This window comes from Aquila chrysaetos, chromosome 5, assembly GCF_900496995.4.
Source record: "Aquila chrysaetos chrysaetos chromosome 5, bAquChr1.4, whole genome shotgun sequence".
Lineage (NCBI taxonomy): Eukaryota > Metazoa > Chordata > Aves > Accipitriformes > Accipitridae > Aquila > Aquila chrysaetos.
The window spans coordinates 46979961-47268318 of record NC_044008.1 but is presented as its reverse complement, the minus strand read 5'-3'; the positions used below and the strand labels follow the sequence as shown (position 1 = coordinate 47268318).

The 288358-nt window shown below is 35.7% G+C and overlaps 2 protein-coding genes and 1 long non-coding RNA gene across 9 annotated transcripts in view; 1 reads left to right on the top strand and 2 right to left on the bottom strand.

Annotated features, from left to right (window-relative positions):
• The window catches only part of WDR72 (WD repeat domain 72), a 129757-nt gene extending 127295 nt beyond the window's left edge, over positions 1-2462 (bottom strand). For both annotated transcript variants that reach the window (XM_030016258.1, XM_030016259.1), the window contains exon 1: positions 2311-2462. The gene's annotated coding sequence lies outside the window, so the exon portion shown is untranslated. The remainder of the gene's footprint in view (positions 1-2310) is intronic.
• A 64611-nt stretch (positions 2463-67073) lies between these two features.
• UNC13C (unc-13 homolog C) lies at positions 67074-269038 on the top strand. Of its 6 annotated transcripts, XM_030014229.2 has the most exons (35): positions 67081-67641; positions 76203-76246; positions 76823-80045; positions 98422-98444; positions 98976-99040; positions 118215-118293; positions 120151-120156; positions 126701-126772; positions 131907-132126; positions 140503-140730; positions 145418-145559; positions 155805-155974; positions 158016-158131; positions 159637-159800; positions 168491-168641; positions 173061-173129; positions 174515-174604; positions 175684-175812; positions 189186-189319; positions 206071-206156; positions 220727-220853; positions 221834-221930; positions 222384-222527; positions 223527-223604; positions 228070-228147; positions 228556-228585; positions 236067-236155; positions 238343-238492; positions 240820-240943; positions 244440-244496; positions 245589-245669; positions 250794-250941; positions 265719-265811; positions 266543-266702; positions 267641-269038. In XM_030014229.2, exons 3-35 carry the CDS (start codon positions 77081-77083, stop codon positions 267924-267926), a joined length of 6651 nt encoding a protein of 2216 aa, XP_029870089.1. In that variant the 5' UTR covers positions 67081-67641; positions 76203-76246; positions 76823-77080; the 3' UTR covers positions 267927-269038. The 6 variants fall into 6 exon arrangements, 5 of the variants coding, with proteins under 5 accessions (XP_029870089.1, XP_029870088.1, XP_040979594.1 ...); XM_030014228.2 differs by lacking the exon at positions 76203-76246 and having other exon boundaries at positions 67081-67637; XM_041123660.1 differs by lacking the exons at positions 76203-76246; positions 120151-120156 and having other exon boundaries at positions 67081-67637.
• Positions 252491-256513, bottom strand: LOC115341374. Its single transcript, XR_003923375.1, has 3 exons — positions 256246-256513; positions 255504-255553; positions 252491-254625 (listed from the first exon to the last, which is right to left on the bottom strand). It is a non-coding gene; the product is annotated as an uncharacterized LOC115341374 (long non-coding RNA).
• Positions 269039-288358: the final 19320 nt, after the last annotated feature.

Here is a 288358-nt window from a genome sequence, read left to right as displayed (position 1 = left end):
CATTTTCAGTGGAGTTACTCATAATCAAACACTGAAATGCTTTGCTGAAGTAGAGTTTTAATCAGGTCTTAGGACATTCACTCAATTCTTACAGGAAAGCACACATGACAGAAAAGGGCCATCAGTTTCTGCAAAGCACAAGATTTGATTTCTACAAAATTGCATCTTACTGACTTGAAGACAGGTTTTAACCTTATTTATAGACATTAAGTTATGCTTACCTTTATTGAAAGTAACATGTTGCCATGTGAGAAAGCACTGCTTTGTTATGCTAGTGAAGAGACAGCCCGTTACATTTTCTTAATTATAAATTGTCTTTTGAGACAAGAGACAGTTATATCCTTTAAAGAGTCAATGATCCCAACATAATCCCACATGAATCAAACAGTCTACTAAGGTGGTGTCAGCTCCAAGTTTATGGCCTACATACCTTGGAAAGTGTAGAGAGTAATAAACTTTAAGTCTGTGTCAAGACTTCCCATAGATGCAAGCAAAAGTCACATGTAATCTACAAGACTTTGATCGACTTTCATTTATATGAAATATCACAGATTCTGTAATGAACTAGACATAATTAAGCCTACAGAATTCATTCTTGTTTACACTGCTTTAACACAAAAGATATAAAAATCTGGTAAGGTCAAGACACATGAAACCTAAAAAAACCCCAAACTTACAAAAATCTCAAACTGAGAGGCAGTGAATATGCAAAGCTTTGAGTCACTTATTTTGTCTTCCTTAAGTGACCTTGAACTCACTTAAAATAAAAAACACCCCATTGATCTGAGAGGTGATATTTTTGGTTCAGCTACACTGTACTCTGGAATGTTTAAATAACAAACAAAATTGGAATCAGATGCTAGAAATAAAACAACTAAAACATTTCATCAGCTTTTGGTTTTGGAATAGTGATGTAATAATCACCAATCAGTGGTGTAATCAACTGCATCATAACAATGATTACCAAACTCTGACAACAAGAACTCCTTATTTTCCCATTTTGCTCTTTGAATACTCTTAATTACCCAACAGGCCTCTATGCAGTGTTCTTCACCATGGGGCAACCAGCTGTTTAGTGTAAACAACTCAGAAGAATTTATTATATATACACAGCCAAATCTGCTTAAGACACTATTTATTATGAAGCAGAATCAAAGTCCAAAACCAATTCAATGCATGGATTGCAGTTTTGATTACAGTAAACTTCTAACTTTAATACTGAAAAATTTTTAATGAGAAAAACCTGCTCATCATGTAATCAATCCTACCGACACAACCCTTTTGAGCAGAACTAGCTCACCAGAACAGCCATTTTTGCAATGAGTATTCCCAAAAGAACATCATTCTGTACCAGTGGCATTACTGATACACTAAAATTTTGTGACATATTAAGAAAACACTACTACTGTTCCTAGCAGTGACTAGAAAAGTAATTATGACAGAAACACCAAAAGGCTCTAAGTGAGCCATTCTGATTAATTTCATAATTGAGCAAGTCTCAGAAAAACTCTAACCCGAACTATTTTCAAGAGAAAAGAGAATTGCTGTAAAACAATTATATAAATTTATTTCTGCTCTAAGGTTTTGCATCAACTCAATAGGGAATCACTTAAATAACACAAAAACATTTTCCCATTTCAATGAGCTAGTGTTTTGAACTGACATGTCCTCGCATTACTGTTTTTCTCCAAGAAGTCCAGTGACTAAGTATACTCTAAGACAGTTGATGGAATATATACATATATATAATTCACTAGATTATCTTGGAAACAGAAGTTTCAGACATCTAACATCCGATATCAAAGTTGAAATATAATGAAGTTACATACTCGATGCTAAAGTTACAGGGGACCCGACAAAGCTCCCAGAAACCGGAATGAAGTTTGCCCAAGTAAGAAAGAACAAACGCCGCCCCAGCGAAAAGTCTTCGCACTCATGAGAAGAGCCCCGCGGTACCCAGTATCACCGCTCTTCTGGGCCACGGCAAGACCCACACCCGCGCCCAGCCGCCTTCCCGAGGCGCCCGAGCCGTACGGCCGCAGATCCGCCGCCCGGACGCCCAAGGGCGGACGCAGCAAACGGCCCCGGCTCCTCCCGGGGGGAGAGCCGGGCCGCGGCGCCGCCTCAGCGCCCTCCCGCCGGGCACCAGCGCCGCAGGGGCCACCGCCGCCCCCTGCCCAGCCCCGCGGACGGGACGGGGAGGCCAGCGCCGGGCTGGAAGACCGCGGGGAGGAAGACCAGCGGGGGAAAGCGGCCGAAAGGAGCCGTGCCTGGAGCCGACCGAGCGAAGCGGCGGCCACAGCCCCTTACCTCCAGAGGCTCCCAGGCACCGCGAGCGGGGGAGGAGTGGCGGGCGGCAGCGAGACCGCTGAGGAGAAGGAGAGGGAGCTGGGACGGCTTTTATCCCGCTCGGGAGCGGATACACCCAGCGCTGCTCCTGCTGCTCCCGCTCCTCCGCCTCCCGCGGCGGCCGGAGCAAGGGCGGCGCGGCCCGGCGCGAGCTGGCGCTCCCCGGCGCCGCCCGCAGCTCGCGCCGCCCGCAGCTCGCGCCGCCCGCAGCTCGCGCCGCCCGCAGCTCGCGCCGCCCGCAGCTCGCGCCGCCCGCAGCGTCCTGTCAGCGCCCGGCAGTCACCGCTGAGAGAAAAGTTTTACGCGGTGGCTTTCCGCCCTGACAGCTCAGGGCGAAGTAGAGAGAAGAAATAGGAACTAGGGAAAAGTATGTGGGGTTAAATCCGAGCCGCAGCCGCCCCTACTCACCCGCCTGCCCTTCTGCACTCCCCCTCACGGCCCTGCAGGCCGGGGTACGGCCGTACCCCACCTGAGGTAGAACTAACAGTTGAGGGCCCAGCCTGCCCCTCGAAGGTTATCCCCTGCTCGGTGATAAAGTATAGGAAGCTTTTCAAGTACCCGCCCAGCTTTAAGTACGGTGAAAAGAATGTTTCCGCTGGCGGGAGCCGGGCAGAGGTGCAACTGCAGGTGTTGTTGGTTCTGAGGAGGGGTGGAGCAGGTGCAGACCGGCGTTTGCGAGCTTCCAGCCAGGTGCTGCGAGGGTGGAGCTTGATTTCTCACAGGTGTGGGAATCAGCAGCAGCTGTGGTGTCAGTATTTGAGGGCAGTAAACGAGTGAGTTGAGTATTTTGGGGTATGTTTTTGGTGTTTGGGTTTTAGGATTTTGTGGGGGTTTTTTTGTTTGTTTGTTGTTTTTTGAGGATGTGAGTTTCTTAACTTCAAGTGTTTCTGTTTGAAAACAGTAAATTGTGGGGATTTAATACAGTAAGAAAAAAAACTATGATGGTTATTTGTTCAATGGTCTGTTTTTTCTTTGTTCAAAGGTCAGTTACAGAGAAGCTGTGGCCCACAAAAGATTCTTTTGAGAAGCTTAGCTGAACTGGTTGTATAGTATACAGGTGAGTTCATCCTAACTGCTGAAATACTTAGTCGGAGCCACATACAGGGTCGCAAAAAGAAAACCTGAGACTTATCATTATAAACAAGTTCTTTTCTCTGAAATCATAACTTCCTAAATTTGTTTGCCTCGTATTTTTGAAAAATTACATTGAAATGCACAGGGAGTTGGAAGGATGTTAGGAGATTTAAGTATATTTTTAGTGCCCATGGTTTTCCTATTTTAATATAATAAATATGGTAGCTAAAGTATGTGGTGTCTTTATTTTATTGTTGTTGAGTTCATGTTTACACTAAGAGTATTTCCCTGAGGCGTCTGCCTTGAGATAAACAGTAATATTCTAAGATGTGTTAATGTAATTGTAGTCTGCATATATGGGCTACATTTTAGAGGTAAGTGAATACAATGGAAAAAAAAAAAAACCTAACATGTAAAGTTTGTAATATTTTGAAGCACATTTCTACCAAACTTTTGGTTTTGTTTGTTTTAGCAGTTCTGTAGTTCAGGCTTCAGAACATTCTCAATGCAATAAAATAAAAACCTTTAGAAATAAGACTTTTTAAACCACTTTATATCTTGCCTACATAAAATCATTCATAAGGTAAACCCTGAAAATAGAACTTTAATGGAAATGGTGATGTTTGGTTAGATTTCATGAGGCCAAGTGAAGAACACTGAAATAGTTATCTTAGGTGAAAACTTACAAATGTACCTTTTTTTCTGGGATTGCTTCTGGGGATTTTGGTAGTGATCATACTGAAGGCAAAATGAGATGATATAAGTCAACTTACTTAAAAAACTGTAAGATTATTTTTTTCAGAAAGATGAACACTGGCTCATTAAAGTCAATAATGATAACTGGAACCTCAGCTAAAGTTTTTGTAGTCAGAAGATGCTTATCAAGAAAGTGAAATAATTGTGTGAGACCAAGTAACCTAATGGACAAACTACAGACTGCTTGTGCTTTTTGGCACTTCATGCGAGTTGTGAATTCTGCCTGTGAACCCAAATAAATGATTTTGATAGCCTCTTTTTAATCATCGATACATGGAGGTTTCCATAAGAAAAACTGTCACATATGTTTTAGCACAATTTGACACAAAGGGAAGGTCACTCCAGGGACCTTAATTGCATCTTATGCTTAGAGAGGGTCACAAAACAGTGATTTCTATTTTGTCTTTCAACACCATATTTGTTGTCTTGGTAAAATAAATCATTCCATAAAAGTAGTACACATACTAATACCATGCCATTTAAATGCATTTACAGATGCAAATTAAAAATACTGGTTATGAAAGCTATATATATCATATGTACCACTTATACTTCCAGGTATTAAGAGCTATCCCAAAAAACCAAGTAGTTTTGTTTCATTCGCAGACTCTACAATATGAAGTGTTGTGTTTAAAAATACATAGCTTTTCATCTGTTGTAAATGATAAAAGTTTTAATATAAGGTGGATGTGGTAGCATCCCAAATCATAAATATTTATTTTTTTTAAAGCACTGGTCCTACCTAAAAATAAAACCTTGCATACCTTGTACAGTATTTATGTTAAGTTTTCATTTTAATAATTCATTGTGGAAAGAGCAATTGAACTGCTACAGAGCCAAAATAGGTAAGTCATTAAAACAGCATTTTTACAGTAGTGGCTTAACACAAAGTGTGTTTTTCTGCGTTAGCTTAATAGGGGTGATGTTGTACAAATTTCCCAAACCTACAGCAGTTTTGTGTATATGATTTAAGTTTGCTTAAAAATAATTTAACTTGTACTAAACTGCTAGAAACCAGATGTATGCCAGTATAAAATGCCCGCATACAAAATTGTACCATTATAACCAAACTGATTTACCACTATATCTCAAGCTAAACTGATGTAACTTATGCCAAAAGTACTCAGGTAAGACAGATTTCAAATCACTGTGTAGGCAATAAAAGTCTTCTGCTGATAATTGTATGGTTCACATACCACTATTTTTTTTAAAATAATGATTTGGTTCTAAAAATTGCATGATTTATAGATATCACAAGATTTTTTAGCTAACATTGTTCAAGGTTTGGGAACTCTCTGTTGTAATTTCTTCTAAGAAATTAGAAAGTGAGATTTTGATGCATGTTTCAAGAACAGATTCTAGGACTTTAAGAATAATGCCAAAAAAATGGACTTGCCTTAAGTATGAGCGTGAACCAATTATTGGAATCATTGCCATAATTTTTGCATGGTATTTCTGAAAGTGTTGATATGATGATCAGATTCACAGAACTCTAGTTTAATCTCTCTTATTTTCTATGAAATGCTCCCTTCCTGTGTCCCTTTCTCACTGTCCTTGGTTTAGCCATCTCATTATTTTCCTGAGCAAAGAGAATCACTGGATGCTGCTGTTATGCCATTGTCAAATCCCATATAGGCTATAGCAGTAGTATGAAAAGTAATTAGATAAGGTTAAAGATTTGATCCTTCAATTATTTTTAGGATGCTCAGTGATTTTTTTTAATGTAAAAACTTTAATATTTTTTATAGAAATACATATATATATGAAGTTGAAAATGCTGTGGCAAATACAACACCCATACAGGAGGATAAAATTACAAAGATGGAGTATTTGTATATATTTCCCTGTTTTGTGGCACTGGTTCTTGGCAAAGACCTGCATTATGGGAAAAACAGAATGATCACAGACTTATCAACCTACCTGCTATGATATCAGCTGGTCTTACATACAAGACCAAACTTTAAGAATTACCTTGGCTCAAAATACTTTTTTTTAATAACTTGTGATGTTTACAGAATATTCTTGAATTGAAATCCATAATGTATCATAGTCCAAGTTAAATGTATCACAAATTGAAATATCATACCTGACAACTGGTAAGGAAAGGGAGAATATGCACAAAGAGAAGTAATTAAAACTGGTCACACTCTTGAGCTCAGCAGAGATCACTTCTTTCTGTTAGAGAAAAAGGATATCTATCCTGGACTGCTGGATTTCCACAAGGGAGGCAAGGACAGTTCACTGATGAATACGTGCACAAAGGAAAAGGGTGTAGGCAGGGAATGATGTAGGCATGGGAAGAATCTCTTCTGAAGGAAGTAAGACTTCTTTTCAAAAGTGAACTTTCTGCATCAAAGCTACAGTCATCAGTTGCTAGTTGTATTCTTTGGGCATTACTTTCGCTGCTGTTACAGAAGGTTTGGATTCTGATCATATTCTTTTCCTAATTTTTAGTCTGACATGCAGACCACTTCACCTCATTTTATCCAAACATAATTGTTTGTAACCTACTGGGTTAAATGAGGTCTTGTGAAGTATTTTTCAGATTCTTTTGTTGAAGAGGATTTATTTTGGCCTGGTGAGCTAGTGCTAGATTCAGAAATGCTATGTTGTATTGCAGCTTGGGTACCGGTCTGCTAGGAGACATTGTGTGGCTCATTTCCCTTGTCAGTGTTTTATTTTCCCTATCTGTAAATTAATAAAAATGAGATTTACTTCCATTATGAAAAGCCTTGAAATCTATTCATGAAAAGCATGTTAAAAAAAAAAAAAAACTTTGACAAAACTTTAATAAATTTTAAAAAGTTGGGCCTGCTTCTTGTGATCTGGGGTTGTGTAGGTACCTGTACATTCTTATTTCTCACTAAAAATGTCAGCTCACTAATTTAGTAACCATTCAGACCATATAATAATTTCAGTCTCTGTTGTGATTATTGTCATCCAATAATTTCACCGGCTTTCTTCTCTTCAGCTCTTTTTAAGGATTTTCTTTATCTGAAGGGGCAGCAAAGTAACTTCAATAAACTAAAATATTTATCTGGCCTCAATTAGCAATCAAGGCATGTTTTTGAGATGAATAAGAGCAATTAGTGGTTAACAATATTGTTGACAGATGTCACATACTGAAATATGAAACAGCATTAGCTTAGATTACATTAGGGGATAGTTGTCAAGTACTGAGAATTTACTGTATTATCTTATGTATTATGTGATGACATTGATGAAAAAATGTCACATTTCATGTCAATGGAGCTGTTTTGCAAAGCTAAGCTATGGGTATGTTCACCATTGGATATACTTCTGGAGGCTTAAGAATGCTGTTGATTAAATTAGTGCTTTTATGAGAATAAATGCAATTTCACAAATTGCTATTGGATAAAAAGGTGAGATAAGTCTATACTTGTTACATCCTGGAATGAAAGCAAGGCAGTGTTTGTTAATACAGAATTCAATTTCTTAATGTCTTTCTTACTGCATTTGCAAACTGTACTTTATTGTTTTTTTTCTTCCAGAAAATAATGCTGTAGCTGCTAGGTCCAACAATAGGGTAGTTTCACAAGATTATAAATTTTCATGTATGAGTAATAATAAGTATGGTTTTGCTTATTTATCGCTAGAGGGAGCAAAGTGAGAACAAGGAGAAAAGTTAAATCCTATTAACTGCTTAATTTTGCTCAGAATGTGAAAATGTTATTTGTTATTGTTGAATTGTAGTTTGACTACACTTTAAGCTTGTAGAAATAATCTTGTTTTGTCCTTGTCGTAAATATTTTTAAAGGCTTTTTCCTTGCTATAATTACTAACTTCACAGTTTTGCCTTGCGATATTATCTGCATAAAATGGGTTTAGTTTTTGTTCTGTGTGTTTTTCTGAGCAAAAGTGTGGAATACTATATTATATTTTTAAGATAAAAAGATAAGGGAATTATTGCAACAATTTTTCCCATTTTTAAAATTCCTTATAATAAGCATCATGACCACAACTTTTCCAGTGATCTTACTCCTCTAAGACCATATAATGCAGGTGATTATGGCAGCTATGTTTCTTTCTAGGAGTTCCTTACTCTTTACTTCTGTGGGACATGAAAATCCAGGAGAAAGAAATTACCTATTTTGTCTTTCTACAGAAGCAGGATAGGAAATATTTGGCTTTCCAGTAGAAATGTATTGAATGTGGCTTTCAGGTATAAAGTGATTTTTTTTTTTTTTTTTTTAAAAGAAAAGGCTGAAAGTGCTGAGCTATTACAGATATTTTAGAACTATTCATTTAAGGACTTCCTATATGTTCATTAAATATCTCATATTTTTTGATTTCCACTATGGTTCCATGGCTTTTCTTGAATGCAAATATTTTTAAGTGAGCTGAAGAGAGGATTACAATTTAAAAAATATAGGTACAGAGCTCATACAGATTAAATGCAACCATTGAGTGTCCCAGGAATGGAGAATTTTTGAAAGCATGAAGAAAAGGCACATTAAAATTGCAGCACATGTAACTAATTGTAGACTTGTAAGATTACCAGGGCTGACTGGGTTAGAAAACATTTTTCTGCGAAATCACAGATTAGTCAAACTAAGACTGTTAGTCTGTTTGCTTAGAAAGACTTTTTTCTTTTAAGAGTGGAGGTGAAAAATTACTGAGCCTTACCTAATTTCTTAGTAGGGGCTTTATTTTGCCACCTTTTTTTGCATGTAGAGAAATTCCACTGACATCAAGAAAGTCAGCTAGGTCCAAGCACTCCACTAAATCACAAATTCAGAGGGATGATTGAGTACAAACATACATGAAACGATGAAAAATGGCATCTGTTTGGGATTTCTGTTTAGGAAGAGATACAGAGGCCAAAGTAACAAATCTGGTGCATAAGATGAATAAAACTGAATGTTCTGAAGAAAAAAAAAATCAAGGTACATTTTCTATAGTAATTTAAAAAAAAAAAAGTAGTAGATATGTTTATTCTTCAGGTGTGTATTTATATCAAGGAAAAAAAGGGACAAAATATTTTGTCATCTCTAACTTCTCATGTGTACTATGAAATACAATTTTGTGTTTTAGTACTTTTTTTTCCTTGTAAAGTCAAATGTTTACTGTGGTGTATTTTAAGAGATAAATAAGATCTGAAAACATCCGAAGTTCATTCAGAAATGAGAAATCTTTGCTGTTTTCCAGAGCGAATCAGACTCGAGCCACTAGGTGTCTCTAAATGTAAAATAAAAGTAGTCAAGAAGGCACCTAAAACTACCTAAGAACATGTGGAACAGAGATGCAAGAGACTGGAAAACATTTCCTTTCATAGGGAACAAACCTGCGCTTTTAACAATCAGTTATTTAGTAGAAATGTTTGATGGGGCCTCTGATGAGCTAAGTTTCTTCTGAAACTTATTTCTCCTTAATTATAATGAGTACAGATTAATTTTTGTGTGGCAGCAAGAAATTTTACAGAAATCATACCAATAAGCAGAGCTTCTAACAACAACATAAAAACTTTAGAAAATCTTGGTTAACTTAAAGTAGATTCTAAAAAGAAAATATTTTTTTTTCTGAGATTGATATTTCTTTGCACTGAGGTAGCTTGTTCTGATCTGTCTTGCTATACGAAGGGGACATGCTTTCTGGGGCATGTGACTTCAATGGTCCAAATGACTCCATCATTGAAGAGGCAGAGGTCATAGTGGGGACAGAATAGTACCCAAACTTAAGGATCATAATCAGAAGTATGTGATCCTCTTCCCAGTTAGTGTAGTGGTACAATGACTGCTTTGTACATATTTGGTTTCTATTTATGTAAAATAGTAAAAACATTTCTCTTTCTTTTCATAGCATTCTTAATGAGAAGATCCCAAAGCACCCTACAGATGTTAATTCCAACACTATTTTCATAAGACAGGTAAGTGATATTTTTTTTCAGTTTTTATGAAATTGGAGTCAAGGAAGGAGAGATGTGAAGTGACAGGCAAAATCTACACAAAAACCTTAAGGTTAATCTGGACTGAATAATCTATTGTTTCTAAAGCTTAGGACCAAATTTAAAATGACACAGTTTTCTCCTTAACTCCAGGTATGAAATTATTCAAAACTTAGAAATTTGTGGCACTTATTTATAGTTGAAATACCACTTTTCTGTAATAGAATAAGAAAAAAAACCTGTGAGATAAGTCTATTTTTAGTCTAATAACCTACTAGCTCCTGTGACTGTCACAAATATGACAGGTGGAGTATGAATCTATGACAAGTTCCTGTATTTTTCTCTGTGTTAAAACTTCAGGATTTTTTTATTGCTGTGGTTTGACTTTTCACTACAGTTTGGGGCATTAATAACAAATAGGTATTTCAATAAAATTTGTATCTATACTTGGTGGTTAATAACACATTTTGGAGGAGGGCCCTTCCTTTGTTTCCTGTTGGAAAAGGGTAAATGGAGTGCATCGAACTCGTTTATCAAGGTGATTCTTGTGAAGCCTAGAACGCATCACCTATTATCCCTAGCCGTAGTTGTGCCTATCTTTTGGAGGCAAAGAAAACTGATCTAATTTGTAGTTCCTATCTTCAATATTGCTCATAGTTTCTCAGGGTCAGAAATCATCTGATTGATTTTCTACTTATCCTGTCACTTTGATGATGTATCTCTTGATAGCATATTTTGTTACAGAGTTCATTATTTCTATCTTTTATCACTTATGGAGTCTACTGAAAATTATAGTATACACCTGGGGATGCAAAATCTATATTTCTGAAAGGTAGAAATGAACTGGCTGGAAATACTGCTTTTTTTTCTTGCTTCCTGGATGAATTCCTTCTCACTGGTTTCAGCTTTCTCTGTTATTAGGATCACAACAATGATAATATAGCTGTTTGAATTTTGTCTGAAGAGTGTGTAATTTTTTCCCATAATATAGACAAAAATCTTCTCCTGCTAGCTCTCACTTTAAGCCAATGATTGACTTCAAGGTGAAGGCAAAAAAACAGTTGGTGTTCCAAGGCCAAAAGTTCTTTAAAAACACACAAGGGTCAGCATAAAAGTAGCCAAGAAAAGATGGCTTCATAATGTTCACAGATAGAAATGTAGGGGATGCAAGGAAACTGCTCCTACACACTATATTTGTAATATCGATTGAAATTTGGCTATTTTTTTCCCCACCAAGTTTATTTTTTAATATTGTCTTCTGTAACTAAGATACCTTAAAACAGCAACAGTCTGTGTTTTCATTTACCTGTGAAAGTTGAGAGGTTATCTTCCACATGTTTTTGCAATCAGCATTCAAATGTACTCTGTTCCTTGTTTTCCTATTGCAACATATTATATTAAAATCTATGAGTTCATGACCATAGTTGTTTCATTACAAGTATCCTGTAGAGGAGGAAGTTCCTGAGAAGAACAATATGTAGTTTTAATGCCAAGTAGGTAAACCATCAGATTGAAATACCCTTGCTTTTGATGAATTAACTGAAAGATCCTGGCAGGCTTCAGTTTGTTAATATGTGCTATATAAATACATATAAAGAAAGAGAAGTAAAAAAAAAAAAAAAAAAAAAAGCAGATTCTCACTAAAAAAAAAAAAATGTAAGCTCACAAATGAAAAGAATCCCATCCTCCTTGTATCAGTTGACAATTTGGATTGAAAAATAATTACATACATCTTTTGGAAGCAGATCACTCGATGGTTTCAAATATCAGGTGATACATCCTTAATAACAGCATTGCATAATTATCCTCCTCTATTGAATAGAGTGGAGTGAAAGTATTGACAGTTTTGATATGGTTTAGATAATGCAATGTATACAATTCCTTTTGTTTCTTTTTTCAATGTCTTTCCAAATTCTTGATTCTGCATGTACATCTGCAATGTAGGGACCTTTTAATTGAAGTTAACTCGTAGGACTGAAATGTAATATCAGGCATTAAATAAGAAATGGTAATATGGGAAAGGGAAAACATTGGGGAAGGCATGACTAAGTAATAGGGTAATTACTTGAGGTACTGAAACTATCAGTTTGTGAAACATGCATGTTGTACTGCAGCTGCTACTCATAGGCCCTTCAGCCAAACACCTTCTTGACAGCTTGTTCTAGCTCAGTGCTTTTCATTATTGTTTTGTTAAATATAATAAATGCTTTTTCCAAATGAAAGAGCATTTGCACATGCTCAGTTCCCAGTCCACATGACCTTCTGCCTATGTTCAAGTATTCTCTCCATATTTCCTACCATAAAGTCATAACATCTTACCCAGTTGCATATGTAATAAATAGTCATGACATCACAGTAAAGTAAATGAACCACCATGACTGCTGTTGCTGCTGGAACCCAAGGATTCAAGGAGAAAATCAGTATTCCACATGAAGGGCCCTGATATCTGAGAAGAGGTGTGGAAGAAAGGAAGAAGAGGCAAGTTTGCAGTTTCAGAAAGATACAGAGATGCAGCTGTGTAACTGACTCGTGCTAAGGCTTACTATGGACTCTATTTACTAAACCTTAAGTCAGCAGTGATTAGATTTTTTTGTTCAAAGTAAATATTTTTTATTTTTTCATTTGCCCCGAATGCACACTTGGGATCAGATTCTCAGCCAGTGTGTACCAGACTAACTCTGTTAACTTCAGTGGAACTCTATTGCTTGCATAAGGTGGAAGCCTGGCTCTAAGACTATTGGACTGCTGTGGAAGACTTGTTCACAATAAATAGAGTTCATAAGAGAGGTATGCAAATATATTAACCTAAAACACAAGACCAAAAAGTATTGTTAACAATTTCACATTATGACATAGTAGCATGATCCTAAAACAACATAAGTACTATGCACTTATATGGGGATGGCAGGGGGAATCAAGACTACACATTATACAGAATGACAGTAGACTTTCATGAAATCCTGCACCAAATTTTCTTCAGTGTGACACAATGTATTTTTTATCTTGTGGGCTAGCACAGGATCACAAGGAAGGAACCTCTCAAGATCATCTAGTCTAACATTCCTGCTTAAAAACAGGGTCAGCAAGAGCAGGTTGCCCCAGATTGTGTCTAGTCAGGTTTTGAGTATCTCCAAGGACAAAGACTCCACATCCTCTCTGGACAACCTGTTTCAGTGTTAAACTACCCTCACACTAAAAAACGAGTTTTCTTATGTTTAGGTGAAACTTTGAGTTTCAATTTGTACCTATTGCCTCTTCTCTGGTTATTAGGCAACAATGAGAAGAGTCAGTCTTGTTTACACCCTCCCATGAGGTATTTATAAACATTGATAAACCCACCCCACCTCCCCAAACTTTCTCTTATCCAGGCTAAACAGTCTCAGCTCTCAGCTGTCCTTTGAGGTGCAGCCATCACCCAGACTTAGTTTCTTGGAACTGCAGACAGCCACTCCTGAACTCAGAAGACATATGTGCTCCCCTCTGTTCCAAAGACACTCTCCTACTTGTATTCAAGACCTGAAACCAAAGGCTACAATTATAGTATGATGGAGACTGAAAAATTTAAAAAGTAAAATATTACATGTCTGTGGAAATATATATACTATTAATCATAATTAAAAACCAAAAAAATAAACCCCAATATTATTCTAAACAAGTAGTCATAAACACCAGTTTTTATAATTATCTCAGTGTTTTGAGTATTGTTGTAAAATATTTTAATATTGCATGAGAATATTTACTATCCAACCAAGTGCTGCAATAGAATTAGAAATTCATGAAGTATATTAAAATCCAGTTTGTCTTTTTGTGCAATGTGCATTCACACTTTATTTTAGAAAATTAAGCCTACTTATGCTTAGCTATAGCTAAAATAGCAAGAGTTCTGACTATTGTGAATCTGTGTTTAAAAAAAAAAAATTAAAAAAAATTAAACCTTCTGTATTCCACTTCAGATGCTTTGCAAGTGATAAAGTTTAAGAACTCCCAAAGTACATTCTTTATAAAATAGTTGCACTGAGTTTGTTATTGCTGGCAAGGATGGCATTCAGAAATGTGTTTAGACTAGAGACAGCTGCATACACCAGATAGAATTTGAGGAAATGAGGGTGAGGAAAAAGTTGTAATATTTCTCCTTTCCTCTTCCATCTCAGAATGTGTATATAAAGAATTTGTCATTGGTCTTTCACTGCTCCATCAATTGGCTGGCTTTCTTCCATGTGAAACATGGGAGGAGCATGCAGGAAAAGTGAAACACTTGCAGTGAGGAAGCAGGAGGAAAAGAGTAATTTAGTCTTCAAGTTAAGCTAATTTTTTCCCATTTGTAAAGAAAGCTTAATTTCAATTTATGTTCTTTTAAATATTTTTCTACTGGAATGGAACTTCTCTCTGTAAAAGGTAGGTTTTCTTATCACATAAGCTCCTCCACTCATGTGACAAATATTTAGTAGGTGGCTATAAAAAGCAACTTCAGAGACTGCAGATGTGGATTGCTCATTTAAGTCAATGGGAATATTTCTTGCAGTTCTTCCTTCAAGGGAAGTCAAGTAAGTGCAGTGTGTAAATTCTACACTGTTGCAGTGCAGTTGAACTGCTGCAGTGTTTGGACTCTGTTTGTGGCTCAGCGACAGTTTGGCCTCTCCCCATTTGGGTTGAAAATGAAAGATTTCTCAGTGGGAGACATGACGGAATTATTCAGGCTGTCAGGTAGACATTCTGCAAATACGATGCAATTCCATAGAATGCTTAGGGATGTTTAGGGATAGATGAAAGCAAGAATAAGGAGAAGGAAGGTAGGTGAAGTTAGGCAAGTGGGAAGGGAATTGGAAAACAATGGTAAGCTTTTGGGAACATTTGCACTGTAAAGTTGTGGACTCAACATTTTGTTTTATTGGCAACTACTAGGTTCTAAGTACAGTAGTGAAATATATGATATACATAAGTATATTCTTAGAGCACGTTTAATTTTTGTAGGACTGCAGTGATGTTTCATTCAAACTGAACTATCTTACGTGCCTTGATATGGCAGGAAAATCTAAAGAATATTTAATTATATTGTTTAAAAGTCTAAATTTAATGATCTTTAGTCAGACACTTGATACAAAATGATGAGCAGGTTAGATTTTCAGAATTATGATGACTATCTGAATCACAATCTTATTAGCTTCAGGGCATTTTTCATTAATGGAAGTGATACCGTAGTGTGGAACTTAATGTTGTTGAACAAAGTCAGGATTTGAAATGTTCAATTTTTAATTGGTAAGGTGTTTACTGCAGTATGTCTTTTCTAATAGGCAGAGTATATACAATGTAATAAAGGATTCTTTGTGAGATGATAGAAGCTGCTTTAGATTATATGAAGTCTGTGAGCCTTCTGTGACTATTATTGAGAAGAATTTTGAACTAGCATTATGAGGTGATGGATAGTATACTACCCTTCCTGCTCACCTGGTCTCCATTCTGCCCTTTGTGTTGTATCCATGTATTTACTAAGTCTCTGTAAGCTGCAAAGATTTTCCATATGTTTTCTTTCCCAAAGAATTCTGAGTAATCATATTGTCTTACCACAATGGTGCTTACATTTTTTTAAGAGTACTTGTTTTCATTTGTGATTGAGGTTCTTTATACTACAAAAATCCCTTAGATTATTTTTTTTTCATACAATTTATTGGCAAGTATTGTTAAGGTATTATCTGAATATAATCTTTTTTTTTTTTAATAGTGAAAAAAGGAAGGCTGGATAAAGCAGCTGGTAAGTCTGATTTCCCTTTTAATCTCTGCTTTACATTTTTATTTTTTGGCCATGCATGTGAGTATCATACTAAAGAATCATTTAAGCCTGGGACTACTTGCATGCATTTCATCACCAGTTCAGTACAAAACAAATGAGGAAAGAATTAAAAAATATACATATATTTTAAAGAGCAAACTAACAAACAAGATTGTAGCCTTGGACAATCTGTAATTTTCAGTTATTAATCATTATTGTCTCTCAAACTGGTGCTATTTAAAGGATATTTCCACTAAAAAGAATTTTTACATAATTTGATGACCTAAATGGGTCATCAGTTAAGAGAAACTATTTTTTATATAAAGGGAGTGCAGTATTTTAGCTTCACCAGGGCAGGGAGGAAATGGTGTCTGAATTTTCCCAGTGAGGAAATACAGATGAAAGATACTGATGGGCGGTCATAGAGATGAGGTATAGGTCCTAGGCAATAAACATGAGCAAAATCAAGCTGCCTGGACTCTGTAAGTCTTCCTCCAGGACCAAGATTTAGCCAGAGTGGAAAAGAAAGTCCAAACTCAGCCAGAGATTTCTCACACATAGGTAGACTATAAATGTAAGGCCTTCAAGATCTTTGTAATTGCTAGTTCTCAGGAGAAGCTGGTATAGAACCTAATCAATGCAGCAAAATTTGCCAATAGATGTTTGGCTAATACATTTAAGCAACTTCTGCAAATCATTTGAACTTATCTGGATTAAAGAAAGGTAACTTGAGCTAGCACAGGTTAAACTACTTTCTGGGAACATGATTCTTCTAACCCTCTGTGAAGCAGTCATTCTTCACAGTAGGCTGTGAAGTATGTATATGAAGTATAGACTGAAGAATCATCTTTCTTTTGCTGAAATCCTAATGCAATCCGAAAAATGTTCTGCAGGGTTCAGCAAATCTTGTATTTTTTTGGTATTCAAAAGACATGATAATTTAAAGAAGATGATTATCAAACAATTATTTGATAAAATAAAAGTTAAGTAATGTTAATTTTCCTTTGAATGCTGTTGAAGGTTTGTTAATGCCATAAGTATTGGCAATAAAGTTCAAATGGTGTATTCTCTGATAATTGGCTGTGTTTTCTTGGGCAGAAAAATTATGTGGGTGGTGACTGAGAGCAGTATTGAGATACCTGCATTTTTCTCAAAACACTGGGATTCTCCTGTGGTTAATTTACTACTTTGTGTAAGCTGCCATGAAGCTGCTGTGCTCTGTTTTGGGTTGAAAGCTGAAGATAAGAGTGAGGGGATAGCCTGCCCTTTTTCTTTTCACAAGAAGTTGCACTAGGTGCCTCCACTTTTGACAGCCAAAGGGTTGGGAGCTGCAATAATGGCTTTATGAAAACAAAACTTCTTATCATTCAGCAAAATTTACAGCTCTTTTCCACTGCCAGGGTATTTTAATAATGTTCAGTCTTGACACTGTTATTCTTCAAGGAGGTTACATATTTGCAGTTTTTTAGAAGATAGTTTCTACATTTTCTTACTTGACATAACTCATGAAATATGAAGAAGGTGGTTAGTGGTAAAGTGCTGAAGGGTAACATTTAGAACCAGAGAAGAGCCAAAGAGGTCAAGGAACTACTGGAGAAATAGCTATTTTAAAAGGCAGATGACAAGATTCCAGGCAAGACAATGATAATGTGGGCAGTCTGAAATTTCTTGGCGTTTTGTGCTAGAAAAGGAGCTGGGGAAAGATAGAAGGTGATCAGATTTGATCACCTGGCATGATACATCGGAACACGAAATTTTCAAATGGGAAAGAAATTATAGAGTTGAATATGAAGATAATAGAACAATGAAACAGACTACCACTAAAAATGTGTCTTAAAAAGTCTCTATCTTGTCAGTTATGGCTTCATTTAAAGGAGGTAAGTTTTAATTTGGGGGGAGGTTGGTTGTTGTATTTTTTATTTAAACATATATATAGACGTGAGTGCTCAAAATGGCTGGAGTTAAATATTGTAGCTTGCTATTTTTCAGCCGAGTGATTTAATGGAGAGTTCTTTTGAAAATTTCTTAAACCTTGAGTGGCAAGCTTCCAAATGACAAATGAATTTTGCAACTACAAAATATTTTGCAAATTTTGTGTTTTGTTTGCCTCAGTTACACAGAATGAGCAATAGGATGGTATGTGAATCATGCATTGTTGACACCATGTCTCACAAATACATCACCAGGCTTCTAAGTCTATATTGACTTTGTCAAGTGTAAAAACAAAGACATGTGAATTATAGAAAATAAATAGATAACATTGATCATTGTTGATTTTGTTTATTGAAAAAAATAGCTCCCATTACATAACATCCTTTAGTCCTTTTGTCAAACATTATCATCAGTCCTAATCGATAAGATCTCCATACAGGATGTACAGAGCTAACTTCTCCTTCACACTTTTTGTTAACTGCAATGTAATGTAATTTGATACAACCTATTCAACAGTGTATTGTGGACAGTGACAGCTTCCCTCCAACTCAGACTGGTTGATTGACCTGTGGTAATACAGACAGCTCAAAAATGACTTCTGTTCTTGGCTACATCTCATATGTATGTTTTGGCAGTAGTTCTATTTTTTAAAAAAAGTCTTTTTTTTAACCATATGTCAATGCTGATCCTTACGTGGGATGCTGGAGGCTAGTGAAGGATGTGTGAAGCATGCAAGCTGAGCTTTTCTGAACAGCTACATTCCTTGAGATGATATAATATGCCCTTTGCTGCCTTAGATTCCCGTGTGAGGCCCTAAAGGGTAGAGCTTTTCCTTAGCTCTTTTGCTTTTTTCTGTCAGTGATATTTTCAAGAGCTTTAATTTTTTTTTTTTTTTTTTTTATTTTATTCATTTTGCTGATTAGGTCCAATTTTATGAATACTCATACTGTGCATTTACAAAGACATTTACAAAAATGTTTGAGTTCATTTGGGACTGCATCTGAAACAAATTTTGCTGCTGTATCTATAAATAGAACTAGATTCACACACAAAGACAAGACTGAATTATGTTACAAGTCTGTGGCCTTGCCTTAATTGGACATAAAAGCCCATTAGCCAGTCACCAATATTATCATACCAACTGAAAGGGAAAAAAAGTCCTAATTTGCAGAAAGGGAGTGCATACTGGTTTCATGCAAGATCTTTCAGGGAGATTGATAAATAATCTGAGAAGCCATGTCTGGAAGCTGATCCTTAAAATAATTACTCATGTTTAGGATTATGTTCTCTCCCACCTGTGATGGGCAGAGATTTTCCTGTCATAATCTCATTAGAATTAATAAGAATTTCCTTGTTCAAATCCATGTATTTGAACCACACCTCTGAATGTTTTGCATGGAGTAAGAGTTAAACCCCTACTACCATATGGGGCTGACCGTTTCCAGCTTCTAGGAAGAAATAAAGTGAGTTTTAATGTGCTGGTTATTTCTTTTTCAGATGCATTCAAAACCTATGTTGTTTTAAAAGTCCAAAATTTAAAAAGCACTACAATAGACAGAAGGGGAAGTGAACCTAGCTGGGAACAGGACTTCATGTTGTAAGTAACAGGGAATTCTTATAAATTGGTTTTGTTGTATCTTTGCTGTATTTGGATAGTCTAGAGCAATTAATAACATCTGAGACGACATACTGATTGCAAAAGCAAGGAAAAAGTATCCAGCTGAGAGAAAAGGTTGCCAGGCTAGCTCTAGGGAACAGAACAAAAGTTAATTTTGCAAGCCACATTGCAGATCAAGGCCAGCAGTCAACAAGGGGAAGAAAACATTTGTCTCCAGTATCTTTAATTTCATGTAATGTTTTAGGAATACAGGAATGAGAAGAAAGAGAAATCAAATTGATCCTCATGCAACTTGATTTTTGTTTTACTCACTTTCCTTTCTGTATGACTCATATTTTATACATTCATTTATCTACTTAACTGCCAATTTAGGTAGTTTCTTTGCTATTGACCCGTACTGTTTCTCACTTGTCTGCAGACATTTGTCCACTTCACTCAACTCTCCATCTTGTTGTTCAGTCTTTGTTCTCCTCTTTTCTCTAGAGCCTTGTATACACCTTACTCGTCAGGAGGGTCCAAACACTTATATACTGATTGACATTCTGAGGAACCCTGCTTTCAACTGTCAATTTCAAAGCATTTAAAACCAATAAATATGTAATCTCATTAGATGCTGAGATAGTATGTTATTCTCTACTATTTTTGGTCCCTCCTTTCTCCCTGCACAAATCTTTCTCTGTTAACACATTCTCTTTGTGGAAACATAAGTTTTATTCCTGAGGTCTAGAGTTGGTTGAAATATTTTTTACAGAATTAAAAATTTAATTGGCTTTGGTTATGTTTATGAAAAATATCCTTTGTACAACTTTGAGTTTTTTTCTAATCCAAGTATTTTAATATTTTGTCAGAAGAATGAGTTGTTTTGAATCATTTTTCCATACTTTCTGGTTGTCTGTTGTTTCTGTATCTTTTGACAGGCTCTACATATGCCAAAACTGACATTTTGATTGAAATACCCCCCCCCCCCCAATTTAATTGTATTCTATATTAAAAGCAACATTTCTAAAATCTTCTTAATTTTTTTCTTCATAAATATTTCACATAAATTAATTTTATTTCACAGTGCTCTTAATCTCACTTATGGGCTTCATTTTCATCACAAATTTTTCCTACAGTTATTAATTGAATTTGGAAAATTTTTTGGTGTTGTGCAACTGATTTCTTAGACAACTGTAGCAGACTACTAGCTTGCTTAACTGAATATGCTGAGTGGCTGAAGGGCCTGTTATGTTAAGCCAACATATATACCTTCTTTACATACCATTTTATGGCTAGATGTAATGACATATCAGGTCATCAAAAATTCTGACTTCTGACCATATAAAACTAATCTTAATCTGGGGCTAATTCCTCTGCCACTCTCCAGTCATCAGGCTTTTCTAGCAGACTGGTCAGAGCCACAGCCTAATTATCCAAACAGGAGGATCGTACTGTCTTTCAAAATGCTAAGGAAAATTAAAATCAATAGCTAGCCTTTTAAAATACCATTCTTATACTGCAGCTTTGACTTGTAGAAAAAATTGTCATGTTTTAGTGTAGAGGAATCATTGCTGTATGATAATACGTTGTTAACATGATTATTTTGGCACTTTACTGATTCAGACATAATAGTTCTATAAAACATTGGGTGGGAATTGGATGACAATGTAATAGTACATCAGGAAGTAGATCAATTAAATTTCAGCATTTGCCCTATCTGTTACCTTTAGTGCAGGAGGCAATTAAAAAATATTTTAAAGTGGGTGTGTGTAACCTATCCTCTAAATTTTCCTGAGTGATGTGTTAAAATATTATTTAATACATTTGCTTTTCTGTTGTATAAATGCTTTGCTTTTAATCATATTGTGTGTAAATGAGTGTTCCATGACATCAGTGAGAATGAGCAATTTATTAGGATTATTTTCTTAGTTTGCAATTTAAATGTTACCACAGAATACTAAACCGCTTTTCTTGCAAATATGTTACGGGGTTGCTGTAGCTCCATCTACTGCCTACTCAACTATACAACACCGCAGACTTTTAAAAGGCATTATACAGGCGTTTACAAATATGTTTATATACACTTTGTAAAGTCATACTGTAGTTCATTTTCTTAAGGGCTCTCGCTCCATCTCTGCCTGTAAAAACTGTGTTCTGTTACATGCAGAAATTACCAGCTTGCATTTTAAAAATCACGTATTGTTTAAGCTTTCAACATACAGTTACACTGTTCAGTTATCAATGCAACAGTGTTAAAGTTGGGGTCCACAAATACTGGAAGATAAGAATTCACAGTCTGTCTTCCATAACGTATTTGTAAAGGGGGAAGCTGAACAAAACAAAAATTCACTATATCTATTCAAGTGCATGAGTACAGTGGAAAATTAGACATTGAGGCAGCCAGCATAATGTTTGAGAGCAACGTGATGAGTTCAGTACCCATCTCAGGGGTAGCACCGTTTGCCCTTCTCAGATTTCACTTGTCCTTTTCCTGGTAACTTTAAGTACACAGTAATTCACTGTGGTACACCACACAAATCAGTTGAAGATTAGTTTTAGTACTTAAAATTAATTCAGTCAAATGGAGATTACATACAATCAGTCACAGCAGACACATCAATGCCTACTTTATTGTTCATATTTACAGAACTGGTCTGTAACTGCTTATAGAAATATATAAAGGAATGCCAGACATTCTGTGATGAAATAACTTACCTCTTAATTTTAGTTCAATGTCATGGGTGAGTTAAATGGCCTGGCAGAATTTTATTTTAAATTCTTGCAAAATAAGGTTGTGGTATGGTAATTTTTTTGTCAAAACCAGCTAGTAATAAAATGCATGCATCCTATAAGTAGAACTAAAATAGAGCCTGGATCTTCAACTCTTGAAGTTGAGAACTGTTTTCCCATTGGATTTTTGTTGTGCAGTGCAACTTCTCGATTCTAATTAAGGGAACAAGCTCCAAATGTCTTTTATACCTGGTCTCCTTTACAATGAAACCAAGAAACTAGTTCTGTTTCCTGTAGGAAATGATCTGGCACTTCCTTCTGGATTTTTGTGAGGGAAGATGGAATTTTTCCCATGTCATTATAAATCATTCTTAGCTGATAGTCCATGCTGATTGAGAGCATGTGCCATCATAGCTGACATTGCCAACTCTTACTGTTTCATTGAAAATGTTTCTCTGAGTTTTATGTTCAGAAGACTGATCATTTTTGTGGATCCCAGTTTTACCTAAAAGAACTCACCTGACAAAAGGCTAACTATGTTATACTACCATTGCACCTAAGAAGTTAGCTACAGTGAAACCTGAGAATGCAGGTTCTTCGGGGCTGTCCTGAGACCAGTGTCCTTTGGAGGCAACTGAGGAATTACATATGCAGAAGTTTCTCAGAAGAAGCTAAAGCTGAACTAAAGACATTTCCTGGTCCTGTTTTTTTTTCTTGGGTTATATCCAATAGGGCCAAGTCTTGTAGCAAAATAAAGCTACTAACAGCTGGGACTTCTGTGCCACATTTGCAGCAGAACTGTCCTCATCAGTTTGTAAAAGCAATCCTGAACAATAAGACTTGAGACTAGTCTTGTCCAGTCTAACCTTTGTATCATGCCTGTTATATTGCATTTTATGAGTATACTGAAAACAAAATACCTCTGTATCTGCTATAAGTCACTAACTCAAGTTATTATGATAGATTACTGAGCAGTTGAGACTGTGTTTTCAGTTTAATGGTTTGTGTATTCATTGTTTTTAGTGAAATCTGTGCTGATGGAAAGGGCTTCATTATAGAGCTGTGGAAGAAAGGCTTGCTCTGGGATAGCATTTTAGGAGTTTTATGGATTCCCCTCGCAACTGTGGAATATGCAACAGATGTAAGTTGACTTTCTGTGGAAATATAAAACACTGAGTAAAATCCAGTGAATTTCTCACTCATAGCCTCCCCAAATACTGTGATGACATTTATGATCCTTGTATATTTCTATCTCATTTGTTTCAGTCTGTAATATTGAGGCAAAATGCACATGTGACTGTCAAAGTGACAATGGATATCCATTAGCCATGTACCCTGGAGAAATGGCTCATATACTGAGTCAGGTATAATTCAGTAAGTGGGTTAGAGTTCATCTGCACTGAAGAATTATTAGGGAGGCAAGGACAGTTTGGTTTATGTGATTAGAGTGAGGGAATTTCAAATTGAGGTTCCTGGCTTGGCTCTTCATTGTGTGACCTTGGATAAATCTCTATTAAAATGGGCAAAATACCGTTGTTCTGTCTTTCAAGGGAATTGGCCATTGTCTCAAAGAGGAAAACAGAAATTTGCCCTGTGATACTATGGAAGAAATTAATAGAACAGTGAGTGCATAGAGAAGGATGAGTGGAGAAAATGAGTCAATCTGAAGAGTTACCATGTATCCAGCATAGTCATAGTTAGCCACCAGAATGAGCATGCTTGCCCTCAGTAGGCTAGAAAGTAAAGAAAAAATGTTTCTGGGAGTGTGGAAATACTGAAGCAGTCTGCAAGTGCTGCAAAATCATCTGAAATTGGAAAAAGTAAGAGGTACTTTATTCTAATCTTCCACAATTCTCCCATTCATAAATATGCTTTCCTACACATAGTCCATGGAGTCTATTTTTAAAAAAGTAACTCTGAATTAGAGAAGATGAATTTACTCTTTGCAAATAAAGTTAAGTTTACCTTCTTTAAATTTTCTAAAAAATAAAAAAGGCAATTGATGATGAGGTAAAGGAGAGAGAATTGGAAAACTTGCTTTTTTTACAGCATCTCCCATCAGTGTCTATAGCCATTTCTTTATAGTAACTAATAAGTATTCATATATACTTTGAAGCGACATTTCAATGATTCTACTCAGAGAATGGAAGCAGGGGAAGAAAGTAATTCCTGCTTAAATTAGAAGTTGCTCTGTGTCACAGCTGCCAAGTGCCATTTCAGGCCCCAAGGCAAGTTGTTTTTCTCCACTACCCTAGCTGTTGTTGAGTTACAACTTGCTGAGACAGAGGTTGTGGCTTAACAGTAAATACTGAAACTTTAAACAAAGAAAGATGCAAGAGTAGAGATTGTTTCTTAATTTCTTCAGACCCTCTAAGCATTCATTTATAATTAGGCCACTGTGGAACTTTCCTAGTTATTTATCCTGTTCATCTCAAACCTGCAGCTCTGCTCTGAGCTTTATAAATCAGAAATAACCTATAAGGGAGCAGTACTTCAGAAGCTCTTTTTTGGCTTGGCTATTAGCATGTGGTAATTCCTTCAGTCTTATGAGAATGTGCTTGTTTGGCACCAGTTCAAAGGGGAACTGGAAAATCTCAGTTCATAAGAGTAATTTTCAATATTCATACTTCTTTGCATCTTAATTATCTGGCCATCTTAACATGTGTTTGTCTATATTGTAAAGCAAATATTTTATTCTTTCGAATTCCATGCCTGTGAGAAAACTTGATGAAGTCCTAACTACTACTACTTACATACACGGAAGTTGGAAGAGTCTAGAATGGATCCTAAGCCTATTGGTGTCATAAAGAAACTCCTATTGACTTAGAGGAACCTTCATTCAGGAAAAAGTGGATAATGCTATAAATCCTACCTAGGTAACTTTTAGAATGTTTTTTCCTAGGAAGGTCCAGGTTCCTGGTGGACATTGCATTCTGAAGTAATAAAAAATGGGAGTGAGATTCAAGGCACAAAAACACCAACTTCACATGAGATCTTACTGGATGTCTACTTTGCATTACCATTTGGTGAGTTGTGGATTGAGGTCTCTCTCCAGCTTTCCAACCATTCTATTCTGCTTTAAGTTCCTGAAATACAGGGGCAAATAGCATTTTTTCTATAGAATCTTAAATGCTTATTCATCACTGGAGCATTTGTAAAATTGATAGTGGTAAGTAATAGAATCAGAGAGCCACTTCCCATGAGGAGCTGGCTGAACCATTTCACTGGTTAATGTTCATCCACATGTGGACTGTAGAGCTAAAGAACGAAGTACTTCCTTAAGGCTCAATCTAGTAGAGCCTGTGTGTTATAGCTCTGTATCATGTCAACTTTGACCAGCTGTTTGCACAATGTAAGTTTTAGTAAAATCTATGGCTTCACACAATCTAGTGCACATGAAGATGGAAACTGCATGTATGTGTATGAAAATAGTGTATATGAAGGTAGAAATGGAAACAGAATATCAAATAATGCATCACCTCGCATTATTTCCACATATAATACAAAGAGATTGACTTTATCAAGATTATCAGTCCATCTATATGACATGGTCCAATATGCCAAATAATTTCACAAAGATATATTAGCTTAATATTTTATTCTTTAAACAGTCTCATGAACTATGGCTAAAGAGAATAATCCTAAAATTTATACAAAAATAAAAGTAAAAAATGTGAAGAAATGTGAATGAGAAACATGATTTATCTTCTGAAAGGGAGGAATAAAAGTCATACCAAAAATATGCTCTTCACCTGTTTAATGTTCTTTTTGAAATGCATTGTCTGAAACCGAACTTGGCAATACAGCTAATGCTGATTAGAGCAGTGTCCTGGTTTCAGCTGCAATACAGTTAATTTTCTTTCTAGTAGCTGGTATAGTGTTATGTTTTGGATTTAGGATGAGAGGAATGTTGATAACACACTGATGTTTTTAGTTGTTGCTAAGTAGTGTTTAGACTAAGGCAAGGATTTTTCAGCTTCTCATGCCCAGCCAGCAAGAAGGTTGGAGGGGCACAAGAAGTTGTGACGGGACACAGCCAGGACAGCTGACCCAAAGTGGCCAGTGGGGTATTCCATACCATATGATGTCATGCCCAGTATATAAACTGGGGGGAGTTCGCCTGAGGAGATTGCTGCTCGGGGACTAACTGGGCATCAGTTGGCAAGTGGTGAGCGATTGCATTGTGCATCACTTGTTTTGTATAATCCAATCCTTTTATTACTATTATTATTGTCATTTTATTATTGTTATCATTATTAGTTTCTTTCTTTCTGCTGTACTAAACTGTTCTTATCTCAACCCATGAATTTTACTTTTTTTTTTCCAATTGTCTCCCCCATCCCACGGAGCGGGGGGGCGGGAAGTGAGCAAACAGCTGCGTGATGCTTAGCTGCTAGCTGGGGTTAAACCATGACAAGCAGACTAGTTATTTCTGATGTTTCTGGATGTAGTCTGCATGACTACACTCCTGTTAATACATGTGGTAGAATGTATATTCCTGTTAATACACATGGTAGAATGTATAACTTTTCACAGAGTAACTGTGGACTGTTGTGGATTCTTATGAGTCACAACAGGGCCTACATCTTTTTTTTTTTTTTTTTTTTAAACAAAAATTACTGTTTATTTAGTATTTCTTAGCCAGTCAGACATTGTAAAAGATAACCTAAGCCCTAGTCACATTCTGGGGTTTGTTTGTTTTGTTTGTTTGGTATATTTTCCCCAGCAGCCACAAGCAATTTTCAAGCAAGTTGTCTGAATAAAAATTCATATGGAAGAACTTTTTTCTTGCTATTCACATGTGCCTCTGTCTAGATTATTCTCACTTATGAGATAATTTTATTTCCTTTAAGCATGATGGAAAGTGTACATATGTCAAATGGACTGAGTCCTTAAGTATAAAAAGAGAACAGTAGTACAAAGAAGGAGCAGTTTATAAAGAAGATGACAGAAAAGGACAACAGTTTGTGTAGTAACAGTGTAATACCCATTATAAAAGGAGAAAAACAGGTACAAATTATATTCTGTGTGCCATAAATTCTTCTTGAAACCTCTTTGAATCAACAGAATGTTTTAAGTATGTCCTTACATAGTTTTCATATCTAGAAACCTGGTGCAAGTATGTTATAGAAACTCTAATTGTGTGTTTGCAAGCTGTAAATTCAGGTTGTTACTGACTTCAGGATGCTACTTGGAGGGAGTGCCAGTTTGTAGGTTGATGCCTGTATGCTGTTTCCAAATAAATATATTTGAAGGAGTGTTTTAAAGACAGTCCCCGGGACTGTATTCATGGAGCACTGTGGGAATCCTGTAGAGGTCACTCTCACACTATAGTTTTCTGTGCAGAGGGAGGCATTCAAAAGCATTTCTGGGGTATTGAGAAAGCCATATGTTTATTTTTACCCTCTACCTGGATTTTTACTAAGGCATTACGTTTTGATTGCTTATTCTATTGAATGGTCTCAGCTTAGCTGTGGCCAGCTGAGAATCTGTCCTTGACTATTGGAATTGGTACAGCCTCTTTGTTATGAAAAATTACATCAGAAAGGTGGAAGACTGCAGTTATTTTTCACATTTCCTGAAAGATGTCCATGTGAGAATGCCAGACACTTGGTAGTAATACAAGAATCTTCAATGCTGCTTTAACAATATGGCTTCATTTGGACTTGAAGCACTGCATGTAGTAACAGGGAAGTGTTTAAACTTAATTAGTTCATTCATGAGTGCTTTTTTCTAGAAGTATCATCTAATGTTAGTTGTGGTAGGAACAAAGTTGTCATTTCACCATTGCCATCTAGAATGAGCTCCATTAAAAGACTGCAAAGTAAAATGAGATTCTCATATTTAAAATTCTGCAAGCAAATTCACAGTAATAAAATATATACTGTAGATAAATATTACAGCTAAATTGCAAACATTTTTAATGTCAAGGTTTTTAAAGGATGATCAGGTTTTGTTATGAAATACAATAATTTTTCATCAAATTCAAATTAGGTCATTCTTGTAAGAGAAGACAGAAGAAAAGTTAAAGGACATCACTTATTTTTTCTTAAATCCAGCATTAGAGACACACATCATGCTCCTTAACATTCAACATTCAGTTATAGCTTACATAGAGAGTATAAGCTAAAGAAATTGAAGATAATTTTTCTTAAGTGGAATGTATTTAGTAATAGCTGTAATTTTGAAAGTCATTCCTGTGACTTGGGAACTAAGATCTCATTTTCCCAAGTAGCCTACTAAAAGTCAACAGGACTTTAACCTTATGAGTAATTTTGGAAAATGCTGTGCAGGTATTCACCTCTTAGGCTTGGTTGAAATTCAACTCATTATCACTTTCTGCCATATATGTTAATTAGCAAATGAGGATATGAGGTAATAAGAACAAAGTGACAATAATGAGATTAATCCCTGTTTCTGCATTAGCCACCATACTAATTCACTGATACACCAAGGGATTAGCAAATAAGAAAATTAATTGTTCTGATACAGTTTTGATCAGCCTAAAACAAGGTCCTGAAAAATCATAGCAGAGTAATTGGGAAAGCTCATGCATCAAAGTATAAAATTCTAAGTACAGAGCACCTTAGTGTCATAATTCACATATACTTACAACCTAAAAGTTTTCATTAACTTATGCAGTAGGAAAACAAGATCCTATTGTTTTCCAAAGCATTGTCTTTATTTTCTCTTTGTTTCACAGCAGTGTTGCCTTTATTTTCAGCAAAAGATATGACATAAATTTCACTTCTTTGGCAGCTAACAAGGTATGAGTAAACGGTGTGAGAGGAAATAAATCAAAACATAGTTCCTAATATGTAACCAAAACATCAAAAACAGAAGAAAAGAGATGGGCACACAAATTGTTCCAATCAATATGGAAGAAAATTTCCTCACGCTCAGGGCCAGATCATGAACCCTTTCCTCTCACTAAAGGTAATAGGACAATTTATAGAGTAAAATGTTCTGCAGGTCAGTTTTTACCTCCAGTTGCAGATGAGACTTGCTAGGTTTCTCCAAAGAGGTATGAACTTGAAAAAAGGTCCATTCTAGGGCAGTAGCACATGGCGTTAAAGTAAAGCCTGATTCCTTGCTTAAAACACAACCACCCCACCCAACAAAACCAAACCAACCAACCAAACAAACAAAAAAGCCCTACGTCTTGGAATGCTGTGCATGGACACATAAGAAATACATGGCTAGTTAAGAACTGAAGTTGGACTGGAACATTAAGAGATCCGTTTTCTTCCTAATCCAGCAATGGCTCATTTTTCAATTGTAAAATAAACTGTTTCCAAGTTTGTGTAACAAAAAGGTAACTGGTTTAGGCCTCTTGAAGTTTTCAGAGCAACAATCAGGAGGTGATCTTGGAACTCTGCTTCTGCTGTTCTTGGAAAAAGTGATTTAATTATAATAATGTTTTGTAATTGACAATTAAATCCCTATTACTATGAATTTAATGAATTAATTTCATTAATGTGTACTTCCTCTTTTAGAAGTTCCTTCTGTAAAATGAACTGAAAGATTTCTAGCAGCTTTTTCTTTCTCTACAGATACTCACAAAGATTTAGATAGCAGAGGTTGGCACAGAGGGACACTCCTCCAAGGTACAAGACATTCACATCAAGATACATATGATAGTCTGTCATCCATCAAAAGTGGTCTCAGCATACAAGAAAGCAAACTAAGGTATTTTAATTTGCCATATGAGACAAGTATCATAACATTGATTTTTTTTTAAACTTTTTTTTAATTTCTGAATGACATTGTGATACATATACAATTATTTTAAGAACGTGACTGGAAGTTTTATAAACATGTGAAACCATAAGACATATATTTCCATTATTATGGTGGGACAGAGTATGATAAATCTTCATATCCTATTGAAAGAAAAAACATGAAGACTATTGCATCCTGCCAAACCAGTTTGCAAATGTGTGCCTTCTCAATGAATCATTGCTGGTCAGAAAAGAGGATTTTAGCCTACAAAAAATGTAGATATTAAAGGCAACCAGACATATCTTTGGCAAATTTCTACAAAACAAGAATATAATCTATTAATGTTGCAAAAGGGAGAAATAACATTCTAGAATCTCTTGCAGTAGGTGGTTATGTATATACAGATGGCTTCAGAAGTGCAAATGTGTTGTTCCTTGATTGGTCTTCATTTAAGGTGATGTTTTAAAGGATAGTATTTTAAAGGCAATGCAGGTATTTATTAGCTTTTTTATGTTCTTTAATGGCAGATACATGGTAAAGCAAGTTTCTTGCAAATAAAAGGAAAGCGTCACCAGAACTGAAAGTTACTTTTTCCATCCATCTTTGTCTCTAACCCTTCCTACTCTTTCATCTCCAGCCCCGTCTTGTAACTGTGGGGCTGCTCTCATCTCCTCTTTTCCATCTCTTCTGGAACTTTCCTTTGTTGAAACAGGCTGTGTTGAACCCTGTGTTTAATTGAGAAACAAGAAGCCCCATTCTTTGACTTGATTATTTTTTTGCATGTTTAGTTAATTGAATAGGTTCAGGGATAAATGGAGGACACTGAAAGAAGCAGTGCTCCTCCCACTGTCACCTGATCACTGCTTTCCCTGTGTTGTCTGCCTCCCTGGGTCATCCTAAGAGTTTTTATCACCATTCAATGAACCAGACTGGGAACTGATCTGGATTAAAAACTGAAACATTTTGCCAGGTTAGGTCAGCTTTGTGGTCCATTTAATTTAGCAGATGGTCAAATATTTTGTGTCAACATAAAGGAAGAGCATAAATGAGCAGGGGCAGTTCTAGCTTATTCCAGTTTAAAGTGTTAGTGGATCAACAGTCTAAATAATGAGACACATAGTGAAGCATGGAACAGGTGAAGTTTTTGATAGAGTTCTGAACAACAGAACTCTATCTTGCAACAGGAGGCATTAGAAAGTCTGATTTACTGCGATTTGCATTATCTTTAACAATGACTTTGCAGGTTGTGGTTCACAAGCAGTGTGCTGTGTGCTTGTAACTTTAATTTTAATGTCCCCAAGACATTAAAGAAATTAGAACTGAGACCATTAGGAAGAATAAATAACATTTCTTAGAGTACTCAGTGGGTCAGCAAAATTGACAGATGAATGGTCTATAAGATTCCTCGTTAGTGTCTTTCTGAAAATACAGTAAGTTCTATGTGACTAAGCATTGAGAACACTTCAGTGGTATTAAAAATGCAAAGAATTGCAGTGTTCACTATCTGCAACTGTGACTGTGGGAGTCTAGATTGTTTTACATTTTAAATGATCATCTCTAGAAAATCTACACAGCTGAGACACATAAGAGAGTCACCTCAGCAGCTCATTGGCAGCCCTGCTTTTCCCTAATAGTCAGCCTTCAACCATGTGTCACAAGGTGGAGCAAGAAGGCTCCTTCTTCCCTGCCTAGATCATGTGCCAGGGATGCAACAAAACCCAGTTCCCCCAAAGTTAAAATAAAGGCTATACAAAATGTGAAGAACTACTTACAACCAAAAACTAAGGTAAAGAATTCAAGGACCCTGCCACAAACTGAAAACTACATGCCAACCCAGCAAAGGGAAATTCTTGATAGGAGCATTGAGATGTGAAGATGCTTGTTGCATAGCTATATGTTCTGTAAACACTGTACTGTATGTGATAGCAGTTCATATTAGGAGTACTAATGACACTAAATTATAGTACCCAGAGCAGCATAAAATTGAAAAGCACAAATGGAACAGTGATGGATTTATATTCCTACATATTTTCAGAAATTAGGAATCCCACTTGATTTAAAAGTAGCAAAAAAAGAGCAGAAACACAGAAATTTCTTCTAACCTGTTTCTTTGGACTATGATTGATCTTGGGGATTTGTGTAATGAAATGCTGTTTGATGCAGACTTGTAGTTATGTTATTGTTTAGATAATACCTGTTAATTTCCAGCTGCTTTTTACAAATCCCGAAGTCTTAGATACCTTTGCAGTATGCATTGCTGTTTAAGTATCACAAAGATTTTCTGTGTGTCTTGTTTGTGTTGAGACACTAAAATGCCTTCATGGTTCAGATATGTGAATGGATGTATAAGGAGGAAAGCGATCGGATAATGGAATGTAACTGTTACGTTCAGTACCTTGGACTCCTTGGTATGCTGCAAGTTCCAAGTGGTTTTCATTTCTTAATGGATCCTACACCAGTGGATAGTTGCTTCCGTGGAGACAGGCTTCACTGTATCCTCTCTTTTCCAAGTATGTTCTTAGGCCATAATTTTACAATGCAGTGTATTCAAAAGCAGAATTGGCTTAATTTCTATTACTTGACCTCAGTCTCAGCTCACTGTCCTCTTGAGTACAGTGGTACAAATCTTTGTGCTCATCCTATTTAAAAAAAAAAAAAAGAAAGTTTTTGTAAGGTTGGTTATTTTAAAGGCAAATCTTTTACCTGATTCATTTTACAGATTTGGCAGTGCAAATGGTTGTTCTAGTATGCCAGTGAACAGGTACAGATACAAGGGGCAGGTGATAGGAAGAAAAGGTTAGGATATGTTGCTAACAGCTTTGTATTATGGAACTGCAGATTTGGAGGAGACAGAAGAGTGCTTGTAAGGTGAGTGCTTGCCTCTTATTTAAGTGGAATAACTGAGCTATCACCCATATTTAGAAGCTAACCACATTAATTGTTGTTTTTCTAAAGCACTGGAGCAATTAAATGTTTAGCTATTGCTTTTTTGAGGTAGAGAGTAAACAGTGTGGAACTAGAGATACTGTGAGTGAAAGCTGATAGCCAGAAGACTATCATATTCTGTTAGAGCACTCTCTGGTCATTCAATATTTCTCATCTCTGATAGCCTGCCATGAAAAACAATAGATTCATAAATGCTCATGGAGATGAACATTTTGCCTAGTGGGGTTACAGTTAGCTCTGTTTCCTCTGTATGGGAGGGAAGACTGAGAGAGACTCCAGAGAGCAGTTCAGTGTAGCTGCTGTTCTTAATCACCAGTCTTAATACCCAAACCTAAGGCTTTGGTGAGATGATCAGCTTAATCTGGTCCAAGACTGTGCCGAGAAAGCTGGACTGGAGGAACATCAGCTATCGTTTAGGGTAAAAACATCAAAAGAATGTCTGAAAAAAAGGTAACATATAATGAAATAAATGTCCCCTTTTTTTTTTGGGGGGGGGGAGCATAAAAGCTTCTATCCAACAGGTCTTAGGTGATATGGGGTTTTGTGATTAGCTCTAACAATAGATGGTTAAAGGTAGTGTGTTTCACAACTCAATATATACTTCTTCTATTGAATTAAATGGGACCTATTGACAGGGTTGACCTGTAAGGCTTTGTGCATCTGTCCTGTTCTCACCCTTGGGCATGTCTACATAGAGTTCAGCTATTGGATAGTGGCTTTCTGAAAGATTAAGAAAGGAAGGGAAGCGAGTCCTGACATGATTTGGGTATTGTAACTAATTGATTGCATCTGGAGAGCAGGAAAGGCATTTGATTCCATTTTTGAAACTAATGTATTTGCCTAGGCAGGCTACCACACTTTCTGGAAGTTTTCCAGAAGGGAATTAATTTTTTATCTATTTGCTTTGAACAAGCAACAATGCTGTGGAAAAAAAAAGATAAGGCAAAAATAATTTCTGTCTTTCTGCTTCCCTGGGTGTGGAAGATGATGATGTATAATGGGTAGAAGAGGCAAGGAATGAAGTGGCAACACTTGTATTACTTTCCTGCCATTACCTTCTGTCAAGTGGAGTTGAATGCTCAGAAGGGAGTCCAGTCAGCCTCTAAGAACATCTCTCAGCAGTGGTATCTGAGCAGAGTGAGCTTTCTGTGTGTTGGTATAATCACTTCTCTTCCCTTCTGCTTGCAAAGGCAAACTGGGGGAAAAAAAAACCCTCTCTCTCTTTACTGTTAATTTTGGCTTTCATATCATCTGTCTCATACTGTATTACTTTTCATTCATGGTGTCCTCTATCTATAGTAACTCAGGAGAGATGCAGTCTGTGAGCAGCTGACACTCAAAAAGGTGCGTTGTCCTGATGAGGGATAGAACAGACTCTTGGGAAATGCAGCAAGAATATGTGGAGTGTCAGGCATTTGGCTCATGTTTAAGCCATGTCTAACAGCAGTGATACCAGAAAAATAGCTCAAACACAAGAGATGATAAAAACTATTACATTATTAAGTTATGTATTCTCTGAGGGGATAACATGTGTATGCACTTAAATGACCTTTTCATGTACAGTAAAAAAGCAGAGTCCTAGTGCATGTAGCTTCAACACAAAATTACTAGGAAATAAACGAATCTGCAAAAGGTCATCAGGCTCATGGCCGCAGTTACTCAGTAGACTGTATATATACAAGGTACTACAGCATCTTTTTGGCTGTTGTGATCCTTGGCCTGTTTACATTTACTAGCAAGTTCTTGCAGGGTATTTACAGAGAAGTACAAGTGCTTCCTTAGGGTGAGAGCTGTCAGTAATGGCAGTATTCAAGAGCTATTTCTCTATATTTTTCTAACCACATGTCCAGTCATTAGCATATCATTTGGGCTGACATGCCTTTTTCAACAGAGATCTAAGCCTATGAGCAGGTTAAGCTAAACAAAAAGAAATTAACTTAACCTGGCTATGGGATTCTTTCCTTTGCTTCTTTGTCCCAGATAATTTTATTGAATTTAAATGAACCTTTGTATTACTAAATTTAGGGTCATCACTGAATTACAAGATAATATTTTTAAGGGGAAAGTTTTTTCATCTAGTAATAGATATTTTCAAAGATTATAAGCAGACAGGTGATGATCATTTTAAAGCTTAATTAAAGATAGAGATGTGTATTCAAGATAACTGCATTTGTACTGTAAAAATACATAAGAAAAATCTGAGAAGTTAGGGAAGTAGATTAGACTATTTGTTTTGAATGGCTGTATTAAACACCAAATTTAACTATCCTTTAAATATTTAAGTATTAATGTGTATAAAATTTCTTCATTAATCTGTTCTTTATACTGATATTTATTTGTCAATTCTTTGGTTATATACATAAATGGTGTTTATGGCAGTTGACTCTAGATGTAGACTGATAGCTAATTAAGTGTAATTGATTAACTTTTTTCATAAATCATAAATTAACTAAATCAGAATATGAAGGATGTGGTAAAATGATTAAGTGACTTCTAATTATAGCGATATATTTTCTCCCAGAGTCTTTAAAAAAAAAAGAGAGAAAGAGAAGGTGAAAATACCGTTTAAAAAAAAAAAAAAATCTGAGTTTTGCTCCAATGACTGTAATTAATGAACGAATGACTGTAATTTTTTAAAAATCAGCAGTCAAGTATTTTAGTGTATAGTTCATTCCAGCTGTGTATAGTAACCATACAATAAATCAATTGGTTCATTCTGTATGCATTAGCATTATTAGTAGCCAGTGCTGAATGCTGCTACTTGAAAGACTAAGGATTTCATGGTACCATTCAGGTACAAGTATGTTACTATATATCCAGAACAGCCAGAAATGTACAGATTTTGCACCAGAATGACTGAAAATTAAGTGTCTTATTTAAAAATATATAAATTATGAAGAAGGACACAATGAATGAATACTTCATATAATTATTTGCCGCTTCTTTAGGAAAAATATGCATATAAGTACTTGAGTTATACTCTTCAGTAAAGTCATACTTTTCATGTGTGCTTCTTGTGTGTCATCATACTCAGGAAGTCACATATACATCTATCATATTAGCAATATGGTATGACATAATTGCCTTAAGCTACAATTATTTGAATTAGAACTGCAGATAAGTGAATAAAGTACATGCAATATTACATGAAATGTTGAAGTTGATAAAAAGCTTTAAAGGAAAACTGTATGTTCTATTTACAGTCAAGCCACATAAGCATAAAAATTAATTAATCTATGCAATTCATATACTTGCAACTTGAAACACATGAATACTAAAATTGTACAATTGATGCTTGTATTCTCAATAAGTTTATAGTGTTTCTTCTGGAGACGTTTAATTTAACTGCAAAATTAAAATGGAAAATACTCTTCATGATTGAAACCAATCCATTAATCTAGATCTCAGAATAACCAGAATAAAAAAAATATTTTGTAAAATTACTGTTTTGAACAACTGCTGTTTGAAACAAAAGAAGGATTATGCTGAAAAAGTACACTAAAAAAAAAATTACGCATCAAAATGGTAAGCTCTTATGTTCCATTTCCAAAGGAACTTAGTCATCAGCTTTTGAAAATGTTACCCTCAAAATCTTGTATTAAAAGTTTGCTGTATTTTAAAAACAGCAATCAAATACATTGACAATATTAACGACAATAATTAGAAAATATTAATGTTACAGTCCACAGTCAATCACCTAAACAAAGAAAGTACTATGCAAGGGCCTGTCAATCAGAAACTAAACTGAATAGCATACAATTGTTTAGGGGCATTTCCAAAACAAACAAAATTAAACAAAATAATTATTTTAAAAAACAAACAACCCCCCAAAAAACCAAACCCCAAGGAAGTACAGTAACACAGATAAGGATCTTTCTTTTAAAAAGAATACAGATATGTTCTAAGGATCTTTCTTTTAAAAAGAATATAGATATGTCCTGTGATACTTGTCTTCTCTGCAGAGCTATAAATCAATCATTGCACAAGGAGAAAAAAAGACTTGATTGCATTAAAAAAAATCCAATCTTCAGGTTTGTTTATTTCTACCTACAAAGGCCATATGAGTAGATGTCATCATAAATCCTTGTATTCACACAGGACATGGAGGGATATTCTGCCTACAAAACCATGCTAGACCTGTATAGATTTTATGGACAAAGATGGTTTTGAGTATTTGGTTCTGAAGTGTTTGGCTTTGACAGTGTTTGCTCCAGTCTAATGTTTTGGGTGATGGTAACTGCTGAGTCTTAAAAGGAGATATATTACTAAAATTGGACTTTATGAGCTGCAACCGCTAGCAATGTTGATTTTAATGTAATAGTCATTGAAATGATATTAATTAAAGTAAATTAATGTGGTGTGACAGCAACATACAGATTTTTTTCAAACAGATGAAAACTGAAAAGAAAGCTTAAATGTGATAGTCTTAGAAGTTTCCTAATGCTTGAAGCATCCTGGGAGTCAAATGGCCTCTTCATAATGTAATTAATCTTCCCTGTTTTTAAATACAGAGAAGCAAAGATTTGCTAAGGTCTAAATTCATTTGAAGTGATCACTTTACAGCCATTTGTCCAGTAATCTGTTTAATTATTCATGCCCAGATAACAGAAAAATTGATAGGCAGGCATAAAATTATTTTTAACCATGAAAATTTCTACCTCCACTTCTTGGCTACAGGTCAGGAATTCCTGAAACTAAACCTGTATTTCCACTATGTAGCCATAGGTGTTCAAGCAGATAGTATTTGTCCATATGTTTGTCTTCTGTTGTGATCATTCAATGACAGCTTGTTCCTCAAAGTTGTATTACAGAATAGCTAAGCATAACTGATCTTCCATGATGTGTTATTGTTTCATTTCGTGTTTGCTGCCAAAAAGAAATAAGGTCCAAAAGAATGAAAAGTAGAAGGCAGGCTGACAAAAAATGTAGGTCATATGTAAGCCTTATGGCTATGACTGTCCACCGGTCCCCAGCCTTTCAGAACTGGCATGTTACTTTTAAAATATAAAAAGCTGTTGACATTGTAATTAGTGGGTTTTTGCATTTAATTATTATTCTGAGGCTGTTCTCTAAGATGATGCCACATGTTACATGATTGCAGTCCCTGTGCCATTGTTTTAGAGAGCTCCAGTTGTATGACTATGCTTTTCCACACATTTGAAGAAGAGAACTACTACTTCCCAGGGCAGCAGCTTCATTTGTTCTGGAAAGCTGTGAGGGACATCTCATAGTATGACGTTTCATACAAGTGCATATTCTTTTGAAGTGGTTAAGCTGCTCCAGCCAACACAGTACTGCACTTTGAGATATATTGTCCTTATTGGGCTCTGTGGTGTTTTGGGTTGGTTTTTTTCGTTTGTTTGTTTGTTTTGGGGGGGGCGGGGGGAGGCAGTAGCGGGGCGGGGCTGTGGAGGGGAGGTGTACTTCCAAGGAATACTTTTCAGGCAGGGACTTGGGTAGAATTCAGTTTGTCTAAACATAGGTGTCCAGTACTGTTTGAAATTTCCCTGTAATTCCTTCAAGACAGAACTACCAGATTCAAAAAAATATTAAATACTTAGTCTCCTATTCCTCCTCAAACCCTTTATTGACAAGGAAAAATGGTCTAGGTAAAACAATTATAACTAATTGAGCTATATCAAATCTGTTTTCAAGATACTGAGCCTGGATGCAGAAATTGTAGTGATATATGTAAACCTTCACAATACATAGAAAGAGAAAATTATTTTCTCTTTCTATCTTATAGTTTACATAAATAGCACAATAAACAGATCTTTAAGTTGGAAACCAACATTATTTTCTCATTTCTATAGTACCTAGCATGATACAATCTCATCTGGAATCTGTGTGCTTCTTCATATGAATAATGCTTTTACAATATGTGGTTATTTCCTAGAGCACAAATTACTGGTTTCTAGTCTTTGTTTTAAATGCAAATAAAAAATATTGAGTAAACATTATTTATATATTTATTTTAATGGGAAGGTAGGTAAACCAACCTAACTTTTCCTTAGCTATAGAAAAAGTATACAAAGGACAATTAGCAGAATTTTTTAACTAAATGGCCATGTTAAGACCTAGTATTAGTAAAAGCTGTTGTACGTCTCAGCTGAAACTCATCTACTTTAAACTTGCATTCTTTCTCTAAGCTGGTATTTGTAGTATTAGACACTCACTGGTGCATTTTCTGAAAGCACCATCTATATGAAAGTACCCTCAGAATAGAAAAACATAAGAAGAAACAGCTGATGTCCAGAGTAGTTCAAAAGAAGAGAATGCAAATCTTGATAAGTGGCTGCTGCAACTATTTCTTCTTTGATTTGCTGTTCTAAAAGAGCTGGTTTACTTTTTCTCTAAATAACAGTTTAACTCATGTAATACTTCTGTATTCCAAAGGCAAGGTAGAATGGCTGTTTACATCAAATACCCACCGAGTGACTTCCCTGAATATGAACTATTTTCACATATTAAAGAGCATTCCTCTAAGCTCTTTGGCTGCTTGTGCAGCTGTTTTCTACTTGATTTATAGAAAGCAGCGTGGGTAGGAAGGTATTCTGCTTTAGGTGATGTTTGGTTCAGTTTTATAGGTCAGTCATTTAAAACTGCAAATAAATGATGTTATTAATTTATATTATTACAGCAAGGCAGATCTTTTCAATAAGAGAAAATTGTTGTAATAGTGGCTTACAGTCTTATGTAAACTTAAGCCCTTTTGAATAGCACTGTAGTGCTGACAGTTCATTCCATTGTTCCCCAGGCTTAATTCTCATCTGTCACTCAAACTAACATGCTCATTGATGATCCTTCCTGCCCTGCTGCCCTTTCTGAGTTCAGTTCCACCCTCTTGCTTTTTTCAAATGTGTTTTTCCTTCAGATCTTCTGCGGCCGAGAACTGTTGCTCTTGATTGCAGTAAAAGTAGTTCTTTCAAAATCCACTTAAAAAAAAAAAAAGCTTCTGAAGAATTTTAAAGAATGTTGCAGTAGCTCTCCACAGCAGGAAAAGTATAGAAAAAGTTTACAGTTAGAGCTGGAGAATACTAAGTCTCATAAATATAGTGAATTTGAAGTTTTAGAGATTTTTATGGGTTTTGTTATATGCCTCTACTTTATGTCAACTTTACAACTGTTACCAGTTTTGTATGTTAAAAAATTTTGAGTGAAAAACAAGGAAAAGAAGATAAATTAGCAGTTAGCAGTATGTAGAGAAAACATTGTACTTGAAAGAGATTGAGAAAAAGGACATTGAGAGAATTGAGAAAACGAACATTTAGGGAATTGACAATTCTGTCAGAAAAAACAATGAATCATGTATAAAACTGTTAAGAAGAGTAGCAGGGAACAAAACAGATTTACTTTGGCAAGTTTAGAACAAATGATGGTGAGCTGATATGACATGTTGATGTACATTTTCTTTCCTAGAATTATCCCAAACAGATTTTGGTAAATTATTTTTGTTTGTTTGTTTTTAAAGTTAGATGCTTTAATTCACATAATGAAATTCACCATAGGATCTATTTAAAAGTTTGCTGTAAAACTATGTAGTGCGCAGCTATGAATCTGATCTTTGTGGCACTTCTGAAAGCAAAAATCTTCATACTCAGCTGAGTTTTTACAAATATGGAATGCAGAATTAAGGCTTTAGGTAACTGAAGATGAGCCAGTGCAGCCAGCTGCTCCCCAAGGGATGGGCAGTCAGGCATAGTAACACAGCAAGCAGGGCAGGGGCCTCACCAGCCAGTGCCCCAACCCGCTAGCCCTAGGCAAGCCTGGGAGTAGCAGCAAAGGTCGCACAATAGTACAGATGACCAGATAAGTTTGTGGTGATGAAACAGGTCCAAGGTCAAACTGGTAAGTAAACTCTTACAGGTCAGGATCAGGTCTAGTGATGGCAACCAGGGTAAGACGCAGCACAATGATCACTAGGCAGGTCCATAATGAAGCAAGGTCAAGCGCAAGCCAGGAAATCAGTCCAAGAGTGAGGGTCTAGATCAATGGGTACATAGGCAGAGCTGTACTTGAGCTAGAGAGTGTCACTCCTGCAATATAACCTCAGGTGGGGACTGGAGGCCCAGGGCTGAACTTAAATGGAGCTGTGGGGCTCATGAATCCCCCTGGGGAGGCCCCAGGTGAGGCTGGTCTGATGAAGTCTATTCTACACTCAGGACAGCAAGAGACATGAACTATTGATTGAAAATTACTGCTGTGGGTTTTTTTAAATTATTGAGTTATTGATGATAAATGGAATTGATAAAACTGAATTTTTATTTTAATAGTCTTGTCCAAATTATTTCTTAATAAAAAAATAATATAGAGCTTTATATTTCCATGTTATGTCTCTGTAAAGACAGGCATTCTGTTGCAGAATTAAAAGGAATTAATCTGACAAAATGTTTAGCAGCTCTGCTTGGGGTGCTCTGAGTAACTTGTAGAAATGAAGTTTTGTATTTTGGATAATTGGTTTAATACAGCACAGTTTTTAAATATACACATTTTTCAGGTCTTTCCTTGGTTTTGAACATGACCTTGTATTGCAATCTAGGAATGAGATAATTATGGAGAAACTTCCAGCAGGAGAAGAGGTATAGTGTCTAGTTCTGGCACAAAAGATACAGGCAAGTTTGATATCCTGCAGTATACGTAAAATAACCTACAAAACCTAATTATAAAATAGGTTATGTATTAAAATAAAATGTAAATATCTTTGTCACATGGCAGAAATTACTATTTGTTTTTTCCAATATCTATCCCTATCAAACCATACTGTTTTGCTCCTCCCAGTAATCAGATGTTATAACTTTCTTTTCTTTAAATCTTTTCACAAGGGTCTGTTTCACTTGTGTTATTTGAAGTGTTCCAGTGATTGTTTTGCATCCTATTATGACCTGATATTGAGCTTTAATTGACTTCATTATTAATATTCATGGGTTTGTATTGTTATGGTGACAACCTTTCATAATAAATGACAAATCATTCTGAATTCCCCTGAGATTCTGTGTAATAACATTATTCATGATGAATTCTTTAGGTGAGAATGGAATAGGAAAGGCTTTTGGAATTTTGTTTGTCCTAGATTAATTAAGGTCTATGCCTTCTTAGGTGTTTCTGTTCTCATGTAACTGTATTAACACTTTACTGTTATGCAGTGATTTCATCTTTAATTCCCAAAAAGGTTACTTACATGCTATAAAGGTTAACACACTTTACTTAGACCTTACTTACATAAGTAGTAATTTATTTGAGTAAGTAGCCTTGTCAGCTTCTGGGAACTATTTTATCTAATTAATACCTACAGCTGCGTGTAAAAGATATATATTCAACCTCTGTGCAAGCATTCCCTTGAAACTGCTAGAAAGGCTGTTCACTTATAGAAAAGCTAAAATAGTCAAGTCAGGTATCAGTTCTTATGCAGGGAAATTCCCTTTGTCTGTCTGACATCTCAAAAATACAAAATGCAGCCATTTCAGGTAGAGACACAAAAACTCTCCAGAAAGAGCTATGCAACAAAGGAGAAAAGAGAGCTCCTGTGGGAAGAGGAGCAGAGGTTTATGAAAAGTTTCATTAGGCTCTTAGTGCTGTGTCTTATTTCATCTTTAAGCTGCTTCCCTGAAAGACACCAGCACATTAACATGCAGGGTAAACTTCACTGGAATTCATTTACTCATTTGCTTAGCAATTGGTTGGTTACAAACTCATAGTTTGAATTTTTATTGGTTTACAATGAAAGCAGTAAGCTACTTAAATTCATATTACTCTTTTTTTTTCATTTCATTAATTGATTACATATTTGTATGGATTTTTCAAATGGAATTTCAAGTATTGATGTGGATTATCAGTGCAGACTTTTCTAGCATATTGTCCATGGACTAGCAATCATGGATATATGACTAAACAAATTCACTGAATAAATAGTCCTCCTGAACTCATAGTTACTATGAGTTACTATGCAGTAGACTCAAATGTAGTCCCAAACAGTAAAATCATTTCCCTTGGAAACACTCGCCTTTTCTGACTTGGATATCGAGATTCAAGGTTAGAAAAGCCATATAAGCCAATGATGTGAAGAGATGGCAGGCAGCTTTTTTGCTTTACGGTGCAGCAATTACTGAAGGTCAGGGAAAACACAGATCACCTAAGTGCAGACACTAAAGGTACAGATTAAGTTTGGACTAAAACCCAACTGTTCTTTGCAGTGCAAGAGTCCTTTTAAAGATGACTTAAATATGAGCAGATTGGATCTAATTTACAGCAGATAATATACATGCTTTCATATAAAATTTTCCAATGCTTTAAGCTAAAGAAGTCTATGTAGAGCACTAGACTTCCTCTGTTATTCCTATTCCTTACTTGTTGCAAATCAAGCTGGATAGGAGGAGAAAATGGGAGCAGCATTAGAGCCTTAAAGTAAATCCTGTTCTGTTGTTTTTGCTACAGCAGGTAAGGATTATGGTAAAACACTAGATAAGCACTCAACATTCTAGTGCAGGAGGAGGGCAAGGACATTTCATGTTCTTAAACCGTTTGAGAGTTTCTGAAGAACAACAGATTCCTTCAAAAATTGTTTTTCTTTTTCTTAAATATTACATAGTTGTTATTATTATACCCTACTGTTATATCCTTTCATTAGCTAAAACAATAAGCCCAAAATCTTAAAACTATTCAACATGATGGAATTATCAGTAGTTATGTATTTCTATGCTTCACTTAGTTTAGAAGTAGATACAGATTGAATCCATGTAAGGAGCTGTTGAGGTATGAGATAAGTTTATAATACTCAAGTACAATTTCATGCATGAGGCCAAGTTCAGGCAATAGTCACAGTACAGCTGCTTCTGTGAAACTTCTCTTACAAATAGTGAGAGTTTCACACAGTCTTTGACATGAAAGTAAGCTTGTTGGATTTTTTTTCTAAGATTGATTTAGAAATGGAGGGAGAGATCTAGATGTGGAAGTGTGATGTAACACACTCTATAGGTCCATCCTACTTCTAAAGGTTACATATTTATTTTGTTTGCTTGTTGCATGCATATACAATCAAAGACTTTTATAATACTGATTTTGAATTTTTTTTAAAAAATTGAAACATTAGGCATTAGTTATGAATACAGAGGCTTGATAATGTACAAGAAAGATTGAGTTCAGCTGAAAAAAGAAAAATGTCTTTCCAGTATAATTTGGATAAAAACTACCCACAATATTATTTTTTGAATTGGACATATTAGAAGAAAGCAATGGTTTTAATGATATGGCATTGAAATAGGTGAGAAACAGGTGACTAACAAATAGCTAGATAGTGGCAAACCCAGGCAAAATCTGGATTAATTAATAAAATTTCTATAAGTGTCGGTTAGACATTGTTTTCTTTCTGGGAACTGTCCAAGATGACACTTTGACAGATTCAAGATTGATTAGAAGCTGGCACTTCACTGGACAGCAGAACAGTGTCTTGTTAGTGTCTTATTCACACCAACACGTGTTTCTTTGTGTCACTTCTCTTCTGTGATAGCCTTTGGTCTTGTCAATCAGTTTCTGTCCTAATTGCATGTTCTTTTGTTCTGATAAATATCTTGCACTTGGGAAACAATGAATATAGCTATTGCAGCACTGAAGAGATAAAGTATCTTGAGAGGATTTCTCAGGTAGCAAGACTGCCTTGTAGTATCCTTGTATCCACCAGAAAAGCTTGAAGGTTACTTTGTAAGATGTTGATTTATTGTCTTGGCACACTTTAAAAAAAAATAGAATCTGCCTTCAAAGCTACCGTTCTATAGCAGTTTAGGGAAAAATATGAGCTATTGCTTACTGGCACAATACTAAGCATACTAAGAACAAAATCACAGGCTGTGGTTTTGACTGCTCTGAATGACAGTTTTCAGTCCAGTTCACAGCTTTGAGTTGTAAGAATTGGAATTTAAATATTTTAGACATGCATTATTGTACATCTCTGTTTTCACACGCTTCAGCACCAGGCCTTCAGTTGTAGTGGTTCTTCAGAATAAGGTCTAATGTAATTGAATAAATTCCTCCAGCATAATGAAAACAAGATGCCACCCAGTCTTACAAACCAAACCTTTTGGGAAAGGTGCACATTAATATTTGCGAAAAATAGTTCATCAAATAACAAGAAAATCCCACAATGTTGAATCCAAAATACATCTACATCTTTTGAAGTCTAAACATTTGAAGTGACCTAAAAGAAGTAGGGATCTACGCACTTGATAATTTTATTCCTAAATAATTTTGTGATTGTCTCAGAAGTAGAATAAAATGTCGCATTCCTTTGGCTGTCGCTGCAAACCCCATCCAAGTATTTGTTCTCTGTATAAATTCAAGTTTCTATATAAAAGATCTTGCCTTTTTGTGTATATGTGTATGTTAGCTTCTGCACTGATGGAATTCTAACTACTGAAGATTCACAAAAAATCTTTCAGCATTTTTCTGTTAGTGGAATAGAATTCCTCTATCATACTGTACAGTTGTGACCCAGGGATTTTTTAGTTTGTCACAACATGTAAATGGTAGTATAAATGAAGCTATTTCACAGAGGAACTAACAGTAGGTCTTGAATGACAACTTGCTTTATGCGCCTCTGCTTATTTTTGCATTAGAAAAACAAAGTACCCAAAGATGGCAAAACAAACTTCATAATCTAGTATCCCTCAGTTCTAGAACATTTTTCAAAATTTGTCCTTCCCTATTCCTCTATTGGTTCCAGTTTAATCCTTCTAAATTGCCATTTCCTAATAAACAAAATGTATGATTTTTACCCCTCTGCTTCCTCTGTCAGTGCAGTTTAATTTTTCAGGTTATGATCATAAAGAGAATTTATCTGATTTCATTTTAGTTTGACCCTTTATTCTGGCTGCTGTCCTGTTCATGTATGGAAACCTTTAATATATCTTTAAACTTGAGCTCATGTGATTTGTCCAGCTCCATTAATTAAAGCTGTATTAGAGTGAGATTTTGCCTCCTTTCACATCAATGACAAAACTTTGTTTCACCTAGAGGTCAGTCAGTCCTTTGAAATGCTTAGAGCACTAAATTCAGGTCTAGTGTCTATAGGTACGTCACAGGATGCCTCAAAGACTGTGCAAGAGGTTTGAATGCTATTAGGATGGGTCTTACTCAAAAGAAGGCAGTGAAACATATGTATAATTAATTATAATTAAATAAACTATAATTGTTATTAATTAAATTATAATTATGTTAGTAACATTTAGGAAAAGCACAACTTATGCACTGAATTCATAGTGTATCAAATTGGTGATCTTGTCAAATACAGAAGTCTAAGTAGTTATTATCTCCCTTTCCCAGTACCCATTCTCAGCTACACAGAATAGTTTACTATCTCTCAATCTGTGATGAAACAAAAGTTTGTTGGGTAATATTGTAAGACAGAACACTAAAATAACCTAACTAGAAATTAATTGTTAAAGCAAGCTGTGATTTCCTGAATCAGCTTTAACAGAGACAGCAACAATCCATAAATGTATAGTCTGAAGGGTGGAAACACAATAGGGAGAGAAAAGTACTTCCATGCAACAAATAGTTAATTATGCCCAGGAAGAGGAGGGGTAATCAGGCAGCAGTTATTGATGGCTTATTTTTAGCAGCTGTGCAGATAATGGACTTGGCTCAGGGGTATTTCTAAAAGCAAGCAGGAATAGGTATCTTTCTTCAGGAAAATATGAAGATCAATGTCAGCATGAATTATGCCTATGAAAATCTTGAGGAAGGGGAGGAGATATTCAAACTTTGAAAAAATATGAGTTCTGCTATGGGGATAAATGCATACCTTGAAACTTCATTAATTTTCTCTAGAGGTGAGTCAAAAGGTGTAGGTCTTATAAGACTCAAGTTCTTAATGATTAGGTAAGTAAACTGAAAAAGAGTGGGGGGAAGAAAAACTCTTAAGAACTAAACTAAAGCATATATTTAAGCGTATTTTAGTTTCTGTTCATGTGTTACTAAACACTTGGATCTGAATGGTTAGAAGATGGATGTTATTGCTGTACTATGTGTTTTAGGCAGGTACACAAGGTGATCTTAAAGAAATCAGAAAATGTTATTTCGATACTGTAGATAATGTTGCTCTCAAAATACAAGCTGATAAGGTAAAATTTAGTACCTTGTCCCGAAGAAACTAAGGCCTCATGGTTTTAGTTTTAAAACACACAAACAGACAAAAACCACCAAGAACTCAGAACTGTAAACTATTCAAAGTGAAAAACAGCAGTAATATAACTGATGTAAACATATGATTGAAGATGATAATATAGCTACTGAAACTTATGATTGTAGACAATAAGAAAGCAAATGCAAAAGAAAAAAGTATAGTCAGACTTAAAACTAAAACTTTACTGTAGAGATGAGTAACTGGTTGCTGATCTCTAAGCAAGTTTTGTTCTCTGCTCTAGTGTTTGGAAACTAAATTTTTAAGTGCAACTTGAGCATCTGTAAATAGGAACCTCTGTAGGGGTATAGATTTAATGCTACCAAAAAAGTATCCTGGAGCAAAGTCTGCCCTCTGTTGTCACGACACACACAAAAATTATGAGGTAGTTGGGAAATGCTAAATTACATGAATCTATGTGAGGGTTAAAAAAGTAAGTCTTACTGTGATATAACTAACTGTAGAAAGCCTAGCTTACTTAATTCTCCTTTGCAATTTTATCAATTTTTATCCTATTAGCATGATTACAGCTAAGATGAACCCAGACTGCCTACAGTTCTTCCTAGTGTTTTACTAAACTGCTACTTATTGCACAGCTTTTTAATATTATACTGATTCTTGTATCTGTACTGTATAATTGAGGCCTATGAAATGAGTTAAAATTGAATTATAGCTTTATAGTACAATAACCTGTAATGGGATATCATTTTTGTAGTTCCACATCCCAGATATACTTTCCAATAAGTGTTCCCGTCTACTAAGTGCAGGAGTTGACTTGAAAGCTAGTGATGCAAAGCACCTTGTTTTCAGCTGGAAACTATTTCAGTGCAGTCAGCTTCAGATAATCTCCTGGCAGGTGCTATAACAAGGACAAGTTTATTGTAGCCCAGGTGTATGTAATATTGCTAATGCCACTTTGGCTTGATGTGCAAGGCTGTGGTAGCAAGTTCTGCATCTAGTGCTTTGCTGCACCAACGGAGATATTCCCAAAGAACTTGTGCTGCTGCAGTCTAAGTGAGTAACAGATGTGTAAATCCTCCCCCAAAAAGTTTCTAGTGTCTTCCAAACTTATCATATACTTCCAATGCACATTAAATTGTGCATGCTTCAGAAGTTACAGCTTTAGAAGCATAGTACTTGAAAGTACTCTTTTTGGTATTCTAAAGAACACAGAAGCTGTTCTTCATCTTTCTTTATTCTTTCCTATCCTCCTTCTGAACTATAAAAGAATGCAGAATAAAACTAGAAATTACCATCAGCATCCTTATCCCATATTCTTACAAGAATGACAATTATCAGAACTTCCTGAAAAGCATATTTAAAGGAAGGAAAACAAAACAGAACAAAATTAGTTTTGTGGTGGTATGCTACCTGAGTACAACTCTGCTTGATCTATCCGTTAGAGATTGATTTAAGCACAAGATGTTAGTTCCAACATGAGTGTTGCTAGTGGGGAGTGGAAATTGCCGACTAAAAAATGTCATGTCATAATAGAGTGTAATTATTTCAATTTTTCTTTCATAGTATAATTCCAGCTATATTCAAAGCTGACAAAATTGACATTAATGATGAATACTTAGAAATCAATGCAGATGTTCAGGACTGCCTATTGCAAACAAATAAGCATTCAGAGAATGTCATTATTTGTATGTGGCCACACTGCAACTACTATATAATTAACTGCTTTACAATGAAGTCTGTAGTGAGATTTAATTTTACGAAAGTGCAAATCATCATTGAAATACTAGACCAATTTTAATGTATTTGGGCAACATAATTGAGAGGGAAAACATCTATTAACAAAAGTGTCAGTGTAACTTTTATTTTCTATTAAAAATCCTTAGCTTTTGATAAACCAGACTGAACAGCCTTCATGTTTATCTGGCCTGTGCATTCCTTTGCACATAACTGTCTTCTATTGGTAAATTGACTGCAACAAGATTGGTTATTTTAATCCTTATGGCTAGGAGATGTGGAGGCCTGCTAAGTTTGATGCATAGTGCATCAAAACTTTGACCTAGGCTACTTGCTGATTTCGTAATATCTGAATATTGCTGGACGACTTGTTACGAGTCTTCTCTTCTAGTTTTCCCCTTCTCATTGTTCTTGTGAACTGCCCTGGTTCAGAGACCACAGATGGGCATTATGTTGTAGGAACAGTGAATCAGTATGATTTTTCAGGCACTCTTAAGGCATTTATCTTAATTTGTTTCCAAGCTTTTTGGTTGTTCTGCCAGGGGGAATTAATGCTCTTCTAATTATCAGCTATGATTCCCTTATTTTCTGACTTAATGCTTGTGTGAAGTTCTCCTAATCTTCTGTTATTGTTTATGTTCTTTGTTTCAAAAAATTATAGCAGTGTATTTGCCTGGAACAAAATAGGTTCCTTGTACATTGTTCAGTTAGCAGTACGGATCATTCCCAGCAGTATCTGGTAGTCTTTGCTACTCAGAATTCCTGTAAACTGCATGTCATCTGGAGGCTTTATTCAGTATTGAGAAACTGTTTTCTGTCAGGTAACTAGTTAGTTTTAATAGATCTGAATAGAAATTTAACAATTGTTTGTTGTCTAAACTGGACCAATCTCAGTCAGCAAAAAGTGGACAGGTGTCATGGTTTAACCCCAGCCAGCAACTAAGCACCATGCAGCTGCATTCCACGCCCACCCAGTGGGATGGAGGAGAGAATTGGGGAAAAAAAAAAAAAAGTAAAACTTTTGGGTTGAGATAAGAACAGTTTAATAGGACAGAAAGGAAGAAAATAATAATAACAATAATAAAATGACAATAATAATAATAGGATTGGAATATACAAAATAAGTGATTCACAATGCAATTGCTTACCACTCGCTGACCAATGCCCAGTTAGTTCCCGAGCAGCAATCCACCACCACCACTCCTGCCAGCTCCCCCCAGTTTATATATTGGGCATGACATCATATGGTATGGAATATTCCCTTGGCCAGTTTGGGTCAGTTGCCCTGGCTGTGTCCCTTCACAACTTCTTGTGCCCCTCCAGCCTTCTCGCTGGCAGGACATGAGAAGCTGAAAAATCTTTGCCTTAGTCTAAATACTACTTAGCAACAACTGAAAACATCAGTGTGTTATCAACATTCTTCTCATCCTAAATCCAAAACATAACACTATACCAGCTACTAGAAAGAAAACTCTATCCCAGCCAAAATCAGGAAAAACGGGTAAAAATCTGCTTCTACTGTGTCTGTCTATGCTGAATTTTTTTGTGGCATAAGGAGAAGTGTGTTGAACTGCCTTACTTGTCTGCACTGCTCAGCAGTCTTATCACAGACCAATGTGTTTCTAAAAGTGTTCCAAACCAGTTAAATGTTTTTGTCTGCCTGAGTACATTATGCATCAAAACTTAAGAATACTCTTGACCCTACTTACTTTCAGTTAAGGCAGAGAAAGCTGTTTTTTTCTGTTCCTTCTGAAACAACATTGACAACCAACTCTCCATCTGACCTTGAGGTTAATTACCCTAATAATTCCTAAGGTTAATTATTACCTAGTATTTCCAGTCTAGTTAACAGAAGCAGGATAGAGTGGACTAATTGCTGCTACCACTTGGCTGATTGACCTTTCAATAAAAAAAAGTGAATAGATGTGAAAAGGAAAAAGGCTGAACCTGCAAACATGCAGCCTCAGAGATGAGGGCAGGGGAAGACAAGCCTCTTCGTACTTGGTTTGGATCATGTGCACTCAGCTGTGTGTATCAGAGAGAACATTTTTCTCCTCAAATAAAAGAGCACTATTCCAAAAGCCCAAGATAATTAAGCAGTAATGTGTGGACCTAGGGATATCACTGAAGTATAATACAAATAAGTTGTAACTTTACTTAGTAGGCAGGCTGCTACAGTCCTCTGTAGATTTTTACCTACAGAATTTTACTGTTTACTTTTATTTTGCTTCTTAACTGTTATTGTACAAGGTAGTATCTTTTGAATTACTTAGATTCTTGTAAGAGTGGTAGAGTCTATACTAATTATTTTAACCTGTGCTTAGCAGCCATGAACTGAATTAGCATTTTTCAGCTTGAACCAACATTCTTCACAGGTGTGGTGAAATAGCTGAATAAGGAAACCTCATTATAATTGGCCTGTGTAACTATACAACTTCTGTGGGGGGGCAACCAATTGCATAATAGATTCTTACTTCAAAGATTTGTTAGAGTTCTGTTAATGATGCTTATCTGATCAAATGTAAGTTTTTGTTGTGGTAGCTTTTTGTGGGAGGTGTTGTTTTGGTTTGTTGGTTTGTTTTTGTTGTTTTTTTTTTTTTTTTTCGTTCTCTTGTAAAGCTTTATTGCAGGCCTTCAGAGGTATAAATGGTTTCAGGATGTCTTCTCAGTTAACTCCTTTAGTGCAGTTTGCAAAGACCTGGTGATGGTGCTAGCTCTGTGTCTCACAAGGATATACTTTTACTGAGGAAATTCAAAGGTTTCCTCCCCCCACCCCCCCCTGGTGATTTGGGGTTGTTTTGTTGTTGTTTTTTTCTTCCCTCCTCGTGCCATTTGATGTCAGACCTTGTAATCTTGACTTATGGACCACTATAATCAGGAAATACATTCTTTTACCAATGCTCTTTTATACCCTGTTGATAATAAAAGGGGCAGGGATCATGTCTTTTCAAGCCAGTATACCCTTAGAATTAATGGAACACCCTGTAATCCAAAGGGGATACTGTGAGTCAGTCTTTTCTGCTTGAACATATCTTAAATGCTTCAGAATGCCTGGATAAATGGGAATTGTTTCAGAAGTGCAGTTTACTATTTTGTTACAGCAGAGAATATCAGCATATGGACATACTGTCATGTGCTTTGCTGCAGTTACTGTCTAGTGTCTGCTTATTTTTCCCTGTATACTGAATCAATTATTTGTATGCTGTGTGTTATTTGTATGTAGTCAAATCACCATCAGGTCTGGGGACTCTTCACTGTAAACATTCTATTTTACTAACAGCCCAAGTAGAGAGTGGCAGGGTACTTGGAAATAAATGAGAAAAAGATGGGAGAGAAATGTGTTTCTCCACCCTTATCTTCAGTTGTTGTGAGACTAAGACAAAATACTAATTATCAAAACTTAAAAAAAAAAAATGTTTTCAAATGTTTATATTTGATTTTAATGTTCAAATCCTAGGAGAGAAACAAAGCTGTTTGAAATAGGAATATCAGGGTTTCTTAGATTGTTACTTTTATTTGCCTTTTGGAAAAAGTGGGTTGGAGTTGAAAATAGACATAAATAACAGAAAAGTACATTAAATCATTGTCTTTAACCTGGTCATCCCCTGCAACAAATATTGATCTAGCTTATGGTGTCACGTCATTCATCAGGTATCAATAAAATAAATCTTCCATTTTGAAGGCTAAATAGATCATAACGAAGTGTTTTCCTCCTTTATTTTCCATAGTTTGTTTGGATTTAATATTGACGAAGCAAAGCCGCTTGTGAACCCACTCACTGAAACAGTACTTACTGACCAGCATATCGTATTGAGTAGGAGGATGAGTGTGTGTGACTTTGGATCAGCTCTTTTCCTGCTAAGTGTAAAGTTACCCTTATGTTAATTACCAGAATAAGTTTTCATAAGTTTATATTAAGAATAACTTCCACAGACCTAATATTTTCTAGTATATAGAGGATACTATATACAGAGAAAATGGATGGTGGTTCTAGCTGACTTTGATCCGCTTGTCCATAGACTTATCAGAGCTCTTCTAATTTTTTTTTGTCATACTTTGCTGTTCTGAGTACTTTTCCCCCCCGCCTTTCTCCAGGAGAAATAAAGATCAAGCTGATGGAAGTAATTTTGCAAAAGCAAGATGGGCCAGGGCTATTCAGAAGGTAGGACCTGCTCTTAAAACTACTGATGTGTTACTGTAATTTAATGACTTTTCTCAGATGGAGGGAGAATTTAGTATGAGGTTTCTAGTTCATGTTAACTGCTATTCAGTTACACAGGATCTGAGGATGTGACTGCTCGGTTTCTGATAGTAGAAGCAATTCCTCCCATTGATTCTTAAATCTGTATGGTTCCCTCACCTCAGGGTTTTTTCTTCTGAAACAGAAAGAGGATGAGATTCTGAAACTTTCTTTAGATGCATGAGAAATGATTGTAGTTTGGCCATCTTACGTGTTGCATATTAATCCAGAAATGGTAACTTCAGACATCTATTTCTGCATAACTGTTGATATTGAGAAATGTCAGTACTTCAATGATATTTAAGAAAAATGGTTTTAAGAACATTGTTTTAATATTTTTTCCTAGAAAAATCTTGTGAGTTCTACTGATGATACCACTGCCTAAACAGACATTTTTTATTAGATGTGATAATTAAGGGAAATTATGATGATCACTTGCTGTTTATGTTGTCAATAATGGTACAAAGTATTTTCTTTCTCGCTGTTGCTCCTAAACTCTACAAAGCATTGCCTCACATGAGCAGTTGAGACTTCAGACATCATCAGTTTTTGCCCAGGTTGCTCAGTAGTACTACCTGTTGTGTCAGTTCTGTGCCACTTCTGGTTAAAGGAAAGGAACTAATAATCCAACTCTTAAAATCCCATTTTTTGCATTAAACTGTTCAACTTTGGCTGCTGGTAATGTTTGGTGTGCACAGGCGAGCACAGCTGTGCAGTCCCTCCCTCCATGTGGCCCTTTCTTGCATTGCAGTTATAACTCTCCATTGTTCTCCCCACCCTGGCAGCCTCAATCAGTATCCTCAATCTCTCTGGAAGGGCTGTATGTGGCAGGGAGGTTGTACACGTAGTAGGAATTGAATCCAATTGCTGTAGGTTTGCCATCACTGCCTTAAGTAAACGTTTTTTCTTTCCTGTGAGAAGGAAGACACCAGTAAATATCACTGGTCAGAGCAGGAAGAAGTCGTGTGCCTAAGCTGAGGTAACCAGCCATCCAGGAGAATGTATGCTGCAGAAGCAGCACCAGAGCTCTTAATGAGGCAATGCTTGTATTAAAAAAAAAAAAAAAAAAAAAAAAAAAAAAAGAAGAAAATTCTATGGTTTGGGGGGGGAGTGTAAAAGCAACAACGTATCATTATCTGTTGTCATTGACTGAATGGGCTTTTTTAGGTGTGGTGTTGGGTGGCGTTTTGTTGTTTTGGGGTTCTTTTTGCTTTTCTGTAATCCCTTTTAAATACCTCAATTCTTTTAAAGCAATCGAGCCCTTTTGAAGCAATGCTTATAAAGCAGCTGTCTCCACTGTACAGTGTTTGAGTGGAAATTATTCACACAGCTCTTTCAGATTGGTGTTTTGAAACAAGCTTGAAATAAGTTGTGTGAGACTTTGGATCTTAGCTCCCCGAGGTCTAGTAAATATTTTGTGCATTAAAAACTGCTCCTGCTCACTACTCACACTGTGTTATACAGCAGAAAATTAGCTTATAGTGTCTAAATTAGTAAGAATACAGAAAAAGAATGCCATCAGTTGCCTTCCAGCCTTACCTGCAAAACTACTGCTGATAACTTCTAAGAAACACAAAAGTTATGTCTTAGTGTGTACAGTGATCTACCAAAAACCTGAAAGTCATGGACTTATCTTCCTATTTCATTTGTGTGTAGGATTTTTGGAAATACTGCTTATTCTTGGGTAGTGTGCTGTACAATGCCACTTCTTTGCTTTTATAGCAAAGCCAAACCTGTTTAGTGGTAAATACTAGTTGAACCCCATCCAAGATGCACCTTGATCAGTTTCTTTTGAGTATTTTTTTCCTGCTCTTTTGGGGACCAATTCCTATTTCTTTTTACTGAATTCTGTTGCCTTTGTGATAATTCATAGACTGAGCCTGTATGAAAGTAGTGGGGAAAAAAAATATCTGTTTATACGGGGGTCTTGTGGGAAGAGTGCTTTTCTGATTCACATGATCTCAGTTTCTGGATCCTACTCTTATGACTGGTTTGAGCTTTTCTGGGTTTTTATGCCAAATGTTAGCTCACTAGAGGAGGCAGGCAGGACAGATCCTGGTCTAACTGACATCAAACACAACACTCGGATAACCCAAAGAATCCTGGTTTGTCTTGTAGACAGAGACTACAATAGCCTTAAGATGCTTTTTCAGAATTTCTTCTGTGAACAGTCACCTTTCAGTGCTTGTCTAATTGCCTAGTCAGTGGGATAAATTAATTTCTGAGTTTAAAACCAAATAACTAATGTCATGTAGTCAGTAACTTTACTTTATGATTTGATGTATCAGCTGCGTTTCGTTCAGATGTTAAAATAAGTGTTTGAATAGAGGAATGTTAATATTGTGCTTCTTCCCACTACCATTCCTCAAAGTAATTTTGAGGTCAGTGGTTAGAAGATGGTTAAGTAAACAAGTTAATATGCATGAACTGGAATCTTGGGTTGTCACTGTGCCATTGAATTGTTTTCTGTAGCAAAGTAGTCAAAATATCTCACCACACTGAAATAAGGACATATTGCTCAGCAGTTAATCTAGGATCAAGTTGGGGCTGAAAGATGGTGACAAAGTTATTGTAAGTCTTTAAAGAATTTGAAGATCAGGTGGACGGGAGCTGTAAGCAAATACCTCATGTGGAGGTATTTTCTTTTCTTTTTGAAAAGAAATAGAAAATTTCTATATTTAAAGGGTCATTTAAATCTTGAGTTCCTGTTTCATTGTAAGGTGTGTGTTAAACTTTGGTCTTCATATGCTTCTAATTCTACATTTAGTAGAAATCTGGGACATGGGAGACTATGAAAACACAGCTCTTGAAGGGCTGAGTTGTCTTGCAGAGAGAGATGTAGATACCAAAGGGGGTGAATCCTTAATCTAAAAAGTATTTAAATAATTCTAATGCTATATAACTGAACATTATATTAGGATTTTTCCATGGTAATGGAAATGGTAATAAGGGGAAATGGACACCTTTTGTATTGTCAGGTTGGGTAGCTTGTGTTCTTATCACGATGCCTGCACCAAGCATGTGCCTAATGCTGAAGATAAGTCAGAACTTGTTTCTAAACCTATTCTTAATAAAGGGGCTTTTTTAGTGAAAAGTAGGTCTGTATATAATGCAAAGTTAGATGCTAGCATTCAACTAAGCTTTTGATTTTCCTGGGCCTATGCACACATCAAGAGATCTTGCACAAAGCAAAATGAAGTGTATAGTCTGATCACTCGTTACATCAGATTTGTAGTTTGCTTAAATGTAAAGAATTTCTTTTCCTTCTTTTTTACTTACAAATTAATTTGAATAAGATTTTTCTTCTGATAAAGTTATTTTGCCTGAAATATCCTTCTGTCTTTAGTCCTTTATGCTTCAGTGCCTTAGGTTGTGGGTTGCCTTGGTCTTTTGGCTTTGTCTTTTCTTCCTGAAGATAAACTGGTTTTCAGAAACAGTACACTGGTATCATCCCATCATTAATTTAGTACAATTGATGTGACATTAAGTGCCATTCTTTGCTCAGAAAATCTGAGAGGCATGAAGGATGAAACTGCCAATGCCCAATCAAAAAAAGCTTTACACTTGCAAGTAATCTTGTGGCTAAAAAAGGGCCATGGACAAAAAGAACATGCAGCACAAGATCAGAAAACTAAACAATCCTGATGTATTTTACAGAAGATAAAATATTCACAGAGCCTCATAATGGAGGCAAGCAAACAGATAAAGTAAAATAAGTAATTTCTCACAGAAAGTAACCTCTATATGTAGTTATTTATACTGTAAGATCCTGCTTGCATAAGAAGGGAACTGTCCCTATCCATAAGGAACTGGAAAAAGAAATAACAACCTTTAGTAACCGCAAGGAAGGTTTTTAGGCATTGGAGCAGGCTTTAGGTAGGGTGTCCATCACTAGAAGCCTTTAAGAAGAGAGGAGTAACAATAATTTTTTGGGTTTTTTTAACTCTTCTTGGAGGTTTAGGGAAGCAGTTTTAGCTTGGAACAGCGATAAGTGTGTGTGTGTGGAGAATTCTCAGGTGGATGGTCTTTAAAATAGACAACTACAAAATACCTGCCCGTAGAGGAGAAGTGGAGTGCTATTGCTTCAGGTATTTCCTCACAGGTGAAACAAACATGAATTCTTGCTGCACTCGAAAATATATAAGTGGCTTAAGTTCCAGTAAGGATATTTGGAATGTATGCTTTTAATGCTAAGCTATGGAAATAAGAAATTGTATTAGGGAGTTCTGATCAAATACAAGTTGACATCCAGTGGTTCACCAGAGGCATTGTAGCTAATGAATATTTACTCGAACATTGACCAGATAGGAAAAGTGCCAAAACTATTGGTTTGGAGCATGTATCTTTTTATATAATAATTGCTTTGGTGTCTGTCTGAAATAGCAATAGTTAGGCTTTCTTGCAATCATATAGGATATAGCAATGCTAAGATAAAAGTATTAGGGAAATCCCATATTTGAGAGGGGAGAAGAGTTAAGCATTTGAGGGAAAACTGCATATCAGAATTAATAGCTTTTTAAAAGTCAATGCAGGACTAGATAGGGTCCTTTAATTCCTGCTCTGCTTATTGATTAAAAACAAAAATCCAAACCAGAATTCTTTTACAGTAATCCAATCCTAGTATATGTTTTTCATTTTCATGTTCACTGTACCGCTAGGAGCAGTGAACAGGTGGGGTTTTGTTTGTTTGCATTAGTTGTCTAACAGATTTGAAATGAGTGCTATGAAGTACTGGCAATAATTATGAAAAGATGCATTTAGAGGTTTTTTTTTTTTTCTTTTAACTCAGTGTCAGCCTTGAGTACAATCAAATGGATTTTCCCCTTTCCTCCCTCCCAGCCCAGTTGTGTATGTCACTGTGATAATATCTTTAGCTACTAGTCCTATGTGTAGTAGAGACAGTTTTGCTGCTGAAATATCATCTCTTGAATAAATAATTGTCACTTCTCTGAGATGGATAAGCTTTTTATAAAATACAGAGCATAGTAATTGATTCCTAAGGCTAACATTAAGCAGGAGACTACTCATGTGAGTTACCCTTTGTATCATTCCACAACTGTGTTTAATGATAATAGTAAGTATTGGAAACAAAAATAGCAAAATAGTGGCACTATATTGACTGGTCTTATAACCTGGAGATCAACAGTGATAGTGACACAGATTTGCCTAGGCAAATCTTCCCTACATGCCTTATTTCTTAGTTTGCAAAACAAGCACAGCACATCCATATGTCACAGTTTATGCCATTAAATAAAAAAAATATTAGCATGTGTTCTGATATTTAAAAAAAAGATTATATAGAATTAAGTATTCACCATGGATTGTTCTTATGTGGTTCTTTGTGATGCACGGTTAACTATACGATGTATGCAGTGATGATGCTCAGTATGAGAATGCTCACTAACAGAAAAGTTATCAGTAGCTTAGTCCTGTCAGCATTATTGATTTACTGTCTTATTCAGAGAAAAAAACTTGATAAACTAATACTAAAGCAGATATTACATACTGACAGCAATGGGAATTTAGGACTGGGTAAGCAGAAATCATTCTTTGTTTAGGAGCCGCGGGGCTATGAGATTAATACAAAGCTTCCCTTTAAAAAATTTCAATAGGCCCAAAGAAATTGTAAATTTTTTAAAATCAATCTTCCAGTTGAACATTTTTTTAATCCTGCATTCCAAGTAATATTTTTGAGTGCAAGTGTGTCTTGAAGTGGGAATAAACAGGTATTTCCTTTTCAGGAAGTGTTAATAACAGATATTTTGAATCCTGATGCAATTCAAAGGTAATCATAGTGTTCAAGTGATAATCAGCATATTGATTGGGCTAAATAACTGTCAGCAAACAAGCTGCATTTCTTAAATTTTTGTGAATTTATTTCAAAGATATCTAAACAGAAAGTGACAAACTGACAATTTGAAAACAAAGAAATGTTGAAGTGCACTTTCTTTTCAATTAAATGAATTTAGTATCAGTGCATGTTTGTCAACTTTAAGACATTTTGACAGTGGTTTAAAATGTTAATTGATGTTATGAGGAAGTTCAAAATACCTGAGGAGTTAAGTGACTTTCTGGGATGTCTTTTCTTTCTGAATCACTCTTTTTTGTTATTATGTGAAGAAAATTATTGATTGCTTATATCAAGCTGTTCTACTTTCATGGTACAAATGATCTTGACTATCTTGTGTCTGAACTGTTTGAGTTTACACGAAGAAGGTAAAAAGGTCAACATGGGGAGATTAGACTAACAGTTCTAAGATCACTTCATAGTTGCCCTTGAGGCTTTCAGAAAGTGGTGTTTGGAAAGTTTACTTTGACAAAAGGCAATTCACTGATAAAGGCAGAAGTTCAGGAATGTATCTCACTCACGTTGTGGCCACTGAACACACAACAAATAACATCAATTACTTCCTCAAAGAGGAAAGATTGATTCATCTTCATTCATGGCTTCAAAAATCATGCATGACTTCATCCTGATTACAGCCTGGAATACATGGTTCTAAGAAGAGATAATGGATTAGGAATTCAGCTAATAGGTCAGGATAACAAGTCTCATACCAGAGGCATGAAGGAAAGTCACAAAAAGCAATAAATATAGCTGCTAGTTGTATGAAAGCAATTGTGAGTTTTATGCTGCCCTCTTGCTAAATTATCTAGCACAGATTAATTATAATTGGGTTATGTTTTAAGTTAAAATTTATTCCACCACTTTGTCTTCCACGTCTCATGGCTTTTGTGCAGGATATATACTATGTAAAAAGATAAAATCACACTTACCTCAATTTTGACCAAAGAACTGCTTCTGTTTCTTTTCTTTCCTATCTTTTTAAGTAAACTAACTAGCATATTTGTGTGTTTTCTGGAATGTCTTCCTCTGAAACTTTCTTGGGGGAAAATGTATCAAAAAGTCAATAGAAATTTGAAGAAAATAAAATGGAGATGTCTTTTATCTGAGTAAAGCTACAGTTAACTTATTTGAAGGCTTATTTTGACTTAAATCTTCCTATGGTATTGTGAGTTTAGGTGTTTTATGATTACCCCCCCCCCCATCAATGTGAAAGTTAAAAATTGCTTTCTTTGGTTGAAGGTATTAAGAATGACAGACGCTGGGAGAAACCTTTATGAGCTGCTGCACCATTATTTGAGGATTCTGTTAGGCAAGGTCAGAAAAAGAATTATCACTTTGCTTTCTTCTTCAAAAAGTGAGATAGCGTGATTCATATTACAGGGTAAGAAACCTAAGCTTTCTCTCTTGACTGTCATAGAAGAAAATCAACAAACAGGAATGTAGCATACTCTCTTCCACAATGAAACTTTAGTTCTCTCCCTTGCTTCAGAGTTCAAAAGGGGACCATTGTAACATTCTTTCCCTTCCTCCTGTTTCAACATCTATTTTGAGTAACCGTGTTACACTGTTTTGCAGGTTGTCTTTGGACTCATGTTAAATGATTTATTACTGGTTTTATTGGTAGTCTGTGGCTAAGTCAATGTGTTATAGAATTATACAGATCCTGGAGCGTATTTATAATAGAGCGTTTTGTGAACATTTGAGGCAATGCTTGGAAGACTGTGAAACTCAACAGAGAAAGATTACAAGTGAGAATGGCTTATTTTTCCTGTTTCATGTGAAGCAGTTAGTATGAATCAACTGGGCTGTCCTTAAAGGGCACCATTTTGTGGAGGAAAAAGCTGGCTTTTGGAATTCAGTGAAGGTACTGAAGATGAATAGTTAGGATTGTGAAGGCAAGAATCCATTACGTTAGAGAGTGTTGGGGTTGTTAATTATAAGGATTGGCAGAGTACCTCTCATGATGGCAAGAAAGGGAGAAAAGTCCCAGGGTGATGAGAGAGAAATACTGGGATGACCAGCAATCACATCAGTGGGAGATCTAGGATAGGAAAGAGCTGAGAGCAGCCGAGAACGGAGCACTGAGAATGACAGGTCATACACTGAAAAGCTAATTAATGATACTGATGGAATCTAAGCAATGGCTAGAGAGAGAGGGCTCAGGGAAAAAAGAGATCCAGGAGAGCAAATTACCTTGCTTCCAGGTTTATGATAAAGGATGTAACCCTTTGCTCTGGCAGTCCTAGCGCTGTGAGCAGGATTGTTGCAAGCATTCAGCTTCTAGAATCCTTGCAGCATCTGCCTTAGAGTTCCTACTTCATCATTATGGATCTTTCTTGTGATCTACCCTTCTTACCCATTCTCAAATCAATGAGGTTGCTTGTTTTAATTCACTACTGAAGAAATTTTTCTTTTCTGGTTTGGTGGTATGCTCTTTATTGCTGAATCTTTCCATACTGCTGCCACTCACGGCAAGTCTTGAAACAACTCTTAATTAGTGCTGTTAGTAGTGCTGTTCAGTGTATATACTTGAATTTAAATATATGACTGAGGGTTGTGTGGAATAGAGATGCTGTCACTCTCCCACTCTAGGTCACTTTTGTTCCAATGAACTTTACCATATGCAAAGAGACTCTGCAAGCAAGATAGATGTGACTTAATAGTCCAGGGCAACTATTTATTACTTAATATGAACAACAGAAAGCTAGGATCAGGAAGTTACTAGGCTAATCATTGATATGTGCATCACCCTGATAAGACCAAGTGTTTCTATTCTATTTTCATGTTCCTCTGGGCTGGGAAAGCAGGGAAGGGGTCCCTCTGCCACTTCTTGAAATGGGCTTATCTTTGCTGGTATTGAATTGCCATCCTCAGATTCTCTTTACTCCTCCCTCTCCACTTTTATAGCTTTTCATATCAGTATGTTACCTCTGAAATTCTTGAGCTGCTAACTTCCCCCCCCGCTTTTTGTTGTTGTTGTTGTTTGGTTGCCCCCCTTCCCCCCCTTCTTGTCTTGCTCACATCATAACTACAGCTTTCTCGGTAAGGCTCAGTCAGGGTCATACACCTGTACTGTATTTGAGGAGACTTTGGATCAAAGAAACTTGAACCTCCAGGCTGAGTAACAATCAGTTCCTCAGCTGGGACTAGAATGCATGCGCTGGTAGACCTGGGACAGGAAAGGTACAGGAAAGTCTAATGCATATAGTTAGATCTTAGGCAGCACTTGCATATGGTATGAGTTATTTTATCTGGAACCAAGGTGTAAAGAACGAATAGAAATAAATTACTTTTAAGAGGGAATAATAAAAATTGGCTTGTATAATGGGGCAAATGTGAAAAAGCAGGCAAATTATGTTACTCTGAGTTCATTATACTTTCCTGTCAATAGCACTAATAATAAGTTTATATGTAATTTAAGAGAGTAAAAATAAGTATTTGCATAATGCAGCTGATAATTGATAATTTTTGGATAAAAGGGAAAAAAAAAAAGTAAGAATATTCCCTAAATATAATGCTGTGTGAGTCCTTGACCATTTTACACTAATTTCCGTAAAGATCAGCATATTCTTCTGCATAAAGTACTAAGCTGAACAATTAGTTAGTTATATTGTGGTTGTGGAAGAATAATGAAGATTCGTATTCTGCCGAAACTTTTGGTATTTTCTTCCAGAATCAGAGACAGTTTAGTAGAACAATAGTCTGATTTAATATTTAGAAACAGAAATACTGTCTTTTCTGTGATTAATGAAGAGTTTAATGCTTTAATAGCAGTATCTGTAAGAGATCAGTTACTGCAGAAAACATTATAATTATGGCAAAACATAAAGGGACACAGTAATACAAAGCAAAGCAGCAAACTAAAACCAGTTCCTTACGTGAGAAGTGGCAACTGAGTCAGATTCTTGATTTTAAAAAATTCTTTAGCAAACATTCTGCTTTCCTAGACAAGAAAATCAAATAGTCTCTAGAATGAACACGTTCCAAGAGGGCAACAATGAATGAAATAGTCATAATGGAAGATTACAATGAGAAGATTAAATTTCAGGAGCAATGTACGTTGTTCTTAAGTTACCATTTCAAATGCATAACATTATGACTTCGGGTGCTTGATATATCCTCATGGGGAGAATGCTCCCTTTTTCCTCCTGAAATATGCTTAGTTATTGGCCTTTCTTGATTTTTTTTCTTTTAGTTGTTGTTCCCTCACCCCACCCCCCTCCCCTGTATTTGCTTTCACTGTGATCCTACGTTGTGATTCCATTTGAAATCAGGGCCAGCTTTTGTTTAAATTGCAGCTGGCAAGAAGCTGTTACCATGTTTTTAAATTCTTTGCCTGGTCCCTGTTAACTGCTATTAAAAAAAAATCTCAAAAGTGGTTTTACTTCACTTAATGGAATTCAAACTGCATACTTTTATAAACCTAGCAATTGGTTTAAGGAAACAGTGTTTGGATAAGGTTTAGTGTGGAATAAGAAATGGCCTTAGCCTTCATAACTTCAGAAATTCCAAAAGACTTATCATAGTCTTCTGAAGTAAAATCTAAAAACGGCTCACAGGTGGATTCCATAAACTTAGGAAATGCCAAGATTTTTATCTCATGAATGGTTATTTCCTCTTTCTGCTTTTGCTATAAAATCTTCTTTTTAGAAGAAAACACTGAGCTACAGTGAAGAAAATAATCATTGTATAGAAAAAAATATCTTGTATGGAGAAGCATATCTTGAAAACTCTGTGTGTGCTTCCAGAACAAAGGGGGTGGAGATGCTGTGTTCTGTACATTTCTTTCTATTTTTAGTAGACTAGACATTCTATTAAGAGCTGTAGACGTGACAACTTTCCCCAGGTCAAACCAAAATTCAGGAGAAGCAACGCGGTCACCTCCTTTAATTCAGTGTCGCTATCTTAGCTCCCGTAACTACCTTATTTGAAACCGGTAGCACACGCAGCAGTCGGGCGCAGCAGCGTTTCCTGCTCGGCGGCGGCCGCAAGGCCGGGGCCGGGCGAGGCCGCAAGGCCGCCAGCAGGGGGCGCGCTGGGAGCGGCATGGCGGCGCGCCTCTGCCCTCCTCCCGCCGGCGGCGGCCGAAGGGCGGTGCGTGCCGCCTCCCCGCCACCGACAGCCTCGGAGGGACCGGCGTGCTCCTGGGCGTCTCTGCGGCTAAAAGCAGCTGGCGCGGTGACAGGGAGAGGCTGGCTACAGAAACTGCCCTTCTACTCTTCCCAGGTTCACACCCCCACACCCGTCCAAGCCGATTAGGTCAGAATATTGTCATTTAAGAACGGATTGATTGGACTTCTTTTCAATTGACGGATTAGATTTAAGAATGCATGCAGTAATTGCCTTTCTTTCGTGAAAGGGAAGAAACGTCCATCCCTTCAGCAGACCGGGGAGGTGGGGGGCGGAAGAAAGATAGCTTAATTCTGGGACAGCTTTTCCAACTTTCAGGCCGAAATCCACCATGAAATACAAATTACTTCTAAGTTGTTCCATCAGTTTATAATTGTCACCATTTCAATTTAAGTATTAAACAATAGAAATAGTCAAATAACATCTATAATAGTTATACGTTATTTAATACTGGTTTTATTACTTAAAAATTGTGATGGAAATCAGTGAAAAATTTTCACCGGACAGACTTTTATTCCTAAGAATTCCAAGAATCATCTCTGAAAGTCATGGTCGCGTAATCCTGGAAATAGGCACACAGAATCGCTGTTCTCTACATGAAGGCTTATAGCTACCCATTGGGGTTTGGGGTTTTTGTTCAGGTTGTGGTTTGGGTTTGGGTTTTTTGGGGGGGGGGGGGGACACACGTTGGTTTGGGTGGGTTTTTGTTGTTTTTCTCCATTAAGATACAGGGATTGGCTAGAATAGCCTAACAAATTGCAACATCTCTGTAATAGTCTGTATTTCTCCTGTTGCTTCTACACGTGGGGGTTGTATCTTTAACACTGTGTGTGTGAAGTACAGTAGATCAGTGTGAGCCTGTAAAGGTGCGGTTCTTTAAGGCCAGCTTCATCAACACGTGAGGTTACTGGGAAGTAACCGCAAAAATGCAAATGGCCCACGCTGCAAACTCCTTTGTGTTAGTTTATTGAAGGCTGACATGGATGCCTTTTGAAGATGCACAGTAGTTTCATACCAGTCATTGGCTTACAAGTATCTGGGCTACTAGAACTGTCTGCTCATATGTTTACTAGAGAAAGTTGTTAACATCGGATCTATGTGAGAATCACATGAACAGAGATACAGTGTAACTTTGTTGTGAAGATGAATTTGGGTAACTCCAGTTGCCAGTAATTAGTATGTATTTATATGTGAAACTAGATTCTTGATTGGTCAGTATCATTACAAGCAAAGACAGCATTTTGCTAGCTTGGGCAAGTTCTACGTGGAATTTTATTCTAGGGTAGATAAGTCATAATTAGTTCTGACGGTCTTTGGATTGATTTTTGGTTTGGTTTGGGTTTGGTTTGGTTTTCTTTCTTAAATATCAATTGAATGATACATTTGGCAGACCAAAATTTCCTGCTTATGCTGGGCTATCAAATAAGTGGCTTCAAACTGAAACTTTCAACATTGGGTAACAAAACAGATTAGTATAAACAGGGTCAATACTTAGGAACTTGCTTGAAGATGAAAACATGAATCTAAGTGTTATGAGTTCACATTATTTGCAAACACTTTTTTATTAAATGACAAAGCCTTAAATTTTTGCCAAAAATTCCCAATATTTACTGTTTTTACTGTCTGTAGGCTCAAGACCATTTGCTTAATCTTGATAAAATCTCTTGTAAGTGCGTATCTACTGTGCGTGGCCTTGCTTGATTAGGCTGATTTTTTTCTTTTTTTTTTTTCTTAATCCTTACATGAGTAGTCCTGTTGATTTTTGAGAGGCATTGTTGTTACATCTCATGTAATTAGGACTAGTTCACTTGAGTATTGATATCAGTGGAATATTTCCTATTGTGCACTTATATAAAAGTTTTATTGTATTCTTTGTTGGCATGCAACATGGCAGATTTGAAGCACCAGTTCATTTAAGTTTAGAAAGAATATTAGGTAATTGCTGCAGGCTAATAACTACAATAACATCTGAATAACAAAGCATTCATTCATTTGGTTCTTAACTATAAATCTAATTAATGGAGTATTTATAGGTTGCATTCATTTCAGCAGGACATAATAAATATGATGGTCTGTAATTATCTTACAATGATATACAAAAAACCCTAAAATATTAATTTTACAACTATGTAAGAGATTTTATTCTAGAACTGTTCAATTTATAAATTTTCCTTAAAAAGCATTGTACCCAAAGATCGCATTACTAACAATAATACAAGGATTGCTGAAAGTGAAAGCTACAACCAATAAGCTTTAAATAGGTATTACTAGAAATTGTTAAATACTTCTAAGTGCTGCCTTTTATTCAGGGTATTATTAACATATTTTTTGAAGTAAATAACTGAATTACAAGCTTCTTTGTTACAAATGTGTGACATATTACCAGAAAGTCTGAAGTTTTGGTTTTGTGTGTTTTTTATACCGGAAACATACATCATTTACTAGCTGAAAACTTAGTATTTTATGTGGCATTTCAGTGCTGCTATCTCCCAACATTAAAGGGGATAATATTATAGCTGTGGTTTTATGCATGTACATGTTTTGTGAAACTTTTACACCTAGATTATGTGTATACTTTGTATGTTGAATGGTTCTATATAGGATCATTCTGGATGTATTTCTGTAGTTCTTCATGTGTCAGAGCTTTACATGTATCTTCAATATATGTAAGGCTTAATGTGGCCTTACACACACTATTAAATCAGTTAACATTTGAAAAAAACACCAATTGTATTCTTTACAGGATAATTTACTCACTGCATGCACAATAATAAGCCATTTTGCAATTTGAATCCCAGTAAACAAATGACTGAGTCTTACTGTCTACGTATTAATTAGGAACATAGAAAATACTTCTCATGGAAAACAGAGTGATATGCTGCTTATCATCTGGAGCATCCTTAAATAATAATGGAATGATAATAGCTATGAATCTACTTAGCAGTTTCATTACCAAAAATGATCAGCTGTTGATGAAAGCACTGCTGAAAGAAATAGCTACACAATTGTTTCTCTGGGTCATGTCAGATTGATAAATAAAAGGTTAGGTGAAATATGGCCCTACCAAGCAAGAGATACTGTCTCACACTGTTATCCTTGTGGCCACTGATGCACCTGCTAGCTCTCACAATGCAGTGCGTGTGTTGTTTCTGGGAACAAGGTTTCTCAATAAGCCTATTTTACTCTATCTGTGAAGAAGAGGGGCTGCCTTCCACGCAGGAGGGCTGTGGCTATTGCAGTGAATACTGCATTCAGAAGCAGTGGCAGGAGAAAACAGCAACGGGTGAAGTTCCCAGCACGTAAAACACCAGGATGATTACTGTTCTCTCATGCTGATGTTGTATTTGAGCAGGAGTAGGACACTGACTCCCGTTTTGCTATTATAGAGGAGAAATAAAGCTGAGCTGCAGAATGAATTGGTAGCTAACACCATGATTACTCTTAGCTGTTAGCACAAGTTGGGGGGGGGGACGGACGGACGGACAGAAAACGGGAGCCGGAGGAAAAAAAAAAAACAAAAAAACCAACATTTAATGCTGCCTAGGGAATACAGTGGAATTTAGAACAGATACCGTTGCGGACTAACAGCATGCCTGATTGCACTTGAGTTGAATCACTGAGAAGCAGCCTCATGTTGTATTGTACCATTTTTAAGGATGAAGGAAGAACAGCAAAATAGTAATGGACTTGTGTACAGTATTTCTGCATAAATGGAAAATAATATAAAGATGGTGGTATGTAATTTGTATTTTATTTTTAAGAAGAATTTATTCCAGGTATGTATCCTCTTTGTATTTTTGTATCTGGTCTACATACATTGTCTGTTTCCTTTGTTTCCTTTCCTTATTTTCATTCTGAATGTACCTCCCACTGTTCCAGCTAATGCAATGCATTGATTTGTAACTGATTTGCTTTCTAATGCTATAATGTTGATGAAACTGTCTGGGCTTGTGCAATTAAGAATCAACATTTCATTAAAATGTCAGGGGGTTATTTTGTAATGTTGGTAAGTTCACAATATAAGTTGAGTAAGACAGTATAGTATTTGATTTCACAATGAGTTGGAACATTTTAATTGCTATAAAAAGATAAATAATTTAGATATATGAATATATGGTGAAAATATAGTATGTTTTGCTTATATCTGCCAGTACTTTTTTCCTAGTTCATGACAGGATTAGTAATAAATTGAGCTTTATGGATGCTTATGTATTTCTGGGTCTTGATTAATCTTCAAGATGAACACCCTGCAGCTTTCTTTTGAAGAGGCAGCTTGCTTAGAATACATGCTTGATTCTGTTCCACAGCTAAACCTATGTGTTAGAATACCCTCTCTCATGTACCTCCCCCAATCTACAACCTAAAATAAACCCTGTAGCTATTTAATGCTTTTTTGTCCATCCTTTTAGGTTCAAGAAGATAAGGTTAATATTTTGCCTTCTGCAATTCCAGAGGCCAAGTAATAGTAGCTGAAACTAATTTCTTACTATGAGATTGATGGTTCATTTTGGTTTAAGAGGAAGAATTATGCAGATATAAAAATCTGACTGTGTTCATTAACCCACAACTTTCTTTAGTCACCTGGGTCCTATTGCATTTTTTGTCTTATTAATAATATTTTCTTTCAACTGACTACTGATTGTATGTAATAAGTGAAATAGAACATAAAACTATGTGCCCTTAAGCTAAGGACACTAATAGTTGTCTTATAATGGGCATGTCTAGTAAAAGTGTATTAAAAACATTTAAGACATTAAAAATAATGTTCATTTGATTGTTCAGTGGTCCTAGTCCTGAAATCTCTTAAAACATTCTGTTGCTTTTCTGATTTGAATGCAGCCCAGTTTTAAGTAAGATTTTTTTTTTTTTTATAACGTGTTGATACAAGAAGGGTTAATATCAGTTCCAGCATCTTAATACTGATGTTAACCCTTGGCTGACAGAAATTTTTGTGCCTTAAAAGCATTCATTGGTGTAACATTATTTAATTGTTTTCTGATGTAAAAATAAACTCTGATCATAAAGTTGTAGTTATTTTTCACGGAGCAGGTGATACAATGCTTGTTTCCTTAACAAAGCTGTGGTGATTATATAAAATAGATGCCTTTATTTAGTGTAATACACAACTATGATTTGACAATTGAAAATATAAGGTTACTTGACATATATGAGTTCTAAAAATCACTGCTAATTCTTACCATATAAATCAACATACTGAGAAAAGTGTTGAGAGAAAGCTGTTGAGTCTAAAAGCATTAAGAAGAGTGAAAAGTAGTATTTAAGGTTAAAACATCTTTTGTTCATCATAAATTACTTTTGTAAACGATATTATGATAGAAATTGTGGTTAGCTGTCATCTCAAAGACCTTTCATATAGAAAGAAGTCATGATGCAAGATAAATGAGTTCTTTTTCAGTGGAGTTTACACAACCCGAAGAGAGTTGTATAAAGGTTTTCTGTCACTATACCATTTGCTTGATCCTGCAGTGATGTCAGCACAACACTATCATAATGACTATATACTGCTGTGGAAGGACTTAGGAAATTACAGGTGAAGTACTGAGATTTCAGAGTATTATCAAGGAGAAGACTGATAGCTCAGAATATGTCCCAATTCATTAAAGTATCAAGGAGGACGGAAAATTCCGAATTTTCTTTTAACTGTAGTGTTCTGAAAATCTAGGAAGAATGAAGTAGTATATGAGATTGTGCCTTGTAAGACCGTTACAGTAAAAGAGAAGCTCTGAAGCATAAAAATTCTTTGGCACCTAAGAAGGTTCTTGTACAGGTTCTGTTTTTCTCATCTCATCTGTGTCATTCAATTAGCTTGACAGCTCCAAAGCAGGTCCTTACTTTCAGGTGGAAATCTATGTATCAGTTCATAGTTGTCAGTATATTAAAGCAAAGAAAGCAGAGGATTTTTTAATAAATTTTTTTGCAGCAAATTTCGAATTACGTTTAATATCTACCTTTCTTATTGATGAATGTCATTTAGGTGTTTAGCAAGCATGGCTCCTATCTGTGTGTGTCTACTCATCCTACTGTATGTTGCTGTCAACAGTAGTTGTGGTTTGTGCTTGTGGCATTTTTCAAATGTAAATGTCATATACGATTGCTACCATTTATCAAATGACAGACCTCGTTATCAAAAACTGTCCGTTTCATACTTTTGTGTTCTAAGAATTTAATGGAATTCTTAGTTAACTACGTTTTAGAAAATATATAAAACCTTTTTGTGGGGGAAGGATGGAATCCAGAAGGCTTACAAGTAACATTTTGCCCATTTAAAGTTGTTCCCTTAATCTAAACATTTCACAGAGAATTTTTGTGAGTAGTTAAAAAAAAAAAAATCCCCCAAACAACAACAAAAAAATCACAGCCCTCTAAAACAATCTGAGTTATATAGAGTGATCTAATACACACATGGTCACAGACTCTATGGAGGTCTCCATCCAAGAGAGATCTAATTCAGGGCAGAGAATTGCCCATCCCAAGGCCCACACCAGTAGAATTAGAGGATTAAAATTCTATACCTGGAAGAAAATCGACGTTTGGTTTGTTTGGGGGGTTTTTTTATATATTTTCTGGTGGAATTATTATAGAGATTGTTTAAAGTTGCTGAAAAGTTTGAAATGTTAGTATTATATGAGACTTTGAATGTACAATCAGTATACTGTAAATATATCCTCTACATATGTGTTATGTGTGCTTCAGTGTAAATTAAATCACTTGGGCTCTGAGTATAATGCTCTGAAGAAAACTCCTTATTAAAAACGCACACAAAATTAAGGACAGAGCTGAGATTTGGTCAAATGCAGGTTGATGCCTTCTATTTTTTAAAGGCATTAATAGGTTCTGATTATTCTGTACTCTATACAGTAAATCTTTTTTTATAATTGTGGTAATCTGACATAATAGCATGCATGTAATAGTCTAACTCATACTTAAAAGCTAACATGCCTGGTACTGACTTAGTAATACAATTAGCCTGATATTGTCAGCAAATAACTTTTCCCTCTCCAGGTTTTCCATTCCTTTTGTAGCCTGCATTTAAATAGGAATGGACTATTAAGTGGAATTCTCTCTAAATCTTAGCAGCTTTTGAAGTGAGAGTATTGACTGAAAATAAGTTTATATAGGACAGCATACATCATATATACAGGTATAAAAGCGGGGGAAAGGACTCTCAGCTTTAACATTGCCTTCTTTATACACTAAAGTCTCTTTTTTTCTTGTTTTCCTTTAAAAAGTTGAGGAAACAACTAGAAACATGAAAGAAAAAAAGGCTAGTACATTGAGCCAAATAATATTGAAGCTGTGTTCCAAATCATCTGCAGTCTCTTAACCCTTGTGTGCGTTAATATATTCAACTACACTACACTAAGCTATCTCCTGCTCTCTAAATGGAGCACATTTTAACTTTAGCAACATGTTCAATAGCTTTTTACATTTTAGTGTTAATCTACTGTATTGGGCAAATCTCTCCCTTTTATTTTTAGTTCTAGTCAAGGCCATTGTCCTTTAAGGGCAACTGCTTCAAATATAATTTTCATATTTGTAATATAAATACCATACTGCACATTTGTTTTTGAAGAAATAGTGTACTAAATGTCTTCAACAATTTCATTAGTAGTTAATAAATAATTGATTGGCAACTTTAGCCTCACAGTTGCTGTAACAAAGCTTCTCAAAGAGAAATGCAAGTATTATGAATATACACAAAGGTGCAGAGAATAGTGTACCTAAAAATTAAGAAATATTATTGCAAAATAAGAGTGTTTATTTTTTTCAACTCATGTCTGTATTCAACAGTAATTGAGGAAAAAACATCTTTGAGTCTGCAGAAAAATTCCTCTCTTCCCATAGTGGTCATAGCAGTAGGGGAGCAGTGAAGATGACTTTTCTCTCCAGAATAATTACGCATCCTAGCTAGCTGGGAATTTACATCTTCTTCTAAGCTGTCCTGAAGGCAATATGCTTCTATATATTACAAAGTAGTTTAGTGGCAAATAACTGTTAAACCACTGAGTTAATTCATTAATATATGAAGTTCTATATATGGTTTCTGTTTCAGATGCTGTTCTAAATCACAGTGAGCCAAAATCAGTTTTAAGCATGTGCTAATTGCATCTGTTGTTATCCTTAAACTTGGTTGTGTGGTGAAAGAACTGATAAGTCAAGTAACAGCTATGAATGACGAGTCTTGCAGTATGACTGTTAAATATTTAGATTGGATTCCATAGTGTACTTGATGAGCATATGTGCAAGCTTTTCAGGACAGCAGTAAGCCTTGTGGGTTAAAAAATAAGCAGATTGTAGTCTCTTTAGACTGGGGTTTGAAACAGCAGTTTGGTTGTATTGGTAACGTTCCCTGTAAATAGAAAGCCAACATGTTTAATGGTGGTTAGATACATTAGTAGCAGGATCCATAAAGAAATATCACCCAATGAATAAGCAGATATAGTGAACTTTCCAAATGATATTGACAGAAAAATGGAATAGCTTTCTAACCAAAAGGAGAGAGTGCCGATAGCACTCCATGTTCTCATGTGAATGTTGGAGGGTGTGATAGGATAGGGCAAAACTCTGCTGGTGAAGACCTGAGGAATTCCTGGAACAAAGAGCAATTATCCAAAGGAGAAAGCAGAATTAGTTTCTTGCTGTTGTCCCTGTCTTTGCAGTGTCTGCAGGCAGGTCATCTATGTAGCATGTGCAGTATTAAGATGAGTATCACTTTTTACATGGAGAGACTCACCAATAACACAGATTAAAAATGTCAGTGTTTAAGAATATAAGGAGAATTTAAGAAGAATATAAAGGAGCAGATAATTGTTCCAAATTAAGTTTCTCTGAATTAGGTCAGCTGAGATGATTGTCAGTATAATGCTACTGTTACAGTAAACTAATGAAACAATCTGGAGTGTACACAGTTATGCTTGTCTAAAGAAAGGTAGCGTAGGTTTTGCCCAACAGACATACACTGATGGTAAGTACAGTTCTGTCAGGATAACCTTATTGTGCGGTGACCATAAGACTAGTAGAAGACCTTACTTAAGAAATCTGTAGATCCGAATTGTAGTTATTGTTATTGATTCCTTATGTTCCTGATGGCTAAGAGAGGTTCTCTTAGCCTCAGTTTCTGCAGCTGCGAAGTGGATTGTTTACATTTTGTTTGTCATGTGTGATTAATTCATTTCTGTGAAGCATTTTGCATGTCACAAATAGATATTGCTGCCTATAGGCAGTAGTGACTACTTTGACAGTAATGCAGAGTGGTATTGCTGCTGAAAAAGACTTTGGTTTTGTTTTGTTTTGTTTTCCCCTTTTGTCTTGGTGTTGTGAACACTAACTGCCATATGCCTTTACACAGAGGGAGACTGCACTTTAATCTCATCTTCTTCCCTGTCCCCTTCCAATACACACGGGCCCCTTGTGGTTGATGAATAGTGTAAAGATTAAGCAGGGCTATGGTTCTGCCTGTTTCTTGCTTTTTTGAGGGGACAGTCTGCATCCACAAAGCTACCTCTGAATGGAGAGGGTTGCTGCTCTACAGCTTCATTTACTGGGATCCAAACAGACGGTCAGGAGTGATCTAGCTATTGTTTTTAAATACTGAAATTATTTTTTTTTAAAGATTATTCAATTTTCTTTCCTTATCAAATCCAGACCTCTAATTTTATAAAATGAAAAAAAAAGGGGGGGGGGGGAATCTGTGAGGATCTGGTGTTCAGACACATAACTAAAATACACTGCTTGCATTATTTAAAAAGCTATCATTCTTAAACCAGCCCACTCCACTGCCGCCCCCCACTTCTACCTGACACATTAGTTTTAGACTTGGGAATAAGATCCTTTATACGTGGTGCTTCCAGCTGACAAGTTTTATTTTGTCGATGCTTTGTTATCAACAGTATCCTTGAAATCAATCCAAATTACCTGTTCACTATCAAGTTGATTGACAAAAGCCTATATTCAGTCTTGCTATGGGTAAAAAATTGAAGGAAGTGTCATTGTGTCCATTCTTTACAGAAGGAACCCATTAACAATTTCTTCTATTTCTAATCTCACAATCCATAACATCTTCTAGTTTCCTGCTCTATAACCATCTAGCATAAAATATGTAGTTTACTTTCTGTAACATTTCAACTTGATTCCTTATGCTTAGAATGGGTTAGAAGGGGTTAACCCATCTGTGTTAAACTTTATCATATAAATTGATTTAAGTCAATAAACAAACAAAGTGAAAATAGAAAATGAGTTCATGATGGTTTATTGGGAGACCGGGATAAAACCAGAAAATCACTGAATGACAACTTGCAGCTCATTCAAATAATTGACTTAGTCCTATGTGCTTCTCAAAAGACTGTTCCTTATTTCCTAGAGTTTTAACCTACACTGACTGAAAATGATAAGAACAATCCTATGCAAATCTTTACAAAAAGAAATGGGTGAGACCTATAATGACTCAAACTTGAATCCATGTGTAGATATACAATTTTAGCAAATTAGTATTTGACAGAGCAATGGTAGGCTGTAAACTGATGAACAGATCATATGACTAATATAGCTGAGATGGAATGGAACTCACATGAGAGAACATAAATCTGCTCCATTTAGCAGATCTCTGTGTTTGTAACAGTACAACATTTAATTTACTGTGGTGGTGTTGGAAACTGGATTTAAATAAATTGAGTACCGAATTTGCAGCTATTTATAATACTGTCAATTATCTCTGATAAAAAGCATAGGTTAGGCATTGGATAAAACATATATATGGCTGGCTATGAAATCAAGATTATTCTACAAAGAAGAATTAAATTGTATTTAAAATTAATGGAAAAGTTCCAGATTCCAATGATAAGTTCATTATTTCTTGATGTTTTTTAGGCTGAGCCAGTAAACAAGCCTTCTAGTTTGTTTATACATTGTTGGTTTGAAGTGTTTTCAATGAGAAGAATGTCCAAGTCATTTGAGTGAAGTTTATATAAGAGGGCACTCAAAAAACTGTGGTTGTGTGGGCAGAGAAGGCAGGCAGCCACGCTTCAGATCTTGTTCAATAAATAGTTACAAACAGTCAATGTAAGAGCTGAATGGTTAACAAGTGTTTCTACATCTACAAAGATGCCTTTGATATTGAAAAGTGTCCCAGGATGGTTCCTTCCTCTACTAATAATATGTGAAAACAAGGCAGCCTTGGCTCTAGTGAGAGCTTTGTAATATTCTGAGATGCCATTTGCATGACTGGAAAATTGCAGGCAGTCTCATTGAGCATTCTTTTGCTTCCAAACATTGATTGTTCTTAATTCACTCTTAATACTCTGACTTCTGGCATAAGCCTGAAAGAAAAAGAAGTCACAAGAGCTATGCTGATGCATATATGTTAAAAATGTGATTCATGTTCCACAAATATTTCACCTTTTGTAAAATAACAGGCAGCAACTTTGGGAAGGATGAAGAATGTTGTTCTGTTCTTTTTCTGCTTGCTCTTGGCCTGCATCCCAATTTTGTTATAACAGGAAAAGGAATAAGTCTGTTTACATGCTGTATTCCAGGATTCCAGAAGCCAACCAGGCTTCTACTGGCTTTGCTTGGGCTCTATTCAGCATAGTGCATTTTGCTGCTGCAGTATGAATCAGTAGTTAGTGTTTATTATTGACCATAACATGAGTATAATAGTAAGGTCAGTGAAGACAAACTCTGTAATGAAAAGACCAGATCTTGAGGTGTGTGAGCGGACCATAATGTTTCATACAGTGCCATGCTGTTTGCAGACAAGGAAAACAGTTGATATCCTTTACTCCTCTTGACACTGCAGAGTAAATTTTAACCCTTCACATACCCTGTATCTAAATAAACTTCTTATTCTGCCAAAGAATTTTTAGCTGGTTTAGAAACTGAAATGGCCATTTTTAGAACTACTTTGTTGGATTTTTCTGAGTGGTTTGTCTTGTTTTTATTCTGCAGCTATGAGACTGGGAGGTGAATGATATGCTGTACGAAACAGTACATTTATATGTTTTAAATGATTGGCTGCATTTGTATGGAATACAAGCTTTTGTTTTATGGAATAGAAGCTTCCAGATACCTCATGAAATCTTTTCTTACTCTTCCATATTTTAGATCAAATTGCTTTCCTGTTGTAATGGCACCTATTTTTGTCCTGAGACTCTTGTAAATCATATTTTTTCCTCCTTCTTCCTCTCACTTTGTGTAGGTTGTATTTTTTTGGTTGGCTTTGTTTGTTTGTTTGTTTTTTCTGTGACCAGAACAATGTAAAATTTAGTAATCTGGATGAGAATGTTTCATCATTTGTAATTATGATCTTCTGTTATTTTCGATAGGTTTTTTTGTTTGTTTTTCTTCTTAAAGAAGAGAAACCGAGAAGGTATGCCCACTTTAAGTCCTGGCTTACCATAACGTGTTAAATTCTGCTGTTAAAAGAAAGCATCTATTTCTCAAACCAGAGTCATGTGCATAATTCAGTCTTGAGATAGAACAGTACTTCATGGATACAATACTGATTTGTTGCACAGAATCCTACCTTGCTTCAAAAGATGACCCAAGAGAGACCTTTCTACTTCTATATTACTCGCTAGTAATGACTTGTTCCCCTGTTGGTTTTTTGACCACTGCTGTATGTCATATGGATCTAAATTGAAATGTCACTACTCTGAAAGAAAGCAGATAACATTAATATCAAATATCTCAGTTAAAGTCAGACTATTAAACTGGACAAAGAAGCCTGTAAAAAAGTATAGCTTATTTATGTTAAAAATACTTGCCTAGAACTGCTTTCAGCTTCAACTGCTCATGAAAAATTCTGTTCAGACAATTATGGGGAAAGTATAGATAAATTCTTAACTGCTCTGTGTTTCCATTGTAACCCAGTTAAAACAACATCAGTATTATTGAATGATAAGTTTGTCTGGCAGCCATTGTAATGTCGTTCCCTCCTTTTTAGACACTTCAAGAAGCCATGTGCAACAGAGTGAGATTTTGCAAGACATACAAAACCCCTTCAGGATTTGGTTTTGAACAAGCAGATGTGTGATTTTTTTTTCTTTTTTTTTTTCTGTCAAATGATACCAGAGCATCAGTAGTTTCTATGTCTATAGGCTCTGTTGATGAAATATTTGCTGATGATCCTGTTGGAGATACAAATATTTGTCTGGACCGAAAATTGTGTTTTGTGGAAACAGCTTAATATAAATTACACTCCATGGTTTCTGCCCTCTTAAAGAGCCTGATCTCATATTACATATATAAGATTTGCAAAGGAATGTTTACAAAGAAATTGGGAAATAGTACAAAAAGGAAAGAGAGTTGTCAGAGCAAAAAGGAACAAGTCTTAACTCAGATTGGACAAACAAAAAATCCAAAATTTTCAAATACCTTAAAAAGCACTGTTAAAAAGATTACCAAGTGTCCATCTGCTCGCAACTTATCAACTGAAGAAGAGGAAAGTAATAGAGAATTTTCACTTTCTCCAACATTCAGTTACAGAGTTGCTATTGCCAATGGACTGCAAAAGCATATTTTTGTAACAAACAATAATAATGAAGATATAGTTCAAGATCTGTCTTCAAGTGATAGCTCATATTCTGAGTCGTTAGGTGAAGTAAAAAGTAATAGCAAGAAAAACGAATACTTATCACACACAATGCCTGTGAGACGAAACAGAAAAAGCTTAAGCAGCCTTGCACCATCTGATGGAAGTTCAGATGGAGAACGCACTTTACACACGTTGAAGCTGGGAGCTTTACGAAAACTAAGGAAATGGAAGAAGAGCCAAGAATGTGTCTCATCAGATTCGGAACTAAGTACATGGAAGAAAACGTGGGGTTTAAGAAGTAAATCTCTAGACAGAACTGGCCGTCACCAGAAATCAAATACTCTTGAACCTGGCTTTAGTTCAACAGGTTGTATTAGTCAAACCCATGATGTTATGGAAATGATCTTTAAAGAGCTTCAGGGAATAAGTCAAATTGAAACAGAACTCTCTGAATTAAGAGGACATGTTAATGCTCTAAAACAATCAATTGATGAAATTTCTAGTAGTGTAGAAGTTGTACAAAATGAAATTGAACAATTGCGAACTGGATTTGTACAGTCCAGAAGAGAAACTCGGGACATACATGACTACATTAAGCAGATAGGCCATCCAGGAAACAAAGCAAGTCTTAGGTTTCTAAATGTGCCTGAAGAGAGGCTTGAAAAAACTGAAAGCATAGTTTACAAAATATTAATAGATAAAATGGGCTTCTCAGAGGCACAAAGCACTATTAAAATTGAGTTTGCCCAAAGACTGGGGCAACAAAGAGACTGTCCAAATGCAAAGCCAAGACCCATTATTGTTTACTTTGAGTCATCACACCAGAGAGATTTGATTTTAAAGAAGTCTTATAAACTTAAGGGAACTGGCATTGGAATTTCTACAGATATATTCTCCCATGACATGAAAGACAAAAAAGAAAGGGCACTACCTTCCTCTCAGACGTATGAGAGTATGGATATGAAGCTTTTAACTTTGGAGACAAAAATGAAAATGCATGACTGGGAGTCACCTGACAGTGATAAAGACTTGGAACCAGATATAAATAAGAACAGTTATGCAAAGATATCTAAATTAGCACTTCAAATAAAAACAAGCTCTACAAAGGGGAGTATTGAGTCCCCAAACACTAAAGACCTTAATAGAACTGCTGATAATAGCACATTTTCAAACAGAAGAAATTATGGCAATCAGTCACCAGAATTTGGCAACATGGAAAAACAATCAAAGACCTATTATTCAGACATGACTTCTCTGTGGCATTTACAGAATGACTTTGCAACACCAAAACTTAGCCGTTCGGAGTCAGATTTCTCAAAATTGTGTCAGTCTTACTCTGAGGATTTTTCAGAAAATCAGTATTTTAGCAGAACAAATGGCAGTTCACTACTGTCGTCTTCTGATCGAGAACTTTGGCAGCGAAGGCAAGATGATTCTACAAACTGGTATGGCAGTTCCCAGGAACAGACTTTAGTCCAAGGTATGCAACAGTATCCAGAGCAAAATGAAGTAGAGAACACAGAAACTGTTGACAGTGGAGTAAGCAATGGAATAATATGTGCATCTGGAGACAGAAGCCACTATAGTGATTCTCAGCTTTCTTTACATGATGATCTTTCCCCATGGAAAGACTGGAATCAGTTGGAACAAAGGGCAGATTTGGGCCTAGACTCATCTACACAGGAAGTTTTTGTGTATGATATGAGCAGCCCTTCAGATCAACAGACAGATTTTGGAAAGTGCCAAAGTTCTGACCTCCAATATGATACTGAAAGCTATGATTTTACCCTTGATGGTACTTCTCCATCATGTCCAGGCCTTGATAGCGAATCACAAAGTCAGTGGACTGGTCAATATGATGACTATCAGGAAACAAATTCTATTTCCCCTTATCAGAATCAAAACAGATTGCCTATGATGTACCGAAGTCAGAGTGAACTACCAAGCGACGACTCGGAAGAAACAGCCCCTAAATCGTGGCATAGCCGATTAAGCATAGATCTTTCTGATAAGACTTTCAGCTTTCCTAAATTTGGATCCACACTTCAACGTGCTAAGTCAGCTTTAGAAGTAGTCTGGAATAAAAGTACACAAAGTTTAAGTGGGTATGAAGACAGTGGATCATCTTTCATGGGAAGGTTTAGAACTTTATCTCAGTCTACTGCAAATGAATCAAGTACAACACTTGATTCTGATGTTTATGCTGAGCCTTATTGCTACAAAGCAGAGTATGGGGAAGACTTAATTGAACCACCTGGTGAGAATGAAACAGACTATGTGGAAGTAATGGAACAAGTCCTTGCTAAACTAGAAAATAGAACTAATAGTAGTGAAACTAGTGAGCAGGTCCAAGAATATGAACTGGGGCAGCCTTTGTATGAAACTCCATATACAATACTACCAGAAAAGCAATATGATGCACAGTTTGACAGTGTGGTCAGTGAAGAGATATGGGAAGTTGAAAGTGTCATGGCTGCTAACATAGAAGTAAGGGAAGATGAAAATCAGAATGTCCCGGAGATGCTTCCTGAAACTCCGAAGAAAAAAAGAATACGACCATCATTTAAAGAAGCTGCTTTAAAAGCATACAAGAAACAAATGAATGATTTGGAAGAGAAGATCCTTGCTGGAGGTAATAGTATTTTAATATTGTCTTTTAAGTAAAACGTTGTTCTTACTGGAGTTGGACATTAATTTCTGTATCGTACCTGATCTTGCCTCCTTTGAATTTGGTGACAAAAATTCTGCTTATGTCTGTTTTGTTCATAGGGTGAAATAGTCCCATGGAAGTCAAAAGGCTAAAATTTTACAAGTTTGCTCTGAAGGAATTTTCTGAATATGTTTAGTCAAATATGTTTTTAAGCAATTATATTGCTTTATATTTCAGTAACTTGAAAATTAGATTTTGCAAGATTTAAATCTTATAGAAAGAACTAAACAGTACACTGTTCTTGGTTTTCTTATAGCTTTATAAATGTATTCACATTCACTCCATCCAGAATGACCAGATATTACAGTGCTTTCTTTAACAGTTTTCAAGGCATGGCTGGTTCTATATTCATCCTGATGAGCAGTGTTCACATCTTGTATGCAACCTATAACTTGTTATGTACTTGTGAGAGTGCAAGTCTAAACTGATTTTACTTCTGTTCTTAGTTGTACTCCCAATAAGCCCTCAAACAAGTAGTCAGTCCCCAAAAAAGGGAAAAGAAAGGTGTGGAGGAAAGAGAAAAGAAGTGTAAATGGTAGCATCCATGTATGAAGAGGTGGTAGAAAGGAACTTAACTCAGAGGGTGTTGACACAGATTTCTTCATGATCTTTATCTTCTCTGTTAACAGACTTCAAAGCAAACTCATGTACATAACTTTAATACCTCTAGTAGTACACAAATATGGTGATTTTCAATATTAACATATACTGTAATGCTAATGTTATAATATTACTCTGCATTTAATTGGAAGCACATAATTACCATAGCTAGCCAGATGGTAATTGTCACCTTGACTGAATCTTTGCTTTCTTTATCTGCTTTGAAAAAATAATAATCTGATATGTTCATTTTAAAGATGAAGAATTGTGCCTTCAGCCAAAGATTATATTTACTAGTAATGAGCATCCAAAGCTTGAGCTACCATGAAGTTTCTCTTGTACATGTACAACTACTTTTACAATGAACTTATAGTCAAGTTGAAAGTATGTTACACGAGCAATTAAATATTGCTAATATGAAAGTTTATTTAAAAGTCTACTTTTACATTCAAATAATGCCACTAGATTGTAGATTTGCATTTTGCAGATATTTTTCTACAGTACTGTTAGACACTGTACGTATGAAGAAACAGCTAGCAATTGCTAGTATGTTCATGACTTTTTCATGATTTTTGAGGCATGGGAGAGGGGGACCACAGTCATTTACGTGGTCATTATTGTACAATAGGAATGTAAAGGTTTGAGGATCTATTTCAAGAAAGCACATAGGGAAGACCCAAAATAGTGAAACCCAAATTGGTTCCACTATTTAAAGTCTGTGCATTTGTATACATTATTAGATAAGATAGGCTGTTAGAAAATGAGAACTAACTTTGATGTTACATGTCATATGATCAGTTCTGTGAATTAAATGTATTTGTTCTTTTAATCCAGCAGGTGAAAAACCTCTTTCAGTTTCTTAGTCTATTGATTTTTTTTTTTCTTCTGAATTACTGAAGCATTTCTTATACTGTATTTACAGAGAAGTGAACTGACACCAAGGCCAGTTTATGAAAATCTGTTATTGGGTGTAGTCTATGGGGCATAAAGCATCTGCATGGTTATAAGATGTCATACTAGGACCTCCATTTTTGTTTCCACTGAAATAAAGGAGAAGGGAATACAGCAAGAGGTTAAAGGGAATTAACAGATGAACTGCTACAACAACACTGCCTCTCAGATTATTCTGAAAACAGCATGCATTGACTCTTGAGCAGCAGTTCTGCTTTCTCTTCATGCTTTGTTTTCCACGCCAACAGGGAGGATGTGTTTCAATTGGGGATTCTGCCTCAGCAGTCACTAACTGGTTTGTTACAAATGTATCTTCAGGTCCTGTAGCATACCTGGCAATACTTACTAACAAAACAGTCTTTTGTGTTGTATATCTGATGGATGAATATGATGTTTTACTTTTTAATGCTTACAGAACGTCTAACAATTACTCAGAATTTAAAACTTTCAAAATATATTTCCTAGCTGGAGTAATCTACTAAAAGAATACATTACCTGAAAGACTACTTCTACGGAGTGACATGCAGTATTATTGGAGTCAAATCTTTCTCGATTTTACTTTCAGTGTCCTGGTTGACTGATACTATAGACAGTCTGTTCACGGATAATGGAATCTGCAGGTGGAATCTCCATCCTTGGAGACAGTCAAAAGCCATCTAGACATGGTCCTAGGCAATCTGCTCTAGGTGACCCTGCTTGAAAAGGGTTGTTAAACAAGATAGCCTCCAGAGGTCCCTTCCAGCCTCAACTATTCTGTGATAAGGAAATACTGGTTTTGAATACTTTGTGTACAACCTTTGAAGAAGGATGTCCTCTTAATGTTAGTTTGTCCTCTAGGACAAAACACATTTAACTTCTGTTTATTACTTGAATTCAGAAATTTTGATTTAGTATAGGAAATGACATTTTGTAAATCAGTTCTTAAGGGGCAAAACACACGAAATGTATAGTTTGTAGCATCTCAGTTTTCACAACCTGCCTTGTCTTCTTTACATGTGTATTCATGCATGTCCAGAGAATACTTAATTTATCATTTAAGCAAATAGTAGTTTGGGGTATTATATCTGTGGGGGTTTTTTTTAATATTTCAGGAGTAGTAATAACTTCAAAGAAAAGTGAGTAATAGCTGATCTAGGGTTTACGTGACTTTTATGATTTATTATTTTTTTATTGTTATCTTACCCCTATAACTGATTCACAGTCAACTTTTGATTTCTTATTTGTGATGGAAAAGTACTAGTTGCAGATCAAGTTCCTTGAATTAATCTTCATTATATAACCAAAGCATAACCTATTATTTAATGAATTGTTTCATCTCTCTATGTAGGCAGGAGCAGGTAGACAGCACTCTGGCCAACCAGAGATATAGCCAGATAATACAGTAGTCTTATTTCTCCAATTTAGTACAAAAGAAAGGTTTAGAATGCTATTATTTTCATTCTGGTAACACATGAGGTAAGGTCACTGAAACTCTGGTACATGAATAATTTATTAGCGCACAAGAGCCCATTGGATAGTCCTATTCTCTCTCTCTAGCTGGAGAGAAAAAATACAGTATGGGCTGATTGCTTATGTATTATTTATTACAATGTGGTTTTGGAGATATACTGGAATGAAAGTAATAGGGTATATGGATGAGAGGCATCGTGAGCAGTACACGAGTAATCCTTGGATTTAAAGTTCTGTAAGGACGTAGAGGCATTGTGATGATGCATGTATATTAATAGAAGGATTGATGTCTTTTTAGAAAAATATCAGAGAAATGCTAGCCAGTGGTTTGGGGTTTTTTGTACACTGTAACCGAGAATAACTCTTATCCTTTAATTTATTGTTCCAGTTCTCACTTGTTATTTTTTAGCTTTCTCTTTTCCTAGTGGCTTCTTTCATTCCATCCCTATATTGTTATCTTTTACAGGTGCCTTAGAATAAGCATAATTCTCTCTCCTGATGAAACTATCACTCTGGATAAGCTTCTGGAGTTTCATGCACTGTTCTGAGTTGCTTTTAATGATAAAATAGATTCTTTCTGTGAATGGTAGTTTATAAGCAATAGCTTCTTGATCTAGTTGATGAAGATCTTACTGATCATGTGGTGAATGGTCAGATTTTAAAAAGCATTTGGTCTGAATTTTCTGCCACAGAGTAACCTGTAGATTGTTTATGGTGTCAAGATGGGTGAACTCAGCTTTCTCTGTATGTACACACAGTGGGAAGTCAGATTACAGGGGCCAGGGATGGGAGCTGCCTCTTTAACAGTGGATGAAAGTGGGTTTTCTATTGTTTTATGGGAAGGATTTGTATCATGTTTAGTGGTGTCTAACTGAAGAACAGAACTTGGAGATCTGTATCAATACAGCCTTATTTTGTATATGCCTGAAGGAAGAAACGTGATGCTAACGTTTGAAACCAAAGGAATCAGTAATGTATTACCACACTCCCCTTGCAGTGTGATCATTTGGTTCCACATTAAGAAAAGGTGTCACCAAAATAAGTATATTCCTAATGTGTATTTCAGACTACACTCTTTTGAAACAAGTATATGTTTTCTTATTTTGACAGCTTTTCTAGCTTTTTTATAATAACTATTTGCTGGAACTGCCTGAGTCAGCTGTATTTTCCCAAAGAGTATAGGCTTTAGAAGTTAATCTAACCTTGTCTTGTGGTACTTAGACTTTTGTTTCTTTTATGTTTTACCTCCATCATGTTTGGTTTTAATACACTTGTACAGGTGCACAGTTACTAGTAACTAATAACTATAATTAATAGTATTGTACCAGTTTTGTTATGTGAACACAAAACCTGGATTTGGACTTGAAAAGATCAGTGCTGTGGCCCAGATGAAAACCAATTGATCTGGTATTGTTTAGTAAATGAATCAGTCATTTTATAGCTATTCAGATGGAAACAAGATAAATAAGACAGTTACCTTGGTCATTGCAATTTCATATTCGTTGTTGGTGACGGTAATGTGGAAATAAGAAGCCTGTTACAAGATAAATTGCTTTTAAATATTACAGAGTTCTCCTATGCTCAGTCTACATTATCTGTGTTGGGAAGTGGGCTCTAAGAAAGGACTACTGTTTGTAGAAAGAGAAATTAAAAGTAGACGTATATCCCATCTTATTTCTCAATTGCTTGAGATAACTATGTTAACTGATTAAAACATTGTGAATTGTGTTTGGGTTTGCGGGTTTTTTTCCTTAAAAATAAAGTTCCTTCTCAGGCTGCTGGTGCAGTTTGGGTAAAGGAAGGATGTCTAGTCAGATGGCAGAATTCTAGTTTAGTGTATAAAATACTACAGCAATTAATAAAAATGAACATGTATATTTGCATGTATTATGCCAAACTGAGCTGCTAATTACTTCATTGACCAGTACTAACAGCTAGTGCCAGTCAGTCATGTTCATACCACAGTATAAAAGAGATTGTTGATAATGGTCATCTTTTCCCCTGTTTAATCAGTCTGCCATTGTTGTAACAAAAGTAAGAGTTTGTCCTCTTGTGGAAATTCTTTGAAATCTATAAGACTCCTCTGTTGTCATTACCACTTCATTTCTTCAAGTGTTTTGTTGTTAAAAAATTAAATACAAACTTAAGTTTATATTTATCCGTTAGTGAATAATGGTGTCATGGCACTATTGAAGGCTTAGGCATAATTAAATCTAAACAAGCTGTCTTGAATTAATGCAGCTTTAAGGTGATATAGTTTTGACATACTTTATATGGCTTTAGGTATACTTCACTGTAAACACTCACCAGAAGCCCCCACTGGAAGGCTTGAAGCAGAGTTGTGGCTACACTTTAATTTTCCTTTGAGTTTAGCATCACCTTATACAAAATAATGAAACTTCTTTTTTACATGATCTCTTTCAGATGCTTTTCCTTCACTGAGCCTAATGGCATTTCTCATCTTTCTAATCTCAGGCATAGTCTAAGGGAAAAAAAAAGTTGTTAATGAATGATTATACTGCAACTAGTCTTTGCATCATAGTGAAAGAATAGCCTAGACAGGAACACTTTTAGCTAATAAAAGTTACCAGCAATACCAAGCCCCAGAATTTTCTGTTCTGTTTCAAAATACTGAAGCTACTGTATTTAGTGATACAAGGATATTTTTGTATTCTACCATATCCCTAATAGATACATTTTTTTTTTTTAACCTGCAGTGATGAAATACTTCATTAATATAAGGGCTGATTATGTATGCTGTGTGGCTGATATAGTTGATCTGCAATGCTTAAAAAATTAAATATATATTCATCTAATGTATGAGGTATAAAGAGTTGAATTTGGGGACATAATACTTTTCAACAGGAGTTGATTCATCTATTGCTCTTCTCTTCATATGTAAATAATGTAAACAGGTAGATTACAGAGGCTTTTCATCAGTGTAAATTCCCTTCCATATACACATCAGAAGACGGGGACAATGGAACAGATGTATTGTGTAAACAGGCTGGGGAAGAAATGGATATCCTTGAATAGATGTGTGGTGCTGAGGAAACAAGATTTATTGCAAGTTAAGGAATCTATTTTTGTGCTGTATTGGGGATGACAATGACCTACAGGATTTAATAATCCAGTTTATCCAACTTTTTTTTTTTTCTTTCCTTCATGTTTGTGCCTGCCTTTTTAGTCAGGTAAACAAAATGATGGATATCCTTAACTTTGGGGTTTTGGTGGGTTTTTGGTGGGGTAAGAAGCTGAAGTGGGGGGGAAACTAAATACATTTTCAGATTATGTGGGTACGAATTGGTAAATACAATATATTCCTGCACTCAACCTTCTTAGCTAAAATTCTAGAAAATCCTTTTTCATATATATATATATATATATGTACTCTGGAAATCTTCCAGTAATATTACAGGAAGTAAAATAGTGTTCTAAAGAATTATTAACAACTCCATGAATTCAGTCAAAGTGTTGCAGATGAAACAATATATAATGATTTGACTGAGTTTCTCTTGCATATGCTTGTGTTTCATGCACACAAGACACAAGAGTCTATGCTTTTTTTTTTTTTTTTTTCCCCTTGCCACTATTTTCACTCTGGAGTCAGGCATAAGTCTTTATACCCTTTTCTTCCTGCTCCTCTTCTGCCCTTTGGTGGGGAAAAGGGATATCAGAGATTTAAGACAGTAAATGGCAGTCCGTTCAACTTGAGATTAATAGAATTGTAGAAAGGTTGCTTTAGAAAAATGTGAGGAAATCTAATCAGTTAATGATAAAGATGAAACATCCATCTTTTTCCTGTGAATAAAGAGCAATTAGTTACATTCACCACCTACTCTAAAGTTAGGACTTCATGAAAGGATGATCTGCATCATTTGCTTGCTGCTACTACATGTTCAATCCACCAAAAGAGGGATTAGAGTAAGGGAAATGATACTGAGAGTAGTGATCATCATCTTAGAGACTTTCACCATTCAAATAAAAGCAAACCCCTAATAACAAGAAGTTTTGTTTTTTCCAAGATCTGTTAAAAAAAAATAATCCAAGTTTTAGAAACCTCAAGTGAAAGAATTCTTTAAAAAACAGTTTAATACCTCTTTCAGAAAACATAATAGTGTTCTTATGTCTGCTGTATTTTAATTCTGCAGTTACAGGTTTCATGTTTATCAAAAATCTTAGATTGTAATACTGCATGTCTTTGAAAAAAGGATAGTAGCCAAATAAATTGAAGATCAACAGTTTAATTTAGCATAGTAACTCTTACTGAATCAGTGTGTATTACACCAGGAAAACATGTGTTACAAATACACTTGTGTAACAGTCTGGGAATCCAAAAAAATTCTATTGTTATCAGATGCCCCTTTGCTGGAATACCTATACCTATTCTTTAATCATCAAACAGCACCCGCCCCCCTCAACCAAAAAAAACAACAACAAAAAAAACCCACCACAAAAAAAAATCAACACCCAAACCAAACAAATACACCAACCCCCCCCAAACCCCACAAAACCCCCCACTTAACCAGTAAAGTTTAGCAGAAATCATCCATATTTTGGCTGTTTTTACAAACAAACAAAAAAACCCAAAACAAACCACACCAAACCATTTCTGTTTAGAGAATGACTTCCTTTTTTAGGAAAAATAATTCATTAAAACTGCTAGTTTCCTTCATAAAGAAGAAAGTCTCTACTACTCTACTCCTTATGAGAACAGGACACTATTTAACACTATTTTCCCTGACTTTAGAATTAATGTAGATTGATTAATATTCATGCAATTTGCCTGGCCTTTTTGTGCTTAAACAGATTTAAAATAAATTTGCTAGAGCTAAGAGAAAACCTGAGCATGAATGTCAGTTCCAAGGACTTATTTATACTGGTTCTGCTGTGGAAATGAATGCAAATCAATGTTTTATTACCAAGATTAAGAAATATTTTCTATTTTTATTTCTAAAACATTTAAGCCTTTTCTTTAGATCATTGTAATTTAGAAGCAGAAATAGCACTGCATCGTTTTATAATGCAGTTTCATGATAAAAGGAATCTTGTTAAAGCAACTGGCTGAAAAAATATTTAGACGTGCATTTAAAAAATGTAATGACTTGGAAAACATAAGTTCATAAATATGCTCAAATCTTCCTCTGATCTATAGGGGAAGTAGAATATTACAATAAAGTGTGAAACTAAAGAGATTCTCTGTTTTGCTGCCAAAGCAAAATTCTGACTACTTTCATGGGACAGGTGTCAGATTTTTTCTTTATGCACATTTTCCAGGTGATCAATGGAGCACCTACACAGTTGTGTCTCCCTGTCACTCTAAATAGGAGAAAATATCTGATATCGTTCCAGTTCCTGCTAATGCAAAATTATTGTTGAAACTGATGAAACCTTGTCAACCATGAGATTTGCCTCCTTGATCAGTAGAGAGTATTCTTAAGATAGATTGCATGATGAGCAGTTTTGGTAAACCTGAAAATAAAGACAGGATTGATTGATATAGATAGTTCTAGCAAGAAAAATAGACACATACATACAGACACATGCACTTTTATATTGTTTAATATGTACCGTTTTTGTAAGAGAGTTTTATTCTGCATTTGCCTCATGTAAAACTCTTATTCACTCCACTGAAAATTTTACTAATTTTCAGATTAAAACCTATGTAAAGAGAGGGTTTTCTAGGTAGCCCATGTCTTCTAATTGTGTTGCTGACAGAGCTGTTTAAAAATGTTCTTGATACTATGGTGAAGGATATGTTGTATAAAAAGATAAAAGTTAACTAGAAAAAAATGAAAACCCTGTTGAACACAGAAAAGACTGTAATCTCTTTTCACTGATTAAGTAGTGGCAAAGAGCAAGCTGCTGACTGATATGCTAGTAGCTTCTCTGGAATTGACTTCTGAAGTTAGTTGGACTTGTTTATGTTACAGTGGAATCTCAGAGATGTGATGTGGCAATACACCTTTTTGACTCCAATTCTTTTCTTTGAGAAATGAGGTTTCTTGATCAGAGGCCAAACAGCAGCAAATGATTTGTCAATGCTATCATAGATTCATAAACCATGTGTAGCTCTAGGTATCACCAGTGTAATTGCAGCCTCACCAAGGGAGTTCTTGTCCATCATCTGCATATATACTAAGTTGGAATAAAGAGAGAGACATGCGATGAACTTATTATCGAATGTAAAATAAACCAGGATAGAAGAATATGTATAAAATGGATGAGTAAAAACTAAAGCAGTTTTTAATCTTAACCTGTAGATCTTCCTGTTCCATTTAGCACAAACAGGATAGAGCTGATGCTTCTTAGTATCCATAAGGCAGGGAAGATACTTCAAACAAAGTAGTGGAATTTTGTTTGGGAATGTTAAAAGGCTTGTTGGTAGAAATGTTTCTTTTATAAAAAAATAAAAGCAGAGGACAAGAAGACCTGCCTTTTCCTATTAACTATAGAAAAGGATTGTGGAATTCAGAAGGATTTATGCATGTCCTGTTAGGGCAGAAAAAGTCCAATAGAACCAAAAGTCATGCTTTGAATTCCAGTGTACCAGTCTATAGCTCTTAACATCTGTGTGTCTCTCTGGTGTTTATATATAATTATTCCAACTTATTATTACTTTCAAGCAGAACTGAAACAAACAGTGTGTAATTTGATTTTGTTTCTACCTATAGTATAAAAGGTAATAGTGGGGAAAATAACCGTTTTTTTAATGTTTTGTTAAGGTCAGTCTCTTCACTTTCATGAGAATTATCTTGAGACTTTGAGTTGCTTCAGTTAAAAAAAAGGTAATTATATTACAGAACAAAATACGCTGAGCTTTATAGTATTTGCTACATGAATGCTACTTGTATATTTTGTAATTGTGAGTAAGCATATGTTATTGCCTTTTTTTGACATCTAATATACAACTAACATCGTTAGCCATGGAGAAAAGAAAACATATTACTGTTATACTCTAATGCATTTGAAGTACTATCACCACCTCCCTCCTTAGTTTTTTCTCTCAATAAGACACAACAAACCAAATCCTTTCAGTCTATCCTCACAGATTGTTTTATGAATCTCTGCTTCTTCTGGCTTTTGTCATCCTCTTTCTTTTCAATTTGTTTACTTTTAGTGTGGTTCCAAAAACTGGAAAAACAACTTCAGCTGAAGTTAACAGGTGCCCATAAAGCTGAGTCATCTCTGTCTCACATGTCACATACTAATACTTTCCAGAATGACAGTAGCTTTTTTTTGCACTAATATTCCATCTACAATGCTTTCAATTTCAAATATGCTATATGCCTTGTACTGCTAACTAATCACTTTTTTACCATTTTTCATTTCTTTCTTCCAAACATAGAACTAGTTTTTACAGTAGTGCCAAGGCAGTGAAGTTAATTCAGTAATATAAGAAGAACATCTTGAATTGTAATCCCATCCTTTCAAATACTTGCAACCCATTCCAGATCAATGTTTTCTGCAGACTCTATGAAATTCTGTTCATCCAACTTGCTGAGAACATGGGCGAAAATCAACCTGTACAATATTGGCTGATACCCCACAGGATACTTCTGCCAAAAGAATTACTCCCAAATATCACAATACAACTGTACACTATTTTCTACCAATTTCACCTTTACTGTATTTATCTTGCTTACATAGGGAATGTCATGGAAAACAATTTTCAAAAATCATATTAGCATTTTGTGGTATTTCAAGTCTTCTCCTTCCCTCGTATCAGTTAAGCCAGTTTGCATATCAACAGAAGAAAATCTGATTTCTGTGTCTTATCTCAGTAAGCAACGTTGGCTGATGTCATCTTTTTATTCTGTATGTGATAATACATTGACTCATGTTTTCTTCCGCTACTATAAGTCTTGAAATCAGTCTGGCTTATCTAAATCTTTTAGCCTTTTAGTTTGGTTTTTTGTAAGATATTTTTTGAAGTGATTGAGGCTATTTTAGATAGTTTCTTTAATCTTAGCTAAAAAGTGGATACAACCCCACAGGAGAACAACTTCATACCAACAGCAGCTGTGAACATGATAGCCTGTGAAATATGTGACTGTTTCCCAGATACTGTGTTCTGCTCCTTTGTTCTTGATCCTAGGTGTATTTATTGTTCTTGGTCTTTAACAGTAGGATTTTTATATGGCTTATGGGTTTGCCACCATTAGCATTTTATTTTACAACAGTGGCACACTTTTGAAGCAAATCTCTCAGTCTTCCCAATTGATCACATTTGGTTTGACCACTGGAATGTCTGAGTGTGATCTAGATGTTTTACCAATGCAACTAAGCCAGATGTTGCTCTCCAAGATCACACCTGATGTGCTCAGCAACTAATGGGTTTTTAGTCCACAGAGCCAAAAATAGAACTGGTATGAAGTAAATGCCCCCAAAGTGTTTGTGGTGTGGACACTGGGGTCTTCAGCACCAACTCCTTTGACCTTCTTATCTGCTCTTATGGCACTAAACTATTTGCTATTGCACGTGTACTCTTTGTTGCCCAAGATGGTCAGCAGTTTGCTCCTATGTCCTGGGCAGCCATTTAACATTCCTGCCCTACTGTCACTTCTGTCTATGCTGTTACCACAAACCAACCTGTATATCTCAAAACCTCATGTTCAGTGTAAGAGGCACCAAGGAACATGGTCTCTCATAGAGTCCTGAGGGACTACTTTCACAGCTGGTGTCAAACCAAGTGGCTAGTTGCTTGGATCTCTTTGGAAGAAACACGATGGGACTTCAGCTTGCAAGTAAGACCATGACATAGTGGTCCAAGTCAAATATTTTGTGGCAATGTTGGCTGTGTGATATGGAAAGACTTACAATAATCAATTATCTGTTTGTTTTCATAGGCTATAATTAATTACTTGGTTCCATTTACTCTTATCATTTGTATCAAAAGAGATAAAATATGCCTCTCTATCCTTTATGGGTAATGTATGCTTTACCATTCTGATGTGTTCTGGGGTTGGAATAGAGTGCTTAAAAAGCACTCTGCATTCTACCTCCCTACCATCACTCTGACAAGCCAGAGACTGTCAAGAAAGCCCAGTCTTCAAGAGCGCTATAGTTTTTTTGAGACCACCAAAAATTAAGAAGCATTAGTATCATACCACGTTCCATAATCAAATAGTTCTCTTGATAGTCAATAATTTATTCTTTTAGAGGTAAGTTTCAGAAGGTGGTAGAAGTATCTAGTAGCTGTTGAAAGACAATAGAAAACGAGCCATTAGAAGTCTAATGGGACTAAATTTCTAAACACCAGAGATGTCTTTAAAGCACGTCCTCTTGTTTCAGATTTGCAGACCAGTTTATTAATACAGACAGAAATGCATTTTTTATCTTCACCAAGCTGACCTCCTGTTTTGGCTCTCAATGTATCCACTAGTAATTTTTCTACATCACTGCTAGTAAAGTGCTAGCAGCAATTCTTCTGTTTCTCCTGTCAACCAAGCTTTATTCAAGTTTGACCTTCTCTTTGTCAGACAAGCGTCACTCATCTCTTATGATGTGCTAGCTTTAATATTATCTTTCAAATGTTATACAGTATATCTTCCTAGAATATGCTTCAGCAACACAACAACCTCTAGGCTTACATATTGTAATATTCTGTTTTGTAGTGATAATATTAGCTTCTGGGTACAGCATTTATTATTTTAGCATGGCTTAATTTGTGTTATTGTTTTGGACAGACAATCTACTTCTTTCATGTGCTACTTTTATTTGACCCTCTTTTTCATCCTTTATTTCCCTTTCTTAGCAATACATACTAATTCAAATTGTCCAGCTCGGACTCCAAACTACTTCTGGCTATGGGTACTTTACATATGTTATTTCCATGGAACAGCTGTATTGTTATCCAATTCCAGCAAGTATTATGTCTAAAGGGTTTGCTTCCAGGAATGGTGTAATTATCAGTCAGTTTGACGTTCTTGCAATTGTTTTGCAGAATTAAAGACTAAAATTGTACTTTGAGAGAATAATGAAGTTTAAATCTTTTTCCAATTTGGTGTTACACAATTATGCACACTTAAAAGATGGAAAATCAAGGTAGTATACGTAATAGCATTTCAATCCTAGGGTTTCCTAACAGTTTAGACTTTTATGACCTTATTACCGTTCTTGTGCTATGGCAGGGGGGGTGGTGAAATACATTTTTGCAATCATTAAAGAAAGAGAAGTGTATTAGGATGATGCTCTGCTGCTCAGAATAATGCAGAAGTGAAATAATGACACAAGGCTTGAAGGACGCTTATGATGCAGGGTGGGTGGGGTGGGTGGGAGTCTTCTGAACCTCTTTGATATAAATCTCTCTGCTGACTGATGAGACTGTTGTCCAGTTGTATTTCTGATGGTATCATAAGCTACAAAAGCAAAGCTCTGTCTTCACTTCTGTATCTTCCTTGCTAGTTTGTCTTTCATGCTGGAAGAATCTGCCTTTTCAGCATCCTTTAAAGATTCTTTTTTCTAGGAAGTTTGGGTGTAGAAACTAAGTTATCTTGTATGATGAATTCCTGTGTTGTGTGGTAAGTTACAGGTGGCAACATTGCTATTAAAAATGGATAAATCAGACCATGTGTTAATTTGAAAACAGTTGATAAGTGTAAAGTTCAACTTTTATAAGATCTGTTAGTTTTCAGACTGAGTTTGAATAGTAATTATGCAGCGTTAATAAACACTTGTTGGAAATTTTTCTTAGCCTTCTCAAAACCTTTAAACTGATACGTGGATAGAAAATAACTTGGGGGCTTACTTGAGGAGGCTCAAAGAATGCCAAATAAGTCTCCCTCACTCTACCCCCTCTCATTCTCCACCCCACCCCCCCACCCCCCAATCTGAGGAGTAATTTACCTCGGTGGATACTTGTGAACCGTTTTAAACAGAAGCCAGGATTTAGTGGGTATGTTGAACGTTATACAGCCTTTTAATACCGGGAACTTCTCATTCATGAACCTTAAAGACTAATTTTAACTACTGCATACTTTTAATTTCATGTTTACCTAAAGGTTTATGTCTGTTTATGGGAGACTTAGGGAGTGGTAGTAAAGAAGGAGGACTAGAGATAAGTGGTAAAGGATGGTACAGAGCTGGAGAGAACTTTCTAGCTAAGCAGAAGCATTTTAAAATATGGTTTGCTAAATACTCCTTCAGGCTGTCTTCTCCTTCCTAAAGTTTTTCTGTGTTCTGTCATCGACTCTTTAAGAAATCTGCATAGAAAATTATCTTTGGAGAAATAATAGAATCATGGATTGTTTTGGGTTGGAAGGGACCTTAAAGGTCATCTAGTTCCAACTTGCCTGCCGTGGGCAGGAACACTTTCCACTACAGCAGGTTGCTCAAGGCCCCATCCAACCTGGCCTTGAATAATCCCAGGGATGGGGCATCCACAACTTCTCTGAGCAACCTGTTGCAATGTTTCACCACCCTCACAGTAAAGAATATCTAGAGGTGTGATACGATAGCTGATTATCATGCTTTCCTTGCTGTAATTAATGATATGCTACCTTTCTTCTTTTTTGTATTAATTGTTATAATTACATGTATTTAAATAAACAACAGAAACCTTGTACCACTACAGTATCCTGAACTAAGTTAAAACAGTTTTTTCCTCTTTTTACCAGTTACCTAATTAAACATAATTGAGTTCGAAATTATCAGACTACCTAAAAAAAAAAAAAAGCGGGGGGACACAGATTTTCCCTTTGCCTTCAATATTTGACAGTTGCAAATACAATTTTCGGTAGTAAGTAGCTAGGTGACCATCCTACTTTTCATCATTCCACTACACAGGTATATATATGGAGTGCACTGAGCTGAAATAGCAACAACTGTGGAGCAATATCACTCCATGGATTTTTCCTATAATCCTAGTAAAACATCTTGCTGTTATCTAAAATGGTACATGGTATAGAGGCATAACACGAAGGCTGTACGGGTATTTTGTAATGTAGTAAACTTTCATATTTAAAAAAATATGTAAGGAGAAACAAACTAGTTGAAATAAAATAAGAAGTATCCCATAGGGTTAACCAAATGAACCAATGTTTACACTTTTTAGTACGTTCATAACTTTTTTAGGTTAGTTGTTTGCCATAGAATGTGTGGATGACAGAAATGAGTTATATGAAGATAAGCTCTTTTAAGTAAATCACTGTCATACAGCAGTATAATCTGAGATGTCTAGCCTTGTATCCTTGATTTGAAAATACATTCAGTGGTCTCTTACATAATCACAGTTCATTTCTTATCTACATCAAGGAATGTTTCTGTCTATTCTGGTAGCCTAATGACTACAAAGTGAACTGTTTGGTGATTGTACACTTCCTGATTTGGTGCTCTCATACACACAGAGAACACTTCCACAGTTCAGATAATTTCACTCATGGTGAGTTCAGAAGAAGGAATAAACAATGGTTTCAAACTAATTTTGTCTCTGAAGATGCAGTCATTTTTTTCAAAAAAGAGATGGTCTCAAAATCTCATTTGGGGAAATTTGTGTCAGTTGTCTGCTTTATGCAATTTCTGTTGAGAAAAGAGGCTGTTAAGACTGGTGCTTTTTTTTTTTTTTTAAAGTAGCAACTGCAAAGAAAAACAAGTTAAACCAAAAACGTAATACCTTTTTTCCCTTCCTAATTTTTGATTGTCACTCTCCTTCCTAAATTTAGGCAAAATTAGGTTCCAGTAAAGGAAGTGTAGTGAAATTAGATGAAGCTGGCTGAAACCCAAGAGAGGTAAAGAAAATTTCATATGTCCATCTCTCATGCTCTGAAATATAAAATTCCATTTAACGTGGAAGTCAAGTCTCAACAATTTTGTATTTCTTAATATAACTTTCTAAACAACTGAATTAAACATATAATTCATGTGATTCTTTAGGCAGCTGGTAGCAAAGTACCTGCAAACTATTTAAAAATTGCATTCCACATAATACTGAGATTTATTATGCGTCTTTAAATGGCAGTATTACAAATATAGTTATGGTTAGATATTCTAGAAAGAAGGTGTAGGTTGCATGAACAGATTATGGTGAGGCTTCTTACGTTACAAGTGCTGTCCTGCCTAAAACTTTCCTCAGTCCCCAAATTTCTCTTCATCTTTTGGACTCTGCCTTTTTTACAAGTTTGAGAATTATTTCAGTCTCAGTCTCTCCTACTTAGAGTCCTGCTGGTATATCCTCTTTTGCCTTTCCTCTCATTGACCTGTCTAGATGATGCTTCAGCACTTGGTTTTAACTATTCCTCTTATTTTCTTTAGCCCTCATACAAGCATATCCCATTTTGTTTCCATGGCCAGCCCAACTTACAGTCATTTAATTACTCCTTGCTCTGCTCTTACCCTGCTTATGAAAATGCTGTAATAATTTTGTAGTGGGAAAGTAGGATCATATGGTCATCCAAGTCTCCTTTATATGCTTGTGGAGAAAGAGTAGCCAATTGTATCTGATGTTGTCAGACAAACACATCTCACAAACAAATAAGAAAAAAAAAAAAGAAATTTTAAAAGCTAACCTCATTTTTATAAATCTACTCAGTCAAATGAGGGTAATTTGACAACTAAAATGCTGCAACTTAATTTAGTCAAGAATTAATTTCTGAGGCAAAATTAAAATTTTAGTATTTCTGAAGGTGGAGAGAGTTTTGAAGTAAGAAAACATCAGAATAGTTCATGTCCCAGCAGAAGAAAGTACCTTAATGGGTTTTTCTGAAACAGCAATAAAAATTGATACCATGTTCACTTATATTCAGGAGAAGAACTATGAAAAGTATCAATTCACGGCAAGCAGATAATCTTGATGCACAGAGATGTGCTTACTCTATTTTTACCAAATCATGGAATTTACTATTAGTAATATTTTTTATGTTCTATGTAACTCAAAACATACGTTTTCCTTGGGACACTAAACTATATTTAATTCTTTTAGGCATACCCTTTCTAAAAGGATTGTTCACAATAGCTGTGAAACTAAAGCTAAGATCTGTAGTCAAGCATAAGTAAATGCCAAATTTTATGGTCTCGCAAAGGAGGAGAGAATGTTGCACAGTTGGATTTTCTGTGGATTCAAATTTGGTGTTGGGACTTTGCTAATAACTAGTAGCTTAATCAACTTTAACCTTTTTGAATAATACAAAATCAGATATAATCTGACTGGTGAAACATGTTTTGAACAACTTATCTCCAGTTTTTATTCTGCCCATTCCTGTGCAGGTGCTTTGCTTTGATCACATAAGTAGCCTCTAAAATTAGTGGCGCAATAGAGCCTTTTCGTTCCCTGCGTTGTCACTACTATACTGTATGCACCTTTACATTTGCCTTTACTTATTTTTCATATATGTGTTTGAATGGGATATTTTCTTGTAGATAAACCAGTTTAAAAATGAAACGTGGCATGTGTTTAAGGTGTAAATGATCATTTTGTAATGTATGTAATGTGGGATATCTCCAAATGTCTTAAAAATACCTGAACTATTTAAAGGGCCTGTAGAACGTGTACTCCATTTGGGGAGGAAAAATGGAAAGATCAGTAAGGTGACAATTAAAGCAGTTCAGTTTCATGTATGCACTGTATTATAAAGTGTCCAAAAAAAAAAAAAAAAAGACACACTGGTTGAATAGTATATAAAAACAATTTTAAATGTATGTGTATTTTAAAATTCACAAGACGATAAAACAAGGTTAGCTTTTCCTGTCAGCAAATATATTCTGTCTGATAGTAAATGTGAATACATCACACTTTTGCATTAAGCAATTTTTTTTAATATATATATCATATCTTATACTTTCACAATTGTAGTTCTTCAACTGGTATTTGGGGGGGAATTTCTGTCATTATATGAATAGCTGTGATAGAAGAGAATAGTTACAGTTCAGGGGTTTGGGGTTTATTTTATATCTGTAGTAGAAACACTTTCCTTTTCCTTGAAAATAAAGCATTATTTTTTTGAACACTGCAACTATATTAAAATATATATTCAATTATATTAAAAATATATATTAAAAAAAACCCAAACCAAAACAAAAAACCTAAAAATCATGTGGAGATGGGATACAGTGTATAAATTAGATGGTATCCACACAGTCCTGCATAAGTGGCAGGGGTTCTTATCTATTGAAAACATCTCTTTGCTTGTTTAAAATGTAGTGACAGTGGTCTTGCCACAATGATACAGCTAAGCACAGGTGTTACTTTGATTCTGCTGTGCATTAGCAGATTAAAACAGTGACAGTTTTTTATAGCATAAGATATTTTCTCAGAGACTGTTTTGTCTAACCTATATCCCCCTTCTTCCTAATTCTCTTTCAGATAGCGGTTCTGTGGATGAAAAGGTTTAAAATCACGTATTTGCTATAGGGATCATGTATTTTGTTGATGTTTGTTTGTGACTTATTTGACCTGTTTGTTTCCTTCATTTTAGTTGTGATATCTGCATGTTTTTCCCAGCTTTCCACTCTTTTGTTCTCCTTTGTGTGTATTGCAAATGTGTTGCTTTTATAAACAGGATAACCCTCACTGTTGTGTTTATCATAATTGCCAACACAGGGGTCTGCTACTGTCAAACATGATATCTGGGATTTTTGCCTCTAATTATCATCTACACTGCATACACTATAGGAATTGAAAGACAACAATATTTGGGAAGCAATATCTTATCTTCCCGTGGGTTCTTCCAGTGTGTTTCGCTAAATGCTGAATGCTACCAAAATGTATTCCAAAGGAATAGTTACTCTAGCTTTGGCCTGGAGCTGACCCTGCTAAACATTTTCATATTAGGTGTTATATGTTTGATGCAGTTAAATTCTATCCAAGATTTACTAAGAGCAACTGAGTAACTGTACTGTTTTTGGTCTTTATTAAAGGCTCGGATGGTAAGTGGAAGTTCCTTGGATACTTCCAAGCTTTATGCAGTCCAGGCATTTAGTGGGTAAGTACCAATATGACTGTGAATTTTGTTACTTACATCTGTAAATTAGTGTCATAGTGTTATAGTATTTTTTCTAAGTTTTGTTCCTATAAGAAATAGAATTATTTTAGGAGGAACATAGTCAGTTTCATTGTGTATGTCTTCTCCTTTTAATTTTTTTAAGTCCTTAATTTTTAAGAAATTAATACAACAATGTAGATGCACAGGTCAACTGGATGATATATATTTTTACCTCACAACAATGTAGATGCACAGGTCAACTGGATGATATATATTTTTACCTCTTTGCATACAAAATAAATGCCCTTTGAAGCTGTAGTCTGATTTTGTCTTCATTTTAGTAAATGTGTAGTAATACAATAATAGGGAAAAAGATCTTTCAGTTGCTGGGAGTGAATATGGCAGAAACCTGTACATTTTGTTTGGTTGTCTCCAGATGGAGTGATCTTAAATCCAGTTCTAGGGATTCCTTCCTTTGAGGAAAATCTCTCCTTCCTATTTTGAATACCTTTTTATTGTTCAGTCTTGAAAGGAAAAAAAGTAAAAGCCATTGGTAAAATTTATCAGTTATATTAGTTAGCTATTTAAAAGGGATATTATCCTCTTGCTGGTGCACTGTATAAGCACTGCTTGCTATAGTTATGCTTTGTTACAAAGACAAGGTGATGAGATCAAATTATCTAATTTATCTTCCACCTTCTCCTGTGTACATCTTAATGGCTGTACAACACTATGAAGTTTTCCCATTTAGATTCCTCTGGGGTTTTTTTCCCCCCTAAAAGGTACTAATGGTATTAATTTGCTTAATATAATTCACATGCTGCTGTGGAAGGTATAGTTAGGGTAACTTTTATTTCTAAACCTTTGTCCTGGTTTCAGCTGGGATAGAGTTAGTTGTCTTCCTAGTAGCTGGTACAGTGCTATGTTTTTGAGTTAGGTGTGAGAAGAATGTTGATAACACACTGATGTTTTCAGTTGTTGCTAAGTAGTGTTTAGACTAAAGTCAAAGATTTTTCAGCTTCTCATGCCCAGCCAGCAAGAAGGCTGGAGGGGCACAAGCAGTTGGGAGGGGACACAGCCAGGGCAGCTGACCCAAACTGGACAACGGGGTGTTCCATACTGTGTGACGTCACATCTAGTATATAAACTGGGGGGAGTGGGGGGGGGGGGAATCGCTGCTTGGGGACTAACTGGGTGTTGATCGACGGTTGGTGAGCAATTGCACTGTGCATAATTTGTGTATTCCAATCCTTTTATTATTGCTGTTGTCATTTTATTAGTGTTATCATTATCATTATTAGTTTCTTCTTTTCTGTTCTATTAAACCGTTCTTATCTGAACCCATGAGTTTTACTTCTTTTCCCGATTTACTCCCCCATCCCACTGGGTGGCGGGGGGGAAGTGAGCGAGCGGCCGCGTGCTGCTTAGTTGCTGGCTGGGGTTAAACCATGAGAACCTTGAACAAATTTAAGAGCACTCTCTATCTTTTCAGTGGCTTAGGTAATTTCTGTATAGTTTGTCATACCTCAAAAGTGATGTATTGCTTCCTTTTCCAGCTCATAGAAACTTCAGAGTTGCTGTAAAAGTGTGAGGCCATATGTGACATTGTGCAGGATTAGTTGCTGAATGCAACGTGAAACACTTTAAATATTGTGAGAGATAATTGATGTGGTTTTCTTACTAACGTGCTCTTTGGCATTACAATAAAATTATAGTATACTTCTCTTGGCTTGCAAACCACACAATTGGTTTTGCTTTGATCAGTTGCATTTTTCTCGTAAGGTCAAAAAAGTCAAAGTATCGCAGTAATAAAATGATAAAAACTTTTTCCTTTTATATTGATTAGCACAATTTCTTACTATGCCAAAACAGCTAGTCCTTCTTTGAATGGGATTTTCCAAGTATTGTATCTCTCTGTATTTTAAAAATAGAGCAATATAAGTGCTGTGAATTTTCTTTCCTGACTTCCAAATGCAAAACATTAGTATTTCTGTTGGAATTATATTGTTTGTCAACATGAAACTAGCACATCTGAAGAAACTTTGTTTCTCTTGATTAGGTTACTGATTTGAATACTTTTTCAGCAATGTATGCTCATGTTCAAATTATTCTTCTAATGGAATCATGGAAGGCTTTTATCAGATCCATTGCAACTGTGCCTAGCAAATTATGATAATAACATTTTGATTTGATGTATGACAATTTATATTTGGTGGCTTCTTTATTGAAAAAAATTAATGCATATCAGAACCAAAAGGCATCACAGAGGCAGCTTCTGATGGTTGCCTCAAATTCTCTTTGTCATATCCGTAAAGATGGTATATTCTTCTTTTCTCTTTTGTGCTATGCAATGTCAATTCATTTTTACTCCTATGTTTTGATGGCCTCAGATTTGAGTAATTTATGATTTGATGCACCACTAATAGTAATGTACCTCACCACTGAGAAGCATGAATCTGATGTCTTAAAAAACTACACAGTAAGTTGTGGTCTACTGAAACTAAGAACGATCGTACTCAGAAGCATTAGTGTGTAAGCCTGGTACAAAACTTTGGGGTTGTGTATTAAAAAAAAAAAAAAAAAAAAAAAAGCTATTCATAACTGTCAGCAACTACTTTTGAGAAGTCTGGTGTATAGATCACTGCATGGTTTCCAGAACTAGTAGGATAACAATGTTTAACATCAAAATGAATTCAAATTCTTGAAATACAGTGTAGAAATTGACATTCTCAGATACTTTTATAGGTGCTGTTCAGTGCAGAACTGTATATTACATTCAATGCTGTATTCCTAGAATAAGAAGGAATGTTTTTTTTTTTCTCTAGAAAAATCAGAAATCCGAAACTGAAAATAAAGCTAGTCCAAAACTGCCTTGGATTTATCTTCTGTCATTTTTAATGGCCCAGATTTGATCACTGCATGTGGTTAGGCTTTTATTGCTTAAGCTAGAAAATTTTTTCTTAACATAACCAAAATCTTAAGGAAAATTTTCCACTTATGTTTCTTCTTTTTTTCCTTATTTCCCCTTCTTTAAGTAACCTACTTCTTGTTGCTCCATTACCTTTTATTGTTTGCACCCCGTACGAGTAAGCTTAATAAGAGAGAGCTCATTCTGTCATATTGCTTGCAATGTGCAAAACCAGAAAAGAAACAGTTTAACATCTAGTTGTTGTGTAATTTAGGAATAGCATTTTGTAAGCAGACTATGTGAGTGGAGGTACTGGCAATCAAGTATTGATATCTATGCATGCAGGAAGCTGCATTTGACCATACAGTTTTGTTGTATGCACTACTTTCCATAGCCAATTACTTAATTATGGTTTCCTAATAGGTGTAGGACTTAGAAAAGTAGTGTACAAGAGTGTATAGAATTCTTATTTATTGTGGGTGTCCTAGTTTCAGCTGGAATAGAGTTAACTGTCTTCCTAGTAGCTGGTACGGTGCTATGTTTTGAGTTCAGTATGAGAAGAATGTTGATAACACCGATGTTTTCAGTTGCTGCTAGTAGTGTTTAGACTAATGTCAAGGATTTTTCAGCTTCTCATGCCCAGCCAGCGAGAAAGCTGGAGGGGCACAAGAAGTTGGCACAGGACACAGCCAGAGCACCTGACCCAAACTGGCCAACAGGGTATTCCATACCATGTGACGTCCCATCCAGTATAGGAACTGGGAAGTGGGGGCGGGGAATCGCCGCTCGGGGACTAGCTGGGTGCTGGTCGGTGGGTGGTGAGCAATTACACTGCGCATCATTTGTACATTCCAATCCTTTCATTATTGCTGTTGTCATTTTATTAGTGTTATCATTATCATTATTCGTTTCTTCTTTTCTGTTCTATTAAACTGTTCTTATCTCAACCCGTGGATTTGCTTCTTTTCCCAATTTTCTCCCCCATCCCACTGGGTGGGGGGGGGAGTGAGTGAGCGGCTGCGTGGTGCTTAGTTGCTGGCTGGGGTTAAACCACGACAGTGGGTTGCACACAAAAACCAATCTCATAGATGTAAGGAGACCTTTTGCCACTGACAAGGACTATACAGACAGAAGTTGGTCTTTTTATGCCTTCTCTTCCAATCACAGGTGAATAAATTCAAATATTGAATCCTCTAAGAATAAACTGTGTCAATCCCTTGTACAGACATCCTGTAACCACTGCATAGGACTACTTCAAATGACTGACAGTAGCTCAATACTAGCTTGTGTTTTTAGCTCAAACCTTACTTCTTTTGCTGACAGTTTGGATTGGGCCTCTACTCCCTTTGCTGTCTGCAATATATTTGTGCAAGCCTCTGTTTCACTAGGCCTCCCTGAAAACAGTGATGCAATTTTCATTTAACTTCTCATTCAGCTGAAGAACTGTGACATCTCAATGGCTGCTGTGGCTCTGTTTTAATCACACTTTCCACTCTACTCCTGCATCCAAAAACTAATCCTAAATTCAGGGAGCCCTCAGCCTCTTCACTGCCAGCATAACTGGCTGCAGCCTTAGCTATGACTCCTTTTCCCTCTTACTCTCCCCAAAAGGTGTTGCCCTTTGAAGTGAGGGGAGATTCTTTCCCTCACAACCCTTGATACCTTGCTTTATCTATATAGAAATACCTCAGTTGCCTCTTCTGCCTTACTCTTCCTTCTCTCTCATATCACAGTGCTGTGAACCCACCACACATGCACCAGCACATCCCAAGTCCATGGCACAGACTGCAACTCTTCATTCTCTGCCATGATCTCCACTTGGCTGCATGAAATGAGAGAAAAGCCAGGATGAGAGAGAAAAGGCAAAGACCAAATACAGTTTTCTTGGGGGTTCTCATGCTATTTCCCTGTTAAAAGGCAAAAGCTCCACCTTTCCTGTTGTTTCCATGCCAGTATCGAACAATAACTTCTTCTTTTTTTTTTTTTTCTTCATTTTATTGAAGATGAGACACTTAGAATTCATCCTTTCAATATTTTTGAAAAGTACATGGAAGTCAACTGGGTTTTTCATCATGTATGCGAATCTAGGGTAGTACAGTTTTACCAGAGACTTGCTTTGTATTAATTCACTACTTGCCTGATGGCAGTGATGTCAGGGACTGATAATTTTACCACATGGCCTAATCCATTCTGAAATTTGCTAATGGTACACAGATGGTGCTGCATGCAGATGATTACTCCTTTCCTTCAGTAGCGTGTTCTCAATGGTAAAACAAATTTTTTTTTTCTTGGATTCTCTGACAAATTCAAATAGATGTTTGCTATGCAGAATATCTTCAGAAGCACACAAAAAATAGTCACTATTACAGGTTTTTTTCTTGCCTTGAATGATAACTTTTGTGCCTTCAACTTCATTACCTTCTATGTCAGGATGTTGTTCGGTTGTTATTGTTGGAGGTAGGGAGGGGAGTAGAGAATTTAACGTATAACCTACATAACATGAGCAGTTTGTCTATGGCTGTAGTGTTTAATGTTCCAAAGACTACACACAAAACCTAATATTTCACTGTCAATACAGCATTGCTCAGTATGTTAGTGCTCATAATGTAGCTATTCTGGTTTTCAAAAAAATTTGATCTCACAAGCTAGATCAGTCTATTAAACTTTACTTCTAGCTGATAGCCAACAATCTTTGCATACTTATGGTCCTCTTAAATGTTATTAGAAGGATTGAATTTGTTCTTGTACAGAAAATTTGTGCATAGGAGAACTTCTAGTTCATATCCCCAAGGTCGGGGCTGTTTCAGTCCAGATGCAAGAAAAAGCACTAAATATGCAGTTCTCCAAGAATAGGGTTGAGATGTGTGTTTTCAGCACACATATATATTAGTGGAACTACATTTTTGCACTAGATCTCCCAGTGGATTCTCCTACTCTCCACTTAAGACTGAAATGTATCTTCTCAGGCAGGTGTACATTTATTGTTTATCAATCTTTGAGATATGAGAGTTTGGTGGTTCAGCCTTTCCATGTCTCTACTGGATATTATGCACCTTATTGTGCACCAATGCCCTTTTGCGCTGTTACCTTTCAGTTTTGTCTGTGTACTTGAAATGATTTTTTGTTTTAATTAGTTCTGTAATTTCTTTCCTTTATATAGTGCTTCTAACTAAATATTTATATTGGGAAAAAAACTTAATTAACAGCATTTAAAAATGTTTTAAAAAGAATATAAAATGTTATACTTGCTCTACTATGAGGAGTAACATGGAAATAACTTGCCTACAGACCCCCCCCTCAATTGCTTCCCCCCCACCCCTCAATATATGCAGGAGTCCAGTGGCTGTTACCTTTATCCTTCTGTATGTGCCTCCGTCCACAGACTACCAGTCTTCAGCCTAAATGGCAGTGACCAGAATTTCTGATGTAGCCCTTCTTTAGCACATTACCTTGCTTAGATGCTTTCCCTCTGACTTCTCACCAAACCTAAAGCATACATACACAGGCTTGTATCTGCTCCAACCTCCTTTATTCCAGCCTTTCATACTATTAGCTCCTCCCAAGTTTAAAATAATTGTCTTTGTTGTTGTTGTCGTTCTCTCCCTTTGAACCCTACCCCTCAGATAATCCTGACATCTCAAACTGCAAGGCCACCGCTACCTGTTCCACCCAAACTGTTGCCAAAGCTGCTTTTCTGCCTTTTTCCCCTTAATCTTAAAAAAGAAATAAAGAGTCACTGTTTATCTCAAATTATGCAGAGAGGCAGCTGTTGGACCCAGATGAAATCAAATCTTGATAAAATGTTCACAAGTCTCTCGTATACTGAGAATTCATATAGCCTTAGTGGAGTATAATGGGAGAACAGTTCTGAAAAATGAAAGCAGTGCTGCAGTTGTGGAAAGAAATATTCTTATTTTAAATTAAAAAAATTAAAATGTGGATTTGAGGTTTGGGGTGGGATGTTTGGGCTTGTTGGTTGTTTTGCTGGTTGATTTTTTTTTTCTTGTTTTCTCTTTCTTGTTGAGAACTATTTTCACTGTAACTAAGCTTAATTACATCAAGAATACAAGGAGTGTAATTAATGGTGCTCCAGGGTCTACATAAGGTAGTGGAGAAGTAGGAGACGAGTATAGTTTTTCTTCTAGAAAGATAATTCAAGAACATATTCATTCATTTCAAAATACAGAACACCAACTACGAAACAGTACAAGCCTCAGTGTCCTGCAGGTAAAGCAACTGCTTCAGATCATTCCTTGGATTCTAGCTGACTATTGCCATAAGGAACACATTAATTTCTCATGCAGAAAACAGGATTTATTATCATTTCACTAGATTTTTACAGAGAAGGGTACCCCTTTATGATGAAAGCAACTGGAAACATCTTGCCTTGTGGTTTCTTCCTCTATCATTTATAAGCTAATCTGTTAAAATATCTACTGGCAATCAAAAGGTAATTGGAAGGGGGTTTTGAAGCATACCAACCTAGAATTATTATTAAACTTGTGGATGCTGAATGCAAACAATATAAAGAGATTTTTACAACATAGCTAACTAGAAACACTCTAGACACCAGACCATATCTAGCAGTTTTTCCAGTTGTCTTATTTCTCTACAGAGCAGGCATTCTATCAGTATTACTGAAGTGAGAGAGTGCATTCAAATACTAATTTATTCCTAGCTTTTTGCGATTGAAATATTAGCCAATAACTAGTCTTAGCCTGGCTTCAAACTTCCCCCAGTCGACATACCTCTGATACTTGGAACCTCTATTCAGCAGAGATTTTAATAAATGTGTTAGTTGTATTTCAAGGTATTTGAAGACTAAGAGTAACAAGTTTGGGGTTGGTTTGTTTCTTTTCAGTAATGCTTCTACAGATAATCACCAGTATACCTCTATATGGTGTTCATGTTTGGTTTTCCTCCCATTTTTTCAGTCTAGGTAAGAGTTCTTGTCTAGTTCAGCTGGAATTTAATTTTTTCGAACAGCAAAATTAATTTTTTCAGCACAGTGTGCTGGTAGATTGGATGGCTGCTTTTCCATTCCCTGATCAAGCATTTTGTACTTCATCTGACAAGGTATGAGTAAGGAAATCACATCTTACTTTCCAGCAGTTTGTATACTGAGATTTCTAGACATTCTTCATTAAAATAACTTGTGATAATAATAAAGAAAAGTATGCTTACATTTGATGATAATAATAAAGAAAAAACATTCTGGAATGAGGAGGACAGCCCTGATTAACTGTGTCATTGAGCTAAAAGTCACCTACTTTCCTTCAGTATGTGATAGAGCTGCCTTAAATACATAAAGCAGGTAAAACTTAGACTTCCTTTACATTAGCATTTTGTCCCAGTTACAGCAGCTAAAGACCAACAAGATACTTTAGTGGAATTAGTATAAACTCTCAGTATAAACACATTTAAACTACATCGTAACAAGTAACAGCTATGAACCAAACAATCATATTTTCTGTGGTAGGAACTGAAACCAGTAAAGGCATAAGTAGTCCTTAGAGTCTCAATTTTTTTCTATGATCTTTACTATACACTTGATAGAATGCTGGGCAAAGAAGAGGCAGGAAGTATTATTGTCTTATATGAGTTCATCTGGTCATTGATTCATTGCACAAAAGAAAGTAGATAGTTTCCTTTATAAGCTGCAGTTTCAAAATTGCAGTTCTTTTCTGAAGTCTGGTTAGTTTCTTTAATGTCTTAAAAGTACTTAGGTGACTAAGTATGTATGTGTAAGAACTCTCTGACATTGTCATACTTCAGCAATTAAAAAACTTGCAGACAAGTTGCAGAACCAGCTCGTAGAATACATAAACTTCTTGACAGTAGCTACAGTGTACTGCCCTAGTATTGTCAGAAGAGATGGTGAAGCTCATTTAAAACCAAAATATTTCATGTCATTAATATTTTGCAGATGATAATTGGAATGCGTTTTAGTATTACTTTTTTTCAAATAACAAAATGGGCGCTTCTTGACCATATATAACTTTTAAGCAAATATTTGTGGTATTGTACAGATATACAGAGAAAAAAATCAGATCTGGAAGTTTCTGCTAAGCTGAACTTGAGCTGGAAATGATAGTGAAAAGACTGTGGGGCGAAGTACAGAGTAGAAAACTAAGCTATTTAAAGAGACAGAGGTGTGAGTTATGGCAAATTACTGACTGAGCATAAATTACACCACTAATGTCATAATAAAATTTCTTTATATTATGTACTCATCTGTATTGATTCTGTCATTGTTGCTGTTCCCTCAAAAGCCATGTCATTTTCTTTCTCTGGTAACATCATCAGCATTCTTAATTCAGATGTAACCTTTTCTCCCAGGAAAAGACTATTAGTCAGTCTTGAATTTAGATATTTATTTTTTTTTCCTTCCTATATGCTACGCCTTAGTCATCAGTAAAAGGAGTCCAGTAAGAACTCCATTTTTAGTCATATTTTGTGTTACAGAGCAGAATAATAGATGGAAGTGATTTTATAGACATTGCTTGTCAGAAGTAGCTCTTTGTGGCATAAGAATGCCTTTACATGTGATGAGTTTTATTCACTGCTGACAGAACTGCTCCTGAGTAACAGAGCCCTGAGAATCCGAGTTTCTGAGTTTATCTCTTAGTCTCTGTACATTTACTTTTCACAACCTCAGAAATGTTACTTTATTTCTCTCATGCTTTTGCTGAGATTTGTAGGTATGTCTGGAAGTTGTAATTTGGGTCTACCTTTATATTTATGTTCTTGAAAAGAAAAATCTGATATCAAAACCCTGCACCAAAGACTGTTTATGTGAAAATATAAAGGAAATGCATAAACAGCCTATGAATCCCTTTCCCTTTCTTACAGAATAGTGCAGGTGTATCAGAAGGAGGTATGGGAGAAACAGATTATCTCCTAAATTTATAGGATAAGAGTTATGATAGTGCTTGGAAAGTGGTAATGCTCTTAAGGGTTAAAATAAACTTTCCTATACTCTAGGCAAGTGCTTTACCCACTCAACTAAGGTATGAAAGGGATTACAATTTTTTATCTTGTAACTCGAAGGAACTCTACAAACAGAGAAACAGAGGGATGCCTTTGAGGATTTTAATGTGGCCAACAGGCATTTGGGGAATTTTCTGTGCAAAAAATTGTGTCAATATGGGCTTGATACATTAGAAGAATTAGGTGAAAATCTAGAAGATTGTACTGTTAAAAAACGCATCCAAATTACACAAATAGTTTGAACTAGACTCTTATCTCTCCTTGTATATCTGTCAAACTTCAGCAATAACTTGAAGTTAGTAGAACTGCTTACTCCTTGCTTAGCTTTTCAAGAATTCCTGTTTGAAATTTTACAGGTCAAGAATGATGTGTCTAGATTTGCTCTGAGAGGTTCAAGACCCTTTTCACCTGCTTACTAGCTACTACCAAGTCCAATTACAGTTGTCCTCTTCCTTTTCAAGTTTTGTTCGTTTCTCTTGTTTCAGATCTGCTGTCTCTTTTGCTGATTTCTCTACTTCTTTCATTTTGTCCTTCTTCTCAAGTGTCAGATGAAGCGTGCTCTAGTTCTCATCCACACACATAAGGAACTCAGCCTCCCAGATTCCAATTTTTTCTGCACTTTTCATATTGACTTAACTCTCCTTGTTTTATGTTTAACTGTCCTATGAAAGATTTTCTGATCCAGCATGTGGTGCAGAAATAGTCTTGACTGTCATTGAGGAAGTTTTAATTTGGATGCTACTCAGACTCAAACATGGATAGGCTGGGAACAGTCAGTTATGTATTCCTGTGGATGTATTTCTAAATCCATGTGATATCACATCTGCAGAAATTATTAATTAATCAGAGGTGGAAATGTAGTAAAGCTGTTTGGCCATGACTCCATGATGATACAGCATGCTGAAAGTTCACAGCTACATAAATTTCTGGATTTAAAAGAGAAATTAAGGTTTGGGGAGGTGGGTGGGTTTAAGACACAGTGTCACAACCTTAGTTAGTGTGTCACTGATGTTTCGGTATTGCTTTTAATCTGTTTTATCTCTTTCTGGTCTAGGAGGTTTATAATCTTATTTTGATTAGATGTTATGATCCTATGATAATGACAACCAGAGAGATGCATATTGTCAAAGGTAAACTAAGTGTAGGATGTTATTACCTCATCTGGTTCTAGGAAGGTCTCCATCCTGTTTTTGCTAATGAATTTGTCTTGTAGGACTTCCTATCTCAACCTTATCAATTCTCCACAAGCTTTATGCAAATTGGTTTTTTTCTTTCCCTTGTTGGTCTCTTTTCATTATGGCCACGTTGATACTAAGGAAGCTATTTAAATAGACATCAAGGATAGTAGAGGGAATTCAAAATGAGTCCTTGGTATTATAATATTGCAACAGTTCTGCTAAGGGAGCGTTAATTTTGAGAACCATGTTCAGATTTTTCTCTTCCCTGTAAATATTGAGACCAGATTTTCCTTCTAGACAATTTTTGCAGCACTGTGAATACTCTGTCTTCATTAGTGTTACTACTGACTTGCTGTGGTGTAAGGTCAAGAATATCAGCAAATGTATTTTTAATGCTGTTTTGCTGATGCTTGGTTTTTAATAACATTTTTTAGTTTGGGCCCTAGGAAATAATTTTAGTGTTTTGGGGGGCTTTGTGGGGGTTTTTTAGTTGGGGGGGCGGGGGGGCGGGTGTTCCCAAAATATTGGAAAAAAGTATGGTGAAGGAAAAAATTTTGCAAGTTGAAATGGTGGCACTTTGAGGCCACAGCGCCTGAAGCTAGCATAAAGTCATTTTAGTTGGCTAGCATCAGCTCCCTGTAATGTGACAAGAGGCATGACGGGAAAAAGAAATGAGGTCAGAACTTTTTTGCAAGCAACTTTATTTTTTCCAAAAGCTGAGATGGCCTGTTAGCACAATTTAGAATATCTGTTGGTCGTCTTTGGCTTGCATCTTGGGATGAAGCATTCAACAGATTTGTGATCAGAAGGCAGAGGGAGAATCAAAGCTGTAGTTACAAAGCCTGTTTTCCTGCCTCAGCCAGAATCTGAGCATCTGTCAATATATCCTAATGTGTGATTAATTCATATCTTTACTATAGAAATATGATTAACAAACATAATTTCAAAATTTTCGTGACATTAATATGCATACTCATTTGAGCACACAATCTGTGCAAATTTGAGTGGATAACAGTCCTTTAGAATAGTCTAGTCTATCCCAAAATTTTCTGACAGCTTCTTGAATTGGCCAGGATAACAGGTTTTCTTCTATGGAGGGATTTGGCTCTTCTTTTTTTCATTTCTTAATATAGTATTTTTAGCTCATATTAAGACTCTTTTAATCCAACTTTCATTTTCAGAGAAAGTGCTACGTATTTCTCTGGTGGCATTTTAATATACTGAGGACCAGGAAAAGCTGTAAATCCAGTCCTATAATTACTTCTACAATGCTGGTATTTTCTCCCAGTATTCAAATACAATTTTAGATCTCCAATTTCAGTTTTCCACTCTAGCAAAAATCATGTACTGCTACCCAAGTGTGGATTTGTGGGTCTTCAGACAGTGTGGCTGTCTCATAATTATTTTCATTAACTTGCATGGTTCCATTTTTATGTTTTTACAAAAGCCACTGGCTACATTTTTTGATTATAATATGCAGCAATGATACATTTCTTCTTCCCTTCCTCACCCCCTAGTTCAATCTTCAAAAAATTAATCTCAATTTTCATGAGATCAGACCAGCATTATAAGTTATTAAAGCTGCCTAGGCATTTTATTTATCACATTTAAATACATAAATTTAATTATGCTATAAACCAGACTCATCTAATCTGAAATATTATATAATCCTAAGAGTTTCAAGAAAATGAAGTATCCCAGTACCCTAAAATGTATGTCCAGTACTGAGTGATTTAAAAAACAAAACAGTGAAACCTCACCTCTTCATTTTTGTCATTATTTTCATCTGGAAATGAACTCACTTACACAGACCTTCAAGAGTGGCTATGATTCTTTCCAAATTTTTTATGCCTAGGAATGAAAAAAAGAAGAAAAAGAAAAAACCTCTTCATATTAATATAAACAGTGAGATGTTTCATTTTTAATGACAAAAATACCAACATTTTTGCAATTATTTAGTTTGATCAAGTACAGGTATTGTGACATAAAATTGATGCCTTTCATAAAATTATTAATGTTAAATATTTGTAGTATTACTATAACTTAAACTGTAATTTTCTAAGAACCACTAGTGAATAGGTACAGTGTCATAACTCTCAATTTGTAATTCAGTCCTCTAAAGCAGAGGACTGAATTGGGAGGAAAAAGGTTGGAAGTTTTTGAACAGTTAAATATATCAAATATACGGCAAAAAGTACCACACTGAGAATCACAATTTCCAAATAGGGTTTTGAATAGTTTAGTAGAAGAACTGTCTGCTTAAATGGGCTGAAAGGAAAACAGCTGATCAAGTCCTCATCTTCAAAAAAATGGTACATGTATATATACTTACATGCATACATATAGATAATCTGTCATGTTCTTCAGCATACAGGCTACCTACCAGTTACAGAACAGAAATTATTACATGTTTTAATACTGGGAGTTGCATCAGAATTGCTACACTAAACTGACAGTCTAGGAAAAAAAAAAAAAAAACAGTTTTTATTGGAAGATATTGTTCTTATCAGAGTTCATTTTGAGTGTTTTTATTATAGGTTTCAAGCCCTATGTTTGTCTGTAATAAAGAAGAAAATAATTTAAGTTGAATGAACAGTGTGGGCCTGATGAATGCTAGCGGGATCAGACTAAATAGGGTATTGTTGTTGCTGCTGTGACTAAGAGGAAATTATTTATTGTAATGTTTTAAAGCTATTCATGTGTCTTATTTTAACTTGCTTCAGCATCTTATTGACAGCCCAAATATTTGGGAATCTCTATGAAGAATTTTTCTTTATAACTGAAGTACAGACAGGTGCAGTCCAAATTGTCTTAAAGTGTCGTGTGACACCAGAAGTCAGCATAAGGCAGATCCAATTCTCTCTGGAAAATTGCATCAGAACTGCATTCTGCTTGCACTGAAGATGTATTTATGCTTTTCTCCCCTCCATATCCTGTTGGGTTTTGGGTGACATTTTGAACTAATGAATTTACCAGCTCCCAGTTTAGCTACAAATTAAAAAATCAGTTCCCTAGTAGGTGAGTCCTGACTTGGTAACTCTAGAATAATTAATTTTCTGTTGTCTAGTTGCTGGAAGAGATGAAGTAAAGCTAATTGATTGTGTAGGGTGACAGCTTGTCTGATTAAGGATTTGTGTGTGAACCTAACACATCGCTGTATTCTGTACTATACCTAAAGAGAGCCAAGGAAAACGGGTCCATACAAGCCCTACTCAAGACTGTGAAGCAGAATTGATCAACTGTAGGGGAAAACTTCTTGCTGCTGTCCCAGCCAGCTTGTTCAGACTACAGGCAGTTAGAGTATTTCAGGCATAGTGTATCATACATGCACTCAGCTTTCATTTGAGTATAGAGAAAAATTTCCTAATGGGCAAAAGATAAGAAAAGTCTTTTCACCAAAACTGGACAGTTCCAGAAAGTGTAGGAATATTTGTACCATTCCTTTTAAATTCTTTGCAGTAATTAGAATAATTAATGATTCTCATGTGATAAGTTTGTGTCTTTTATACATTATTTTGTCCTTTTGCCTACAAATATCCTTTGGACCAACAGGCCTCTATGCTGTACAGGAAATCTTTACTGGGTCAGTCACAGCCGTTAACATATCTTTTATCCAATGCAGTGAATAGCTCAGAAATTATTAATCCACTGTAAGGCCATTGATATGAAGGCAGCTTGTAGTCCTTCGTTCCTTACTGCACTGGTAAAAAATACCATGACCTATCACTGAAAGATGATAAAAAGAAGTAATTTCAAACTTAGTTCCTTTGTTAGTCAACTACTTACATTTTTTTTTTTAATGACCATGACAACTTTAATGTCAAAACTAAGTTCCTGTACAGAACTATTAGCAATAATATCAACAATTTAGAGCAGGACCATTATGAAAGAACATTCTAAATTCTTTTCTAGTTAAAGGGTTTTCAACAAGAATACCTAGTACTGTTGTCGCATGTTAGTATTGAGGAATTTATTGATCTCTCTCTTTTAAAGACTGCAGGTTAAGCTTTAGTTTTTCAAAATCTTGCAAATAATTCCCTTTGTACATCGGGGTTTTTTCAGAACCTAGAACAAGGAATGCATTCTTGCCTTGTACTGTTTTTATGTCTTTAATTAGGTTTGGTCAGTATGGATCAAAATGAAACTGCAAACTGTTTTCTTAAAGCTCCAAAATTACTTTTAACTTTTGGAGAATAAGAACTTGTCTGTGAACCAATAGGTGATCATACAATAAAGTAGAACTTGGGCCTTGTCCTTTAGCTAAATATAATATACATTCTGGGGAGTATATAAAGGTATGTTTATTTCAAGTTTTCGCTTTGGAAACTAGTATCGTAAGAGCAACTCACATGAATTAAAACAACTTTCACTAAGTCCTTATAATAGGAAATTTTTATCTGTATTCAGAGAATTACCCACAATACAGCCCATAAGTATAATGCCAATTAATGACATACAACTTAAGAAACTTCCTGCAAGAGCTTATCTATTAACAATAAAGCACCTCATAACTTGAAGATATCACAGAGAAAGAATACCCAAAGGCATTTTCACCTTACTCAACTTCTAAAAATCTTGAAATTTTTTTCTGTAGTCTCTCAAGAAAACAATATTTTGAATCAATTTATACCTTTATTCTTCATTTTATTCTGAGTGTGATCTGCGACTCAATCCTGCACAGTGCCAAGAGACTGAGTGCCATTTTGAAAAAAAGGGTTTGAGAATGTTTGGCATCTCTCGGGATCAAGCAATTTAATCCAACACCAAATGTCTGCTTTTTTTAAAAAATAATATACAATTTAAGGATGAAAGCATCACTTCATTTCTGAGCCATGTTATGAGTGTAAAATATATCTATTTTCTTTGCAAGAGAAAGGGTGAAAATTCATTGTCAAACAGGATTTCCCTGAAGAACATCAATGCTTGAGGAGCTCAGAAGTTCTCCTACTAGGAAAGTTCTCCTACCAGCTGTGTGAAACTAGTTGTTGCTTTGTGGTATGATAATGAAATGTGATTTTTTTTTTTTTTTCCTTTTTAACTAATGGAAAAAGGGATACAATTTATGGAAAAACTTTAATAGTTATAATTTATTTGGGAAAAAAATTACATTTTTATCATTTAACTTTGCACCATATGAAAAAGAATACTGAGTTATTAAGATGGAGGAAAGATCTTTGAAGTCTAAATGGTTGATGGTGTTGGGAGAGCTGGGCATGGGGCTTTTAGAATTTAATCTCAGTCCTATTTGAATTTGTGGAGAAAGACTCTTGACTCTACAGGGTTTTTTAAAGTTGAACCCATCAATTTTGGACATTGAATCTTGTGTATATCAGTGTAAATATTAGGAGATCTTTATCAAGGTCTTTGCAGGTGTGTTGAACTACAAGATTAAATGAATGTGTAGATGATCCTGAATGTTACATTTAATCTTTTAAAATTCATATAAGAAACAATGTTCAAAGTGTCTTTGTTTATTACAAGATACAAGAAATGGGTTTGTTCTCTCTGTGGGATTTATCTGTGTGTCAACAGCTCCAAGTGCATAATGTCTAACTTACTTTTGAGCTTTAATATTTGGTAGCTGTGATGAGTGCTTTATCACAGTAACCCAAACTGTGGGACTGGAGTGTGCAGCAGTATTTTCTGACTCATTATTTCTAGAATTAGCTTTAACAGTTAACTGTTCCCTTGATGCTAATTGATCTCTTGAATCCAAAGCACAGATTTCAGTGTTATCCATGCCACAGTGCCTATTGGTTTTGTCCCAAATGTTTGTTTCCACGTTGTGGTTTTGTAAGTTTATTTTTTATGCCATTTTAGGGATTTGTCCCCTGCTATGTAAAAGTACTCTTTGACCTTAAGGATAGCTTCCCAAATTCCTTTTGCAATTTGTTCTACTTGGAGAGCTGCCCACTAAGTAGTCTGATAGCCCAGATTCATTTCATCACTCTTTTATGGTGTAACTGTGCTGGTGTCTCATGTACCTTAGAGACAGGACTTTGAGCAAGAAAGCACCCCCATTTCTCTGCAGATCAGAAGCTGGACCTGTCTGTAGTACTGATACTGCCAAAGATAAAGTTTCACCAGAACTTCAAAGTATGAGAATTAATGAACAGATGGTGAACAAATACCCCTAACAATATAGATGCCATTATGCCGTTTTACCTTTCCTCTCTGATTTTAGTTCAGTTAAGGTTCACCCAAGCTGAACTTTTCAAGTCCGCTATCAAGCATGCTCCAAGAAAATAAATTTGCTGCTCTTCATCTGTTGAAAGTAAAGCATGGAAATAATTACTGCCAGTCTATTGCTGTGTCCATTTCTTCCAGAAGCCTGTGGAATACTAAGGGGACCAAATAGAACCCCATTTTATTCCAAGTGAGAGATAAAAATTATTGTAGGCTTTGACTTAAAAATAAAACAAAAAAAAAAAACCTAACAAACCAACAAAAAACCAAACAAACCCCAGTGATACAGAGGCTGACCAAAGGTCTATCTAGCCCAGCATCGTGCTCCTCCTGATGGTGGCCAACAGCAGACACCTAGGAAACTGTCAGAAAAGAGTAAGCATAGCATAAGATGATATTTCCTTAGGATACTCTCCTAGCCTTCTAGTCTTCTAATAGCTTGTAATTCAGAGATTGCTTAAACCAGAGTTGGTGTCCTTTTTTGTAACAACTATTAATGTATTTCACTTCTCTTAAATAATTTGGAGTTCTGATTTATGAGTTCTGTGGGCTTGTGTTGATTCATCTTGAAGATATTAGCAGTGGAGGTATCAGAATAGAGGGATATGTCTGTTTCTGAACTGCTTAGTCTGGCATATTAGCATAACCCAGCATTGATTTCAGTTTATATCAATATGCCAGGCAGTAAATTGTGACAGCTGAGGTCTCTGATCCATAATTCCTTTTGGATTTAGCTGCAGCTGTTGAACTGTAACATCTATATCCAACAGGAATCATCAGCCAGAGTCTTGGCTTAATTAATATGTAATTTGTCAACTCTGTAGTGGTGGGGGGTTGTAATCCTCAAGTCAGCAGAGGAGCATTTGGGACAAAGTACTGAGTCTTTGGAAGGAAGTGAAAATTCTGTCACTAATTTCAGTTAAATCTCTTTTCACACAATAATTGTGATGTGTATAAATAAAATGAGGGCTTTCAGATGATAAACTGTTTGCTGTGACGTGTTTTTTTTATACATAGATATATAGAGATAGAAATATAAGAACAATTGAAAAGGGTATTTGAAACAGTGCCAAACAGAAGGAGCATGAAGGGGAATATGTTGGGTCTTGAAAAACATGGTATCCCAGCTTCTCCAAGAATCTCAAAGTATCTTTGAATTAGATCTGACAAGGTATATAGCAATTTTCCAGCTTCCACTGTGGAAAAAAATCAGGCGGATAATACCTGTGTTACCTATTCTGAAGAGCCAGGGAGAATGAGGCAGATTGTTACAAGATCAGTATGTATTCTTTTAAATCCTGTTGGTGTGTCAGACTTTTATTTTTTGAAGTGGCTCCAAGTTGTTCTTTGCTGTTGTTTCCAAGTTGTATGTGAGATCTAATATGGGGTTTAAATGTGTGCTTAATGAAAAAGCTTAAACCAGGCAAGAGAAAATAATGATGGCCACCATAGAATTATCTTAAAACATGACAAGTTCTGTTTTCCACATTCACATGGACTCATATAAGAAGATGTGATTAAGTATGTAGTTAGATATTTTATTCTTTGTATCAAATTTATGACAGCAATGATATCCTGTACCATGTTGGGCTCCATCTCAACTACTAGATATACAAGTCCTTTTGATGTAGAGCTACTGTTAGAACTTCTAAATCCATGATAAAAAGTTTCAGGAGGTATTAAGCAACATTTCAAGTACTCTTTGTTTTGGATGAATGCCAGGAGAAAAAGTCAGCCACACCAAGAACACTCTCGTTAATTTTTCATAAGAATTAGAACACTTACCTTCTTTAGTTGATAACTGGTAATTTTCATTTTAACTCTAAATACAGATATTATAAGCAGTTCTTAAGGATGCAAACTTGTAAGCCCCTGGTCTTTATTTTTTTCTTTGCCTTTTCATCTCCTACAGTGCTGGCCGTGGGCTGTATGGAATCGATAGCATGCCAGACCTGCGTAGAAAGAAATCTTTTCCCATTGTTCGAGATGTGGTAAGTAACTTCTGATGCCATGAAACTGTTGATTCATTTGTCAGTTGTCTAGATCTTTCTTGTAATTACTATTGTGCATGTGAATGATTGTCAAAAATTGTTTTGTGGAGAAAAGGTATCTTGAGAGAATGGATTGAGGCCAGTAAAAGTCAATGATGCAGTTGTTATAATGTACTAGATAAATCTGAATATCTCATCGAATATTTAGATATTACTCATGGAATCAAGTAATGTGCATTTCATGCAATAATAAACTACTCATTTTCATGTTGAATTAGCTTGTGAGGACAGCTGTTATTGAGTGTTTGGGATACCGATTGACTTGATTTATTATAATACTGAAAGAAGAAGGAAGTTCCTTTTAAAAAGCAACCCTGCTTCAGTATGAATGTTTTAAAGATTTATGCATACTTTTGGTACAAGATGAGGTATGTTATTTTAGCAGTCATTGTAGACAATAATAATAATCTAGGCAAATAAATTTCAGAAAGATTAAAAGAATGGCAGTTCTTTTCAGATTTATTCTGACTTGCAGTCTGAACAAGATTGAGTAGAATCTCTCTGCTCTGTGGAATTTCAAATGCCATTCACATTTCAATTTTTCTTTTCCTGAAGTATAGAATTCATAATTCAATAAAATATATATTTAGTCTCTGGTGGTGGTGAGCCCCCAAACCAATTTCTCATTGTAAAGAAATGATGGGGAGTCAGCCAAAGTAAATGGTTACTATATTTGTCTTTAAAAGATCAATCTTTGCCAAGTTGTTGCTCAGTGTATTCTCAGCTGCTCTGTTCAGTTACTCTACGGTGATATACCGTACTATCTGAATGGTCACAAAGAGAAAGCACAGCAACCATTTTAGAGCAGAATTCCTTCTGAAATCAATGAAAAGTTGCAATTTATGACGTAGTAGAGCCTGCATTCATTGAAACCATCTTTTTGACAGTAGCCACTCCACTGTAAGTTGTATTTTACATGACTATAATTTACAGCCATGTTGTGACACTTTTATGCCTATTAAATAGTACTTTGCTTTATTCTTAATTGTTAGAACTGTTTACAGACAGGTATAACTCAGAATGAGTTAAGACATCAGAATCTTAATATTAACTCTTCACTTTGAAAAACAATGATTATCAAAGTGAAACAAAAATGAAAATTCACATTTTGAATGGTGGAATAAAACTTTCATTTTATTATTCTAATACGTCAATGATTACTATGTAATGATTACTACTTTACTGTCCAGTCATTGAAGGATAACTCCTCTTGAAGGAATTCGACCTTTAGTAAGTGTAAGTTGCAGAGTTTTAAAACTGAAATTTATTCTGGAATTTAATCATTATAGACTTACAGTAAGCTCTTAACTATATGTTCTTTAACTATATACTTCTTTAAAATAGTAAATTATATTACCTTTAAAATAGTAAATTATATTACAATTCAGTTCCGCAGCTGTAAACCTAAAGCAATTTTACCAGCTCAAGAGGAACTTATTTCAGATTTAGTGTAGGTTGTCTTCATCTCTGAAAGATTATTTGTATTCAAAGGTATGTGCATTTTAAGCAATCTCCTGTGAGCTCTCAGGTTGTAATAGGTTGATTCCAAAATGCCTCATTTAAATCAGTAACTTAATTCTCAAGTCCTTGTAAGATCTGATATGTTGTAAATGATCTTTTATTATGTTTACTTAGATTGCTGTTTCAGAAAAATAGAAATAATATTGCTAGAAATGAGTGCTAGAATCTTTTGACACTGACTGAAATAGATATAATCTGATTTTTTTTGTTGCAATAATTCTGACAAATTATTAATATTCTTTATAATTTCTTTCCTGTCTTGGCTGGATTTTTCAGGCTATGGTAAGTGCTTTTGTACTGATAAATGTTATAAAATGTTCATAATAACTCTTAGTGATTTCATGAATGTCATAGTTTATGTGATGACCTTTTATTGGAAAATAGAAAAACTACTTTATGACCAAGAATTTAATCCTAAGTGAAGTTGTGCCTTATGTGAATGTCTTGTCCTGCATCATATAAGCCAAAATTATTCAAAAAAGTTTATGTTAAAAAGTTATCTGTGTATTCCAAATATCCTCTCTAATGATACAAACAGATTGTTTAGGGCCCAGTCATGATGCTTCCACTGTGGAACTGAACAGCCTTAGATACCTAGATAAAGAGAGGTTGAAAGTGTTCCCTACTTTTAAATCCTCATGTATCAATGAACCAAATTCTTTGATCTCTCTTGTAACAGGTGAATTTCCCAAAGCAAATAGAGACTCTTAGGTACTATGGTGTAATTTTTTTCTGATAACTAAATTAATGCACCATGGAAATATTTTCTTTTTTCACCAACTTTGGCGCTTGTAAAGGTCCCTCCCTATTTTCCTAGTCACTCTGCGCTTCCAGTTTCTCTCCATTAGTTTTCATGCTTTCAGCATGGTACCTCAATATAAGGCTTATCAAAATGATGTACATCTTCTTAAAATGGTATCTTTGACTCCCATTTGGTTCCATAAATTCACATTTTGAAAAATCCAGTCTTCAACAGCCACCTTGCTAGTTCTTCCTCCTAAATCTCTGAGATGAGTTTTTCACTAATGCATTAGGACTCTCTGCTTTCCCTGCTTGTTTTGTATTGGGTCATTAGAGAGGATAAGGCAGTCAAAATCCATCTACAGGAACAGTTCTTTGCTGCAGTCATGGGTTTCACTATGGGTCATGAGAGTTGTAGTAGAATATACCTGGTATAGGAGGGTAAGACAATGAAAGGAGAAATGATTGTTTAAGTGGAGTAACAATACAGAGAGCTGTTCGAATAACAATACAAAGATCTTGAACGGACCTCTGTTTAATGTAGAGCCAGAAAGAATCAAGTGCACTTGCTGATGTAATTGCTGTAACTTCTAATTTTAAACAAACAGGTTGTCTCTCTTTATAATAGTTAGAGCTTTTATTTGAGGTGGGACTACAACCAGGGAGAGGAATAGCAATAATTACATTGGAGGTTAGAAGTACTTATTTCACAATGGCCAAATAGGTGTGGTGATCTGCCCAGTCATAGACAGAGTAGCTAGCTCTATTCTTCTGTCTATGCTTTAGTCTTTGCATTTGTTAATGCAAGTCATCATTTCAACTGTTATGAACACTCTAGAAAATTCCCAGTTTCACTTGATTTAAAGGTAACTTTATACTGTACAGTCACTGTAATCAGGCAAATTTCTTCTTTTGGTTATTCAAGAATGTATTATTACTTAGCTTTATCATTTGATTATAAGAACACAAGAATAATTTGTGAATCCTTGCTGCTGTTGTAAAACAGTCTGTTTGGTTCATACAGTTTAAGTGAACACACCAGATAAAACAACTGTCCATTTCAGCTAAAACAATAATGCACTGATACTTCTTTTCTGTGTCTCCACAACAAAAGCATTTATAGAGGCTAGAACTCAATTATGGTAGTTTAAACTCTTTTAAGATTGAAGACATTCGTATAAATTGCAGCTGCCGTATTCTCAGTTTTTGTACATTGTCAGAGTAATCATTAGATAAAAGCTAAATATCCGGTCTATTTTACATTAAATCTGCTATTTGCAGTCCATTTTCCTAACTCCTTTAATCATTAATAGACAAATTGCATTAAATATTTTGATATTCATACATTAAATAGATAAACCATAAAAATCAAACAATATTTGTATATTTGTGGGGTTTTTTAAATTCAGCTAAATGGAAATCATAATAATATGATTATATTCCTTTATTTCACACATTCCTGTGTGTTCCAGGAATTAAGAATTAGTTGTGGGGAAATTAAGAAATTATTGATGTACTTGTTTGGTTTTGTTGTCTTCCGTGCCATTTCTGACTAACCTTATTATTCAGAATGATCTTAGAGGCTGGATGGGGCATGCTCTTGTGTCTGTGCTATGAAAACAAATATGAAGGAAAAAGTAAATGGTATTACAGTGGTGTCTAGTAATTGTGTAGTTAAGCTGAGTTGCCATTTCCTTTCTAAATCCATTTTCTGGGCTTAATACTGCAGTTCTGTTGAACATTTCAGGATCAGACATCAACTTTTTAACAGAAAAATTGTAGGAACGGGGTAAGTAATTTCAGAGAATAGCATTTTTTCCTTTTGAGTCATTTCTTCCTCCTTCCTGCCCCCCCACCCCCAAGCAACAGAGGACAAATCTGTTGTCCAAAATAATAAAGTCAAGATCCCTAGAGTGATCATAGAATCATCACAGAATCAGAATGGTTTGGGTTGAAAGGGACCTTAAAGATCATCTAGTCCCAACCCCCCTGCCATGGGCAGGGACACCTTCGTCTAGACCAGATTGCTCAAAGCCCCATCCAACCTGGCCTTGACAAATTACCTGCAGTTGCTCAAACAGAAACTGTTCTGAAATCATGCAGCTTTTAAATGCTGAAAGCAGTATTTTTTTGTCAGATTCACTTCTGGTGAGTAAGTTTTACACTGCATTAAAAATTTAACAGTATTTGTAAAGTGGTAATAAATATTTTGTCTTCAACTTTTTTTTTCCTGGTGATAGCAGTCTATAGATTCTTTTAAAGTAAAAAATTGTGAAGGAGAAGATGATCAGGAAAACTGAAATGCTCTGTAAAAACAGAGAAATGACTACTGCGTGGCACAGCCAGCATTCATGAACAGTTGCAAAACGTTAGCTTGACTGCTCCTTCCTCCCTGCTACTTTAGCTGCTCAAAACACAGCTTTCGTTTATTTCATCATGGCAGGTGGCTCTTTTTTCACCCACACAATTTTTCATTTAACATTTAATTGTGGCTTGAGTCTAATTCTCTTTTACTTATGGTTACCACTTTTCAATGTTTTTGCTAGAATGACTTCTAATTATATTTATTTATTTAAGCTGCTAAGGAAAACTTGGAGGTAATACATAAGACAATGTAGACAGAAGTTATTAGGGGGTGTAAGAGGACTTGAGCACAAAGGAGACTAAGTTATTTTAAATCCTGTATCAGGGATTTGGAAGAACATTTAAAAATTAAATAGGCAGTGTTCTGCTTTATCATCTTCTCTTATTGGTTTGGGGTTTTTTTAATAAATTTGTCCATATGTTCATGATACAACAGTACCTACATAGAGATCTTTATACTCTGCCGGTCAAATTCTCATATAAGACATGAGGTAGTATCTGAACATCAGTTTGAGAGGGTAAGCAAGTGTAAACTGCTGAACAAGTCTTGTGTCCTGTTAAAGGAGAGTAGTGAAAGGCTTCAGGTTCCTGTTGCTCACCCTGTTCTTTTGATGCTCTGGCAATTTGGACCTCCTTCCTGGAGGCTCCAGATGATTAGCTAGCTACACTTACCTTTCTTCCTTGCTACTATTTAAAAACAGAAGGGCTGTAGGGGAAAAAGTTTTCTTGCTGCATTCATAACCTGTCACCTTGTTTCCCATAAATGTGTCTGGCAGCGTTTTTCCCTTCCTCTTTCCAAAATACTCACTTCTCCTTGCTTCATTCCATTGTTAAGAACAGACACTGTTCTGTGTGTGTTCAGTGCTTCAGGCTGTTGAATTATCACCAGCTACAGTATTTCAGAACAGAAATAGTTTATTTATGGGCTTTCTCTTGAAGATGCTGTTTATTCTGACAGTGATGGATAAATGGAAATAATCCTTGTGAGTTTTTTCACTAAAATCCCTGTAAATTTAATCCACAAATCCCTCTAGATATCATTTTCTTCTATTATCCTTCCAACATGACAAACACTTTATTAAGAACAGCCTAATTATCTGTTTCCTATTGGGCTTTGTTATTTTATATAGGGCACTTTAGTATGATTTTTAGAGACATTTCTGATTAAGGAGCAAAATGGTTAAGCTACATGATTCCAGGAGTAGTCCTTGGGAGAACTGGGCCTGAAGGACATGTGACAGGGTCAAAATTGCTCCCATACTTTCCTTTTTCTCACAGGAAATAGTATCTGTTTATTGATTTATACTGACAGCATGAAACTGCAGTTCTCCTGCTGGTTCATGTACTTTGATATATTGCTGGAGGACAGAATATAGTAGCATTCACTACCCTATATTCAAAGTTAATGTTATTATGCCCTTTTTATTCCTGTCCTGACAAGTAGTCCATGTTGCTCTATAGCCTGGAATGGCTAGGATTGTGTATTTTAGACCTAAAAGAATCAAATCACTTTCTAAGTATAAGGAACATGAAGACTAGAGGTCAAAACTATAAAACTAACATACTGGAGGCAAGTAAATATAAGTGGCTATGTTTCAAGTCTTTGAAAAGAAACCTATGCTTCAAGAGGGATCAGAAGATGGGTGCTTTTAAAATGAATCTTTTTAAACCTAAAACTCTACTGATTATGAAAATTGTTTCTTTTCTTCTTACTGTTCCAAACACATTTTTGCTTGCCATTTCTCACTTTGATGTGTGGGTCCTGTAGCATTAGGTTTTGTCACAAAAAAAATTGAAGAAGAAAAGCCCGGGCTCTATTTAATCTTTCCTGTCACTTTGTCAATCTCCTTGGTGCACACCAATGGAATTTCCCATATTCACAGAAATAGAAGGAAAAGATGGTCACAGAGAAGCAAACAGAATTATTTACTTATTAATAATGGAGTGGGAAAACTGATAGCAAATTAATGGCATAGACTTGGTAAACTGCTGACAGTTTAAAAGAAAAAAAAAGGGGGGGGGGGGGAGGGATTCTTTGCATCCCATATTAACTCTAATAGGACAGTGATGAAGCAAATCAAGTATTTCTGTGCCAAGGATGACTCTTTACCCTATAATTGGTTTCACAAGATTAGTAGTTTTGTGTCTATCTGCAAGTTTAATTACTACCAAGGGAAACTTATTGAAAATTGAATGGGTATGTTCTCAGGGGAAAGTGAATGTTTAAAATTAAAATTAACAGTCTTAATATCTCTAAATAAAAAAAAAAATCCATTTAAATTATGTCAGTGTTAAAAATTATAAAATGGGAAGAAATTGGAATTGTCTCTCCATCCAAAGATTAATGATGCAGTTTCTCGGCTGATGTAAGCCTAAATTGCTTCTGACCCAATATGTATTTCACAAAAATAAGAATGTCATATGCAAAACATCACTGAAACTTTTGCTGTAATAGCTCTGTAATGGCGGACTACAGAGACCCAGTCCACAGTAAGGTGAAAATCTGTATCCTCGCAACAAAGGCAACAGACTTATGGTTAGTGGATGGTATAATTAATCATCCTCACACTGCTAGACTATGAGGGCAGCAATGTATGACAAAGCAGATGCCGGATTACGGAAGAGAGGTAAAGCACAAGTATACAGGCACACTTGGAATGATTTAGAATGGGGGAAGGATGCATGAGCCCAATTTTGCTGGTAAAATACAGTAATATAGCAGGGTTATGGTTAATATTTTGTACAGTGGAATAAATCTTATCTGTTTCTGTCAGGCCAAAAAGACTACTGATAGCAGAAGTTATATTCAGAGTTGAAATATTATTTAGAAAACACACAGAACTCCTTTCCCCAGGGTCTTTTTCTTTCTGATCATTATACTCTCTAATTCTCAAGGATCCATTTAAATTACAGGGATATTGGAGTAAGGAAAATAAAATTTCCTTGTTTATTGTATATTAAAAAATACTTTGAGTACTTTTGTGTGTACTATACTAGAGCAAATGAGGTTGTCTCTACAACCAAGGACTTTGTCTTCAGAACTGGAGGGTGTTCGTATACCCATAACATCATGTGGGCAAAAGAAGACAGATTGAGACAGAGCTCCAGCCTTTTATACTCCCTCCAAGAACCAGAGTAGTTCTCCGTATAGCTATTCATAGTATTGAATGAATATTGTCTTTAAGGAAAAAATTACTTTTAGGTTTCCCAAAGACTTTTTATTTAAGACAAGTAGCATTTTATATACATACAGACAGTTTAAAAATGCTCAGTGAGTTATAAAAAATTATCTGGACTGACAACTTAAACCGTAAGACTATTACAAAATGATCTCCCATGTTGCTGCAGGCACACACAGCTTCCAAATTAGGGCAGGATGCCTATCCTTGTACCACATTCATTTGGTTGGCAAAGCAAAAAAACAGTGACAGCCTGTGGTTTAAAAAACCTGAGACATAAACCTCTGAATAATAGGTTTTATATTAGAAATGGCAGTTCAGCTAGGCACTGGTGAAAGAAACAGTAATGATGATGGAAAATGTGCTTGCATTATGTACTGAAACCTTAAAAGTTGTGTGCTGCAAACATTAACTGAGTTTTTGTAACTCCTACAGTTTTGCTTAAATCCAATAGCATAATCAAGTACTACTTGCATTCCATTAGATTCAACAACTGGAGTTACTAGTGTAATTTTTAACAGTTTTGCATTTGTTTTAAACAGACACTTGCAGCTCGAAAATCTGGTATTTCTATGGCCATGCTCATCCGGACCTCCATAAACAATGATGAAATGGTAAGTGTTTTCAATAGCAGGTTTAAGCCATTTAAGTAATGGAGAAATTTTTATTCAGAGTTCTTTAGAAATTATTTCAGCCTTAGACATTCCAAACTGGATAAGACTGAGTGTATAAGCATTCCATTTATTGTGTAGGAACTTCCAGGGACCTTGAGCAGAATTTGCTGCCTGATCCACAGTGACAAGACCAGGTTTGCTTCTGCTGACTCACATCCATGATGGTCAGAAGAGACTAAGCAAGAAACCTTTGTTTTAAAAAATAGTTACTTGGGAAACCTTTTATTTTAAGTTGTCCGGCAGCACCATGCTTTACCTGCAGTCTTTCAGCATCTGTCTCTCATCATCACACCATGAGTACAATTAGAATGACAGGACTTTGCAAGAAGGCATCTGTGTGATTTCCACCACTCCCACCCCTCCCCAGTCCATACAGGTGGCTGGGACATTAATTGATTTTGTAAATGTAACTTATGCTAATAACATATGTGATTCAAGATAAAGAAATATTTAGTTCATACAAGAAGTGAACAGGAGTATCTCTTGAAAAAAATATATCCTCATAGCTAGTAAAACCTGTGTGTTGTGGTTTTCAATTATTGACTTCACTTACATTTTGCAAAAGAAATTTTTTTTTAAACAAAACCACAACAGGTGCTATTTTCTTCAGGAATACTTAAGTGTGACGCAAGCGGATTTACATGGCTGAAGTAAGCAAAGCACTAATTGAAAGGAATAAAGACCTCTTTTGTGTTCCTTAAATTGCTAGTACAAACATAGCCTTCTAGAATATATTTTGAAAAAAGTGTTGATTTTTTTTACACTGTTGTTAAGCTCCACAGTAGAAGAATGGAAGAACAGAACATGTTGACAGATACTCTGGAAACTGAAACCCATAGCACAAGTATACACATGTCCATCACTCTTCTCTGATTTATTGTGAACTTTCTGTGCCTATATGGTAATCATAAAGGAACAATTTGGTAGTGCTCAGGGGTGGATTGATGAGGTCGGAAACAGCTGGTGTTTGAAATGATCTTTCAGTAGGAGAGGTAGTTATTTTGTTTTTCTACCTCAAAATAGCAACAAAGGATGATAGAATAAAGGATAACTATGGAATCTTAAAAAGAAGTTAAAGGCTGAGGGAAAATTATAGAGAACAAACTTATGCCATGCAAGTGGTGCAAAATAAAGACTTTTTCCATCTATGTTATAGCTGCTACAAAAATATGTAAGTTCAGTAAAAGACCCTAAGATACTCCATATACTTTACTAAAAGATGTCAACTAAACAAACAAATAAAACCATTTATAAGTATTACTACCTTTTATGACAATAAATACAGGTTCAACTATTTGTTTACATGCCTCCCCTCAAGCAAAAAACCACCAGGCTGTGAATTTGGAGGGCTAAAGGTGAAAGTTTTGGAGATAATATTAATTGCCAACAAATGAAGGACAAGAAAGAATAATTTGGACTGCACTTACAGATCCTCACTTAAGTGGTACTGTTCAGGAGGAAAAAAGGCGGCAGCAAATCCACATGAACAGCTCAATGTAAACATTTCTCCAATGCTTGCTGTCAGTCAGGAGAAACTACTGAACTATGGTTCAGGAGAAATGGAAAGGGAAAAATAAGTTGAATGTATTTTTATGCCACTATATTCTTTGGCCTCCATTTGAACTAGGCCATATGAAAAATTGTGTACTAGTAATAGATATTTCTTAAGAAATCTTTAAATAAAAACATAATTCCAAAGGCAGACAACAAATAGAATTTAGAAACATAAAAGGGCATTTGATAAGAAAATGTAAAAAGCTAATTCAGAGAACAGATGAATAAGAGAAGCCTGTCTTATGCCAAGCCCCCATTAAACATACTAAAGAGAAGTGGGTGCTCTTCAGAGCATAAATGTAACGGTACAGCCAGTAAAACCACTTGCAAGATATTTAAAACAAGTGAAAGGTAATACTTTTCTACTTGGTCTGTAAGAAGCCAGAAGAACTTAATGCCCTAAGGCATCATTAAAACTGAGTAGAGCAAGATTTGAAAACAAAAAGAACAGACATTTTTCAGGCATAAAAGAGCTCTGCAGATACTCTCGACAAAACCAGATGGAGAAGTGCAGTCACCGCTGAGTTAAGGAAGAAAATCCCCTTTGGGCAAGTTACTCCTCTGATTAAAGCTTTTCTGGATTTTACTCTCCATCAACTTTTTCTGGAGAGAATATTAGCAACTCTGACGGAAGCAGGTTATTTGGCTGATTAGATTCAGTATGGAAATTCTTTGAACTAATGCCTTTTATTAAAAATCAAATGCCACTTACTCCAAAAATTAAAACCTGAGGTTAAATGCTTTGCGCGTTGCCACCTGACATTTCTATCTTTCTGGTATAACACACTCATGACACAGTGAGTTTGTATGTTCTCAGGCACTGATCCAAAGACATTTTAAGCAGTGTCAAAGTATGAACTTCAGTGATGCTTAAACGTATGCTTTCAATTGTGCATTCGTTTAATTGCTTTGCTGAACAAAGAGACAGAGCTGCAAGTTTGTGAAAATAATACATTGATGACACTGAAAAAGCATCTCAAGTAGTATATGACAAATAAACTTCACTTTGGAGGATAAGCAGATAACTAAATAATCCTCCTATATATTAACAGTGCTAAACGTTGCCATGCCCAGAGCTCAGTGAATGCATATAATAGATATATTTAAACAGAGAAGAGTATTAGGAATGAAAGCTTCTAGACAGTAAGATAAATGAAATTCTCCTTTACAATTGTAGTTTTCTTTATCAACAACAGTGGAAAGATCGTGTTCAGCAGCAAAACCAATCTATAAATTGTGTCTTTCAGCTGAAAACTTCATTTACCCTCAGATGTTTATTTCAAGGCGTGTTGGACTGTTCCATTTCATTACTTATTGCCATTTCAGAAATAGATAAGTTACTGTCAAAATTCTAAAATTATTTATACTGTGAAAAAATAGTGAAGCTGAACAGGGTGAAAGGGCAGGATTTGTACTGATACTCTTGCACTTCTGAACTCTAGTAGTATAATCTGCAAAGGAATCTTCAAAGACCTGGTGGTTTCTGAGAAACATGGTACCTCAACAAGCTGCATAAATTCACCTTAAGTTGTTTTTGAAGTTTTCTTTCTGATCTCTGTAGCTGGTAAGCTGTGGCATGGGAAGCAGGGGGTGGATAAATGCACAAAGGTGAAGTTTGCTGAGTTAGGTGGCCATGACTAGCCCAGTCCTTCTTAGGCTCTGCCAAATCAAACCAGTGCAGAGCTTTGCTTGCTTTCAGGGGAGTTACTAGATGGCTAATTGTCTAGGATAAGCTAAGAAAGCACCCTGGAGAGCAATTCAATATTTGTTTTGGTCTTTCTTGCTATACCAACTTCTTTTCTTAGTTCACTTCTACAGTGTTCTCAGAGGTGCTAGGATCAAATGTCCATGAAATGTCTGACCACATGTTTTTTGGCCACACTTCACAGGATGGATGTTGTCTTTAGCATGTGACTATGAACTTCAATAAGACCTGTTGCAGCCTAAGCTACTTAACATTTGTTTTTGTTATTTGTAGTACTTGAACCTATGAATCAGTAGATTTATGACTACATGATAATGATTTTCCTGTGGTAGCAAAAGTCCTTTAATTGACGCATCTGATTGTGCAACATTATACGGATATGCACACAAAAAAATATTTTATTTTTGTCAGACAATTTATTATTAGCAGGATTTCTCACGTTTGAGTGGAGATGCAGATACATAAAACCAAAAGCATGTCAGCATGTTGTTAGACAGGCTAATATCTTGTATTTGCCATATACTTACTACAGCTGAATATTAAAATTATAGGAGTGTTAATAAATGCTTAACTGAGTAAGTCAGCCTTGCTTTCTATACTGTTCTATTTCTAGCTATGTGGTGATGATTTTAAAGCTCGTATGGACAAACAACACAAATTCCAAAATGTTGTTCCCTAGTTTGCTACAGCTACACAGCCAGCATTACAGCTACCTTGCATTATATCCACACAAGATGAAGAGATGATAGGACAGACTTTCAGAAATATCCCACTTCCCACTGTACTACCTTTTTTAATATGGTTTCTTCTTTCTAAAAGAAACAATTTATTAACTTAGAAGGGAACAGGTCTAGAACTTCTAATACATTTATGGCAGCCATGTGTGCATTTGAGGGGGGGAACCCCCACACAAAAAAAAACCAAGGTCGTATTTTTGTGTGGTACCAAGTGCTGCCTACAGGCTGCTGAGTTTTTCGTATTCCCAATAAATCAACTGGACTTAGAAGATCTGGGTGCCTGAAAACAAAGCTCAAATGAACAAATCAGACCATTGTGGCCATATAACCCTATGTTTTGTATACAAAACTTCAGGGACTGCTTTGTTTTCACCTTATTAAGGACTAAGGAGCCAAGATTCAGGTTGTTTGCAGTACTAATCAGTGAATAGGTGATAATTGTTTTTCTACTAGAACTGGTCATGGGTCCTATGCCAAAGCAGTCCAGATTTTTGAGAGTATGGATCATTCTTTTTTACAGGTAAAAAGCATCTTGGTGCTTAAAAAGGAAGTAGTGAGTATGCTATTATAGGAATACAGAAAAAATGGAACCCTAAAACTGACCCAGTTTTATCTGATGAGGAGATTATATAGTCACGAAGTATTAAAGGATAGCACAGTATATAATCAAAGTACATTTTGTGCAGTGTGTCTAAGTTCCTGTAGGTAGTTAAATATTCAGAAGTAATGTGTTAGGTATTCACTTAAAAGGCACTAATGAATGTAACGCTAATGATTTTTTTTTTTTTTTTGCCTCAAAATATAAAAAATATATAGTACTGTGTTAATTGACTGACCTGATTCCAATTTAACTCTCCTGTTTCTGTAATCAGTCAAAACAGTCATCCAGGGTTCTTTTGTCTTCAAAGTGCAAGGCAAAATGAGTAAATCAGTGTTTTGCAAATTAGTTCATACTTCTATGTATAGTCAGATTTTTTGTAACATTGTAAGTGTAATGACATATACTTTAGCTCCAGTTCACATGTATTAAGCAATACTTCAACAGACGTCTTGGATTATTTTTTTTCTTATCCAACAGAAAATACATGTCTTCAAGAAGACATTGCAGGCTTTGATCTATCCAATATCATCAACTACACCTCATAACTTTGAAGTTTGGACAGCTACAACTCCTACATACTGTTATGAATGTGAAGGTCTACTTTGGGGCATAGCCAGACAAGGCATGAGGTGCACCGAATGTGGTGTCAAATGCCATGAGAAGTGCCAAGACCTTCTAAATGCTGACTGTTTGCAGAGTGAGTATTTCCTGACAGCTAAAGCTTTGCAATACTTCACACCTTTGGATTTTGTGTGTACACTCAGATATTTCCTGAAATGAAGGGCCAGATCATCAGAAATCAATAAAGGCATGTTGATGTTCATTGGCTGAGGAGCTAGCCAGAAACTTTATGAAATACCTACTGTTTATTTTGGTTTTGTCCTTGGAACTTGCTGAAAGTTGCTGGTCAGTTACAAAATAATGTTTGGTAGTATCAGTATATTATTTACTTTCCACAGCCTATGGCTACATCCAGAGCAATTTGTTACATGAAGTAAACCCTCTTTGTTTTATTTAACTCAGAATACAAGAAATGTCAAAGCAAAGATAAAAAAAATATATTCCTAATGCTTATTGTAGTCATATTAATATGCTATAGAACAGACAAAAATATGAAACAGTAAATAGGATCTTGTCCCTTCAAAATACCAAACCATGGATGTGTAAGGGAAAAAAAATATTAGTCAGGAAGTCCTTTGGAACTAGAATTAGGGTGAAACAACCTTTTTCTTTGTTTTTTCATTGGCCAGATTGATTCCAGTCACCATGCATCTCCTGCAAAAATATCTGAGGTGCATTTAAACCATACTTAAATTACAACACAATTACTACACAAGATTCTAAACAATAGAAAATCAAGACCTACAAACTTTCTGATATTCTGATTTTTTAGAATGGAAAGGGCTTTTACAACTCTGGAGTTATTCCACATTGTTCACTGTTGATATGTTCCTGAGGGTTTACCTAGCTTGTACATGTAGGAAAAGTACATAGATATTCTAGTCAGGTCTTCTTTCTTCCCTCTGTGTTCTCTGTGTGAGCAGCTGTCTCAAGGGATGGATTCTTGAGATTCATGTTGTTCAGGAACTATAACTATTTCCTGGAGCAACTGACCCCATGGAGCATAGATCAATGACAAATTTCTAAATCAAACTGCTTAATTGTGGTTAATTGTGATTCTACACTGTGGTTGAAACTGGGCTGTGTTTGACAGCTAAGCTTTTGACATAGTTTCACAAGTGAGAAAAGAATGTTTGCTTTGAAAAATCAAATATTATAAAAATATATTAAGCAGCATTAATATGATTGTTGGTGGTGAGTTTTCAAAAGTGTATAAAGCAAAGAAGATACTCGTTAGTAGCTTCTTCAATAAGTGCAAATAACTTCTGTTACCTGGATAGTAACAAAAGAAGGTATGCTTTCATAATGTCAGTTCCTGCTCACTCTTATTAACTAATTGCCCCATTTTATTCTAGGTACATTTTAAGACTAGCTAAAAATAATTAATTGCACATCAGCCCATTGATCTCTCTGTTTTAGGTAATCATTTGACACCTGAGTTCTGCTGGGAATCATTTGGCTTATTGTCCTGGTTTTGTCTGGGACAGAGTTAATTTTCTTCTTAGTAGCTAGTACAGTGTTTTGGATTTAGTGTGAGAATAATGTTGATAACACACTGATGTTTTAGTTGTTGCTAAGTAGCACTTATCCTAAATTAAGGATTTTTTCAGTTTCCCATGCCCTGCCAGCAGGCAGGTATACAAGAAGCTGGGAGGGAGCACGGCCAGGACAGCTGACCCGAACTAGCTAAAGGGATATTCCATACCACAGAACGTCATGCTCAGTATATAAACTGGGGGGCGTTGGCTGGGAGGGGCGGATCGCCGCTCGGGCATCAGTCAGCTGGTGGTGAGCAGTTGCATTATGCATCACTTGTCTTTTCTTGGTGGTTTTTTTTTATTTATTTTATTTTATTATATTCCTTTTCATTATTAGTAGTAGTATTAGTATTATTAGTATTACATTTTCTTTTACTTTAGTTATTAAATCATTCTTATCTCAACCCACAAGTTTTACTTTTTTTTTTTCGATTCTCCTCCCCATCCCACTGGGTGGGGGGAGTGAACGAGCGGCTGTGTGGTGCCTAGTTGTTGGCTGAGCTTAAACTACAACACTTATATTACCTGGACTTAGAGGCATGCAAATGAGTTAAAAGAATGATGAGCTTGTACTTCTGCTGGCAACAGGATATGTGCAAGTCACTTGCCAACTAACTGCTTATTAAGTTGATGGAGGAAGTAGGAAGTAGAAATAGCTTTCCTAAATTTAATCTCTCCCCTCATGCACATCTTGTTTAGCACTATTTATGTACAGGAGGAAGAAAACATGGAGGAGGGGCACTGCAGTGATTCTGATATTCTCAAAATGGAACATGGGATTCATCTGGTAGGAGGGCCTCCAAAACAAATCTGTATGGATTGCAGTGGATCTAACTGAAGTTTACTCTCTGAACATTCCTCAAGGAATTGGGCTATTGCTGGATTTGGAGCTACATTGCTTGGACTCTCATTTGCTTCTCCTTGAAAATGCTGATTGTATTCTGTGGCAAAGAGATAACTATCAAGCGTTCTATACAGTGTTGTGGGAATTCCCCTATCATAATTACATACATAATGGTCTAGAAATAAAGCATAGCTGAAACTTTCTCCATCAGAAGGGGACGTTTTCTTTCCGAGGATTTAACAGATTAGTATATCATGTTCTAACGCATTGTTTCAGGAATATTTTTAATTTAAGAAAATCAAGATTGATTCATTCGATGAATGAGATGCATACAAGACATCTTGATTTGGCAGTAGTGTAATGAAGTATTGCAAAGATCAAATGGTTATGAGCATTGTAACCGTGCCTTTCTGTTTGGAGGAACCTTTCTGTTGTTGTTAGTTGGGTTCTTCTTGTCTTGCATCTTGTTTCACGTCTGTGAAAACCCTCCTCTATTCCACCAGGCTTCCCAACCTAGTTACCACATGCCATTCAGTCCCTTTTTGAATTACATTAGAGGGAATTGGGAGGGTTTTTGTATTGAAAGTTTGATATGGCAAGCGCATTTATTTCTATCGCACGGGTCATCTGTCCTATAATGCACTCTACTAAGTACAGCAGAACACATATCAATGGCGCATTCTAAAGAGATACCTCACATTCAATCACCCCTGATTTTAAGAATATTTAGATCTGACTTTTAGGATTTGGATTCATTTTTATCAGAGAAAACAGCAGTTAAGTCTTTGTCTTCTCATTCCTGCAGAAGTTTGCAGAGTGAAAAAGGAAAACTTCCTGAGATGCCTGTAGAAGCTAGCATTTTAATCTATTTCTGCTATTTGAGAGTGTCACAGTTCAAACAGGAATTGTTACTAAAGCTATTTCTGCTCAGTTGTAAAAGCATTGTGAGAAAAGCAAGATCCAAGATCATGTCCCTGACAATATCAGGGCTACAAGTTTCTTGCAGTCCTTATGTAGTCTATGATTTCTCGTAGTAGAGAATGGTTAGAGAGATTGTTCTTTCTGAGACTTCTTAAAAGTGATGAAATCTCTTGTCACTGTACACACTGGAAAACAGCATTCAAGCCAGCTAGGCTTGAGTGTAATACTTTTGTATTTCTGTTTGCATGACCTCCAGTCTGGTTGCAGTTCACTTTCTTCTGAGCCAAGAGTACAGGAACTGATTCCAAGTGTAACTTTCTACAGCTGAGCTGTTTTTCAGGGTGCCACAACCATGCAAGTGACATGAGAGATGTATCCATCCCTGTAATAGTTGAATCTTGGCTAAAACTGAAAAGCTACAAAAGACACACAGAGTAAAAGTATGCTTTTTATCTTCCTTTTCGCTTATCTGAAGAGAAACTCAGCCCAGAGGTTCCCTGGCCCATATGACCAGCCCAAAAAAACATAACAAATGGTTCAGAGCACCATATCGCCTTTGAAGAATTTTTACAAATATATAAATGATAAGATTGAGAGAAAGCCTGCAAAAAATAAATAGGATTGGCAATCATCTGTGGTGTAAACAGTTTGGAAACATCCAACAACTGAGTCTTGAATGAGTAAACCTCTAGAAGGCAAACTGCAGATACAAAAATATTTAACACACCTAAGGGATCCCGATCTTCCCATTAGTATGCAAATGTTTTTGAGCATCCTGTCATATTTTTTGCAACAGATTAATTGTTCAGTGAGTTTGAATATTATACTACTTTGAAAATGAGATTCATGTACTTTGTTTCATTTATGTTAAAAATATTTAACGTTCCATTGAAAAAATGAATTGACCAGTGCAGTTGGTTAAATCTGTATTGCTAAGAAAGCTGATGCTAACAGTATCATAAAGTGTAATGAATGTGGTGCACTGTGGTTATTTTTATCACAGTCATCCTTTTGGCCATCTCATAATCACTAGGACATATTGGCCTCCAAGCTTCTGTGATTTTTTTTTTTTTTTTTTAATGTAATGATTGTTAATGTAGACTGTAGAAATGAATTAACATCTCAAGAACTTTAAGGTCAATATCTAAGCTTGTTCTAAATCAGGTTTAAAAAAAATCAGCAGTACTTTCATTAGACCTCTCATCTTCAACAAGATATCCCTTTCTAGTAGTAGGTGCAATATTGAATCAGAATTGATTTCAATCATGTTGAGTTTGTATCAGTCCCTAGAGTAAAAGGGGCTTGTTAACTTCCTGTGCAATGTAAGTTACGATATTGTCTTAATTAGTCTGATCAATACTGCATGAAAAGAGCTGTTGATAGAATGTCAGCAATAGAGGATGTAAAAACAGCTGCAGTAAATAATTTAGTATAAATAGAAGGCTATGCTGATTTTTCAGTAAAACTTAAAGGAAGTTGCATTTTAACGCATATTCCAATTTTATCTGTACTGTCTCAGAAATCAGCAAGGTTTTCAAGAGGAATACGTTGTTGCTACTCAGATTGTGTCCATGGTTTATCATCTGATTATGATGTTGTATCTGTACTTCTTAAGGAAGGGCAGAAAATAAGAGAAAATGAAAAATGTTGCTTTCCTGCATCTTGCAAGAATCACCTGTCACTCTTTCCAGGCAGCTCAGCAATCGTGTCTTTTGTGATAAAATCACTAGAGAATTCTTCAACTAGTATTTGGTTTCATGGAAGCATTTAATTCTTTTTCTACTAATTCCCAGTTTTTCAGTGTGGAAAATCCTTAATCACTAGAACTTTGGTCTTCTGCATTCAAAAAAATGAGGTACTCAGACCAAGAGATTTTCAGGATTTCTCAAGATTTAATAGCCATGGAAAATACCTTGAAGAAGCTATATAATTCAGCCTTTTTGACAATCTGGAATCATTGGTATCTGGTATCTCATCCCACACTTTCCCAATCTTACAACATTATGGCTTCCTACTTTATTATATATATTTACATACACTTCTTTCTTTTTTGTTCTCTGATGTGCTAAGAAACCTTCAGACACAATGAAAACAGTAAAGAAAACACAGCATAAAATATTTGTTTTATAAGACTTCACTGAGATCTTATGCTGAAAGATGACCCTTTCCAGCTCTATAGATGTGTTGATAATTTCTTCTTTAGCTATTGCAAGCTGAGAGTGCCTCAACAGAAAATGCCATCAAAACAACATAATGGTGTTTGGTGGTATTGTAGAGAAGGAACTATGTTCCTCTTCAGTATTGAAATATCTGCATTCTAATTGCATAGGAAGTTGTTCAACATAATTTTGTCTTAATTTTACTATCCATTTAAAGGGAATAGTAATTTTTTGCTCCTCCCAGGAGTTGAGGATGACTAGCTGGATGATGTTTTCACAGCCTTTTGGAAGGGTAAAGTACTCACTGCTGCTAGTGATAATGATGATGATGATGATGATTGTCACACTCAGTGCCATAAGTGTGTAGCATTTAACAACATGAGCTACAATTCAGCAATACTTATAGCAAGTGGTAATTGATTATAGAATTTGTAGTATTCTTGCATCTTGCTTTATATGTCAGTCTCATCAAGAGTTGAAATAGTCTGTTGAGCACTGCAGGAATTTAAATTTTTGTTTCCAACATTTGTAATACCATTCTGACTACACAAGTCTGATGTTTCTTTCCTTGTACCCAACTGCAAGATGAACATTTGTTTTTTTCAGGAGTACACTCAGGTTATTGCAATAAGATATGTATTGTAGGGACATTGATCAGAAACCCTTTCCTCTGACAGACAAAGGGCATTTTATAAGGAGAACTTCACTTCGGCTTTTAAAGGGCCTCTGAGATCAGTTATGATTTTTAGAGAGAGAAATCTCTCCAGAGCTCTCCTGGGAAGAACTGTGAATAAAACCTGTAACAGCATGGTCTCCTTAGACTTTTTTTTTTTTTTTTTTTTTTTTTTTTTTTTTAAGCCAGTAAAAGCTGTAGTAGTTTTGATGTCTTGGATAAATCAGCAAATCACCTTAGTATTTTCTTTGTTTTCCAGACTTATTTTATAGGATAGACCTGACATACTACCACAGGTTAATACAGCCTAGAACTTATTCTCACATAGATAATATCCTTTGATGTCTTCCACCATCCTCATATATTTACTGAAATATTGATAATGACAATTTTACTGGAGAGAGGAACCTGTCTGTTCCACACCTGTGATATATTATTTTCTTGGGTGGTCACGCAAGAAGAGTTTTGCAAAAGGCTCTAAAGTTTAATATTACACAAGCACAGGTGTGGTGTCTAATGATTGAGTTTCAATACCACAATTTAGTGCGTACTGCTCAGCTTTCTTCCTTTTTATTCTTTTTTCTGGTTTTTTTTCCCTGTATTTTTTTTTCTTTTTTTTTTTCTCTCTTGTTTTAAATGCTGGCATTTGGTAGTACTGTGAAAACAAAGCATGCTGTCATGTTACGCTCCAGGTGAGTTATAGATCATTGCCAAGGTATCAGCAAAAGAGAGCCAAGTGTTGCTGCATCTCAGAACCAACCCTCTGCAATAGCTGTGTTCTGTTATTAGGTTTCCATCTGCATGACACAAGCCTTTGTAGCAAAGCAATACATTTCTTTCTTGAAAATAAGTTGGTTTTAGTTAGAAGGTTCTCTACTTTCTACTGCCATGATGTTTACATCTATTAATACATCTGCATCTTTCTATTTCATAAGAGGAAGGAGACTACTATTCCCTCCCTTGAATCCTATCCCTGGCTTGCAGCTCTTAAGAGCAGGGTAATGCAGGGTCACATCACTCTTAGTATGATGAATTTGCAAAATTAAATTTCATAAGTTTCTCTATCCCCATCTCGCTCTTTCCAGAACCTCCTTTCTGTCTACTAGACACAGTATTCCTTGCAGAAATTCCCTGGGTGGTTCCAGAGTTAGAATTCTTGGCAAAGCATTCATTTCATTTAGCTGCAACCTGAGTATAATGTCCTGTCTACTCTTCGGGAGACAGGGCATAGAAGAGTGGCTTACATAGCCATCAGAAGATTCCACTGTTAACATCGAGCTTTATGAAGTACTCCTTTGTTCATGCATGATGTTTAAAGAAGGACTAGAGTGCACTACTGATCTGGAGTGAGGATGTCAAGTCAGTGTTACAGAAGTGTTTGACAGTTAGGATAATCTTAAACTAATTTAAATGCTTAAATCCAGTTAATGCTTATGTTCAGTAAATTCTGAATGCTTTGTTAAATGGATTTATGTGATAATTAACTTTTTTTTAATGAACACTCTTCCAGGAAGGAATGAAAAACTTCCCATGAGTGCAGGCAGCATCAGCAAATACTGAGATGTATCTGGAAGCAGTCAAAAAAACACCTGAAGCTGCTATGCCTATTTGTTTCTACTGTTTATTGGATTTCCACTGTGGGAGAGCATAGCAGGAGTCTAGATTAATGTCCTTACTGTCAAACTAAAAATTCTCTGAAAAATGTGGTGGAAACATTACCTGGTTTAAATACTGTTTCTATTAATTTGGGGGTCGGGGAGGGTGTGTCCTAATCAACCAAGTATGGTTTCTTGTACCATCCTACTCCAAAAGGAGAGAGAGAAAGGAATGAAAATATTATTATATCATGCTGACTTAGAAAAAAATGTAAGAAATTATTTGAAGAATTATTCACATATGCGTTATGGAAGTTTAGCTAGTAATAGAGGCAAAGGAGAGAGCAGACAGACCCAGATACTGCACACTTCTACACAGCTTTCTGGCAGAATCAGTATGCCTAATTATATTAGAAATGTTACTCACATGTTCAGATATTTTCACAGTACTGATCAGTACCGAATAGTAATGATTCAATACATATTTCTAGGCATAACACATACTTGACTGAAGTTGAATATTAACCTGTCATGTTAAACTAAATCAATTGGTAATTTTAGGTATCACAAGGAATAAATATAAAAGGCTTGATATTATCCAGATAAAACACATATCTCCTTTGAGTACTGCAGTACCAAGAATTGGCTGGAGACTCTAGAGGAGAAAAAGAACTGAGAAAGTAACTTTTTAATAAAAGTATTGACCTTTTCTCTCATTTCAGGAGCTGCTGAGAAAAGTTCCAAACATGGTGCAGAAGATAAAACACAGAATATTATTAGTGCTATGAAGGAAAGAATGAAGATTAGAGAGAAAAATAGACCAGAAGTGTTTGAAGTGATCCAGGAAATGTTCAATATTTCCAAAGAAGATTTTGTGCAATACACAAAAGCAGCAAAACAAAGTGTTTTGGATGGAACATCCAAATGGTCGGCAAAAATAACCATCACAGGTAAATTTTCTTCTGAACTGTTTGGTCTAAGAGCTCCTTCTTTCCTAGTCCCCTGGTTTGGGAATAAGATTTATTGTAATTTAGAGCTGGAACTGTGTGTTCAGTTGTGTATTTGGTGTATCTATAAATGGTTGAATTTTTAGCATCCTAACTGGAATAGTTTTAAGTTACAGCTCTTGGCAAAACTACTTTATATTCCACTGCTCTAGGAAGGAAGATAAGTAAATGGTCTTGTTGTGTCTCCTCTACCTCCTACCAGTATCTCCTGCACTACTGCTGAATTTTTTGCCACCAACTACAAGAGTTAAAGTTCACAATTGCATTTCTGGGTTTTTAATTACTATAATGCTAGCGCTGCAGCTTGCAATTCCAGACCCCATTGGTTTGAAACTCATCATCCATTCTTGTTGCTTGACTAAGGGTGTGTTCCAGTTTACTGCTGCTGAGCCAGGGAAACCTGCACACCAGGAACATACTCAAGATTGCTTTCAACTGTATTAGCCTGGTTGCTCGTAGAGATTTGCAGGTCCTCTGACTTTGATATTTCAGTCTTGGAATTAAAACCTCACTACAGAATATCTAAATAAAAGCTCAGCTGACTACACAGGTCAACCTGACTTCATGTTATATTGGATTAGAGACAAATAGAGATTAAACTAAAAGGCCAAAGGATCGAAAGGCAGTGATGTGAAACACTAAAGGACTCTGGTTAGATTTCACATCTAAATTAGCCTCAATTTTGTTTTAATGTCATGAAAAATAATAAGCCCTCTTCTGATATTAAAAGTAAATTAAATATTTTCTCTTTCTCCAGGGTTTGCATTATTCCTGTTATGGGGGATAAGGATATAAACTTTAGGAACGTATTTTTAGCTTTTACTAGTCAGTTTTGCTAAAAATGAGTAAAACAAAACCTGTATTTTTTAAATAAACAATAGTGTGTACTTAAGTAAGACACATTTTTCTCACTTGCAGCAACTTGCATAAAAGCTATGTTTAAGTCAGTTCTTGGTGCCTGATGTTTCACACCTGTACATATGGTAATTTTCCTAATGTATTTTACAAGATATTTTCCATATATCCTCTGTAAGATCAAACACATGCACACTGTTAAAAAAATACAGGGGTGTCCTTTACTACTCTTTTCTTTATGAAACAAGTGACTAGGATACCCTGAGCAGATAGATGGCATTATTTTAGCAAGTTACTCAGTAAATGTGCAAATATTTTCAGGCGCTCTATCTTTTGGGTAAACATCACTTTACTAGTGTTGGTACGAAACTCACTTTTATTGCTGAATGGCTTAGTTCTTCTCTTCTAGAAGTAAAACTCATACTGACTTGAGTTGTGCAGAATCATGACCTAATAAATGAATCACAGAATAATTTAGGAAGTGATGTTGGAAGGGATTTCTGCAGTATATTCAGACCTTCTGCTAAAAGCAGAGCTAACTTCAAAGTTAGATTAGCTTGCTCAGGGCTTTGTCCAGACTAGATCTGAAACTCTCCAAGGATGGAGATTCCACATTCTCTCTGGGAAACCTGTCCTACTTACTGGACAAGCTGTTTCAGTTATTAACCACTCATATTGTAAAACTGTTTTCCTTATATCCAGCTGGGATTTCTGTTGCTGCAGCTTGTAGCTATTACATCTTACCATTTCACTGTGTGCCTTTGAGAAGAGTCCGGCTTCATAGAATCATAGGATAGTTTGGGTTGGAAGGGACCTTTAAAGTTCATCTAGTCCAACCCCCTGCAATGAACAGGGACATCCTCAATTGGATGGGCTTGTCTGGGAGCTTATGGTCTCTGTGACATGCTCTTTATGTAGTTGATGACTGCAGCTTGATTTCCTCTTAGCCTTCCTCTTCTCCAGGATAAGCAAATCCATTACTTTCTCATATGTCATGTGCCCCAATCCCCTAACCAAATTGGCAACCCTCCACTGGACTTTCTCCAGTTTGTCAATCTTTTACTGGGGAGATGGAAAGTGCAGAAACAATATTTCATCTGGGTGTGGCCTCACAGGTGTCAATTAGATGCAAGTAAACACTTCCTTCAATTTGCTGACTATACCCTGAAGAGAGAATGCAAGATTCTCTCTTCATGAGAGAATTTCCCACACCAAGTGAAGAAACTTAGAGACAAACCTAAGCTAATTGTTGGATCTTAGAGAAATATGGAAAGAGAATCCAGACTTCCTGAGAAGCAAAATATTAATAATCTGCAGAGGGAATAGTGGTAGTCTTTCCCTGCTGGTGTTTTAGAGATGTGTATTTCCATTTAAATAGCTTAGTATATGTTGTGTCCCAAGTTAGAGAAGACTGCTTATTCCCTCCCTGACTGGCATCATGTTCTACCCATCATTAAAAAAAAAAAAAAAAAAAACCCTAAAAAATCAGAGTTTTGCTCTGCATTTACCCTTTACCCCAAAATTCCTAAGCGAGGTTGCAAGGTATTTGCTGCAGTCAAACTTGATGGCCACTGTGAAGTCTTTCTTCTTTACAGTCCTTAGAATACTTGGAAGTGACCATGAATATCCTCTGTACTGCACAGAGGTTTGCTGGTTACCTCATGGCAAAGTGTTAGAAGAGTTGTCGAACTTTGTCAGTTGGTTTGGACTGCTTAAAACTGAGTACGAAAATAAACTGGACTTAGACCCAGATCTTCAAATCACTGTATCACAAAGTGTTAAAACAATATTTTCAAAAAATAATGAGGCATATTCGATCACATTGCTCTTACAAAAAGTATTATTATTGGTATTTTTTTTGTAATAGCCAAAAGGTTTTCTGTGACATAAATAAAATTTAAAATTTTAAAATATTGATTATTTCCCCTTTATCTCATCTTTTTTTAATTTCTGGGTTTGTGTATGTTTTATAATGTACATAATGTATTGGTGCAGTGGTACATGTATATAATTTGTAAATAAATGAATGTATTTGGGTTGCATGCTCAAAAAATTTTACTATAATAGTCTTAGATTCCATGGCAGTTTTTTTTAATATATCAAGGAAGGGTCATTGAGAGATGGAATTGCCACTTTCAGTGTTGGCATTCAGGAGGTGAAGGAGAAAAGCATTTGTCAAGTGGACCACAAATTAATTACTCTGTGAGAGTTGGTGGGTGTGGTGTTAGTTATTCATGGCTCTGTAGTCCAAACTAAAGCCCAATCACATTTGGGGCAGTTACATAAACTGTACCTGGAGCTGAAGAATAGCAGTATGTGCCAGAAGAAATCTAGGGAAAATCTGAGATTGTGAGTCAGATGGATTAGGAAAAAGGGAGGCCATTCTGAAGATTGTGGGACAGTGCATGAAACTCAGAGTAGTTGAATTTTAGGACTGCCACCAAGCCCTGGGGACATGGAGAGGTATGTCAGGGAAAATATTTAACTCATATTCTTACTTTTAATTCTACCTCTAAAGGATACTCAGGCTGCCTTGTATTCAGGCCAGTATAATAGTTAACAAATCTGGAAGACATTTTCTAAGCTGGCACTTAATTCTCCTGCATAAATAGGAGAGGAATACTTCCTTGTCTTCTAAAAATTTCCCTTTGGATTTACGGTGAATGGGGAAGACAAAATATGTTCTAGTTCATTCCTAAGAGTTAGTCTTTTCAGTAATGAGATGTGTGAAAAAGTAACAGAAACTTACTTTTTTCACTGAAGTCGGCAGATATGACTGAACCCACACTGGGAGCTGATCTGCTGAGTAAGAATGTGCCATTTCTCTGTAACTGGTTTTCTGAGCACACTGAGGGAGCTTCATTATCCAAAATGATTGACATTAGAGAATGTTAACTAAATGTTACCACTGAGATGGTTTAAATAATATGTGGAAAATAATAAAACACACTCTGCTGATGCTAGGATCCATGGCAAGTGTTTTAGCTGCAGCTCTCTGGGTTTAGTAGGCTGCTATTTGACAGTTCTGCTTTCTCCTGAGATTTCCACTTTTATGAATTATGATGGAAAATCAAATTGTGTGTATTTATATTTAGCACAAAATGCATATTAACTGTACACCCACATTAACTGTCAGAAAGGCTGACAAATGCATAAAGAGTTAATGATAATTGATCAGAACTGTCACCCTGTCTGTGATAGAATAGGAAGTATTCTGAAAATCCTCATGGTTCATCTCTCACATGAGGAAAAAAAATGACAAAGTCATAACCATTCCCCTCATGTTTAGTTTCATAATCCACAGTGCAGATTTCTCAAAATTGAGGGGTTATTTTGGAAATTTTAGTTTGGATCTTTGGAGACATTTTAGAAATATTTATTTATTTGGGAAGGGGGAATGGAAATTTTAGGGAATAATTAGACTCAAGCCAAGTTATACAACAACATTATATTACTTTCCATGCTGATTAAACCAAAGGTCAAGAAGAGTATCTGAATGATGCATGGCAAGAAAAGTATTTGCTTTGTGCTCTGTAGTGAATCTTTAAATTTATTACTCTATTAAACCATACTTGTAAAGTTTATACAGTCCGGAAGGGTAGTTAGACGAGCCTTGTCTATCTCCAGAGTAACAGACGCTGGGGAAATTCATCCAGAAATCTTTGTTTCAGGAGCCCTCAGTTTGAGGGCTTTGTTTCCCGTTGTCACTGTCTGATTTATTTCTTGGCAATGAAGGCTATGAGGGCTAAAGCACATTTCTCTCCTTTTGTTGCAGTTCTTTGTGCTCAGGGCTTACAGGCTAAGGACAAAACTGGCTCAAGTGACCCATATGTTACTGTGCAAGTTGGCAAAACCAAGCGGAGAACAAAGACTATTTTTGGAAACTTGAATCCAGTATGGGATGAAAAATTCTATTTGTAAGTATAGAAGATACCGTTGTTTCTTCCTTTTTTAATTTACTTTTAGGTAATATAATGCTACCAAGTGAAATAATTATTTAATTTGAAAATATTTGTTGCCTATACTATGCATACTCATAGCATTAATAAATTAGCAAGTTCTGAATGGAGAGAGCATAGAAGTTTATTGTGACTTTATCATACAGTCATCATACAGCTCGTAATTATGTCTTTGGGGGGATCTATTGGTGGTGTCTATTTGTCCTAATTTTTTAGGGAACTTAAGTAACAGTTTTCAGACTTTGACCTATCATACCAAATGTTGGCATTAACAATGCTTTCCTGTCTCAGATGCTGACCTTGCAAGTTAAATGTGTTTTTATTCAACATTATGATTCTCCTAGGTGAAACTAGGGAATTTGATAGTAATTGGTATGCTTCAGACTTTGGGCTGGGCTGTTGGTAATATCTATCCTTTCCAAGACTGAGTGTTGTCCAGAAGTCTGATGTGGAGAGTATGGTATGATCCTCCTGTCTCGTTTCTTTGGCCACAGCCTCTGAACTGAATATGGTAGTTTTTTGTCAGCATATCACAGAAGTTCAACCCTGACCACAAAGTAGATGTTTCAGTCTGTAATATGTTGACTAAGGTTTGAATGTGATTTCATGCCAGTTCTAGTTCTGGCAATGTTCCTAGAACTTCTTTTAGAAAGACATGTTACAGTACAGGAAATTCCAATTCACAGGTACTATACTCTTCCTTTCCTGAAAATACTGCCTTAGGGTACAACACATTCCTGACTGAGAATGTGACCAATCTGATAATAGTATCAATTTGCTCAGTGTTATTCCACTACATGTAGCAAAAGTATTTCAGCATTTATTCTTGTCTCAACTTGATTACTATGTGCTGCAATATATGATGTGCACTTAACTACTATTGTTAAAGTCAATTAAGAATTTTGAAAAGCTAATATAAACCCTAGATTTTCTTTGGAAAATTTTAAGTGAAAGAGAACTGTTTATTTAGACAGATTTTTTAGATTGTTCAGAAAAGTTTCAGTCTACCCTGAAAGCACCTACCACAGTATTATCACATGAAGTTAGTAGGTATTTCATGGAAGCTGTGTGAAAATACTAGTATAGTAAATTATGAAAAGAAAAAATTATTATAATAAAAAAGGATATACAGTTTGAGTTTTTGTTAAATACAACAGTTTTATTTGCATTTTTACTGAGAATATATGCAAACTGTTGACATATAATAGTCTAACCTTTGGTACTGCGTTATAAGTCTAATATGTTTATGCCTAATAGTGCTATTCAAAACTGGATGTTAATTTGATACAACTTGATGAAACCCTGTATCAGTGATGATAAAAATGATGTGTCATTTTTTTAAGCAACCCTGAATTTATGAAGCAACAACAGAACAGCTCAGGATCATGCAGACTGCCCAGTCAAGAGTCAGAATATCTAGTTAGTCGCCATGTGCAACAGAATTTCAAAATAACCACTCACCACAATGTAAAATAATTGTCTTCAGGCTATAACACTGTTTAGCTGCTGCTTACCTTCCTTTCCTCCTATAAGGAAGATATCAGTTGTCATTATTTCTATCTACCTAAACCATTGAAACAATTTCTGTTAGGGCTCAAGCATTTGAAATAGAACTCTGTTTTCTTAAAGAAGGCGCCATGTCATAACACGAGAGGTTACCTTCTTATGTTGTAGCACAACAGCTATTTTCTCTTCCCTGTTTTTTGACTAAAAACTGCTACCTTATTGTTGAGGAGGTTATCATTTTGCTAGTGAGTTTGAAAGAGGTATGACCAAAGATGCCACTTTTATTTGTCTGGAAAAGGTACTAGGTAATCCAATTATATTAAATAATATATGGCTATTCCTTTCACAGATTCAAATGCCAGTACTAGTAATGAATAGTTAATTCAGGGAAAACACACACTCAGAAGCTTTTCACAGGCTTCCCCTATACAGACTATGTTTTCTTGTCAAGTTATTTGTGTAACTCCAGTAACAGTTGAAGTGTCACACCTCATTGAATGACTGTGAGTAACCAAAGGTAGGAGATTAATTGCTTTCTTGCACTTAGTTGTATGAGTTGCGTAGTGTCAAAAGTTGGATGAGCAATTAATCAAATTTGCTATGAAGTTTTAAATGTATTTTCTCAACGATGTGAGCAGTGCTACCATAAAATCTCTGGAAACTTGAAAATATTATTTTTTTTTTCACACAGCACTAAGTATTACTGTCATCTGCTGCTCTAGCAATAACATTAATAAAAAAACCCCAAACCTTACTACAGCATAAATCTCTTGAGTAACTGCTTTGAACTGAATACGTTTTCAATCATTTTTATAGCACTTGTACTTTCTAAAATAAAGTTATCTCCATGACTTATTTAATGCATTGGATTTCAATTCAAAATATATGAGAATTTCTAAAGTGTATTAAATAAACTATAAATGTTTAACCACAAGATTAAATCTAAAGTTGATCAATATAACTATTTCATTGACTCAGGAATTTTCATTTAAATTAGGCTCTACTAGTGATATTTGATAGCCCTATTTAAAATCAAATACTAATTGTCATCATCACTCCTAAATGATAAATTGCGGAAATAAAATATGTCTAAAAATTCTACAGTCGTATATTTACTCATAATACCAAAATACTTGCTTAACTCTCCCCATCTGTTCCAAAACAAGGACTTGGAAGAAACATTGGCTCCCCACTGTGCATTTGCTGTGTCATAGCAGATAGAGTGAGGGCAGTGTTCTAGTTTGCAGAATGACACATAACCCTAATATGATTGTGTGGTAAGCAGAGAGTGAATGTTTCTAACTAAACATAATGTAACCCTCTCCTAAATGACCATGGGACACTGGCATAGATTTTAACATGGGAACTCATAAACCATAACTAAAGTAGAGCTTACACGCAGCTGCATGCATCTCAGTAAAAAAACCAAGACTATCAGAGGAAGAATTACATCTTTCCTTGAAATGTATTTTTTTTTTTGTACACAAGGTAAGTAAATAGGCCAGCAGATGTTCCTTTCATGTATGTAATATAGGTGGTAAGGGCTTTGATTCTTTCTATTGGCGTTATTAGAAAGGAGATAACAGAGGAGGTTTTATTTTTTCAATAAAACATCAGTGTCAGGAGAGGTTTTTTTCAATGCCAGAGCAAAGGAAGAGTCTTGCAGCTATCTGTCACCTTTCTTCTTCTGGTTGAGTGTGGCACCTGATATAGGAAAAGGGACTGCATTTTTATTTTTTAGTTATGAGGAAGAGATATTTTGGCTGTACAGTTTTCAGCTTTGTCTGTACATAGATCTATACACTAATAAAAGTATTCTCCACTCTCATTCTCTTTTTGACTATTTTCAACAGTTGATTGCTGAAATAATGGACATCTGCTTTTTCTGGCAGTGTTGTCTAGCAAGCACACATCTCCAAATTGCCTTGCAGATTTTGCAGGTATCATGTTTCCTGTGACCACTCATTAACACCTCAGATACAGTTGTATAATACAGAAGTCTTCCATATAACAGGATGATTATTTTACATTACTTGTTCTTTCTATTTTGGCTGTAACTAGGCCACCATATGACTGATAAATAGCTTCATTGAGTGTCTATTACTCCTTTCAGTGCATGAAAACATTTGATCTAATTGATTTAAATTAGACCCATGAGAAGGGGATTTTTGAAGACTGTGATTATTACCTGGCCAATATAATGATCATCACTAAACTGCTAGAATTTGCCTGATTTCTGACATTCTTGATGATTTCCTGGTGATATACTGAAAATACCAATGCAGACATAAAATCCAATAGAGAGAAAATTTATAATTGCTAGCAGGAAAAAAAAATACCTGTTTGTTCAAACAAACTGGAATGTTGCTGAGAATTCTTACTGCTATATATTTTAGCAGAGAATACTGGGGAAAAGTATCCTCTAGCACCAGACAACATTGATGTAGATTAGAGACCATGATAGCTAAAGTCTATGTGTTGGTCAGAGAAGCTGTTCAACTGCTTCATATTCTGGATATTTCAATCAAGAGTTTCTGATGAAGTGAGAATTTCTGGCAGCTATTTGAGGCATCCAGCTGTGGATGTTCTTTCCTTAGAATTACTTTAAAAAGCAGCACTCACACAGTTTGTTTATACTGCAAAGAAATGATTTGTGGATTCATTTAAAGCAATACTTACTATAAGCAGCCATATATAGGAATTAAATACAACAAGAGGACCTTACCAAAGTCCTCCTTACTGTCATTTTATACATTCTTGATTGACTGAACTGGCCTGTAAAAAGTATAATCTTCACTGTACCTGAAGACAACAGGATTGGTTAACTGTTTAAATGGTGTTCCAGTTTCCAGTGATATCTAAACACAGTCTTGTAAGAATTGTTGAAACAGCTTAAGGATTGTTTCATAAGCAAGAGTATGTAATAGAGAATTATATTACAGAAAACCAACTGGGTAATAGAAACCTGCAAATTAGTTTATTGGATTTATCAATTCTAAAAATTCTTCAATAAGTAGCCAAGCCTCTGAGAGACATCCAACTAATTAAAATCACCGTATTTCACAGCCTCAGCCCAAACAAAGAGACCAGAACACCTCTAAGAACCAATTCAAATGATAAATTGTTTGTTCAGCAATAATGTTTTTCAGTTTCACAGTACAGCATGTTTGGACTGAGTCTGTTTTTTCAAACTGCTGTCAGTCCAGGTTGATTTTATACAACTCTCTTTTTGTTATGACAGAGTAAACTAATGCAAGAAAATGCATAATTAGTCTCATTCTACTTTATCAGAAAGCATGGCCTGTGACCACACTGTTAGGACTGTCCAGGCTAGAGAAGACACAAGTAGTGGAGGTAAGGATGTCTTTAAACACATCCTTTCTCCTGCAAAGAGGAAAGGAATAACCTTTTTTTCATGCTTTCTGTGTTATAGTAGAACAAGAACTAATAGGCACAAATTCCATTTAGAGAGGCTTAAATCAGACTTCAGAAAAAGTTTGCCAACAGTGAGGCTAGTGAAGTACTGGAATAGATAGATTTCCTGAGGACTATGGAACTATCTCTGAACACTTAAGAACAGAGTGGACAGACTTCTTATAGCAATGCCATGGTTTTATCTGGTTCTCGCTTGCAGTAATGGTGATAATAATAAACGTGAGGGTAATAGTAGTAATAAATGGCTTCCTGAACTTCATTTTACTACTGTCTTCCATGACCGTGTGGTTTCTGTATACTTTTAGAACAAAATCTCTATTATCACCTCCATTCCCCACATAGACCATATGACATCCAAGATATTTTAGTGTAAGGGAATAAAATTGAATAAGAATTTAGCAAGGTTTAACTCTGGGATTGTTTTATGTGCATTTCCTGCTATACAAACTGTATTCCTTATGCTTTTTGTAAGGGGGTTTACAAAAAGCAATGATCTCTCTTTTGCTATTTTTTTTTCTAATCTGTGCAATGTTTTGAGCTACTTTTTCACATGCATAGTTCATGCAGCCAAGTGGCATCTTGATTTTTATCTGTTTTCCAGTTAAGTCAGTGTTGACTCACTGAATGAATACAGCACTTAAGAGAACAAAATACTGTCTTCCAAAATCTATTCCTTTAGTTTGTGGAAGAAATCTAAGGTATATGTAATGGTCTACAACTAAAGCAATATCCATCTGAAACAATTATATGAATAATAAATGTATTTATGGTTAGTATCACAAAGAGGTATGTATCATGTTTTCTTTTACATGCCTTAATGAGTGCATGTCCAAAAAGAATTCGGGTACTTTTGTAACAGACTAAACAGAAATAGAAGCTACCAGAGAAAGAAACTGAAAACAAAATACAGCAAAAAACAAAGGTTGTGTACTTCAATTACAGCAGACCACAGTGATTCTGCAGCAAGTGCTCTTACATAGGCAGGCTGGCAGTCCTCAGCTGAAGTAGCCTGTTGAAAATAAACAAAAAGATCTTCAGGTTTGTCCATCAACAACCAGAATGACTCCTCTGGGACTTTGGCAAGTCATGCTGGCTCTGGATTTGACATTTCTGGAAAGTTATGTAGGTGAATATTATTTGGATCTTGGAAATCCTCATTGGAGAGCGGAGAGATTGTTTACAGAAGAAACTTATCTCACACTTGGCTATTTTTTTTTTTTTATAAACACTGTTGGAAATAAAAATGCCTGCTAGTGCTTCAGGAGGAAAAAAAGGCTAAATACATTTGGAAAAGGAGGAATGGGCACTACGGGAGAGAAGTAAGGAAGATGCTTGTAGAGTGATTTAATCTGTCTGCAAATCATTATCCCAGTTGTAAAATTGCAGTAAAAATGTGCATAATCTAGTATAATGCTTCCCTTTTTTACATTTCTTTGTTCTGTCACTTTTGAGGGTATTTTTTAAAAAGAACCTGGTCATTATCTGTGGTATTGAAAAGTTTCCTGTTAGAGTACAAGTTCTTCAGAGATTTTCCACCACTAGCTGTCTACTCTTGAACTAGTTCGCTGAGTGTTCAGGGAATACAAGACCAGTTCTAAACAGATTTGTCTTTTTTATTATGACAGGAAAGATTTTTCTCCACTTTGGAGCTCTGATTAAAAGTAGTGTATGTTTGATTTTTAGACTACTCATTTGTGAAACAGTTGGTTAAAAGTTGATTTAGAAAAAAAAATGGTAAGCTACAAAATGTGCAAAACTGGAAGCGAGCAGGCAAAGGTGTTGCAAAGGCTTGTCAGTCAAGTTCATTTTCTACATCGCAGAGGTAGTCTAATTTGTCTGTGGATTGCTTACAGAATTTCACCAGAATACTGTATTTTACTGGAAAAATTATTTTCTTTAAGTTACAGAAATAACACTTCTTTGGGGGAAAAAAACCCCCTTTCCACCTAGACTAACTATTCAGAGTATGCAAATTTGTTAGTGGATGTAAGAGATTTTATTGAAGACTACAAGGGAAGAATGCTGTTATGATGAATGTATTTCATTTTGACAGAATGGGAAATTAGTCTCCATTCATTCTTTACCAGCTTCTTCATTGATTTGCATTTATTTCTTTACTGAAAGTAGCATAGTATCAATCAGTTGTTATTTTAACACTGGGTACAGATCTCTTAGATGAGGTGTACAATCAGGTCATGCCAGTGCACCTAATATTAAATTTACATTGGGCTACTATAGTAAAGATAGTTTATCATTACATTTTTTATTACTCTAACCATTAGAATAAGTGGGAGTGCTGTGAGGATTATTTCATGTCTGTGCGGCATTCTGTAAATGCAGAAGTAATGTAGCATCACCAGGTTGTTGAAAAATTATTAAAACTATCTCTTCTGTCTAGCATCTCTGAACATATTGCAGCTTTTCCAGCTTTCAGAAACATCAATATCTTCATTCTCTGTGTGCTAAAGCACAATTCACTTCTCACCTTCCTGTATGACACCTTAGCGAACGCTTTTACTGAGCGTATAAAGTGGAGTGGCTAGAAGAGGAACACTGAAAAAAGCGTACGTTGTCTTTGCCTTGAGTTCCCTGGGCTGATTTTCCAGGACAGAGTAAGCAGAAGTAGGAATCTTACCTAATACTTTTTGCAAAGCCACAGAGCTTCTGCACAGATATTACCAGTGACTAAAGCAGAATGTGCACCTCATTATATAGTCCTGTTTCTGAGAGGCTGGGCAGGTAAGTAGAATCATGCAGAGGCAGTTCTGTAGCTTCTAATAGTAAATCTCCTTGCAGTCTCACTACCACAGGGCAGGCCAGTAGAAATACGTGTTCATCCACCCTTCCATTATTACATCACAAATCTGTGCTAGTTTGGGGGTCTTGCACAGGAATGTTACAAACATGTAGCAGAGCTGACTCAGTGCTAAAGGTTTATACTTGAAGATGAATGTGTGAGTAAACCCATTGGTTGTGATAGGTCTCACCACGTTTCACTAACCTAAGATTAAAAGAGAAAAAATTGTGGGAGAGACAAATGAGGATATCAGGGAAAAGTGCTGTCATCCTGACCATCTGAATAAATATTCCTTAATCAGCTGAGTGTACATCAGAGGGAAATTGGTGCTGTCTTAGGAGAATAAAAATATGTATTTGTACTGAAGTACCATTTAATGACTTTTTGTATGCAGCATCTTCCCGAGAAGCAAAGCAGGAACAACATTTCTACTAATAGCACGAATATGATGATGATGATCACATAAATGCCTCACCAGAGATGGATGTCCCTATGCCACTGTAGAAATCCCCTGTTTAATATTTCTATTGGGTGCACAGCTAAATGCAATTCAGGACTCTAGTAATGTCAAGCAATAATTCAGGGCTACGTTTTAGGAAAATTAAATGGTTTCTGGGTTTAGCCTAGTTCCTTAAGGCAAAGATATTTATTTGATCCATCTGTGTCTTCCTGTATTTTATATGTCCTTGCCAACAGCTTTTGAATTTTGTGGTCGGTCAGAGAAATTTCACAGATTTCCTAGTACCACATCTTGCATGTTCTATGAAAATAGGTGGTCAGAGAGAGATGAGACCTTAACAGTGACCTTAGTATGAGCTCGCCCCGTAATAGACACCACAGAGTTCATATGAAGGGGTAATTTATGAAAATCCCAATTGTGGGAGAAGATTCAATAGGTGATCGCGGTTTGTTAGATGTCAGGGAAGCCAGTCATAAGACAAAAGGAAACTAGGCTTCGTTAGTTTTGCTAATCACAGAACAATGTGGTTTTTAATTACCAGAGATATCTGCAATGTTAAAATTTGGAATATAGGCAAACACAAGCATTTCTGTGATACTGAATGATGTCACAGTGAGGCAGAGTTAAAGCTGTGCATGCCATTTTTACTGACTGATTGGCCTTGACAGTAATAATACCATTTAAAGCACTTTAGACTTCCAAAGCCCATAACCACCACTAATTAATTCTTAGAACACCCCAGAGGGGTGCCAGTTGGGAGATAAGTTACAGTATTATTGGTTTAATGCTGGAAACGCTGAGACAGATCACTGAGCAATGATAGTGCTTGGAATAGAATTCAAGAAGTCTTAATCTAGTGTCAAACTAACACCTTGCTGAAGATGAAAATTTGCTGCTACGCTTTAAAGCTATATTTATAAATAACCAAAGATTTGTAATATTTAAAATATTTTTATAGTATTACTGAATGAATATTAAAAAAACCCTGTTAGTACAGATGCATCGGTATGACAGGGCTTGTAACTGATGCTAGGTCTGTACTAGCCATTAAATGTCATCAGAAAGTTTGCAGTACCACAGACTTCTGCAGTCAACGTTAGGATATTCCAATGAAGTCATGAAAAGCCAACACTGACCGATAGTAAACAGTCTTCATTGTGGCTTATAGGAATAAGCACCAGTAGAGTTTCTTTTCCATTTCTGTGCAAATATATGCAGGATGGAGCTGGGAGTAAAAATTTTTATCCACTGGGAACTCTGCAGATTGCAAATGAAGCCACCTCATTCTTTCATACATCCAGTAGTTTCTCAAATCCGCTCAGCTCATGAGGGATTAGTAAGCCACTTAAATTTGCAAGGAGTTTTTTGGTATATGGCAGTCTGTCCCTACTCCTTCTTACCAGGGAATGGAGGTCTTGGAAAAAAGTAATGTATCTTTTAAAGAAAGCAGCGCTTATTTCCTTAGGTTTTTCTGATTGCCTGTCTTTTCTTGCTGTGATGTTTCTGCATACTTGTTGGGTTTTTTTAAAAAACTTCCTGCCACATACTGGAAATATTCTTTAAGATTTTCTCACATTTTATATTATAACATTCTAGGCTACTACTTTTGTGGTCTATTGTATGTACTACATAGTATTCCTAAATGAATAAACCCGATCTAACTGTACCTTTCCTAAGATATTTGCTAAATAATAGCATCAAGAAGTACATATTGTAATTAATAATTTTAATGAGGAGTTCGTGACTTTCCTAAATACAATCCATATGTACATATAACTCAGTCAAGTTAATCTCTTTACTTTCTCTTATTTAGAGTAATTGTAGTTTTGTCCCTGGCAATGTGGTATGGCCTTTTATTCCATAGAATGTTGCAGGTTGTTTGTATTCTGTCAATTTATGCAGTTAAGCAAGCGTACGGAAATCGAGGACAATGGATTAGACAGCAGTATGAATGTATGTAGCTTACGTATCACTCACATTTTGTATTTTATTATTATTTCTACAGTGAATGCCATAACTCCACAGATAGAATAAAAGTGAGAGTATGGGATGAAGATGATGACATCAAATCTAGAGTAAAACAACATTTCAAAAAGGAATCAGATGACTTCCTCGGGCAAACAATCATTGAAGTAAGAACACTGAGTGGAGAGATGGATGTATGGTATAATTTAGGTATGATTCCTACTGATTTTTTAGAACAAATTTAGGTAGAATCTCAGTATCTGTAGATTTGAGACTTCAAAATATATAGCTTTGGTACCAATATACAACTTTTAAAAGCTTAAATATTACAGGTTGATTTGAAAATGAAAGATACTTTCTTCAATTTGATCCAGAGTTATGAAAATTACAGAGAGCAGACTAATTGCAACAATATCAAAGACAAATATTTCATTTTAATGCAAAATGAAAAATATGTAAGAAAACCCAATATTTCAGACTAGTCCATTCACAGTAGCATTCTGTGGGAAATACATCTACAAAGATACATAGAAAAATCTAGCAAATATTTTGCTTGTTGTTCATATTAATTTTATTGCATATTTTAAAAAAATCATTTATGTACCATTCTGGGCCTAATCATCTTTGATTTTCACTGGGTTTACAGCTGTGTTTCTTCATGAAACTTGCTTGCTTGAGTTTTCTGTTCTATACATGTCAAACATGTTTACATGCAGAATCATAAACTGAAAACGGCCTGCTGAAGCTCAAAATGCTCTCTTTTGTCCTTAATGACTGCACTTTTTTGTCTTGACAGGTCTTAAGTATCATTCTTTAAACTAGAAATAAATCAATGAAAGTGTGTCTCAGAATATATTTCCTTTATCTATATCTTCTAAATCTACAACTCTTCTTTAATTCTAAAAATATCTTTGGGTGAACTAGATGTTCTGGAGTAGCCCTTTAAAAATTTATCTCCTATATTTGATAATAAAATGTGATAGTAACATTTTACCTAGGTTGCCTGCTCTGTGAAAACTTCAAGTGAATTATGTGACATAATTTTCTGAAATTGTAGAGCATTTGTTTCCTAATCAACAGTCCTTGTTTCCCTGCCTAGTGTTTCATTTCCCAATGATATATATAGGTGTGTCAGGGAACTATTTGATTATTTATTGACAATGAAAAGAAACCCTTGCTTTATTTCCTATTTATAATGAGATTTTTTTAAAGGTAAGATAATCGGGTCATTATGAATTCTGAATTTTATTCCTGCAAAAATTTCAGTGACTTAAACTGATACAAATACTGATGTAAATTATTATGAAATGGATTTTAAAAGCAAATCTTGCTGAACTGATTTGACTGGAAGCAGTTTAATAATAATGTTGAAAATCTATATGCTCTGCAAAAGGAAGACTCTAGAATGAAAACGTTTCAGTCAGCATCTAAGAAGAAATATTGGTAAATGGCTCATGATAATTCTAATATTCTGAAAAGAATTGCATCTTTTATTCTGACGCATACACACATTGACACAACTGCAGTATGTCACATCATACAGAGGAAAGGAGTGAAATACTCAAACAGAACAATTGGATTTGTGGAATGCCAAATCTTATTAATTGTACGGTTCATCACCACTCATATTGTTACACTTTGTGAAAGAATCATAAAAATTGTAATACCTGTTGACTCAGTTATACCATTACAGTGGATTGGAAAAGTGAAAATTGGAGTCAAAGAAGATCAGTAACCTCCACAATGAGTGACAGCAACTGAATGGGCTAGTACAGATAGTGTAAACAAAGTTCTTCATATCATTTGTTCTTTAAGAATTAGCTTAGCTTTGTAATTGAGTTCTGCTAAGAACATTTTGTGTTTCTCAGACATAGTAGTTCAGGTTGTTGCTAAATTCTTCATAACTAAAGAAAAATATCAATAGTAAAAATAATAATAATTAGTACAGATACCAGATAGAAAATGGAAATAATTTCAATTGAAAAGGGAAAAGTGTTAAATAAAGCACTGTGCAGCATGGTTTGAATTTGGCAGATAAAATAAGAAAGATTCTTTACTTCATAGTTCGATATTCTGCTTCATGGCCTGAACCATGTGTGAGGTATCGAAAAAAAATTTCTCTTGTTCTCAACAGCAGAACTTTCTGGCTTTCAAAAACATTCTTATTAAGCTAGAATGATTTATGAAAGCTTTTCACATAACGTGTATGTATTCTTGGTATTTAATAATATATTATTTTTCTGCTTTTCAGAAAAGCGAACAGATAAATCGGCTGTCTCTGGTGCCATTAGATTGAAAATCAATGTTGAAATAAAAGGAGAGGAGAAAGTTGCTCCCTACCATGTGCAGTACACCTGTCTACATGAGGTATGTTGGAGAAGTTAAAGAAAGCATACTATATAGAAATTACTATTCAGTTGTTGCATGGGTAAGGAAAAAAGGCTACAGAACATTAGAACACTGAAACAAATAACTGCTGCTACACATCAGAATAAGTTTATTTTAGATTTCCCACTTTGTATTGCTGATGGTGTATCAGGTTCAGAGTCAAAGGCAGAACATTGTAACACCAATGATCATTCCTCGCAGTAGGAGTTAAAGAAAAAAAAAAAAGAAGAGGTGGAGTCAGCAAAGTTCTCCCTGTACCGTATTTTGTTTTAGCATTTTAATGCTCCATACATGCTTGCTAACATCAAGAAGACACAACCATTTCTGTATATTACAGAAATACAGCTATTAATTGCAAAAGACTTCTTTCCTGCTACATTAATTCATATTTTGGAGAGAGCGAGAAAAAGCAGGGAGAAGCACAGACAATCTAAAATTTCATTCTCCTATCGTCTAGTTTGCTTTTGTCAACGTTGGGGAAAAAAAAAAAAAAAAAACCCACTGATAAACCAGTGTGTCTTTCAAAAGGTTTTCTTTGTATTTGATTCCTCTTCCCTCAAACAGTGATCCATGTTGAAGTTCTATTCTAAAAATACAAGTACTTTCTGAAAGCTGATAGATAGCATATGGCTGAAAGTTCAGCACTAGTATGTATCCACAAAATCTCATTGTTCACCATTTGTAAAATTGAATGTTCAGGGAATTTGTGCTCATAGATTTTGACATGATATTGCAAATGTTTTGACCTGTGAAGTAAATAGCAAAATTCTATTGCTTTAAGATAATCCACAGGACAGTTATGGGCTAATTAGCAAAACTGAAATTATTTCAAAGTTTGGGGGTTTTTTTGGTCACTGAAAATAGGAAATAAAATCTGCCGCTAAGTTTGTGGGTACATATGGAGCTAGGTAATCTGAGAAGCGTTCTATGACTTCAATGTCAAATTAAATACTAGCTTTGGTCCTAAGGTTGCTAAACCTAAACTTTATTGCATGCCTTTCACTACTTGAGAGGCTTCTGCAGGATTTCTGATAGGTTTCCTGTAACTTACAGTTCTTAAATCATGAATTTGAAATTTATTGGTCACAGATCCAATTAAAGTTGAAGCACTATGTAGTGAGCATTATAACATCGTGATTTCATTCATTAGCAAGGGCATATGATAGAGAAGAGAAAGTTCCTGCACGATTTTATGTTGCAGTCTCTCTGTGCTAGTTAACTGATGTGACCTTTATATCAAGGAGACAGATCAATATGCTGAATCAGAAGCCTGCACTACCAGAGTTCCATTACAAAAAACATGTTTAGAGTCTTTGGGTTTTTTGTTTACCAAATGATGACTAGTTAGTGCCAGTCTTCAGGAAAATTTCAAAAAACAAAACAAAACCTAACAATGAACATATTGATGACTATTATATAGGATATACTTTCAAAATGCCACTTAAAAGCTGAAAATTCCTATTTGAAATATTTCTTACATTTAGAACCTATTCCATTACTTGACGGAAGTTAAATCTAATGGTGTTGTAAAAATTCCTGAAGTGAGAGGTGATGAAGCCTGGAAGGTGTACTTTGATGACGTGGCACAAGAAATTGTAGATGAATTTGCAATGCGCTATGGAATTGAATATATTTACCAAGCTATGACGTAAGTATTATCATGTCTGGTTTTCTACTCTACTGTCAAGAATGTATTTGAGGGAAGTGATGATTTCCAAGCCTTCATGCTTTAATTCTCCACTTCACTCCTGTTCCTCATTTAAAACTTTTGTTATCATTTTTGTCCATCTGATTCCCATTGAAGTGCTTTTCATCACCAATGGAATTAAGATATATTATAAGCATTTTATAAGCTGTTATTGGTATTACCGCTAATACATTTCTTAATCCTTGTGATACTGATATGTGGCAAGGATCAGAAGGACTTCCAGTGTTCCGGATGGGAGTGGAATGGTAGAACAGGGTTTCACAAACACTGTACTCCTTTGCAGGAGTACAGAAATCATAGAAAACCAGCAATGGCTATAGTAAACTTCCATAGTATATGTAAATAATTAATGAAAACTATTTTTAACAGTATTAGAACCTGTTACTATGTTGTCCGTACTAAAGTAGCTGTCTCATCACTTTAGAACACACCACCGCTTTGCTCAGAGGCCTGGGGATACAAGAGCTCCGTCATGTATTCTTAATTTGTCCAATGAAAAGTTTGCTGTAGGAAGTCTGTAGGAAAGCAGAGGACTCCAAATGAGTCCTCTAAAGAAGAAATACATAATTTTTTTCTTATAGAAAGCTGATTTTATGGAATTTTTAATCAGAACATGTATCTCATTTTCTCCATCTCTTTGCAGTACATCCTAAAAAATTATAGTAAGTATGAAGGCACATAAACATGTGAAGTTTTCTTTTTATTGCAGGATATAATGGCACCATCTACTATTGCTATGAACATCTTTCACTTCATGTAGCTCACTGTGAATTACTGTACTGTACATCTAATAGAAAGCTAGAGAATGTATTTGTAATATATATGTTCTTAATGTTCTTCCTCCAAGGACCTTAAACAACATTGCACAGAATAATTAAGCTTGACAGTTCCCCTGTGGTATTATATATCTATACTACATATGTAGGAACTCATGTACTGAGTTTCATGAATATTTGGGTTTTCATGTTTAGCTTCTCTTTAGCCATGTATGTCTTTTTATCTTGATTAAGTTATGTTACTTATTAACTAGCATAGTATTATAATTTTATAACTTGATTTAAATTGGTATGCCATTTTTACCAATATGTTAATCTCTAAAATGGTAGAGTTGTTCCTGCTGTATGCATCAGAATTAATTCAAGGTTTTACATGAGATGAATTCTCAAGAGCTATTAATGCCAAGGGAGGGCTGTTATTAATGTTTTGCTTAGGAAGTAAAGCAGGACTGATTTAACATTAGTGTTTCCTCTTAACTATAGCCCCAGTAGGTGGTTATCTCAATAGAACATGGCTGTATTTTTGATGGACGACCTCAACTGAAAAATTATTTTGAAGTTTCTTTTCCTTCCTCTCTTGATGAATGCCAGTACTCTGAAATTTTCCAGAGAAAGTTTGAAACTGTTTTTAGAAATTCAAATGTAGCAAAAGTCAGCATTGCAAAAATAGCAATATAATTGACATGTGAGTGTTTAAAAAGCTTTTTCATTCAACAGTGTTAGAAATGGAGAGGTTATCTTTTCATATAAAGAAGATGCTTTATTTTTATATGAGTAAATAACATAACATACAGGTATTCATGAAAAGGAAGTAACTTTAGTCTGAACATATGACATGGAGCTGGGCAAGTACTGCAATACATTTTTCAGGAAACCTTACTCAAAAATTCTAACCAAGGCATTTTAAGTTAAATGACCTACTTTGGCTTGTCCTCTTATTCTTGTTTTCTTTTGTACCTTTTCCACCAAATTTCCTTGCTGTTGATGACTGCAAGATCTGCATTTGAAGGCAGATGTAATAAGAAAGTGAATTTGATATTAGTATTCACAGGTAACTTACACAGGAAATAAAAGCTAAGATTTCATTGCCCCTATACCCATGTCCGTTTACATTTTAAAATGTTCCATGTTAATAATGAGCAATCCCTATTTGAGGAGTAGGCCACATCCTGTTTAAGTTAGGAATAAAATCAATAATGAATATAATCTCATATAATACTTGGGGAAGAATATATATTTATATACATTGTTTTGCTGATTCATCTGCAGACACGTCTCAGCATTCAGACTTTGGGGAGAAGAGCAGTGAAGACAGTAGTTCTGTCATGGGGAATTTTCTTTTGGACTATTGGCTGTTGTTTTTATTTGTGTTTATGAGACCACCTTTTTCTCCTGGAACAACTTTAATAGCTGGAGAAAATGTACACCTTCCTGATTTTGAAAATAGAATGATCAGATTCCATTTGGTAACAATGTGCTCCTACTAAAAGAAAAGCAATTTTCTACCATACAACAGAGAGAGAATTTGAATGTAATCACTTGGCCCAAAGGAATATTGTGTAAGCATTTTATGCTCAAGAATCTAGTTGGAGAATATTTCTATTGCATGTCTCATGATAACATTGTAAATTAAAATGTTTGCATTTGTAAATGCAAAACTGACTACGCTTTAACAGCCTGCGATCCAGACCCCGCGAGACCATCCACATGCTTCTTATGCACTGTATCAGGCTGAAGTGAGTTTTAGGGTGTTGCTAATGAGGTGCTCTTTTTGTCTGAATGTAATTTTTTAAATTCATATTTGTTTGCAGTTTTAAAATTACCTATTATATAAAAGTTTCAGTGCCACTTAATGATAGGCAGCCTTGACCCTTTTAGGTATGGGTAGACAGCATATGCCATTCTGCATTTCTGAACACAACATAAATCTAATTAAGCCTCCCTAAAGTACTACTTCCTATAACAATTTGGCATCCTGTTCTGCTATGGTAATAAACAACCCCACGTTTCATGTTCATGCCAGTGGCTTTGTCATCTATGATCCTCTTAATAAACCCTGATGATTTGTTTCTGGCTCTCAAATTAATATTTATTTATATTTATTCCTTTAGAGCACAGATATGCTATTTCAAAAGGATGGTCTTGATTTTCCAAATACACTGAGTATAGTCATCAACCACAACTGTGGCAGCTCAGCAAAGATAAGCAGGAATTTAGGTCAGTTTATTGTTTCAGTGCCTGACTGCTTCACAGAAAATCAGTCCAAAAGGTGACCAACTAAAAGTCCTGAAAACGCAAAGCTCAAGCTCTTTTCCTCTCTTAACCAGCATCAGTGAAGAAATTCTGCATTTTCTGCAATTTAAAACATCTCACGTGTGAGTCAGTGTTTGATTCTAGATCAGAAGGAGATCACCTGTGCACCACTAAAGACTTATTGGAATGTGGATATCAACCCAAAAGACACCATATAGGTGGTTACTTATCTGCTTTAGTCATTGTCCTCAATGAGACCTTTTTCATTAAACTTATAAAGAGAATGAATTCAAGTGTGATTGCACCTGTTGTTAGAGACAGGCATCCACATTTTTATGAGAGTAAATAGAGACAGTTCTTCCCTAAAGGATGCCCACTTAGAAGGGGTGTCTTACTCTTCAGATACAGATTCCAACTGTCCAGTTCCTAAGCCAGGAAATCTGCTTTTTAAGTTACCAGATGTGGAATTCACGTGGATAGAAAATCAACCATTGACCCAAAACCAAAATACAATAAAAAACCTGCTTGTGTTGCAGTAACTGCAGCTCTTTGAAAAGTCTTGACTGTATAGATTCCATAGTCTACTCTTCTTTCTTAGAATTATTATATTCCTCCACTCCTCATGGAGTCTATATTGGGAAAAGAAATGAAAGACAATTACAGCCATTCTTATATGGGTCAGAAGAGATTTTTTGTGTGTGTGATGGATAGCAGCCAAATAGACACTGTTAGCTACATGAATGATATGCATATACTCCCAGAAGTCAAAGCACGTACATGTGAGAGAATAGGAAAGAAAATAGATATGACAGAAAACAGATTAACAAAAGCAGAACAGCTCAGTGATCCAGCTGGCCTTTATTTTGATGACTGCAGTGGTGGATGGTGATTTATGCTATAAATTCAATGTCTTGAAGGAATCATACTGAAAGTTTTATTTACCCACATATATTAAGATACCTCACCACCACCAAGAAAAAATAATCTTCCTCCCATTCATCTTTCGACATAATTTATTTCTCTTTAGAAGGCAAAAAACAGAGCACATATTGAAACAGCATTTGACTGGATACTGAAATTATACATAATGTCAGCATCCTGGATTTACTGTGTGCTGGAGTCAAGTGCAATAAAAGTTCTATTAAGATCTTTGCTTCCTACTGGCAAGAATCGCCACAGGTAGAACCTAAGGCTTCTAAATCAGTGACATAGTTCTCATTCCAGCAGGTTAATGGGCATTAAGTATGCCATCTTGTTCTCCTGCTAGTCTTCAATTAATGTGGCTGGATTGCAAAAAGCACACAAATTGCCCGTTAAAGTAATTTTCATTGATAGCATTTGTTTACTGAGTACAGCACATTAATTAGCCCTCTTTCTTTGCTGATTCATGCTAGCAGAAAGATTGGAAGAATCACAGGCACTGCATGTTGGTCAGGAAATTGCATAGTAAGAAAGTTGAAGCAAGCAGGCCTTGTTTTAGACATGTGACTCTAGCTTAAACAATGGAATATTACTCTAAAATATGTGAGACAGCATGTGGTTGCTGTTACATCATGTGTCCGTTAGAATTTGTTAATAACTCATGCTATTGGCTGCTGTTTTAAGAGACCTACAAAAACAAGGAAGTTGTCTCGTTGATTTGTTTATTTTAGCAAGCAGAAGGAAGCCAGATGGCTTGCAGATTTCTTAGCTGGGTTATCAGCACTCCGAGTCATGACCTATATTGCATGTGATAAACCTAATAGCTTCTGTGAACTTTACAGATTGTAATTAAATGAAGGAGAGAAGCAAAAATTCACATAACCTGTCACTTGACACATATGCTTTGTCATCAATTTCACTAACCAAATTACAGATGGAACAGTGTAGTAATATAATAAGGACATAAATAAATTACATCAATAGGTTTAAATTTTCCTCACAACAAATCAGTACAATTTGGGTCTATTTTCAAGATAAGGGCTCAGTCCAGGCCTTGGGTATCTCAACGTGAAATCATTAGAAGAACCTGCAGAAGACACCTTGCTGAACTTAAAATGTTGACCTAAACTATTTTTCCACTGTTGGCTATGTTCCCTGGAGGCAACTGATACAATCTCAATGCCTTTTCACATAATGACTGCTGCTGACTGTCCCTTTTGTCTGCCTCCTCCCCTCAGCAGAGCATATGTTAGAAGTATGACTCTAAGGCCAGTGGGGTTATTAGTGCCTTCTTATCTTCAGCTTGGGGTTGCTCATGCACGAAGGATCTTTAGGTCCACTAGAAGATTTTTGGAAGTTAAAGGTCAACAGTAAAAGTATATGTTAATTATTTTGGTGTCAGTTTTTTAAAAAATTGTTCTGATCATCTCTACATATATTTCTTAAAATGCATGTGATGAATAGATCAGATGAAATTTCTATTAACTTTAAAGATTACCTGAAACTGGGGAGAATCACTTGACATCACTATTGTATTTTATACAAAGGAAATTATTGTTCTTCTGGCTGGTAGGAAGCATGTGACATATAATGAAAGATTTTCCTAAGGAGTAGGTAGCTGCGTTGTGTCTTTGTCACATTCACGTTGCAGTATTTAAAAGCACTTCTGAAAAATACTGGCAATGAATGAAAGGTTTGCTGGTAGTATCCCTATAAGCCACGCAGCTGGGAAAGCTGAGTTCTAGTCCTGGCCCATGTGATTGATTTGCTGTGTAGGTTTGAGCAGTTTCTCTCAATTTTGGAAAATGGAGATAATAGCACTTAATGATCTACCTTACAGGAATGTTGAGAAATATTTGCAAAGCACTTTGAACATGACTACCACAATACAAGTTTTAAGTATCAATATGTATCACCACATTGGTGCAAGATGTCATATATAAACCCAGCTTGAAGAGAGTCTAATGCTAGAGAAAGCCCACAAAGTGGGTTTCCTGGAAAGGCTGGAGATACAGAGGGACCCCACATACAAAGACTGTAGCCCTAGATTCTCTTTAACATGAGCCTGCCTCTCTTGGCTCCCATCCCCAGTTGGCTCCCTTCTTTTCCAGTCTCTTTGCCCTGTCAGGTAAACTAGAAAATCCAGCAATTATTCAGCTCCTCAGCCTAGCTTTGCAGTGGGATTAAGGGCTTGATTCATCCCAGTATCTACTCCTGTTGAAATCTTATGTCCCTAACACTTCAGAGACTTTGGATGATACTTTAAAGTAGCAAAAGATGAATATGTGCTGGGATTTTCTTTAGGTATTTGTACATGCATAATTAATGACTTGGGTTTTTTCCTTGGGAATTATGACTTAAATTATAAGAGGATTTATCTTGAGTGAGATGCAAAGGAGTTAGAAAATTACAATTTTTGAAGTTTTCCAGCCAATTGCTTCTCAGTTACAGGGTCAGTATACATCTCTTGTGCTTTATTTTTTTCTAAAAAATAGAAAAATACTTTTTTTATGTATCACATGTGTGTTTTGAGCACTTACTGGTAATTAAAACATATTTTGCATTTAGGATGAGTCCAAAACTTTTGTCCTGTGTTGACCATAGTGATCACGTAACTGTAGCAATAGGTGGATGTGTTGAGCATCACATTTACATTACTGCAAGTTGCTGATTGTATTTCAAATCTCTTATCAGGTTCTGTAGCCTGTTTCATTAACTAAGACCGTTGAGGAGAGCAGTTTGGCCAATAATTTTATGGTGTCTATTTCTGATATCTAGGTACTGAATGGATATCAGGTACATTAATCAAGACTGATTCCTGAGCCTGGACACTTGGGGAATTTTGGAATTTTCTTCTTTTTTGACATATCTGTGAGAGATTTCTGCCAGAGATTTCTGAAGTAAACATAACAATTTAGATGTCTCATTTGAAAAGTAAATGAAAGTTTTGGAGAGGGCTTGGTTTAGGGTGAAGTACTGTCAGCCCAGAGCATTTTTTTAGGCCCATTTCTGAATCTGTAGATGAGCATCTATAGTAAGAGTCTGTGCACTGAGAGGGGAGTACTGGAAAAGCAGAAGCAAGAGAGACTTCATGTGCTGCCTTCTGCTGACTCACTCCATTCCCCCAGTTTTCTTTTTTAAAACTGTAGGCTAACAGAAGAAGTAAGAGTTTTTTGGCAGATGTGAAATTGCAGATTACCCCAAAGGGTTATGAAAAAGGCATCTCATCTGCAAATACACTAAGTCAGTGGCATGGGAGACCCTAGAAAAGATATTGTTGTGTCTTCAGCAGAAGCAAGTTTCTGCAGCCCTGGAACATCAGAAAGCAGGAATATGATGAACAGGGTCAGTCACAAGAGCATGAGGCAGGCCTCAGAGTGAAGGAATTTAGAGGACCGCTGAGACAATAAGAGGATATCGGAAAGCATAATGTAGGTAGACTGAGTTTGTGTGCAGGCTTGCAAGAAAGTATAGAGTCCTTTTTATATATATATTTAGGAATAGGAATCCAAATACAAGATGCAAATAATCTTGAATGATGTGGTTGGAAGATTATTTGGGCAGTGACAGCAGTTAAGGGTACTTGGCTTAAGTTCAGCACGACCGAGTTCAGTTGTACCTTGTGTTAATTTTTTTCTTGGATGGGCACTAGGGCCCAGGTGGTTCAGGCCCAGCACACTGCTATGCCTTATGCTCCTAAGGAGAAATAGTAGAGAGGAGCCAGAGACTACAGCTAAGAAAAGCATGCTGCCAAATCAGGATCTTCAGACATACAAAGAGCTCCAGAGTCACTGGAGTTTCTTCATCCTCTTCTGTTTGATTGTATACTCATTTTCACCACCATCATCTCTGCTTAATCCCCCTCACTGTCTTTCCTATCTCTATACATTTACTCTTTATCCCTTTATCTTCCTCCCAATCCTGCCTAACTATAAATCTTTAAATTAAGTTGTTTATGTTTTGCAATGATGTCATTCCCTCTCCTCATGTGTTGGATCTTTCATCCATCTTGTCTCTCTCATGTTTTCTTATGTTATAAGCTCTTTGTATGCTATAAGAAGGCATCTCCTGTTGTTTTAAACAAGTGAACAGTGCTACTACGTTGCAACTCTGGTTTTGGCTGGTTCAGGTTTAACAGACTGATTACCTAAACTTTACTGGCCTGAATCAAAGCGAAACAGTTTCAGTTATGGCCTAAATCAAATTAAGGTGAACCCAGAAGTTGCTTGATGCCTCATCTTTCTTTGATAATGTAGCCTAAAATACAAGCCACAGTAAAACACTGGTTTGAGTCTTTTTGTTGGTATCAGTTAAATCCTTCTCTACTGGAGTATAGATCTCTTGTGGCCTTTTGTGATGATAAGTTCATGTTTGATTTTAAGTTTGTGTTTAATAATGAATGTTTTACTTAATAACAATTAAGATAGTTAAATCATGTTTTTGTATTTAGGATTAACAGAGTAAGAAGCAAATGTGAATCTGATCTATTAAATTTGAAAATATCGGTGTGCAACAAGTAGCAATTATATCAAACATGTCTGGATTTTCCTCATATGTATCTGCACAATTGTCCATGAGGTAGCTTGAAAGTTACATCATTGGACCTGAAAAGAAACTGTGGTGAGAGAAAGAGCAGAATGTTTGCCATCTTTAATAACTGTCAGTTTGTTTGAATTGTAGGCACTTTTCCTGTCTCTCTTCTAAATATATGTGCCCTGGTGTTCCAGCAGTTATGAGTACATTGTTGGCCAATATAAATGCTTTCTATGCTCATACTACAGCAGCAACTAATGTATCTGCCTCAGATCGGTTTGCTGCTACTAACTTTGGGGTAAGTAGACTTTCTTTTTTAATAGAATACTAGTCCTCATCTTTTTTTTCCTAATATATGATACCCTATTAACTTCTAAATTCAAAAATTTTTAACAAGTTGGTCATTTTAAAGAATAAGAGTTGCTGTTAGCTTTTGAAAATTTTACCCTGAGTCTTTACAATCAATCGCTATAAAAGCTAGGGAAGATGCTATTCAGTTCCTTATATAGTGATATATAAGGCATATAGGGTAGAAAGCACGGGCACACATGCATAGCACTAAAATCTTCAACAATCAGTTTTTGTTTTTATTGCAGTGGGGCTTGCACACTACTAACTGCACTAGACTAAATATTGGTTGCAATTGCTATCTGGGGCTGTGTCATCAGTGAACTCATATTAACCTAATGGATCTAGCCATAAATACTATTCTTCTCACAAGAGCCTATAATGATGGACTCTTATTTTTGCTGAAATAATGGTGCATTGCCCAAGTCCTGGATTTAGGTATCAGAAATTTTAGGAGGAATACCAGCATCTCAGGATGTGGTAGTACTTTGTTGTTGTTGCTAACTTTCCTTCTGTGAACAAGTATCTCACACTGCAGACTTCCTAGTCTTTGAACATGATAAAAAAAATAAAGATACATTCACTCTGTGTTCTAATTTGTTCACCTATCCTCACTGGGGAGATGAGAGCAGGAAAGGAGAGCAATAATTCAAAGAGGTTGCTTTCATATCTCTACTATTACACATGACCTAGTCAGAGATAGAGCATAAACACAATTTGATGCTGAAAAATACATTCATTCATTCATTCCTCTTTTTTTGTATGGCTGTTATTTGTATGGCTGCTATCAAAGCTATTTTTCATTTAACAGTAACTTTGAAAACATGATAATGTTTTTTAAAATACCATTTATTGACATAAAATATTAAACACAATTAAAATTTATTAAATACAAATCATAGTTGTTTGAAGTAGCATTAGACGTACTAATGTTCTTCTCCAGTATTAAGAATAATAGAAACATTATGAATTTCAGGATTTTCAAGACAACATTATGAAATTATACACTTGGACTACTGTGGGTTGACCCTGGCTAGATGCCAGGTGCCCACCAAAGCCGTTCTATCACTCCCCCTCCTCAGCTGGACAGGGAAGAGAAAATATAATAAAAGGCTCATGGGTCACACACCATCCCAGGCAAAACAGACTTGACTTGGGGAAAATTAGCTTAATTTACTACCAATTGAATCAGACTAGGATAATGAGAAATAAAACCAAATCTTAATAACACCTTCTCCCTACTCCTCCCTTCTTCTCAGGCTCAGCTCCACTCCCAATTTTCTTTACCTCCTCCCCCTCAGCAGTGACGCAGGGGGACGGGGAATGGGGGTTGGGGTCATTTCATCACACGTTGTCTCCGCCACTCCTTCTTCCGCAGGGGGAGGACTCCTCACACTCTTCCCCTGTTCCAGAGTGGGGTCCCTCCCATGGGAGACAATTCTCCACGAACTTCTCCAACATGAGTCCTTCCCACGGGCTGCAGTTCTTCATGAACTGCTCCAGGATAGCTCCCTTCCACGGGGTGCAGTCCTTCAGGAACAGACTGCTCCAGCGTGGGTCCCCCACGGGGTCACAAGTCCTGCCAGAAAACCAGCTCCATGGGCTCCTCTCTCCACAGATCCGCAGGTCCTGCCAGGAGCCTGCTCCAGCGCGGGCCTCCCACAGGGTCACAGCCTCCTTCGGGCACCCATCTGCTCTGGCTTGGGGTCCTCCCCGGGCTGCAGGTGGAGATCTGCTCCACCGTGGACCAACCTGGGCTGCAGGGGGACAGCCTGCCTCACCGTGGTCTTCCTCACAGGCTGCAGGGGAATCTCTGCTTCAGCACCTGGAGCATCTCCTCCCCCTCCTTTTTACTGACCTTGGTGTCTGCAGGGCTGTTTCTCTTACATGTTCTCACTCCTCTCTCCGGCTGCAGTTTCTGTGTGCCAGCAACTTTTTTTTCCCTTAAATATGTTATCTCAGAGGTGCTGCCACTGTCTCTGATGGGCTTGGCCTTGCCCAAAGGTGGATCCACCTTGGAGCCAGCTGGCATTGGCTCCATGGAACATAGGGGAAGCTTCTAGCAGCTTCTCACAGAAGCCACCCCTGTAACGTCCTCCAGTATCAAAACCTTGGCACACAGACCCAATACAACTAGTAAACCAAGAAAGACTTAATTCTGGTTTTGCTTTTGTCTTCCCATCAGAAGTCAGAAACACAGTTGTCAGACTATGCTGGGTAAAGTAATTCTATCCATGCCTGGAAAAAAGTGTAAATGTTTAGTTTTGTATAGTTCGCATTTCATGCACAAGTACCTTTGAGATAGAACTTACATCTATAAAACTCACTTTGTGTAGTAATAATACTGATCTGATGCTACTGCTTACAGCTGTAAATTGTCAACAGTTAGTTCTAAATAGTCCGGAAGTAATACTAACATTAATGTATTTTCAAATTTAAGGGATGTCATAAGTCTGTTAAAAAAAAAAAAAAATTAAAGATCCATTAAGTAATTATTTTCAGGTCCATTTAGTAAATATTTTTAGAGAAAAATTTACTCTAAATATCAATTTATTTTTCTTTTCAATGTTAAGTCTGGTGGAAGTATTCACATATAAATGTATCCAGGGCCAGGTCTTCAGTTTGGAGACAGCATGTTTTTGAACTGGAACTTTATCTCCTGCTGCTAGAAGTTTGTTTTGAAAGAGGAATATTAACATTTTTCCATCACTATAAAGTAAAAAAGTTTTGTAGATGAAAAGCACTATCAGAATGTTTATGATTTAATTATTGTATTACCATGACAGCACAATATTGCTCTGTTCTTATTCAGGTTTTCTTTTATAAGCTAATCAATGGTTTATTACGGAATGACTCTACAACTTTGTTGAAACAAGGCTCTTCTTTCAATGTTCAAGCTCTATTAGACTTTTGAGTTTGATCCAGCTTTTGAAATTTAGAATGGTTTTGCTGGATTTTTTATTCTTTTTTTTCCCATTTTTCTAATGAGCAGAACTACTTTTATCCTCAGATTGGACGGAGATTAAGTTGTCTCTCTGATGTAAATGCCAGTTTACCTTTGACGCAAATTTCAATCCAATTCATAGTTCAACAGATGGGTAGAAAGACAGTAGTAAGCATCACTAATAGAGATTTGGAGCTCTTTATTTAAACAATTGACTTATAGGAAAAATATTAGATTATTTTTCTCTCTTGGATCAAAAGGCATTTGTTATTGGATAGCTGCACATCATTCATCAAAAAGAACATCTCAAATTCAGGTCCTCAGGCTATAGCTGGGAAGGATTTGGCTGACTGACTATTTCAGTACAGATTTATAACATGATAAAAAAAGTTCCCTTTTGATTGATCCCTTAAGGGAACTGTGCCAAATTAGTGGCTTTTGGTGTAGGTTAGCACTCCACTGATGACAGACAGTGCACAAAGAACTCTATTTTCATATTGGTATCAGTCATATTTCAGGGATGGTGTGCAGACAATCATGCATTCTGAGAGCTATCAGATTTTGCTACTTCCACAAGCCTGCTGCTTTCACAGAGGCTGGCCAGCATCACTGCACAGTTCTGTGCAGTGGACTATAGAATATGTTCTAACATGAAGATTGGTAATTAGAAACTCTCATTAGTATTACTTGAGAATGGCACAACTCAGCTGGGTATCTCACAGCAAAATACTTTTACTGCACCTTCATCTATCAAGATAACAAGTTAATTTCCACATTTGAAAGGGAAAACTGTAACTGCATAGTATTACTTAGCTTATTCCTACAAAAGCCACTGTTTCTGAAGTATAATTTTCAATCATAATTTTACACCAAATTCTGCTGTAAATGAGCATCATTTCTTACACACTAAAGGGAGGGGGGAGTGCTTTCTTCAAGAGTGTAAGCAATTACAAGGCAAATACAAGAATTTAACAAGCTTATCTGTTTTAAAAAGCCTTGCTAACATAACTTAAAACTTTGGACTTTATACTGAATTGATGCTGTTAGTGCATTTTTGGTCAGAGATATCAGGCAATGTTTTTCAATTTCGAGACATTTTGAGTTATTTAACAATGCATCAGTCATTAAGAAAGGAAAACACTGCATAGGAAAGTCTTATGTCACCTCACTAATGTATTGCACAGCTGCAGTGTTGAATGCATACCAGGTAAATCACAATATAGGATAGAAAGGGAAAATAAAGTGATAAAAGATACATTGCCTGGCCTTGAAACACAGATATCTCAGACCAGGACTTTTATTTGAAAAATAGATTGTTTTCCATTGTTTCATATAAGTTAAGAATAGAAAGCAGCTTTCTAAATACCCACCAATTACACGAACCTGCAACTTCTTATGCAACGTATTCTTGTTTTCTTTTTACAGAGGGAAAAGTTCATAAAACTGCTGGATCAATTGCACAATTCTCTGAGGATCGATTTGTCTAAATACAGGGTATGTGCAATGTATTCTATCTAGAGGACAACTCAAATGTTTTTTCATTTAAATATCCCTGTGGGCTTTATCTGCTTAAAGATGTTTCAGAGATTAATCCTTCCTGTGACATAGAAGCTGAAAATGTCGGGTGCTGACATGAGACCCCAAATCCTTCAGAAAAAAAACTTACAGAATTTAAGCAGTTTAACAACAATATTTTTCCAATTTGAAAAAAGTTATTCTTTTCTTTCCAAAAGATAAGAATGGTTCAAGGGATGAGCAGACATTCAAGAAAGAGTAGGATTCAACAACTTTGGTTAAATTAATCCGTAACTTGATTAAGTTAATTTGTCTGGGAATTACCTTCACTGACTCATGTAGTGCAAATTGCAGTAACTGCTCTGTTTGTTCTGAGAGACTGACATCTTTGCTACAACTTCCATGCTAAGATCCTAGGAATGTTGAAAGAGGCTTGACTCCTCATTTTTCTACATGATAGGAATTCCAGCTTCATTTCTGCCTCGTGGAAGCTCTTTCCACTGAGGTATGCTCCAAACCCAGCCTTTCAGGAAAGAAGCATGCACTGAATACCTGCCAGTTATCATACTATTCTGAATTTGCTTTCCTTTTCCATTCCACTGGATCACGAAACTTTTGGATGAAACGTAAGCGATTAGGGCTCCATCAGCTATGGCTTTCCTTTCAGCTTTTAGGAATGGCAGCCTCCAACTCAAGGATTTCTTTGTTCATCTGGTCTGCTTTCTAAAACTGAAGGAGAAAGGGAACACTTAAAAGAACCCCAAGGCATTAGAGATAGTAGAAGTTGCACATACTCAGTTTTTAAGACCATATCCTTCATGCAGCAGATATGTTCATCCTAGGATCATTTAATTTTGAAGAATGTTATCCAGATAATAGTGGAGCAAGAGGATATTTGGCTGATGTTTCATTGGTATGGAGCCATTTAAGTAACACTACCTCCCATCAGTCTTTCTGTTAACCTACAGATCATAGCAAAAATTTCATATATGATTTCTTTATTAAGCTTACCACTGCATTTATGCCTACAAGTGATTTATGTACCATGGAGAACACATAAATGATTTTCATTAGCAACATTTTCCAGTCTTCTTGTGGTATTTTTTTACTCCATTAATGTTTTGGAAATATCACAATATTTTAAATCATTCATATTACAAATACAGGAGCATTATCAGAAGTGTTCCTATTCATGTCAAAGGGATACTAATCACTAACTTCCTTACAGGCAGAATTCAGGTAACGTGAACATTTCTAATCCTTCCAAGCAGCATTTTTGTTTCCTAGAGGGTTTTTTCCTAGCTGTTCAAGGATCTTAACTCTAACTCCAGTTCTGCATGATTCCTCTCTTTCTGATTCACCAGGATAATTTTCCTGCCAGCAATTCTGAAAGACTCCAAGATCTGAAATCAACTGTGGACCTGCTTACCAGCATTACTTTTTTTCGAATGAAGGTATTGTCCTTTATTTGCACAATGATTCTGAAAAAAATGCTGTTGCGTTTTATTTTCCAGGAAAATCATACTCTAGTTAATATTCTTAATCAATTAATCTCCTTCAGTTTTACATTAAATCTCTCAACTTACTGAAGATCATTGAAGTCATCTTAATTCATACTTTGTATTAACAATGTGGTAAAAGCCATCATCTTTGAAAAATAAACAATTATCTTTTCCTTTTTTAACAATTATTTGTACATCTCCTGAAGGAAACAAAAAAATTACCTTTTTAATTAGTTTAAAGTCAAGTCACTTAAAGCAAACTCAGTTGAACTCCTTAGGAACATGTGTCATAGAATAATGTTTTCCTAGTAGTATCGTAATATCACATGTCAATCAGCAAAATAGGTCTGATAACTCTACTTGCCTCAGTCACTCCAGATGTTGATATACAGGTGACCAAGTTCTGAAATGTTTTTAGAATGGAATGGTACACATTAATGTTACTGGATGAAAATACAGAAACACAAAGCAACATTTGTTCCAACAGCATGTGATTTCACTGTGTTAGGCATTACATAAAGAGAATTAAAATAATCCATTACGTTGAAGTTCAAATTAACGTATACTAAAATGGAGTAAAAAGCTGAAGCTTTGCTTTAATAAATGAGGAGCTATTTGGCTGATATTCTTATTCAGAGGAAAGCACATAATGATGTGGTTTAATTATTTCCTAAATGATAGATTATTTCCTAAATAATAGAAAAACCTTTAGGTTTTCCACTTCATGTGGAAACCCTAAAGGCGGAAAACCTGAAGATGTAAGTCCTTGGGCATGTATGCCTCTTTCATCTTATGAATAATTTCATTCAAATAAAACTTAATGATATAATCTAATTGCTTAAATTAAGTATGTGTTTTAATACATCTTTAAACTAAGATCAACTTTAGTCAACATAATTTTAAATATTTTTATCATTATTATATTTCAACATTTTTCATCCTGTGTTACAGAAATACATTCATTGCAACACTTGGATTTTTTGTGTTTAACCTAATTCTGACATTGTACCATTTATGAAATATTTTATTAGGTCCTTGAATTGCAGAGCCCACCTCGAGCCAGTACTGTGGTGAAAGATTGTGTAAGAGCCTGCCTGGACTCAACTTATAAATACATTTTTGACAATTGCTATGATCTCTACTCCCAGTTAGTGGATCAGGTAAGGCCAATATGAACCTGTTTCATGCTATTGCTCATTCACTGTTGTTAGCTTACCATAAGTAAATGCAAACCATCCAGTGTTCCTTCATATCAAAGCACTCAGGTTATTTTCATTTTATTTATGTGAGAAGGAGCAATATATCATAAATAAACCCACAGGTAGCTATGAACCCTAAAAAGTTTAACAAAATGAGTTTCAAAATGAACATGTTACCTCATAATTTAGTCATCACATTGGACATGACTGTAAAATTGTCCAGTGGCTTTAAGGAAGATGACATTAGATTGATTACTGTTCATTTAAGATCCATAATTGGAAAATAATTTTTAAATATCTAGTATTTCACTTCAGTAGCTTTAGAAAAGAAGAATTATAATTTGCTGAAAATGATATACTGTATTTCCAGCCGTGTATTTTAACACCTATGATGCATACCTGGATCCAAGCTTCAAGATCCAACTGCTTCAGGAAAGCAGAGGATAATTCTATAACATTTCTTAATATTAGGCTGTCAGGCTGAACTGTCAATGCAAAATAATTATAGCATTTGTTGTATTCCAAATGCCATGCAAAAGCCTTGAGAATGCTTTTTTTTTTTTTTTCCCCCTCCTATAATATGGCCAGAGTTTATTCCATCAGGAATGTTAAAATTAAGAAATTTGTGTCTGCAAAATCATACAACTGTCTAAAAGGAGCATCACTGCTTTATCACATTACCTCTGGTTCCTTACTTTTGCCTTCTGGGTGGTAGACTGGGAAAATGGTATTTCAGTGACTACTCCTGCCTCGAAAAGGATGAATTAAGTTGTTTGGCAAATGCACGTTTGCTGTGTAGTATATAACAGATAAGAACAGTCATACTACATGATGTAAGACATGAAATTCTATCTGAAAGCACATTTCACTTGAATCCAAAATATTAATTCCTGTATTTCAGGAGAGGCAGTACATGCTGTATATTCAGTTTTTCTGAAATGAGCATTTATTTTCTAATGTTGGATTCCTGTTATGTGAGAAAACTTATCTCTAGCTCCAAAGCTCTGAACATAAGAATTTCTCACCAGCACCCACAGGCACTCCACACTCTTGAGTGCTTGTGTACGTGTTTATTCTCCAACAGATTATATTGTAAACTGAGTAGCAGTATAAATTAGTAGAAGGAGCAGCTTTAGGCATCACATCTATTTGCATCATAGACTGTTCTGTTTTCTTGCTAACATTCATTCTGCAGCAATTTGATCTTGTCTGTTAAATATAATATGAGCTGTTGCTAGACTGGGTATTGCATAAGTCTGCAGAGTTTATCAGCAGATGCTAGCTGTTTTAGTAAACACTTAAAAGTGAAGTAATCTTACTTTTGAAAAGCATTGCAATACCTGCAAAAGCTTATCTGTATTTAAAAATTTTCACTACATTTTTCTGCAAATTCATAAAATATTTTAGCCTGTCTCTTTTAGTAGATGGTTTAAAAATGCAGGGATATTATAGCCTTCCTGTTTGGTAGAGAATGTAAAACAAAGTTAGCGATGCCTGTTTCCAATTTTTTTTTTTTATTATTATTTTTTTTTGAGCAGGATGGGCAATGTCATTATATTATTTTTCTCTTACACAACTCTAATGATAGACCAATATGAAGTTCTGAAATTTAAAAAACAAACAAACAAACAAAAACCCCACAAATATTCACTCAGCTGGAAAACCGAATTAACTGTCTTTCACTGTATTTATATGCCTCTTCTATTCTCTTTCAGCAAGATTTCCAGCAGGTGAGTTTGTATGTAGAAATTTAAGCAAACAAGTGTCTATAGAATGATGATCACTAGCAAGTACAAGAAATTTTAGTGAAAATGTGCAAAAAGCAAAATTTAAAGTTAAGATAAATAGACTACATTCAAAATAACTCATCGCTAACAGTAAACAAATAACGATCACATATATTCTTAATAATAGATAGTAAAACCTTCTGTTTCATAGCAGGTGAGAGGCAATTCTGAGAAATACAATCTAACTAAACTACCTTTAATAGAGAGACAAGTAAAATAATTCAAATTAGTACCTAAATTTTGCATCAACTCTAGAGTTGTACAAGGAAATTGCCTTCTGCATTATCTTTTTATAGTTTGCTACCAGTATATCTGCATGTGCATTTTATTTTAGGAACAGCTAAGTATACAACTGGTTTGTTGGAACCTATAGCTGTGGAGGTTTTCCAGTGAATCCAGGTGCACTGCAGACTGGCTTGTGGTATCACTGTTATAATAATGGAGGAGTAATGAATATTGTAATTAACTTTTCATTAGCTTTGTGCCCAAACCCCCGAGTCCGATTACACCAGATTCCACTCTGAAGCCTTCTTCATTAACCCTTCCCTTATCTCTGCTTACCTCCCCAATCAGATGAGGCTTCCTCCTCTCACAGGGAGGAAGGGAGTTCATCCTAGCATGGTAGTGCAGCACAGGAGGTTCATGTTTTAGCTGCACAGCTGAGATTTGAGCTGTGAGTAGTGAGAACTGAAATCCACAAACCCCAAAGCAACAAGAAATGGTTCATATGTAGGTCACCACCTGCTCTCACTCAGGGGAAAGACTGGCAGCTGTTGTCCTGCCAAGGCCAACTGCAGGCTCAGGGTTTTACAATGGTTCGTTTCTTGCCTGTATCATATTGTGGATGATGTTATGAAAAAGTGGAACCTAGATAGTCTACTTAAACAGTAGTGTTTCCATCTGACCAGAAGTGGTAGGTTCCTGCATGTTATATATAGCTATTTCTGTGTGTAACTTGTGTTAACCACCTTCTGCATTTGCTTTTGTCTTCAAACTAAACTTCCCAAAGATGTCTGCCACAATATTTCTAGAAAATATGTTTAATGTCTGAATGTGTGTAATTGTCTGATTTGGGGGTGAAAATAGAACAATGAATGATGAAATTGAGGGTGCTCAAGCTGGAGTTTTGGGAAATTTGTCACTATAAGAAGAGTAACAAGTAAATCATAAAATATGCTCAGCAGTTCCCGCTTCCTCTTTTTATTACTTTCTACCTTCATGTCAGAGAGACAACCACTGTTATAAAGTAAATACCTTGCAGCAAAATATCACCCTTGGGGAGCAGCAATATTTCCTGGGGTGAAGCATGGTAAATGCTAACCATATGCAAAAATGTCATACTACAGATTCATATCAGAATACAAAGAACAGCTGATGACAAAAAGCAAATAAGTACTACAGATAGTAAAACATGACACCTTGACAGTCTTACTGACACGTATATGACTGTCCTTGTTATTTGAGACAAGGCACTCTGATGAGGAACTACCTAATTCCTTATGCAGCAGATGTAGTATTTTGTCTTTTTAATTAACACTGATCTGAATGAAGAGCTGATGGCCTCATGCTGAATAAAAGAATGCCTTGAAAAATTAGTTTAGGAAGCATTTTGATAACTTTCTGACTCAATTTACAAATATGTCACTGTTTCTTAAGAAAACAAAAAAAAATTTCAAACCTTGGCTGATGCTCACAACGACTGAAGTCCCTTCAATAATTGGTTTTGCAGTCTTCTCCACTGAGTGAAACCAATAAAATGAAAATCAAACTCTTCCTGTTCTCTGAAGAGCTCTTGATCTATACAAATCATTTTGTGACTGATAGCACCAGTATACTGGAAAAAAACACGGATACTCTATATTTGACACTTGCTCAGCAGAATAGTATTGAAATTCTACCTGATTTTTGAGACCTTTTCTTTTGGCTGTTACTCAGCTCTGTGTTGTCACAGGGAAGCATGGTACAGAAGACCAGGAGCTAGCAACAAATTAACTAGTTCTGGAGCCAGGTGTTACACAGCTGTAGCAGCGCAGTGCTCTTCCCTTGCAATTTATCTCTGCTTGGAGGTATAGCACCTTAGGCCAGGTTGATAATGTACTAATAATATCCTAGTTTGGGGGAATCAGAGTTTCTGTGTTAACAAGATGCTGTAGACTAGCATGTGGCTGGACCTATGCTTTGAGAGCTGGCTCAGTTTTTCTGTACTCATCTGTGAGTCTCTGGTCACTTTTTCATTTGGGATTTGGGAACCCAAGCCACTTACTTGCTTTTGAAGGTGTACCTGTTTTTCTGTAGTAGAAATGACAAAAAATTGGTAGATTATTAATTTCTTATAGAAATACTATAAGAATTGAATCATGAAGCATGTGATCTGTGATCTCCAACCATATTCAAAAGTATGAAGCAGGAAATAAAGTTGTGCAGTAGGGAAAGCTGTTTGCCCCAGAGAGTCCCGTTTTTCAGGCATGCAGATTTCAGCGTCAAGTAACGCTTGTGAGGCACTTTGTTATATTTACATGCTGCTTTAGATGCACTGAGGTTTTAACTTCCTCAAATCTGGCATGCAGAGGGTACTTAGAGACCTCTTCTTATGTTGTAGCATAGTGCTTGATGGGCAGCATGCTAGTCACAGTAATAGAAAAACCTTTGATAAAGTACTTTAGAACAGCAGAAGGATGCATTTTTGCTGTGATATTTCAAACCCCTTTCTGAGACTTCTCTGTCAGAGAAAGACCAATGCTTGCAGATAAAATTGCTTGTTAGAAGCTTGTCTGAGAACACTAGTTAGAAAGTCAAGAGAACAGCTCATCATCCAGTGGCAGCAGAGATCTGGTAAAAGAGAAAGTGGGAAAAGCCATAGACCTTCAACGTTGAAGTAAGGAAGTGTTGTCATCAGAAGAGATGAACAAACAAACTAGTTTGTTATCCCAAGCCTTATACTCTTCAACTGTTTATGTTAACTCTAGGTGCATAGCAGAGAACTGTTGTCAGTTAATGTTAGATCTCCAAAAATCCAAATATTTTTCAGTGCTCAAATCTGAATGCTGGTAAAGGTTGGTTATTAAGAACATTGAGCAAAATAAACGTGAACTTTATCTAGGCCTTAAATATATATTATCTCATAAGCAACAGAAGTCTGATCAGTACTGATTTTTGTGAGATTGCAGTTAATTCACAGTCCAGGCCCTTTAGCTGTGAACATACTCGGTGTTTTTCAAAGTCACTCAGATGATAGCTCTTTGAAAACAGTTTTCTTTGATTGTTTGTTGATCATTAATTATTTATACTGTGTGATTGGGCTATCCTAATATTCCCAGAGAACAATATAAGCTTGAGTGGAATGCCCAGTATTCAGATTCCTGTATTATTGAGTCCTGTAGCCATGAGGGTATGAAAACTTGAACATTTGTATGCAGTTGCATCAAGTCCAATTTGTGTCTGAATACTGGCAAAAGCAATTGCACGTTGAAATCTGACCTTCCATAATACAGCTCCAAACTGATTATCAGTAAACATTGGCTTGGAATTGAGTGAAACACTGACAGTTCTGAGAAATGTGCACACACAGATTTCTGCATCTAAGTTTGTGACATACTTCCTGTAGGTTGATGATTATGGTGTAATTAGTACAGCAATCACAGGACAGGCATCAATTCAGGTATGCAAAACCATCTGGCAGCCTGATTACACACTTGAGCTGAGGCCAAAGTACTTCACCCTCCTTTCTACCTAGATGAACATGACCATGCATGTATTTATCCATGCTGTAAACAGACTTCTATTTCCAAACAGAATATGCTAATAGCAAATGTCCTCACTACTGTACTTCAGTTCTGTCCTCCCCCTGTTTCACCTCATGTTTCTGATCACCTTGTGGCCAAAAGATTAAGAGCATGAGGCTGGCCGTGCCACATCAGACAAAAAATTCGTCTGGCTCAGCATCCTGTCTCTGACTGTGAGCAAAATAGAGGTCTTGAGAAACTTCCAGCTAAGGAAAAGATTTATAAACTATATAAACTTTAGCTCATGTACTCATTGCTTTAATGGAACTCATTCTGTATCTTTCATAAACCTTGCTGTCCTTTTCTGAGCATTTTCCAGTTCTGCTACACTATCTTCAGGATGAGGAGAAGGGGAGAGGCCAGATTTGTATGCAACATTCAAAATATGATCACCCTGTGGAAAGAAGTAGAATAAGGATGTTCTTTGTTCTGTGCTCTGTTCTGATAATTCTTCACGGTTGATTTGGTCTCTTTGCTGCTTCATCACTGCACTGATGTTTCATGGAAATATCTATCATAACCTTAAGATGTCTGTCCTGTGGCAATGGTGAGCTCAGAGTCCCAGTGTAATATGCAGGAGAAAGTGTGTGGGATATATAGTGGACTTGACTGCTTTGTCCTTAGATTAGGAAACAGAGCTTGTGAGACAGTGTTAGGAGGAACTACCCATCTGCCCGTTGGGTCAGAAAACTTCGGATTTACCTTGCTGGAGCTGTACATGACTGGTCTAAAACATCCTTGTTTCTTCTTTCTTTGGCAAGTACATTTGAATTTAAAACTTCGTAAGCAATAGCATTTGAGCTGTAGTCCTTTGTAGAGCCTTCTGTGTGTTATAACCTTTGGAGTGTTAGGTATGCACATTACACAGTTAAAAAGTAAGGGGCCTACAGTGGTCGATAGATTTTTCTTAGAACTTGAAATGCTGTGTTTTACAGTTTTCCAAAGTAAGAGCAGCATCTCTATCCTTTCAATTTGTAATATATATTATATAACATATCATATATGAAATATACGATATATAGTATATAATATATAATAAATTTTAGAAGATGGATTATGTTATTGTGAATCCTTCTTTCTTTACCACAGTTGTCCTTTAATGTAGATATGTTGCAGAGAGCAGGGTATTATTACAATTAGAATTCCACTTTCTTAAAAATATTGCAGAGTAAATATTTCAGGGCAGTACGAAGGTTACTCTGCTGCAAAGAGCTTTCAAATAACGAGGGGCTCACCTGGGTCTTTCTCCACCTATTCCCTGCATAAGCATAGTGCTTTTGGGTAGGTGGGGCAAGTCAAACCACAGCAGCACTTGGCTTGTTACTCCAGAGGAGCTATGCATGTTACGCTGCCCTGAATGGGTAGAATAATTAGATCGGCTCCTTTCATGCGCCAGTCCTCAAAGACAAAGAGTGAAGAATCTTAATTAGAATTTATCCAAAAGGATTCCATTCCATTTCAGTTGGTACTGGAGAAAGATACATGCAATATAGTTTCTGTTTCAAATACGAAAACAGTTTAGGAGTTACTATGCAATAGCACTTTTCAGGGTGTACTGGGTCAGTGAAATGCCTCACATGTTTTGAATGCATTTTGAGTGTCTGCAAATGGTTTCTGGCTTTAGCCTCTCTAAGTAAATGCTGTAAAGCTGAATTTTCATTCTTTACATACATAAAAATATTGAAAAGTATTAAAATTGTTTAAAATTGTAAAAATAGGTGTGTGTAATACATATAAATGTCGATTTGTGTGTATGTTCTATATATATAATGCATATTGTGTATTTCCTGATGATTCTTAACCTCTTCCAAATTAAATAATATTAACTGAGCAGTTTAAAAATACAGAAGTACCATTAAAAGTAATATTTCATCACCTAAGCCTGGTCTATAAAATTGTGCTGTGTAGCCTCACACTAATCAGGACTACTGCCTTGGTTTCCGTTCAGCTTCCATTCTATCATTATTTATGTAGAAAATATGATATTCTGAAACTTAGCTTGGGGCTTGCATCAGACATAGTCTTCGTGCAGATTAGTTTCTAAAATTATAGGATTGGAATTATCCAGGTTGCTTCTATACAGATGTGTATCGATTGTACAGAACACAACAGAATAAAAACAAAGCAAAATAAAATGAGACATTTGTCCTATGAACTGGTAAAATCAATGATGAGGGAAGTTGAAAGCTCTGTGTTCCTCACACCAGCCTTTACAGATTTGTCTCAGGGTAATACAGATGTAGATTTTAATCCTGCTTCACATTGTGGCTGAGATTGCTTTCTCCACCTTCAGCCAGTTTTCCAGAGTGCAAAATATGTTTGCTTGTCAACAGTTTAGCTTTTTTTTTTTTTTTTCCTTAAACTCAGAAAAATCCCTCTACTTTTTATCTTTTTCTTTAAAAGAATATCCAAATTCTAGCAACTGGTTTTGGTGCCTTTGTACCACATGATCCATTGTTTGCATATGAACTCAGGTGACTAGGAAATTGATAGTAAAAGGAAATTCAGAAAAATATGATTCAGTGCAAGTTAAGAATTTATTTTGATACATATTATATGAAAAATTGCTCTTACTCAGTTCCTCTTTCTGATTTTGATGTATTCTATGGCAAAAGACAAACAGTTATAAATCACCTAGTTTGGATCTTGCATTAAAAAAAGCCATAGAATCCACAGTATTTCTTGTGTTTGTAAATCTTAAGTGAATAATATGACTTCTTTTTAAAGATACGTTACTTATAAGGTGTTTGCAATTATCTAGTTTTCCAAATGAATTACAATGCTCTCAATAAAATTAAATATCCTGTAACAAAGCATATTAAAAAATACATGAAGAAACATCCATTAGGTTATCTCTCATTTGGATTCCTAAAATGACCAAAACAGAATTAAGACAGCTTTGCCCAGGCAAGCACATCTAACTTACTGTAGCTCCACAAAATAATTGGAACGTCTGTTCTCTGAAACTGACTGAAATTTTATCCAAAACAGCTTAGTACACTTGATACAAAGTGAGGAATTAATTGTATTTTACACTAGTCCTATGATGCTCTTTTCCAACAGGTGTGGGATCACTGCTGAAGCCAGTGTCATGCTTGGCATTGGCTGCTGTTTGGATTTTACCCTATTTCATGTGTTCCAAATAAGTTGTCACATCTTTAACTAGTGTTAATATACTGTTGCAGGAATTTACTTAGAACTATCTATTAGCAGTATAGATAGCATTCCCTGTGACAAAGAATTAATAAAAAAGACACAATTTAAGAATGCATCATAAAATGTAAAGCCTGATGATCAGATTTATGATCCATTGAGTAAATTCACTGGACATAGCTTCTGTATGAGTCAGGGGTGTCGGCTGAGATCAAAACCAAAGAGATTTTAATTAAAGGAACATTTGGAATCTAGGATCCTTAGCAATACATTCTTAATCTAAATCTTATTACATGTCTATAATTGCAACAGATTGCTTTGCAAACTTTTCTAAGTGATGGGAAATGAGTAACAGTGAAATTCACTATAATGAACAAAAATTTCCCATGCTGGCAGTCCTGAGCTGTGTCGTCTTGGAGTAATGTGATGAGAACATGTCATTTTTAAAAGCAGAATCAGGCAAACAGCTATATTCATTAGTACCCAAGCAATCACATTTACTCTTCATGCCTGTTTCATGTAGTCCATTTTTCCAAAATTGTTCATTATTTAAGTTTGCCGCTTCTGTGTTGTTGCTTGACATTTTTGTATGATAAAATATGTATGGTATGCTACAACTTTAGAGTCATCCTAAAGACAAGAAGTAGCCAAGTCAATTAATGTGAGCATATAAAAACCTGTATTGTCATGTTTTGATGGTAAGATATCATCTGGTGTTATTGTTTGTTTGATCTGCCTGTTAGAAATATCCCTATTCTGTCTTTGGCCAGTTAGTTATTGAGCTTTTAACTATAGGATCTACTACGGTATCTTCTTATGGCATTTCATAGTTCTGTGCATGTGGACAGTATTACCATCCCACGTGATATGGGGGGGTCAAGGTATTTTAAGTGGTCTTTCCTAAGTGAAAAGGCTAGTGAAAAAGAAATTGATTCTGCTAATTGGCAAACTTTTATTCATGTCAATACTTCCTGAAAGCTCTCTTGGTTACTCTAAGAGCAATCTGTGATTTTAGCTTGTTCAGTGAATTATATATCCACCAAAATGAAAGACAGGCAACTTCAGAAAATCATTCTTTTAAAAAGTCATGAATCATGAACAGTATCTGCTAACTAGCAATTTTGTCAACTTGATATATTGAGAATATATGTTCCTCTTAACCTTTTCAGATTTTTTTTTTTTTTTTTTTTTTTAAAATCTCAGCATTGGTATTCTCTTCTATAATGATAACCAGTATTCAGTGGCTCATATATCTTGTCACTGTATTTGTGCCACTGTGGCACTAATTGAGTATATTGGGTGTTTAGTTCATGTTTTTATACTGGCAGTTTCTTTCTAATGGATAGAACCTGAGTTAAAAAAAGAAAGTTACTATTATCAAAATAAGCTTTTTCTACTTAATAGACCACATAGTTAATCACATGTTTATACTCCAGAAATTTTGTGCATGTGAAGTGTTGTAAGCATATGCTTTGCTTATGTACAAACTAATCTAGTCTTGGCATTTCAAAAGGCCTTTCCACAACTTCTGCGTAGATTGTAAATGCACTCTACCATGAAAGTGCATACGGTATTATTTCCTAAAGTGAAAGGATGCATACTATTGAGAACTGGTTGCATATGAGACCAAATCACAAGATTGAGACATAAGCTATTATCACCATAGTTAAAAAATTAGAGCAGATAAATTTTTTTTGAGACCACAGAGAAGGAAAAACTTAACTTGTTTTTTCATTTAATAAGAGGGCATTCTTACTGACTGTTTACAACAGACTGATGGTGAACCCATGTCACCAAAGCAGACTTCAGCAAAGCAGTATAGATATTAAACTTCAGTGCCTCTAAAAAGGTGTTTCATTTCATTAAGAAAATGTTAAAATGTAATTGTATGATGCTGTCCTCCCACTCACTTTTTCTATGCTGTTATGCAGTTTACTCTGCCTCTCAGTTACGTTAATAGAAACATTTTAAAGCCAAACAAACTGTATCACTGAAATTTTTTGGATATGAAAATAGCTCTGTTTCAAGTTAATTTTCATTCCAAGATGGAACTTTCTTCTGTCGGTTTTGTAAGCTTGCAACAAATCAATGTAATCAAACTTCCAACATTGTTTTACCTCATTATAATGCTTCTCTGAAGGCATCTGTTGCCAGAAAACACATAAAACAAATAGTAATGCCACCAATAATAGCAATTAATGTAAAAACAACTTGAATGATTCTGAGCATTTCTAAGCCATTAGTTAGATTTTAGGATAAAGAATGGAAATTACAATTGGGCATGGGAAGAGTATGCACTTTTATTTCAGAGCATCTATTAATGTGAGAGTATTTAAAAAATACCTTCTCTGGGGATTTTGAAAAGATCATCTTGCTTTTTGAAAGATTCCTGTGCCAGAGAATTTCTGTAGAAAGCACCTCCTTGTGCAATTATTACTTTGTAAATTAATTACTTTTTGCTATCTATATTAAATAACAGAATTTCACATTCTATGTTTCACGTTCGCAACCATGAAAAGCTACCTCAGCTATATGCAATTGCAGGGGTTTTTTGTGAAATATAGTTCTTGGATAAGACGCTTGACTAAATGTGAACTGGCCTTGTCTTTGACAACCGCCTTTCAGTTTGGCTTAAGCATGCACTAGCTTCTTAGAAAAAAATGGTATATTTGAAATAAATCTTTGATATAGAAACAAGGTCTTTTAATAAAAGTATAATGTACACCTGGCAAAGCCCTTGTGAGTGGCATTAATGCTCCAATATTCATCTCTGTTTTGAAAAGCGCTCTTGTTTGCATGTGTGGTTGTTCATTGCCAGTGATACTACTCACACCATCTATTATAACTGCTTCTGAGCCTCACCTTTATTTCAGTTGCTTTAGACACTGAAGCCATAGCATTTATAGATCAGCTGAGTATGTAGTAGTGTGATTAATGATACTTTTCTAAAATATTCCACAGTGACCATAAAAACAATTTCAATTAAGTGTTGTTGAAAGTCTTGTTCTGCCATTCTTAATGCTGTTAATAGATAAAAGTTAATTGAGGTTAAGATAACATTTAATTAATTCACTATGATACTAATATAGTGTCATATCTATTCAGAGATATGGGGTCCATTGAAGTGGTCATATTTGGACTACAAATAAGAAGTACAGGGAATATATGTTTAAACTTGAAGGATAATAGGCATGTTTATTTTCTGACTTACTAGTTGAGTGAAAAGACCCCTCTCTATCTCTGGCAGCTGTGTAGAAGAGCATGTGTAGACATAGCATGTTCAGACATACTTCTGTGTGGCAGAAATTATGTGTGTTTGTATGTGTGTGTCCATACAGAGATAAAAATATTTCTTTTCAGATTTGGTTCTCTGTAATGAAGTTATTTATTGGACATTGATAAGGAATCTGATCCTTCTGTTAAGCAAAGAACTGAAAAATACTTTTGTCTAGGAAACTGTAGACTAAGAATACATAAAACAAAACTGTAGAGACAAAATCTAGCTGTAAATGCACATTTTAGTGACATTAGAAAGTATAAAATTCTCAGTAAAAGTTTCTAAGTGCTGAATATTAATACATACTTATAACTGTATTAAAAGGTACGAAAAGCAGGATTTCAGTCAAGAGGAATAAAAAACACTGCTTTACTTACCAACTTTTAATCAATGACTGGAGAGTCATGTTGGTAATCCGTCTGATATATCAGTGTGTCATGTCCTTCCTCGTGATTATTACAAAAATGTAGTGGGGTGTCTCAGGTTCTCTGCTTTGGATGTGAAACTGGTTGCAGTCCTCTTCATTTACAAGGATTATACAAGAATCCAAGTTCCTTGGATAAAAAAGGAATCAAATAAGAGATTGGTTTAGCTCACAGCTTTAAAATCCGTGGCAAGGCAATACCTTCACAAGCCTCTCTTTTGGACATTCCTATGTACCTTTTCGTAGTATTTTTAGGTGTCCAGGGATTTTTTTTTTCCCCCCTCCTACTTTGTGGTGTTTTCCTCTGCCTCTCATAAATGCACAGTTTGTGGTTCTGCCAGTCAATCTATGGGTGCCTGGGAAATCTCTGTGCAGAATACTTTGGACAATAGCCTTTGTTGTTTTGGCTATTAAAAAACAAAGGGAAATTTAACCGCTTCTTCATTTAGAGCGAACAGCATAGCAGTTGTTAGGCCCAATAACTTCAGCGTATAATCCAAAACAAAACAAAACAAGAAATGTTCCTTATCATTGCTTTGTTCAGTATTTATTGTGTAGGGTATAAAAGTTCTGCCTCAGCAGGCAATTTTACCTACACTCAGTTTCATCACAACAAAGATTTAAGAATGTATTTAATTAAAGTGTGGACATGCAATAAAAATCAAGCCTCTATTGATCTTCTTTACTGACCTGGCTGTCTTTGCACTGTGTATGTTTTTTGATATATGTCCACAGCGAGGTACAGTCTGTCGTATAGTCTATTCTAAGTTGGATAGACAGTCTTTGTCCAAAATTTCTGAAGATTCATAATATGTCACTCTTTCCAACCAAGTAATAATCTGTAGGTGGAATTCCCATCATATTTTCTCTAATTTCTCTGATATAAAATATGTTCAATCTTGTTTTAACAGGGTAAGAAACAAGAAGTTCCTAAAGAAGAACAGGGACCAACAACAAAGAATTTGGATTTCTGGGCACAGCTTATTACTCTGATGGTCACCATCATAGATGAAGATAAAACAGCGTATACACCTGTCTTGAACCAGTAAGTAATTGCTTTCCCCATAAAAATTAAGAATCATGGTTTTATTAAAATAAAGATAGGAAATACACCTGAATCAGTAGTTGTATTTTAAGTATAATCTAGCTAAAGATTTTTTTAAAATACAGGATATAACATTGACATAGTTTGATAAAGACTTAGTGCTCTGATCATGGAAAGAGAACCTTTTGGTTTAGGAACATTAAAGACACATGGTATATGAACCAACCCAAAAAGTTAAGTTGCAAAATATTATGCAAGAGAACTAAACAGACAGACAGAAGGGAAAGTTCAGTGAAATAGTGTGATGGTATTAATGTTATGATAGTATCTTGGCACACAAGGTGTTTAAAGCATGCTGAGAATTTTTTTAGGCATTCTAATAGACTTCTAGGGATGTATTTGTAAAAGAATAATGAACTTCACAGAAAGACCCTCTCCAAATTTATGCTTACCTAGAGAGAAAGCTTAGCCAGGCTGACTTGAAAATTTACAAAATGGAGAGCAATATCCTGGACTTACCAGAGATAGAAGTTGACTTCTCAGAACTGAAGATGTAACAGATGAGGGAGGTACAATCAATAACCGGGACAAGTTGAATAAATTATGGTTGATACACTAGTAGGGCAGAGAGAGCCAATCGATAAACACAGAAAGAGGAGAGAAAGTGCTGGGTTTTGAAAATTAAGTAAACAGAAGGAGTGCAAAGGAACATGTTTCACATATTAAGGCTGGAGAAACGGATGTTGCACTAATTGAAATGTGACATGGTGAGGGCCTAAGGAAAAGGTTTAGCTCTTTGGAGCTATTTTACAGAGTGATTCTAGAAAATCTGGGCATAGCCTAGCTGTGATGACCTATGCAAAAGTAGAAATTGAAACTTATATCTGTATTATGGCTAAACAATTAATAGAGGTGTCTGCAGTGGCATTTAATTGAATGGTCTGAAGGGGAGCAAGAATAAGTCTGTTTCTTCCAGCCAAAATAGGGTAGATACTGAAAGGTACTCGGTACATGGAGATGTGCTTGTCTGTTGATAAAAGGTACTACACTTTTTATAGACCCACAGTATAATTACCAAAGAAACCTCCTGGTGATAACCAGAAGTTGGAAGAGATTTCATTGCCTTCTGACTCCTTCCTTTACTTTAAATAAACGAAGGATTGTTTCAGTCCTGGATAATGAACATCTCTTTGTCAAATCATTTCCTTCACTGACCTTATTAAGGAACAAGTTCTTACCCTACAGAGGAAAGAAAACTCTTTTCCCATTTACTCCATTTATACAACTTAGTGTGAAGTTCCTCTATTAACGAAAGCTCAATTTTTTGTCTGTCTGTATAGCAAATATACTTATTATAAAACATCTAACTGGAACACATACATACATGTGTTTCATTTCAGTCTTTTCACTGAAATTAAACAACAGTAATTGGGGGCTAATTATCCTAAAAATTGTTCTAGCTACATTCTTACACAAACGTGAGGGAGAAAGGAAGGGGATAAAGAACAGAATTCCTCTGAGGGGATTAGGAGGTTCCCTAAAGTACAGCAGCATGATTGTGTAAGATGTGAAAAAAGAATCAGGAGTGGACAGATTTGGGACAGATTAAGGGAGAGAGTTTGTGTGTGTGACTTGTCTCCCATTTTCACTGTTTTGGAAGTGGAAGGGTGAACACAAGGAATAAAGTGTCTTTCAGAAATAGGAGACATCAGGAGCAAGAGACGAAGAGGCTGTGGGTGGAAAAACTTGAAAAACTGTTCAGAGCTGCTTTGGATACTTTTTTTTAAAAGAAAAGCTTCTTCTAACACAAAAGCAGCATGTAAAAACAGTTGAGAAAAATGACAGCCTCTTCCCCCTTACTTACCCCAGAAAAGAAAATGGATGAAAGGAAAATATAAGTTGAATGTATAAGAATATCGCAAAACTGTGACTCCTTATCAGAAATATATGGCCATGCAGTGTCTCAGTGGAATATTCAGGTCCATGTCCATATGAGTGTTGTACAAATGAGGTTACTGAAGATCCCCAGGAGAGCTCCAAGCATTCTGATAGGAGTTTTCACATAGGTATAATATTGCTCAGAATTCTTTTTCCTCAATCAGTTTTGGAAACCCTATTTTTCTGTCTACCTTGGAGGCAAAAAAGATGCTATGATAGAGCAGTTTGAACTGTATCAGATTATGAATCCAGATGAAACATGACATAATTGCCTCAGCAAGCATTGCAGCAACTGAAAGACCATACCAGACCATTCAGTGGGAGTTGTGTGGGAAACCTGCAGATCTTATTTGACATAAGAAACTTGACAAGTTTCAGGGAAAAACATCAAGTCTGGTATTTAAGTTGTAAAATTTTCATTCTACTAGTTAAAACAATGTAAAATGTGATTGGAACCTGATTCACAAGCAAATGTAGGACTTCCCGGCACTTCTTGAATATGCATTGTACACACTGTGAGACAGCAGAAATTGTTTCAAAACAAAGTATCTGTTCAATTAAAAGGAACAAAAAAATCAAGAACAAAATCTTCAACTGAAATGTGCTTGTGTATTTGGAAATCAAGATCTAAACTTTGTGCCTCTGCACATCTTTAGTAAAAAGCTTTTCCTTTAATAGTAGAGCACATAGAATAGTTATGCATGTTGTTGTAATACAAATTTAAGAAACAAGACAGCTCTGGTGGGACTTTTAAATTTGTTATTTAATGATTCTTACATGTTTGCAATGTAAGGATCTGTTTTCTTTCCGCTGTGAACACTCTGTGTTCCATACTCTTATATAGTACTTTAGTATGACTTTAGTACTTTTTTGTGAACTCAGAGCAGTGTCAGCACTGTGTTCTTGAAGTAGACATAGTGAATAACCAACTCAAAAAGAATGTTAGGGTAGAACCAGAGCCTACAAGGGGGGGGAAGATATGATTAGCAAAGCTAAATTTTGGAAGTCAGAAAGCATTAGCTTAAAATTTTAAAAGTCAAGATAGATTAAACATTGCAAAAGAAAATAAAAGAGGGCAAAGAAAAATTGAATACAATGGGACTGAGTTCTGTTTGCAGTGAACATGGTATTAGGTTGAAATATGATCTGGGCATTCAGAATTTACGGGAGGATAGTACATGACAAGGAACCCAACTGAAGAATGTTGATGCCAACACAGAATGGCAAATGATGCTGAGTGTTTGGAAGTGGAAATGATCAGAGCTGCTGTAAAAGCAAGCCTCCAAGAGATTTGCACATACTCCCTCCCCATTCCACGGTGTGGAAAGAACTGGCACATGAAATCTGCAGGTGCAGGTTTCCTCATGCTTCAGGAGCTAGGATGTTTAATAAATCTGTGAAGTTAGGGATAGTAACTTATATTGAAAAAACAGCATAACTATAACCTATGAGTCAGTGAGTTATGAAATACATGTCAATGGAAAAAAAAAAAAAAAAAAAAAAAAAACAAACCAAAAGCATGGAAGGAAGTAAAAAAAGTCAGGTAAACTATATAATGAATTGTACTATGCCAGGCTAACTCTAGAATGTTTCTTTGATAATAGAAAGTCTATCTGATGTGTTTTGTGTCTTGATTCAGTGCTATTCCCCATTTTCAATTACACTTCATTGTTTGGAGGCAGATTAATATCACTTGTGAACATTATCCTGTCTAACAAAGCGATATTCTGTTCTTTCACAGGACCCACTGTCATTTTCTTAGGTAGCAATGTATCATACACTTTAAGACCAGATTAGTTATATAGACTGTGTAAGGTATCTGTCTTGTCCATTATGTTTTCTTCAGGAAAGGAAACATTGCTTTTGTTAAAAAACTTTGGATAGGTGGAGGATAGAGCATGAAAGTGAGAATAAATGAACTCTTTGCTCAGGTTTTAAATAGAATACATATTTTCCAAAATCAGATAGAACTTTTGTCTTAAGAGCTTGTGAAGCAGTGGCCATGCCTAGCACTCCTCAGATAGTGCAATCCAACCTATTGCTGCATGCAGAGCACAAAAGTGAGTGTATTCACACACCAAGACCAGACTCTCTTTAGCACCTGAATGAGGCTGAACCCACCAAGGATGGAATATGAGCTATTCTGAGAATGTGCATCTGAGGTTCAGGGACCTCGATATTCTTAAAATGTAGTAGACTGCAGATATGACAGCACAAATTAAGAAAAAGCATTTTTAATTGTCATGATAGGAATTTCTTAGTTTAGGATTGAGCCAGAGACATGCAGTACTATCTAGGATAAATGCTTTTGGGTTTTATTTAGGTTTTGCTTCATACATTGATTCTTCTCATTTTCTGTCAAGCCGAGTTAAGTTTCATTGCATTGATCTGTGGTTTTATATATAGCACTTTGTTAGAACTAGCCAGTGTAAACAGTTTTCATTAAATTTTTGCTCAATTAAAATCAATAGAGGGAAGACGTTCAGAAGTGGCTACCTTTTATATGCAGTTTAGTATTTTTGGAAATACACAGAAATTATCATGTACAGCCAACCTAATGGTTAATTTATTTCCCGTGAAAACCTAGCATATTCTGTTTATTAAGAAGTTCCACCAAATAGTATACTATGGTTGACATATGAGTTGAGTATTAGAGACTGTCATGCAAATGAGGAAGATTATTTTAATAGCAATGTTTTGGATAAACTGAGATTTTATAGTATTGCTCTAAGAATGATAGAGAAATTGGGAAAATTATGGCCTGTGAGACAGAAATAATTGTAGCAAGAGTAAACAAAATGACTAATAGAGCACTTTCCTGGTTGTCCTCTTGCTTCACTGAGAAATGTCAAAATGTATGGTTTTTACAAAGGTTAGAAAACATAGTATGTAGAGGTTTGTAGGGGAAATTTCTCTCATATTTTGCTGCTTAGGGACACAATTCTGAAATAGTTTGCAAAAGTCTTTTTACCTAAAAATAAGGTGATAAAATACAAATAATAAAGAATTCTTTACTTACACAGATGCTTTAGAATTTGATCTTTGATTACCGCTTCCCTTTAATAAGTCAGCTGCTGCTGTTACCATTTATCTTCAGCATGTGGAAATTTTTGTTTGCTTCTGTTGTGTGTTAAGCTTTGTTAGCTTCTCACATATAATAAAACAGCAACAATAACTGTGATAGTTGCATAATACCCATAACTGTGATAGCTGCATAATACCCATCAGCCTCTGATATAAGTATGGAAACTAGCATGAGTTTTGGAAAGCAAGTTCAGCAACAACTTGGAATTAACTATACACATAGCCCATAAACACTAAATTAAATTATACAAATGATGGAAACACATATTTTACTAAATGCTTAGACATAGGCAACAGAGAGAAAATTGACTCCATGACAACAGAAAACACAAATCCTTGTGTGGATTCACATAGAGGAAAGAAACCCAAATTTTTCATTATGTGTAGCTCTTAGATCACAGGCTTAACAATGCACAAAAAGACAGTATGTGTAGACTGATACAATTGTGCTTCATTACCATGATGATGAGGGATTAACCAAATTATAGAATAATGAGCTTAATAATGACTATTAGGCAGATACTCATAATGCAGGAGACTGGAAGAAGGCTATCTCCTTTCTCCATCCAGCTTTACAGCTGCTGGAGTTACAGTGCTTCTACTTTCGAGAGCAGATTATGGCTACCATCATCCTTTTAGAACAAATTATCTCAAAAGGAAAAGACCTTTGTATAAACTAGTACTTATATGAAGGCGGTCAACTGTCCTTCCTCCAACTTGATGAATAAATTCTAGGATGCATGCTTCTTTTCTGACAAATGTGTGTCTCGTATATTCCTTCAAATATAATTCTGTCCTCTGAGTAGGGTAAAAGATTTTGCAAAAATACAATGAAGTCCCTAATTTCTTTCTTGGGTTTCTTTGAAAGAGTTTGATCTGAGAGAGGACTTGGGATTTACTGCAGTAATTGCATTTCTGAAGTACAGTTAAGACAGAGCTTAGGAAAAAGAGAAATAACTTTGCTTTTTTTGCCCAGACCCTTATCTGAAATCCAGGAACATGAAATGCTGTTTTCATTGGAGTAAGAAACATGTGATAGAACTCAGTGCTTATTTACATAAAGATGTACCTAGATTCTTGGTTCCTTTATTACATCAGAAACACTAGCCATCTCCTTGCTCAGAATGACCAGATGAGCCATTGCACTGAAGTGTGGCACTCAGTAAGCTCCTTGTCTTCCATTTCTGTTACTGTCCATTTTGAAAATTCTTTAGGCTTCTTCTGCCTGCAGGTCACACAACTTAGAGATGGTATCTCAGTCTTTGACTTGCAAAAAAATAAACCCTAGACTATCCAACTTAGTTCTGACTAACCATTTGACTAGTTTCTTATGTAGTCCAGCTCTTTTTACAATATGAGGAGACTTGGTCTCTTTCTCTTGAGCTTGTCAGAGTGCTTGGCATACCCTTTGGCTTTATTTGGATTAGTTTTTTAATCCAAGTCCCAGCTTTAGCATCCATTAACATCTTGTGCACAGCAATAAATCGTGCTAAGAAATCCTTGAGCTGTCTGTAACCTGTTTGGAATTTAATAATTATTTCAGTCCTTTAGTGAGGGATGGTTTCTCAATGAGCTCGTTAATCTGTAAATGAAGTTTCTCTTACATTAAACCTTAGTAAGAAAGGAGAATCAGCCCTGCATATGACTAATTGTTGTGTGTTTTGTCAGAGAACCAGAGAACTTCCACATTAATCTAACTAACGTCTGTGAAGAATTTGACTGTGAGTTTTTTAAATATGGTGATTTTAAGACTCTTCTTGGGGACTGGTTTCTTCTTTATATTTTAATGTTTTCACTAATTTTTGCTTTCAGTTGTGTTTGTATTTTTATATATGTCAGAATTTGCCTTCAGTTGTGGCCTCAAATGCAGATAAGTCAGTGGTGACTGCTGTGAACTGTGACATATGACTTTCTTGAGCAGTGTCTGAGTAGTCTATGTGACGGCCACTTTTAGGGAAAACAATAGAATTATATAGCTGCTTCTGTCATTATTCTTAGCCAGAAAGATATATTACAGTTGAAAAAACATTACTGCTGCTTCTGACATTTGGAACCAAACTCAAGATGTGCCAGAACTATCTATAGCACAAATTGGAAGTTGTACTTTAAGTTGTCAAGTACGGATTTTAGCATTATAACATGATGTCAGGAAGGAATGTAACATAACATGGAATTTATAAGAAGTTGTCTTCCTTTTTACAATACTGTTTTTAGGGTCCTCCAAGCGGTTTTAACAGTGGCCACAAATGTCAAGCCTAGGCTCTTTTCCTTCTTCTTTACCTATAGATGTTAGAATTAGAAAATTAAGAGGATGTTGAAAATACTAAACGTACATAATATACGTAGAAGCAAAACCATCTGAACAGATTAATACTGAAGAATAACAGGCATAATAAAATCTCAGTCATGTTGTGCTCTGCAGTTTACATTACTGTTTATTGTATACATTCCTAACATGAACGTTTTTCATAATGCTGATAATTCAGCCTGTTAGTTTAGTCAGACAGTGAAATATGTCTGACAGAATACCAAGTGCATCTCTCTGACAAAGTGCAAGCTGGGAACAAGGGAACGCTAAGGGTTTTGAGAGTCATGTACTTGGAGATAAATATCAAATATTAATTAATCACCTGGAATTTTCTGCTTTTATTTATTTCATATTTTCTCTGAATATTCATGTAATAGAATCATAGAATGGTTTGGGTTGGAATGGACCTTAAAGATCATCTAGTTCCAAGCCCCACTGCCACGGGCAGGGACACCTTCCACTAAACCAGGTTGCTCAAAGCCCCATCCAACCTGGCCTTGAACACTTCCAGGGATGGGACATCCACAGCCTCTCTGGGCAACCTGTTCCAGTGTCTCACCACCTTCACAGTGAAGAATTTCTTCCTAAATCTACCCTCTTTCAGTTTAAAGCCATTACCCCTTGTCCTATCACTGCATGCCTTTGTAAAAAGTCCCTCTCCAGCTTTCCTGTAGCCCCCCTTTAGGTACTGGAAGGCTGCTGTAAGGTCTCCCCGGAGCCTTCTCTTCTCCAGGCTAAACAACCTCAACTCTCTCAGCCTGTCTTCACAGGAGAGGTGCTCCAGCCCTCTGATCATCTTCCTGGCCCTCCTCTGCACCTGCTCGAGCAGGTCCATGTCTTTCTTATGATGGAGGCCCCAGAGCTGAATGCAGTACTCCAGGTGGGGTCTCACAAGAGCAGAGTAAAGGGGCCGAATCACCTCCCTCAACCTGCTAGCCATGCTTCTTTTGACACAGCCCAGGATGCAATTTGCTTTCTGGGCTGGGAGCACACATTGCTGGCTCATATTCAGTTTTTCATCCACTAAAGCCCCAAGTCCTTCTCCTTCAGGGCTGCTCTCAACCCACTCATCGCCCAGCCTGTTTTTATGTTTGGGATTGCCCCGACCCATGTGCGCTTGGCCTTCTTGAACTTCATGAGGTTTGCCCAGGCCCACCTCTCAAGTCTGTCAAGGTCCCTCTGGATGGCATCCCTTCTCTCCAGTGTGTCAACCGCACCACACAGCTTGGTGTCCTCGGCAAACTTGCTGAGGGTGCGCTCAATCCCACTGTCCACGTCACCAACAAAGGTGTTAAACAGCACCGGTCCCAATACCAACACCTGAGGAATGCCACTCATCACCGGTCTCCACTCGGACATCAAGCTGTTGACTGCAACTCTTTGAGTGCAACCATCCAGCCAATTCCTTATCCACCAAGTGGTCCATCCATCAAATCCACGTCTCTCCAATTTAGAGACAAGGGTGTTGTGCGGGACACTGTCAAATGCTTTGCACAAGTCCAGGTAGATGATGTCACTTGCTCTTCCCTTATCCACCAACACTGCAACCCCATCGTAGAAGGCCACCACATTTATCAGGCACGATTTGCCCTTTGTGAAGCCATGTTGGCTGCCACCAATCACCTCCTTATTTTCCATGTGCCTTAGCATGGTTTCCAGGAGGATCTGCTCCATGATCTTGCTGGGCACAGAGGTGAGACTGACTGGCCTGTAGTTCCCCAGGTCTTCCTTCTTTCCCTTTTTAGAAATGGGGATTATGTTTCCCCTTTTCCAGTCAGTGGGAACTTACCTGGACTGCCACAACTTCTCAAATATGATGGATAGTGATTTAGCGACTTAGTCTGCCAGTTCCCTCAGGACCCACGGATGCATCTCATCAGGTCCCATTGACTTGTGGACCTTCAGGTTCCTTAGATGGTCTCAAACCTGATCTTCTCCTACAGTGGCCGGTTCTTCATTCTTCCAGTCCCCACCTTTGCCTTCTGTGACTTGGGTGGTGTGGCTGGAGCACTTGCCAGTGAAGACTGAGGCAAAAAAGTAATTGATTACCTCAGCATTCTCTGTGTCCTGGGTAATCAGGTCTCCTTCTGGAGAGGGCCCACATTTTCTTTAGTCTTCCTTTTATCACCAACATACCTATAGAAGTTTTTCTTGTTGCCCTTGATGTCCCTGGCCAGATTTAATTCTATCAGGGCTTTAGCTTTCCTAACTTGATCCCTGGCTGCTCAGACAATTTCTCTGTATTCTTCCCAGGCTACCTGTCCTTGCTTCCACCCTCTGTAGGCTTCCTTTTTGTGTTTGAATTTGTCCAGGAACTCCTTGTTCATCCATGTAGGCCTCCTGGCGTTTTTTGCCTGGCTTCTTCTTTGTTGGGATGCATTGCTCCTGACCTTGAAGGAGGTGATCGTTGAATACTAACCGGCTTTCTTGGGCCCCTCTTCCCTCCAGGGCTTTATCCCATGGTACTCTACCAAGCAGATCCCTGAAGAGGCCAAAGTCTGCTCTTGTGAAGTCCAGGGTAGCGAGCTTGTTGTGTGGCCTCCTCGCTGCCCTAAGGATCTTGAACTCCACCATTTCATGGTCACTGCAGCCAAGGCTGCCCTTGAGCTTCACATTCCCTGCCAGCCCCTCCTTGTTGGTGAGAACAAGGTCCAGCACAGCACCTCTCCTCATTGGCTCCTCTGTCACTTGGAGAAGGAAGTTGTCATCAACACATTCCAGGAACCTCCTGGATTGCTTATGCCCCACTGTGTTGTCCCTCCAACAGATATCGGGATGGCTGAAGTCCCCCATGAGGACCAGGGCTTGTGAACGTGAGGCTGCTCCTATCTGTCTATAGAGGGCCTCATCCGCTCGGTCTTCCTGGTCGGGTGGCCTGTGGCAGACCCCCGCTAGAGTGTCACCTGTCCCTGCCCTCCCTTTAATCCTGACCCATAAGCTCTCGATTGGCTCCTCATCCATCCCCAGGCAGAGCTCCATGTACTCCAGCTGGTCATTGTCATAGAGGACAACACCCCCTCCTCGTCTCCGCTGCCCGTCCTTCCGAAAGAGCCTGTATCCTTCCATTCTAATGCTCCAGTCACAGGAGCCATCCCACCATGACTCTGTGATAGTATGTTTATATATTATAATAATAGTATTTGGGTATATATGTATAATATTATGTGTATATAATATAATATATATTAGTATATATAATAGTGTGTGTATATATAGTATGTGTATATATATTTATATATATACATGTATATTAAAGCAAACTAGAATCCTGTCTTGGTTGGGAGGAGGGCACAGAAGGAAGATTCAAAAGCTTAAGTTCTTTTGCTGACTGACATTCACCTGTCATAGGATATTAAGCAAGTAATTTCTACTTTTTCTTCCCCATTCTGTGTCTTGTCTTTTTAAACTGTGAGTTTTGAAGATCAGTGATATTGTCTTGTTACATATTTTAAAGTTCCTGCATAGTAATTTCTTAAACCTACCAGAAGCCTGTAAGTGCTACTGTACTGCAAATAATAAATTATGTATTATTATTACATGAGTACTCTTAGAAATATGAGTAACCAAATTAAAGTAAATGTGACTACTCATGTGTAAAACTATCTCTGAGGAAAATTGTGGCAGGAGTGGTGCATACCGTAGCCATACCAATTACATATCCCCACAGGAAAAAAAGACTCGCATATATACGTAAAGTCTTTATCAGTATTCTGCAGTCTCAAGTTGTGCACATGCCCTTATATTCTTAATCGAATGCACAAATTGTATTATGACAATGGAGTAGATTGTTTAAAATACATAGTAAAAGTTAGTGACATTAAAAACAGATATATTAGTATAAATTGTGATGTAGACATGACACAATTTTTAGCACATCCTTTAGATAAGGTACAAACCACCCAGCAAGTACCAGAGACTAGTAGCATGCTGTGAAAATTGCCTGTATCGTCCAGTAACTCCTGGCAGATGGTAAGCCACTAGAAGCATTCTTGATTCTTTCCTAGAAGAATAAAAACTGGAAAAAAAGTCCTGCAGGCATTAACCAGCTTGTCACTGTATGACAGATTCCTTCATAACAATCAAATCAACAAAAATGAACATAATATTCATTGAAATAATACAGAGATTTCCTACATTGTTCACACTAACAGTCCTGCTGGTGGAGTTAAATGGAACATTCCTTTCAAGTTTTTCATTTTACAGTTGTTTTCTCTACTTGCTTTTGTAGGACTGATTTGTGTTGACATTTATACTTACCATAGACATGCTGATGTATGTTTAACATTAGATTTCAAGCACAGTCTAAGTCACCCTGCCCTCATCATACCTGTGTTGGAATCAGTAACGCTGCTCCTCTAAATGAGATCTGCAAAGTCATTATCTGTATGACACAGTGCAGAAGATGCAGACCATCTAATGAGGTGTCTAATGAGATTTACTATCATTGGCTTGCACCCTAAGTAGTAACAGTAATGTAGCTGAAAGAGCAAGATATCTTGCATTATCAGCAGCATGGAGGTCAATGGACTTTTGTTCCATGCCCATCAACACAAGGTCTGGGATGTTGTATAAGAAATATCTAAAACATTGGCCGCTTGAAAGGTGCCACCTCTGCTACAATTAGTGAAGCTGAACCAGCTTCACTGATAGATACTGTGCGTCTTAACTGAATGGAGAGCCTCACTTCTGACCCATTTGGGAGAAGTGTGGAAGGAAGCTTCCATTTCTGATGTGCTACGTTTAACGAAGTACATAAAAATTTTGTCTATTTGAAGTTCTACAATGCTTTAATTTATTTTTTTGAGATCTATTTTAGTATGCCCACACTTACATAAGAACTCTGTCAAGTGGAAATGAAGTAGATAATGTGGACTTTTGTGGATAATTTGACATCTTTTAAAATGCGTATTCCAATGGATTTCTCTTGGGTTTATATTTAAAATACATAAGTGATTGATTTGAATAAGAAATTAGGACGTCATTTGGATTTCAATTTATTTTTTTAATCTATGGAAATCTCAAAGATTCTTTTTTTAATTCCAGGGGTGTTTTTAATTGCCTCTTTTCAGGCTTTGATAAAGGAGTGCTCATAAACCATGACATTTGTTACTAAAACAAATTTCATGCAACGAACGGAGGAATGTTAATCAAAACATGGTACTATGAAAAGTTCAGCTACTATTTTAGCAATTTAAGGACCTTAAGAAGAGACCAAATCCTGCTACCTTCATGAATAAAGCTGCTAGTGCAGTGAGTGAGTTGTATTTTGCATAACATATTGGGCTGCATTAGGAAGACTGCAGCCCACAGGTTGAAGGAAGTGATTGCTTCCGTCTGGTCAGAACCCATGACACTGCATTTGGGTGGTTGTTTCCAGCTTTGATTCCCCAGTGCAAGACAGGCATTGTCAAACTGGAGAACTACAGTGGAGGACAACCAAGAATATTAGGGGGATGGAACATGTGATGCGTGAGGAGAAGCTGAGGGAGCAGTTTGTACAGCCTGAGGAAAGCACAGCTAAGGGTAGTGCTGATTGCATTCTTCAACTTCCTAATGAGATGTTATAAGGAAAAGACAGAGCCAAACCACTTCCATAAGTGCACCGTAAAAGGCACGAGCACAATTTTCAGGTAGGGAAACTCATATTAGCTATACAGGAGCAAATCCAGATTCCGCAGTGAGAGGGGTCAAACACTCAAATATGTTGCCCAGAAAGGTTGTGTCATTTTAATGTTTGGAGGTAGTTAGAATTCAGCTCTACAGGCCCTGAGCAACCTGACATAACTTTGGGGTTCTCTCTGCTTTGAGCTAGATGACCTTCAGATGTCCATTCCAGCTTAAATTGTTCAAAAATTCTATAAAAATAGTTGCACTATCTCAAAACAATGTCCAATCTGCCGTCCGTGTGGTCAGTACTGGATGCCTAGAGAAAGAATGTATCACAGTCATCATTGCTATCCTGGCCAGCTAATGGTTGAAATAGTAGCCATAATAATATAGCCTTTCTAGTTAAGGACAAAATTTTACTCCATCACAGTTCTATGATACTTGTTGACGCAGGTCTTAGCTTTATTTCCTTTTTGTTGACATTCAGAGCAAATCTTTTGAATGCATGATGTATTCTGTCAATCCTGTATACTTTATATGATATTTATTAAAAGAATAGCTAACTGAAATTACACATAAATATTACTTATATAAACATAAATATATACCAAGGGGAAAAGTCTAATCCCAGAATTTTGATGTTAGCAAATGCAGAAATTGGTTGAAAAATTTAAAATTATTTAGATCTTATATTCCATTTAAGAAAAAGTAATTAATGCAGGAGCACTATGTCAATTATACTCTGATAATCTCTGTTCAATCCTCTGTAAACTAATAATACTGGAAAAATTTAAAATCAAGTTGTCTACACCATACAGCTTTAATGTCTCCATGCAATTCAGTTTTCAGCCATTATAGTTAGTATGTATATGAAAGGAATTTTAACAATGGTAGATAACAGCTATTTATTTCTGAAATATGTTTATAAGTAGTAAACTTTTTTAATAAGCAGCTTGTGGCTAATTAGTTTTGTGAGACAAGATGTTGTACTGTCTCAAATTGTTGTACGTCAGTGAACAGGATAAAGAATGCAGAGCAGAGTAATAGCATAGAGCTTATTTTCTTGTGTCAACACAGTTCATATGAATGACAGGATAAAAGAAAGCCAGGAATCAGATGTGAAATGGTTATTTCTAATGTGCGAAAACTACTTGTCACAGTTTCTGTTGTGCATGCCTGTCTGAGCTGGGTGAAGCTGCAGTAGCAAATAATCAAGCTTGCGAAGGCAGTGTTGAAAACTAGAAATTTACTTTGCTTATGGGACTCCACTTACTACCAGCTCTGATATGAGTATTGTTCATAAATGCAAAAAAGTGGAAAAGCAACGGCATCATTGTGTGGAGAAGGGGCTGGGGTAGTGCTGAAGCCAGATTTCTGTAGTTATAATGTGCTAAGCAAGTAGGTTTACTTTCTGAATTGGGATTAAATTATTTGGAAGTCAAACTATTAAACTGGAGGAAACTTTCAGGAAATAAGGTTTAGCTGAACCCTGGCAAGCTATGTGATGTCATTTCCAAGCATGTGAATGCTTGGAGAAGTGTATTTTATGGTTAATATCACAGCACAATGAGATCTACAGGCATGTTAGGTACTAGTTCTTTAGCATGTTAAATCAATTTCACTGGCTGAAAACATTGATTAGGTTAACTGTCCACATTACATTACTAGCCTACTTTGGACAAATTAAAAATCTATTATTCGAATCTCTGATGAATACACCTACAGGTATCATAGTTGCCATGAAGCAGATTAATTACATGTGAAAAGCAGTAGTTTTGTCCTAAAACACAATGCATTTTCTGTTGTATGATCATTTTTGCCATAGTGTCTCCTGCTAAGAGGTCACTGTGTTGGATAAAATGAAACAGGATGTATGGGAATGGCAGTCAATCCTGCAGGGCTGTACGCAAAAATGTATCCATGTAATGATAAAATTGCGACCATCCATACCCTAGGCATTGGTTAGAAGGATTTCATTGGTATGTCTCGTTGATGATTACGCATTAAGCTTATAGTTCTCAGGGACACAGAAGTTGACATCTCTGGGTGTGAACTTTAGGTACCTAACTGAAGTCAGGTGGGATTAATTGAGGACACTGTGTCGAATTACAGTAATTTAAGCAACATAGTGAAAAGATAATTGCAGTTAGTGTGTGCATGTGTTTTCAAAAGTTAAAATGTATACACATATATATACACCACTAATCAAACAAATGCATTTTTATCAGACCCAGCCTTGCATTATGGACAAAGCACAGTGTCAATATTAAATCAACTTTTAAATATTTCCTCAGAGCAACATTGTCAAAGTTCAAGTCTGGTGCTAAGAGAGCAGTCAGACTGGACTGGAGGTAAAGAAATTAAGACAGTTTAAATACATTTGGGCTTTTGAACAATTAATTTTGTGCTAACAGAATTAATACAAAGTTCTATAATTGAGCAGCCATTAGCATAAAGAAGCGTATCAGTGATCTGAGCTAGCAATTGCTTCATAGTAAAGTGGCAGAGCTAATGAGCTGTTAAAGTAGTTTTTCTTTGCAGATATGATCAGGGTCAAACACATCCCTGGAAAGAATACATTACTTAAATCATATTGCTACTACCTTAAAGTTGCACATCATTCTCATTCTTTCTTTGGCAATAAGAACTTTAAAAATTTTTACATTTCTACAAAAATTATTACAGAATATTTTCTGAATTTGATTAGTGCTTCAATAAGAGGTCAAAATACTTTGGAACAAATTCTCTTCAAGTGTAAAGTGGTGTAATAAACTCAAGACAAAAGCCACACAACTCTGTTTCCTCATAAATATGGGTCTTTCATGATTTTATGTATTCATGGTGAGCTGCTAGTGTATTTGTATGGCTCTCACTGGACCACTGTAGTATAAACAACTGGTTTACCACTCAGAGGTTCTGTGCAGTACTTTCTGCTCTTTAGCTGCATGACCTGCTTTGGTCTGCTTCTGTGCCCTGAGAACTGCTCGTGTGAATGTCAGTCCCACACCTGCTGTAAGGACAGCCTTTTTTTAAAAAAACAAAACAAAACAAAAAAAAACCAACATAGACAAATAGTTCTCCTTTTAAATATGATATGAAAGATACAGTGTCTGTCACTAAAATGTTAGCTTTTGCTAGTAGCTAACAGTGAAGATGGCAACTGAAAGATTAAAGCTTTTCTTTTACATAGAATAGGAAGCAGCTGGGATCTATGAAAAAGTTGTGGGGAAATATTTATTTGATAACACCAAAAAATATCTAAGAAGGACTGTTTTCTAAGATGACATGAAGCATAAGGCCAAAACTAAAATTTTGAATCAAAAGTATGCATTTCTCTACTTTTCATATTCTTTACTGTTTTACCCATGCTTCAGGGTGAAAGTCTTCAGTGAATTGGATTCAACCAGTATAAACCAATATAGCTTCACAGACAGCTTCAGTATTTTCCAGTGTAATAAGGGAATTAAGGAAAACCTGTAGGTGCTAAACAAACAGCCAACTGTTTCAGGTTTTTCATAAGCCATCTGATTTATCTAAAGTTGAGGAGTTATCTGCAAGATAGATGGACGTTTCTTGATTTAAAATGTCATGTGAGGGAATTTGTGCAACATGCTACTAATTACTTAGGCCCCTGACATTAGACTAAGGGAAGTTTTTATTTGAAGATTGGATGGTTCATATAATCGTACAAAACACAAAATACAGTAAGTGCATACCAGGGGAATTATTTTGTGGAAATACTTGCCTTTCTGCTGTGCAGCTGCAAGCATAATTTCTAGCAGCAGGTGAACTGATGTGATGTGATTGATTGCAGGTTCCCTCAAGAGCTGAACATGGGAAAAATCAGTGCTGAAATCATGTGGACCCTGTTTACCCAGGACATGAAATATGCTCTGGAAGGTAATTAGAACAAACTATTAATTACACTAGAGAGTTTGCCAAGACTGATTTCCACTGCAAATGACACCTGGCATCAGATTTCTGTGGGTTGTAAGAGCTTTCTGGCATACTTTTATAAGATGTTTCATAGGTTAGTGAAAAAGAAGTGTTGTAAAGGAAGAGCATTCGTTGCACTGTGACTATATGAAGTTATCTGTGGAAGGAGACAAAAGAACTTATTACCTAAATCTGACAAAATCATCAATGTCCAAAGAACCACAGATATGCTTGCTGGAGAGCATTATAGGCATTCCATTTTTTCTTACTAGCTGAAATTTGCTAACTTGCCCATAAGAAACGTTTACAGAATGAAGTTATGGAGAAAACACACACAGATAATTAAACCTTTTTGTGTTCAAAAGGCAGGTTGTATTCATTCTAGTTCCAACAAAGTCAAACGCAGTTTCGTTTTATTCTTTAAGATACTACTGTGTTTAACCATAGGTAGAATATACTACTTTTCTCTGGAGTTGGAGATAATCTCCAACTAATGGTTTCAAACCCACTCATTGAAATATGGTTATTGTAGAAAACCAAGTAAAAACACCTGCATGAAATACTGAAGAGAAGGAATTAAGGAAATAGCATTAATTAATGATAGAAATATTGCCAGCGCACATACTTAGATCATTATTAAAATCAGGAGACTTGAAAATAAGTTCATCAAACTCTCCCTAACTAGTATTTATTTTTGCAGAATAAAAAATGATGGCATTAGCTGAACTTCACTGATTTTCTTTACGTATTAAACAGATTTCAGGTTTAAAATGTGAGAGAAATGCAAGAGGATTTTAGTTTCCATTGGACATCAAGAGTATAGCTAAGATGAATTGGAAACTAAGTGGATCAAATATGAATTTGATCAGATAACTAGTTTTTTGCATTGTAAGATATGTAATAAAATGCATTCTGTTGGTCTTGTATACAATCTTTACAGAGTTTCTCTCTAGAAAGAAAAAAAAATTTTAAAAAAAAGTTAAAAAAAAAAATCAGAAACCAATTTTAAAGCAGTCAGTGCAGTTTATAATCTCATGGTCAACCCCAACATGATGTGAAAGGAATTATAATACAGAGCACTGTTTTTTAAAAACAAAATACAATTTTTCTCATCCTTTTATAAAAAACTGTTATTCAGAGAAAGAAAGGATTTATAATGCTAGCCATTTTTTTTTTTTTTTAACTTCCACAGTAGCAGAAATAGCTAATTGTGATTTTTAGGTAAGCAAAACTCACATTGTCTTCAGTCAAGCCTGCTATTAACTACAGAGCAAGTCTGCCAGTGGTGAAAATAAGTATGAGGTTGGATTTAAACAATGCAATTCAACAGAGATAAAGGGTAAAAGAAAAAAATACTTGAAGATTAATGTCTATATTATTTGCTCCAGAATGTCTAATGTGATATCAGTGTGGTGGTACTTCGATCATACTGTAGATTTTTATGATGAAAAAGAAAAAGAGAGAAAAGATGAGTGACTAGAATGGCTATTAATGGAAGAATTATTTTGTTCATCTGCTGTTGTGTTACTTTATTTTGTTAATTATATTATTTGAATGTGGAATTTGCACACTAAACACAGCAGAAGAAAAAGACGGGAAGGAAGGAAGTACAGGAGCAGTGATTATATGTAGAACGACAACAGAAGACATGAGAAATCAAATCTAAGATGAGGGTACGAGAAGAGATGTTCAAACTAATATTTGAAGGAGATGTTCTATAGTCATGTCAGAGTGAATCAAAAGTGCAAGTTTGAGAAAGCTAATGTCAGGCAGGAGATCACCCTTTGAGAGTGATCAGTGAAGTCAGAGCTGAGAAGCATGAAGACCAAATGAAAGCCACTATTTTGGGTTAGGACATATTCCTGGTTACATCAGTGAGAACAACCTTATATTTGGAGAGGCTGTAAATCAGGAACAGGTATTAGAAGATGGCTTGTTCAGCAACTCAGCATTGTGATTGCACTTTTAGATAGCTAGCACAGATTAATAAGAAATTCTGATAGCCATTATATTGTCATGCTTTCATAACTTTGAATCTATAGTTACACTCTGCACGCAGCCATCCCTAAGCATCCCAGTGCTTGTAGTCTTTTAGCCATTGAACTATAAACATTCTGTACTGCAACAAGATAATTCACAAAATTCACTCTATTTGCTAAGTAGAGCATACTGATCGCTCAAAAGACAGCTTCAGATCAAGCCAGGGTTTGTTTCTTGTTTGTAAAGAATAGAACAGGAAGCTCTTGAGGAGGAGTTAATTATACAATAGATGAAGTGTGGACAGTTGGGCTGGATCAGAACTTTAAAACAAATACTAATGCTACTATCCTAATTCTGCAGAGAGAGATATAGAGGACTCATTAGGAGGCACTTGACTTTCTACATCTATTCCAAACCAGTCCCTGGTTTTGGTCTCATCTCTGTGTTGCTGTGGATACTGTCTTTCTGAGGAGAGTAAATGCCATTTTTGTCATTAGAAATTCTAAGTCATTCCCAGAATCAGTCGCAAAATACTTCCTGTATATAAATAATAATTAAAGGAAATTGAAATTAATTATAAATTATTATAAATATACAAAATTTCATCTTCTATGGTTTCATTCCTAAACAGGAACCTCAATAAATCTAGTCACAAAATATAGATCAGCATTGCTGTTTCTCTCTCCAGCTTTGCTGGTTTTTAAATCATTAATTCTTTCCATGGATATTGTACAAACTGAGTTTGATTCTTCAATGGCAATAAAACTTTTTGCTTCAAATTCTACAAGATTAGGAGCAAGCCCCTAAATACGGTCACAGTTGATCCTCATGGTTTTAATGGGGTTCATTAAAATGCATTGCATTCTGCTATGCCAGTCTCGCCTTCCAAGTTATTAACATAGGCTACCATCTGTTCACATGTAGTGTCCAGGGCTGCGATTGCAATCTTTGCCTGATTCAATTTAGTATTAATCTCCTGAAGCAGCATCTTTTGTGTTACAAAGTTGATTCCTTTCTGCATCCAATCAAGAAGCAATGAAATAGTCCAACACTGTTTGCAAAAGGATTGCTGATCTGATAAAAGATTAAATTAGCTTATCTAAGATCCTGCGTCTGGTTTTTCCCACCTTATATGTTCCTGAATTTATCCAGCCACTCCCATCAGCTTAAATTCAGGAAATGAGTATGTCATAACTCCGTTTTCTAACAGAAGACCAATACTGGAACATCCAGTTCACATTCCTTTTTCCCTTTTTCCTGAGAGCAGATCAGAATGGCTGTTTAGGCTATGTCCTCTCGCTGTACAGCTGAATGCCTCCTGTATCTGCTCAGGGGATATATGGAGCTGCTGCTGGGGAGAATTGCTGCTCTTCAGCAGTGCTGCCTACCTCCTTTGTAACAGGAGCCATTAGGCACTGTGAGCCAGGCACCAGCACTCATTGCACACCTCTGCCTCATCTTCTCCCTTGATTCTTGCCCAGAACAGTCTAGCTAGGAGGCTGCTGTTGTGACATGGAGAAGATAGAGGGAACAGCAGCTTCCGCAGCAGTGGCCTTTTGCTAGAGAAGAGTACAGCGGCTGCGTGTCTCTATGAATACCAAGGCAGCGTATTTGCATGTGACAGGGTAGATGGCTGCTGTCGGGGGAAACATCTCGCTTTTGGGGTGAGGGAGGAAAGGACATCCCAAACCACAGGTCAAGTCTCCGCCGCTGCTGAGATCAGGGCTACACTGTGCCAAGCTGACATGCCTTGCAAACAAAACTGTACTAAAATCTGGTATTGAGTTCATAATTTCATTCTAGATTTTCTTCCATTTTAATTTAATAACAATGTTTAGCCTTTGCAGAGTATCAAAAGTTTTATGCAAACTTTAACAAATTAAGTCCACACCAGTTCTAATTTTTTTTCTGATCTAAAGAGCTTGGGATTCCTTTCATGTATATATTTTGCATGGAGAAGGTATCACATGTTTCTTTTCAAGAACTGACTTCATTAGATTTGGCACTTTTTTTTTTTTTTCTTCTTCTTTACAGGTTATTCATGAAGCAAGAGTGATTTGTGTGTGGTACACTATAAACTGTTGTTTGGCATTTAGTTTACACGAGCACATCTGAGCTTATAGGATGTTAAAATTTTTGTACTGTCTGGTCCTCAAATTATTCTGTATATGGTACAAACAAATAAGAACAGAGAGAGAATTTCACTAGCAGTGCAAGTGATTTGTTACTTCATATGGTAAGAAATCTTTTCCTTTCCAAGTATGAAGATGCGAAGGCTAAAAGATGATGAGAGAGTAATGAGCTAAAATTAGACGTGCAATTACAAAAGTATCTTTTTTATTCTACATCCTTAGAAATGTCTTTTTCAGATCTTTCGTATCTCTCACTTTTGAATAGGTCAGATCAAATGTCCAAAGCTATCCAGTCTGTTAGAAAGAGAACGTTCTAATTGCTGTTATTATGATAATCTAATTCTGGTAGTGGCCAGAAGTCAAGACCAGGATCAGGCCAGCAATGAATTAGCTGCTGTGTAAATATAGCAATAGACAATCCTGCAAAGCTAAGATTCTGAAGTGTCAGTCCTTATAAAAATAGGAGAACAAGAAAGTCATTACACCATTTTATGCATTTAACATAAGTTTGCTTTTTAAATTTGCTGTTGTCCTCAATGCCTAAGCAGACATCATCTTCCTGTTTCTCTGACAGATTCCTCTTTCATGAGAGAAGCTGATAAAGTGATTTGAAAGAGAAGAGGCAGGTCCATGAGTTGACGCTGAGCACAGACACAGCATAGAAAAAAAAAACAAAAAGGCTAATGCTGCCCAGAGAAAGGTCACACCATTCAGTGGCACATTTCAAGTCTATATTTACTCCAGCTTTACAATTTACAAAGTTCCCCTTAAGACAGAATATAGCCTTGGCTTAGAGGGAGACTACAGAGCGGATTTGGGAAGGTGGGGCTGAGATTATGGAAGGGAAAATCCACCAAAATGCAGGGTTTCATTGGTATCAAAATATGAAACCTTTTCATTTTGGTGAATCTCATTCTGCATTTCAACACATTTCAACAGATCTATTCCATCCTCATTTTTCCAGAGACCTGAGGAATAGAGAGTCATAGGTAGTCTCATGGGGGATTCGGAGACACTGTAAAGGCAAAGGCAAGGAGATTACAGTTGGGGTGAATAATAAACTTTCCTTTGGCAGATAATCAATAAGATTGAATGTGACACAGTTGGAGGAAGAGAGGAGTTAGAAATGTTCTTTGGTCAGCATAACAGACAATGCCGTTGATAACAGCAGCTACACACTCTATGTACTGCAGGGCTGAGCTTTGTGAGTATGAGAATCTAGTTGAGTACCTATCACACGCAACACAGAGATCCCCAGGCTTGCCTAAAAAGCACTGTAGCCATACCAAATGGCACTATTTTGTTGAAGTTAATTAGGCCCACTAATTAAGACAGATAAAGTGGACAGAACTGCTCCCAGGAGCTAAGTTAATATTTCTTCATGGCATTGTATTGTGCTGTCTCAATGTATCATCTTACTTGGAACTACCTCAGAGATCTCTAGTATGGTACAACCTTGCCCTTGGGCACTTGCCCACTATATCATCTGGTCATTCCCTAACCCATTTTCTTTGCATTTACATACTGAACCATAATCAGAACAATAAGAACTACTAAGTGTTAATACTGCAGTACAAGTCTACGGTAATCTTAATAAGTTAAAGCTTCTTTGTGTCTGAGTGTAGGTGTATTCATCGTGCCGGATGTTACTAGAAAAAATGTAGTGCATCAGTGAATGCCTGACTTCATTATTTAGTCTTAAAGTTGTCACTCAATATTAGCAGTGTATATTGCCCCATATATTTAATAATGAAAGTTCTGGCCTTATTTAATCTTCTTTTAACCACTGAGTATTAATCTTGTTCTGAAACATTGTTATTAGCTCTTACCCAAGCAGTCACTGATTGTAAAACATTTGTGTATAAACTTTTCCTGAACGTTGCCTAATTGTGAGCAAGACAATTTTGCTAGTCAACATGTACTAGTACTACCATGCTAGATAGGATGTTAGACTGTAAATGATGCTTTAAATGAACTCTACATTGATTAATAATTATGGGTTATTTATAGCTCACATGGCCCTGTCCTTTCTGCAAAACAATGACTTGAGTATGCAAGTAAGGGAGAAGTGTTCTGTTCAGCTGAAGGGGCTATATATATCCTATGGGAGCAGGAAGAGAGCTGTCTTATAGCAAGGGGCAGTCAAGATTTCCTCTGTAGTTTATTAGGTATCTCAGCCCAGAAGAATAATTTGCCTGTTCTTTCTTCTTGTCCTTGATTACTGTTCTTCACCAGTAAGATCATACAACTTCATTGCAACTCACATTTTTACAAAAACTAGAGTTATGTCTTTTGTCTGAAGCAATTTTATGGCTGGGGAAAAAAAAAAATAATAAATCAAGCAAAATTGTGACTTTGTCCCCACAGAAAGGCACTTAAAGGACCTGCATTGTTTAGTGCAGTTCTGCATCTGCTGGTTGGAGAAAAGGTTCATCCTTTTCCTCTTACAGAACATTCCCCTAATGCAGTCATGTAGTCCAGCAGCTAGGGCTTGAATTTCCCATCCTATTTCTTGAGGGCTTTCTTCCCCTTGTCTCTGTCAGAGTGGATCTGCATAATATTCACACAGTAAGAGTGGAACCTAGCTACTGCACCTCTTCATGAATTCTGTGAGCTAATCACCCTGTGAATCCACTTATATTTTGGACTTCTTTCCTTTTAGAAACAGTAACCAATGACAGCTTTCTTAAAATATTTTTCTTTATCAAGTAGAATAAAACATTTGAGTAAAAGAAAATTTAAAATAACAAGCAACCCGCATGCTATTTTTAATCCTGCCTATTCTTAAATTTCACACTAAGACACTTCATAAAAGCTTTCCTTATACAGCAAACAACTATTCTTCTCCCAGCCTCTCTTTTATTAAGTTGAAGACTTGGTCTTTTACTTTCAGGACTTTTTCACATATGGAGATTCACTGGTGTCTTTTTTCTCCTATAGATACACAGGCAAATTTCCCCTTATGGGCAAGTGCATTAGTTCTAAGCTAAACAGTTGATACTGGTTCCAGCACTCCCAGGAGAATAGGATAAATCCATTAAAAATGCTTCTTTCAACATTATCTTTTAATAAGCCTTAAGTGCAATTTGCTGGGTAACAATTAGAGAACACCTCTGTGGTTTTGCCTTTGCTTCTGCTTTACAGGCAGAGCCAGATACAACACAGGTAATTATTAAAGTGCAGCCTCACATTTATCTTGCTGCCTGATTCTTCCTGTTTTGTACTTCATTGTACTAATTGCTTATAAAATCCTACCATGCCTATTTGGTAATGTTTTATGCTCACTTTGCCCTCTTGTGATGAGCCAAAAAGCAGAGAATCAAGTCTAAATGTTTCCTTCATGGAAAGATATATTTTTAAAAAATGAAACAATAAGTAAGTGAAAGTAAGCTGTCACAACAATTATATTGAAGATGCAAAGCTGAGTATTCAGCAGCTAAGACCCAATACAGTTAAGGTTGCCTTTATTACCTTTATTCTCTTTTTCCTCCCAGATTCAAGCATTATAATATAGCAATTAATTATGTGATAACATTTCCCGAGAAGCAGTGGTTTCCAAGAAGCATGTATATTCTCTCTTTATTTTGCAATTTTTATACATATTGGAGGTTTATGAAAGCGTAATCAATGTAAATTGGATTTCTATACCAGCATTACTTTTCCTCTTTTATTACTTTCTGATTATGTGATTACTTTGAATAAATGTTGAAACTTCGGTACGGAGTATTTGAAATTTCCACCATATTATTCAGAAGCAGGGCTTTAATCATCATTATATGTCTCATATCAGATAGGATGGACAATTTCTTCTGCTCCATTCATAGCCTGCATTTCCTTAGGCTTTCTATGGTCAATTCATGTACATAGCAAGAATTCCACTAACAGTAAAAAAGCACAATACAGATTATTTCAGTCCTTGGAAGCAATTGTTTATTTTCTCCTGTAATCAGTAGTAGCTGTGTATATCCAAAGACAGAATTTTGTCTCTGAGTGTTTGTTCTTTGAATATTATTGATCTGCTTAGTTTTCATGGTACATAAATTTCACTCTGATGTGATATTGAAGGGTAAAAGTTATACTGAAGTTGATCTTATTAAATTATTTGCTGTACTGGCATTTTTCTTTGTCTTAGTTGCAGGCAGGACAGAGCAAGTTTGTGCTTAATCAAGCTGCATATCTTGCATCTTGAGTTGCCCTGTTTGTGATATACCCATCCACTTTTCCGGAACTTTTTTGGAATTATTTGGCTGTGAAGTAGTAATTAATTGATGGGACTAATAGGCTAAATTTTCAATAAGGAGTAAAAAAAGCAACTAAGTAATGTTAAGAAAATATCAAAGTTAATTTGCCTAAAGTAATTTGAAATGTTTAGGCAATATAACACAGTAGGTAAAAAAATGGCAAATGCAATGTTTTGTAGTAGAAAATAAGGTTGTTTGCAGCAGATTCACACATCCCTCATGATATTACACGTTGCGTCCCTTAGGTAGTATGTAACATTGGTATTTGATGCCCTTGAAGTTCCCATAAGCAGTTTACCTCTCCCAGAAAGCAATGTACAGATCTGCCTTTTCAGATGCAATGCAAGTGGCCCTTAACTCACTTGAACCTGCTGTGAAATGTGAAGCAAAACAGAGCACTCTGAGCAAATGGTCTCTCCCTTTGAGAGCTCCTGCTCGAATATAAAGGGCAATGTTATATCAGCTTTTAAAGTGCACTGCATTAAGTCAAGGATTCATTAGCCCACTTTCACTGCAGGCAAGAAGACAAAAAAGAACAGTAAATCCATTTTTTTCCTCACAATTCAGAATGAAACAGTCTGCCTTCCTCCCCTGGTCTCTGTTCAGTGAGGAAGTATGACTCTGTGGTTAAGAAATCTTTGAACAAGATCTACGCTGCCTTTCATAATTTATGTGTGTTCCCTTAGTACATTCGTTTGGTCTCCCTATACCTCAGTTTCCCATTTGTAAAATGTAATAGCACAGCTTAATCACCTCATAGAGATGTTCAAGGTGAAATCCATTATGTTTGTGAAGTGTTCAGATATATTTTGGTGAAAATTTCCAAGTAAACGCAGAGAAAAGATTGAATATGTAGAAGTCTAATGAAAGACACAGTATATTTTCAAAAGAATTAGAGGGGTTTCTTAGTTGTAAATCTCTTGTAAGTGCAATCCAAAAAAGGAGGTAACGACAGAAGTTTTTCGGGTTTTGGTTTATTATATTTATCTTGACACAAAGAGCCCTTTTAGAAAGGCCAGTAGTATTTCACATTATCAAAATCAATGTAAATTATACATAATTATCAATTAGTTGTGTCCTGCTCTGCATTTCAGTTAATAACCAGTGACTTCCACTGCCTTTAGCAAAGTACAAGAACCCTGGGATGAGATGTCTAGTAGAATGTAACGTTTCCTTCTAAATCAGTTATGAACTTTGAGTTTACATTTTTCTTCATTTGTGGCCTGATCCAATGTTACATTCAATCAGAGTCTTCCAGTTCATTTCAGTGGTACAGGGATTAACTCTGGAGCACTATAAGCATAATACCCTTATTAAAAGAGGCAATGGCATAGCAACCAACTCCTGTACTGTAGGGAAATTGCATTGGGATCAAGTACCCAAAACATTAACTTCTACTTTTATCCAAAACTTGGGTGCATCATACTGGTGTAATGTTTCCACAGTGATTCAGAGGGAGGAATACTACTTCATACTCATCAATATCATTCCTCATAGGACTTCCTTAAGAGCTCTTCCACTAACCATACTCAGTTTGTACCATGCATATACTTCCCAATTATACGACTGAAAGTTTGGAAATAGTAAGTTTTCTGAAACAGCAGTTCTTAAAGAAATAGGTAAAATATGCAGCTGGTAGTTCCTAGAACAATTGCTAAGTAATTATTGCAAATAATATGGAATTATGTCACAATGGCTGAAAGTAGCATCTGAGTTTTGATGGGAAATCTTGCAGTTAATCCAAACACAATTCCCTTATGCTTAGTCTCCATCGTTTCCATTTTAATAAACTGTAGTGCAATAGCATGTATGTAACAAACCAACTGATTGTGATATAATTAATTTGCTACACATAAATATTCTTTGTAGTAGTTATTAATCTCTGAAACATTATCTGTAAAGCCTGGAAACTGGACAAGCTTTTTTTTTGTTAGATATTCATATGTATTTATGTATATCTAGTAATTTTTTTCATTTTTTTACAGACAAATTTCCTTCTTGCAGTTCTTGTTCATAAGGATTTTAGATATTCTTTAAAACCACCTCATTAGAATCCTTCAAGCAGTTTAACTGTATGTTGTTACAAAAAACAGTGGCTAGGAAACTGCTGTAGAAAAAAAATTTGCTCTTAGCTTTTGTACCCAAATAAGGGAAAATTAGAGTTGAACAAAATTTCAGATTGATTACCTGAATATTTTGAAAGTTTATCTTTTATAAAGGTTGTTAGATTACCCTTTTTTAGCAACTTGTACATCCACATGGATACTCAGAGTGATGTTATTACCTCAAGGTTAAAAAGGAAAAAGGATTCTGTAGTGAATGAGATTCTATTCCAGTTTGTTAAATGGCATTATTTCTTTAGTGCCATGTAGATGTTCCTGCTTAATAAGGCATCTTTACTGACTTTATTGATAAAATACTATGACACTACAAACATCAGACAAAAAAAAAAAAATAGTTGTATTGCAGTTTCTTTTTGTTTGCTGCCTTAAGAAAATCTTGTCAGCTTTCTGTAGCAATTCCTGGAAAAATGATCAAGAAATCAAACATGATTCCAAAGTATTGCTGTTTGGTCACAGTCCTGTGAGGAAAGTATCTTGGATTATAGTTCTGCCTACAATGCGTCTTTATACATTTTTCTGTAAAAGAACAATTGCCTGCAATTAGGTTATTTGCTAGATACAGTGTCACCAGGTCCATGGCTGATTTCATCACTATATTAATGCATTCCACGTAACAGTCTTTTAAAAAAAAAAACAACAACAACAAAAAACTCTTCTTTCCTGGTTACACAAACAGCACCTGAACAGAAGATTTTTTTTTTTTTTTTTCCTCAGTGTTGTTGCTTGCTGGAAGTCTTCTTAAACATGTTCCTGGAATTGTAGTTTGAACAACTGAGATGGAATGACACTTTATACAGTTTTCATTGTAGTTGCAGTTACAATGTCTATTACTGCAAACCTGTGGAAAGTATATGTGCAGTAGAGCATTATCCCTAAGGAGATATTAAAAAAAAACCCACAGTGTAATCAATACTGTAAAAAAGATACTTTTACTGGAACTGCGATAGATAAGAGCAGCTAAAGTGCCCCATACGCACAGATTACAGAAATCTTACCAGTATTTTTTTCATTGATACATGATACAGTAATATAGAATAATGTGTCATTATCACTAATGGGAACTACAAATGTCCTTGTTATGAAACACAGTAGACTAATACATGCTTATAAAAATACGCTGCACTACAAGGAACATTTCATAAAAGTAGCAGCACCAAAAAAAAAAAAGGTTAATAATATTAGGTTTACTATACTGGAGATTCAGTTTATCTAGAATCAGTTATGAGAAAGGTCTAGTATTTCTGTTATAATCTCTGCTGAGCACATTTGCAGAGCATACAATTGGCAGGTTTAGTTCAAGACTGACTCAGTATTATAATTTTGCAAAGCAAGAGCGGACTTATTTAGAAAGAGTTGTATTGTGCAGCTACTACATCTGTCTTCCAGAAAGTCCAAAATTGATATATCTGTGTAGGAAAACATGGTGCCAGCTTTCCTTCCAGGAAAAAAGACACAGCTCTCCAAACTGCATACCTATATCCTGTGTTGTCTCACATCTGCATTAACTTGTGCAAGTTTTTTGGAAATTAAGAAAGCAATCCGTGGGTCCTAATCTAAATTCAGAACGTCTACAGTGATGTTCCTATGCTTTCTAACCAAAATCCATGGTTACTGTGGATAAACCTATCTAATGTCATCCAGTTAAAATTGTCATGGGCTGACTCATATGGGCACTTGTTTCCTTTGTTTTTTGGTTTATATAAACTGAAGAGGTAATACGCATGGATACAAAATGACTTTGTAGATCATGTGAAGCATTTTCTGATGTTCTCATAGGTTAGTATTAGGAATCGAGGATGCATTTTTCACTTATATGTAGCTACAAGTAATATCCTAAGACACTCATTTTAAATATTCTTTCCAAGGTATAACAGCCTGGAGAAAAAAACCTCAATTGTTCATGAATGACTTTGTGCTCATTTCTAATGTGTTATAATTTAGATCTTAACTTAAAAAAATAAAATATCAATGAATGGTATGGTATAAGTTGTACCCTCCTGGACAAGTTTGCCCATTATTGGCAGCAGCCCATTTCTAAAATTGAAATAAACATTTCCTTGGTTTGTGATACTATAGCAAACATTCTTAAGTTGCATTGTATAATCTAATAACCCATTCATGCAACGCTTGCATGAAAAAATGCTATTCATTTCAGAAATTCCTCTCTTTTGGGATGCAATATAAGACAGATTTTTCTTAATTACTTAAGCAGTAGATATGCAGTGAATTTGATAGCAGTAAGATAATTGTGCTCAGTCAAAGACTGGACTCACTTCTAAGAACTACCTTTTATTGAGCAAATGTTTGGTCATCTAGCTGTCTACAATAATAGATTGTGGAAAAACTCCTACCAGAATAAAAAAATAAGATTCCTCAGGTCTGTAGAAAGTAAGAACCATGAGAGTAGGCATACATCTTTCTGTGGTTCTATTTAAGGCTAGTAACCCATGATATTATGCTAGGGAGAATTTGTAGTACTCTCAAGTAGCGACTGGGCATGAACAAATGCAATATTTAGACAGAAACTGATTTACTGGCTTTTCTGGAGTGTAATGAAAAGGCGCTGAAGGTGAAAATGCTAACACATTGCTAAAAAGGGAGTAAGAGCCCACAGGGGCACTTAATAAGATGATTCCCACAAAACTTAGTAATTCGCTGCATAATGATATGCTTGTGAAACACTTATTTCTTGTATGGCACAGTGATATTAATGGAATGCTGATTTGGTGTAATAATAAAACTAAAAATTTCCTTTTAATGTACATGGTCAGATCTGAAAAACACAGAATGTGTATTTCACAGGGCATTTGCACTGACAGAAAACGGAGTGGTATATTCAGGTGTGTATATGATAGAGGATGGGGGATGCTCCCACTGTTCTATAAAATCAGGTTCACATCCAAATATGTATGAAAAAATTGTGTAATACTATGTTATGATGCAAGTGGAAATAAGGAGCAAAAAGGAGGTTTGAAAGAGGTAAGTTCTTAATACATACTATTTACACAAGAACGTCATTCCTGCCAACCATCTCTATTAGGTCACTTTTTAAGGGAGCTGGGAAAAGACATTAGTCTTTTGCTTAAGGAAGAATGTGCAAGTGACATGACACCTCAAACAGATAAGATCTGTGGAGATTCTAGGAAGCTGTGAGCAGTAAGTGAAGGAAGGATTACTCTGTCCAAGATTGTGAATCCATGATTTGCTGCTGTGGGAGAAGGAAATGAAAGATTTGAGCAAGGATCAAGTGTCTGTTAGCTAAGGGAATGAAAGAATGGAGCTCTCCAGGGCCTGAAGTGCTGGATGGGAAAGACTCCAGGGCATAGTGGATAAACTAAAATAAGGATCATAATCCTGGGAGAAAGATGGACATTTATTCCAAACCAATTAAATCAGACTAAAAATGCAGGAAGTGGTTACAGGTGGCTCCATGACTCCTGTCATCCATGAACATCTGCATATCCAGTATGTTGAAAACAGGAGGACACTGAGAAGGTGGAGAAGCCCATTTGAAAATTTTCAAAAACACTTTTTTAAACCAGCTTTTCTACTTATGCCATGTATAAATCAGATGGCTGCAGAGCTGCGGAGTTGTTTCCTCTTTCTTTTTCTTAACTATATGTGATAAATGCAGGCCATTTACTAATGCAGATTTCACAGATTCATATAGGACTGGCATTTCATTCATTTGGCTACTACACAGCTATAATTGTCTTTTCTAACTTGACACTTGACACAGCTGCTTAACCATTTTGTAACAACCAAAGCAGAATCTAAAGAACAGGAAGTCAGAAAATTTGTGGGTTTTCCTCACTGTAGTGAAGAGCGTTGAAAAGCCTAACTTGTGGTCTGGTCTTTGTTTTGGTTTGTTTTTCCTAAGGGTACTCAGAACCTAAAGGTTGAAACTGTGCATACTACTACCTCTAAAAAAAATCAAACCAATTGTGCTTTAAAATTCAAATACTGTATTATTATGTCACTAGTGCACTGAGGCACAAGTGTGTTATTTACTGTTAGAATGCTATTACATGCTTTTATTTCAACTCCTTCTATTACAGAACATGAAAAGCAGCGGTTATGCAAAAGCACAGATTATATGAATTTGCACTTCAAAGTGAAATGGTTTTATAATGAATATGTGAGAGAACTCTCTGCTTTCAAGGATGCAGTGCCTGAATACTCTCTGTAAGTAGTGTATAGGGAAGTCTCCCGTGAGTTTGGGCTTGATGCAAGGTTTATTTTGGTCAAATATTTATGCTTACGTTTGTGCAAGATCTCATGGTGCACGCCACTGACAACTCTTTACTTTTTGCACTTTGTCCTCTTTAATTCTTCATTCTATCAAATGAAATAGTCCAGGTATTAAAAATGCAGTTAGCTATTTCATAGGATGCTTTATTCAAGTATTGTAAGTGCAGGTCTTCATAGATGACAAAATATTTTGGTCAGAAAATGCCTGAGGAAGGTACAAAATGTGGGAACGGCAGCAGCATTAGTTATAGGCCCCTGCATTTGTTTCATACTCAATGCTAATAGGATATACTACTGAAATTATTCTTACTGCATTGGGTTAATATTAAGCTGCTGTTTTCATTTTTGCCTTTCCTCCTGCAATTAATACATTCAGTCCAGTCCTTTTATATGAGCTATCCTTAATCTCATTCCTTAATCTTCTGTAAGTCTGCTGATTTGCCGAGATAGTTTGGGGCCTGTTATTGGGTTAAAATTCTTTTAAATAAACTAAAGAAAAATAAAACACAGCTGATGTTTTATTAAAGCAAAGTTTTATCCAAGTTATTTCACATACAAATAAAAAATAAATGTTAAGCGAGAACCAATACTGATAAAAGACACATTCTAAAGTAAAAAAAAGGTGCAGAATATGATCCATTGCAAAACATGGACACATTTCTCTGGCGGCTACTGCTAATTTTGCAACACTAGGGTATACCAGTTAGAGTATTGTGAAACTGAAGCCTGGAAGACCTTTTGGTAGCCACAGTGTCTCTGGTGACAAAAGTTTTTCTAGGATGATAGACCTTTTAGCAACTAGAACAGATGTGAAGACACAAGGTGCCAAACTGCTGGGTGGTATGGCATCTCTCCTCTCAGGATCTTTATGAAATGTACTTACTTTACTTTAAAAAATTGTTTTTAATTTTCAGGTGGTTTGAACCATTTGTCATTCAGTGGCTGGATGAAAATGAGGATGTCTCAATGGAATTTCTTCACGGAGCACTAGAAAGAGACAAAAAAGATGGGGTGAGCCTTTACTTTTTAAAGAAAGGAATAAAGAAAGTATTAAGACAGTTATTTAGTATTGCAAAACTAGAAGTATATTTGGTCCTACAGTATCCTTGTTAGACTTCACAACATACACAGTCAGTAATGGTTCTTGGAAGACAACCCTATGGACAAATTCCTGCTCTAATTTCATCTGCCAAAATTTCCCATAGACTTCAATCTGTGGTTTCACTAAACTCTGATGTGATACTGATGTCATGGAAGAGAATTTTGTTTTTATTTTCAAGAGATTTAAAAGTAATAGAAATGTGAAAAGCCACGTTTCTCAGTATTATCAGTGAGTCTTTTTTTTAATTTATTTTTTATTTATTACTTTTTATGACACTAGGAAGAATTTTGAGTGTAAGAAAATCAGTTAATACAGTTTTGATCTCTGAACAAGTATTAACACATTTGAATGTTTCTCTCTAGTTTCAGCAAACATCAGATCATGCCCTCTTCTCTTGTTCTGTGGTTGATGTCTTCACACAGCTCAATCAAAGCTTTGAGATTATTAGGAAACTGGAGTGTCCTAATCCAGAAGCACTATCTCATTTAATGAGAAGATTTGCTAAGGTAAATTAAAATCAGTGCATCTCAACTAAGCTTCAGAGAGAGTGACATTGTGTTGCTATGTACTTAAAAGCTAATTCCAATGTTGTTTAGAATCAATCTCTTCTATCTCTGACTGGGATGCTTAGAAAGACATGCTGTCTGTGGTTTAAGAGTGTTTTTCATCTACTTTGTCAAAATCATTTACCAGTTTGAGAAGTTCTATACTCTCTGAGATTTTATATTTATGTATGTTATACAATCAATTATTATTCTTGCTAAGCACTGATTAAAATTCCAATAATGGAGCAATTCAGTGAAAAGCAGTTATCTAATTAGTCAGTGCAAGGGAAGGAAAAATTCAAGGTATGGCAATAAAGTAATGTTGCTTGAAGCCCTGAGGTGGTAGTTCTTATTCATGTGCTGTTTGATGAACTCAGCTTTGTTAGGCCGGCTTTCTATTTGGGTTGTAATATTTCCTCGCACGCTTTAGATTGCCATTATAGTCCTGATAGCTTTAAAAAAGTTTGCATTTACATTTATTCCTGTTCTTCCATTGCAACAGTTTTCCCTTTGCAAAGTTCCTATTTACATGATTATTTTAAGGTAAGCTCATATTGCCAGGTTTTGAACAGTGCTCCCTTGGTCTTATTTTTCCATTATATTTTTAATCTATGTATTGTCACCCTAGAGGACTTTTTGAGCTTGCTACTGCTCCGTTAAGTATGTAGCACTTTGCAAGGAGTAGAGCTCTCAATGCTTCTCAAAAAACAGTATGACTGAAGTTAAAGTATCTGCTATTGAAGATTACATTCCATCTAAGAACCACCCAACTGTTGTGCAGGGATTTGAAAATGTGCTGACAGGATTGTTTATATCATATTTTTAAAAAACTACTATATAGTACAAGTGTAAGCACCTGTAAAATCTATAATTTATATAAACCTCCTTTTTTGTGGTTTTTTATTATTTTTGTTTTACACTGCGAAATTTACCATTTAAAAGATTCTTCTCCTTTCCTAGACTATCAACAAAGTGCTTCTTCAGTATGCCGTAATTATTTCAAATTACTTCAGCTCATATTGTGATAAAGAAAATGTGGTGAGTAAAAAGCTGTGTTTTGTTTCTGCCTCAGAAATTACCTTTAAAGGACTTACTGTACTTTTTGAAAAAGTAATTACTTTTGTGTATGAGAAAAAGCATGAATGGAGGAAGGGATTTTTGGTTTGCTTTATTTTTTAATAAGGTCAGCATGTTTTCACATCTGCTTACGTTGCTGTGTAAAAGCTGGAATAGGTGGAATTGGTTAAGAATTCTAGCTAATAATTTCAGTATTAAAGTAGAAAAAAATTTACAAGATGGCCAGAAACACTACCTGGATAACAGCCTTCTACAATGGTGAATATGGTGAATGTATCTTCATCCTTTTTTCCAAACAGAAGTATTTTTATTTGAGTTTTCATTTTGCATTGGCTTGCTTCTCTTTATCGGTTTATTCATTAGAGAGTTTATAAGATCGTTGTTCCCTGTGCAGGGAGTGTGTGCAGACTTTTCTGCTACTACCACTCACTCTCTCTGCAGCAGTGAGAAGAAAATCATACGCTATTTTGTTGCCTCACTGCTTACAAGGCACTCCTTAATGAAGGACCAGACTGCCATGGACTCGGAAATAAATGAGATATGGACACTAAAGATGTGTTTAAGCAAATCAAGACATAATCAATAGCTTAACATGACCAAGGGAAATTGTTCTTGTAAACTGACTTTTCAGTATCATTGATATTCAAAGCTAGTACTCCCAAGGCAGGCAATATTTAGCACTGTGTTTGCTATATTTAGTGGTGTGTTGTACAGACGTATCAATCTACAATTAGATAAATAACTGCAGCACTATCCTCATACTATTCACCTCCAGAAGTACAGCCCTTATATAGCTCATGCACATATCTCAGCTATATTTGTCACATCCCTGTGCACAGCTTAAGGACACGCTGATTCTTGCCAGTGCTCTCTGTAGTGTGAGACAGTGTCATAATCTAGAGGTCACCAGCATATACACAATAATAGAATTCAGAAAGACATCTGTTGCAGCTAAACATCAATTATTCATGGTTCTTCTTATGAGCAGCATTACAAAAAACTAAACTTACTAGGTTTTCAGGCCACAGATATATTTGCTAGGAGAGATGTACCATTCTGTTCCTTTTACACAATTTTGTCTAAAATAGAATTAATAAATAAAAATACCAAACTCAAAACTTTATTATTAAGTAGAAGTTTTATATACAAGTTTTTATAGAGGAGTGACATTCATGTACATAGATGTGTCATATCTCAGATTTAACTTCTCACTTCAGATATTTTCAACCTTTAAGCCCTTTGCAGTAAGCACATTGAAAAGACTCACTTTAGTAGGTATCCACACATCTTTCTTCTGGGAGTACTAAATCTTTTCAGCATCTGAGAAGAGTAAAAGCACTGGGCCAAGTTTGGCAATCATTGTGTAAGGATCAGTCTTACAGGTGTAGAAAGATAGAACAGAATAGTTCAGTTGGAAGGAACCTGCAACAATCATCTAGTCCAACTGCCTGACCACTTTAGGGCTGACCAAAAGTTAAAGCATGTTAATAAGGGTCTTGTCCAAATGCCTCTTAAACACTGACAGGCTTGGGGCATCGACCATCTCTCTAGGAAGCCTGTTCCATGTTTGACCACCTTCTCGGTAAAGAAATGTTTCCTAATACCAAGCCTGAACCTCCCCTGATGCACCTTTGAACCATTCCTACACATCCTGTCACTGGATACCAGTTGATACATGATAGACCAGCATGCCATATTGCCATTTTTTCCCCCCATAATCTAGCAGGACATAAATCTTCATGCATTTTTAACTTTACAGATACACCATCTACATATTCCTTACGTCTCTCCCCTCCAGGGCAAATACAGAGCTGAAAAGAACACAACACTCTCTCTCCCCAGTGTGGAGGAGTGAATGCATTACATGTCTTCTACTTTAATGTTAATCAGTCCAAATCAAGCTTCATCTAAAATAATCTGTCTCTCTATTTGACCCAATATGAGCCATAATTATTCTCAAAATCTAAAGAAATAAAATTTGTAGCTATTTTTCCCATTTCTTTCAATTTAATGCTAATATTAAATAAAGTTTACTGCTTTCTAAAAGAAATTAGTTTTGATACATAGTGTTGAGTCATTGAGTTAAACCGTTTGTGGAGTCTTTTGGCCTGTCCAAAGGGATTTTTTTAATTGTTGGAGTGATTGATTTCTGAAGTCACCCTGGTATGCCAATCTTTACTAAGGCTTTAGATGGAATTAATCTCCTTATGGTGTAAAGTATTATATCAAATGCTTTTGGGGAACATAACTTACTTTTAACAGGAGCTACCTTTTTGAAATACATACTTTTAGCTTAATAAAAGACTATTTGATCTGGTGATCTTAACTATATTAAAAGTCCATCTCCTGCATTACAGTTGATAGAAGAGATTAAAACAAATACTTTTTATGATTAAAGTTAGATTTTGGCATTCTTTTTCAAGTCAATACTTTTACTATTTTTGTTAAACACTGTAAAAGGTGCACATAAACTGTTCAAATAAAAGCACACCAAAGGTGCTTTTCATAAAGACATGTATCTAATGTAAAAACATCCTCTTATCTTCCACCTCCTGTCAGAGTTTACAAACAAACCTGGGGTTATGTATTGTACTTGCCACTCACTTTTACGTATTGTTGCATCTGACTGTCCGATTCCTGTAAATTGCTGCAGAGTATTCTGAAGAGCGAGATGATAATGAAATCATAAGATGAGAATATTTTCAAGCTCTGGTTCTGTTATTTACTGACAGCAATAGAAAATTTTCCATTGAGCCAAGGTAGACTTGGGCTCTGAAAGAGCAAACTTAGCTAGCCTTGAAGGAAACATTGAAAACTGCCTCAGTATGAAGTATTTATCTCATAGCTTCAGTACATTGCCAAAGGCATTTGCGCTTGTTTTGAACAAAAGAACCAAGACATTATAGTCAGCTACTTATTCCCCCATCAGAAATCATAATCATTGATTTGTGATATTACAGATAATTTCCAGAATAATGAATACATCAGAAGAGAGGAGTTATTAGAGGAGAGGAGGACACAGTCTTAGTGATCATAAATTAATAGAAGGTAGATAAACAAACAGAAGAAGTGGGGTTTGTGGATTTTTCAAGAGACAGGAAAAGAGGTGATATTTCAACCATTATACAAAGCCAGCTGTCTTTTGCAGGAGGACAAATAGCATGCTTCACTGGGAAGCAGTAATGTAAGTATTAAGAAATTAGATCAAATTTCTTTTTTTTTTCCTTCAGTTGAGAAGGACTCTGACACCAAATTCCTTTGAGAGTAATGTAGAACTAATTAAAGCTAAATCATGTTAATGATCTTTTGAATACCAAAATCTAATCCCACCATGTTTCAGCACTACATTGGAACGTGCTATTAACTGGAAAGGTACAAATGAGTAGCAATCACTGTAATCATTCCATCACCTTCTTGTTGTCTAAAAAAAGTATATGTGTTTTATTGAAATGCATTACTTCAGTGTCTAAATTAATCCAATCATGGAGTAGAACACACTGACCTTGGCCAACCAGAACTCTTTTAGCAAGTATTGTCTTACTGCTTCCCCCGCACCAAACCAAGCGAACATATAATGTCATCTGAGTACACAAAATTCTAGTAATAGATCCTTTCTTCCATAATTTTGTAATCAGCTGCTTAATTTTATCCATGTTTTACATTTTACCTTATATTTATCCAGCAGTTGGTGTCATCTACATTGTGGCTCTGTGTTCTGCCTTAAAGAAATGAACTTAAACAGAAATATTTTTAGACTAAAATAATATGTTTACAAAATTCTACTGCCTAATTCATTCACCAACTTTTCAAGCATTGCAAAATGTAAATTTCTGATATACTATTCTGTTATTAATAGAACTGCCTGTTGATTTATTCAAATATTTAAGCATCAGCCATTATCTGTGTTACAGTGCTGTCACAGTTTTCTGCGAAGACTGGGTCTAGAAAGCAATCTGGCACTCCCTTTCCCCCAGTCTATTTTCACTCCCCAAGTACTTTGATCATTATTGTGTCTACTCTCCAAGAGATGATAATGTACTACTTGTATTAATCCACCAGATGTAATTGCATTAAGTATGACTAGCAACCATATGGGAAAAATATAAGGTTCAGGACATGAAATACTGAGATCTGAAAACTGCCCATCTGGTTGGGAGAAGGTATTCAGTTTCCTGTGGCACAACGCTGTCTTAAGGGCATAATGGGTGGTCACTGGCTGAGTGGTTTTGCTGACTGGGCAAAAAGGAGTGTAAATTAAAGAAGGAAGGGAAGGCAGCAATGGTCAGGAACCTAAGATCCTCCTCTAAAAACCACAATTGCATGAATGTAGGGCTGCTGGTCTTCAGCCCAGAGGCTGTGAATACACATATTCATACATAAAAGGAACATAACACGCACATTCTCGCATTTGGTGCTCTCTTTGTAGCCCTGTATCTTGATGAACAACATTCAACAATTAAGAGTCCAGCTTGAGAAAATGTTTGAGTCCATGGGAGGAAAGGAGGTGAGTCATATTTGTTTCCTGGTTCATTCAAAGTTCCTTAGAGATCATTAGCACCATGTTTTCAACCTAGTCACAGCCTTCACTTCTGCTTGCAGAGAAAATCAAAATTTTTTTTTTTAAAAAAAAGTCTACAAGAACTATTTTATGTCCTGAAAATACTAGAAAGACCTAACACTATTTCACAGAAACATGCTAATGATCTGTAATGTTCAACAAGCACTGGGTGTTTTGTGTTGTAATCTGTAGTGCCAGCTTTATTTTAATGTTTGTATTGGACTATACTTTGCTTTTTTATGTATTGGTATGTTTTGCCTGTATCTGAAAATTTTGTAGAATATGTGCTTTGTGCTTTGTCTGTAATGTGTCATGTCTTTGTCTAATGCCTTTGACTTGCAATCCACTGAGCAGAAGAAAGAAGGAGAGAGATTCTCTTATGAGGTTTGTGATAGTAAGCATCTTTTATTATTCCTGACCATAATTTCTAAGGCTAAGAACAGTCACATTTCCTACTAATTTCCATCGATGCATTTGTGTAATTCCCTATGATCTAAAATCAAAAGAGCTATGCTTGGGCATTCAGTTGACACTCTAAATTAAGAAGTTTTACTAGGCAGACAGTATAAAGTCTTTCAGAGTTTCTAAAAAATCTATAAAACATTTTTAAGTGCACTTTTCAGTACCTGAGGGCCTGCTTGTGTTCAAGATTTGGCACCATTTCACCAAGAGCTGCTACTCAACAGTCCAGAATATGCTTAGATTTATCTCCTTTTATATTTCAGAAGACTTAAAAGTGCCTGAAGTCATGTCAACAGTAAAAGGACATAAATGTGCTTCAATACTTTGCTGATTGTAGTCTTTGACTGTTTTGAAAGCTAAGGAGGAAATTAACATCTTTTCAAGCTGTAGAATCCTGTCGTCTTGTTAAAAAGCAATGTTTAGAATGTGAATATACTATCCTTATTATCAGTAGCTGGCTTTAAAAAAGAAGTTACACATACATCAGCTTTTTCTTGTTGAGACTGTTGTTTGACAGTTTCACAAAACTTTGATCTAATGTGACTACGTCATAGAGAGAATTGGAAAATACATTATTTCATATTTCCACACCCACAGTGGGACACTGCAGAGGTAAGATAGTCCCCTGTGTCATGCAATGAAGAGCACCTTCCAAATGAACCCACAGGCTAACTCCATGTTGAGGAGGTTTTGTTGAGCTAGTAATAGCTTCTTGAAGCTGCCATGGCAAAAATACTTCCCGTTCCAGAGAACATGAAATAAATTTCTGCAGCCTTGTCATCATTGAAAATTTCATATCAAACTGAAAAATACATATTTATCGTCCAGATGCGGCTATGTTTTTTGTGGTTCCTATTAATCCCCTTTCACTCTCCGAATATTACAAATAATCTTATCTTCCATGCTCTTATGTTCTGTGTAAAGTACTTTTGTATTAAGGCCTTGGATCCAATGCTACATGTTGAATGTCGTGAATCATAAAAGCAGCTAAGTGTCTGTAAATCCTGATGAAGACAAGGGCAGAGGAAAGCTGAGTAGCACTTTATGTTTACATCTATCAAATTGTTTTCAAATCAGAATATTTTCTTGAATCTCCAAAATATTCCATTTTCCTCAAGAAAATAATTAGTTTTCCTTTTGCTCCCAATAGCTTATATAATAAAAAATATAGTTAAAAAAATAATTAGGGTTTTTCATAGGAATTTTCTTTCAAAATCTCTCATCACTTCTCATCCTTTTTACTTTCCCTTTTGATGTTAATGAGGATGAATTATTAAAGGTGTTACAGTTTCAAAGCAACATTTCCTACAAATGTGATGCAACATGCAACCCTTGGAGAAGATTTGGAGATATTTTTCTAAAATCCCTTTGTCATGGACCTTAAGTGCATCTCTGATTCACAGTCTAAGAAAAAAGATCTAAAAAATACATTCAAAGTTTTGTTTGTTTCTCATTAGGGGAGTTTCCTGAAGAAAAGTACATTCATGTTCAATTTTTTGTCACGCATATCAAAGTGCCCCTAAAATGTTTGTCCTCAAATTGGAATACTTATTCCCCTAGCTATTCTGAGACCATAAACACTAATGGCCAATTTGCCTTTTTGAACTGGTACTTATAAGAAACAAAGCCAGCAATAAAATCTGTAAGCAGTTTCATTGCAGGGAGAAAATAGCTTAATGTTTTGCTTGTGGAGGGCATAAAAATTCAGATGATTTTCAGCAGAATAATGAGACCTATTTCAGTTGAAGCAAAACTAATTCTAAGAAAAATTAAATGGTGTTAATCTCCTCAGTGTCCCATTGTGAGCAGTATGTTTTTCAAACTATGCAGTCAAAATACCACAATCAAGCAGCAGTCCCTATGTTCAGAGTAGGCCTATTGCACATTGCAGGGCAGGAAGCTCTATAAATAGAGAAAAAACTGGGCTCTCAGCTCCCCAGCCATTAAAATAAAATAGTCTGAACAATATGAGTTTCTTTATTAACTTTCCTCTTCTACTGTAGCCAAGCAAGATGGGTACTTAAGAAATTATATAAATGAGATCAGCCTGCCATAATAAAGTAAAAGTAGTAAAGTGGGATCCAACCCACTGTCTTCTTTTTAAAAATAAAGTCCAAAATCATGGGAACAGATCATCATAATGTGGAATTTTGGTTTAGTTCCTGTTTGTTTTGTCCAAAAGGAGTGCATACATTTGCACTAAATCATTTTTTCATGTCTGACAAGTTGGAAGCTGATAAAAGGGAAAGAAAAAAAAAATTAATGCTTGTGTTGCTTTTCACCAGATGGCAGAACATGGCAGAAATGAGTTACAGCAATTAGAATCAAAAAAAGGTGGAAAGCAAAAGCAGGTTGTTTATGCACAACAGTATTACACTGACTGTAGGTAAATCATATTTCCACTCTGGTCAAGTTCAGTTCCAACTTTATATGTAATGCTTAGGAATTCCTACAGGATTCTGTATGTGGTCCTAAAGATTTTGATGGGATGACAGAGGCCCAGACTTAAGCAGAATAGTTCTGAAATGTCCATCTTTAAATCTGTAAAGTCAGAGGCCTAAGTATTTAGGGCAGTAGCAGCCAAACATCTCAAAATGGAATTCACTGTACCTAGATAGTCGGGCAGGGGGGTGGAGGAAGGGTGATGTCTGTCAGAGACAAAAAGAACTACTGAAGTGACGGATCTGATAAATACCTCTATCTTCCCTAGATGTACATATAATATGTAAAACTATTTTCTGAACAGAAGCAACCAGGTGGTCCCATTAGGAAACTATAAGCAATTAGACCTATGAAATTGCAGATAAATGGAATTCAGATTAGAGAAGTTCCATTTAACTCATGCAAAAGTAATTTGCATCTCTGTAGTTTCCTATAGAAACGCTACCAAATTTGCAGTTAACAAGATTATATCCGTACTAGCACACATTAAATTACAGCATGGAATAACTCAATCTAACACATTATGTCAAAAGCAGCAAAATTCATCAGATCTTTAATTCTTTTCCAAGGCTTATATGTGTAAAAAATTTCACAGTTTTAGACAGGCAGCATTTGGAAACAATGATGTTCAAATATTTCTTACTACTTATTTTTTCAGCTGTTCAGCAAAAGTATTCTCTGCTTTTGTTTAGCATTCGGAAAAAGTCAAACTTCTAATTATCTATTTAATAATCCATAATTAACAGATCTTATGAAGTGTGCCAACAAATTTATGAATATATTCTGTTGTGGGTAAAAATTAACTCTATTATTTAAGAAGATGGTAAAATAACAGATTTATGAACCTAAGAAAGCCAAGCATATCAAGAATTGGTGGAGAAGTACGATTTACACATTAACAGGTTAACAACATTTACACTACCAAAATAAGTTTGCTGTTTAAAAAGTTCAGATTTTGACGCCTGAGCAACCTACCAATATATTTTAAGACTAGCCTGCACATGCTCTGAACTGTAAATGGAACCCAAGAAGCTAAGGGATAAATGGTCTTTTCTCTCTTTCAGTGCTTAAATTAGAGATGGCACATTAATGACACTGGTCTTTTTTCTCCCAACAATGATCTGCTCAGTGAGGGCTTTTTTTTCTTTTATTTTTCTGAAAAATTATTCAGGCATGGTTTTTTTGGTCCTTGTTCATCAAACTCTATGTAGCAGATGAAACTTGAGGAGAAAAAGAAAAGTCTCGAATACTGTAGATATTTCATTTTCATATCTGTATATCCCTATATGACATCATCTCAGATGCTGATCAGCATTGCCTTTTGTCTCACTGTCATCCTTTCCTTCTGGCTGATTGCAAACTAGAGTAACATTAGGGCTAGGTTAGCCCTGTAATTTGTCATTTAACCATATCTGGGTGGTTGAGATTTCTGCAGCTGAGCATGTTTGTATCTATTTACTTAAACTGCTAGTAGTAGGAACTAGTATGAAGAATTACAGGTTGCATTTACCTAAGTTCTTATACACTTCCCTTCCTATAATAACTCTGAACTATCCAGAAACAGATTGGCTCACGAAACAGAGATGGTTGTTTTTATCATTACTCCCTTGCTAGTAAGTAATCTCAACCAAGTCAAGAATGCTGAGGACTTTTTCTCTTGGTCACTGGAAAGCTTTACGTAAATGAATTAATCTCTTCATCACTGATTTGCCTCACTGGGAAACTTACCTCCTTTACATAGTGGTTTTGAGAGCTATGTGTTACTGTCTCAAGTAGTGAGTGTTGTGGTGTCAACCTGCATAAGTCTTGCAGTTTGTCAACTTCATTAAGCCAAACCATTTGCACAGTGCTATAGTGCATTTCCCACACCATGTTTTCCTGAGAATAAGCAAACCTGGTATGAAATGTGTTAGCGGGAGTTGTTCAAACCATTGCTGAAATAATAGATCCTTCTAAAGCACAAATAAGATTCCTTTTGGAGCTTGTTGTTGCAAAACTATGATGTTTTTGCACAGTGTAGTCATGTTGTGAGCTACAGCCTTTTAGAATATTTAAGAGGGAGACAGTAACCCTTCCTGCTTCCACTGAAATATTTTTTTTTTTCCCACATGTTTTGGTTTTTACATAAGGCATCATAGTTGAACATACTTTTCATACTTAAAAAAAATCAATTTATTAATTTATATATAAAAGATAAGATATACAGAAGATAATCCATAATAGTTAGTGTCTGTGATGTGCAGAGGTACCAAAAGCTGACCTACCTTATCTCCACTATACAAGGCCATCCTAAAACCATCTTTACCAGTTGTGAAGTGCCCCCAGAATTTCATAGTATAGAACCATTATAATAGTTCCCATCTTTGCTGTACCGTATTAGGAAAAAAAAGCCGGCCATGGCTGTGGTATGTTTGGATGATGCCAGTCAAGGGCTGATGCCTGAGGACCCTCTGATTTGCCCTGCGAACTCACTAGCACATAGAGGGCACATGGTAAAATAAATGAAAAGTGCACATTTTAGTCCTGGTGAGACAATCAAATTTTTCCAGCAGTTAAACAAAAATAACAATAGCATTTAAAAACCTTGCTAACATATTCTTAGTCATCACAACATCACCAGGTGTCTAGCACCTGGATGGTCAGCCCGCATACCTCTTTATATTCCACTCCTCCCTATGACACTGCATTAATAAGCATGAGCATGTGTATACACAAGGCTGGATGTCCTGCTAGATGCTTCCAGCTGTGCACACACAAACTTGTTCATGCAATTTGTGAGCACAAAACCTTCTAAAACATCTAGCACTTGCATGCACCTTTCTATAATGTGTATTATGTCCACAATCTGATACTAGTATTCAATCTAATTTTGGCCAGACTAAGTCCATTTCCAGGTGAATTTAGCAAATATATCATGTTTTCTGGTTATCACAACAACCTCTGATAGAAAGTAACTTCATTGGCCTTTGTAGTCCCAGTAACGAGATGATTCTCTAGCTTGTGCATGATCTGGTAAGAAATTTTGAGTCTTCTGCCTGCCTGGTATTTTGTGCTTTCTCTGATCTGTAACATGTTCAGTGTGAATGCTTGTGTGTTCAGTATTTGTTAAATGTTAATATTCTAATGGTCTTAAATTTGTGTTCTGTATGTATCCCACCAAAGGGGGCAGTATATTTCCCTAGTGAAATGCATTTCTTGGAAAAATCTTTGCCTTAGTTAACAAAGCTGGAGTTTACTAACAAATATAGACATTTCAGTAAAATTAGCTTCTTTTTTTTTTTATCCCTGCTTTTCATACAAAGGAAAATAATCACTTTAAGTGTATGAACTGTCAGAGTGTATCTGCCAGGCAAACTACTAAGACATGAAGTGGAGAAGCAACAGAACTTCTCTCAATGCAAAGTAATTAAAAACTAAATCACTAAGTAGTCATAGTGTTAAAATATGAGTTTTTCAGATTAGAAAAATGTTACACATCACTGAATATCTTCTAAAGGATGTGTGGCTATTCCCCTTGTCACTTATTTCAGATTCTTGTCAAAAACTGTAATGAAAATCTTGGATTTTCTATGCTTTTAAATCACACATAACCTCTAAGGAGAGAAAGGACGGTCTAAGATTAGAACACAGTAGATCTTTGGGGGTGTTTCAGAGTTTGTTTTTTCTTTACTTTGCCTTAGAATTCCTGTGTAGTCTCATGTAAGTTACCCAATGTGCTGTGACACAGCTTCCCCTTGTCTCTAAAGTATGATTAAAACAGCTGACCAACGGCACCATAGTACTCTGAAGCATCAGATAAAGAATAAGCACTAAGCACTACTCATGCAGTTGAAAGATATGAAAACACAAATAGAGACAGACCTGATTACTTATTCTAAATGTGCAATTTCCTTTGAAATTGTCAGAAGATCTGTTTCTGACCTTACTGCACAACAGAACCCAGAATTTGAGGATTATCATTGAAAATCATTCCTTAACATTGTGATGTAGATAGCTGAAAGACCTGGAACACCAGCTATTAATTCACATTCAGCTGTTGATCCTGATGATCATCAATCATATCCCACAATGGACTGTAACTATTTTTCCTAAATGCTGAAGCTCAAGGACACGAAAAGCCTTGCCTTTTTAAATTTTAAAAAGAATGCATGCCAAATAAACAAGCTGCTGATCAATATCAACAGAGTACCTTTTTGATTAAATATCTATGCATGGATCCCCATCCCTGTAAATGTTAAACTATATTTCTGCCCCACATTCTCTTTTTTCCTATGTTTAGAAAACCTGTATCAGAGGTACAGGAGCTGTTCTCCCTGTGCATCAGAATGTGTTGCTCTGTGCTTGAATATGAATGTCTTAATGGCTTTTAGAAACAGAAGTACTGAAATTCAGTAGATTCCCTTCCCTCATACTATATCAGTAGAAGCAGCATGGATAGTCTTCAAGCCATCTTTTTTAGTGCTGGTTGTTCTACTTTTACACTGCATTAATGGGAATACGGAAACATCTTCCACACAAATCACAAAAAAATTACCAACAGTGGTGAAATGTACAAAAATAATTAAAAAATTAAAACATCTGCAGTATTATCAACACAAGCACTAACTTCTCATGCATCCTTCTCTTGGTATGCCTTGTGAATACCATTTGCCTGCTAGCGGTAGTTCTATTCTTGTGACTGCCAGCACAATTTGCACCATCCCATAGAAAGCTGTTGTTTAATGGCACAGTTTTGATTTCTAACAATATAATTCTTCGTTATTACAATCAAATATTTTCCTTTAAATGGTAATTGGATTTTTAGGCCTACTAAAGCAATCCTGTGTTGTAACAGGTGTTTCCACATTTGATTTTCCATAGTGCAGTGTATCATTGCATATAATTCCTAATTCATTAATTGTAATGGAAAACCCAAACCCATAGTGTATAAGTAAAATATAATATTACTTATGTCTTTGCAGTTGGATCCTGAAGCTAGTGTTGTTCTAAAAGAACTTCAGGTGAAACTTAGCAATGTATTGGATGAACTCAGCGTAACATATGCTACAAGGTAACAAACCTATTTTACTGCAAACCTTAGAGAAATATTCCTGTTCAAAAATCTACCTCATTGATTAAGTCTGGGTGGTTGTTTGGATGTCCTGAGGTACAGCCTGCTTCTGCCCTGATGAAGTGGTTACAGCAGTAACCCCACTGTAAAGAAAACTGAAAATGATCTGTGGGCATGAATGGGTTACGGGCTGATAACTTTTGTTCTGCTTTTTGGAAAACAAAAATTGCTGTTTTTTTCTTGCCTGATGCTATGTTAAACTTTTCTCTCTGACCACGTTTATGTTACTTCCTGAGACTGACAGCTTTTTCGAAGTGGCCTGCTTCAACCAGGGATGACTGCCTACATTTAGCCTGCTTCAAATGGTCACTGTGAATGGCCGCCTTGGTAATTTGCTTGCCTGTGGCTCTGCAAAAATTGTCTAATGATGAGCCTTACTCTCAAAATCTTTTATTAATCAGAGTGCACACTGCAGTCTTGAATGAGTATGGCGCTGTGCCTGTTCTACAAGAAGTTGAGAGTTATTTTTGCTTCAAATTAGAAGGGAATCTAAGAAAGAGGGATTACTGCGGTAGTGGTATTCATTAAGCAAAGTCTGTAGTTGCTTATTTTATCCATTGATGAACCATCTGGGTGAACAGACTTCACTTTTTCTGTGTGCTTAGTCTGTCATATTGTCTTGCTTTATTTTTGCTCCCAGGCCCTGGTTCTCTGATCATTGACAGTGCATGAATATTATTTCTTTCCAGGGCTTCTTTCTGAATGAGCCAACTAGGTTTCTGCGAAAGAAAACCCAGGAATAGCTCAATCTAGGATATGGTCCAGATAGCTAGAACATTCCTCATGGGTCAGTTTATTGCTAGGATTTGTGAGGTTAACAATATTAGAAAGATTGCTAATGTCAAGAAAAGCCAATGCATTATTTTGGCTTTTATTGGAGGGACCGGTCCCAAGGATTTACACGAGCAGCTTCAATAGCAGCTTCATGTTGATTTCATCTAGGGCTTTGAAGTGTGTAGGTCAGTACACATCCAAGTGTACTTAGAAAAGTTTCCAATTTTTCTAGTGTTTTCACATGGAGATTTGCATTCTCTTTCTGTGATTAGCTATGTAGCTGGAACAGCTTACTGCCTAATTATAATGTTTCTTTTCTCTCATAGTAAATTCACTTTCTTCAAGTTAATCTCTGCCATTTATCTTTTCACATTAATAGGCCTGGTATATTTATGGCCTCTGTTTTGCATTTCTAATCTAATGAATTAATCCTAAACCAATTCAATTAATCATAAATCAATTTATAAACCAAATTACCATGTGTGCAGAGCCTTATTCTGCCTCTGAACTGTTGACTGATTGACTGCTGTTGTGCATTGTTTAACTATATTGACTGAAGACTGTATCACATCAATGACACTAGAAGACTGCCAGACAGTGGCTCAACCAGATCAGTTAAGAAACAACAGTTTTCAGAAAAGCTGAACAGATACAACTTGAGGAGCAAGAATTTGTTCACACTCACCTCGAAGTGGAAAAGATTCCTTCCAGGAGGAAGAGTCTAACTACTTCTCAGTGGGGTTTTTTGTGAAAGAATATTTTAAACAGTCCAAATGTTCTAGCTCTGTCTAGTTGCAAAGAAGTAAGCAAATCTTCTGATGGCACTGACTCTGTGTGAAACCCAGGAAAAAGTCAAATTGAGCCAAATGGGGCAAAATCAGTAGAAGTTTTATATTTGTCCTCAAGAAGAATACCAAAGCTTAGTTCATATAAACCACCAAGAGAAAAATAATTTATAGTCACCTGTTCCTGTTGTCCTTTCACACCAAAAATAAAATCTTGAGAAGTTGTTGCTAGCTGGTAGTCAATCATACCCTAAACTACAGATTCTGATACATCTATTGCTTTCAGAAAATAATTACTTGGCACCGCTACAAGGGCATGAAAAGCATAATGACAGAACGGAAACAAGAGGGGGAAAATCAAAACAGTACATGAATTAGTTATATGAGCTATAATCCTTAGGAGGAGTTATTTTCAGTCTGTAGCACCTGCACTATCTTGCGTTTGTGAACTTTCCATCATTGCAGAAAAGATTTAAATCTTGTTGAAGAACCTCAAGCAAAATGATAAATGTTGCTGTCTATCCCAGAATTCTTTCATTCTCTTTTTTTTTTTTTTCCCACCCTGTAGTTTCCAATTTATTATTGAAGACTGTGTAAGACAAATGAGCAATGAACTGAATCAAATGAGAGGAAATGGGAATGCAGCAGCCAATAAAAACAGCGCGGCCATTGATGCCGAGATTGTGCTTCGACATCTCATGGATTTCCTGGACAAAACGTAAGTGTGGCAGACTGGTGTGTGTGGCAGTTTAGGAACTGGATGCTACAGTCAAACATACTTAGTTGTACCCTGAAGCATCATTAATACCTAGAAACACTCCATAGTATTTTTAATATTTGTAGTATTCGTATGTGAGCAGAATACTGTGCTTAACCTGCTTACTTATACTAAGAAATTTCTATGTAAGCTACATATTTGCCTTTCTATTTCTTGTCATGCTTTGAGTCATTACAAAGGAGCTGGTGTATGGTCTGTTCTCCACGAGCTGTGGTATAAAAAAGATTGTAATGAACAAAAGAACAAAAGTAAATTCCCTATACTGAAATTGTCTGGCATTTGTTCTAGGCTGGCACCTAGTATTCCCCTGCTTATTAATATGCACTTCTGTGTCGCCAAAAACTTGGTCGCCATTTAAAGATTTAGAGAGCAACTTGACTTTTTTCACTCGGTAAAAAGCTAAATTTTGACATAGTCCTGCAAACTCACTCTGGGCCCTGAAACTAAGTGGTATCTTATCTTCTCATCATCCAGCAGTGACAGGATAAGCTGTTCTGATTTAAAGAATTGATTTATAACTTTTTCTTTCTCCAGGGCATTACTCCACATGCTTATTGTTTCTAAAAATGGGACTGATGGGCTTGCTACCTTAGAAACACAACAAGAATCACAGCTCCCTACTGTACATATGCATAGCCAAAGTCTAAAAGTCATTGGCATAAAGGGTGGGGAGGGAACTGAAGGGGATTTGGGGTTTTCTTTAGGGGTTTAATTTTTCTAGGCTTCATTTTTGAGAGCTTTGGCAATTAGATGAATTTCAATGACAGCTAGCAATTAGCAAATGCTTGTTTAATGTATTTGATAAGATTTGACTATTTATGCAACACTGTCAAGTGCAGTGCCTGCATTCCTAGCCTGGAAAAAAATTTTAACTGCTTTATCTGTATGTCAGCCTTTTATTTTTAGCAATTTACCTAGTCCTATGCATTAAGTTACGAGAGGGGTATGTGCTGCTTTTAAGCAGTATGGGTTTAAATTTTAGTTATCTTTGAGTTAAGATGTTTACTCCTAGCACAAGTCTTGAAGAAAAGCCAAAAATGTTTATACACTTACATGTGCAATCCTAAGCTCATTGTTTAAAAAAATGGGTAAGCTGACTTCTGCCCGTCAGGTTCGATTCCAAATTGTCATTTCTCAAAGCTGTCTTCATAGCTTCTTAGAGATTTAATTGAATAATGACATAATGGAAACAAAAATGGGTTTTAAATTACTGTCTGAATAGAAAATATTCCTCAACAGAGGAATGTTAAATGGAATTTTAGCAAATGCTAAACCCATGCACAGAAAATAAAGATGTGAAATTTAAAAAAAAAAAAATACTGATAGGGAATATCACCTTTCTTACAAATATATATTTATAATAGGAATACAAACATACCATGTTAATATGGGTTAGGTTTTAGTTATTTCTTATTTATGCTTTTATTTGCGTGCTTACTAAGAGTAGTAAGAGATGCTAGAAATATGAATTGGCATGTTTATGATGTGATATGTATAATGGCTTTATAATAATCTTTTTTTACATCAACAGATTAGACATAATTCTGTAAAATTGCCCATATATGCATTCGCATTATATTATTTTGAAATATTTTTTCCTGTGTCTGAAAACTGTAGCACTTTATTCATGTCTCATTCATGATAATACATACAAGATGGTTTACGAATACTTTCAAATAAAGAAAAAAAATCTGTCTAATTATATAGAGCCTCCAAAAAATTAATTTTACTGTTAGTAATAGATAGTATGATTGCACAGACATGCCAGTATACAGAAATAAATACTTCCAAATGGTAGTCCTGAATTTGCATTAGCTATCAACACCTAGTCCTACATCACAGTAGAAATGTAAGACAACAAGGGAGACGTTTGTTTTTTATTTTTAAGACATAAACGAATTATATAGCAAAACTTTAATTTAGGGGCTTGAGAGTGCTAAATTCTATCATCCATCAATCTTTATAACTCGTTATCATTTTGCATTTTCAATAAATATATATCACTAATATATTAAGCAGTAAATTGTATAGTGGAGATATACTTTCTATTTTATATATGCATATATACTTTATAACCTGCAAATCAGGTCTTTTTTTACCAAAAATATTTACTGATAATATTGCAACATAACTAAGCCATTGAGAAATCCTTATTGGTAGAGAAAAGCTAAACCATAGTGGCCATTAGTCTGTGAATATAGTGATACCACACCTCTGAAGTCTTAATGCTAGTTTTGGAGACTGGTTTGTGTTTTGTTTTATTCCAGTTTAACTGTCTCTGCAAAAATCTGTGAGAAGACAGTTCTGAAACGAGTTTTAAAGGAGCTATGGAAGTTAGTCTTGAACAAAATTGAAAAACAAATTGTGCTTCCACCACTGACGGACCAAACCGTAAGTGTCCCAGCAGTTGTGCACACACGTTTTAAAGGATTGTAATAATGTGCTTAATCAGGTGTTTGCCAAGGGGTCTGATGCTATTCTTTTCTGTACATTGACCAGAAGGAATAATATATTGACTTTATGCAATGTGTTGCTCTCTAGTGTTTCAAAGCAGTGTAGCTAATTTGCTCTTCTGTAGCTGGTGAGGAACACCTTGCTCTTTCCTATACTGCCTGCTCCAATCTGGAGCAGTTTTTATGAATGCAGTATAAAAGAAGCCAAATCACTGACTTTGTAGTGTGCTTTCATATAAAGGCTTTTAATTTTGATTTCTCGTGACTTCATCAAGCACAGTAACACCAAGAGAGTTCCTTGCCCTTCCCAGTTGCACCAGAAATTCAATTGCTTCCATTTTTACAGCTCCCAGAAAGCCAGGAATGCCCCATCCCATCTCCAGTCCTGCCTGCTGTGCCATTCCTCACCTTGAAGCAGCACTTAACATTGGGAAGTTTAAGCCAATTTTAGCTCTCAAGTTTTGGGGTATTTTAATTGCAGACTTGGTAGGATGTCCTCTTTGGACAGGACTGCATTTACAGCTGGACAAGAAGAGGGAAAGCCAACTGTAAGTTAATACAGAAAGCAGTGCTGCTACACACAAGACCAGTGTGGGTGATGGCCTGACATGAACACTGAGTGGTGACAGAGCTGAGGGCACCGGTAAAATCCGATTCTGTCTAAGGGTGGAAGAAAAAGAGCCTGGCGTGGAGTGCCCTTTTTTAATTGTTTCTTGCTCTTTTGAGGGACTGGCATAACATAAATGTTAATTCTCCTCATTTTCAATCTTGTCTAGAATAAATTCACCATCTTTATGACAAGCGAATCATGACATTGCCATAGTGTGCCTTTGGGCAACTTTACTGTATACATTCTATGATATCAGTTAAGCTGCTAAAAATCTATTGGTCACTATCCATATGTTAAAGATGTATCATTATATCATATTACAATGTATTAAAGATACATGAAAGAATATTGCTGGAGAGGCAAGAGGAAATCTAATCGAACTTGTATAAATGGTGTTAAGGTAGTAATGAAATAACCTGAGTTATTAAAAATTCTAGACTAGAGCTAATCACAAGATCATAGCCAAGACTTCATTCACTGGATTTGTTCCTACTTACTATAATAATACTCATTTACTACGCGTAATTAGAAACAGCCTCTCTTTCAATGAGTGACTGTATCAAATTTATATTTCTGAAATTTTTAATTTGCTTTTCAAACATTTTGATACAAATTTTATCTGCAAATATGTAAGTAGCATTTAAATTGGCTAACTGCATTTCCCATCAGGCGTTAGGAGCACTTATTAGCTTTATGCAGGATCTGTTGTTACACTGATTCATAGAACGGCATGGTTCAGAGTTAAGGGGGTTTTCTGTTGCTTTTTTTAATTGCTTGCCAAGAATACAGAGTTGCCTGTCAAAGACTTAGTAAGCCCACTTGGACAATAGCACAATATGTTTCAGTTAGTTAAGATAGTAAAACTTTTTTTCAAATATTTCCCCCCAAGAGTTTCAATGTAGATCTTCATTTAAAAAATAATAAAAAGATTTTAGTCTTTCAAGCATAGTGAAAGTAACTTTTGACTGCCAACTGAACACAGATTTCAGTTCATCTGTCTGAATCTGCAAGGACCTCTGTTGTCCTTACTGATGCTCTGAAATCACACCAAGCAATAAGCTGTGACACTGATGTTATAGCCCATTTCAAAAAAGCTTGTTCCAGTCATTAGTTTAGCAAGCTGATACTTCATTAAGCTATGGGTGTACATCTGGAATGCAAAGCTTCTGCATTTCAGGCAGAACACAGAAAGGGTTGTGAAGAAGCAGAGACAAGGACCCCTCCTCACCCCTCACATAGAATGAAGAGTCTTCTGGATGGACGTTAGATTAGTTAGTGGCCAAAGGTAAGAAGGCTTCTGTTTATCAGCCAGTTACTGATTAAAGGCAGAGACTGCGCCTATCATTCAAGACTCTTTAAGATCATTTTAAATAGAGACAGCCGGGATTACCACAAGTGCTTTGCACCCATTCTTCATAAAACTGAAATGACTCCTGCTTCTCCACACACACTTAAGAAACATGAGTCTCCTACTAGAAAGTTGTCTACAGCATATTTTTTTCCAAATTTTGTTCAACATTTCTATAGTACAAGATACAATATCTTAAATATATAGTCTGTAATGACTAAGGAACATGAAAAATAGGTACAAAGATGACTGGATTAAGCTTTCAGAGTGCTTGCAGTATCACATGTGTATGCTATGTTTCACCAGCTGTTGGGTTTTACTGGTGGTAGCCTCTATATAAAGTGTCCCAGTTGGCAGGCATGGTGAAAAGTGTATAGCTAGTTGCATTTATTTTGCTGCTTCTATTTACTACTGAACACACAATTAAACAAAATCAATGAAAAGTAGGATATTGTAAGAGAGATGTTTCCCTTTTGGAGCCTTGAATATTACTTACTTTCTGAGGGTGAGAGGCACAGACATTAGGAAGCAGGGTTTGTTTGTTTGGTTTTTTTTTAATTTTTATATTTATCTTATCATTCTCACTACTAATAAATAATGAAAATTTAAGCTAATATTACATCTATTGCAATTGGACCATACAGAAGCAAACTTATTTCTGTAAACTGAAACCTTTTGGAACAGAAAGTCTAATGAAAAATTCTTCTGTATTGTGCTATGTAAGTTGGACTGATTTTTTTTTTTTTTTTTTTTTTAATGAAATCCAGATATTCAGAACTATGTCTTGCTGAACTGCCAAGTAACTGCACTATTAGTTATATTTCTTGGAGTAATTGTGATAAAAAATGTGAGCATGGAATTATAAGTAGGATTCTGTTTGTCTAAGACAAGCATGTAGGCATTGGCCTTTGGTATCATGCTGGGATTTGGCTATTGTAAAATATTGGTTTAAATTCCTAACACTTTGGTATCTTTTCTTCAAAAAATGGCTTTGGCTTAACAGTACACCATTATGCTGTGTGTTACTCAGCTGAAGATTTCACTGTAGACAGTTAAGCGTTTGCAGGCTCCTCAGGGCTGCTCACTTCCCATTATGATTATTTATATTAGCATAGCACCTCCGAGCTATAATTATGGACAAATATCTCATTGACACACTGTATAAAAACAATCCAAGCCTTAGCTTAAAAATATTAAATACAAAGTGAGATAGCAGACAGGAGCACACGAAACCACTATCAACAGAATATGCAATATTTGTAACAAGTATAGGATATTGAAGGAATCATGCTGCAGGCATTCAACTGCTTGGCCTTATCAACTGAATGGAAGTATGTCTCGTGTAATTGAAATTTTTATTTAGCTTTGCAAAACAGTGGCTTTGGCTAACGTCCTAGCAGAAAATAAGATCACATTGATATAAAAAGCAAACACACTGTAGTGAGTCTGTTTCCTGAATTTTCAATGTGATTACAGGGGCCCCAGATGATATTCAGTGCAGCCAAAGATCTTGGACAACTGTCAAAACTCAAGGTAATGGAGCCAAATGAAACTGTGAATGGCTTGCTCTAATGAAGAAAATACATTAAATATTAGTGACTGTGAGGCCAAGTCTTATGCCTCATTCTTTATTTATTATAATAAGATTGAATATGGCAGTAACTATTCATAGGTAAGTAATGATTTTACAGTATCATCAAAACCAAAATAAGATAAAAAGACTGTATGCTTATATGGTAAAGTGATCACTAGATGGGTCAAGAAGGTATCATTCCCATATTGCCCAAGTAGGCCTTATAAACATTAAACATAACCAAAAAATAAATTATGAGATCTTTGTGTTCCCTTCTGGAACCAGTTCTGAAAAAACTCTAAGGTAGGAATTTTTTTCTGCGTATTATTTATGGTATGTATTGAAACACATCATGTACCTCTACAATGAACTAATCAGCACTAGATTACTGAAGTCCATAATAGACTTGATGGAGAGCTTAGATGTTTGATACTGATGTCAGTTGTTTGCCAATCAATTTTGCCATTAGTATTTCAGATTTACGCAGAAATGTGGTAATTTGTGCTTCTATGAATAATTGCTCAGTTTGCTAGAGGAGTTAAAATGTTGCCTAAGTAAATCAGAGGATGCTTATTTTAGACAAAGATTTCACAGGAGTATAGTCACTTTATGATTCAACTTATGTTCTAATACATAAGTTCTTTCTTTTTTTTAAACATACGGCATTAACAAACATTAGTTAAACTGTCAGGTTTATTAATAAAATTAATTATTTCAGTATCATCTAATAGAATTATTTAAATATAAAATTTAACCTTTTCCCTGTCCCCCAGAACAGAGAAATAATACATCCTAGGAAAAGAATTAAAGCTACACAGATGCTTGGTATTAAATATTAGTTCTTTTTCCCTACAATCTATGTTTTCAAGAAACAACATGATTGCTCTAGGTTATAATTTGTTGTAAAAGAAGTCTGAAGTTGAATTAATCCCTGTTAATCATAGGAATTTGGGGGGCATTTGGTGGTTTTGTTTGTTTGTTTTTCCAAGAACAGACAGGCCACAATACTGTCTCTCTTTCAAAATCAACTGCAGTCTTAACTTGCTTTGCAGGACCATGTGATTCGAGAGGAAGCCAGAAGCCTGACCCTGAGGCAGTGTGCAGTAATGGAAGTAGCACTAGCTACTATAAAGGTACAGCTTTACGTGTTTTTCTGTTCTGTGCTGGAATGACCAAGCACATGATTGACATAAACAACAGATTCTAATATAGAATGGTCCCTTACAATCATAAAGATCCCTTTAATATGTCAAGAACCATTTGATCCTAAGCTCCCTGTATTGACTTGAAAGCAAATGTCTAATAGTCTGCTTGCAGAAAAGTCAGAAAAATTATTCTACCAGTTGCAGACAGAACATGTTCCCTTAAAGGAATTGGTGGTTGAAGCTTATCTGATTCTTCTGTTCCTTTACATTTTAGAGTAATGGTTATTATGTTGCAGTATAGCCTCTTTTTCTCCCACAAAGGAGATACTGAGCCTGAAAAGTGTGGTTATTCCTAGCTGCACGCTCCTGTAAACATGTATGATGGTTTTTATAGCACACCAGAAAACAAGGCTTTTAATACCATACATTACTGTGCACTATTTTAAATTCAATGTCCAGTTGAATTTATCAACTTGTTACGGTTTGGAATTCACCACCTAATTTACTGTCACTCCTAAATAATTGGATTTAATTTATAGATGCTGTTTAATTATTCTACACGGTGGTCCCTTTTCAGTGAAAACAAAAAATCATATTCATCACACACCTGTTAAAAACACTTCTGAAGCAACTAATTTTTATACATCCCAACATTTTATTGATGCAGATGTTGGTAATGCATTGCCATAAATGTTTAACATTAGATTTTTAAAAGAGCGAGCCATATTAGAGACAATCCATCCAACCTTACCTGGTGCTAATCTCATGACTAGAAATACAAATTAATTCATTGGTAATTGATTAAGTAACTCTAGGATTTGACCTCTCTGGAAGGATGAAAGGATCAGGCCATAGGCCAGGTGAAATATTCTGAAAACTTTGTTTTCACTTTCATTCATTTTAAGGTTATTGCATTATGCTCCTAAATGTAAAAGTAAAGAGACTAACAGTCCTTTTTTTTTCTTTCTTTCTTTTTTTTTTTTTTTTTTTTTAAATAAAAAACTGGAGACTTTCATACAGTCTTCACAAATTGGGTTTCTGAAGTCAAAAGAAACCAGTAAGGAATATTACTTAATGTACTTACCGGTCTTTTTCACATTGGACTGGATCCTTATTTGGTGTAAATAATTTGAAAGCAATCAATTTCTTGAATAACAGCATATTTTCATGTCTGCTGCTGAAGAGACAGCACATCAGGGAAGGTAAGGGAGGCAGCTACTTAAGTATAAAATTGAAAATATAAATAAGAGGATATATTCATGATCAAGTCTTGTGCAACAAAATAGTGTCTCAAAAGACAAGAAAGAAATATCAGAGAGGGCTCCCAACTGCCATTTTTTGTATTTGCTGTAGAACTGGCATTTCTTTCAGAAATAAATATAATATTTGGGGATTACTGATGTTGTTGAAACAGAAATGGAACAAAATGCTGAAGTAGTGTGTGCTCCCAAGTTAAGCCCTGTGGACTCCTCATTTCAGTATGTGAATCTAATTGTTTTCCTTTCAGAGCATTCGTTCTAAACAAATACAAGTTGGGAAAAATGCAAATTCTAACCTTGCCTGAATTTCCAATGCTTAAGAGTCATAGATATTGATCATTTTACTAAACAAAAGTCTAGAATTGGAGGAAAAAGGTTAGAAATAGGGAAAATCCTCTGTTAATTCAGTGTTCTTATCTCTGTGCACTACATTCATAAACTGAGCAAAATAATGCTCTCTGAAAAACCTATTTTCAAATTGTAAGGCAATGACATGGCATTATAACCTGCTTACTGTACTTGGTACATGATATGGCAAAATCTTTTTTTTTTTCCACATTACTAAGCAAATAGCCTTGATCATGCAGAAACTGGCCTTACACTATTAGAAAGTGAACAAAGACAAACCTTGTGAGTTAACTCAAGAAAAAAGACTGCTATGTTGATTTAGAAATGCAGTTCATAATTTAATCATAAAGTTAATGATCAAAATATACAAATTTTTGGCAATGCTAAGTAAATATGGCTTGTTTAAAAGCAAAAAAAAAAAAAACCAAAAGGCTGCCCAAATAAGAATAGAAGAATGGTAAAAATCGCATATGGTATCTGTTCAAAAATTAAGTAACTGATGGTTGTAAGGAAGGGAGTTGTGGGGAGGAGTATCTCTGTGCTTGCAGTCTTTTTTATTTTTCCTTTCATTACTCTAATTTTTAGTACCAAAAATTAATTCACTGAGCAACTTACAATTATAATTTAATAGATGATGGTGTTATTAATGCTTTGAAGAGCATAAAATAAAGGAATAATCTTTCATCTTAAACATATATAGCATATCATCAGTCTTTGTATGATGTAAAAAGAACCTTAGCAATTTATTTATTTTTTTGCTTACTTTGCAATTTACTGTTAGGAGAATTGGCTTTCTGGCCTCAGTTATTTCAAACTGAGTTACCTCAGCTATCTCATTATCTCAGCCCAGAGATCACGTTCATTGATACTGTTGTTCTAGTTTCCATTTTTGTCTTTGCAAGCACTGTAAACCCAGAGGCACTCTACAAAGTGAAACTACCACCAATATGACTTGTGTTGCATTTGTCAAGTTTTGGCTGAGACTGCAGCAGCTACAGCATTGATTTCCACATACTTGACATTATGCACTTGTGTCTGCACCTTTCATTTGTCAGTGTGACTTTCAAGCCTCTTTTGTCACCTATGAACCTTGAAACCCCTTAGACTGGAGCATTAGCAGCAGGTGCACTATTTTAAGGTTTACACCTCTGAATAACAGGATATTAGGTGTCCAACTGAATCTGCAAAACCCTTATGTTTACTCATTATTTTTCTGTATTTGCTTCCATAAAATAATGATATGTTTATAGTAGTGGTTTTGCATGTGAAATTTACCATTTATGGGAAAAGCAAAAAAAAATGTAAAAACTCAGGAAGATTAGGGACAGGTGTCCTTGTTTCTTTAAATGTTAGCTTTCATGGAGCTTTTAGTCCTTTGTAGCTGCTGCTGCAGATAACATCTTATTGGGAGACACAACTAAAAAAAAAAAAAAAAAATCACAGTAATTGTCACAGTAGCAGGAAATATTAACAGATTTTAACACTTGCTAATAAACTGATTAAGATCCTTGGTGAAATCATGAATACACTTTTGAATAATTAAGACAATAGATATTTCTTTGGTACAGATAGTATGAAATAATTCGCTTGGAAGGATACAAAGTATGCAATGCGAAGATAAAGGTGATTTAGTCAGAACCTCTTAACTTGACACTAACTGCCCACATAGGATTAAAACAATATAAAACTTTTCAGCCTGATGACTTCAAGTCCTTTGTTTTGCTCCTACAGATATTTTTTTCCTGTAACAGTCAGTAGCCATCAACACAGAAATGTAAATAATGACTTTGTTAGGAAAAGTACATTTATGTTTCATGTCCTACAAAAATCTTGAGAATTGGAAGGTGAAATGTGTAGACTAACATGCAATGGGCACGTGTGAACTGTAGGTCTGCTTTGTCACAGATATGCGTAGGATAAAGTATTTAGTATATACGTATGTATGTGAACAGAAATGCATATATTGCATATATTCCTTTGGCAACACTCCAAAAACGTGAGGAGAATAGATTGTCTATTTACAGTTCCCAACATTCCCTGTATTGAATGGACTAATATTGCATGTCATCAAGTAGTCACAGTGTTTTCCTAAAAAAACATTGTTTGCTTTTACTCATTAGCCGTTAATGGGAGCTTTATACATCAATCTTGAGCCCTAGAGCTGTAATGTAGACTGCAAAATGCTTTGCAAAGAGACCACCACACTGGTTTTAAACTTGTGTAGCCAATATAACTTTTCTTTGTAGCTTAAGTGCATTAGTTTATCAACTACTGTTTTGTATAAAATTTTAAGGAAAGTTCTTCATTTGGGGAGGAAGAAGGGAAGAATCTATCCTAATTTTTCTGAAGTCAGCTTTGGGATTGGAAACACAATTTAATACTTGCAATAGTTTACATAGTCAGTGTGACATCAAAGTGGTAAACATATATTTTGTTCCAAATCTAGCTGTGCCAGTAGATCAGGAGTCATCTTTTGTTTAAAGTATTTATGCTAATTTAGCTTTTTTTTTTTTTTTTAAATAAAAGAAGAAAGAGAGCACAAATTATCAGTGTAAGCAGGACAGCAAAAAGAGGGGTGCTGTTCTCTAAGCAGGCCTTGGTCAACAGCTGGCAGTAATCTCCATCCACACTGGTGCAACCGCTTGCAGAGTGATCTGCCCCCATCTGAGGTTTGCAGGAAGCACTACTGGTGTAGTGGGTTACTGCTGCATCACTCACAGGAGCGCATAGAGAGCTGTGGGTACAGCTGTTCTGCCCCAAAGGAAATTCTCTTTTGAAGGATGAAATTTACTCCCCATCTTCAAGGGCAGTACAAACCCATGAGCTCCTTTTCTCTTCCATCCTCTTCCTTTCACAGTCCAGGAAACCCTAATGTGGTCACTCAAGGATGACACACACATTTTCTGCATATCCACAGTAAAACAGGTCAAAATTGGAATCAAAAAAGATAATCACCATGGAAACTTCCATGGAATTTCTAATAATTTATTTCCCAAAGCATAATCATAATTTCAGGCACAATTACAATGCAATGCTAATCCAAAACTTAATATTCTAGGACCTTCTCTTTTAAAATTTTAACAAAATTCCCCCTTCCCTCAGAATGAATATATTCTTTACTTGTGCTGTAAACCATGCCTTGATTTTAGAGGCTTTGTTTTAGGTAAAGTATTAAAAATGATTCCACTCTCCAAAAGATAAAAGAACGCTGCAAATATATATATCCAGTTTTGACATATAAATACTTGAGATCATGAAGACCAAAATTAAAATTTTGTATATTTTTTTTCTCCCACAAGACTTAAATTTTTACCTTTGGAAAGAAGCTCTGCAGTAGAGATGATGACAGTTATCTCAACTGCTATAATCATAAATCTAGCTACACATGCCAGCTGTTATTTTTTAAAGTTTGTGTAAGAATTTTACTTAAAATTGTATGTGTGTAACTGAGGCCTCTCTCAGATAATTTGCCTCTCTGAACAACCATATTTGTTTTTCATTTTAGCAATACTTCCATGCTGGAGGGAGTGGGCTGAAAAAGAATTTCCTGGAAAAGAGCCCGGACCTACAGTCCCTGAGATATGCTCTTAGCCTTTACACGCAAACTACTGACGCCTTGATAAAGAAGTTTATAGACACTCAGTCATCTCAAAGTAAGTGATCTGTAAGAGAGATATAAGTACATCAAATTACATTTTAAATGCTTTAAATGATTGGTTGCCAATCACATTCTCCAAAAACTGGTATTTTAGAGTTTATTGTCACAAATTTGCCCATGTGATGTTACCCCATATCAACTGCTGTTGTCAATCAATGGAGCTTAGCTGAGGGCAGTGTATTTATCAGCTTGTCACTTTACATAAAGAATATGTCCCATAGCTCTGTGTGAACATTGAATATCAGGGTTATTTATAGGAGCACTCCACACACAAACAGGGTTGTAGAGGCCATACCAGAGTGCATATTATAATTGCAGAAACAAAGTAAATTTGTAGTATACATCGGCAGCTTTAGATACATTCAGAGCTGGAGGATATTAATTACTAATCACAAATAACTGCAAAAAGTATGACATATCCCTTAAGGTTTCCTTTTGTGATTAAGAACAATAAATTGTGAGCAACGTGTGCTTAATGTAGCACACTGATTCCACGTTACAGAATGTACACCACTTCTAGCAGGTCGTCTGTGGGTTCAAAAGGAATAGAAGGTTTCTGTAGGCTAAAATACAGCATTGTCCCTGTCTAGATTTTTTTTTGCTTTGTGCGTTTCAGAATTCCGATTCAAAATCATCCTGCTGAAAATGTCACATCATTTTTTATGCCCACTTATCAAAATGTTGATACTTTCCCAAAAGCAAACCAAGGCAGAGAACATCCAAGAATATGATAGATATTAGGTATACTTTGAATCCGGACATCAGCAACACTGAAGCCACTTCTTCCTGCTCTAGAATTTTGGTGTAGTGTACCAAAAAACCAGAAACATGAAGTCCTTTTCATTTAAATATATATACCATTCATTAACGGTGTATTTCAAAAGAGGACTTTCCGTGGTTTCAATAAGAGGGTAAGAGTTCATGGTTATACTTTTAGGCAAAGTTTCCTTCTATTTTCAAAAAGAAGCTATTTCTTACCATTTTTCTTATCGATCTAGGACAGTGTTTTCATACGTCTACAGTACATACAAGAACTGCTTTTATACAGATAATGTGCATTATATTCCAAGCTGAACGGTTTCTTCATTCTAGAAACTGCAAATTTTTGCATAATAGTAATCTTTCTTTATTAGATTTCTTTTTAATGTAATGGGCATTTGTAAAAATTGCCTGTCCACCACTTAATATCTTTGGGAAGGAATACAATTTGCTGATCTATAAAGAATTACCCTGCTCCCCACTCATGAGAATCAGAAAAGTTTTAATCGGACAGTTAAGCTGCAAATCAATTTGCTTTTACCTGTGAAATATAGTATGTTACTCACAGTATAAAAAGCATGAAACATTAGTTTTGCAGCTTGCTCAAAGATTAATTCCAAGGAATTATTTCCCAGGAAGCTTTCCATATTAGACTGAGGATCTCTGTTAATAATTCATACACTACAAGTGAGAAAATTGCTGTAAAACTCTAATATATAAGGAATAGATTCTTCTCCCCCCCCCCCCCCCCCCCCCCAAACAAAAAATAGGATTAACAGTATGGATTTAGGCAGAAGATTATTAATTACTAGTATATTTTGCTTTTCCTTTACGCATACTTTCATTGTAACTTCAGGAGAAAAAATTATCTGGGTTGTAGCCGTAAGCAGAGATCTTTTATAAATCCTGAACCACAAACTTGAATTTTTTGATTTTTCATCATGATTTCAGCCTGAGGTCTGTGTTCATTTCTGTGCATACATTAGCATGCCTATATTTGCACACCAGTATTATTAGAAGTGTAGCCACTGGGAATAAAAGTTAAGGAAGAGTGACTCATAGCTTTTCATCATCCTTTAATGTCTCATTTACAAGAACTAAAAAACTCATCTATTACGATTACCTCCAGCCTCACAACTGTAGCTGTATCATTAGCATTTAGTTAAAATGACCCTGTTTGCAAATCAGAAACTTTCTCTGAAATATAATTAGATTTATATCTGCCCTCATATTTGTGCAGGTAACCAATCCATAATCTATAGACGGTTAGATATAATTAAACTGAAAGCAATGGAACAAAGAATACTTTAGATTTAAAGAAAATAGCATATTGAATAACAACTATGTAGATGAAAGTGGATGCTCAGTTTTCTTGTAATGATGACTAGAATCAGACAATAATCAGGCTTATTTTAAACACAGGTGAAGATATTTTTTCATTTGCCATGATTAAAATGCAGTGTTTCTAAGAAACTGAAGGGCAAAAATTTGTTTGATTGGTGCAAGGAGGGGGAGTTACTTTCCCCACCTAGAAAGCATAATAGCTATGTAAAAGTGTATGTTACAGTCCTTGATACTTCCTGTATTCATGTACATGCAGGGTCAAGTTCAGCATGAATAACCAAATTATCCAAGAATATGCTTTTGCACCATTTCTAAACAAGGATGATTGCTTGAACCAGAGCTTCGATTCCCAGCCTTTGTGCCTACACATTCCTAAAGAGCTTCCTGGAAACAAAGCAATTTGCATAGACAGCATTAATAAAAACATTTCTAACTTTTAAAATGCTGACTTACTCCCAGGGATTCATAGTTTTTCATGTGGTGGTTTCAATACACTAAATACTTGAAAGCTAAACTCTTATTGCCATTTTCATATACACCAGGAGACTGTATTGTTATGGACATACGCTTTAAAAGCAAGTTATCGCACAGTCAGGACTAATGATGTTAACTGCGATAATCTTACTCTGATAAGTTTTCCTTTTCAAAGCACAGCTACAGACTCTCAAGACTGTTTTCAAAACAGACAAGTGTTTGAATAAGTAAATGACACTACAGAGCATAAACTGGCAGTAACTTTTTGAGTAACTGACAACATTGCTTTTTCTTTTATTCTTTTTTCTCCATATAATGATTTGCAATTTAAAAGGAACGTGAAAGTTGTAAATTTAATCCTCACTCAGTGTTGTGAAAACAAATCTGTAACCACACTATGAAAATGAAAGATAAAAGAAAAATGTTGTCTGTACCAACTCTATTAGCAAATACAGATTAGCATGCTTAGTGACGTAGCTTAAGTTCTGTCATATGCTGTCATATTAAACACATGTCTTTCTGCCTGGCACAGGAGGAGAGAGAGAGGTTTCTCTTCTCCTATTACATCCCTACTGCTATCCCAGATCTGCCACACAGTTTCAGCTTGTTTGGAAATTAAATACTGCTGAGACTCTGATTGTTACAGATTTTAACATTGGTATCAATATGATAGTAAAGGGGAAGATCATCTATGTTTGTCCCTTAGTATAAAAAAAAAGGAACTTTATTTCCAGGAAAATAAGCAAAACCTGCCAGCACTTGATCTATTTTAATCCCAGCCCACAAGTGTAAAAGTTGTAGAGCAGCATTCTCTTTTGCAAATAAATTTTCAGTATTGTTTGGTAGGAAAACTTTTACAATTTTACATACAAAGAAATTATAAACTGCTAAAGAAATTTAGTTCCACTTCTCTGAAGTTCACATTTAATATTAACCAGGTGATTCTGCATTGCCTGTTGTAAGCACATTCTTCTGGATCAGGGTTTTCTTCTTGTTCAACCATACACTAGTGTTAGCGCTTCCAAGAACCATTTCATGGAGCAGGTCTCTTTTAGAGTCTCCAAAATGAACGTTGATGTAGACCTAAAGGATTTTGAAAAACCTAAATGCAGTTTAGTGAACAGAACTGTATTTAAAAGCCTGAGTGACTAGTATCTTACACACTGCATGTGGTCATCGATAACTCGGCAAAGAACATATGAAACACAGCCAAGTAATAATCATCTCATAGCATCACTACACCATTACCAAGCTGGTACCCTGAGGTTCAGATCTCTGATTGATTCTGTTTCCTTTGGACTTTTGTCAGCTGTAAATTGTCAATTTTAGGTTGGCACTACTAATAATACACATCATCTCATATTGTAAAAGTGATTTTTTTTTTTTCTCCTCTAAATTCAGCTGCAGGATAACATTTTTGCATAAATTCCAACTATAATATGGATTGTTTTCAACATCTTTTGTGACCAAACAATTTTTTGTGCACGCTACACTTGTGCCAAGCATGAATCAGTTGTAAAACAAACAGTTGCGCACTGCCAAGCCTGACCTATAGAACCTTGCTCAGTTGCAGGGACGTGGGGGTTCAGTGCTGTATGGCTAAAAGACACCATGGCTGGCTAACAGCTGGGTGGCAGCCAGCGAGCCAACACAGAATAACATCAAGGAAAGCTCAAAGGTTTCTGCAAAAGTCCATGTATATGTACACTGATGTATTTATACAAGTTGTCAACATACAACAACTCTAGACAAAAAGGTAAAAGTTCAGTTCAGGCAGGACAAGCTGATTTTAACTAAACTTGAGCTAAATTCAACCGCATTTTCACAATCAAGACAAAACTATAAAAGCCAAAGAACAAACTCTCACTGTATTTCTCTATTTCAGAAGAGAAGGAACAGACTCAGAACACTGAAGTAAAACTACATCCATATATTGGCCTACTCTACAAACTTTCCTACTCTATGGTATATTTGACTTACTGTTACTCAAAGCTCAGAGCAGTCCAGCTGATGCTTCTCAAAATTTGTTCCTAAAAAAAAAGAGAATTTTCAGCCTGCCACTCATCTTTTTACTGAACTAAGTTATACCTTCAGCTTTTAGACTACTTAAAGGATATCAAATTAAAAGGAGCTTTATGGCTGTGGTTTAGTTTAGCAACTGTCTTAAATCTTCAGTAATTGCATAAACTCTGTGAATCTTTACACTTGGCTAGCATCAACTCTAATAACATTTGGACAAATATGATTTTAGTTTTAGCAAACTACATAAAAAGACAGCACCTCAAATATTACAGTGTCCTGAATTTGCTCTTATTTATTGCCACTGTAGCATCTAAAATGGTTACTTACTGGAAATAGTCAAAGAAATATTTTTTCCTACAAATTTACAGCAGCTTAGTTTTATAAACCTTATTAGAGAATGCTACTGTTATTGTAAGGTATACAACATAGCAACCCATAGTGGCAGGACTACAATATATATTTTAGCTTGACTTTAAAGAGGTTGTATTACTTAAGCAGAAAAATCAATACTCATCTAGCAACATGGAGCTCATACTAGAATCCCTACTTGTGCATTTAAATGGCTGCAGAAAACACTATTCTTTCACATCAGCTGATTTGTATCGGATTTCCTCATTCTTATGATGGACAATTGAAAGCTAAAAGGGGAAGCAGCATCCAAAAACAAGAAAAGATAATAAGCAGAATTAAAAATATTTACCTAATGAGAATGAGTAACTGTAACAGTAACTCCATACTTGTCTCGTAATTTCCTTCCCTATGTTGGTGGCTTCACATGATCAAAAGTGAAGAGAAATTCTTTTCAACTGCCAAACCAAAATTCAACTTTGTGTTCCTTTGCAACCTGTAATAGTACAAGGCAAAGCAGAACCTCTCTATCTTCTGTCTTCTTAAATACATATTATCAGGTTTAAATACTAAACTGATAGTTAACTTAGAAAACAGCAACATACTGTAGTTTAGGCAAGCAGAGAGATGACATCAGACTACAGAAAATAAAATAAAAATCATTTAACAGCTCTTATAAGCGAAAAAGGATTTTTTTCTGCTCTTTTGTGTGTCAAAACTGTTGTATTAACTGTCATATTTTGAAAGCTATACCTGTATTCTATCATAAACTTTAAGTACTACAGAGTATTTCCAGTTCTCTCATAACATACACTTTAGACAGAATTTAACCTAAGAAATAATCCCTGCTTCATCCACTGTAGTTTCAAATTGAGGTCACGATCATGTGTTACATAACCTTATTTCATGAAAGAAAAAAAAATAGACCTGCATTATAAGCTGCAGAAATCAGCATACAATTGCAAGGAATGTATAGTAGTGAACAACAGAAAGCATAAGAACAATGAAGAAACTTGCAGAATTACAACTAGTAGAAGTATTCTAGCATATGCTAATATGAAAATAAATGCATTCAGAATAGTGGCAGAAAATAATTTTAAAAGTTCACATATTAAAAAAACCAGACTGCTGGTGAAGCATAAGGTTTTTACAGAATGTTCACTTAAGAGGCTGTCACAATAGAAAATTTCTTTGGTTACTCCTTAAATGAAACAGTAAAGCACCTAAATTAGAAATATGTTGCATATTACAGTTTATCTTAAGTCTTTGAGAAAATTAACACAAGCTACTGCTATCCATCAGTTCTATGACATTAGTTTTAAAAAATAACTTCTTAAGGGTATCAGTGTAGCATTCGCTACATATGTAAACCTGTTAACTTGAGAGGCTATACTTGCCTGTGTGTTGCCTGGTTAAAACGCTGGACAGTGTGTGTGTAAATATATATATATATACACACATGCACACACACATATGGAGGGATGGATGGATAATGCTGACTGGATACTCATCTCCCATATCAAAGCTGGCTCCTCCCTGGTTTCTTACCATACGGACATTACAAGTGGCTACAGGTAACAGAGGGTCACAACGGGGTTGGGCAATTGCCAGCCTTCATCACATGAAGCATGGTTTACACTAGGCAGAGATGAAGGGGAAGACCTTAACTGGGGAGATTCCACCCTGACACTCAAACCAGTACTTTCTACTCACACAATACTATTCTGCTTCTATATTGTGCTCTCTGAATTCCTCATATCACTCTGACATTACAGAAATTCAAATAGGAGAGAATGTATTTTGATGGTGTGGCTTTGTACAATTAAGAGGCTTAGAGATGCTGCAGAATCTTCTGTCAACCTTAATACCTTCACATCAAGTGATCCTTAAGACAAATGATTCCTGTTTTCTAATCAAATACAAACCTTCTAAATCTTTTCATGGCAGCCTGGTGAAAGAAAGGTTCCTGAAAGTCAGTATTAAATGAAAATTTTAAAACATGCACTCAAGATTTTCCTCTAAATTACAGACCCTCAGCATCCTGTGAAAACTAACTTGATTAGTCACCCTCATCTTTTGTCTTCTAATAAATTGGCAGATGAACCCCAGACAAATACATGTATTTTATTGGCATTGTTAATCAGATGATGACAAATGTTTCTCTGAAATAAAATGCTGACTTCATAGCTTGTATAATTCCTGGAGGATTGGGTACTGTGAAAGCTTGAATATCGGTTCAACCTTTTCATTCTTATGTCCTATATAGAAAATAAGGTCAAAGTATAGGTCCAGTATTTAAATAAATGGTCAGATTTATGCTGAAGCAGCTAGCTGGCAAATGGGATAGGATAGGGTTACCACACAGCAACATTGCCTGTTCAGCGGTTTTACTGCCTGGCTCACAGTGCTTAGTGAGCTTTTCTAAGTCTCAGGTACTAAAATCATGTCATGCATGATGATTAGTTTGCAGGTAGTTGTCAGGTAGTTGTTTTTCTTCTAAACTAGATTTCTAATCCTCAGAGAGGTAAAGAAGGTCTTGAAATCCTGAATCCTAGAAGCCAGAGTAAAAAAAAGAGAAAAATATGTAAAACTCGATAGATTTAGGAACTTTTAATACAGCTATAAAGACTGTTTTAGAGCCTAGCTTATTACCTTTGACTACTTCGGGGCAAAAATACTGCTGAAGTCACCACTTGCAACAACTTTATGAGTGCCTGTATGAGAGGAGGAGAAAGTCAAGAAGCTACAAAAGTCCAGAAAGAAAACAGTCTTTAAAAGAGCATCTAGCCCCAGAACTATAAAAATATAACAACACCAGACATTAGAAGGAGGCAGTGTAGACATACAGAGAGAGACTTGATCAAATAACTATAAAGTAAAGGGAAAGGCTGAAAAGTTCAAGTAGGGCAGAAAGGAACAACATGAATAATCTAAAGTTGATTATAGATCCATGCCAACTGGAAGAAGAGAAATACCAAACACTGACATGGTACTATGAATCTGAGTAATGAGCAAATTATGAAATTCCAAGATGAACAAAAGAAAAAAAAAACAAACAAATTTTTGTCAAATCTCATCTTACCTTTTTATTGTTATCATTATTATTATATAAGCACTGATTGCTTCAATACAAAACACATTAGTATTTAAACTCAGATGCATGTTTGGTAAATCTCAGATTTCTTTTCTGTTTAATGAAGTACTCCCTTTACATAAAGTAAAATACTTAATTCATGTTTACTTTCTCAACCTAGGGGTCATTTCAGCCCTCCAATAAATGTAAGAAACCATGAATGTATGGAAAACTGGAATACAATTGTATGAAGAAAAAAAAATATAGTAAATTCAAGTAAAGGACTTCTGACAATATATTTTTATACATTCAATAAATTCTGACATTCAGTGCATTCCTTTCAAAGCAAATAATAGATTATTACGTTGTAATGACTGCAGATAGTATAAAAGCCTTTCAAATACAAATAGGAGCTGTTTTCAAACACCTGAGAACAGACACTGATCTCTTTTGGAGATCTGTGTAGACTGCTTAACAGATTCCAGCTTGCAGAAATGGAATCAATTCTCTCCTCAGAGATACCTAACTTCTTGCACTAGGATGGGGATATAGTACATTTCTGAGTTCTCTGGAACCTGAGCTGAAAAAGACCATGAATCTAGATCCACATCAGGTTTTGGACACCCAGCTGCTGGTTTTGGTGACAAAGTCCAACCCTTATTTTTCTACTGAATTTTGCCTGAATTTCCAAAAAGCTCCAGTTTGGACTATGCCTCCTTGTCCCATATCTCTACTCTCTCATGCATACACTCTGACAACTTAACCATATACTTAAGGCTCAACAGATCTATAAACTGGACAGAAGGTATAGGAAAAAAACAATCCAGCTTGCTAACTGCCAAGATGTCTTTTTTTGAATAAACCAGAAATTTTTGAATAAAACACAAGTTTCCAAGCAAGTCCTATGAACTTTGTGAACACAATGCAAGTTTGGGGAAAGGCTTGTAGAGACAACGGAAGGTGTAGGAACATCTGCATATTGTCCTCATAAATATTTTGCAAAAAAAGTGAGTCTTACTTTTGCAGTATAACTGTATAGTTAGAATTGTCCCTGCAAATACCACTAAACAAGAAAGGACACTGCACAGACCACAAACACTTTAACAATTAATGCTTTTGGAGTTCAACAGTAAAAAAAAAAAAAAAAAAAAAATATTAAAAAGAAAAAGACAAGAAAAAAGAATTCAATCTGTTTTTATTGAAAGCTCTAATTGTTACTGGATGAAACAAAAATATGTCTCTAGCTAAAGAACAATAAAAACATTCCATTATTCTTCTCTTTTGCTACTAGATTACTTTGCAGCAGAAAAAGAATCCTTGTTTGCAAGCGTGCCCCCTTAATATCTCTCTCTTTCACAGACACACAATTTGCTACTTTCATTCTTTATGTTGTGAGAAACAGACCCTCAAATAAAGCCTCCTCCAGATTTAAGGATTTTACATGAAACTACTAGTAGGAAGAATGATGAATACCAAAAGATCTTAAAGCATTTCGAAAAGAAAGAATTGCTATCATAAGATACAACATAAGATAGTTGATGTTCCATGTAATGAAACAATATGTTAACCCAGGATTATACAACCATTTTCAAGCTCTGTACTACAGGCACAGAGCTGATTAAAGAGAAGGCTCGTATGGCTGAGTGCAGGGACAAATTTTTTTTTTCTCTTAGGGTTCAGTACTATGTATTTCTGTCTGACTTTTTTACAGCATCAATTTATTGGGTTTTCACTGCTCGGTTTTCAAGGCTGCTGTGTTTCACTTTCTTGTAGCTACCAAATTTTGCCATGCTGAACTGTAAATAGGACAGATTGCAAAATTGATAACATTTGAAAACAAAGTTAGTTTTTATCTGGTATTGTAAACAGATAAGTAAGTCAGGCAATACCTTTTCAGACACAGCAATTTTATCTTCCCTAAATACGTCTGTATGAGAATTTGCATTGTTATGTAAACTTTCCTATGTTTATATTAGAATATATAAATAGTGCAAACTTTGGCCATAGCTACAGTGCTGGTTTTAGTAATTATGTATGCAAAGTCTACTATCTTAAATAGTCATAGCAGCATAACTCTGGTAGGTGGAGTGTCAGAGCTGAGACCTATGAACAGTCCAATGATTAGCTCAGCTTCTCAGATGTGTTCTGCCACTCTTATTGAGGTCCCTGCTGCATACCAATGCTCCTTGTAGCCCCAAAACAAACCACTCTTAATATTTTCCTTTTTTTTTTTTTTTTCCAAGAAATTATGAAAGCATCCTAGTTTCCATGCCCCAATTTCCAGAGCAGCTGGAAAGTACAGTCCATCAGAGGTACTGCTCCTGCTATTTCAAGGATGCTAGCTCATTTTCTGTGAATCCCATTTATTTCTGCTGGGCTCTTTTTTTCATGCAAACCTAGAAGTTAGTTTCCAAAGTCCTCCTGACAGGAAAACTTTTTTCAAACTTTTTGCTGCTAAAGGATCAAGCAGGACAAAGAACCCCTTTCACAGAAATGTGCTTCTGTCCACAATCACAGACTATTTCAGTAGGAGTCGCTGGCATTTAACAGGAATATTATTCTAGAGAATATAGAGAGTTTCTGGTTTAGTTTTACAGAATATACATGACTCATTTTTCCACTTGTATTTTCTGCTATTTTCCCTACCCGAGTCCACAAGTTCACACTTCTCCAAAGGTACATACTAAGGAATAGAAGACAGAAGAATTAGTTTCTGTGGGCATATGTAAGCCAATATGACTATCATGACTGAGAAACATTTGACTAGGTCCTTGGTCCAAAATGGCTCTCTTCTGTCAAGATCATTAGGGCTATAACAACTATCACATTGATGACATTCCAGGTGCTAAATGGACATTTTGTCCATTGAGGATCAAGCACCTTTGGCCAGAGGAAATATTTTCACTCCTTACAGTTTGTTTGCTGCAATAGGATGACTGCAGTTTAGATGCAGGTGATCACTTTAAAACCCACCTATGAGAGGCTGCTGTATTTGATTCATATAAATAACCTAACAAGATCTAAAGCAGAGTTCAGAGTGGAAGCAGTAATAGTTAAGCAACCATAAGGTTTCAGGCAGAATTATTTGTAAATTTGTTAAGCTTTATTACAGTACTAAAGGAAGAAAAGTGCAATCATCCTCTGCAGTGCAGGGCTAGATATTTGTTGTCAGTTAAATTGACTTGTTAAATGTGGTAGGATAAACGGACCTTCCTTTCTACGGTGCAATCAAAATCCCTAATTCCTGCTGTGACTTTACAAGAACTGATAGCAAGAAAACAAAACAGCAGAAATAGACAGATCAGAGTCTTTAAAATGAAGTGCCATAGTTCTTGAATGTCAACAAAAGCTGCTATAAGCAAATACTGAACTTCCTACAATTGTATCTCTAGTTTGTTCAGCAGGTCAGAGAGAACAAAAGCGGGGGGGGGGGGGGGGGGAGCAAACGCAAGATGGATGGGGTGGTAACTGAAAGAAACCATGCTTATATTCTAGACTCCACTAGAAATTGTCTCTGCTGGCTGAGACATTCTGCTGCAGAAGTTTCCTTAGCAATAGTGAAATGTAGGGTCATTTTAAGGTCAGCTGTTTTCAGTATAAAGCTGTATGATCTTTTACACAGATTTCTTTATAACCGTATCAAACAGTACTATATACACATGACTAATCCTACTATATATTTGCAGTACTACTTAGGGCACTATTGTGAATTATGGACTACTAGGAAAAGAAAAGAAAAAGATCAGTTAGGAGGCTATTGCAGGGATATATTTGCATAGTTAATTAAAAAGTTGGAGAAACAGAACAAGACTTACCTTGTAGATTCATAGATTTTGTTGCAGTAAAATCTAATGTGTCATTATTACAGATTAACACAGAACACTGCATTATTACCATCACCCACAGGTTGCTGCATAAGCTATCTAATGAAAATGCTAATTGTTTTCTTTCAAAACATTCCTGATTTCTCCTAAAGAGGTTTTGGGTTTGGGTTTTTTTAAGCTAAAAGCTAAAACAAGGAATTGACACTGGCTGATATTTTCAGTGATATTCAGGATCAGCCTGACTCACCTTCCACTGCAGTCAGTGGTAAACTATTATAAATTTTGATGGGGAGAGAGTTTGAGAACTTCTTATACTTTCTCTCAGTACAATCAGTTTATCCTATCCATTCAGTGTCCCTATGATTTCGATTTTGCAAATTCCTGGTTCTTTTCTCCTGTCCAGTTTGGCAATGAAAGCTTTTTAATCATAACAAAAGATTAATGACTTATAGTATGTTAACTCAAACTCCATAGTCAAGGATGGCTATATGTGGAATCAAAAGCATTATTCATAAAAAGGTCTACCACCACAAAAAGAACCTGTTAAGGTTGAATTCCATGCAGTATGTAAGAATTTGAAAAGGTAGAATTTCACAATATGAAAGAACAAGACAGATTAATGCTCTAGAAGCTCCGGTCTCTACTGTCTTTGATTTACTTTACAGCATCAGAAAGCCAATGAGAATAACCTATATATAAATATATATTGTATATAGTATTGGAGTACTAGTCCAGATAAGCTGCCTTCTGAATTTTAGGTGTTTCAAAAAAAAAAAAAAAAAAAAAAAAAAAAGGTGGTGTCTTCATTTAATTCAAGTTAAGTAATCCACACAAATATATGGGAAGGTGTTTTCCCACAAGTCAGCACACTGGGTTAAATGTAACTCCATTAAAACCACCACATTTTGTATAATGAAAATGAGGCCTTTTTTAAAATCTTGTTTTCTGGACAGAATAATTTTATATAGCACTTCACATTCCAAACAATTTTTTTTTTAAATTCATAAATAAATTTTATTTCAAGCAGCAGAAACTCAGTGTCAATATTATGCTACTCACTGATACATGGTCTAATGTGTTTGCAAAAGAAAAGGAAATCAGCTTTAACTGTATGACCTTCACCAAATGAGAATTTCCTTTCTCTTCCTAAATAAAAGCTAATTTTACTGTACAGTCAGATAATACATTGTTTTACTCTTCTAAATAAAGCTATTCTACTGATTTTATTTAGCTTTTGTAGTCCATTTCATTCCTATCTTTTTATAGATGTTCTTAATTAAAAAAAATTTTGTATTATTTACTGTGAACAAGATATAGAATGACTCAGCAACTTAATTAGAGATCCTGTATAGTGCAGCTTTAACTAATTATTCAAATACAACAAGTTTAATGGCTGTCACTGAAACTAGACTTTTGTCATTAAAAATCTGATGTCTAACAAATTGCCTGTTTACATGTAAGCAGTGGTCCAAACCCTCTGGCTGATACTGAAATACAACTAGCAGCAAAATTTGTACAGGTATCCTAAAATTCAGAAGTAGCAGCTATAACCAAATTAAGATACTGAGATTGTGGGTTTTTTACTAAAACACTGTTGACTATGATTGAAAAGTGGATTCATGACAATTGCAAGCCAAACTCATCTGAAAGATGGAAAATGCAGAACAGTGCTCAAGGATTCTGAGCAAGTTAATCGAGCACTGAATTTCCACGTTTTGATGAATCAGAAAAAAACCTTGTTCTCTGAAGCAGTAACGCTTGGAGTAAGAGTATTTAATTGACCTTCCAATGTTCAACCAGTGTAGAGAACGTAATTACAGATCATGCCAACACAACGAATAAACATCACTGTAGAACACGTATCTAGGAAGCCACTGATGGTGAAATCCAGAAAAAACTACACATGATAAAGGGGAAAAAAATATATTCTGGGTATAAACTAATTCAGGGTGGGGAAAAAAAAAATTCCCCACTATGATTACACAAGACACCCCTCTTCTCTGTACCCCTTCCTTAATTCCTGCATGAGCTGCTGGAAAACTTCTAAAGGAATGTTTGCTTCTTCTCACATATATATGGTTGGGGAACCAGTGGGTAAGGACTATCTGTATAAATAGAAAGAAGATAAATTCTTTCCTCTGCTAACCCACAGAAACAGTAGCCAGTTATAAAGGGGTAGTAATTTGCTTCAGTGTATGGTTCACAGAGGTTAGACCGGGGAGCAAGTGCACAGTTCCCAGAGTTCAACATTCACAGTCATCCAATTAAAGAACAAGTAAACACACCCAATTTTGTTTATATTGTACTGTTATTATCTGATACATTAAAGGACCTTTCAATACACACTGAGAGTCCTTTTAAGGAATCATTATGTGCAAACTGACTTAGAACCTGCACTGGTGCTCAAAAGTAAATACTTCCAAAATTCAGTTCCTGGCTCTTCTGCCATCCCTGCAACCTTCCTTCCCTTTTTTCTTTAAGCCCCTGTGTCTATGCTAGTGCAGAACCTTAGTAATTTGCTTAGACATAACCCCCAGCAAAGGATTAATCAATAACAATACAGAAATAACTTTCCAAATGTGTACTTGCAATAAGATTTTTGGGGTGCACATGCAAACAAAGTTTGACAAAACCACCAACTTTTGCATTTCAAGATGCAAATGCACCTAATAATAACCAGAATGGAAGGTTCCAGATGGAGGGCTTTTTTTATTTTACTGAGGCACTTTACATAGACATTTGCAATTGCTAGGTACTTTCGTGGCAAAATCACTTATAAATCTGTAACTGATTCCCACTTAAATGTGAAATATATGTCAGAAATTTCTAAGTGTTTCTGACAGAAGATACAGCTCACCTTTTTTCACTGTCTATTTCTCTTGATATATTGAGAAGCCAAGTGTGCTAACCTACTGATTATTATTTCAGGTCAAACCACTAATAATTCAGTGGGTGAGATATCTATACAGGTGGATGTCTCCACACATCCTGGAACTGGTGAGCATAAAGTCACTGTAAAAGGTAAGTTTCAAATAGCTAATTTTAAAAAGAAAACAACAACAAAGTCCAAAACCCCCAAGCACTACATCCTAAGTAAAACATACCAATAATGAAATAACAAATGTTAAGTATTACAGTACTTGTAAAGCTATGAGTATGCTTCAGGTGATTAGGATTGTATTTTTACCTTGCTCAACATCAGCAGAAGTTAAGATTATGCAGGTAAGTACTATCTATGCTTCTCTGCATAGACAGTTAAAAAGTATTATTATACAAATTTATAGGGTTATAAATTCAAATGTGCCAAATTAGACTTCTGATTTGCTTGCATATAATTTATTTTTCCAAAAGCTGTAGCAAAGCTGGGTGATGAATGACTGCACCAAGACTTCAAAAGTTCCATTTTTAACAAAATGCCTTTGTTCTGCACAACCTGAATTTCAGAGGAAACCCAGTATCATTTAGATTAGTATAACCTGAATTTTTAATTACAGTGAAGGTAGCAGACAAAGGAGCTGCTAATGTAAAGCATTTGTAAAATATATGTTTATATTTGCTACTGTTGTAACTGAAAGTAGTCAATCTTACTTGGCAGAGAACAGGCAAAGCTCCTCCTGGGCTTCCAGGTATAGGTATCCTATAGAAAATCTCTCAGGTCACCTTTCATTGGCTATACAAAGTCTTGCTGGATAATTAATTGGAACTCTTCCAATGGAATTTTATTTAACTTCATTTCTTTTATTTCTTTATAGTTGTAGCAATTAATAATCTACACTGGCAAACAACAGCTATGTTCCGGCCATTTGTGGAAGTTTGCATATTAGGTCCTAACCTAAGTGACAAGAAAAGGAAACACGGAACCAAGACAAAGAGCAACACCTGGTCACCAAAATACAATGAAACTTTCCAATTGTAAGTCTTTTTTGTCTGTTAATTGTATATTTTATGCAAATTTTGTTAGAATTTCTTGTGGTTAAACCAGTAAGAACATTAAAAAAACCCATCCTAAGGCCACTATACACATCAGAGTCCATAGATATAGACTCCACTTCACAATTATTTAGTAATTTGTATCTTTTTTTTGTATGAAGACAAATGATAACCACTAAGCTTTCAGTCTTACAAAAGCTGGTTAAAATGTACATTTCCCTACACAGGAATAATTATTTATATATCTAGGAATCTATTTGCCTAAGTGGCAATCTGGACTGAAGCCTTTATTATTACTCCTAGATATCTGGGCCTTTATGACTGTTGGGATATCTAAATATGTAAAGGGTGGTGTATGGTTAATGGTATAATTTATATCTATTATTTAATCCTTAAAGCAATAAGAAATTGTCACCTAACCTGGAGTTTTAAGTTTAGTACTTCTTATAGCACCTCTCACCTATTTACTCCTCCTCCCCTTTCATAACTGAGACCCTGACTAAGACAGAGTTCACTTTCTCAGTGTCCGACAGCAAAGCTCCTTTTGAGGCTTGCTACCAGTGATTTTCTTTATTTTTTGCAGTTGATTTAAAGATGTGGTTATGATAGTTGTGGAACTAGTTGAATATTTTAGGTACTTTCTAGGGAAAGGTAACCATGTTTATTTCAGATATTGAGGGAATGATGAATTCTCTATTTCTGTTCAGGTCAGTGCGAACAGAGACTACATCACCAGTAGCATCTGACAGGTTAACTGTGTAGAAGGTTTAAAACTAAATGATATGTTGCAACAAAATGGAACTACAAAAATTAAACTACCACTATCACTTTAATTTTTACAAGATTTCTAGAGTACGTTCATTCCTTAGGGGAATTAAACAGAATTCCTTGTTCTAAATTCATATTTTCAATCCATGCAGCATTTTGAGTAATGAAGATAAGCCAGGAGCCTACGAACTTCACCTCTCAGTGAAAGATTACTGCTTTGCTAGGGAAGATCGCATTATAGGAATGACAGTTATTCAGCTGCAAAACATAGCAGAGAAAGGTAGCTGTGCGTCTTGGTACCCCCTGTTGAGAAACATCTCTGTAGATGAAACTGGGTTAACAATTCTTAGAATACTTTCTCAGAGGACCAATGACGAAGTTGCTAAAGAATTTGTAAGACTTAAATCAGAAACAAGATCTGCTGAAGAAATAGCCTAAAATACCCAAGTAATACAAGATTGTCACCGCCGAGAACATAGATACAATGCTGTTGTCTGAATAGTGCATGCATGTGCAAATCTGTGGGAATGTTTAACTATGTTTTCAGTGTTTGCCAGTACTTATGTACTATATTTGCAAGGTATGTCAAGATGCTGTATACCTTTTATACATATTTTGGTCTTTGGTAAAGTAATTGTTCCAATGAAGTGCCAAAACTAAGAGTAAATGTTTCATCGTATCTTTTAAAATGTTGATTTCACCTCATTACAATTCCTTTATTTTTTAACATTTATTAATAAATAATTAGTTTTTTTAATTTATTAATAAGTTGTCTCTGTTAAACTACTGTATTGCTTATTCTAAATTAAGTTACCTCCCTTACTATTATTTTCAAAAAGATATACCTAGTTTTCTTCAAACTATCATTTTATGCAAGCCTCATTTTAGGTATCTTGCTGATAACTTTTTCTATCATTACTACAGATGCAGTTACTTATAGAAAGTGTTTGTAATTTTATAATTACCAATATAAAGTAATGATTTTTGCATAAAAACTGAAAAAGGATGGAAATATTTTATGCTAATCTTTTTCCAACCTTTCATAACTATCACTGTGAAGAAATGCTGTTAAAGCAAGTTCTCAAGAAGCTGTGCTTATCAGAGTTTGCTACAGATGTTTGATATCTTGAGATAACTTTGTTCTTCAAAACTGCCAAGGTTATATCATATTTGTATTAAAAGAGTAAGTCAGTATCTGTAGAAAAAGACTGCCATACAGTACAGCATATGTGCTTTTAAAAAATCATTTTTTAAATGATATGGTACTGTACAAGGCTTAGTAGTTTGGAATATGTAATGCCGGTTTGTGGTTTGTTTCTAGAAATTGTTTATGAAAAGAAAAGATGCTGTTAGCATTTTCACTCAGAGTTATTAACGTTGCTTTACATACTTAGCTGTAACATCAGTTAAGTGCTTTATTTCTTTATTTTTTTTAGAAAAGTTCAACAGTTTGTACTTATGCAACATTACTATGTATTGCACTAAAGCAAATTCCGTGTCCTGTAAATATATTTAGTGAGACATTGTAAAATAAAGTATGAAGAAGCTGCTTTCTAGTTTTGTCATTTGATATTATTTATGTACCTATAGCTTTTATGTGCACGTGAAGCCCATGCAGTGGGCTTACAATATAGCTTTGCTAAATTGTACAAAGTACAATTTCCAGTGTTTAGCATCTGGCTCTTTTATAAGTGTAAGATTTGATATGTCAGTGTTCTAACAAATGATAATAAATGAGGTAGGCATATATATATATATATATAAAATATAATGTTCTGTAATAATATATATAATACACATAATATTCTATAATAATACACATATTTGTCATTGGTTTTGGTTACAAGTGCTTCTAATAACACAGATTGGAGTTTTCAGCTTTGCTTAGGGAAAAAATAAAGGAGGACATATAGCTAGTATGCTGCTGCCAGTCTTTTAAAAATGTAGTATGTGACTCCACATAGGTAAACCAGAGTCTTTCCCGGATATCCTTTTGAGAGATATTTAGATGAGATTTTAAGGATGTCTTTCAACACCCTTAATCCTCTTGCTTGAATACTAAAAAGTAGATTTACCATAAGTATATTTAGACATTAGAGAAGATCTGCACAGCTTTTAGAGAGTTAACAACACTACACTAAGATCATAGCGGGGGGGGGGGGGGTGGAACCCAAGTTATCTTATTAGTGTATATCCCGCAGGTAGTTATGCGCTGCAGAATACATTAATGCAGAGGGAGATTTTGATGGGTACATTTTTTTAACTCATCACTTCAGAAAGCTATTTCTCCATGTGAAAAGTTATGCTGATGATTTCACATTTCAAAAAGTAGTTCATTAATTTAGACATTAAGTGACTCCTTAAACAACTCTGAGAATGTAACTTTAATAATACCTTCTAAATATAGGTTGCATGTAATTGCAAATACTTGCAAAACTCTCCCAAGGATTTAGAGACCCAAAATCACTCTTGAAACTAATCCAAGCCTGTAATGCTTCAGATGTATTGTGTGTGTTGTGGTATACTTAAAAGTAAAGTCCAGGTGTCGCTCCAGTAACGTCAACAAAATTAAAGAGGATTTTATCTGAGTCCGTATAATACTGCCTCCTGACAAATCTCCATTTGTATGTGCAAGTCATACTGTTTCCTGTATTTCTGCAAGGTATAGCCCAAAGTGTCTACAGTGGATAACACTGAAAACACAGAATCTATTAACAGTTAACAAGATTTAATGTAAGAAAACATCAGCAGACTCAGCCTCAAATAAAAAAGGGGGAATAATCAAGAGATGAGGTGGTTCCTGCAATATAGAACATTATTGTGGATAAAATGCAAAGAGAATTCCACAATAAATCATTTGGCTCTGTGATTAAAACAGAAAGACTGGGGTAGACAGCTTCTGGTTTTTTACCTGGAACACTTTTATCATATTTTTCTGTAGCTGTTTATTCTACTGTAAAATGGCACACATTTTGGTGCATAATGTATTCATTCACCACCCACTTAACTATTTATCCCTGAGATTCACCTATAAAGGAATAAAAACTGAACTTGTCAAGGAAGTCAATTACTGCTCTTAGCAGTCTCCCTCAGTTGCACACGCTAGAAGCAATCAGGCAATCTGGTAAAGCAAACCCTTAAAATCTACAGCTTTAAACAGTAACGTTCATGTTTCACCATTTTTAACAGAGAAATACTTACTTTCTATGTCAAAATTTGTCGTGTGGAAGATGAGAGGGAAATATGTTAACTCTACATCACAGGGCTGTTTTAAACACTTTTGTGAATCAAAATGCAGGTATATGCAATGGTGTAGTGCAAGCAGGTCAAACTCAAACATTTCATGTAGTAAATATGATTGATATGGAAAAGGTTGCAGTGCTATTTTAACAGCTGTTATATTCTCTTGTAGGGAAGTAAATATTCCATTAAAAATTAATTTCAATTTATGAGAAAATTTTCTTAATTCAACTGAGCTAACCTTAGTTAACTGACAGCTGTTTCTGCAGTTTCACTTCTCAGTGGCAACTGACGTAATCAAAATTCTAGTTGGAATTCCAATTGTACTGGTTTATTAAGACAGCAAATGTAAATACATACACTTAGGGAAATAAAGGAGAAAAAAAGACAGGGGAGAACAGCAAAATTAATTTGAGAATGAATTTTCCATTTTCCAAAGAACAGTTACTACATGGAAACAATTTGATGTGGACCTGGAAAAACAAATACATTTAGAGAAGCTTGTGATACGACAGCACTTCAAATTAACCGGTAAACTTGGAACTGACAATTTTATATAACTCTGTTCAATAAGGGTTAAGAGAGAGATTTTTGTCCTTTTTATTTTATTTTCTAGGATGCAAATGTAGTAGCCAAATATAAGGAATTGAATTAAATTTTCCTTGATGTGCTTCGTAGCTAATATCTGACAAAAAAAAGGAATTAGTAATGTGTGAATTAAATACATAAATATAAGAAGCAGTTAGTACTAGCAGACATTCTGAAATCTAAAACAATTTATCTAAAATAATTTTATTTTGTCTAATGCCATATTTAAATGACACTTGCATTTAGAACACAGTACTTGAACTGGCCTTTAGCATTTTCACATGGGACTCTGAACCCAGGAAACTCCTAAAATACCAATGGAAACATCCATAAGATGGAACTAGATCTGCATGGTTCTTCATACACCTTATCTCTTTGGGGGAGTTGTTAAATTTGCATCAAAATAATAAATACATAGATGTTGGGTCATCACCAAGAGACTCAACAAGTCCCAGCAGCAAACTATGAAAATGTTTTCAAATTATTTCCTCCCTGTTGGCTGTTATCTATAATCTTTTCTGTGCAAGTAAATCTTTTCTATGCAAGTAAATCTATACTTCAGTAAGGTTTCAGTCTCCTCTTATGTCACATATGTTCCATCACTGAAAATCCCCGAGACATATTTTACTGGATTGTTCATAATTGTAAAAAGTTGTTGTACCCTGGAAAGATCTAGAGATCCTTTATAAAGAATTCAAGAAATGCATGTGCACGTGCAAATGCCACCATTTGGCTTAGTTATCACTCTAGCTATATTCCCCATATATGTTTTAGCATATTCATAACTACTGTTTTCTTTGTGCAGCTTCTTCACAGGCATTTTCATTTAAAAAGAGATAACTTGCACAAGCTTACTTAATACAAGTATTCCCCACTTAAAAAGAGAGTTAATTCCAAGAAGCTTTATAAGTTATTACATTTGTTTCCCCTATGAATTAAGGAATTTAACTCTATTTATTTACATTAGTTGTTAATAGGAATTGTTGGCCACTATAAATCTCATGTTTAAAGGAGAGGGTGAATTGCTTTATTTTACTATCATTGTTATTTCCAGAAGGGGACACACGAGAGGACAGGAGTCTGTTCTCAGTGAAGTCAATGGGAGCTTTGTCCAATGGCTGCTCTTCAGTCATTTCATTCATCTGAGCAATTTAGCTTGAGTTACTGTAACCACTCAGCATATGGTTTTCCAGGTCACAGGTTGAATTGAAACTCATTAAAAGTTAAGATGAGCTTAATCAAAAATATGTGTCAGAAGGAAGTTAAACTCCTTTTCTGAGTGCTGGATGCGTTTTCATAAGCACATTACCTTGTCAAGACTGTTTGCATCACTAGTGCAGGTTTACACAAGAGAAGGGATTAAAGGTGCCAAATGTCTACCCTAGAATCACAGAATAACTTAGGTTGGAAGGGACCTCTGGAGAGCATCTGGTCCACTTCACTCTCAAAGCTGGACCAATGAACACAGGCTGTTACCATGGAGAACCGCAAAACCAGATGTACCTTCAGGTTTCACACCTTAAGACAGATGCAATTAGGACAACACAAGTCTATCAAATAGCTCAATCATAGCTGTGACATTTGGCAAACAGTACATATAAACAGTAGCTTCCATGGCTATACTCTAACTTGAAGTTGAGTGGGCCTCTAACAAAATTAGCATCATTGCCTTTTAATAATGATAATTACAAAATCTGTACAGGGTCTCTGTATAACGAGCTTTCATTATGAAAACAAGATATAACAAAATTAGAACATGGCTGAGTTTATGGGTTTAATCATTGCAGTTCATGCTAATCAGGAATATAATTATTATTTTGGTTTTAAGCGCTCCATTAATTCACAGCTGTCCAAAGGCAGCTGTAAATGGTACATCTAATTTCTAACACTATTTTATGGTAAGAAAGAGACTGCACAGAATTTTCTTCTAGAGACCTTTCATCCTTTCTGCATGCCCTTTGCCCTCTGTGATTAAATGCATGCTGATTTGCAAGGTGTAATCAACCAGAAAGTTATTGCATTAATGGATTTAAAAGAAAGACTTATGTCTAAGTTCTTCTCTCTTATCCAAATTGAAAAAAAAAAAAATGTTACATATCAAATGTGTGCAACAGGAGAATAAAATCTGGATATTTGAAACTGCAGATTCTGGTAGATGATAATCTAGTATATTTAAACCAAGAAAAGTAGTATTTTCCCTAAGCAATAGAAATCCAACTTGAACTTTTCGAGTCAACATCAACAAGAGTCTCTGGACCACATATACACTGTACATACAGGACAACTCCATATGAAAAACTATCCTGTCTGTCCATTAGTGTGGGAAACATGCCAACTAGTGTCAAATAGGAAAGAATATCTTTAACTCTGACAGGTTATCAACAGAATTACTTGAGAAGCTTACAGAACAGAAATAACAAAACAATTTTCATTGTTTTTCTCTAATCTATTTTACTAGTTTTCATTGATATTCTCATGCTAGTGACTGTAGAAATCAAATTTGTAGGCAAATGCTGAAAACAGAAGAATAATTTACCATTACCGCATTAGTCTGAATTAAATACCCATTTCTTACAAATCCCTTGAAAAGTAAAGAGCTGAAGAAATATGCGGAAAACATTAAATTATTGTATTAAATTAAATTCAGCTAGCAGACTTAAAATTAACACAAATGGATTCAGTGTTATTTGTAAAGTACAGCTGGGCAAGTGTTAGAAACTATTCCGTTGTTTAACATGCTTATTTTGATGGTATTTTCATATCATTTCTGTTTGCCTTTTGGCATCACATTTACATGATTGACTTGTACTATCAAAAATTCATAGAAATTAATTTTCAGGAAACAAATTCTAAGTTTTTTTAGAATTTATAATCAAGAGATGGGAGACAAACATTAAACTGTGACTAATGAGCAGAACTGGGATATTACAAAAAGATATCACTATATTTGTTGAAATAAAGAAAAAATTAAAGCATGTATCAGGAGAATATCTGCTTCTGTTGTGTGTGCTACTCTGAGTGAACTCATACACACACTACAGAGTATAAATCAATTTGTAAATGATGAATCTACAAAACCTAATTTGAACACAAACCAAATCGAGAAGAAAATGAACAAAAGGATCTTTTCAAACAGATTCTATAGCTGAAAATCAGCTTACCTAAGCAAACTGTTCCTAAATGACTCATGGCCTATGACTATTTTGCTATGAGAATTCAAGTTCAGATTTCAAAGACTGCAGCAGTTAAAGCTGCAAGCCTTCACTATGAATTTAGCTAAATAAATTAATCACTGCAGAATATGAAATAACAAGTGGGCATACTGTAAACTTTGCAGTGAAAGCCATTACAATGTCATAGATTAATTTTCAACTAAATAAATACAAGATAATCAGAAAAGTTAATCCAAGGAAGGAATAGAAGTCTGCTCTTTAATACTTTTCTGTTACTTATTTCTATTACAGTACTGACAGTACAGTGGTAGACTACGTACAGTCCCAGGACCCAATCTGCATTGACTTGGGGTCTCACAGAAGTTAACACCTATTTCTGTAGTTTTTCAGAACAGTATTAAGAGTTCCAGGCAAAGAGGACAACCCAGAGAGCACTATGGGTGGTAGGACCTGCTTTCTGAGCAGTTCACAGCTCCGGCCTGTAAACTGGATGTATACTGTTGTTTGACTATATATATAATGGATAAAACATACTTACATTGGTAAGCACAATTGACTTTACTGGAGTTGTAACAGAGCATACTCAGGCAAAAATCAGAGATCTCGATCTTCACTTGCCCTAGATATACAAGAGCTTGCTGACAATTACTGCTCTTGGTTCACTGCAGTTCCTCTGATAATTACTGAGGCAGCTCTAACTTTCATTCCTTTGAAGTGTAAGAGGCCCCACACATTTTGTTCAATAATGTTTACCCATTTAAGCAGGAAGGTTTTTGTTGCTGAGTGATGGCAGTTGACTGCAATGTGAGTTAAGCCTCCAGGCCTGAGGTCATGACACTAAGAAAACAAATGTCAATTAGCGACTAGCAGAATCAAAAAATGAAGAGGATTGCCAAAATATGCACTGAACAGTAGGACACTAATGGAAAACTACAGTGTAGTGAATATGCTCCCCTCCTCTAGATAACAGTCTCCTAGATTTCTTGAGTAGAGAAGGCACTGTACATACACAATGCCTGCTAGCTTGATTTTAGTTTACAACACATGGCAGGGTTTTGTCCATAAAAACCACACAGAGTTTATATACGTTACACAGCAGTCGTACATAAAAAGCACTAAATACAAGTAAACTGGATACACAGAATAGCTGCACTGTTATGTTTTGAAATTCTTAGTGACCAAAATTTTAACATTTGAAAGATCTATAAAAAAAGAAACAGAAATCCAAACCATGACCTTGCCTTGCTTTTACAATTGAAGTGACACAGCATGGGTGCTTTGAATGAATATCTGTGATCATTGTTCCTGGGGTAGAAGAAAAGACCCTGGAAGACAAGGAGGTAGTTCCTAAGAAAGAGAGAAGAATCTCAGCAGGGGTGGCAGGAACAGAAGATTGCACTACAGGTAAAGGGTAAAATGGCGTGAGTATTGGGATATTTTACAGAGATAAGGAACGGAAACATAATCATCTTTGTAACACAATCAGCCAGTGAAGTATCTTTTTACATAGTCACCTTCACTGTATTTTTCCAATGGCATTGGGAGACACTCAGAGGAAAAAGTGGAGAGGAAGAAAAGAGAGGGATGGACATGGAAGAGGGCTCTCTGACAGGCAGTCCTGCCTCAGATTGCATTCCTTAACTCACAGCAGAACCAGAAGACACTAGATGTGACTTTGATATAACGGACACAGAAAGGTAGATCTGTCTCTGCATTTCTGTCATGTTCTAGTCTAGTCCAAGAGTTACTTCTGTTGATTATTATTTCAGTGGAGGTACAAGACAGAATTAGATCCCCGAGAAAGTACAAAAGAAGCAGAGAGACCAAGTGGAGTCTGAATACATGAGTTCTGCATTTCATTACCCTCTGTTGCAAAAAGATAAACATATTCCCAGCCTGGAGGCCATCACAAACAAGCTCAAGCTAAGGAGTCTGCAGAGATTATTCCCCTGAATAATATCTATCCAAGACACAACAGTATTAACTAGGTGGACTATTCTCTTGAGGAGCTTGAGAAACAATAGCAATTTGCATCTAATGATGCACCAATGTATCAACATGCTAATTTGCACCTAGGTGACAATATTAAATCAATATGCCCTTAAAGTGCTATCCTGTTTTCCTATTTAGTTTATGAGAAACTCATGTGCCAGATTGAGCTTCCTCAGCACAATGACCATTATGGAATTAGGTCAAGTCCCACATTCTCCCCTACTCTGCTTGACATTAGAGACAAAACATTGCAGGAACCACTGAAGTGGGCTGGAGTCAGTAGCAGCAGTGAACTTAACTCCTATCAAATATGCTCTATAATGTTCAATAGCCCATATAATTGCAGCACATCTTCTCTCTACTGCAGAGAATTTCATTTCTGATCAGGGAGAAATTCCACAGCAGAAAAAAATAGAAACTAAGAATACTGTTTACATTTGACATTTGCTTACTGCATTTTTATTAGGTGGAAACAACGAAGAGTATAACTCTGAATATATATCCTTCACTGTCACACAGACAATAAGCAAAGCCTATATACAAAATTTATTGCATGAATTGAATCTCTTTTCTATTTATAAAGTGCTTATAAACAGCTCGCAATTTTGGCAACTGATATTATTTAGACTGACTGGCTAAACAATTTGTGAGAAGGGGTTAAAACTTTGTTGAATGCTCCGAGTCAGCTATTGAGGCTAGCACCAACTAGAAGAGTCCTATCTGTCTGAATACAATAGCTGGAATCAGCTTATTAAAACACTGAACTGGTTTAAAATCCAGCAAGTCATATATTGTTTCTGTTAGCAAACGCAATTAACTAGAATACTTAGAAAGTAACATTTGTCTTCATGCAGAGAGCAAAGTGAGCACTTTAGAAAACATAACTTGCCAAACAAAGGAGGAAAGCTTGGAAGAACATCATTATTTACAGTAGCAGTTTGCATCTGGATGACAGTATCAAATAAAATATCACTGAAAAAAAGATACCCAAAAACCAAAACATGATACATTGCAATAAAACAGAGAAGGGCAGAATTGAAAGAAAAGGGCCTTTCTGTGTAACAAAGACTGCACAATTCTAAATCAGACCTGTCAGCTAGAGCATCCTTTGAGGCTTTTACACTGTAAATTATTTAGACAACTGACTGACAGAGGATAATTAGCAGATATGTATATACCAAGGTGACTGTGACTAACCATAAGAAACAAACAAAAAACTCTTCAGACCATATTGTGAAGAAGGTCTAGCAGGAGGAATAAAGTTCTAGATACATTTTGAGACTCCATGATAAGAACAGAATTTATTAGATTTCTATCAAGTACCAAATACAGTTTCAGTATTTCTTTGGTTAATATGTGATAGGGAATTGGTAAAAGAGGCTTTTCCCATTCTTTCTGACTACACCCCATGCTGATGAAAGGTTTGTTGTCAGAGCACTATTTGAATAGAAATTAAAAATGGCTATTGAACTCAGTGGTAACAAACACAGAATGGCACAGCACCTTTTACTATGTAAAATTATAGTCAGACAGTGCCATAATATCAGAAAAATAAGCTAAAAGGGGAGAGGTGGGGGGAACAAAACCATTAATACAAGTTGGACTCTGTCCAGTTAGAGCTAAAAGTGCACAGTGTGAGTGAAGAGACCTTTTAAATACTGCAGGATCACTGGGTCACTACTTACGTAAAGTTTTGAGTTTATGTGACTTTTCAGCCTGGGAATCCAAATGATTGTGCCCTTGCTTCTAGGCCTGCTTGAGGCAGAGTTCTTAATTTACGTTACCTTTCCCTCAATATTAAAGCACAGAAAACGCTCTAGCTGTTGAGGCCAACAACAATTCACTGCACAGCAGGGCTTTGTAGTGACCCAAAGATTTGAGTAGTAACCAGTGTAGTATGGCAGTCCAGGAGCTTACTGGTGGATTCTTTGTCTCAAACCCAAAATTACTCTTTGTATTTATCCCACACATTTACATTAGAGAAAGGCAAGTTGGGAGAGGGCAATTTTTCTCCAGTGTTAATACTTCAACAGTTTATGATAATATCCATGCTACTTCAGTAGTACTCATGTAGCAATCATGGTAGCCAGTTCCATAAGCACTGTGAACAAAAACTACCTGAACCAGAATTTGTATTCCAAAGGAACATATAAGCGGATGCATAAACTCATACTTGGAAAGATAATCTCAATGCTACAACATTTAAAACAAATCTAGGGAATTTGTTCAAGGTTACATCTCTAGCAAGGCTATTTGTCCATTTTATGTCATTACAGTTGAAAGTAACCCTGCAAATAATTCTGCATTATTTAAAGAACCATCAAAAAACAAGCATATCTCAATAGTATCGATATTGACCTTGTACCAAAGCCTGCCTGTAAACACCTGTTTTTCAAGACAGTCTAGTAAGAGTAGATTTATGTTCTGCAAAATCAGGACCATTAAAACAAAAGAAAAGAAAAAGCTTGATGAAATTAACTATGAATATGGTGTTTGTCACCAGCATAATTTCATTCACAAATGTGATTTACAGGAAGAAAGCATTCTCAATGAGATTTGTAACCTGTACAATAGAGGAATGAGCTTTGGGAAACTTGTTCTTGAGATAGGGGCACGACTGGATGCTAAAAGATTCAAAAAGAAGAATCAGAATCCATAAAACTTGAAGGGTCAAAGTCACCTTTGGCTGCTAGCTTATCAGACTATTTTAAATATTTTTTTAATATCAAATTTTGGTGTCAACTTCTTTATTAAAAGTATATTCTATTTTATTTTGCCAAAGAAAGAGCATTATAATTATGAAAATTAAAGCTGTTCTCATTTTTTAATGAAATATTATTAGAAATTTTTTTATGTTGAATAAGATTACATTGATACCCAACAGAGTTGGTACATAGAAGGTAATTCAACTTCAGTGAATTAATTTTTTTCTTTGACAGCCACCAGATTTCAGTATTTAAATTTTTTTTTCTCCTCTGAGGCCTGATTCATATCTCACTGAAAACAAGTTTTTCCTGTTGAGTTCAATGTACTTTACACTTCTCCCTAAGAGAGAGATGTGCCCAGCATCATGTGCAAACATGTTTATATAAAAGCAGATGTGTCCAGAGAACAAGATAACGTGCTGTCCCATGCGTAGATTGACATATAGTCTCCGCTACAGGTGTGTACATTGCTCTAACATGCAGGCTCATTTTTAAATTCATATTTCTTGGTAGTATTATAAGAAGAGACTTCTGATTAAGCCAACAGTGAGCCAAAGGTCACAAGTCAGGATTTCAAGAACAGTGAGTACCTCTCAGCATTCATCATGGGCTGCTAACCTATCCACAGTCGTATTCTTCTGAGGGAAGCAATGTCCCATCATAATTATTCACACACAGAGAAAGTGAGGGAGTAGGATTAAATGATTTGTTTAAACTATAGAGGGCCAGTGACAGAATCAGAATTGAAATTCAGGCGGCTTTAGCTTCCAAATTTACTCTCTAAGCATTGCACCTTGTTTTTTTCCTGAGAGACAATACAGGGTATGTCACTATCTCTGCCTATAATTATTGGTGTTTACTGTTTAATATGCTTCAATGATTTTATTAGACCAAATAGGAAGGCTTCAACCAACTCCTCAAGCAAACCTGCCCTCTGGTAATTGTAGGCAGTAAGTAAAAAAAAGCCCATAAATAATCTGACTCCTTGAAATTTCTAGAGGGAGATATCAATACGAAAAGTAAATCCATTTTCACTGTAGTGAGGATATCAATATTCAGAGGCAAACAAATCATTAATTAACAACTTGAAAGTCATCACCGGAGAATATTTCATAATGCTTCTTTACCTATATATCCAGTATTTGCTTTAAAAAAAACCAAAACCTTTCAAAGATCTAAACTGATCACAATCAGCTACAGCCATATTGTGCAACTGACAAAGACATTAAGTAAAATTCCTATTAACCCTTTCTGTGTAATATGGGCAAATGGTTAATATAATAAATATTAATAATATAATTAATAAATAATAATAATATAATAAATGACTTCTGGGATCCTGATTACAATGACAGCAAAAGCATGAGGCACTTGAGAACACCGTTTACACAGACTATTGAAGTGGAACATAAATATGCAGCTCAACATCGGGGCTTATAGGTAGCTTTTAATGGAAAAAAAGTCTGGGGAAGCCACATAACTGAACAGGCAGATGAATTAAAAAAGTAAGATCTGTACCTCTCTGTGTCAGTTCAGAACCTTCTATAACTGCCACTTATACCCAGTATCATCTTTGCTAAGAGAAAGCTAGAAGGTTTCACTTAAAACTGAAGCTGTGATGCCATATAGCTACGGACAATTATCATTAATAAAATTTTCTTTGTTATCGTCTGGTAAAGCTGCCTGAGATTTGACCACAATACAAGGATTGATAATAAGAAATGATGGTGGGAATCAGGCATTAGTGTTGTTCAAACCCATGTAAATTAATTCTTCTTTTTACTGATTTTTCTGTTGACTCAATTAATATATGACCAGTTCATCTGTTCCTTTTCAGTATTCATCAGTAAGGTATTAAAAGGACTTCTACTTGAGTTTTCACCATTAAAAGCAGACATCCTTTACATTTTCTGAAATACTAATTTTTTATTCGGTATGAAAAATACATCACATCTTCTGCAATTATTTGAATTTCTCTCACACAACCCAGAGAAAGATAACTTCTTTTTTTTAAAGAGGTTATTCAATAATTTTATGCCCTTTCCCACCTAAAAATCCAAGAGCTACTGCTAGGAACTAAAAGATGTTGCATTCACCACAGCCATCAATAATTCCTGCAAGACAATTAGCAATTTTTCTGCTAAACTGCAAATAACAAGATTACACAAGTACTTAATTGTTTCACAGCCTCACTAATATATCAGAAAATTCCCCTGTTAAAAACAGAAGTAAATCTATACACATGCCACAGTATTTTTTAAGCTTCTGATGTACACTTCACCTAGAAGTTAGAGAGTCACATAGTTCTACAATAATTCCCCTGGCTATTTTAAAGGTGCCTTCCTGAAACAGTACTATGCAAAAACGAAATCTCATGACGCCTTAGGAACTGGGAGTTGTTCCCAGAAGCAAAATAGTTCACAAATAAAATATGGAATAATTAAAAAAACCTATAAGGTATTAGGTCATTTTCAGATATTACTTCATTTGGCAAAATTCTAATCCTTCTATATTTGCTACCACTAGATATCAAAAAGGCAAGTCCAAAGCAAAAACTTCAGATATCCCAAAAGGCTGAGTATTCTTCAAATTTAAGGAACTACTTAAATTCATTAAAGGGCAAATTGAGATCCAAATTTAAAATTCAAAGCTGTTAAGGTTTTAATTCAGACTTAACATGCTGTCTGATCTATGATTATACTGAATTTTAAATTAAGTTACAGACAACTATGTAAAATACTTTCCTCTAGGAAAAAGTAGGGAAGAGTTATCTGCTTACATTTGTTTTAGTAGAACATGTTTTATAACATATCTGGTACAGATACACTTTATATATGACACCTATTATCTGTAAAAATGCAACCAGAAGTAGATATTTTTGCTGCAAAGGGATTCTCAAAATAGATAAGACACACTAGAATAAAGGGAAACAGAAGCAGAGACAGGTGCCTAAGCCATACAATAAATCTGTGCCAGATCAAGGAACAGAGCCAGGCTTCTGAATGCCAATTCAGTCACCTATCTGCAGGTTATGTGCTTTCACAATTAGTTATTCTGCAGCATTATTCTGAATAACAAACCCAGGTACTCAAGAAATTGAGGGTTTTGCTGCATTGGCATGTGACTATACTATTTGTGAACTATAACTATGATGTGGCTAAAAATTATTCAGAAACATAAAAAGGCAGAGAACTGAGGGTCATTTGGACATAACACTATGAACATTTCTACAAGCCCCCACACACAATCATATATCTATTTGATAAATTTGTGCCTGTGTTCAAACTGGAAAATAGGGGACTTCAAGTCTTATTAGCTTGAGCTCTTCCCAAACCAATTTCATATTTCTTAATGTGAAAGAACTGAACTGGAAACCAGTCTCCCCTGCATCTCTAAAAGTCCCTTAGTTCACTCAAGACAATTTTTATTATTAATCTGGAATTTGCCCAGTAATTAAAAGATAAGGAAGTATGAAACATTATATGGCAAAGATCTTCTGCTATGATTGTTGGAGAGAGGCAGGCATGTCTGCTGGACACTGAGGATTCGAGGCAATTCTTTTTCATTAAAAATATATCATTTTTAGTTATTAGCCAAGCGCTGCTTTTATGTTACGAATTAAACTTCACAGAAAATGGCTTAGATTAAAAATAAGATTTCTTCAATCATTGCTGAAGTAATTAATTCCCATTGGATGGTCCTAGGATAGCAGAATAAATATGTATGAAAAAGAAGCAAAGGCTAACACCTACACTCTGTCAAGGTTATTCTGACAGCTGGCAAGAACACAACACAAAAAACACACCTTTTTAAAAAAAGAGGTGTATTTGAACTCTAACTTTCATTTAATTTAAACTATCAAAGACGTAAACTTCTACACTTAAAAAACTGATACAACTACTATTTAAGTAGTTTGGCTTTTCTCACAAAATGTATTTGAAATATAACTTTTAAGTCTTCACACAAAGTGGATCAAGTCCATTTTAAGAAGGATGCTTGTATGAGGTAGTGTCCATGTACGGTTATTTTAGATGAAAAAATTCGAGAAGAAATAAATTTTAAGTAAATGTCAATTGAAGGATTTGAGAAAGAAAAAAGAATAAGAAATGAACAAAGTTCCAATGTGAAGATTGTCAGCAAAGTTACTAAACGGAACACATTCATTAAAGATACCCTATTTCCAAAGATATTTAATTATTTAGTATATAGTTAGCTTTTAAGTCTTGACTACATCTCAATTTTTTGTAAATAATAATTCAGAATAATTAAGGATACTGTTTCAAAACATGCTCAAGAATACCCCTTAAGGAACTCTCCATCTCCATGAAGAAGAGTTCTTCCTTTGAAAGTTAGTCATCTGAAATGAGAGCTCTGTTTTGAATGTGTACACATTATACCTCTCCTTCACAAACTTATTAATTATCAAGAGTCAGAAACACATGGAAAAGTGCTCTTACCAGATCATGCAAAATTATCACACAAATCATAAATCCAACAGATCTCATTTGATTGGAATGGAGGGCACAAGTGCTAGGTCCCACTGTTTGATAAAGCCTCCCTCTCATGTGGGTTCACAGTTGCTCATGCAATTTGGCAGATAACACTGGTGAATATTCCTAACAGTTGAGCCTACAGTACTGTTACATATAAAACCAAAGTAATTAAGAGTATGTAATTGGACACATTCCTGAATGCCTATAGGACTTGGAAAATCAAGACCAGCATCATATGCACAAAGAAAAATACATTCTGAAAACCAGGCTCAGATAAAAAGGAATTCATGCAAACATTTTAGGAAACAAAATAAAAAAGTTACAGCAAAGTTGTCAGAAACACATGAAAAAGGTCAAAAAAAACCCAAAACCAAACAACACCCTCACTGCCTTGATGGACATTTAATAATTCTGCTTATTTTTATATTTTTAATAGATATTACATATCCATATAGAGACAGAAATTTGCTAAGCATGCTACCTGATTCTAATAACACTAATTCAAAGAAAAATAAACAAAACCCCATCTCTATTAGCCTATAATGTTCAAATGAGCAACTCTCTTCTTCAAATTACATATAAAATCCCAGATGCTCTAAATACAGGGTGATTTGTTTTTCTTCAGTAAATAGTATGTTTAATTAATATTACTATAGAAAAACATGTTTTTATTTCCCTGATGCTTTCAAAATATTCAGCAATACACACACTTACTTCCTGATTTTTTAGAAAATACCTAAACCAGAAATCAACCGCTACAGCCTCCAGCCATGAAGTTCTCCTTTTGTTGGATTTTAGCTTAGTAAAAGAAGTGGTTCATCATTTCTTCTTATTAGTTAAGCAGCCATTAGGTCATGCATCAGTTTCCTTTAATCACAACAACACAGCATTCCCATGTTTTCACAATGGTTTTAGATTCTGCCTCGGCTGCACAAAAGCACTTTACATACACTTAAAAACTATAAACAAGTCAATACAGACTGTCAGTCTCATAAGTAATTATGCATGCCATCCTTCTGTAAACAGTTGGAATCTACAGAGCTTAGGAGTGCTAACAAAGACCCCATCTACACCAGGAAACACATTCATAATTATCTCACTACTGCTGACACAATTTCACCTCTGCTGACTTTGATATCAATGGGTAGATTTTGCATTTCCAAGTATAGAGCAGGCATATATGAAGTGCTATTATGCACTTACATTCTGAATTCACACTTTCCAGAACAGATTTCACTGAAAAATGTGCATACAAAATGCAAACATATTCAGAATGAAGACACTGATTTTAGAATTTTTACACCTGTAGCAAGTAAACATGGAAAGGAAACAACATCTATATATGAAGTTTACAGGTCACAATCAAGTTCAGTTGAAAAAAACCTCTACCTGAGCAACTTAGAAACATTTGTACACCATTGAGAGGTTGTTCTGAAACTGCATGCCAAATCTCTGAGGAGCACAGAGAAGCTTTTGTCCTCAGATACTAAATGTTCATGGCAATTGCTTAGTGAAGGTTGACCGAATCTTACCATCTCCATCTGGTTAGGGAAAAGACCATACAGACAGAATTTTTTAAATATACAGGGCCTTACCTGTTGCTAGTAACACATAACAATCTTTTTGAGGGAGCTTTTTTGCATTTATATTTCATTTGTTTGCCTTTAAACTCTCCACTCCAATAAAAACCTTAACCCAGACAAACATTTCCCAAGGAAGGAAACTAAACATTTATGGAATTAAGGCAAATTTTGTAAATCATAAAGACAGATGATGTGTTCATCAAGTAGAAGAAGGAAAGATGATACAGATAAGATATAAAATACAAAGACTGTCACCTTTCTTTTTCTCCTATTTCCTGACTGAGGATGCAATGAATGGTGTTCAATTAAAACCACACAATGGAAAATGACTTTGCAGTACTTCTCCTCAATCCTTTTAGCACTTCCAATCTCTGCATAGTGGAGCCCTTAGAGAGAACAGCTATTTATAGAGAAAAATTGATCCAAAAAAGGTGGATCAGCATCTTGCACTGAGTTTTAGGGCACATAGGAAACCAACTCTTTCATTCAGACTCTCTAAAATAAAATTATGATTGCTGTCATCACAAACTGCTCTCTGCTGTCTGCTGGATCACTGACACATTGTCAGACTGTTTCTAGACATCCAACATTTATCAAGGCCTGATCCTTCCTCATTCTCAACTCTAACACCAGTATGAAGAATATATAAGAGAATCTTACTTTAACAGATTTTTACACCTCTTTTGCAGTCTTCTCTGCTGGTATGAATAACTGTATAAGGTGCAAAGCAGCAGAGAATTATACTCACATCACACTGTTGTCATAATGCAAAGGCGACTTTCCAACTTGACTTTAGCAGCCAGCTGTCAGCAAATCTGTCAAAGACGTCCTGTTTATTGCATTTTGAACAAGTACTTTCTTACCCTACGCTGTGCAAATGGAACTTTTATACTTTGTCTTTCCACAGACTCAAGAGATGTTGCTTCTTTATTGAATCTTCCACCGACACCATTTCACTCCCCACGACCCTGGAAGGCTAATGCGTTCATCAGGGAACAACTACATAAGCTAAGCCAAAACCAGCTTGTTCACAGTACTGTTGATCATCCTGCAAACTGGGTGCATCCTTCAGATGAATATACGGCATAGTCTAATTACTGCCAACGTCACATTCTGCCTACAACAATGTAGTTCGAAAGATAATAAAAACCTAAGTTCAAGTAATTAGACCACATGAAGATGAAAGGATCTCATATAGGTTTGAAAGCAGTGATCTTTGTTTTATTGAATTAATTCTAAGACATTTTTCAGCTAGCTGTCTCTCAATCTCTCCCTGTGTGTTGCTGAAGTTTCCCATTAGGAAACACACTGAATTTCAGCCCTGAGATTAAAACACATTCTGAGACCACAGTTTCACATTAAAAATTCTTCACTGTTAATGCTGTTGTAGAGTTCCTAGCTGGGAAAGGAAAGGACTGTGTGAATAAGGAGAGAACGTGGGTGTCTTCCTTTCAATAAGCCACTCATGTACATTGTGAGCCCATTCAGTCCCATCTTGTCTTTTCATGATCAGTCCCTACTATATCACTACAGAGCAGCCCTGAAATGTTGCACAGTGCTTCTAGGTTCAATCAACTGCTTTAAAGTTAATGTGCAGTCATTACCCTAGCTTCCTATTCTCAACCAGGCCTTATTTCTGGAAAATTAGGTCACATTTCTCCTGCAGCACAGTCGAAATACTATGTTGTTATACACAAGGTAATAACATAGAGATGATGGAGTTGGACAACATTGATGAGATTAGCTGCAGTGTTGGTGGCAAAAGCAATATCCAGAAAATATCACTTTGTGTTGTGACACAAAATCCCAGCAAAAAGCAAGCTATCTTCTGGCATATATGTGAAAAACATTCATATCAAGTGATAGGGTTTGGGTTTTTATGATGCTGCACGGTAATGCAGTCTGCTTTCATTACCATTCATTGGTGTATAATTGCCCTGATATTCACATAAAGTCTGAGAATGAATGGAAGACATACTCATATCATCTGACTCAGTTTCCCCTAGCTCTATTTTATGCCCTAAAGAACCAGCTCCAGACATTTACTGTACAGACAATTTGTCTCTTACCGCTTTGACAATAAACAAACCTTAACCTCCACAGACCCAATGTACTGTGATAAGAGAACGTTCATTTTCAGAAGGAGTTCTGAACTGCATCAATCTCAAATCTCCCAAGAAAAGACACCTGCAAGTCTTTTGAGATTTGTGATTCTCCTTATTTAAACAGTGGGTCAGGAACACAGCAAGATCAGCCATCTTGTGCCTTTTGAGATTTCTCATTACAATGTTTGTAGATGTCAAGGAAAATGGAAACTTATGCCAGATGTTTTATTGTGAATTTTCCAACTCAAAAAAAACCAAACAAAAAACCCATACACACACAAAAAAAATCAAACCCCAAAAAAACCACATGGCTTCTGGTAGAAACAGTCCAAAGCCATACACTTCCCAGCCAAGACAAATAAAAGCTGGACTCATTTGGATGCAGGAACCTATTATCAAGGATATCATCAATAAATTTGCTTTATGGTTAGATCCTACAGGGAAGCCAAGAGATCAGGAGTTTAGGACCGTCCTTCTGCTTGTCCTTTTCATCATTTGATTTATGATCTAACCAATCCTAGATAATATTTGCCATTAGAGATTATATTAGCTCTTCTTAAAATCACAGTAATAGAACAATTCTTAATTAGGCTCACTACAATTTGAGAATTTCACTATCATTTTATATTCTTTCAGCCTTGATGTCTGTCCACAAGAACAAGATTTAGAGCACCAGGTTAAGCCACCTGCTCGGAAGAGACCCAGAATACACAGCACATTTTTTCTTTCCCCCCCCCCCTTCTTTCAATCTTATTTTGCATGATTAATCAGATGCATGGTGCATGGCTTTCTACAGACTGCAAAGCAAAGCCATTGCTGCCATAAAAAGCTATTTTTGCATAATCAGATAACAAGATTTAACATGCCATTTGTCTTCATTATACAGCTGATGAGCAACTCCCGAGTTGCATGGTTTAGTTCTTCTGCATGCTGATTGGCTATTATAAAAATAAATAAGTTTTGGAGCATCCAAATTTGTTGATATAAATAA

Bases quoted from the DNA above. Each gene is read 5' to 3' on its own strand.
- UNC13C (XM_030014228.2), top strand. From the start codon at position 77,081: ATGGTTTCTGCCCTCTTAAAGAGCCTGATCTCATATTACATATATAAG. The intron at 98,445-98,975 runs GTTTAAAATCAC...TCTTTATTAAAG, and splicing joins GCGGTTCTGTGGATGAAAAG to GCTCGGATGGTAAGTGGAAG. The intron at 250,942-265,718 runs GTAAGTGATCTG...TTATTATTTCAG, and splicing joins AGACACTCAGTCATCTCAAA to GTCAAACCACTAATAATTCA.